Source organism: Mchenga conophoros, linkage group LG16 (genome assembly GCF_057382185.1).
Source record: "Mchenga conophoros isolate Kocher_MC1m ecotype Shallow Benthic linkage group LG16, M_conophoros_male_GT1.1, whole genome shotgun sequence".
NCBI lineage: Eukaryota > Metazoa > Chordata > Actinopteri > Cichliformes > Cichlidae > Mchenga > Mchenga conophoros.
In genome coordinates, this window is record NC_140541.1 from 33,804,901 (window position 1) to 34,048,693 (window position 243,793).

At 40.4% G+C, this 243,793-nt stretch overlaps 5 protein-coding genes across 15 annotated transcripts; 2 read left to right on the forward strand and 3 right to left on the reverse strand.

Moving 5' to 3' along the window:
• Positions 1-23,360: 23,360 nt before the first annotated feature.
• On the reverse strand, positions 23,361-31,818 carry LOC146557191 (sterile alpha motif domain-containing protein 3-like). Of its 2 annotated transcripts, none has more exons than XM_085250178.1 (10): positions 31,682-31,818; positions 30,571-30,655; positions 27,786-27,900; positions 27,263-27,451; positions 27,091-27,178; positions 26,074-26,235; positions 25,753-25,962; positions 25,120-25,285; positions 24,193-24,272; positions 23,361-24,039 (listed from the first exon to the last, which is right to left on the reverse strand). In XM_085250178.1, exons 2-10 carry the CDS (start codon positions 30,650-30,652, stop codon positions 23,737-23,739), a joined length of 1,395 nt encoding a protein of 464 aa, XP_085106304.1. In that variant the 5' UTR covers positions 30,653-30,655; positions 31,682-31,818; the 3' UTR covers positions 23,361-23,736. The 2 variants fall into 2 exon arrangements, with proteins under 2 accessions (XP_085106304.1, XP_085106305.1); XM_085250179.1 differs by lacking the exon at positions 31,682-31,818 and adding an exon at positions 28,121-28,330.
• Positions 31,819-89,245: 57,427 nt separating this feature from the next.
• On the forward strand, positions 89,246-101,751 carry igfbp5b (insulin-like growth factor binding protein 5b). The gene is made up of 4 exons (XM_085248852.1): positions 89,246-89,907; positions 97,560-97,768; positions 97,873-97,992; positions 98,645-101,751. The coding sequence occupies exons 1-4, from the start codon at positions 89,574-89,576 to the stop codon at positions 98,780-98,782; spliced, it is 801 nt and encodes a 266-aa protein (XP_085104978.1). The 5' UTR covers positions 89,246-89,573; the 3' UTR covers positions 98,783-101,751.
• An 8,446-nt stretch (positions 101,752-110,197) lies between these two features.
• Positions 110,198-139,286, reverse strand: LOC146557193 (insulin-like growth factor-binding protein 2-B). Its single transcript, XM_085249195.1, has 4 exons — positions 138,724-139,286; positions 120,706-120,836; positions 115,948-116,088; positions 110,198-112,095 (listed from the first exon to the last, which is right to left on the reverse strand). Exons 1-4 carry the CDS (start codon positions 139,079-139,081, stop codon positions 111,937-111,939), a joined length of 789 nt encoding a protein of 262 aa, XP_085105321.1. The 5' UTR covers positions 139,082-139,286; the 3' UTR covers positions 110,198-111,936.
• An 8,826-nt stretch (positions 139,287-148,112) lies between these two features.
• On the forward strand, positions 148,113-153,380 carry LOC146557194 (receptor activity-modifying protein 1). The gene is made up of 4 exons (XM_085249777.1): positions 148,113-148,431; positions 149,818-149,863; positions 150,841-150,979; positions 152,927-153,380. Exons 2-4 carry the CDS (start codon positions 149,821-149,823, stop codon positions 153,159-153,161), a joined length of 417 nt encoding a protein of 138 aa, XP_085105903.1. The 5' UTR covers positions 148,113-148,431; positions 149,818-149,820; the 3' UTR covers positions 153,162-153,380.
• Positions 153,381-154,532: 1,152 nt separating this feature from the next.
• slc4a3 (solute carrier family 4 member 3) lies at positions 154,533-239,373 on the reverse strand. Of its 10 annotated transcripts, XM_085249772.1 has the most exons (24): positions 220,419-220,706; positions 208,516-208,920; positions 200,281-200,455; positions 196,896-197,146; positions 196,521-196,711; positions 193,154-193,380; positions 181,128-181,273; positions 178,869-179,049; positions 178,516-178,651; positions 174,193-174,376; positions 173,319-173,421; positions 172,959-173,143; positions 172,539-172,758; positions 171,515-171,730; positions 171,275-171,423; positions 170,981-171,175; positions 170,710-170,892; positions 169,047-169,136; positions 168,766-168,932; positions 168,397-168,650; positions 166,037-166,206; positions 164,136-164,309; positions 161,121-161,241; positions 154,533-158,072 (listed from the first exon to the last, which is right to left on the reverse strand). In XM_085249772.1, exons 2-23 carry the CDS (start codon positions 208,567-208,569, stop codon positions 161,164-161,166), a joined length of 3,729 nt encoding a protein of 1,242 aa, XP_085105898.1. In that variant the 5' UTR covers positions 208,570-208,920; positions 220,419-220,706; the 3' UTR covers positions 154,533-158,072; positions 161,121-161,163. The 10 variants fall into 10 exon arrangements, with proteins under 10 accessions (XP_085105898.1, XP_085105896.1, XP_085105894.1 ...); XM_085249770.1 differs by lacking the exon at positions 220,419-220,706 and adding an exon at positions 238,508-239,373 and having other exon boundaries at positions 154,533-161,241; XM_085249768.1 differs by having other exon boundaries at positions 154,533-161,241; positions 208,516-208,917.
• Positions 239,374-243,793: the final 4,420 nt, after the last annotated feature.

Here is a 243,793-nt window from a genome sequence, read left to right on the forward strand (position 1 = left end):
GGCTGCCTCAGGCAATCTGAATACAGTTTACTCTCGTAAACTATTGCAGTATTAAATGTACAACAGTTTTTCCTATCAGGGATAATGTGTAATTCATTTGTTGCCACCAAAGAGCGAAATCTAATCAAATATTCATTTTATGTTCAATCTTTCCATTATTTTATTCAAAATCCTGCACTTATCACTACTTGGACATGTCAAATACTCAAATCATTCACTAAAAATATTGGCAGAGCACATGTGCCTCATTTATAAACAAACTTTATTTTCCCTCGCTCTGTCAGATGTTTTCCACTGCAGAGATGGATGGTTATAATGAGAGTTCCAGCATCCAGCTATTTTTAAGGTTGGAGACAGGCTGTTATTGCACTGGAGGTAGCGAGGCCTTTGGGGTGGTAGATTATTCCACAGACCTGCACTCCAGACTTTATGGGTCTGAAAATAACTGTCCTACCTATCCCTCCCAATGCTTCCCCCCATGGTAATCACAAAGTGCAGCCATCCATAAACGAATGTGGTATCTGCTTAAACTGTCATCTCACCAATATTAGGTGAACTCAAGTTCAGACAGAAAAGGGAAAACAAGTCGGATGTCTGGGAGCATCATCTAAGAATCTCCAAATCTAATTTGTTATTTTCTGCCTCACTTGTATGTGCCTTAATGGAAAAAAGTTGTAAAATTTATAAATGTGCACTTTGGTTTTTGACCAGATGAATGATTTATCAGAAGAACCATTTGCATTCTTCTTCTACCAGACTTATTGTTTACAGTAGCCCTAACAACATTAGCAGCTTCATTAAATCCACTGTCACTGGTGACATCAACCAATATAATAAAGACTGGAATAAATCAAATAAGCAGAGGCTCTTACCAAAGATCTGTAGCATCAAGAATGTTTAAAAGACCTACTTTCCATCGTGTACAATTCATAGTTAAATCTCAAAAGTTATGAAACAGTCCTGAGACCCAAAAGTAACATCAATTAGGAATACCATTATGGGTGAAGTGAACAACACTGATTATCTGTCATGGTCCTGGGTCGGTGACCCAGTGCTTTGAGTTTATTAGTATTATTTTCTAGTTTATTCTGATTTTGTATTAGCACTTTGGTTTTGGTTGTCGTGCTATTATTCCTACCTGTGTCTTCCCTCTGTGCTCTGTTCAGGTCCTCGAGTTTTGTGTTGTAAAACAGTCTGCGTGTTTCCTGTTTTACTTTGTAGGTCTGTGTCTCGTTATGCCCATTAGTTCCAGCTGTGTCCCCTCCTGTGTGCCATTTCCTGATTACCTGGTGTGTGTATTTATAGTATGTGTCTGCCTGTGCTCCTCGTCGCGTCGTCTGCATTTCTCTGCATCATTTTGGTGTATCTCCGTGTCTCTCTGTTCCTCGCCTCGTGTCCTCTGTTTGTGTTAGTTTTCCCAGTTTAGGTTTATGCTCAGTTCTGCCCTCACCTTGGGTTTTTCACTGTAAATAAATTTCCACCTGCATCTCCACTGCCATCTGCATCTTGGGTCCTCATTCATTCCACCACACGACTGCTGCCCCAGCCGTGACATTATCTCTTTACTGTGGCATCAGCTAGTGGATGGGGTATATTTGGGAGCAAGTGAACAGTTTGTCTTGAAAGTTAGCCCCCTCTGGCTTCTGCTCCATGGCTGCTGGGTGACCCCTCGTCTGGGGCTCTCCACAGCTCTTTCCGGGAGGGTGGCACGGTTGCCCCTCCGTTGGTCTTCCTTGGTCTTTCGCGCTCTGGGGGTCTCTGGATGTCTGGAGCCTGGATCTCCTCCATACCTGCTTCATGCCCTGGGGGCATAGCAGATCATTACATGAAGAAACCTTTTGTTAATACAAGCGTGCCCATGCTCACAGGTGGGCACACAGGTGTTAACAGACACAAACTACACCTTTCTTGGCTGCTACCTCAAAGCACACTGTGCGCTGTCGATCTTATGCGCTGCACAATAATATTCAATATTTAGTATTTACTGTTATATACACATAGATTATCGCGACCGTGTTGTTTTATTACATTGCTCTCTTTTTTTGCTTGTTTTCTTTTTTTTCCTTCAACAGGTGATCCAGGTGAGAAAGAGAGCTCTCTCTCTCTCGCTCTCTCTCTCAGAGCGAAGGCTGGCCTGTGTGGTCTGATCCAGCAAGCGAGCAGAAATAGTTCAAATTGCCAAAAAAGTTAATGTTGGTTCTGATAGAAAGGTGTCAGAATACACACGCATTGCAGTTTGTTGTGTATGGGGCTGCATAGCCGTTTGATATTGGGTAACGTTCTGCTGGGAAACCTTTGGTCCCACCATTCATGGGAATTTTTACTTTGATAACAATGGTATTCCCCGATGGCTGTGGCCTCCTTCAGCAGGATAATGCACAGTTTGAGGATCACAACAACAAGTGTCAGGGGTTGTCTTTGCATCCAAATTCCCCTGATCTTAATCCAATTTAGCATCTGTGGGATGTGCAGGACAAACAAGTCTGATCCATGGATGCTCCACATCACAACATATAGGACTTAGAGGATCTGGTGCTAACATACTGGTGCCAGAAGGTCTTGCCGAGTCCATGTCTTGACAGGTCAGACTTATTTTTGCAGTGAAAGGGGGACCAAAAAAATATTAGACAAGTGATTATAAAGTTATATTCTTGGTGTATACCTCTTTTCCACCAGTGTGGGCACATTTCAGTGCGTTGTGAGAATAGAAATTAAAGCAGCGTTATTCAGAAGAAGTTAGGATAATTTCTAATGCAAATCATCACATCGACTTATACTGACATCAGTGATTACAACTGTGTGCACTCCATTCATCTTTCTGCAAGGAGGTAATATAGCTGTAGCATATTTCCTTACTGTGTTATCATCCAAGCTTAGCTTGTTAACAGGATGTTTTATCTTAACAGTAAGACCAGAAAGGCAAGTGATACAGGAGGGTTTACAAAGCAGAAATGAATGGAAATAGCTATTGTTACAGCAATTTAAATGAAGATACATGTATTTTCTACTGTACCTGATCATTTTACCAAGATACTATTACTAATCCAATCACTCTATTTATGCTATTTGAATCATATTTGATACAGATGGAAACAAAAATATTTATGTTACTATAGATATCAACAGTATTTTTTATCAATTATCTTCCAAGATTGGGGCGTGTAGGAGAGAAAACAAGCACCCCAAGCTTATGCTACATGTGCGGGTTATGTGCATCAACTTTTTGGCAAAAACTTTAGAAAGCACAAGCAGAAGTCCTGTGTTATATTGCTATAATGAGCCAGACCATTTATTCAGACATTAAGCAACAACAGACTGTAGGAGACCCCCCCCCCCCCTCAGCTGCCTGCTGCTTGCAGTGGGCAGAGTAACAATGGAGCAAACAAAGGAGGTAAATGACATACACCTGAGCAAGGTGACCAACTTACATAGATCTGAAACAGTCGAGCAGTTAGAGAGTAGCCTCAAAAGTCTCTCCAGCTGGTGTGGTCTGAGCATTCACAAAGGATGATGGGAGAACATGAAACCAGCAGGGTTCTGATACAGTCTCTTTGAAATGTTTCCAGCTGCCTTGTCGTGCTGATGGCCATCAGAGTGAAACAAAGGCCTTGCTTCTGTGTTTGCTTGCGGGAAATGGCACCTGCTGTTTCTCATTTCAGATGTAATTCACGTGCTCGATTCAGAACCAAGCCCATCCCATTACTTTGGTTTATTTTAGGAAAGCCTCAGGAGTTTGACCCCGAATCACTTGAGTTAGGTTCTGATTATATGACCCATTTTATTTAGCAGGCTGAAAGGTTGAGTGTGGCTTAAATGGATGTCTGTCCATCACTTCATTAAACAAGGGTAGCAGTCAGATTAGCCTTTGTAATGGTATGTTGCTCATGGTCAAAGAACAAAGAGGCTTATTTTAGAGGCTTTAGTGCTACAGCTGTGAAATTCCTTTTTCCTTCCCTTTGCATTCAAAATTTACCATCATTACTGACAGGTAACTGTATCCTCATTACAGGAATACATCATGTATACAGTGATTCCTTTAAGTCACGTTGTAAACAACATAACGGCATAATTATGCATCTGGCCTATTACCTTGAAAACTAATCAACACGCTCCATTTTCAGCCATCTGTAGTGGGGAAGAGCTTCTCTTTGTTTGTATATGGAACTGGCAATTTAAACAAAAAGGTAACTGACCACTGTCTCCTAACCCTTGAAATCTGTTCAGCATTTAAAGGTACTTTCAGCAATTTCTTCCACCTGCAAACATGGACTTTATAGTACATGTGCCTTAACAGATCACCACTAGGTACAGTGCAGTACATGTTATACAAGTTTAGGTGAGCTGTTAGAAATCTGCTCTATGATTTCTTAAGAAATTTTATATATATATATATATTTTTTTTAATTTAAGTGAGCGTGGCTTAAAATTAACCCTATCGATTCAAAATTCACTCACTGTCATATACTGGTTGGCAAGTTCTGGAAAAATCAAGACAATTATAGGTCCTTTTGTTTTTTCACTAACCTGTTTAAACTGCATTGGAGCTTAAAATTTACATTATTTGGAGAACAGTTTGGAGAGTATCAAGTGGCAGTTTGCTGTTTTAAAATATCCTTATAAGTAAATTTAATAACAACTTCAATAAATGGTAATATAAAATTGTAAAATAAAGCTAAAATTGTGAATAAAATGTATGACAGGTCAGAAAAGACCCCACTTTGCCCTGTGGTGAATAACACAACCGATGAGTACATGACGTTTTAAGCATGGAAGTCAATATTTCTTTTCATACCAGACTAAATAATGGGTGCACCTTGCTATCTACCAAGCTAGCTAGTGCTACTGATATTAACTCACACCTCAGTCTTCCAATTAGGGTCATGTCCAGGTAAAGACGTAACCCAAAAATAAACCCCAAAATGCTAAATTCCATGCTTCAAAGCATAAACCTACAAACACGTGGATCTAACCTTAGTCCGTTGCATTGTGTTCGTCTGTTTACCATATTGTAGACTATAGCCTTATCTTGGGTGTAGATAAAACAAGTAAATACTTTTAATATTTAAGTATCCCTGTCCTGACAACTGTTGACAACATCCTAACAACATAAATCCCATCTAACTGTTATTCCACTTGTGTTGCTCACTGAGCTGTCTTGTCAACCAAGAAACCAACGGTCATCATGACCATTCTTTTTGCAGTTTAAGCAATCAGTTTGAGTGACTACCAGCAAGTGTTCAGTGAATGCAAAGATGCTTTTCAACGTATCTATTGCAAGCGGATGTTTGCCAGATGGTTCGTCAACTAGTCACTGTGTGACTGAAGCCTTAGAGAAACCAGTGTTGCCAACTCCTCAGTAAGGAAAATCGCTATTGGCTGTCCTAAAAGTCGCTAGAAGTCGCCAAATGACGTCATCGCCTAATTTGCATAATTGGTCATACCAATGTAATTGTAACCTACGCTGTGGGAGAGAGAAATAACATCGTGGAAGAGACATAAAGTGAGTAAAAAACGTCCTAAATGCAGTTAGAATTTATTTAGAACTACAAATTCAATTTATTTTAGCAATTATTGTTTTTTAATGTCACAATTCCAACCCTGCTCCTTTATCCAGGCCTGGACCGGCAAAAGTGACCCGAAATAGGCAGTCTGGTGGAGTTACTTTGTGTGTGAGAGTGTGTTTATAAGTAGTTTTAAACCTTGTGATCCACAAAACAGCATAACAGTAAAGGAAGAACTGACTGCGTTACAGTCAGTGCGGGAGCAGCGGCTTCGCTCATGCGCGATTCATTTGCCGTTTGGACGCACAGGTGTGAACGTCTCCTGCCCTGATAGCAGCTGGGGAGGACTATCCTCCGCCTGTGTGCGCTTTGGCACGGGTGAGGTGCCCAAGGCAGCACTGCTGCTTGTTGAGAGTAAGAGCGATACGTGTTTTCACGTCAAAAAGTCGTCATAAATAAGTCTCCAATAATACCAGAAAAAGTCGCCAGATTTGTCGCTAGTCGCTTTTTAGAAAAAAAGTCGCTAAGGGGGTCTGAAAACTTGCTAAATATGGCGACAAAGTCGCTAAGTTGGCAACACTGAGAGAAACAGATTCAAATATCTCAATCCAAGCCAGTACATTTTATAACCACATAGGAATTTGGTTTTCTTACGGGAAATAAATGCACTAAAAGTAAACTGATGGCTTTCGCCTTGGTGTGTGTAAAAAGTCAATAAGGACCTATATGAACCTGCCACCAGATGTCCATGTGCAGCCTCGAATTTTGACTGCATAGACTTTACAGATGTGCCAGTATAGGAAACTGGATACTGTATTCATGCACAGCACACGTACACTATTTCCTTCCCTCTTTGTATTATTCTTCTGTATTGGTATCACATGCTTTTCCATGCATCCAGCCAAAGAAAGGAAGTTGTCTTCTTGTTGCCAGGAAGTCTGCATCATCTTTTCTAGTGCATAAGTGTGGATTATGCATACACACATCTAACTGAAGTTAAAAACTGTAATAAAAAGAGTGTGCATTCTGCAGGTATTGCGAACTTCAGCAACTGTCTGTAACTAGTTTGACTGTGTTGGGCTATCCATCCATTAGCTACCTCAGCTATTAGTCAATTACATAACTATACACTGCCGTCATTTCCTTTCCTTTCCTCATCTTTCTGTTTCTGCAACTGTTTTTAGTGAAGATGTTGTAGTTTACTTTAAAAGACCAAAAGTAAGACTCCTCCCGGCAGCCTACAGGCTACCCTAGTGATGGCTTCACTGCACTGAGCTCCAATCAAAATTTAGCAGAGTTTAAAATCCTTCACTTTACCTAATAGGCTTTACACAACTTGGCTCTACCTTTCATCTGCGAATAGCTGATCTCTGATAAGTCCACTAAGCCCCACAGCTCAGAGAACGGCCTCTTGGTTGCACTGCACTTGTTTGAAATCAAGGTGACTGTTTTACTCACATACAAAATCAAGTTCAGACTTAAGACATTACATTGGTTGCTATATATTTTATTTATTAAACCTCAACTCTTTTACCCTCTGTTATAATTTTTTCATTCAACGATGAATAGATTATGCGCAATGCATAACTGCATTTCTGGCTGGTCAAAACTAACAACTAACATGGGCCTTAAAAACCACCAAGGCAGGAAGAAGTGCCTCAGCTAGCTGAGAAAGGGGCCTTGCATCGACACATACTTTTTAAGAAGTCAAATCAGTCGATTGAAGCCCAGAGGCAGGAGAATCCCCACAGTCCTCAGGGTATCAGCACCCTGTTCAAAGTTCATTGTCGTACAGACCCTCACATAGTCTCCAAATTGGAACTCAGTCAAATCCAGCCAGTCTAGAGCTTAGCTAGCAACACCCAATATTAGATTAGACACAACAATGTGCTGCTGGTAAAGTTTCTGGGCTGCCTTTCCCCATAACAGCCATCCCTCAAGATTCTCTCCATTTAAAGCAATGCGTTATCAGGGACTGTAACATCTAGTCCTCTTAGTGAATTCTTTATTTGTATTTATTCCTATCAATCACAAAAGACTCCATGAAGGCATTACTGTTTTATGTATGCTCTGTTTTTGCAATACTTTGTTGTCCAAATGATGTGTTCTATCAGTATCTATCAGCATTACGCTGATGCCACCTAAGTCATTTAGTAAAAATAATCTTCTTCCTTACTGTCAAATATACTTGACTTACATGTCATGCATGTGTGCAACAGATTTGTTCTTGCCCTAGCTGGGCAGGAAGCTGAAGAAAATGTGATGTGCATTAAAGGGGAAATATGCTTACATCACTGGAAAATGAGCAGTGTGAAACTGTTTAACAATTTCATGATTTTATAAACAGACAAGATAATCCTTTACAGTGCAAGGCAATCAGGTCACAGAGAACCGTTGAGCAAGAGGAATTTCAGACAAACACAGGTGGTTTCCATCCCAGCTTGTGGGAGCAAGGGAACACAAGCTTTTCTTTTCAGTAAAACAGCTAAAAATACAAAAGTATCCAAGATCATGTCATGTGATTAAATTATCTAATGCGCAAGTATATGATAATTCGGAATATTACTTTTTTGGCATGCAGTTAACCTGTCTGTTTAGTTCAAATGAAAAATATAGAAAAGGTAATAAAATAACTACTTCACAATTCACCTGGCATTTAAAGTGTTGTTTTAAAATATACTGTTCAGGGTACATAAGGTCTCTCAATTTAAAATGGGAAACAAAACAATGGAGCCCTGAAACAGGAGACAGCTTTGCTTACTGGTTGCTATAGAGGCAAAGGAAGCAGGCTCCATCAAGCTGGAGACCCTGGTGGCATGAACCCACATGAAGGAGTTGCTGGCTGTTTGCATTGATAATTGTTCAGCTAATCATAACAGACCATCAATCTGGCATTACAATATGCATTTCCCACCACGTTTTTTTTTTCAGGGGATACCCACTGTGTGAGTCCTGTGAATGACTTTTGCAGAAGCTGAAATATCCTGACAACAACCTGGTTCCCTCCCGTGAAAGCATAAAATGGACAAGTCTCCAAAGAGTCACATAGTAACTGGTTTGACTTTTCTCTGGCAGGTGACTGTATTGGAATGAGAAGTAGAATGCTGGTTGATTAACCCTTAAGATACTTTCTGGGTTAAAGTTGCCCCAGTTTGACAAAGGAATTCTGGCAGGGACAATTCCAGATTGTTTATGTCACTTTCACTTTCAATAAAATACCATCATGGGTTAGGTTTCATGTCTCAGGTAAAACAAGACATTAAATTTTGTGATAATAGATGTTTTTGGAGAAAAACAAGTGTTGAAAAACCTGCACTTTGAACCATCAATTAAAGATTAATGATCTATTTATTAATGTTATTTATAATTCTAAATGTATCTATTTTTGTATAGGAACTTATGAGGGAATCCATGGCATGTGTCAAATTGTCCCAAAACAAAGTGTGAAAACTGAATGGGGCATCTGTGTGTTTGCCTCGGTTGGTGTTGTAGATGGGAGGCTGGGGTGCTACCTTGCAGTCTTGGGACGTGGCAGCTGGTGATGGCCCCTGGTCGGGTGGCTGTACTCCAGGGCATGGGTCTGGGTGTGGGGCCTGGGACCCTGGTGCCCCGAACTTTTCTTTGCATGGAAGTGGTCTGTGCCCCTTTGGCCCCTCCACTACGTGGGCTCTTGAGTCAAGCTGTCTCAGACTGATGCTAGTCTGTCTTGTTCTTTTGTGTCTTCATTGTTAGTTGAGTGAAGTGCTGGGGCTGGGGCTTCGGAAGGTCCAGCTGGACTAGTCTTTAAATTTGGGAAGATGGGTACTGGCCTTCGGTGTGGGTTTGTCCTGGGTAGCTGTCACTTCGGGTCCTGGGTCTGCTTTACCTCTCCCTGGGCAGTGTGTGTGTGTGAAATCAGGGTGCTTACTGAACCTCTCTCCTTCTGGGGGTAGCCTTCTTCCTCTTGTTTTTTTTTTTTTTTTTTTTTTTTTACATCTCACAATACATCACCACACACGTAGGACCTTGGGAGGCAGGCACACTACCCAGAGGTAGGTAGGCGGGGCGGCCGTGGCATCCACAAACAATAATATGAATAACAAAATAAAGTAAATGAATAAAACAAAAACATTAACAAAAGGAGCCTACAGAGAGTCTACGATGCTCTTCTTGGGAAAGTGGGAAAGCAAACATCTTTGGCACAACAAAGCATTCAGACCATAATTCTACTTGCTACAACTGCTGAACAGAACAGGTTTCAAAAAAATGTGATGAGAACTAGACTTCCATGACCAAAGTTTTCCAGAGTTTTTACACAATCCTGCAGAAATACATTCTAATAGTTTGATAAATCATTCCTCCTCCCCATACCAATTCTGACCTAATCCCAGACTCCATCTTACTGTTCAGAAATGCATTTAACACCACCGCTCAACCTTCTATTAGAATTTATTGCTTGTCTCATGTCAAAGCCAGCTTCCTCTTGGAATAATGCATTTCCCAAAGATTTCCACTTCCACAGAGGCAGGGAGTCTTCACTGCTGCCCTACATGCCAGCTGGCATTCTGGTCATGAAATAACTAAGTAAGGATGGGTGCAGGGCTTTCTTAAGGTTTTGCACAGCAAAGGAGACTGTGCTACTAAGAAAAAAAAACAACCACAAAAAACTAGGGCACAGTTCAGAAACCAGGTCAAGGTCAAAAAATAAATTAGATGTTATACTAAAAGACACCCACACAGTTATTCAAACAAATGTGGAACGTTGGAATTGAAAGTTCATTAAGGTCCAAAAATATGTATTCATATTATGGGAAGTATACATCATGTTTACAGTAAAAAGCCTTAGGGGTCGGTTCTTTGCCAGTGTGCACTGGAGGAAGCCTTTATATGCAGAATGGGTATTATAATACTCACTTTACGGTGAGTCAGTATAGTTAGGTCTAAGTATTTGTACAAAGCAAAGGGTGTTGAAATTTTTATCTCTACACACCACCGTAAATTAAGATGTGATTGAAGTATACACCTTTAGCTTAAATTAGGGGCTTTAACAAAAGTATTGTATACAGCAGGCTCGGGCAACTCCAGGCCTCGAGGGCCGGTGTTCTGCAGGTTTTAGATATAACCCTGGTCAACACACCTGAATCACACGATTAGTTTGTTACCAAGCCTCTGGAGAACTTCAGGACATGTTGAGGAGGTCATTTAGCCATTTGAATCAGCTGTGTTGGATCAAGGACACATCTAAAACCTTGAGGCTTGGAGTTGCCCACCCCGGTATACAGTATATTTATTTATATTTACAGCCAGTCCCCTATTTCCAGAGACCGAAAAAACACTGGAAAATTGACTGAGTGGTGTCGCTGACAGCTGAGGCATGTTGCTTTGTTACTCCATGTCAAATTGGGTGTTGAATGTACATTTGTTTTGCACTTGCTTCACACAAGACAACAAGATGAAAGAGTTATTTCTATGGTCAAGATTTTTTTTTTTTACAACACTGAGCCAATTCAAGAACATTCTTAAGGAGGTAGTGAAGGTCTACAGTCAGGACACCTCTTCATGATTGCAAATAAAGAGAGTTTATAACAGCTCAAGAATGCGAAGCAAAATTAGACCAGAAAACAAATGGAATCAGTGACCCAAAGCACACTGCCAAGGCTACACAAGAGTTTCTTAAACCAAAGACAGAACAGAGCATGCTTTTCAGTTACTGAAGACAAAACTGAAGGCAGAGAGACCCACAACAGAGCAGCAGCTGCAGGAAAAGCCTAACAGAGGAAATAAGGTAGGAAACAAAGCACTTGCTGATGTCGACTTCAGGCAGGCACTGACTGCAAAATTGTTTTACTAAAGCTATCCATATATTTAAATTTATTCTAGCTTGTTACTTTTGAACATCCGAAAGTGGGGGGATATGTATAAAAATGGTATAAAAACTACATCTAACATCCATTTTAGTGAGGTAAAACTAAAAACCAAAACGTGTCATTGTCCAAAGCCTTCTAGATGTAAATGTATATTTTAGTAAGAAAATTTAGACAGATAATAAGGAAAAGCATTATAGATCCCCTTTGAACAAATTGAAAAATGGTAAACGGTGAGTGTGAATGCGTATGGAGTCTGCCTAATAGAAAAAAATTTATATTCTTTTATCTACTTTCACTTGGATTAAAATAAGCTAGCATAAATCTTTACCCCAATACCAACGAGCCTGCCTTCAATCACTGCAAAAAAGAAAGGACATAAATATCTGTATTTGACCCTTTTGGGGTAAACAAGCCAAATTTGGGAGTTATACCTCAGTTTGATTAAAGTTTCACAAATAGGCCTAATTAGATATTTCTCTTGCCAAAATGATAAGATCTCATGTAATACTCCCCTCCAATAGATTAATGAACTATTGGAAGAGTATTGAGGGGATCACAGTACTGCAACTGGCAGAGTTTCATGTAAGTTTAGTTACACACAAACCTCTGTTCCCTCTCCAGCTTAATTAGAGGGAGTCAGAATTTTCTGATTAAAACAAAGCCAGTGCCAGGAGAGCCGGTCTTACATCATGAAAGGATTTTGCTTCATGAAAGTCCTTGCAGGGATTTGAAAGGATTTAAAGGTATAGAATCTCAATGTAGTTTCACATCACTGGCTGAAATACACAATTAGTAAAGTATGTGGTATTTTTTTATTCTAATGTTACGGTGAAGAATCACCTTCAACCCTAACACAAATATTAGATTATATAGCTGACCTAAATGATGAATGAAAAGGGAACATCTCTATTCTATTAAGCTACTAAAATGCCATTATACGAACTGTTCAAGTTCAACCAAGTTGTGTGCTTGTGATTCATACTACAAAATAGTTGTGGTGCTTAAAAAAAATGGTGCTGTTGACATATGTCTTTAGTCTCACACACACAAACCACATTGAATTTGCATACTGTATTTGCATACTGTAGCATTGCATTAGTTAGTTTCATGCACAGCTGGTACCACATTAGCATTTCCCATCATGTTACACACAAGAGTCCTTTCAGTGACGACAGCAAGCAATACCTCAAGCTGAAGCCAGCCAAGTGAGACTAATACAGAACACAATAGCACATCACCAACAGTAACAACTTTATAAAAGGGCGCACCATGATTGGCTGCGCTAAGAAGCAAACCTTGTTCCCCTATTTCGTCATTGGAAATCCCCCGCTGAGCACGGTAACGTTCCACCAAGGAAAGCAAAACAAAACAAAACAAAAAAAACCTCTTCACAATAACAGTTATGCTTTTGGATGTGTTCCCAAAAACTGTTATCAAGCTCCCGGTTTTCACACACTTAAGCCCCAGCCAGCCAGGCCCTGTCACTCGCCATCTTGTCCTGAGTGCTGAGAGGCCCGTGCTTCTGGTTTCCAAAATAAGTCATCAACAGGAGCCTCTCTGTGGGATGAGACAAAAGGAGGCTGATAGGAGCCCGGAGCTCTCACATTATGGACCCCAAACAGCTGAAGACAACCGCAACAGGCTGAAGCTCCACTGGACTATGGCATTTGAATAGGGATATTGGCCTCTTAAAGCGCTTCTAACCATGAAAAAGCCTTTAAGTGCTAAGCATCAGGCCAAAGCAAGTACAGTACATTTTGTTCCCAAAATATTCCCCATTACCCCAACAACACACACAGCCACACACACAAACACACAGGCACACACACACACACACACACACGCACACACCCCAACCATCCTCCTACTCATGTCTGTGGAGGGTAGGAAAAATGGTACTGAAAAGTGCTCCTCATTTGAGATCACCCTTTTTAACTATTGATTCCTGCCTTTCTATAAAATTTCTTTCTCCAAAAACATTTTGTTTTGTAGTGTGAAACAGATATAAGGCTGAAAATAAGAAAATAAGACAATGAGGCAAGTGTATAGATTTCCTGTTATGCTAGGGGTATAGGAATACATTGACCCTGAAAGTCTTTATTATCACTGGAGGATATCAAAATACATGAAATGGATCAATAAAGTTTAATTGAATCATCTGCACCCACAACATGAGAGGACTGTAATTTAAACCACAAGATTAAACAACAAAACAATCTAATTTCCCAATATGCCACCGCTTTCCTACCAGATACAAAATCTAGCTGTAGCACATCCACCATGTTTAGGGGACTGCCATTTTATCATTTGCAAGTGAGATTTTGGAGGTCAGATTTCCTCAAAAAATCTGGCTTAAAAATGTTTCCATAAAAGTTGGCTACAGTGTATTTTGATTTATGCAGTGGTGGTCTTTTCAACCTATTCTTCCTTTCACAGTGTCAAGCATTTCAGTGCTAGCCAAAGCCACCAGCATCATGAAGATATGTACCAGACGTGTTTTGGCATTAGTGCCTTACAAGCAGCGAAGTCTGAGCTGAAAAATGAGACGCAAGTGTAAGTACCAAAAACTACATTTCTTCCACTTGAGGCTTTCTCCATACAAATTTAATTCCCAGACTCCCATGTTTTATTATACAATGAAACTGTTAAAAAAGAAAAAAGAAAAAAAAAAAGGTTTAAACAAAACAGAAAGAAGCCAGGTACAAAACTTTTGGGGCTCTGTGGTGTCAGGTTTGCCAGATAAAGGAACTAGTTGACAAAAAGTGTACGACTGTTTTCTATGTCTCCAAATATAGTCTCAAGAGTGTGGTAGAAATACCTCGGATAGGCTATTACATGAGGAAAGCAGGACCAGACAGGACTTTAGAAAGGAATCAATTGAGGCCCAGGACCAATGTCTTTGTGGAAGGTAAACACAAAAAAAAACAAAAATAAGCTTGCAGTCCTTTAGTAGGACCTGTGCTCACAGTCCAGCACCATGGAAATCACTGTGTATTCACAGTCATTTAATTTGTGGCTATTAACAGAATATATATTATGCATTTCTATTTTTATTGACTAATTTTGATAATATAAAGTACACTCCTCATATCTGAGGGGACCGGAGGGTATGTTCCAGCTATAAGGGGATCGTACTCCTCAGCCTCCCTAGGAAAGTGTATGCCAGGGTGCTGGAAAGGACAGTATGTCTGTTAGTTGAACAGGAGGAACAATGCGGTTTTCTTCCTGGTCGTGGAACACTGGACCAGCTCTTTGTCCTCTCAAGGATGCTTGAGGATTCATAGGACTTTACCACAAAAGTCTACATGTGTTTTGTGGACTTGGAGAAGGCCTTCGACCATGTCCCTCGGAGTGTCCTGTGGGAGGTGCTCCAGAAGTATGGGATGTAATCCTTATACACATAGCCGGCAATAAGTTGGACTCATTCCTGGTGGGTGATGGGCTCCACCAGGGCAGCCCTGTCACTGATTCTGTCCATAATTTTTGTGGACAGAATTTCTAGGTGTAGCCAAGTGGTGGAAGGTTTTCAACTGGATAGTCTCAGAATCTCATCTCTGCTTTTTGATGATGTGGTTCTGTTGGCTTCATCGGGTGAGGGCCTCCAGCTTGCACTGGAACGGTTCGCAGCAGAGTGTGAAGTGGTGGGAATGAGAATCAGCACCTCCAAATCTGAGGCCATGGTCCTCAGTTGGAAAAGGGTGGCGTGCCCACTCATAGTCGGGGACAAGTTCCTGCTTCAAGAGGAGCAGTTTAAGTATCTCGGGGTCTTGTTCACAAGTGACAGGAGAAGGGAGCGGGAGATCGACAGATGAATTGGTGCTGTGGCTGCAGTGATGTGGATACTGTACCAGTCTGTTGTGGTGAAGAGAGAGCTGAGTGTAAAAGAGAAGCTCTCGACTTACTGGTCAATCTAAATCCCTACCCTCACCTATGGTCACGGGCTGTGGGTAATGACCGAAAGAACAAGATTGAGCTTCCTCTGAAGGGTGGCTAGCCTCTCCCTTAGAGATAGGGTGAGAAATTTAGCCATCCGGGAGGGACTCAGAGTAGGGTCACTGGTCCTCCACATCAAAAGGAGCCAGTTGAGGTGGTACGGTCATCTGACAAGGATGCGTCCTGGGCGCATCCCTGAGTGAGGTGTTCTGGGCATGTCCCACCAGGAAGAGGCCATGCTGGAGAGATTGTATCTCTCTGCTGGCCTGGGAAAGCCTTGGTGATCCCCTGGACAAGCTGGAGGAGGTGGCTGAGGAAAGAGAGGTCTGGGTTTTTTGCTTAGGCTGCTGCCCTCACGACCCAGCCCCAGATAAACGGAAGAAGATGGATGGATGAAAAAGTACACCATCTGAAATTACCGCAATCATACTTTTTATGACTCAAACTTTATTAACTTTTAATATACACAAAAAAAAACCACACACACACAAAAAAAAACAAAAAAAAAAACAAAAAACAAAAAAAACAACCCCCCCCCCAAAAAAACACCCAAAAACTAGCAGAATGGACATTCCCAGTAACAACAACAGAACAAATTGAGCATAAATGCATATTTCCATCCCCCCCCCCCCCCCCAAAAAAAAAAGTGATGCCAACATTCCACATAGACCAGATTACAGCTATCCTATTTAGTCCAAGCTTAACTATTTTAGCCGGATACGTCACTGACCTGTATGTAAAAAGTAATTTGCCCACTTATCATTATAATCGTCCAGTCTATTTAGCAGCCTATATGATAATCGCAATCATACTTTTTGACAGATTACTAATACTTGTAGTTGTGATATACTCAAAAATACATTCATTGTTTTCTCTACTATTTTTGTAAAGATAGTTTCCATAATTACTAGTGATGTGCTGATTTCCTTTCCGATCCAATACCAAGTAAAATTCAGGGTGGTATTGACGATACTGATCCGATACCGATACTTTGTACGAAAACTTATTTTATTTATTGTATCTCAAATTATAGCATCATAATGATTACAGTACATCAGATTACTTGTTCTTATCACTTAATAATGCAGAATTCATCATATAGAAATAAAAAAACTGAAGTTTGAACACCTTGCCTGCCTGCAGCACTAAAGGACTCCGTGAGAGACGTCTTTCTCGCCCTAGCAGCACCTGTCCCTGTCCACTCCTCCTCTTCAGTTCTCCTCAGCATAAGCTCGTCATATTCTGTGATATGATTTACTCTGAGGTGTTTGACGAGGTTAGTGGTGTTGCCACAACACCTCACTTTTTTGCCACATGTATCGCAAACCATGTCTCAGCTGTTTGTGGAGGTAAAATACGTCCGCACATGACTCCATTTACGCTCAGCCATTGTTGTGAGTGTGCACGCCAAGGGGCTGCGACACATTTATAGAGCAGTATTTCGCACATGACTATGAAAGGCGGAAGAGGAAGTAGTTCCTTTGAATGTAGACAATCCGAATGTTATAGTTTCTTTCCACTGTGTTCCTGTTAATGATAAACTACAAATTTACCCTATATTATTAAAATATCGATATTTTAATGTAAGAATCAATTCTAGAACATAAATGACTGGTATCGGAGGAATCGATATTTCAGTATTAATCCGCACATCACTAATAATTACACAACGTATCTGTTAATTAATGAAGAAACCTGTAAAATTACAGAAACGTCTTTTTACACTCAACGCATCAAATTTTATATACGTGAATGGCATGAAACTAGAATTTACTAGAACAAAACAGTTTTAAATTTTGACTTAATATGGTATATTTTTAAATTATGTCAAACTTGTGACTGCATTTTTCCAGTCTTTGTAGGTAAAAGTATCAAACAATTTTTAAAAATCATGTTTATTTACAGATACGTGTTTTTTTCTTCATTTTTTCATTTACATTAGACATGTTAATTAACAGACTACTTTTACATTTTATTGATATTTCATATATTTAAAAATATATGAAAATTCTGTAAAAATCTGAAAAATTCTTACATTACAGATTATTTATTACAGTGCATGCCTACGTCCAGAGACGAGGAAAGGTGGATAATTTACATTTTTTACAGCAACGTTGTGGTGGGTGTCTTTTGTTTTTTATTTTTTTATTTTTTTAGTGATCCACTTGTGGATTTGTAAGGTTTGATTGACAGGTGCGCTGAGAGCTGTAAATGTAACTGAGTCACTGGAGTGGTTGTTACAGTTGATGCCCTTTAAATTTAGTTAACTGGCAAACAAATATGGCTTGAAGTGTGGTGCTATTCCTCTAAGCCCCAGAGTCATTCCACTAAGTTTTTGTTTAAAGAAATTCTAGTATTTTATCAGTCTTTTGTCAGCCATACAAATTAATGGTGACTACATCTATTTTTTACACACAGTCTGTGGTGCTTTATTGCACCAAACATGGCAATACTAGACAAAGAGCGTTAATTACAAAGTTTATTAAAAATAATTATCTGAAATCAAAGTGCTTTTATTCTGCAACCCATAGGTAGCATAACAACAGCAGCTGCTGTAAAACTTTATGGAGCCAGTATAGTTTAAGGATTACCTTGTGTTTGAAAGTGGAACATCCACCATCAGTTGAAGGTTGTAGACTTCTAGCCCCTGTAGAACAGTAAAGCAGCCCATTACACAATGAGCAAAGGAAGACACGAAACTAGAAAACTTAGCTGGACAACCAACACAAAAGGGAAATTCATGCTTCATTTAAAAGTATTTTCAAATTGTCAAGAAAAAAAGACTTAAACAATGAAGACTGACTGGTTGTTCTGGCAATTGTATGTCTGGCTGACTTCCTCACCTCCATTAAAAAGCAGCACACAGCTGCTTCCCAAAGCTTTTCTATGGGAACCTGTCTCCCAAGACAAAACTGCTCAAAATTGGGCCGGTGTAACGGGTAATGAAAAGCATGTTCTAATGACCTTTTAACTGTAATTTAGAATACATGAAAAATAACCTTTTTAAGTGGGAGAATTGATTTTTTCCGCTGTCAGTGCACTTAGTCTGGCAGCCAAAGGGAAAGACTCTTGGATACAAAGAAAGAGGAAGAAGCAGTCAAGAAAAGCAGGGGTGGGGGTGGGGGGTACATAATGAAGAAGGAGACGAATGGCAACTCCTGAAGGAATCTCAGGACAACTGCTTGGAGAGAAACAACAGCACCTCTCACAGAGCGACTTTTTGCTGTGGTACAAATCACTGCTAGGACCGGCAGGCCCAGAGGGGAAAGCACTTTTCTTCACCTCATCGTCAGGCCTTGGAATCCCGTTCCACTTTTCCAGATGGCTTCAGGAGCAGACTGAGCTGGTCCGTCTTCCGTTGACCCACCCAGCCATCTCATCTGTCCAACTCAAGCAACCAAGTCACTACTGGCTCCAAATATTTGGGACTGGGAATTTAATCCCAATGCTCCACTTGAGACCAGTTTGTTAGGTCTTGGCCTGTACCTGGCAAATACAATTGGTCAACGGTTACCCAAAGAGCATATGTTTCAGTGTAACACAGCCACTCTTGGAGTAAAAGTTAAATGCTGTAAACTTAACAGGATATATTAGTTATATATGTTTTTCAAATTGACTGATCTGCCAGTGATAAATGTTGATGCCCACTGCATCTATATTGAGTTGCAGCAAAAAAATAAATATAGATTAGGTGACTCAAATCAATGTAGAGTTGCATCTAAAGTCACCATTGACACACAAGTAGATAAGCATACTAAATAATATATATCTACAGTGTACACGCATGCCTAATTAGAAACAGCCAATATCTCTACTACTGTTGAAAAAAAGAACATGCCAGAACTGCATATTTTGGCAAAAGTTCAAATTCCTTCTAACAAGGCTCAGATAGATCAAGAGCGTGACCGATCCACTAGGCTAATGTAGTACAAATGTAGCTCAGCGATCCATATTACATAGATTTTAGTTCATGTTGTAAAAATATCAATATGTTATAGAGAAAAATGTATGAAATGAAGCCACTTTTAAAAAAGGAAGCTGATTCCACGTTAAAGGATATGACTTTACCAACACAAAAGGGGATTTGCTCTGCCTTACTCCAAAACTACCTGTTTTTTCATCTTTAGGGGTACTTATGTGACCAGACTGATCTTTTGTCATATCAAATTTCAAGCACTCTCAAAGGAATCATTTGTGTATTTTGCAGTAAAAGGCATAATTACAAATTCATATCTTGTCTTGTAATGTCATTCCTTTTTTGTGGTTCAGGGTCTTGACAAAAGCAATAACTATCAGAGTGACATACTACATAGGTGAATGATTGTGTCACAAATGCTTAATTGAGACATCCCCCACTCTGCATGCAAGGACATTTGAGACTATTTATTGAGGCTAGTGGGCCTCTCAGTTTCCACCAGCTGAAAAGGAAAGATGGGAGCTAGATGGAAAACACAGACAAGTAAGACCCAGGTTTTGGACTCTGGGCCAAAAATTTCGCCAGCTGCTTCCACCAAGCAATATGCAGACCCAGGTGTTCAGGCAGGACCTGAAACCAAAGCCTGGCAGTTCAAATGTTGCACATCCCCCAATCCCATCGCTCGGTTTAGCTCCCAGATAAAGGACTATAGTCATCCAACTGCATACGTGTTGTATGTGACACCTTACAATATATAATGTTAATTCATTTAAAATTTTCTTACTTTTGTATTTTATTATAGAGTTTTTTGCCAACTATAATAGAAGAAGCTGAAGCTTCATGCATAGCTGAAAACTGGGACCTGTTCCAGCCTTTATGTACCATAGGCAATCTTGTGATTAGGTGCGACTAACAGATCACCTGTTTAAGGTGTTTTAAAAAAAAAAAAAAAGCTGCATTTACAAGAAGCCCGGAGACATACTATGTTTGGAACAGATAATAGTTCATAATTATTTGTGAAGTTAACAAAGCCTCAAGCTGGTGTACTTCTACTGCTGATTTCAAGCCAGGATAAGTGGAGAGGGTTACATTAGGAAAGGTATTCAGTGAATGGAACATCCAAACACAGGAGAGTTTATAAGGTGACCATTGTTGTGCAAACGCTGAAAGCAGATGTCTCGCAGATTCCAAAACAGCAAGTTTGATCACTCTCCAACCAAAAATCACTGAACCAGCAGCAAAAGAACACAAAAACTGCACTTTACATTTGAAAAACATTGTAATGAATTCAGTCCTACTTTTGGTGTCTTACTTCCACCACCATAAAAATTGTACGTCCTGCACAGCGCTTCGAGAACACTTTTGCATCACAAATCTTCATTTTCTACTGTTCTGCTTCTACTGTTATATACAGTGTTATCAGCCACTGCCACCCCCGGCCAAAAAAGAAAAGAGACCTTTGACAAGAACGCCTAATATCTGCCATTTAATAGAAGAAGAAATTTGACTTTCACAAATCATTTCAAATTCTGTCAAATTGCAAAACACTTGCTTTGTCTCTAATAAAATCTCTCTAACTTTGATGCTGCTGAAGTGAAGCAGAACGATCTTTGCACCTGTAATGTCCTTAAGTTGATTCATGGTTTTCTTCAGTTTTTGGTTATAACCTATGAAAGACCAAGCCATGAAAAACGGCTTTATATTTTTCTGTGTTTTATCCTCAGTTACCTGGACATAATGACATGTGCTGTGATGCTTGCAACTCTAATGAAATCTCACAAGTGTTAGTTTTGTTTTGATACCAGTATAGTTTACACAGAGTTTCTAATTGGAGAGAAATAGTTACTTCACTTTGGGCATGCTATTTTCAAGCAGGAACCTCAAAAGGGTTAACCCCTAATGCATAACCTGGGACTTACAGATTAGGGGTGCTCACAGGGATACTGCTGTTGTGGGTAGCTCTAAGTATTCAATAAACATTGGGAGAAGACTTCTATAAGCAGCTATAAGCAAGAAACAACTGAAACTCTCTGATAAACATAGCCTCGCCTGATTCAGTTAAAGCCTTGTGCGATAATATTGTAGCAATAGAATAATATTAGTAGATGGGAATACATCTTTATGTGATTCTTTTTAATTTAACTTTATGTCAAATTATTTTAAAAAAAAAGGGTAATAAAAAAAATCTAGCTCCATCGTCTGTTGCTTCTAAACATGACTTTGCTTCTAAACAGCAAAAAGAGATTAACGTGGATTCAGCAGGTGGAGGAACCCTAAAAATCAGCTGTAGCAGCTCAGTGTGGGGAACAGAATCACAACTCCCAATTTCCATTGAGGCTACACTAAGAAAATCTGCTGGAAAAGGCTGTGATTAGCTGTCCTAGTCTACTGTTGCTTCTGCTGTATACTATACTCTACACCAGCGGTCCCTAACCCCCGGGCCTCGGACCGGTACCGGTCCGTGAGTCGTTTGGTACCGGGCCACGAGAGTTGAGGCTCAGGTGTGAAATGTATAGTTTTCAGGGTTTTTAACGGTTTTCACATGTGTTATGAATAAATCTTCTTTTTTTCGTTACCGGTACTAGTTTTATTTTGTTGTATTTATCCACGACACATTAAAGGCTGGTCCGTGAAAATATTGTCGGGCATAAACTGGTCCGTGGCGCAAAAAAGGTTGGGGACCGCTGCTCTACACTGACAGTATGCTGTCTTTACATTAGACAGTATACAGCTGGTGTGAAGGTGGAATTCAATGAAGCATAATCAGCTTAACTTCAGATTAATCTCTTTTTTTTTTTTTTTTAATCTCTGCTACACTTGATGTAACCTATCTCTGACAATGAAACCACAACCACTGTGCACCAGTCACACACTGTTCTTCACTTTAAACCCATCACAGCACAGCAAACTAACCTGTATATTCTGCACTTATATGTTGTTCTTATCTTTCTCCATCTCTGAGTGAAATTAGCTGTCTTTTTTCAATTCTTTTGTCTCACTGTGAGACAAACTGCAAACAAACAGTTTGCGTGTTTGCTGATGTTTGAGCTCATAGAAACGCTGCATTTGAAATTACCCACCACAGTGACAAAACCTCACTCCCTTTGTGCTCGCTTGTCTTCTGTGAGGCTAGCTAGATGCCACAACCGCAATTTCTGAACTCCTGCAGTCATTTCGATATTGTGCTAAAAGTAAATAAAAACAATAGGCCACTTTCAGCGCTTACAGAGGCGCGCAGTTTGTTTTGCATCTTTCATATCTTTTTAAACCACATCTCATGGTGATTACACAAACAGGGCTATCTTTCATGTATTACGGTTTAGGATCAAATCGGTTTGATGCTTGAAGGCCTGCAGTGTTCTAAAATAATAACTCACCTCAAATGCCTCAAACAAAACGTAATGAGCCCGTTTTGAAAATATAAGGAGTAGAAAGTACAGATATTTGTTTAAAAATCCAGGGAATAAAAGTAAAAAGTTGTCAGAAAAAAAAAATCTACTCAAGTACAGATACCTGAAAATTCTACTTAAGTCCAGTAACAAAGTATTTGTACGTTACTTCCCACCTCTGTCTTGGTCGGACACCACCATAGCAGCAGATTTAAATGGTAAAAATGGTAAATGGCCTGTATTTGTATAGCGCTTTTCTAGTCCCTAAGGACCCCAAAGCGCTTTACACAACCTGTCATCCACCCATTCACACACACATTCACACACTGGTGATGGCAAGCTACAATGTAGCCACAGCCACCCTGCACTCAGAAAAATAAAGGTGCCAACTGGAACAAAAAGTGGTTCTTTAGACTGATGCCATAGAAGAACCTTTTTTGGTGCCACAAAGAACCTTTCAAACAAAGGTTCTTTGAAGAACCATTTCTTTCAGTGGTTCACTGAAGAACCTTTAAAGGTGCCCCAAAGAACCATCAAGAAATGGTTCTTTGGGGCACCTTTAAAGGTTCTTCAATGAACCACTGAAAGAAATGGTTCTTCAAAGAACCATTTTTAAAAAGATCCTTCAAATGGTTCTTTAAAAGAACCATTTTAAAGAACCTTTTTTGGGTGGTTCTTTAAAGAACCATTTTAAATCTTTCAAAATAAAATGTATCATAAATTGAATTTGAGTAGGGTAAAATAAATACAAGCACATATATTAATGGTTTATTGGCACTTTGTATTACAGAAAAAGACAAAAAGGCATTTTAATGCTAAGCACAACACCACTACTAATAATAGCATACAAGTCATTTAAACAGTAATAATTAAATATCTTTACTATAAATACATATAAATATTATACTATAGATAAAAAAACAATTTTTACATTAGAAATAGCAATACTTTCATAACAGACAATTAAACAACACATTTTTATCAGCATGTTTGCATTTTCAGTAAGACTATTTCAAGAACAATCTTTTTATTTAAATTATCAATTAACTGCAGCCTTAAGTTATGTAAGTTAAGTTTAATGTGGGACTCATGGTCCTTTGTTAGTCCACACTGGGACAATTTCAGTCTCTCACCTGCACTATGCTGGCAATCTAGGAGATATTTAATGCATTTGCCACTCTTTGCACAGCTACTGGTACAGGTGTAGTCAGAGTTCCCAAGTTGAGAACAAATGCCTCCAAAAAGCAAAATGTCTTTTTTAGTTCACTTGGATAGGCAACATTGTAGACATGGTACAGGGAGAAGACAATACCCATCGCCAATGAAATGTCCATTTCCCCACTGTCCAGAATCATTTTTTGTCCATCCATCTGGACATTGACCTCAGTTGAATCACTCAAGGGCTTGCCGTCACTGCTGCTGAGTACGATTGTAGGTATCGGGCTGTGTGGATCCTGAAACAGAAATTAAATTCTTGAAATGAGGAGTATAGTTTAAATAAGTATAAACAACAGCTGTCCCAATGAAAGTATAAAACTCCTGTAAAATACTGGATTTGTTCAAGACCCCCCCCCCCTCTCACCATACCAAAAAATATATAAATTTACCTTATTTATGACGAAGAGACGAGAGGCATTTTCTTTGAAAATAGATGGCAGGAGAAGAACAGCTGTGTTTACCATCTGACCTGAAAAATAAAGAGAAATATGTAAATATTTTCTGGCCAATTTTGTTAATACAAAGCAGTAAAGGCCATATGAGTGCCTTTATCAGGAGTTGAATGTCTTGCAGAACATAAGCATTAGTGCAGTAAATGTATACCTAATTAACTTTTCAGTGTAATTCAGTGTAAATGTTAAGCATTTATACAAAACCCCCAAAATGTTGTTCAGTTCTGTAAGTTGCTAGCTTTAAATAATTTGAGTCCTAAAGAACTTGCAGAGCAAGTCTAGCTGCCACTGAACATTTTTTGAGATAAACATTGTGTGAATGACTGAAAATCTTCATAGAGATACATATAGCATCGAGGGTATATCAGTTAAATCTTAAAGTACATCATTGCAGAGACGAGACAGGAGAAATGTCAGTCTGTGGATATTGTAAAGCAGCGGTCCCCAACCTTTTTTGCGCCACGGACCGGTTTATGCCTGACAATATTTTCATGGACTGGCCTTTAAGGTGTCGCGGATAAATACAACAAAATAAAACTAGTACCGGTACCGAAAAAAAGAAAATTTATTCATAACACACGTGAAAAGACCCAGGAAAACAGAGTAAACGATAAAAACGATAACAAAATAACGCTGAAAACCGATAAAAACCCTGAAAAACTATACATTTCACACCTGAGCCTCAACTCTCGCGGCCCGGTACCAAACGACTCACGGACCGGTACCAGTCCGAGGCCCGGGGGTTGGGGACCGCTGTTGTAAGGGACACTGTGTTTACTAATGTGCTGTATGTGAAACCTTAAAAAGTGGTATCTGAGATAGGAGTTAAAATTGTTTTTGCTCATTATTGCCAAGTGCCCTCACCTTTTCTTTCAGTGTCTGTCTGGCTCTCATCAACAGATTTTAAGCAGAGGCTTTTAAGGTTGCTGTTTGGGGCTATTGACACAAGCTTCGCTGCCAACTTACTGAATCCTCGGATTACTTTTTTGTCCACATCAGTTTTAAGTAACATGGAAGCCTCTTCAAGAAGCTAAAATAAAGGATAAACATATACATATTAGCTTTGTACCATAATATATACCATTATATAGCAAACCAGAACAATCATTATTTCACACATCAATTATCATTAGAGAAGAAATTATAATTTTGCATTTGTTTAGTTTAATTCTCAAGTACACATTGCTGTGCAAAAGGGATGTTTAGACTATTCTTCCCAAAAAACTATCATTGGCATCAGATTAGTCCAAAATTATCCTGTAGCATGAAAATAAAACCAAAGAGAAAGACATAGTCAATGTGGCAATTTCTGTTAGTGTTCTGTTAGTGTACTTTTATTACTCATGAAATCTGCTGAGTCAGTCACTTTGCCTGTCCTGTAGGTACATGATTATTAGAAGTCTGTATAAATGTGCAGCACATCAGTACATATTCGTGTTTTTGCTGTGCACTATTGTTATTGTTGTTTTTTGCTGCAGTTTTTGATAAAACACTCACCACAACAGGGATAGTGAGACATGGGAATTCTCGTAGAACCTCTTCAGTAGTATGCTGAAGAATGTAGTGTGTTCTGTACTTCTGTATTTTCCTGAGGTGCGTTTGAATGACATCCACATTTGGCCTAGTTTTTTGGCACTCTTGCTTAATCACTGATACATGTTGGTCGGTGCTCCTTTCATCCTCCCCATCGTCAAGAGGATTGATATCCTGGTTATTAAAAAGTTTAGCAAATATTGAGAGAAAAAACAAACAAACAATACTTTTAACTTTTATGTACAATTTAAAATGGCAAACAAACATTGAGCATATTTAACTTGCCTTGGTTTTTTTCAAAAGGATACAGGGCTGGATATCTGATGATCTTTTTCTTCCTGAATTTGGAACTGAGTATTTCTGTCTCATTTTTTCAATTTCCTCTACGTCTACTAGTGGTCTTCTTTCCTTTTTAAACTTGTTCCTGAGAGACTCATGCAGAGCATCCTACAAACGATAAAAATGTAACTAATTATTCATAAATAGGTGCAACTAGGTCCTCCCTTTATGCAAGACATTTACCAGAAAACTTTGAGTGACATAAAGCTGGTAGGTTTGCTGTAATCATGTCATAACCTAATTAGTTCCTATTTACAGATCTCTTCTTTAACTCTTAGGAGTTGATCGAACACATGATATAAAGGTTTGGAGCACTTTAGATTGGCTAAATACACTATAAAAGGTAGATAAAGTATTAATGGCAATATGTCCTACAAGCATACTCGTCATGATCTTTCAGTCTATATGTTAATACCTCTACCTTTTAATAATAATGTATACTTTATTGATCCCCACAGGGAAATTTCTCTCTTTGCATTTAACCCATTCACTCAGTGTGTAGGGACGGTACCTTGCTCAAGGGTACCTCAGGGTAGCCGTTCAGTTGATTCAAACCCCCGACCTTCCGATCATGGGATAACCACACTACCTACTGAGCTATCCCTGCCCTATTTTCAAATTTAATTTTTTAAATACAAAAACTACACTATCCTGATACAAAGGCAAACAGAGCTAATATAATGCTGAATTTCACACCATTCACTTGAGAATTCACAGAGAAATGAAACAATTAATTTAAAAGAGCAATTGATATTTTATTTATTGTTTGACCATACTGCACGACATCTGCCTCAAAAATCACAATACTAATACTTGTATTGTAGTGGCCACAAGGGAACAGATAACCTCTGAATATGTAGCAATGAAAATGTTAGCATGTTACACTCATTAGCCAATAATTGGGCAATTCAAAGACAATTTGTTGGACAATTGTATCAATGTTTGCTTTTCAGGAATACTTACATATCCAGAGCCATAACTCTCCTTCAAAAAAGGAAAACTCAGAAGGACAGTCCTCAGAAGCTCTACATACTGCACATGAGAGGGATACCTGCAAATTTTGAATGATGAACTTAAATTCTGATGTACATACTGTATTTTAAATGAATCAAATCTTAATTATATATAGACTTACATTGTCTCATTACTCAAGTGGTCAAACAGTGCTTGAATAAGCATGTTTTTGAGTCTGTTCTTGGTGGGTGACTTTAGTGCTGCATCTTTATTGGTCAACGCAGTGAGCACAGCTGGAGGAAACTGCACTTTGCAGTTAAACATAGGTTGGAGTGCTGACACAGTATGCTTTTCTTTGTGTTGCCTTCCACTGCAAGAAGAAGTAAGAAGTATTTTTAGAGTTTGTTACAAGACATGAATATACGTGTCCTTGTGTCCTGCATCAGGAATATCCGCATATTTAAAACGTACAATAACAGCTGCTGAACTACAGAAACAGAATCATAACAGAGAGTAAGAGTGGCTGTGACATTTCAATTTGAAAGTAAATGGGTGTGTGATGCACATCAACGCTGGAGAAACAGAACAGGGCTTGCGTCAACCCCTTGCCCCCCACCCTCCAACACCATAAACCTAGGGGAGGGGAAACACTGGATTGTATGAATGTACAATTCAGTGAATCAACCAGTCAACTTAAGACTCACTCTTTCAGCTTCTCTACAGCAGACAAAAATTTCACTTGGTCTTTCACTTTTGGAAAAAGACGCTCACTCATTCTTTCAGTCATCTGCAGAAGTGTCGATCCATCGATTTCATTGTCTGTGGCACAGAAAAACAATAAGACACGATCAAAACAGAAATGAGCATGTCAAAGATAAAGATTAAAAATATTATAAAACATTACTAAAAAAACAGCTATGACTTCATTAGTGTCTATAGATGATGACAGACCTGTGGAATAGCCAAAAAGTGGTTAAAATCATTTTAACAGTGGTTGACAACTCCTAACTAAAAAGTCATGGTTTAGGATGTATCTTACCTAACTTTGGTATGGACTGCCTTAAAAGGTCGGTGGATCAGTGTAATGAAGTCTTGACCATCACATCTGTATGCGTCCAAAGCATGAAAGTCTACCTCATCCCCAGGCTTGAATATCAACAGATCATCAGTCTCTCTGATGTGGTATGATTGAAGGTGTCTTATAAACTCCAGTGTTGTGAAAAGTCTTCCAACAAGAAACCAGTTGGCCCTGATATACACAATCAGGACTATTTTCACAAACAGTGGAATTTGCTCTGCATGCACAAGTTCCAAAATGAAGAAATCTCCAACTGCATATTTTACAGAGTTTAAAATGATGCATTTACTTGTCCAGAGTTTCTCATCCACAGTAACGGCTGTCTCCAAGTTTTGCAAACAAATCTGCAAGTTCACTGGAAGTTCTTGAAGTGATAAGTTATTAACTGCTGCTTGTGTATGATCGCTCCTGATGATCCGTTCAGGCTGCCACTCCCAGCATTGACGAAGCTGATTCCTCTTTGCCAAAGTCTGACAAATGTTAATATAGTTATTGGTGATTCTTGCTACTGTCTTGAAATATTGATGTCTGGCTTCAAACCTCATGCACCAATGAGAGCGGAGTGACCCATAATCAAGGATGAGCTGAGGATAATGTAGCAGAAAATGCAGCTTGGGTGTAAACACACCAGGAAACAGATTGATGAAATCTGTCAAAAAGTAAGTGATCAGTTCATGTAGATTACTAATCCAGTCAGTGCTGATGGTTGGAGCAAGAATAATCTCTCCTATTTCTCGAACCAAAAGATAAAGCTGCCAAAACTTGTTACCCTTTTCAATCCTGGAGCCTATGAGGAAAGGCAGAGTCCTAAATAATGTCCATTTCTCAACAGCAGTTCCAGAGATATTTCCATCCAGTGCTACCTTCTCAGATATTAGAGCAGGTTTGGAGGTGCAGTCATTCTGTCCAAAACTAAAAGTCCTTATGCTGTCATTCACCTCTTGGATAGTAACGGTTTTGTCCTCGTGCAAGGCTTTTACAACAGACTTCAAAACAAGAGGAATGACCCCCTCAAGAAAATCATGCATTAAATCAGGTGGGAATGCATTTGTGGTATCAAAATATGACAGCTTGTTGAAGGCACATGGGCCAGTTACACCATACACTGACCTACAGTGGGGGTCATCTTCAACACATTGCAGATGGTATGCATGAACAGTCTTTGTTCTAAGAACACAATCTCCCTCACTAATGATCCTAGACAGGTCCTTGTAATGACACATACAAAACCTGCATATTCTACCATTACTGAATGAGCAGCTAAAACCTGCAAGTGTGTGAGAGGTTAAGTTGTCTGCAGATATTGTGGCCAGACCACCTTTGATGCAGTACTGTCTGTCTTCAAATTTTAATCGTAATCCACGTTCTTGCAAAACCTGTAGGTCACAAATTAATGGTTCTAATATTTTCTCAAATCCATATGTTTTCACCAATCTATGTTTGACAAGTATCAACAGATGAATATGTCTTAAAACAGATCTGTCTTTTGGTGGAATATTTCCCAAAGTAAAATAAAATGCAGACACTTTATGTAGACGTTTCTTTGATCCTAATGGATTAGAAACTTCAAATTCATCACTGTACAACTGAATTCTCAAATGTGGGTTGTCTGTGTTAAAAAAATCACTTTCTTTGTAAATTTTCCCATCACTAAAATCTGTTAAGGTTTCAGGAGCACGGGATTCTGGCCTAAAAATTTGTCTTAAAATGTTAGGATCATTACATATTAATTCTAAGACTTTTAGAAGTGGAATATACTGAAAAGTGTCCTGTTTCCCAGTAAAAGGATCTATTCCCAGGATACATTCAACAGGTTCAATCAAGTTTAATTTCTCAACACAGTATCTGTCTAGTTGATATGCGTTGCTGACTGCACTGAAGCAATGTTCTACCAAACTATTGTCATCAATATAATGAAAACTTGATATATCAAAATTAAGAGTCTGCAAACATTTAGAAAATATCTCCCTATAGTTTTCAATAAAATACTTGAAAAGTGACTCTACTTCACTAAGAACAAATGTTTGAACTTTTCTATTTACAATACTTTTCTCTTGAAGATTCAAGGAAAACAATGCCAGTTGTTTTCTCACAGTCTCTGTAAAGTTCTCTACAAGTTCACTCAGAGTTCGTTCAGATGATCTGGGAAATTCAACAGTTTCCTGGATGACAGGGTCACAGTCTGGGGCAGACTCTAATCCTTGTTTCTGATATTTATGTTTCTTCCTTATGTGATTTTTCAAAGATTTCACAGACAAAAACTTTCTGGGACAGTCTTCTAGTCCGCAGACAATGAAGAATCCACATTCACTTTCATGGTATATCTGTTGATGTTTCAGCAGTTTTTCATATGTTGGTTTTCTTGTGGAGCACTGTGGACACTGATATGGCACATCCATAGAAATGCTCACCTACAAAGACCTGTTGATAATCTGCCAATTCATTTTCCCCAAGCCAAAGAGATACTTCTCCAGCAGTCCACTGCTGAGCCATGATCTGTTAAAACAAAACAAAATTCCATTACATTGTTTTATTCTGTGACATCAAAAACTTATTTATTTATTTTTTGTTCATTCATTTTCCAAGCCGCTTTATCATCATAAGGATCGGAGGGGTGCTGGAGCCTATCCCAGCTGTTTTTTTTAGGCGGGGTAGACCCTGGACAGGTTGCCAGTCCATGGCAGGGTCGTCATTCAGATATGTATGTTTGGATTGTGGGTGGAAACCCACACAGAAACAGGGAGAACATGCAAACTCCACACAAAAAGGCACCCGGTTGACCCTGGGAATTGAACAGAGTCTTTCTAGCTGTGAGGCAGCAGCGCTAACCACTATACCACCGTTTAGTCTAACTTTTAAGCCTTCTTCAGATAAATATTGATAATTTTATGCTTTGGATTATCTGGTCTTGTTAGTATAATGACCTCTTTTTTGCCTAATATATGATGTTGGATAAATGAAATGTACATAATTTTTTTTTAACTATAATAAAAACGGACATTATCTTGGTAACATCAAATGACTGGAGCATAATTTGTCAACTACTCTGAAAATAAGTTCTACAGTAACAGTCAAAGACACAACTTCTCATGTGTCACATTTCTATTTATTCAAAACACTTAAGTATTGCTGTATTTTATACAGCTACTCCACAATTCAAAGTACAGGCTACTGAATTTCTGAGTTTCTAGACCAGACACAGAGCTCACACAACAGGCTTCAGGCGCCATTTTGGTGACTTTAACCATATTATTGATTTTAATATCTGTCTAGCTGACATTAGTTTATGTACGCAGCACGCAATATAGCCACATATTTTACAGGCCAAATTATTTGGGAGCACCTTCACTTAATTGTAACAGTGGTTTTGTTAGGAAAACAGTTCTTTATACCAGATACTAAACTGCGTTAACGTCAAAGGCTAACGTATCTAACCATTACTGTTAGCACAACATTAACAGCAAGCTACAATGACGAGTAACAAAAACAAAACAATAAAAAGGTTTTATGAAAATGTTTTACCTTTTCCAACAGTCCAGGAATCCAGAATCCTTTAAAGACCAGCAGGTACTGAAGACTGTTATCCACTGGCAACGTCCGAGAGAAAGTTTTCTTTCCGTTAGAAAGTTCAAGGCTCGCGCGATCTGTGTGCGCATGCGCATCCCTACAGTTGCCCCCCCCCCTCTCCCTTTGGTTGTACTACGTGTTCTAACGTCTCTCTCACTCTCCATGTCTCTCTCTCTCCCCCTGTCATTTATTTGGCTTGGCACATATAATAATAAATTGCGCAGTGATAAACAAGTACTCAGATCACATGTGCAATTATTATTTACTTATATTATTTTATAATTTGACTTTACATACTGCTGGTTAGCTTGTAAAGCTCACAGTAACTAGTATTATCATTATGATATATGTTGTATATATATATATATATATATATATATATATATATATATATATATATATATATATATATATATATGTGTGTAGAGAGAGAGAGAGAGAGAGCGAGAGAGAGAGAGCGCGCGCGAGAGAGAGATCTGATATAGATCAGTATCTGAATCTGTCTAATATCCCCCGAATGGATTGTTTAGATTGTTAATTTATAAATTCACCATATTCATAAACGGCTTAATAATAAATTCTATATTCTGTTACCACATTATTTGTGATCAGTGGGTTTGCAGGGTGGGTGCTGGGGGTCTTCAGGCTTTGGCCCCCACCCCTGCCACCAGAATATTTTTGAGCAAGTGTTTCTAACTTTAATTTGAATATTCAGTATCCCACCATCTGCCCCCCCCCCCCCCTCCGCACACAAACAAAACACACAGTATAATTCACACCCTCATTAAAGTGAATATTATTTATGCCATTTTACACCAACAAACTCAGATAGCTAAGGATGAAGAACCTTTTGTTCTTTAAAGAACCATTTGTAATAGCTGAAGAACCATCTTCAAAATAAAAAGGTTCTTTGACGTATGATGGTTCTTTAAAGAACCATAGAGACATCAGAAGAACCATTTAAGAACCCTAATTTTTCTGAGTGTGGGGCGCACTGACAGAGGCGAGGCTGCCGGACACTGGCGCCACCGGGCCCTCTGACCACCACCAGTAGGCAACGGGTGAAGTGTCTTGCCCAAGGACACAACGACCAAGACTGTCCAAGCCGGGGCTCGAACCGGCAACCTTCCGATTACAAGGCGAACTCCCAACTCTTGAGCCACGATCGCCCCATTTACTTCAAGTCAGCTTGAAATATCTCAGTTTAGGGTGAGTTCACTGATTTTATTTATTTAAGCTTCATATGAAAGTAATACTTCAGTGATTTTAATAAGAATATTAAAATCACTGAAGTATTAAAAGAAAAGGCAGGGATAAAGTTGCAGCCTGAGCAAATGTACCTGTCACTCACGGTAGCCCAATAAAGATTAATTTGTCATTTAAAACATATTTAATATTGAGCGTGCTGGCTCAGTGTCACACTACCATACCTTATTGTTAATTGTACCTTATGTATTATTTATCACATTCTGTGAAAGACATGTATGCTCATTATAAGTTAGCCAGAACTACCTGGAAAGGCAAATGTCTGTGATGCTAAAATCTGCCACCTAATATCAAGAAAAGAAAGAGTAACAAGTACATTAAATCAGCACTATATTGCCTAACCAGTTTTAATTGTATATAAAAAAAAACAACAAAAAAAAAACTTTACACTGAAGATCAAAATCATGACACCAGTCCAGTGTACCCCATGTTAAACATTATGCGTTAGTACTGAATTTTAAGGGCATAGGGGCAAAGGGAATAAATATAGTAGTTTAAGTGTGCTCATAGAAATGTAAGAGTGCTCTAACTGGGATGTAAGAATTTCTACACAGAGACACAGGTGCATAAAAATTAATTAAGCAATGCACATAAATTAAGTAGTAAAGGAGCAAGACTCATTAATTATAATACAAGACATTTTTTGTATGCATTACATATGTGTTGTATAATGGAGGTAGGAAAGTTTATGTGAACAAGCATGTATATGTTAAGAGGGGAATTAGGTTAATGAGAAAAGTTCACACAAAGTCCAACCTCAGTGATTCTGTCTTTAGCTTGTAACAAAAGACAGGCAGAGTTCACATGGAAGGAAGGGAAGAAAGGCGAGGTGACAGGTTCAAAAGTTCAGGCACTGCTTTAGACTTACTTTGCATGCCACTACCATTCGGCACACCCTGATACTTTGGAGATGTCGGGGGAGCAGTTCTGCATTAAGCTCTGGGTGGCAAGTTCCTCCACTGGGGAATACCAAATTGTGGTTTAAGAGGAGAGGGGCCCTGTGGTGAAAAAGACCTCTGGATTTTCCATGTCGTCCTTGAGGAATCTCTAAAACAGATTTACAATGTCTTACTGAAGACAAGTTATGTCATGGCTCCTTTTCAAATTTGACAATCTCTGAATGTTTTTTTTTTTTACCATTCCATGAAATACCATGAAATCAGTTCCTTCATCTGAGACCTCCAAATTCAATCAGATAAATATCAAAAATTATTTAAATTGCAACTGAATATTTTTAACATATTGTAAACTCCTAATTGAGTAGTTTAAAAATGTGAAAGTTTGGCTTAAATGCAAAACTTCTGAAAGGGTTCATGCAGGTTTATATTTAGATATTAACGAAGTATTTAGAGTCTCGTGCAGGTTTAACTTGACATCCCATATGGAAAAGAAATAGTAAAAAACTTGATTAAGATGTGGTCTACTTCATATAGTGAATCATATAAGGCTTATATGATTCACTATATGAAAGTGGCCACCTTTGTCATTACTTTCATGCCATGCCTTTTGGTGTGTTTATCTCTGAAATACTGTGATTATATATATATATATATATATATATATATATATATATATATATATATATATATATATATATATATACATATATATATATATAAGCTACTGTAGCTTTCTTAGAAACACTAGGCGTTAATTATAAACAGTGTGTACACACAAGTGTGTAAACCATGCGTACAAGCATTTCACGTCTCTAAAATAAATACTACTACTGCTACTGATACAATAATAGTATTCATTTATGACTATTCAGAATAATGCCTAGATTCATGACTTGCGCTTGGAAACACAGTGAGCGAGTCAGGACTCTTGGCATGATTTTAGATTTTAGATGACTTCAGTTTTGATAATCATAGTAATGTCACCACAACTGTCTTCTACCACTTAAAATATATCAAAAGTCGGAAAATCTTATCTCAAACTGAAAAATGGTTCAGTCATTTGAAATAAGCTGGACCACTAATGTAATCTTCTATTTGCATAATAATCTAAATCCACATTATCAGTAGGGCGACTTGTTGAGAATGCAGCAGCCTGATTCCTTGCACGTATATGGAAATTTGAACATTTTACCACAGTAATGAAGTCACTTCACTGGCTCCCAGTTCAGTACAGAATTACCCTCAAAACTGGTTCAGAAAGCAATCAATGATTTGGCTCCCAAGCACATTTCTGACTTGCTCATCCAGATCAGACCTCTCAGGTGCAGATGTTTGAAATGTTCCCAGAATTAGACATAAGAGTGCTTTCAGTTACTGTGGTCCTGTTCTTTGGAACAAGCTGCCCGCGGACCTGAGATCAATTACAAGTCTGTCTGCATTCAAAAACAGGCTCAAAGCCTTTTTTATTCTCACAGGCCTACGTTCAATAGCCATGTGAAAGTATGCTAGGATGTTTTACAAAACACCATGAACAGCGAAATGCATGTAAAGAAAACAAAACACTAAATGAGAACCTATAGCATTTTAAAAGAAACACATTACGGTATACTTCACCTTTTAATTAATATACCCCAGAGTCCTGGTGGGACTTGAACCTATCTCAGCTGTCAAAGGACGAGAGGCCGGGTACACACTGGACACGTCGTCAGTCTCAAGCAGGGTTAACCCCTAATGCATAACTGTCTGGTCTCTTAATATACAACAACCACCTCTGTTTAGAATTATTTCTTTCAAGGATAGAAGTCTTCATATATACATTTCAGTTCTTTTGTCTGAGGTGTTGCATTAAAGAATTAAGGTGTTACAATTGTAAACTTAAAAACCTTCCTTAATTGTATTTTATTGAGAATATAATTATCTTCAGAATTAATCCATCAAGTCAGTAGAGGCAATGATAAGGGCAGCTGTTTTTTTTTTTTGCATGTAGTGTACATGAACATCTGCATCTGTCTCAGTGTGACTTTGTGCAGCTGTAGCTCAGGACTCGGGAGGTAGAGCAGGTCATCTACTAATCTGAAGGTTGGTGGTTTGATCCCCATCTGTTCCAGGCTTGGGCAAGACGCTAACTCGAAGTTGCGTTCTGATGCATCTATCAGAGTATGAATGTGTGTGAATGTTAGATAAAGAAAAAAAGGGTAGAAAAAAAGTGCTCTATGAATGGCTGTGAATGACACAAGTTGTAAAAAGTGCTTTGAGTGCTCAGGTAGAGTAGAAAGGTGCTATAAGAACTAGTCCGTGCATCTTTATATGCGAGAGAATTACATGGAGCAATGGGGCGAGGATAGAGAATAGATCAGCGTGAGGCTTCCATTACGGTGCACCTCGCAGAGCGGCCTTGCCACGTCACGGAGCTGTTGCCGTGTGGCAGGTCAGGAGCCTTGGCCGGTCTCCACCCTCCTGATAGCCTGTGTGTGCCTGCAGTGGCTCCCTGCCCACCAGTTCACTTTAAATTGCGCACTCTGAAGAAGTCCAGGAGCGTACTATCAAAACCTTCTGGAGGTTTTATCCCTTAAATCTCCTCTTTGCTTGCCTTCAGTGAGTCCTACAAAGTGGTGTTCGTGACATTCTGCTCTGCATGAAGTTCAGAATTATTAAACACTTGTGCATCAAATCTTGTCTCCATTTTCCTAAAGTTCCCAACTGCGAGATTTTCTCATTTGCCTCTGTTTGGATGGACAACATGCGGCTCTTAAAGAAGAATGTTGGAGTAAAACTTGTACGTGGATTTATGATGTGAAATTTGACTTGACATTTTTAGCAGAGTGCTACTGTCAGAGTGCCATGGTCATTAGGCAGCAAACTCAGTTCACTCAGTCAGGCTTGCAACACTCCCCCATATCTGCCTACTATCAAGCTACGTCAAACGGACAACTCCATCTGTTGTGTTTTATGTAAACCCACAAGATCCAGCGCTGTAGAATCTGTAAGCGATTAGAAATGCCTCGTATCAGAGCAAACAAGATTTACTTGAAGCAAAGTGGTGCAGATTTAAATACACAGAAGTAAATCTACAATGTGTTTTTTTTGCGCGTTCTGTCTTCGATCCAGGTGACAAAATGAATTCTTGGCACGTTTTCCTTTAAGATATATTTCTCTTGCTTTTAAACCAACATTTTGAAAATAAGATAAATGAATATCAGAAGTTTGGACTGTTGCTTACTCAGTCACGAGTGTTTTTCGCTCACCAACAGCAATGAAGAACGTGCACGTGGCTCTTTAGCATGTATTTGAAATCAGTTGCCTTAGCATGCAACAGCGAAGACAAAACAGGAAACTAAGGGGAAAAAAAAATTAACCTCCAAAGCAGAGAGCTCTTCTTTAGCAACTACTAACAGAGAAAAACACATTATTAATAACTCCCCATATTGTTTTGTTGACAGCATAGAGCCCTGAGGGGAAAAAAAACACCAACTATTTTAAGTGCTTTGGTATGTGGTCAGAAGGCCAGTTGGACTACATGTTTCTTATGCTGAAATCAAGCAGCTGCAAAATTACAGTAGTGTGCCCTCACCGCAACCGACTGGAGCTGTGCAATTAATCAGAGGTTAACCCCATAACCCCACAAACCTGTGCATAATCTTTAATTTACGTACCATCTCTCTTTACATGCACAAACATACATACATAGACACATGAAGACTGAGACACCGAAGCCTCAAACGTATTTGCAGACTCCCAAAAGAATGTGAGTAAACATGTCCTAGACGTCATATGTTCTATAAATGGAGATCAGTGCACCATGCTAGGTAATAAAGTGTTTTGAGCTATGTCATGCAGAAAATAATAAGTCTTGTTTTCATACATGCATACCTCACATTTATGCAAGAATTCTTAAGTGTCAGGTTTCAGTCCAGCGACAGATTCACAAATGAAAAGCAGAAATATCAAGAGGGACGTCCTCGATTCATTTTTGTGTCTTTGTCGCTCAGATTCCTCGCACAGGCGTCCGACAGTTAATCATCTCTGGTTTAATAGCTTTGTTATCCGAATCTCACCTTCCTGTATACTTAAACCTCTGATTCGGAGTCAGGAAACTCCTGGGCAGTACCTCATAGCTCCACGCAAAGCATCTGAAATTATATTAACACATGTCACTTACACAACACAAGTGAGCTGTCAGGAGGAGTCGATCCACAGGTTCGATCTGGGTTAGTGAAAAACTACACCAGTGCTTAAAGTGCACTTTCCCCGTTACACTATTGGGCATGTATATTAAATATTTTTAACTAGGTTTGAGATGTAGTGCAGTAAACTCAGGTGTATGTACGCTCAGGGTGAGATTGGCTCGTCAAAGATTTCTTTATATTGCCAAATGCTCCAAGAAAGGTCTTCTTGACATCTTTATGTGTTGTATGTGCATGCTGTTTGATTACTATAATATAATTTTAATGTACTCCAGTAAACATATAAGCCATGGTGCAGGGAGAAAGCATATAATTTGCTGATAGCAGAGGTTTTCCACTTTCAGTCTGCATGTTGTCCCATTTTAAACCAGTACACCTGTTAATTGGGAATAAATAGAAGACTTTTCACTTCTTAGGATTAAAAGACCAAATCCACTGTTGTGTAAGACAACAGCCAGGTAGTGAAGGAAATATTTACCAAACAGAGACGTCCTGCTGTAATGTTTTTAGTCGCTGTCCACTCCCATATCCTATTTGCGTCAAACATGTACAACAGGATGCAAAAAACTGCCATTTCTTATCAACATTGAGAAATTGCTTTAGTTGGTTTTTAGTTTTCTTTTGTAACCTCTGTACAGACAAAAGGATGAGGTAGTGCCCTCAAGTTTGCAGGACCTTAGCAGGCTTCTGCAAAGACTTCAAGTGGAAAATCCATTCAAACCTCTGACCTAATTTTGGATGTTTTAGGTATAAGTTAAAGTGAGTATTGGGATAAAGGATGCATTTTTTGTTGAACTGGTAGTCATGCAAACATTCTCTAGTAAGTCACAGAATAAAATTTAGAGCCGGACACGAGCACGATACAGCGTATCCTCTTTGATAAGATGAGAAAGATAAGATTTGAACCATTTGAAAAGGAGACGGATGCTTCCATTTAGCTAACAGATTTAAAACACTGTTGAGTAAGAGGTTTAAAAACGATGATAGATTTTTTTTTTTTTTTAAAAAAAGCTTCCTTGTTATCAGATGTAGCTGGACTGTTTAGCAGTCCAGCTAAACTAACAAACAATCAAATCTTGCTCCTTATTGAAAGATTATGCATATATATCGGTTTATAAAGATTATGTTGTATGTTTCAGAACTGCAGAAGTGCCAGATTAGATCAAGACTTCTGCATAAACCTATGCTCATGATATGACCTCACATGGAGAATACTTTGATTAGTTGACATTGCCCCTTGGAAGGACTCATACCAGCCCATCAGCACATGAAATATTGCCACCTACTAAAGCTTATAGCAGTCAAAATGAAGAGCCTGCTTTGTGAGCAATGACCTTGCATTGTTTTGGCTTGGTGGTGTGCGGCTGTGTTTGTATGAAATGCAATCAGTCCTTCCTCTTCCTTGGAAGTAGCCTTGTTTGAGTCGGGGATTCTTTCAATTTGTTTGTCCTCTTTGGAAGAAAAAGGTAATCTCTCTTTTTGGTATAGTGATGGCCCTTTATTCTTTTTATTCTATTGCAAAGAAAGAAGAAAGGAGAGATCCTTCAACATCCTGGTCATGGATTAGGTTCTTAGTGGATGACATCAGTTTTTGGGGCTTTGCCCTGCTATTTAACATTGTGCTGCTACTGGATGGCTGTGTGAGTGAGGGGAGGGGGGGGGGGGGGGATTCTGGCAGGGATTCCCATACCATCAGTTGGGAAAATGCCACCTAACAAATTTTCCATTTTCATTTCTTTTTCCTTTCTGAAAGGACAATCAGGTTCCTGTTGTTTTTAACATGTGTATTCACTGTAATTCTTCAGGCTAATTTACCAGAAAATTAGAATATTAGTTCAGTTGAAAACCCAACTATGAATAAAGGACTTGAATAGCATGAAAAATGAATGCTCAACTGTTTGTTGCATATACAAAACGTGTCAAACCAAAAAAGACAACAACAAAAAGACAAACAGACAAAAATGGCATTATTCAAGACAATCCTGTGTTTCTTTGAGTTTCCCTGTTTAAATCAATATTTTATATAACCACTATCAGACACAGAAGCCTGCTGATTTCTGGTTTCCCGCTACAGGGAGTCTGGATTTCACCAGAGGAAATGCAAAATCTGACAATCTTCAATTGTAGGATTAACATTAAGCCATTTGTGAAATCCAGTTGTGCTGAGGTGTTTGTGTTCTATGGTTAGTGTAGCAAGAAGTAGCTACACACACAGAAGGGTCTGCATCAAGAGTCTGCCTTAAATTAGAGCCACTGACAGATTATGTTATTACTGTTTTGTATATGAATTTTTACACATGCATCACATAGCTGCATGTGTATATAGATGCATATGTGAGCAAATGTAGTCATGGAGTGAGCTGTAGGTACTGGAAACAAATATATTGTATATTTATATATTTTTATCTCTGAACAAAAGGGGAGTCACTAGCTAAAAGTATCATAAGGACCATAAAAAAGAAAAGAGTGGATATAACACATTAGACAAAGATGTTTCAGTAAGCACAGAAAAACACAATTCTTAAATAAGGATATAAATGGATGTGTAATGTGAAAGCAATTTTGGTGTAATTTGACATAGATCAGGCTCACGTTGAGGAACTAAAGGCTCCATAACTGTTCTTATCTGTCATGGCTGAAACACGTCTTCAGTGCTATTTCACTGGACATGTTGATCACTCTCTTTAATCTCCATCGGAAAGCTCAAAACATCATTCTGGTCCTTAGACTTCTGCCTTAGATTAATTACTGAAGGATTTGCATGTTGCCGATTTTGTGGAGCCCATTTCATGGTGGAGGTGTTCTTTCCAAAGGAAAGTGTTGCTTTGTTGCCTGTTTTCAGTGTGATTCTCATGGGCAGTATTTCAAGGTACAGCTGAGGTCTGACAAGCTATGACTAAGCCTTCAAGTCTGTTCACAGGGCTAATCAGCCTGTGACCTTAACTCTGCTATATTCTGGGATCAGGTTTAAAAATTCTGCTGCAGGCTGGTGGTGGTGTGGTTCAGCCAACATCCAAGACTCAAGCGCCAAGATCACATATTTTTTGATTATATGTCTTTACTTGCTGTTTATATTGGGGTTTGTTTGTACAGAGCTGATTAGTTGTCAGCTTTAAGTCCAAAAGTGAATTAGTTGCATTATTATTATTATTTTGTTTATAACATTAGAGTCAAAGAGGTTTTAGGAAATTAAGTTTTACTGTTTAATTTCCCTCTAATTAAAGTAGAACATTTGCATATTCAAACATACAATAGAGAAAACTGTCTTGGAGCCAAGTCCAAACATCTGCATTTGTTTGCACACGGGTGCTATTTCTAACAATTTATTTGATATACTCCAGTATATTTTGGGATTTATATTTGGTCAATTCTGGATTAATCTCTGTTGTGGAAAACACATTGCGGCTATGAACCTCTTCCAAACATGGGAGGGAACTGCGGGGATTGTAATTGCACATATGCTGTGCCTAACCAAGCACAGAAGAGCTCACATAAATTCAAACTTGAAGTTTAACACATGGCAGATGAGGAGCTTGACTTCCAAATCTAAGTTCATTAAGAAATGATCATCTTGTTTAATTCCTGGCAGGAAAAGTGCTTTACATGACTTCCACACGGTTGCCACTGCAATTTGACAATAGCATCTGAGCTGGAAAGGAGCCCTCGAGACACATATGTTAGAGGTTCAAGTTAAAACCACGTAGTGGTTGGATGGGGGCAGGGAAGACCGAGTTGTGAGGTTAAAGAGAAGTGTCCATGTGTGTGCCTAAGTCACAGACTGGGCGAAACAAGAACTGAAAGAAGTGTTCGTCTGCATGTGTGCGCATGTTTGTGCCTGAACGCCTGTGATTATCTCAAACACACAGAGATAGTGAATACCATCTGATCCCCCTGAGACACAAGAGGTCAGAGACGTGGAGAGAGAAAGTGCACATTCAGCATTTCCCAGAGAGAGGGTGGGAGGCAAATGGTTAGACAGTTGGAGAGTTAGAAGATGCAAGTGCTGAACGTGCTGGGAAGCAGCAAACTTAACAAGTCTAATCAGGTCTTATCTGGCTGTGCTACAATTTCATGGCTGTTTGAACCAAGTGGGCCATGTTCCTCAGATCTTTCAGGATTTTATCTAAGAAAAAGTTTCCATAAAGCATTTTGCAGCGACGTGGAGAACACGGGTAGTGTGTATGAAAGAGATTATTTCTGCAAGGGTGACTCAAGGCTTTATTTTCAAAAGCCTTGCACATCAGATACGACAATGACCCAGTAATATTGTAAGACTGAAAAAAAGATAAAGCACAAAAGGAACATGATGTCAAATGGGATCAAAGAGCGCTTTGTTATTTTGAATATCAAAAAGAGTACATGTATGAAATCCTATGAACAATTTGCATAGGTTATGTATTCTTTCAAGCCAAAGTGCAAAACTGTGGCCAGCATCAAGGACATAAGCAGTTAATTCTGTCTTAAACATTACCAGCTTGTGGTTAAAAACATCATTGACAGGAAGTTCGTGTCTATCTAACAGGTTGCCAGATAAAAACATGTGGCTGTTTGGGTTAATGTTGAACAAGGTCGGCCATCTGCATGTTACAATATCATGACACATATTTTAACACAGCTTCTCTTTAAATATATTGTTTTTTGGTGGTTCCCTCTACAGTGAATCATTTCCCTTCATCTCACCCAATCCCTAGCATCCTTTTCTGTCAAACCAACCCTCTGAACATCTTCTTTTGCTATATCCATCAATCTCCTCTGTGGTTTTCTTCTAGTCCTCCTGCCTGACAGCTCCATCAGCATCTTTGGTCCAATATGTCTACTAACCCTCCTCTGCACAGATTAGGTTAATTATCTCAGCCTTGCCTCTGTAACTTTCTCCAAACTGCTTAACCTGAGTTGTCTCTCTGCCCTCATTTCTAATCCTGTCTATCCTGTTCACTGCCAATGAAAATGTATCATCAGTGCCACTGTCTCCAAATTATACATCAGAACAGGTCTCACTGCTGTCTTGTAAACCTTCTCTTTCACTCCTGTTGCTTTCACTCTCTGTCACAAATCACCCTGACACTCATCTTCACCTGCTCAACACTGTGTGCATGCTCTTCTTCATCTCTTTTGTGCACTGTCTTCCAACCAGGCATCCACCTTCTACCTTCACTAATAACTCTCCAGCTCTGCATCTCCCTCCCTTTCATTCTCACTTACACATATGAATTCTGTCTTGCCTCTACATACCTGCATGTCTCAACTTTTCCAGAATTTCTTTCCACATGCCCTCTTACTCTCACTACAGATCAGTGTCATCTGCATATAATTGTGGGTGCTCACAGTAAACATGGATAAAGCATCAGATTAAAAAGGCAGTCTATGCATATATAATCCACCCAATATCAAAAACAGCTTTTGGTTCATTGGCATTATGCTACAGACAGCATTTTTCTACTCTTGGCTACCATCAGCCAGATAAGATATCCTTCATATGGTCTAAGCAGCAAACTAAGTGCTTGCAAGGGGTAGCCAGAGCATGACTTCACCAGTAAAAAATAAACAAGGATTATTTTTTAACTGTAAATCATTCAAAACTCAAGTATTAGCATCCATGACTAAAAATATGACATTTCAAATTAGCATATTAGGTCCCCCGTATTAATGGTGAACATTCAATTTTTCAGATTAGTTTGAATGTTCACCATTATTCACTATGCAGGTAGTTCATGTCTCTCTCCCAAATTAAGCAGTTGCATCACTGTTCAAATGCATATTTTAACCCTCTCAGGCCCAAATCAAGTTTTTTGTTGCTAATGCACAACCAAGTCCTGCAGTGGTACTTCTGAGTAAAAAAACATGTATGTGGGGTAATCAGGTTGTTAGTTTTTAACTGTTGCAAATATGCAACGTCTGCCTGGAGAGGGTTAATGTGATGAAGAATAAATTTTTAATTAGTTTAACATGTTTATAGTGAAGAAATAATGTGACTGTGAATCACAGCTTAAATGCTTTCTGCTTTGGGAGATGAAGTTTTATTTGTCAGTTACTGAGTCAAAGACATTTGTTCAATCATGCACTGAACTTTTAGCAAACAGGTGTTTACAGTCATCAGGAGTCATATTTTCTTGCTTTGTAGCAATCTTTGTTCTCTAACAAGCAAAATGACGAGCTATTGTACTGAAATAGTCCTTCATATATACCAGGCACACTGTTTACTCTATTAAGACTTTACTTGCATGTTAACTACATGTTTACTTACTTTGCATTGAAAATTAACATTAAGTTAGACAACACCAAAACAGATTAAGTCACATTCTGGACTTGCGCCAACCTACAGTGACTGAAAACAACGTGAAGTAAAGATCTTAGAATTACGCTTACAATGCAGCTCAACGTTCCAAATACCTCCTCACCTAGCAAAAGTTACATCTTACAGTTTCTCCTACATGATTAACATCCATGTTACTGGTTCACAGAAATCAAAAACAGGCTCCTGAATGCTATCCTCAGCCATCTCAGTCATCTTTAGTTCTGTAATGCCAGTAAAAATCCCCTTAAAAACCACATGTGAAATAAGAATCTAAGCTGTTTTGGCTTATTCCATCTCTTGCAACCAAAACTGCTCAATGTGTAACTCTATTATATGTTTCTCTAACTAATTTGAACCTCCAAAAAAATCCAAAAATCCATATACAGTGTGATTCTTGGTAAAGTATGGTTACTAAAGGGTGGTAGGAAAACCCAAGCAGTGCTCTGTCTTGTGTGCTCAACTGAGTATTAAAAGACCTGAACGATGTGTTCTTACTGTTTGCTTTTTTAACTTGAATAGAGGACCTTGGATTATTCTTGAGGTTTGCCTCGTCATTTTTCAAACTTAACCTTACACATAAACTAACCCAAACTGCACGAACTGGTTGACTTCAAATGTTCAAGGGCCTTTTGCTTTGTCTGACAAACTGCATTCATATTTGGAGGTCAGCTCAATATATATTACACACATTCACGTACTCCCTGAACTTTTTAACAAACCAAAAAGGGAATTAATTGCCTTCTTGTGCAACACCAGCTATGCAATAAAGTATTCTGTGTCTCTGATGAGTGCATAAGTGAGTGCATAAGTCTTGTCCTCATGTGTTTGCACTAAACATTCATGACCTTGTTCCCTAGTGCAGTCTTCCGACAACCTTCTGACATCCTCACTAAAATGTTCACATGGAAATGCATGTATGCATACTCATATTTTCATTGCTGCCTGCTCCAAGTGGGACTCATAACCACACCCAAATCTATAAAGCTGTAAATACTCTGTTCCTGGAACCCAAATGGAATAGAGGTACAAGCAACAGGTGCTTCTCAGGAACAGCACTTGGTTCAATCTTGGGAACATATTTGAGCAATCTAGCAATATTTCATGACATATTAAATAATGATGTGCTTAGAATGCAGCTAAGAGCTCTCACAAGGGCCATAAAAAACGCGCACTGTGTTCTTGGCAGAATTCGCATTTCAAAACAAATACCCTACTTCCTGCACACATTCTGCCAAGGAAAGGTCAGTTTTACATTACAAAAAAAAGATACCAAAGCCTGATGTACCTCATATTTTCAGGAAACAGATTTTACATTTCTTTGTGACTACATTTTGCTGTAGTGGTCACTGATAGAGCTGCAGGTCACATGGTGCCCCGCTGGCCCAAAGGCCCTTTGACTCATTTCAGCTTGACTGTTTTTCCATTTCTCCAAGTCAAGTATGTTTGGGGAAATGTCAGTAAGTAACAGAGCTCAGTTATAGAAAGATGAATGCATTTTAGAACCACAGATGTGAACGTTTGAGGAAACCCAGAAAAAGGGTATTCTTTGTGGATGATTTAGTGAGGGGCTGTCACTGAAGTGCATAGAAATGTGTGCTCAGTAGGATTTGGTAATATGCTAAAATTTTCCGACCAGTCACAGACACTACATTTGCTAGTTCTACATGTTGAGAATGTTGGGAGGCAACAGAATTAGTAAAATAAATCAAAACAACAACAACAACTTTGGTGCTTTGATGGTTTTCAATCACCCCATTCAGAGCAGGCAGAAATTAGCTGATTCCAAGCCTCTTGATAACCACTAAAACATGAGGATCCTAGCTTGCACTTATGTGATACGCACAAATGCTCACGTTTCTCTATGTAAAATATGCCAAGTCAATGCAATAAAGTGGTGTCAAATACTCACATTGCTGCAGACAGCTTTCAGCTTCACTGAGTGAGTGCATGAAATGTTTTCATACTTTTGATAAGCTTGATTGATAAAATGAGATTTATTTGAAAATCTGAGCTAACTCACTGTGTAGCATGCCTTGTGTTATGTGCAATGGTTGATGTACAGGGTTTTTTAAGCTCATATCCATGGCACCTGTTTATGAGTCCTAAATTTTTGTGCTTGATAACCTGGATAACTCCCATCCAATCTCCACCATAACACATTCCAAGGTAATGTGTTGCTGTAATCACATAACATTTTTCAGTAACACAGTAATATAATGAATTACTGTACTAAAATTAGTAATGGCATTACAGTTACAATTACGTAATTAATTTAATGTAACTTCTGTCGGTGCTGTGCTTTTTTGGTGTAACTTCTGTCGGTGCTGTGCTTTTTTGGAAATCGAATTTCCCAGAGGAACCCACCCGAGGGATTAATAAAGTTCTATCTTATCTTATCTTATCTTAATTGCATTGTCTGCACACTGTGGCTGGACAAAAAAACAAAAAAACAAAACAGTGTGAGCGATGTTAAAGCAGAGTGTATGTTTCTACAGTCACAATGGCTTTAAAGTGTCTTTGGGCTGGTTTTCAATTGTGTTCAAAATTCTGCAACATATTGCATTAGTAATGTGTAATATGGCAATGTTGTGTAAATGTTACTCAAAAAAGTACCCCCAACTCTGCTCCCACCTCAGGCTGAATTTAAAACCAGTCTTTATAGCTTACACAGATTGAGCCAGGATATAGTGGCCTAGGATAGTCAGAGTTGCATCCTGGTCCAGGGTTTACCCAATTCCACACCAGTGCCTACACCAGTGTGTGGTCTTTAGGACTGCATACAGATAAGATGTTTAGGAAGCTAGAAAACTAGCTGTAGAGGTATCGTGGATATAGCTGACTGCTGTAAACTGACCCCAAAAGAAAGAAAGAAAAAAAAGAAAAAGAAAAACAACCCAAAACACTCTGATAATTTGTAGCAATGGCCACCAAAGATTAACCACTGAGTCAAATTACTTCAGTGGGATATATATCTAAATGATTGTATTAGATTCACATATGGGGTCCAGTTGATGTGAAGTTGGAATAATTGCAATGAAACTTATTAGTGCTGTTATACTTCATTATTACTACATGTACTCATGAGACTCTGTACAATTCTGATAAGATATCAAATAATAAAGCTTTCATTTTTATCAGCCTTGGACTCCTGACTTCAATTAACCAACAAAATGATCCGTTATGGGAGAGTGACAATAGCAATGCACTATGTTGGAGGTCTCTTTTTAATAAATGTTTGCATATTTCCCCCCCCTCAAACCTCCATCAAGCAACACTGTTTATGAAGGTGACTTCATTATATAACAAGCCAAAGGAAGTAACTCATTAATGCCAGCAAAACCACATAATATTCTAAAAAGGACAGGACATGGTTTACAAGGCAGTGAAGGGAGGGCTGGAAAGCCTGTTAAAATCCAACCCGTCCAGATAAGTAATTGGTGCTCATTTTGCCAAAGAAATAACATCATAAAAACAGCATCTATTTAAAACTTACTTGGCCCACAAACACTACCTCCCTAAAATGAGAAAGTCAAATGTGGGTTTCCAGGACTTTAATACATACACCAGGTGGTCCCTAATGAATAGGATGTACTGTTTAAAAGACAGGACATGGATTCAGCAAAAGCACACAGCGTATAGATAGCAAACAACATTAACTGCTTAAATCTCATAATTGTGCTTCCACAGGTTTGAATGAATTATCAACATCATTTAATAACCTGAAAATGTAAAGCTAACTGGAAATCTCTTGTGTCTCTACATTTCACACTTAGTGGAAGATAATGGTTACATTTTCTGTAAAAAAAAAAAAAAAAAGATCTAAAAGGCATATCTTTATACACTAAAACATGAAGAATTTGTTTTGATATCCCTGAATGAAACTTCAAAATCAAATCAAATCAAATCAAATCACTTTTATTGTCACATCACATGTGCAGGCACACTGGCACAGCACATGCGAGTGAAATTCTTGTGTGCGAGCCCCACAAGCAACAGAGATGTGCAAACACAACAACACAAACGAGCAAAATACAAGAATGGCCAACCTGAAACTAATAAATATATGTACAATATATAATAGTATATGCATTTCTGGATGTGTATACTAAATATTTTCCTACGTGTGTGTGTGTGTGTGTGTGTGTGTGTGTGTGTGTGTGTGTGTGTGTGTGTATATACACATTTTTACAAATTAAATAGTAAAAAAAAAAAAAAAAAAAAATAATAATAATAATAATAATAATAAAATATATAAAATATACAGAGTTGAATATGTGCAAAACAAGTGGCATTTATATACAGTGTGGAGTGCATAATGTTGAAGTTCCAGTAGTGAAGCTGAGGTGTCTATGACGTGTTCAGCAGTCTGATGGCCTGATGGAAAAAGCTGTCTCTCAGTCTGCTGGTACGGGACCGGATGCTGCAGAACCTCCTTCCTGATGGAAGCAGTCTGAACAGTTTATGGCTGGGGTGACTGGAGTCCTTGATGATCCTCCCCGCTTTCCTCAGGCAGCGCTTCCTGTAGATGTCTTGGAGGGAGGGAAGCTCACCTCCAATTATCCGTTCAGAGCACCGCACTACTCGCTGGAGAGCTTTGCAGTTGTAGGCGGTGCTGTTGCCATACCAGGTGGTGATGCATCCAGTGAGGATGCTCTCAATGGCACAGTGATAGAAGGTCCTGAGGATGCGGGGGCTCATGCCGAATCTTTTCAGTCTCCTGAGAAAGAAGAGGCACTGCTGCGCCTTCTTCACTGTTTTGTTTGTGTGTACTGACCACGTAAGATCCTCAGCCATAGCTGGACTGGCCATCGGGCATACCGGGCATTTGCCCGGTGGGCCGCTGGCGATTTTTTGTTTTTATGGGCCGATGGATATTTTTTTTTTTTTTTTTTTTTTTTTTTTAGGAAGGGTATATATAATGAAAGGTGTTGGATTGGCCAATTGGTCATGATCGACTCTGGGCTGGACCAATTACAGCCGAGGAGGCTGGATGCACCCTCCCCCTTGTTTAGCAATCACGTGATTTTCGCGCATTGCATGCCGGGAACTTGTGGCAAAACAATCCAAGTACCGCATCAAATGCAAGCATTTGCAGCACCGCAAAACGTTCATTCTCCGGTTCCAATACCTTCTTTTTTTTTCTTTGCCGCACAAAAAAGGAATGTACAAAACAAAAGGAGAACAATGCCGGTCCGTACAAAGACAGACTCGACGAAAAGACAAAGAAAAGATACGAGGAAAAAATCAAAGGAGTGAAAGGGTCAGACCCTTACGAGCACACAGAGTGGACAAAAGACGTCAGTGTGCTGCCCACTTTCACCACGCTCAGATTTATAATTACACGGTTCTTGGAGTGAGTGCACACACTCATGAAGTTTAGTAACTTCAGGTCACTGCAACAAGCCCAGGTACAGTTTACCGACGGATGGGTGCAGGACCTTGAAATGCACCGTGTAGGACGAAAGACTATTGTACGTATCATAAGTTTACCAGTCTCACAAATCGTCTTCATAAATACACATTCATTAACAGTTTATTAATAGGACCTTTGAGCTCAACGGTAATTAATTAGTAGTGGAAATAATTTCTGGTAGTGTAACAGTGTTTGTGGTATTATTCCACTTGCCACAAATATCAGTGTAATGGGGAAACAGCGCCCCCCCCCCCGCTCTCAGTGTGGCTGGTTAGGTGAGGCTGGCTGCAGTAATCGCTGCCAGTCTGCCGTAGCCATACGAGAGGTGAGTTGTATTGTTCCGCACACAATATAGCTAAGTAGTACAGACACATAAAACATGTTTGATTAGCTGACGAGCACCGAGTGTAATAAGTGCTTAGTGGACACATGTCCAACACCAGTTTTATGTACTTTTCATTTGTTTATTACAGTTTTTTACAGACGCTAGGACACATTTCTCAATACTTAGGTCACGTTTGCAAAACTCCTCACACAGTGAGCACAACAGAAGTCTATGTGGGCTAAACTGAGGACCAGTTATCATTGTTTTGGCACAAAATGCATTCAATGACTACATCTCTCAAATTACATGAATCATCTTCTCACTCAGACACAACAACTGCCAAAAACCTTTGTACGGACAGGACATTTTGCATGTGCTTACATACTGTTTTCAAAACTGTTAAACTCATGGTCAAAACAATAACACAATGCAAAACTTGAAAAGACAGCAAAATCCAACGGCAATATTTTACTGAAACATATTTTAAATCTAACAATGCAGTTTAACCAGCCACAGCTGATTCTCATTGTGGATGAACATCTACACAGTTGTTACTCCTTCAATTTTTCAACTCCTTCAATTCTGGCATGCCAGAAGATTCTTTCCTAGGTGTGTTGCCCAAGATGACATAAGATGTGATGTGGATGAGAACCTGTGGCCAAATGGAGAAGACCGAGTAGATTAGCATTACTATTGTATGTGTATCAGTGGATGGTGTGTATACGAATTCTTGTATTTTGGGATTACTTAGTGCAAAAAAATAAAAATACATAAACATAAATACATGATGTCTGATTCATTCCAGTAACATATATTGAAATTATAAACAGAGATGTGTCCTTGTTTTACACAGGAAAACACTGTGTAATGCTACATGTTGTTAGTGTTTTTTAGGTCATTGTTTTGTGGGTGACAAAGTGTGTTTGTCGGCTGTCAACCTTTGCTAGTGTTCTGGAGGAATGTTTTTATTTGAGACCTGAATGAAGTGTTTTGGTAGTTGTAGTGCATTTTGAATGTGGAATGAACTGCTTTGCCAAGCTGAGGGTCAGTTAGGAGAATTGTGTGAAGAGTTTTGCAAAAGTGACCTAAGTATTGAGAAATGTGTCCTAGCGTCTGTAAAAAACTGTAATGTGTGAAACTGTATGCTAAAGCGGAATGCTAATGAGATGTTCTGCCGTAGTGTGCTGTGCGGAGTGGTGTGTGGCGAGCCTGTGCACTGATAATACACCGTTTCCATTCAGGTACATAATTTGTTGTTGCTGTTATTTTATTGTATATTAGAAATTGTAATATTGCTGCAGTAATCGCTGCCAGTCTGCCGTAGCCATACGAGAGTGTGCTGTGCGGAGTGGTGTATGGCGAGCTTGTGCACCGATAATACACCGTTGTTTCCATTCAGGAAATAAAGTGGCAACGATCGATCAGAGACTCCTTGTCTTTTTAAAAACACTACACAACGCAGAGTCGAGGAGTCTGTTTGGGCCGAACTGTTGCAGCGGGATGAAGCAGAAACCGGTTACAGTAGCATTACAGAAATGTAGCAGTGACAATAATATTGTATGTTGCAGAGGTGTGGACTCGAGTCACATGACTTGGACTCGAGTCAGACTCGAGTCATTAATTTTATGACTTTAGACTTGACTTGAAAAAATGTTCTAAGACTTGTGACTTGACTTGGACTTTTACACCAATGACTTGGGACTTGAATTGGACTTGAACCTGTTTACTTGAAAAGACTTGATATTTTACCCCAAATATAAAATTTAACATGCATATTATATAGAGATTGAAAATGTGACGTCATTCACGGGTAGAACCGCAAAGGATTCTGGGAACTCGTGGCAAGAGGTACTAGCGCACACAGCCTTTCAATTGAAATCAGTCACACAGCATAAAAAGAAACACAAAAATGTCAAGAAGCTGTTGTATTATTAACTGCAATAGCCGGTCGCATGACAGCCACGGGAAGCCGACGGGTAAAGAGATCGGTTGTTATCGGATTACGTCGTTGAAGAGAAATTGTTCAAGCCATGTTTCCGAAGTAACAAAGACGCGACGGATGGCCTGGATTGCAGCCATTCAAAGACCAAATATAACGTCCCAGAACACTCCAGCTCACAGGTTAGTCTGCTCCAAGCATTTCCACAAAGGCAAGTCTTCTGTTGTAGTTAATGCGTCATTTTCATAACATAACTGGTGATATAGGTTACAAGCAAGTCTGGCGCTGAACAGAAATTGTCGCGCTATGCTCCTTTGTTTATTGTGCATAAATAGTGAATTGTCCTGACACAATATTGTGTTTCGCTTCTGTTATTATGGTACATTGACAAAAACATATACTTTTATTCACAGGATAAAACAGTTGTTTTGTATCACTAATTGCCCAGTGCGATTACAACATACAATATTATTGTCACTGCTACATTTCTGTGATGCTACCAGAAATTATTTCCACTACTAATTAATTATCGTTGAGCTCAAAGGTCCTATTAATAAACGGTTAAGGAATGTGTATTTATGACGACGATTTGTGAGACTGGTAAACTTATGATACGTACGATGGTCTTTACTTTCTACACGGTGCATTTCAAGGTCCTGCACCCATCCGTCGGTAAACTGTACCTGGGCTTGTTGCAGTGACCTGAAGTTACTAAACTTCACGAGTGTATGCACTCACAAGAACCGTATGATTATAAATATGCATATAAATATGCTACGATGAGATAGCTGACTTCATCTAACTAGCAAATGTTGTCCAGGCTACGTTGGTGATGCAGTTTTTTTTAATATGTATGATATTTTTGTCATGCGATTTTAAAGCCGGTCCTACAACCGCATCCAAGAATAACATGCAGCTTATCTCAGAACTGTCGGTGAAAATTATTCTTGGAGCTAGGTTTAATTGAGCTGCATTTTAAAGAGGTGCAATTTCACAATTTGTGTATATTTTCTAAGTTCACTATTTTGTCATGTGTTGAGAAAAACACAGATTTTAAAATTACATGGTCTAATATTTACATTTAGCATATAACTGCAACATGCTTTTTTTCGTTTTTTTTTTAAAGACTCGAAAGGACTTGAAATTCAAAGTTTCAGACTTGTGACTTGACTCGGACTTTTACACCAGTGACTTGAGACTCGACTCTGACTTGCCTGACATTACTTGAGACTTGACTTGAGACTTGAGGATAAAGACTTGAGACTTACTTGAGACTTGCAAAACAATGACTTGGTCCCACCTCTGGTATGTTGTAATCGCAATGGACAATAAGTGATACAAAACAACTGTTTTATCCTGTGAATAAAAGTATATGTTTTTGTCAATGTACCATGGTAATAACAGAAGCGAAACACAATATTGTGTCAGGACAATTTACTATTTATGCACAATAAATAAAGGAGCATAGCGCGACAATTTCTGTTCAGCGCCAGACTTGCTTGTAACCTATATCACCAATTATGTTAAGAAAAATGACGTATTAACTACTAAAAAACTCTGACCTTTGTGGGAATGCTTGGAGCAGACTAACATGTGAGCTGGAGTGTTCTGAGACGTTATATTTGGTATATCCAGACCATCCGTCGGCTCTTACTTCGGAAACATGGCTTAAAAAATTTCTCTTCAACGACGTAATCCGATAAAAAAAAAAAAACGATCTCTTTACCCATCGGCTTCCCGTGGCTGTCATGCGACCGGCTATTGAAGTTAATAATACAACAGCTTCTTGCCATTTTTTGGGTTTCTTTTTATCGCTGTGTAACTGAGTTCAATTGAAAGCCTGCGTGCGCTAGTACCTCTTGCCACAAGTTCCCAGAATCCTTTGCGGTTTTATCCCTGAATGACGTCACATTTTCAATCTTTATCCTGGTGGGCCGGTCTCTAGTCAAAATGCCCGGGCCGATTTTTTGTCCCAGTCCAGCCTTGTCCTCAGCCAGATGTACACCAAGGAACCGGAAGCTGCTCACTCTCTCCACAGCAGCGCCGTTGATGGTGATGGGGGTGTGTACTTCTCTGCACCTCCGGAAGTCCACTATCAACTCCTTTGTCTTTGCGACGTTGAGGGTGAGATGGTTGTCTTGACACCAGTGGGTCAGGGCGCTGACCTCCTCCCTGTAAGCCGTCTCATCACCGTTGGTGATAAGACCCACCACTGTAGTGTCGTCCGCAAACTTCACAATGATGTTGGAGCTGTTAGTGGCTGTGCAGTCGTAGGTGTAGAGTGAGTACAGGAGAGGGCTCAGTACACACCCCTGTGGAGCACCAGTGTTCAGTGTGATGGGGGATGAGGTGATGCTGCCCAGTCTGACCACCTGGCGTCTGTCAGACAGGAAGCTAAGGATCCAGCTGCAGAGGGAGCTGCTCAGTCCTAGATCCTGCAGTTTCCTGTCCAGCTTCGAGGGAACGATGGTATTGAATGCTGAGCTGTAATCTACAAACAGCATCCTCACATACGTGTCTCTCTTCTCCAGGTGTGACAGGGCAGTGTGTAGTGTCAGGGCTATGGCATCATCAGTGGACCTGTTGTGGCGGTATGCAAACTGTAGAGGGTCCAGTGAGTCGGGTAGTGCAGAGCAGATGAAGTCCCTGACCAGCTTCTCGAAGCATTTGCTTACGATGGGGGTCAGGGCTACAGGTCGCCAGTCGTTCAATGAGGAGATGGTGGAGGATTTGGGTACAGGGACGATGGTGGCCATTTTGAAGCAGGCTGGGACTACAGACAGAGAAAGGGAAAGGTTGAAGATGTGCGTGAACACTCCAGCCAGCTGAGCCGCGCATGACCTGAGGACGCGGCCGGGAATCCCATCCGGACCAGTAGCTTTGCGTGCGTTCACCTTCCTGAAGCACTTCCGCACATCCTCCTCAGACACAGTGTGCGCACTGACGTCATCCGCGGTGCGCACACTGTCCGGTCTCATGGTGTTCGCTGTGTCGAATCTAGCGTAGAATACGTTTAGATCCTCACACAGAGAGGCCGTGGTCTGCGGTGTGCTGGTTTTCCCTCTAAAGTCTGTGATCGTGTTTAGTCCCTGCCACCAACCCGTTCTCACTCCCAAAGCGTAACATTTTACGCTAGGTGACAAATCGTCACCATATTACGTTTTCGGCTACCCACCACGTTCCTAAATGACGACCTCGGAAAAAGAGGAAATATGAGAACCGTCTGGACTGAACCTACACATGTTCGCTCTTTTTCTTCAAATCGCTTAGAAACACGCTATTTAACATCATTAAAGTCCTGGTTAAGGTCAGGAATAAGGTTATGGTCAGGGCTAGGGATAAGGTTAGGTTTAGGGCTGGAATACAGGGCTGGAACGTCTATTACCGCGGGAGCGTCATTGCACTGGATTCCAGCCATAACCCGCCGCGTACCATAAGAACGCCGAAGGTCTCCTTTCGCGTTCCTCAGGAACGCCGCGGGACGTGACAAAACGTCGACATGTTACGCCTCGGGAGTGAGAACGCTCTGCTGCCACATACTCCGAGGGTTGTCAAACTGTTGCTCCACCCTGTCCCTGTACTCACGTTTGGCTGCTTTGATCGTCTTCCGGAGTTGGTAATGTGCGTGTTTGTAGTCCGATGTGTTCGCGGAGGCAAAGGCGGTGTTCCGTGCCGCGCGAACATCTCCGTTAATCCAGGGTTTTTGATTTGGGAAGGATTTGACTGTTCTGGATGGGACGACATCTTCCACGCATTTCCTGATAAATCCACAGACTGAGTCTGTGTATTCATCAATGTCTCTGGCGGCCACGTGAAACATTTCCCAGTCCGCGTGATCAAAACAGTCCCGCAGCGCAGACTCCGATTGGTCCGTCCAACAGTGCACCGCCCTCCAGGTTGGAGCTTCCTGTTTCAGCTTCTGCCTGTAGGCGGGCAGGAGCAGGATGGAGCAGTGATCTGATTGGCCGAATGGGGCGCGGGGGAGGGCTTTGTACGCATCCCGGAAAGAGGTGTAACAGTGGTCGAGTTGCCGGTTTCCACGTGTGTTGAAAAGGATGTGTTGATGGAGTTTTGGTGAGACTTTCTTCAGGTTTCCCTTATTAAAGTCTCCGGCTGTGATAAACGCTGCCTCTGGGTGTGCGGTTTCCTCGCTGCTGATCGCGCTGTACAGTTCCCTGAGTGCACGGTCAGTGTCGGCTTGTGGGGGAATGTAAACAGCCGTAATAATCACTGCTGTAAATTCCCTCGGTAGCCAGAATGGCCGGCACTTAATCATCAGGTACTCCAGGTCCTGTGAGCAGAAGGATTTGACCGGGTGCACGTTCGCATAATCACACCAGCTGTTGTTGATCATGAAACACACACCACCGCCTCTGCTTTTCCCAGTAAGATCCTGTGACCTGTCCGCGCGGTGCACAGAGAACCCCGGCAGTTGTATTGCGGAGTCCGGTACTTTGTCCGATAGCCAGGTTTCTGTGAGGCAGATCACGCAGCAGTCCCGCATCTCTCGCTGGAATGAGATCCGTGCCCGAAGCTCGCACAGCTTGTTCTCCAGAGACTGCATATTAGCCAGTAATAAACTGGGTAACGGTGGTCTGTAAGTGCGCCGTCTCAGTCGAACCAGAACGCCAGATCTTCTCCCTCTGCGTCGGCGTTTGCGGCCTCCAGGGCCAGAGAACAAAGGCGTCTCAGGTGAGATGAATGGGGGGTCTGCAAACGGAGCGTCCGTGTTGCAAAACTTGAACTCCGGAAAGTTATAAGAAAGACCGTCTTTTATGTCCAGTAAGGTTTGTCGGTCGTACACAAGGAGACAAGTGCTGCTCGTGAAAAAATAAAGGAAAAGTAAAATTAAACACAGAAGAAAGCCGTTGCTTGGGGGAGCTCGCGACGAGGCTGCCATACTCGGCGCCATCTTGAAACTTCTTGCATAAAGTGCAGAAGGTACTATGATTAGCAACATCTGTTTACCTTTTGAGAATTATTTTTATGTCACAGATTCTTACAAATCATATTTTATTTGTAGAGCTGATTTCAAAATCAATGGCAACATTGCCTGTACTTTACATATGTTGTTGACACGATGTTTACATTAAAATTGTTCAGCAATATTTATGTGCAAACAATGTAGTACATTGGCCTGTTGGAATCACTAGAATATGCTGTCATGCATATCTAGAATAGCATAGCACTTTATTGTCATTGCACATGCACAACAAAATTGTAGAGATAAGTGGAAATAATGTATAAATAAGTGTTGATCATACATACAGACAGACTGACCGCTGATTACTTTGTCTTATACAATGAAGCCAAAATAAAAGTAATATATACATTATTGTCATGCAAATACATATGCGTTAGCCTGTCATTGTGCCTGTAAATAGGAAAGCTCAAAAAGATTTTAATGAATTCTAATAAACTTAGAATAATAAGCAATCCATTAAAATTTGGCTTAGGTCTTCAGGGTCAACTTAATGATTTATTGGTCAAAAAAAACTTATAATTTAGAAAATCAGATGTTTTATCTTTTAAACTATGCTTTAAATGAGATGTCGGATTAGTTAAAAATAAACTGTGGTATATTATTGTATAATAACCTAAAATAATAGCTAGTATAATAATAAGTCCAGTTATTAAGAAATCAGTACCAAATATCCATGACCTACTCCTACTACTGCACTAGAAACACCTTAAAGTAGGTTTAAAAACAAAACAAAACAAAGAAAACATAATTAATATATACAAAATACTTAGTTTAGTATGCCAGAATCTTTAACAACTCAACACCTCTTTCCAAATATACCTGCACAAAACCTGTCTCTCTACCATCAAGAAAACTTAATGCTTGCTTAAAAATATATATATATTGTCACGGTCCTGGGTCTTATGACCCAATGTTTTGAGTTTCAGTTCTTTTGATGTTCATAGTGTATGTTTAAGCTTATCAGGTTTCCTAAGTTTATTTGTTATCATGCCTAAGTGTTTCTAGTTCTTATTATTTCCCCCTCGTGTTCCAACTATGTTAAATCTCCCTTGCCCTTCGTGTGTTTCATGTCTGTTGTCTTATGTTGTTATGTCTGCCTCTCATGTTCCTGTTTCATTTTGGAGAGATCTCGTGTTTTTATATTATGGATTATGTTTTGAGTCCTTTGTGGTACTGTTTCGTGTTTCCCTAGATCTCAGTTATGGTTATCTTAGGTTTTGCTCTTTGGCTTCGTCATATGGCTTCCCTGTGTTCCATGTTATGTCCACTGTGATGTTTTTGTACCATATTTCAGGTTCCTATATTCTGTCTCCCCAGTTGCTGTTAAGTTTGCATGTTTAGAATTCAGTCAGTGTGTTTCCTGTTTTACTTTGAAGGTCCATGTCTCATGTGAGTGTTTCTAGTTTTGCTTCCCTTGCCTCGTCCTGCTTTATTACCCTCAGCTGTTCCTCCATGTGTTCCCACTTCCCCTAATCACCTCCTGTGTATTTAAGTCCTCTGTTTTCAGTGTGTGATTGTCAGGTCGTCTGTTGTCCACGCCATGTTTCCTATGCCATGCTTCCAAGTTTCTTGTCTAGGTTTTTCTTATTGTTTGTTTAGATTTCCCAGTTTAGGTTTGTGTTAATTTTGCTTCAGTTTGCCTTGCCCTTTGTTTGTACCTTTTTTTCCAGCCATATTAAACGGCTCGCTTTTTGTTAACATTCAAGTTTTGTTCCCTGTTCCTTGGAGTCTGCATTTTGGGTCCTTTTTCAATTCATACAGTCTGCCCTCGCCAGACTGTGACATATATACTTTTTCAGTTGTCTGTGTAGTCTGTAGGTACTTGTGGAATCACAATGTAATGCACACAGGTTTTGCAGCATTCGGGAACTTGAGTATTAGTGTCATTCTGACAGGATTTTGGTCCACAACTAAAGAATTTATATTCTGATTATGCCAAAATGTCAACATAAATGATCTATTAGGATAAAATGAAGTGATAATAAATTGCGCCAAAAATAAACTTTACTATGACATAATTGTTTTGAAAGAGAAATAAAATAAAAAACCAGTCTCTGAATGATGATTTTCTTACTTAGCATTTTAGCTTTCTTTCACTTGGAAATATTCACTAGAATTATATAGTGGCAATAACTGTAGATAGAAAAAAGTCAGACTCAGACTATTTGGTTGAAATGTTTATGATACTTTGTCTCAAGGGAACATTACATAGTGTGTTTCTATTTGTATGTTTTGAAGACTGTCCTCTTTATTTAGTTTAATGTTTTGGAGTTTAGTTTATGGAGTTTAAATTTGCACAGTGACGCCTAACAAACATCTCCACACAATTAATCTGATTTGCAGCTGGTCCCAAAGGCTCTCCACTCAAGATGCTGTTCAAATGTTTCTACTGTATGTCAGAATGTTTGCATCAAACCCCCACCAGAGACGTATCCCATTAACAGGCTGATGCATTTGGCTTTTTATTGTTGCTGTCTTAAAAGAAAAGGAATCTTTGGTTCTAGAGAGACTGGGAAAGACAGCCTTTATGTATCATTTACTTCAATTTGCTCTCATCTACTTGGGATTTTACCCTTAGCAGACCAAAAATGACTCCTTGTTATTTGAAGCCAGCAATCTGTCAGGAGCTTGATGTTCTGTCACATGCAGCAGGCCTTTTTGAAAGATCCAGTGATGGAGCAACCAGCAGAAACAGACAAAATGCCTCATGCTAAAATCTGTTTCTTGTAAAAGCTTTATGAGCGTGTCCTCTCCCTCATTGAAGTTATGTCCAGTGACTCAACAATGCGAAATCCACAGTCAATCACGTGACACCTATGTAAAGCAGGTTGACAAGTTTTGAAAAATGGGAAGAATCAGAGTGGACGTTGACGCTACACGTATTACATTTTAAAAGTAGTCTGGGAAATATTGCTTGGGATCTCAATCCTAAGGAGAGAGAAGAAAGAGACAGTAAAGTGAGCACATCTGTATTTTGCATCATGATGGGAGCAGTGCATTACACGAACAGCTGGAGAAAAGGGAAAAAAGTAGCAACTCTGAGATAAAAATACATTTCAGTCATGACCACTATAGTAAAAAGAAGAAGGTTGCTATGTCCATCTGCCCTAATTAATATTTGGTGATATGGCTTCACCCTAGAACAAATCCAGAGGCTAGAAGAGCAGCAGCAAGACCCCCATACAGAATGCAGCAAGCGTTAATGACAACAGACAAACCGCATGTAAAAGAGGAGCTGATGGTGGGTTACAAAGTGGCTTGCAGTTGTTCAGCAAATGTAGGCTGGCTACAGTGAAAATTGTGAAGTGGTCATTTGAATCATTAACTTGTATTTACTGACCTCGACTGATGCTATGTTTCATTTTGTATTTCAAAGACAAACATTTCAGCCTGTAGAAACAATGGATCTCTCTTATAGTGAATGGGCCAATTATATAACAAAAGTACAAGAAACACATTTTGAACATTGCTGGTGTTTGTTCAAAAGTCACACACCCTTCCTTTTATATAGGGTTGTTTAATAAAGCAGAATATATGGGCTTTAGCTTTTGTTAGAGGATATTATAAACTAGTGGTGACAATTACTGATTCCAAGTTGGTGCCAGACTTTCTTGCAGGAGACCTTTTCTTCCTCTCTTGAGTTGGCAATGTTAAAATGCTTCCCAAATGAGTGGGAAGTCTATTAACACAGACGGGTGGATCTGAAGGCCTACATAGCCATGCCCTCACCACAGCAATTCAAACTTTAAATGTAACAACAAAACATCATCAGTGTTTCGCAGAAGTCACAAGAGCGAGTCCACTGTGTCTGAACGTGGTCCCCACTTAACAGCCGTGGATGACATACAGAATGTTCGAATTTGTCGCTGCCCTGCTTTGCCTAAGCTTTCTTTTCTTGCACCCCTCCCTTGGTTAGAGCTCGTTAATTCTTGCAGGCTGGTTCCACATTGCCACACCACCAGCTGAACACAAAAACATCAAGGGACCCTTCAGTGTGAGGGACATTTTGGAGGTCAGCTTATCGCAACGCTCTCTCTTTAACAACATTTGCAAATTTTGTGCAACTTTGTAGAACTAGGCCTCATTGTGTTCATTAGTCCTTTGTGCTGTAGTTCCTAAAGAAAAGCAATGCCTTGACATTGCCTTAATGAGCAAACCGTAGCCATGCCATTTGCCATTTGCTTTGTCAGGCTCTATTGCCACATTGTGGTGAGCATAAATGTCAAACAATAGCCCTTTTTGAGTCACATTGCCCAAACTGTAAACCTACGAATCACTGTGGCTTTTCTTGTCCTTCAAGGCGTCATCTGGGCACAAGGAATTCAGGCTTTGGCAGCTCATTTTTGAACAAAAGCTGACACTTTAAGAGTAGCTCTGCATTAACATTTGTGCTGATCACAATGCAAGTTGTCTTATGCACACCCAAACCTTCGTCACTGCTAGATAATGGCAATCCTGTCTCCACCTGTTTATCTTTGCTCCATCTCTTGATTTGCTCTCAGTCTGGTATGCACAATATGTCCTTGTGCACACAGTGAGCCAAGCAATCAGGAGGCTTCTTCTTTCTTTCAGCGCAGATGCCAAGTCTAATTTACACTCAAAGATGTCAGCCCTAAATCTTATTCACTGCTTGTTTTTTCTAATGACACACGGCTATGCCTTTTTGGCTTCTTTTCAAGAATTTGCAGTTTGTACGAGCAATCTGCTCTGAAATGAAATAAAGAATTCATTATACTACCTATTATCTTATTTTTGCATATCTAGCACAGCTGAAGTTGAATACCTACAGTTGTTGGAAAGATAAAGGTAGAATCCATAGGTAACTTTTTTCAAATTTGTTTTCCCTATTATAAATTGGCAGCCATCCCCTCCAAGGTTTTCTTCTCCTAGAACTCTGCAGTGCTTTCAGTGATTCTGCACAAATCTGCACAGAACACAGACATCAGCTTTTGTGTTGAATTGATCAAACTTCATGTCCACAATCATCAGTGGTGATGAGACCTGGGTCTCCAGCTACCATGTAGAGGGAAAGAGAGAGAAAACAAAACATTTCGAATTAAAGAGTGCCCAAGCCTAACCAGGAGTGTGCTCCTAATATTATTTCTTTATTATTACTATTTTTTGCATTCACAGTATTGTTGCCATTAGTTCCAAGATTTCGGACAGTATTCTTCAAAATGTTTTTGCCCACCCTCCTGAAGGCCACTGACATCCCAGTCCAGCTGAAGTCATGAGGCAGAATTCATTCATTTCTTCTCATTTTTCATTTCAGTGGTTGTTTTGTTGTCTTCCCTACACAGGAAACTGATCTGTTTATCTCCTCACTATGAGTCAGGGCACTTGATGTGTACAAATACAGGAAATTCACATGTTCATTTCATCTTTTGTTAGTAAAATCCAGGCACACCTAGGAGTTGGCTCAAGCCATGTGAGCCTTGCCACACCATTCGCGAACCTCTGGTTTAGACTATCCATAAAGGTTGTGACTACATCATGTAGCTCACAGTGCATTGAAAAGGCAGGCATTTTTGGCCACACAAAGATACATTTTTCTCACCGTATGTATGAGTGGTCAGAATGGGACTTTGAACGAAGCATTTAACTACGTCATCACCATCAGCAACACCACCTGCTTTATAGATAGTGCAAAACTCCACAAGGAGATGAGCTAGAAAGGGAGCTCAGCCAGCTTTAAACCAGGTATAGTTTTTATTTTGTCTGGGAAGGGTTGCTGAGCATTGGGCTGCAGGCAGCATGCAGTATTAATTTCACTAGAAATCACTAAACAATCCCAGGGCTGAGACTGAGAGAAAGACAACAATGAAATTACCTGTGTAGCCCAGAGATGTTTAGAGGACCTCAGTTTTATTTCTAATGTAAATGTATATATGACTAGTTCCATTTGTTCATTTTTGTATATCCATACAGAGGAATTAAGTTTGTTGTTAAGGTGCTTTTATTTTGGAGGAAGAGGTCACGTGGAAGAGGAAGCAGAGAGCAGGCCGCAAGGAGATGAGAGAGAGGAAAGAGTGAAGGCACGAGGGACCCGAGTGAGATGGAATTGCGTACGGTTGGATGTGGCTAGCATCAACTAGGACACTTGTGAGGGATGGCGAGGATAACCCATCCGCCATCTATGGCCAAGGAATGGAGCAAAAGAGAATGTGGGTTAGTGCAGCTTGGACTAGCTTTGTTTTTCTGCCCAGAAAAATTATTTTGATACCGCAAGCGACTGTTTGATTTAATGATTTCATTTTTGTTTTTCGCACGTCACTCAGTAAACAATTTTCGTTGAACTTGAAGATCTTGTTGCTTTGTAATATTTCTTATTTCCAGCTAAAGGTTTACCAGCTTGGCCCATGTCCCCCTTTTAGGTTTGGTAGTGTTTTTAGTAGATAAAGGCGAATGGCTTAATCATAGATAAGCTGCGGTTTGGGGAAGGCCTTGATGGGGACTGGCGGTGGCTCCCAGGCCTGCCAGATCCCCATGTACTAATGAGAAGTGAAGAAGTGAAAGAATTGAAAAAAAGGGGCAGGAGAGTGGAGCACAAAAACGAGAACAGCTTGTAGAACTGGGGGTTATATGTAGATAAGACCCAGAAGAGGCGTGTTTGAAGGCGTGGTCCTGCTCCTGAAATTCTGATAATGTCCAAAGCGTGACAAGAGGTGTGACGCTGAAGTTACCAGTAAATTGTTAACTTGCAAGGAATTTTCTGAAAACCAAGGGATCAGGAACTGATAACAAACTGGTAATATAAGGTAAAACAAACTCAGGCTGTACCTAGCTATTTCAGAGGGCTGAAGACACCTAGGACCAAATTAGCAGACCTCCTTAATGAGGCTAAATTTGAACGAAATTTTGCGACTACATTTTGCAATACAAAACACTCAAAACTACATTCATTGTTAACTAACACAAGGCACTACAACCCTCATGAAAACAGGGAGCCCATGGGTGAAATGTTGCCCCTTGTGGTCCATGTCCTGGCTGAGCCACGCGAAATATAGGGGCCTTCTGTTATGTGCAACATCCCTTAACATCTTCAAGCGATCATGCTGTGTCCCTCATCAAATCCACTCACAAATGTTCATACTTATGCTTGTGCACAGCCTGCTCTGCATGAGTCAAACATGGACCTACGCAGACAAAACAATTTCAACTGCTTGCCAGTGTTTTAGGAGTAATAGCTAAAATGGCGTTGTGTGACAGGTCTTCACTTCTTTATGCCAAGATTTATTCATCTTACATGTATGTACCCTTGTTGTTTTATGAACTTTGATTGCTCCAGAGTGAACTAAAACACATCTGATAAATGCCAAAAGGGGAACGAAGGGTCTTGGCCGTATTTCTTTGTGGCAGTTTCCCTAAGGGAGGAGATGGGAGAACGCCCAACTTGACTTCAAGGAAAGACAACATGGTTTCTCGCACCGCATCGGCAGGATGCAGATGCATGGTCTCCTAAAACAATACTGAGGAGCAGCCAGCTTCATTTACCGTGATAAAGAAAAACAGCTTTTTTCCCCTGTAGCCCTGGTGGGTGAACACTCTTCAGAGAATGTTGTAGCAGATATTTCCATTACCAGTCCTAATGACTAACAGTGGTTTAAGGGTGTCAATGTTGACATTAGCTTGACTTTGACTGGGCTGTATTGTTGTGTTTCTTCGTCTCCCAATTGTTCAAGTAACCTTTTCTATTGCCTACATGTTCTTCTGCTTTTCTCTTCAGTAGCCTCCCCATCTCTTCATCTATACAGTCCTTGTGCTCACCCATCATTCAAGATAAACGCTTGTTATTCCCTGTGGGTATGAGTTAAAACTGATTTCTGAGCCATGGTCAGCCTCAGCTTCTGTTAAGAAGCACAAGTGTTAGAGTCATAACAAGAGTCATTAGGAGAACTGTTCTTTTAAATTGTGCATGTCTTTAAATCACACTAGAATTGGTTAACTCCAGGGTTTTTCCTGCACTCATTTGATCCAAAGCCAAAAAACTATAACCATCTTTGGGGTGCTGAAATGTTGTTGTTTTTTTATTTAGAAGCCACTCATTTGTGTCTTACAGTTTAATCATTCATGCATGCAAGCATTTATTAGCTCTTTAATTCAAAAATGGACATCATGAATATAATCCTGTCCAGAAGCTTTTCATTAGAAGACTTTTTTTTTTAAAGGTATACAAGCATACAAGGTTACTTCAGCCATCAATTTTGTGTCGCTTATTTGGTCACCAGAGCAGCAGTGAAAGATGCCTGGATCTTCCTCTCTCCCCAGCCACCCACTCCAATGTTTCCAAGGTGTTCTGAAGCTAGCTGAGAGACATAAAGTGTCTAGCGTGTCCTGGGTCTGCCCTGGGGGCTCCTTCCATTTGCCTCACTTCACCTAGGAGGCATCCAAGACAGATATCCGAACCACTTTAATTAGCTCCTTTCATTGTGGCGGAGTAGCAGCTCTATTCTAAGCCTCTCCTGAATGACCAAGCTGCTCACTCTTTCTCTAAGGGAGAGCCTACACACCCTTCAGAGAATGTTTATTTCCACTGCTTGCATCAGCAGTCTTATTCTTTCAGTCACACAGCTCGTGGTCATAGGTGAGGGCTGTAATGTAATCGGCTGCTTTGCTTTCACAGTCAGCTCTCTCTACAGATTATCCATTTATCTTTTTTTTTATTTTTTAAAACAGCCAGTTACACCAAAGTCTGATAATTTTGCGTGAGTTTTGATGCTTAATTACCCCAATGAAAAATGATGAGACAGCAAATAAAATAAAAAAAGGCAAACAAATGAGTGCCTTCAGAGTTAGGATACCAACTGCAAAAACACTTCATTTCCCTCCAGCTCTGCATGGGCTGACCTGTTAGTTCATCAGAATGAACATAGTGATTTCTTCTTTTCGCCCCACATACACCATTCTGCCACTGAAAAAGCTCACTAGACCACCAAAAGTGCATTCATCTTCTGCTGAAAAGACTCCCCAACAATTGCAGCAGTCTTGAGTAATGTTAGCTACTTGCCCAGGTGTTTTAGAAAATTGCAGAGCAATTATGTACATTTGTAATCATATTGAAAAGAGTAGAAACAAGTGGGTTTAGGGTGGAGTGCCATAGACAGGGTAGGGAATTTAGAGCCAGACTAATGCATTTTGTTCTGAATTGTTTAAGCATAGTTTTGGCTTTTCTGTGGGATTCATTTATAATAACAAAAGTCTAGAATAACACCAGTCGTATTGTTTAAGGTTAGTGGAGAGAAAGGCCATGTGCTGTGATGCCCTTTTCTGTGCTGTGTCACTGGTGTGTGGTCTCACACAGCAAAATGTATCCCTGAACACCAGAAGCTATACACTATATTTAAAAAAGAAATTCTGGACCTTGATACTTTTACAGATTACACATTTTTTGAATCATTATTTAGAGCGATGTCTGCTCTCAGTTTAGTATGCAACCAGTTTACTTTAAAACAACATAATTTGTATGAGAGACTAACTTTTTCCACTGTTTCCTGTGCCTGCTCTGGCAGCATGTGACTTATGTAAAAGCACACAAAGGAAGCCAGGTTACATAGCAGATACTAGACCCTGCAGCCTGAAGAAGCTCCTGCTATACTGAGTCAAGAGGAACGAGTGTCCAGAGACGCAGGAGGTGAATCAGAAAGGTTTCTTGAACAAAGTTAGTGGTTAGCACATCTTGTTGACTGTTAGTTCACCAGTTCTGGCTTTACTTTTGCTCTCTGGACAACAAATTAGGCACATGTGCCAAAAACATTTTCTCAACATGCACAACAGCGTTTCCATTAGTTTTTGAGTTAAATAAAGCTTTTATGGCTAGCTGCACATGCTAATGAATGACTATTTTTATTCCAAAGAGAGTCAGATGCTTAGTTACTTCTGTTACTGCAGAGGCACTAACCTAGCAAATATTTTGACACTGAATATTTTTTCTGTCAACTTCTAGTCCTGTTTTAACAATTGTTCCAAAATTAAAGCTGAACTGATGTCATGGATGTTTCACCAGGATTAATTGTAGGTATACAGTGGTCCCTCGCTACACCGCGGTTCACCTTTTGCGGCCTCACTGTTTCGCAGAATTTAATTTTTTTTTTTGTGCAATTTTGCATGGTTTTTTTTTTATTTTTTTTATAAAAACAGTGCATTGTGTTCTACATCCTGATCAGCTGTAGACCAGTCTCCTCTGTGCCGTGTCTCCAGTACAGTACAGAATGTGTTCAGCTTGTCACATTTACATAAATCTTCGATCGCTAGCAGTGTGACTCTGAAGTATGAAAATATGATGAAATATTTTGCACCGTCAAAGGCACCTGCGGTAGCACTGAAAAGGCAGAGGAAGATTGTAACCATTGCACAAAATTTGGACTTCTGGACATGCTAAAGAAAGGTAAAAGTTGACATATTTTTCAGACTATAAGGTGCATTAAGCGAAACAAAACAGTCAGGTAAGTCAAACTTTACCCAACTCATTCTTCTTGCTTTCTCTACTTCCGTACCATTGATTCTCTCGCAGCTGCTCTAATCCCATGTTCTGGACCTGAAAACAGGGTTTGATCTTTGGTTTCATTCTATAATACTGGACTTATTTTTCTACGAAGGTGTGAACTTTGAGAGTGTTTAAGACAGAAAAGTGAAAATGTTCATGCCTGTCTGAGAAAAGTGTATAAAGTGTGTAGTGAGGGGTTTTACAGCCTTAAAACATCTATAATAATTGTAAAAAATAAAGCTGGCTACTTCGCGGATTTCACCTATCGCAGGTTATTTTTAGAACGCAACTCCCGCTATAAACGAGGGACCACTGTACCTTCATTGTTGCCTCGTGTTAAGCTTTCTAGCAAGAAAAAGATTGACCAAACCATCTATGACAATCTAAGAGATCAGATTATTGCACAGATTTCTTTTCTACATGGAAAACGTGTCAACATGCATCCATTACATTAATAATTCAACAATTTACAAGGTACTTTTTTGGTTGCTCCGAGTATAATCATGTTCAGCATCTAATGTCTAAAAGTTTTTAAATGACAAATTGTGACAGAAATAATTTTGAAATTAGCTGCACTGCAAAAATCCATTTCTATAAATCTGCCAATGTGTCTGAAATTTGTTAAAAACAAAGTTGTAATTGAGTGGTGGGATGTTACATCCATCTGTATACACGATGTATCATGTTCTGTCTATTTTTGTGGCATAAATGTGACAAGAATGTGACATGTCACTCCACACAATGAAAGATTGGTTTTCAGAGACAAATTTGCCCTCAGACACAGAAACACAATCCAGGAATGTCTGACCTGGTGAAAAGAACAAGAGACAGAACGGACCATAAATCTGCTCCCGATAATAACCTTTTCTGAAAACCTGCTGCATAAGATCCTCGCCGGCTTGAGTTGCATTGTGGAATCTGCATGTTCGAAAACATAACTTCTTATTCTGGGTGTGTTTGTGCATATTTTACATACTTTGCTGCACACCTCTGCCAAACATACAGAGGCAGGGAAGGCAATGAAAGCCACATATGGAAACAGGGAGTGGCGGACTGTGTTTTACATTTCCATGCTTGGTTGAGCGGCACATGAGCATTATCAGATTGAGATTACCATCCATCCCCAGCTGTTCCCTTTCACACTGGGCCCCGTATTCAACCTACTATCAATTTTACTGCCACCAACCATCCCATTCCTTTCTGTTCTTTCCTTTAACAGAAAAGCAAAGAAGCTGAAAGGGCCACTGTTGTCAGCAATGTGTTGCCTTATCATCATGGCTCAATCACTGACTCACCAACATGGTGAAAAGATTCTATCCACAGCGTGTTTTAGCACGTTCTTTACATTTTACTCGACCTCAGAGAATGCACATCAACTATCCATCCATTCATAGAAATGGAGAAAATTAGTTGTAATTTTCCCATTTTCGCTTACCCTACAATGCCTACAGATTCAAACAGTCCACCAGTTCTATTAAGAAGAAAAACAATGTGTAATGTTATGTTTGATAACCTTCCTGTGTATTAGTTGTTTCTTCAAGGCTGAGCCGTGTGTTCAGTTTTGTGACTTGTGATAAACATGAAATTTGTGAGTTTAGCAAGCAAAAACATGGAACTACTGGTGCAAAACTATGAAGCCAATTTTGTAACGCAATTTCTCGCATCATTGTTCTCATTTGAGGCTCTTTGTTGAAGGGCAAAGCGGCGAAGTGAGAGCTTCACTTTGTTTGGAGTAGTTCTACTTGGAGGCGTTGGGTTAGACGGTCACTGGGGGAATCTAGCCATATGGGATGAAAAAAAAAAATATACGAGTTTAAATAAAAAGTCTGCTGATGCATAACACCCTCCAGTTTTGTTGAGAGGTCTTTAATCTCCAGATGAAACTCTGGATCTGCTCAGTTTTACTGCTTAACTCCCAGGTGTGAATGTACATTAATTACACCAAGACGAATAAAGCAAGATGTTAGAAAGCAGCTTGCACGTTTAGAAAAGCCTCTGAATATATCTGAGTTTTTTTTTCCCCTACATATTAAATTTTGGATCAGCCTTGTAAAACTTTTACTGCATATATAACATCATCCAAAATTGACCCAGCAGGAATGCAGAGTATATCCAGAAAACCATGAAGGTTACAGTCAAAAGACTGAAAGAGAAACAAAACCACACACACACACACACACACACACACACACACACACACACACACACACACACACACACACACACACACACTTTATCAAAACGTGATCTTAGTCAGGGGGAAAACCAGTAAGATTACTCATGAGGCAATCTGTGCAAGTATCATTAGCACGTCATTGTAAGCCATCTCCCCTCTTGGTGCTATCATTGCAGCTAATTAGATTAGCATCATTGTGCCATTACATCAGAGTACCTAGGCATTGTTTCAGTTGATGAAATACTGTTTGCAACTCCCAACACATGGAACATCTTACCATATGGACTGCCATACCAAAATATGCTTATACTTAGCAGGCATGCAACACTGGTATTACATCATGCTTGCTTTCACACATGCAAACAAAACACATTACAAATACACACACCCGTGTGTGTCCCACAGAGAACATATTATCTGAGAGATTTTCATTGAAACAGTGTTACTCAAACTGCTGAGTTATAATATATTACAGTCCTTTTTTATTGGTCTAATAAAAAAAAAAGACAATGAAACTGATGGCAACATGCAAATATAGAATAGTTAAGAAGTTTCAAATCATTTGTGACAGTTCTTGCTCCATGGGCTTGAATTGCCACGCACGAAAGAGACAAAGCAAAACCAGTTGCAGGTTTTTCATGTTCTTCCTGCCATAATTGCTGAAGAGAAAACACTACTGACTTTTTTCATGCCCCTCGTGTTAGTGGATTAGAAATCCCCTCCAAAAGAATAAATAATCCACAGTAACACAACTGTTTAAGGGGGGGAAAAAACAACAACAACTTTTTTTTTTGTCAGACAAAGGCGGAAAGAGGCAAACATGTCAGCACTTTTTGTCAGAGTTGCTCATCACTACTTGCCAACATCTCAGCGCCTGAGGTGCTGCGAGGGTGTCACAAGAGCAGTGCACAGTGGCTTGCATGTGTGTGTAACTGGATATGCATGGCACATAATTTGCAGAGCGCTGTTGCTGGGTGAAATCTCGAGTCTGGAAAAGCACGTGTGAGAAAATAACATTTGTCCAACCTGATGGGCATAACTTTTAAATACAGAGTTCACGGATTCTCCAGGGGCAACCCAAATCATGGACTAATACAACTACTCATCAGCTACACTTTACCTATTACGAAAAATGTATCATTTCATTTATCATGATTTTATGTATTACAGAGGATTTTTCTCCATGTGTACCAACCTGCATCCCCTATCAAATATATGCCAATATTTGCTAAAATATTATGACAGAACCAAAGATTTGTAGGCTACAGGTCTGTACTTACTTAAGCATAGTACTTAGAAACATCTGGATCAAATGAAAATGTATTTAAAGATTGCATTGAGTGCATAATCATAAATGTCATTTCTTGAGTAAATGCATGCTCACAAAAGTCTTTGCTCGGGCTGGCTGAGAGAGACCGACACATTTTGCAACTTTGCACAGCAGCTGTGTATCACATGAGCCTCAGTATCTCAGAAAGCAGACAATTCTTTAGACAGTCGGTTTCTGCAGCTCAGTCCTCATCGGCTCATAAAGCTGCAAAAACGCTGTTTGACAATGTTCAGCAGGTGTGCATTTAAGAGGGGGTCACGGGTCACAGGTAAACACATAACGTTAAATGGACCAATGAAAATGCCACTGCAAGACATAAATAATGCACGACAGGCCTGTAGCAGCAGCCTGGATACGCAGTTAAACGCTAACTAGAATAGAAGTAACAGACACAGAACTAAAAAACTGTCAGCTGCTAATCATTTTCCACCGATGGTTAAAACTCCAGACTCATGCTAATGTAAAGCCTCTCATTAGGCTGCCCTTGAAATGGGACCTACGCTCAGGATGGCAACAAACCCATCCATCCATCCATCCATCTTCATCCGCTTTGTCCGGGGCCGGGTCGCGGGGGCAGCAGCCTAAGCAAAGAGGCCCAGACCTCCCTCTCCCCAGCCACCTCCTCCAGCTTATCCGGGGGAATACCAAGGCGTTCCTCACCCAGGAGGCGCCCAGGGGGCATCCTTGTCAGATGCCCGAACCACCTCAGCTGGCTCCTTTCGATGTGGACCCCTCCTTGAATCGCTACCTTATCGTGGTGGAGGGGTTTGTGTGTCACAGGGATCCCAGGGGCTATGTTGTCTGGGGGCTTTTGCCCCCTGGTAGGGTCTCCCATGGCAAATTGGCCCTGGGTGAGGGACCAGACAAAGAGCGATTCATAAGACCCTTATGAAAAGGACACCGAGGGAACAGTTTACCCTGCCCGGGATAGGGTTACCGGGGCCCCGCCCTGGAGCCAGGCCCGGGGAGGGTGCCCGAGGGCGAGCGTCTGGTGGCCGGGCCTTAGTCCATGGGGCCGGCCGGGCACAGCCCGAAGAGGAGACATGGGCCCATCCTCCCGCAGGCCCACCACCCGCAGGAGGCGCCATAGGGGTCGGGTGCATTGTGTGTCGGGTGGCGGCCAGGAGCGGAGGCCCTGGCGGACTGACCCCTGGCTGCCAAGACTGGCAATAGGGCAACAAACCCAATATTATTCAAAGCCCATAATCACTGCATATTGAGGTCTTAAAGGTTAATATGACTAAATTGGTGAGCTAATAGCGTCTTCCTTCTTCCAAACTGTGAAACTGTAGATCCACTAGTGTCCATAGATATTAGAGCAGGGGTCTCCAGCTCTAGTCCTCGAGAGCTACTGTCCTGCAGCTTTTAGATGTGACCTTGTTCCAACACACCTGAATCAAATGAATTGCTTGTTACCAGGCCTTTGCCAAACTTCATGGCATGCTGAAGAGATAATTCAGCCATTTGATTCAGCTGTGTTGGAGTAGGGACAGTAGCTCTCGAGGACTGGAGTTGGAGGCCCCGTGTTAGAGTATTTGTTGTGGAGCTTTGGGCTAACTGTCAATGTTTCTAGAGTGTTCTTCCAGCCACACACCCATCCATTTTCTTCTGCTCATCTAGTTCGCAGGCGCTGGAGCCTATCCCTCCAACATGTTCTTTGTAAGGGCTGAATAATGTACGTAGTAATAATTTGGAAGAGTAGGATAAAGCATTGCTTAAAGTTTTCCTTCCTTTCTATGTTGACCATCATATCATCTATCAAGTTAAGAATTCAAAAGTCTTGTATGTACATGTCATATATGGATCACATTTAAAGAAATGGTAGTCATTTTTACAAAACTTGTCAGCGCTCCAGGAGCTAAACGGTTCTAGTAAAGTAGCATCTACAGTCACAGTTGAGCCTCACTCTGCTCAGAGAAACAGATGTTCTACAGGTTACCCTGCTCTGAAAGACTTCTATTGTTGGGGACTAAAACAGAACAAGTGTCCACAGCAGGCCAAGGGTCAGGATGGGCAGGAGGCACCGGGTTTCACAAGTCTTGACCTTTTAAATGAGTGCAATGTGACACAATGTGTGGGTCTGCAGTCAAATGCTGAAAGCAGGCCCACATGTTTAACACCCCATGACCCCGACACCACAAACCAGCGCTTTCTGTTACTGCATGCCGTGTGGTGACTGAGACTGCTGGGATAACAACCCCCTGAGGCTCCTGGATAATTACGGGACCTAATCAAGCAAACCTGGACCTTGGCGTTGTTGGTTATTACTGTCATTTGATTTATAAAGAAAAAACAAAGATTTACTTCTGTCATTACCTCTGCAAGGAGATCTTTTTCTGATTGTTTATTAGCAGGATAACTCAAAAAACGTGTAGAATGGATTTGCACATGGCCTAACTTTAATTTATAATACCTCATTGAATCCCAACAATGTTGTTTGCATTTATACTTGAGAGCTAGTGTATCTGCATTGTTCCACCATCAATAGGTGTTCCTGTTAAATTTAAAGCTAATACATTCTGAACAGTTACTTTTACTAAATGCAAGTGATAGACAAGACCTCAGAACTGGACCGAATACAAATCCACCTAAACTGGTAGAATTGTAGGTTCAGTCAGACCCATCAGTTGTTGTCTGTATTACTTTGACATGTGGTAAGGTGTGCATCAAGCTACAGCACAGGCTAGGTGCCAGGATTTTTTTGGAAGGATTCATTACCTGAGGGGGAAATCTGACAATCTGCATCACATCCCCACAAATACTATCATGTTATTTAGCGTATAGGGATTAGACCCTAAACGCAGGTTGGAGGATCAAAAGTTCAGAGTTTAACAAAGCCCAAAAGGAGCTGATGATGATCACAGACATAAGAAATATAATAGACATCTTCACAATGGACATAGGGTAGACTGGATATTTTATGCACACAGATGGCTGATTAGGGATAAGGCACAGCCTGGGGAATGAGACACAGGTGCAGACAATTAAGACATTCAAACAAGCAAAAAACTACAACCCCAAATAAAACAAGGAGAAACTGAAACTAACTCATGTGGGGAACCAGGAAAAGTTAGGAATATGCGGCGGGAATTAAACACAAAATAGAAACTGGATTAATATATATATAACTTTCAGCAGTTCCCTTGTCACAAGGGGTCACAACAGCAGGTAAGTATACATGTTTGATTTGGCAAACACACCAGGCACCCATCCTGACACAACTCAAAGGGATTTCTGTTTTCTGCTGAAATTGAACCAGCAGGCTTACATTTGTTAAGCAAATGTGTAACCCAGTTCACTATGGAAACTGAAGCTATAGAAAGACTGAGAATTCACAGTGACAGCTAGAATAGTAAATCAAATAAACAGACATTCACAACTATATGAAAACTACACAGGACCCAGAGCTTCAATATTGATAAAACTCAAAGGAAGCAATGAAATCATGAACAAAAACATGGGATCGCAAAACAGAAACAGAAATGGAAGACTTAAAATATTATAGAAATATTAAAAGTAATCAAGTTCACTTTTAGAATAATTAAGAAATCAAAACAGAGGTCCAGTATTTACACATACTAAACCATGACTAGAACTCCAATGCCACAAGAAATATTACTAAAGGTTACTAGTACAATAAAAAAAATCTAAACCTGTATCAAAACCTCAGCTTAACTCCATTTAAATAATAAAGCACTAGAGCATCTGTGAGAATGGACTGAAAGCTGCTGAAAAAAGCAATAACTCAAAGCAATTCAAAACCCAGACAAGACACTATCCCAGCTGTCACTGGGCAAGAGGCACAGTGCACCCTTGACAGGTCATTTTCATGTCAGTTGTTAAATTAAATGAAAATCTCTCTCATGAGAGATGAAACATCTCCAAGAAACTTACAGAAGTCCAGTCACTGTAATTCCAAGCTCCTTAGACAAGTCTGAAATAAGAAAAACTGGGACACGTAATCCAGAAATCCTTCTAGATCCAGGGTCTCAATTCCTGCCTGTTGTGGAGGGCATATTGAGCCTTGGGGGAAGGATGCGGTTTTGCAGCACTGCTCTTGTTAAGTTGGCAATGGAAGGTGAGTATTTTACCATCCATACACATCAATTCATAAATCATTTTTGTAATTTGACAAGCAACTGAGTTACCGAGCTCTACAACAACAACTGTCCTGCAATTAAAGAAAATTTCATAAAGGAGCTGGTCTGCTTTTTACCTGCACCTAATATCTTTCCATTGGAGCCACCGCTTTGCCTTTCATCCTACTGAAAATGCTTCATTGTTGAAATTACTGTATATATTTACCTCAGTTGCAATTCCTATGTCTGAGAGCACAGAAAACCTTTCTAACATGTGTTCATTAAGGTGAAACGATATTTAGCACAAATTAGGGACTCCAGCATGACGTGTGACAAATGCTTTGTGACATAACGATTGCGCTGGTTTAAAGCTGAAGCAGAGCAGATGCTCTGTGGAGAGTCCAAAATAGCCCCACCACATTGGAGGTTTTTCTGACTTAATAATGTCAACACCAGAGCTCTCAAAAAACCAGATGGAGCCACTTTATTTGTTGGACTGATTGCACCTACTCGAGTTTATCTCCAGCCGTTCACAAGGCGGATACAGTATATGAAGGGAGAGATGTCTGGTCCAGTCAATGCTGTAATTTATGAAGTGCTTTTAAAGGCCAGGATTGCCACAAGGTTCTGTGTAACAAAGTACATAAATGCATGATAACAACATCAGAGAACACTGCATAAATTTTAACATATGAGTCCAGATTTGTCTCCCCTCCTCTCATTCTCTGAGTGGAAACATGTGAAAGAATAAATAGTAAGGTGACGAAGTTTGTTTCAACCAGGATGACAACTGGAACCATTTAAACCTACTTAGCATTTTTTCCCCTTCTTTTCTTTATTGAATTTCTTATTTTTATTTGTTTAGTTTTTCCTCACTAATAAATCCAGGAATCTCTCTATGTGTGTCTTACCATCTGTTTTTCATCTACCTCAAAAACCTAGTTCAAACCTGGTGAGTATATTGGTAGGCACTTAAGTGCACTCTCGAGATCGTTTGGATGGGGTGGTCTCATTTTTGGGGTCTTCTCCCAGCTGCTTGGCAGTCACTGGGCAGAGCCTGTTAATGATTTTGTGACTCCAGAGATGATTTCACACGTCTATATGATGTCAATAATCTCTCCAGTTCAGAAAACAGTGTTTGTTGTAGAAACAAACCTCCGCTGACTGACATCCATCTTTGCATGATTAAAGTCTGGGATAGACTAGAGCCAGTAACCACTGTCTGCCTTAAAGATAATGTATTTAGAGTGCAAGGGGACAGCACATTTGGAACAGCACTACGGCGAGGTCCATCACCAAAACTCCTCTTATATGACAACTAAAAGGCTGTCATCCATTTCTAAATAACACTATCTATTGTTCAGGTGAAACAGTGTGATCTAATAATAATAATAATAATAATGGATTGGATTTATATAGTGCTTTTCAAGGCACCCAAAGCGCTTTACAATACCACTATTCATTCACTCTCGCATTCACACACTGGTGGAGGCAGCTACGGTTGTAGCCACAGCTGCCCTGGGGCAGACTGACAGAAGCGAGGCTGCCATATCGCGCCAACAGAAAGTTGTGTGTGTATGTATATATATATTTTATTTATTGTGAATTAAAATAAGGAAATTGTCTCTTTCTGGGTTTGCAATCGGAAAATGGATATTAATCCAGCCCTTCTGCTGAGGGAAATATCAGGATCCTTATTGGCAAACTGCTCCAGTATATTCATCAGGAAGTTCAAGTTGTTTTGATTTACTGTTTGGCGCTTCTAAAAAACAAATTCCAGCAGCAATCAAAGATAACAGAGCAGCAAAAGAGTGCCAGAATTTTAAAGTAGCATTGCAGTAAACAGTTCCTTTCACATCATCGCATAATTTCCAAGATATTATCCTTTGAGCAGTTGTTGTCCTAACACCTACATCTGTACTTGTGATAAAGCTGGGACACAAACATTCATTGGTGAAATAGAGTGGTAGCTTTGACTAACACTATTTATCTAGTCTGAATAGCTCAGGGGTTGCTATTGCCTAAATGTTGCCCATATTGCAAAAGTCTATTTTTAAATCACAAGAGTGATCACACAAACATTCACACACATCACATTTACCACATAGACAGACGGTTTTTAAAGAAAGGGAATAATGGCTCATGAAAAGAGTTGTTAGTTTGTCTTTTTTTTTTAAAGTCAACCTTACGCCAAAGTTGCAGCAAGACGTTGTTGCTGTCCGACTCCAGTCCCTACGTTATTCCTTCCCAGCCTCATCTGCATGGAGCCTACCACTGGACCAGATACAAAAGGGATGAGTGAAAAGAGAATAAAGTAACAGCAGACAATTGTTAGACAATAAATTGGTTCCTCCAGGTGTACACCTTAAATATAAGTGTGCCATGAGTATGTACTGCGCATACATGAAATTCTATTTTCCCTAATGCTAAAGCAGGGGTGTCAAACTCCAGGCCTTGAGGGCCGGTGTCCTGCAGGCTTTAGATCTCACCCTGGGTCAGCACACCTGAATCAAATGATTAGTTCATTACCAGGTTTCTGGAGAACTTCAAGACATGTTGAGGAGGTAATTTAACCATTTAAATCAGCTATTTTGGATCAAGGACACATCTAAAAGAAAAGCAAGAAAATTGTTGCATTACTTTTCTATCCATCCATTTTAGAGTCTTCGAGGTGCTGAGCCTATGCCACTTGTTACAGAGTGAGACTTGGGTCTGGACTTGTTGGCTGTTCGTCACAGTTCCTTCCAATACCACCAGAACTTCAGGTTTTTGTCTGCAGACTCTAAATTGGTTTGAAATTTAGTTGATAAGAAAACCAAAGGTTTTGAAATTCATCTGCTCAGTTGCTGGTGAATCAAAAACACCAGCCTGAAACACCATCATGGAAAAGAATAACTGCCTGAATGTAAAATCAAAGAAATCCAGCCACACCTATGATTAACCTTATCTACTATCACTTGCCCTCCCCCTCCATAACAGCAAATGATTCCCCACGAGCAAAGATAATAATGATACACTGAACTGAAGTGAGCAGTAGATAAATGAGTGGGAAGATCTCAAAGGTCAGGAAATATAACAACAAAACCAGAAGTCTCACACGTGACATGATGAGCTTATTTTGCTGACAGCAAAATCCAAACTGATGTGTGATATCTTAGCAGTATGATCGAAAGCCAATAAGTTCATCGTGCCTTAATTATTGCGTGAGGAAGACGATGTTCCAGTGGAGGAGGAATGCTGAACTCCTCACAGAAGTCAGTTATGCTTCGTATTAAGTTTTTAAGAAACGTAATCCATTGGACGGTTTCTGCCTAAACAAACATTCTGGCTGGATCTGCTTACATCGAATCAAAGTCAAGGCCAAACCCTTCAGAATCACATAATACATCTCCTTTTTCTGTCTCTCTCTTTCTGTCATCACCGACTTTGTGCTGTCACTTTTATGGTATGCATCTCGCTGTGTCAATTTCACACCCACATTTTGATTCCTAAAGCCAAGATACAACTAAGGTTATATTAATTCATGACACGTCACAGAGGCCACAAGCAAAAGGCATGCAAAGCTTCATCCTGTACAAAAACAATAAACCACTTCCAGGTACAAGGTTCCAACATACATCGCAGATTTCCTTCTCCTTTTATTTAAAAAAAAGCATTTGTCTCTGTGCTGCCAGAGGCTTCCTTGTAAGCTGGGTTTGAAAATGAATGCCTTTATGTTTTGGTTTGGACCCACTGAATAATTTACTATGTAATTACATACTCTGCAAAAGCCTCCGAGTCCACTTGGGCCCGTTTGGGATTCTCTGTAGCGTTGCAGTCACAACCAGAGCCTTGACCAAATCAAAATTCAAACCCACTCTCTAATCAAAAAACCTGGAAAACTCACATCCAGAGGCTAAGTTTTATGTCTGCAGTTTGCTAAATACCCTTACACCAACAATTGGGATGTAATTTCTGATTTGCAGCTCAGCCAACCCTTTTTTTCCCCTTTTCATTTGAGCCAGTGCAAAACAGCACAGTGCAAAACATGTCCCGTCATTACAGTTGGCCGCGGCTTACTGAGTAAAATCACAATACACCGCATGCAGCATGTGATGGGAAGCCCCCGGGAAGACTCAAAAATATGATAACATGATAAACAACAGTCACACAGATGATTATTTAGGTTGAAGAAAACAAAGAATAACAGATTAAAGCTAAGGCAATGGCCACGATCTGTCAGCAGTGTTGAGAAACACACTTTTAAAAGTACGTAAAGAGAAATCTGTTTCATTACATCATTACCTACTGACAAACACACAAGCTTAGACAGGCTCATTATACATCCAATACGCGTGTAACCTCCTGTATCTCTGAGTGTCTTGACTTTTCCTCAGTGAAAAGCAAGTAGCTAACGCCAAGCTAGCTAGTTTCCCTCAGCTTTAGCCTAACTAAAAGCTAGCCATAAAGAGCTGTAGCATGGGCATCATACACCTCTTCAATGGGCTCCCTATCAGCATTGTATAGTTATGATTAACTCAAAGGGCTTCTTAAAAACAGAAACCACAACAAGCTTCTTAATTAATAGTTGTGACTGGCTCACTTTTGAAGCCAGCCCTAAGTGGCCATTAGAATAACTGGGAGCTTTTGCCTCTTCCACGGTGGCTCCATTTTAAAGCTGTGGGGATTGCTCCTTGTTTGATAGCACAATTCTTGTTAATAACAGCCTGGCTACAGTATGTGTGCATTCATTCAGTCATCCATTCATTTCCCAAACAACTTTTCCAAGGATTGAGCTTATCTGACAAGCATACACCAGGTTAAACTAACATGCATATTTTTGGACTGTGGGGGGGGGGGGGGTTCAAACTAAAACTGCACTAATTTGATTCTGTTCCAATAACTGGGTTAGTAAACAAAATAGATTTGCTAAAAAATGTCTTATCTATGGTCTGTCTTTCATATTAGAAATCAATCTGCACAGTTTACACTTTTAAACAGATATGGCTTGTCATAATCATGTAGTAGAATGATAGTTCACCAGTGGGAGATTACATCACCTCAGATAATTGTTAAGGAAGCATTTATCTTTAGCTCGTTTTTGCAGTTAATCTGTGAAGTAACTGCAGAGTGACGTGTTTTATGTCCTGCTCATAAGTTTACATGAATTTCAGAGCTCCCATGGTCCCAGTCAAAGTCTTGTTTATGTCATATAAATGACTGAAATTGGTACACTTTTTCATTTTCAGCCCAAATCAGCATAAAATTAAATATTTAGACATTGATATCATATTTGTATCATATTTGATACATACAGTTTACAGAAACTTCTATATCATCAGTGTGACCTAGATAAACTGCACAGCACATTTTTAAGCCATTTTTTTTTTAAATGCCAGATTTAGCAAATACAATACAAGTTACAAGTCATTTATAGAAATTGATTTTTTTTTTTTTTAAAACAAATCTGTCAGGTGGTTCAATAAACTCTCCATTTTCAAAAAAAGATGGATTTTTATGGCAATTATTTCATGGTTCAGGCTTTAAAGGGTCAAATATCTGTCTAAATATGTTGCAGAATAGTAATTCAGTACAAAATAAACTTGTTCACCACCACTTGAAATGCTAGCAAGATTTTGTAATATTCTGATTTCTTGTCGACTAGCCTGTTTGACCACATTGGGAAAAATCCTTGAAATGCCACTCCTGTGTCCCCAGATGTGTAATAATTCATGGAAATACAGCCAATGCATGTGTATTTTAAAAAACTTCCATACCTGTGTATTACTGCTCCAGGTTAACACATCTGGATGCATGTTTTTTTTTCCTTAATAAAAGCAGACTGTGGGAGTTTCTCTCACTGAGCCACTTACCTTGTAAAACTTGGTTTTGTGGTTAATTTGTCAGCAACTATATAACTATATTAACATAAGTGACCTTTTGTTTGCAGGTCAGACATTTGGAAAGGTTAGCACTTAGTTGTAATTTATCCTGAACCCTGTTTGCTTCACTGGAGTCGTGGCTGACATGGAGCTCCTAGGGCTTACCTCCTCCTCCCATGTGCAAGAGCAAAGATTAACTCAGCAGCTACATACTGATTTTATTTTAACTCCCTGTATAAATGACTTGCCACAGTTGTGAGAACACAAACATACAGGGATACAGAAACTTACCATTGCATATACACTACTTAAACTCTACTGACCCACTAATTGATCAGATGTCACAAACTCAGCAGCTTTATTCAGACCTGAAAATATTAAATTTATGTTTCGGTCAAGACCCAAACAATCTGTATCTGAAGTTCTTCATTCAGTATACCTGTTCAACTGTTCATTAGCTATCTAATGAGTCAATCACATGGCAGCAGTTCCGTGCATTTAGGTTAATATGACCTACCAAAGTTCAAACTGAACATCAGAACAAGAAGAAAGAAAAGAAGAAAAGTGATCTAAGGGACTTATAAACATTGCTGGTGCCAGACAGGCTGCTCTGTGTATTTCAGAAACTGCTGATCTGCAGGGATTTTCCCATACAACCATCTCTAGGGTTTACAGAGGATGGTCTGAAAATGAGAAGCTACCAGTGAGCAGCAGGTCTCAGGGTGAAAATGCCTTGTTGATGTCAGAGGTCAGAAGAGAATGGGCAACACTGCTTCAAGGTTAGAGGAAGCCCCGGGTAATTCAAATAACCACTTGTTACAGCCAAAGTGTGCAGAGCATCTCTGAATGCAGAGTATGTTGAAGCTTGAAGCAGAAGACCACACTGGATGCCACTCCTGTCAGCTAAGAACAGGGTACAATTCACATGAGCTCACCAACAGTGGACAAGAAAAGATTGCAAAAACGTTTCCTGGTTTGATGAGTTTTGTTTTCTTCTGTAAAATTTCGATGGAATGTGGTGTAAAAAGATGAAAGCATGGATCCATTCTACCTTGTATACAGTAATAGTTCACGCAGGTGATGATGGTATAATATGGAGTATATCTTCTTGGAAAACTTTGGGCTCCTTAGTACTAACTGAACACAGCCTACTTGAGTTTGTTGCTGAGCGTGTCCATGCCTTTATGACCACAGTGTACTTCTGATGGCTGCTTCCAGGAGGATGACGTTGCCACACAGCTCAGATCATTTTGTACTAATTTTCTGAACATCACAGTCAGGTCACTTCCTCAAATGACCTCCACAGTCACCAGGTTTCAATTCAACAGAGTGCAGTGAAGTAATGGGAGATTCACATCACGGATGTGCAGCCGACAACTGTGTGATGCTGTCGTGTCAAAAACAAATATCTGAGTAATGTTTCCAGTATCTTGTTGAACCTGTGTGATGAAAAATGAATGCTGTTCTGAAGGTAAAAGGGGGTCCAGCCCAGAACCATCAAGCTATACCTAATAAAGTATACAGCATGCCTTTGCACTGACTGGCTTTACATTACAACATACATATTTAAAATGTTTATTCATTACATATAGAACTTTATTTGTCATACACACACACACTGGTGGATGCTTCAGGGGTGACTTGGGGTTCACTATCTTGCCCAAGAACCAAACTGGTAGCATTGTTACTAATCTGAATGCTGGTGGTTTGATCCACAGCTACTTCTTTGCAGCGTGAAGTATCTGTGGGTAAAGCACGAGACCTCAGATTGGTTGTGATGCATCTGTCAGTGTTTACACGAGTATATTATATCACATCACCATTTAGCGCATTGCACACTAATCTGCACCAAAGAGCCACTAGTATGAATGTAGGCTCTTCTTTTGCCTAAATGTTCTCAAATGTTATGCTTATGATATCTGATCTCAGGTTTGCTTATTTTTCTATCCAACTCACTATCCGGCTCAAACTCATCACAATCATAACTCATCTCGCACACACTGAGCCTGGCACAACATGCTAGTATGTTAATGTGCTTGATGTGGTCTCCAGCTGGATCCTGGCAGTGAGAATCAGCCTCTGCCAACATGTCTCCTAACATCCAAAATGCCATTCATACCCAAAGGTTGGCACATACCTGAGCTGCTCAATATCAGGTCTTTTACCCAGAGCTGTTGGCGAGGCCTGGATGAAAGTATTAGGCATTAGATTTAGCCCCTGAAATGAATGACAGACATTTAGCTTGCTTGGGAAAGTTTTCTTTTTTCCTAGACTGTTGGTTTTAGATTCATTAGATTGACATTTTTATATAAATCCAATTCACTGCTTATACACCATTTCCACCCTGACATTTGCTGTTAGCTATTCTAATAAAACACACCTCTGTTCCATAGTGCAGTGAACTGGAATGTCAGTCTGTGAGTCTGAAATCTTTATCTTTAGCTCTTCAGCTTTGCACTGCTCAAACACTGATGATGGATGTGCCTTTTTTGTTTTATTCTGTATGTAGCTGTTTGTGCTTTTGCTTGAAATGTTGCCAGTGAAGGAATTCCATTTAATTTATAGCCGAAGCATTTTTAATGTTTATCTTAGTCTGAGACATTCTGCATGAGAGCATTGGCTAAGTACGGACTAACTAAAGTGTCTGAAAGTGTTTAAAGAATACTCGAGGAGTACTTGATGTAAAAAAAATTTAAATATTTGTAAGCTTGATTAGTCACTTTTGACCCGGCCTGCCGCCTTTATGCAAACACGCATATTCACGTACACATATCAACAAAGACAAACATCTTTTGTGAGGTCGGTTGCATAAGATGCCCTGTCAGTTAAAAGCACAAGGAATATGATAGGGAATATGCAGGTGGCAATGAGAAATGCAGCCTTAAGTAAATCATCCTCAACCATCCACAAATACATTACCTTTTAACAAAGCCCAGATTAGCCATTTCCAGCAAATGGTTTGGCACGAGACCAGTCCTGAAAGCAGGACTGTCTCTAAATGGGTTTTGTTTTGGAAATGCTGTAGGCCAACCATACATTAATAGACTATAAAAAGAGTACCACTTGTGTAGGGTTTTACGCCACCAGCTTATCTCGATCTGCAGAGTTTCCATCACAGCGCTCAGATAAGCCTTCGCACCGACTCACGTTACAGGATCATGCAGGTCTTCTCATGGTCACATCCAGGCGTTTCGATGTTAATGGAAACCTGCGGGGCGATCATCGTCCCAAAGTTCACCGTGCTGTTGACAATGCCACTATAGCAACACAGTCAACTATCGGGAGATGCGATCCAAGGGGCCACGAGCTGAATATTTCTCACTATTTGGTGAATTAAAAGCTTTGTCCACACTTCCAGTGAGTGGATGCTTTTAGAAAAATAAACCACATTGCTAAGATTTATCTGCATGTTGCTTTCATTGAGCCAATGGATATATACAGCTAAAACCACCAGCTTTTCTTTCCAGTCATCTTCCAAATGGTTTTAAATGCTTCAAGGCCGATATTGATATCAGTTTTTTGGTATTGGATCTGTCAATAGCTCATATTTTGCACTGACATTCAATATGGTTTATTAAAATTTGACCAAAGTCAGGCACCAAAATGTCAATATTTTTTTTATTCCTGACAGAGAAGAAAAGACTGGAGCAGCATTCATGGGTAATAAGATATTAAAGTGTTCCAGACAACTGAAGCCCAGACAAATGGAATAAATAGGTTTAGTGGCTCCCTGTAGCATAAGAATCCATTGCTTTCCTAAAAAATAAACCCAACCTTCTCCATTATTCCTTAAATCAAAGTTCCTAATGAGCTCAGCAAAATGGAAAGCTCTCTTCGTCCCTGCATCCTTGTGTCTTTTTCCTTTTTTTCTACTGATTTTTGACTCAACGGCCTCCAGTTTTATTCAGCAGTTTAAATGACACAGTGCAGACGGGACATTTGAAATGCTGACAATGCTAACAGGTTAATTCCTGGAGCCACGCTGTCTGGTCTCAACAGATATACACAACAACACCTTTCTGTATGTCCTTGGAAGTGAAACTGTTTGTGTGCACTAGAGTGTTTGTGTATCGCGCGCTCCTCGCGTGTATATGTAAAGTGCCGACTTGATGAAGTGGAAGAGGAAAAATTACGAGCTGCGTTCTCTGCTGTTCGTTATTTTCCATCTAAGGGGAACGCAAAGACATAAAACACAAATACACCTACCCACACAAAGACTCACGCACACACGCCGTCTACAACATATCCAGAGCGACTTGAGCACATAAACATAAAATTGGAGCACATGTGCATACGCACACTATTAGACATACATAAACTCACAGAAGCAGAAGCAACATTTGATATGTACACTGTGTGCATGTACGCTACAAGAGCTGAACGTGGCACATAGTGCTGACAATGACAGTACTTTAATTTATATAAGCACCATGCAAATTAAGCCAGTTGGCATAAAAAGCTGAATAACTTTATGCCTTGTGTAATGTAGATAGAAAGTCCCCAAAAAGTTTCCTTTTCTTTTACTGTCATTGTTTGAAACTTAGTCAAAGGATTTCATGTGCAAAAACCATTAAACCATTGTACAAAGTGCCATAACTGTGCTGTGGTTACAGTACACAATTTGAAAAACTGTAACTGATATGTTGTAAACTTTGTTACAGCTCAGCTGATCCAAAAATTGCGCACATCAAAACGTGTTTACCGGTCTGTGGCAGACACATCCGCATGTGTCTAACATATTCCATAAAGCGTTTTGGAGCCCCAGAGGGAGCCATGTGAAGCCTGAAACATGTCTTGAAATGATTTTTGCTTGGGCCAGCATCAGCTGGCCCAGAGGACAACGTATGTGGAGATGAGGAAAAATCTTAAGGTATAAAACTGCTCAGACAGTGTTTCAGTGTTTTGTTGCTGTGTTGGGGAGGAGGGTAACAGGCTGCGTTGAAAAAACACATTTTGATTATCCACACAGCCTGAAATTAAAAGTTCGTTTTGGTGCAAATTGTTCTAGAAAGACTAAAAGGTTTGGAATCGTTGTTGCACTGACCCCTGTGGGTTTAAGTTGTCCAGTCACGCCCATCATCTGCGCAGTGATGTCTTAGTTAGAAGCACAGATCTGGATTCCAACCTTCTAGTTTCTTTCTGTGTGCAGTTTGCACCTTTTCCATTTCCCTGTGTGGGTTTTCTTCCAGGTAGTCCGGCTTCCTCCCGCAATCCAAAGACATGCATGTCAGGTTAATTAGTTATTAGGAAGCTGCCATAGGTGTGAATGCCGCATCCTTAAAGTGCTTAGAAAGAAACTAAAAAGTTCAACTGTGGCTTTGTACAATACCATATCACAGTTATGGTTTGAATAATTCCACCACTAGATGGCAACACATGCAGGATTTTCAAAGCAATTTCAGTGACTCCAAGAAAATGTATTAAACACACCAACCTTTATGAGTACATGCTTATTTAAAATATGGGGGTGGGGGTTGGGTATAATTTTAACTCATCAATCCTAAAGCTCACTTGAGATCCAACAGAAATGCCTCTGAACAAAAAAATAATTGTGAGAGCAGAGCTTTAAGCATCTGTTGCTGAGATGTTCTGAGATGCTGCTTGATCCCTTGGACTGCAGTTGCAGTGCTGAGCAATAGAAAATGCTGGCAGTTGAGCAGTGTAGATGCACTCTGAGAAACTCTCAGATGAGTCCTCTGGCATTCAAAACACACCACCACCCAAAGAAGACATCTAGTCACGGGTTTGCACACTTTGTGCAAACTTTGTTATTGCTCCTTTAAGTCAGAATGATGCATGGGGAGGAGGAGGGTGGGACAGAGGGAGTAACAGATGGATTGATGCATGAACAGATCTTTGGGGAACCCGGATTTGCATTGAGAAAAGAATGAGAGCAAAATAAGGAAAAAAGAACAGGAACATCGTGTCCCCTCGGCAGTGATGATATGTTAATGTACAGCCTTAACTGGGGCTTGTTTTGGGAGCATATTTTCTTTGTAATTTGTCATCCTCTCTTCATCCATCGTCTCATGCCCAGCTGAGATTTAGTGGATGCATCATTAATCCACTCTGCTTTACTATCTTAATCCGGCTCATTATCGCTGCTCTGGTTTGACTAAAGGAGCTCAGATTTATGTCTTGCAGGGTTTTGCCGCTCCTGTTGGTTTTGGAGGGAACACTGACTCACCGCAGCTCTTCGCCCTGGAGCTGACTACTGAGACATTTAACCATCACAGTTCACCCTGTGCAGTTTTCTGTGGCTTCTGGAGTCCTTTGTGACCACCTCCCCCCCGCCCCGCTTTTATTTCTTTGTGTCAAACTCTGACAGAAAAAAAAGCTCACTCCGTTTTCAGATGTGTATGGTTGAAAGCAAGAGATGTGAGGGCGATAACACTGATGGAGGCATGTGAGGGAAACCAGAGAAAAAGCCATGGGGGAAAACAGTGGTTATGAAAGCTTTCAACATCTTCTGTAAACCAAGTTTGAAACAATCACGGCTGAAATGAAGCAAAGAAAACACTAAACGTGTGCAACACTAACTATGAGGTGCAAACACATCACACGTACCAGAGCGATTAGAGAGAAAACGAGGTGCCCGTGTGGATCCAGCTTCATGCAAGTGAGATTATGTAATCCAGGCACAAATTCTAAGAATTGGCTACAAATAAATATTGATGTAGTCTTTTTTGTTTTAGATTCATATGCACTAATACCATAGCACCACATACTCTGTGCCTTTGGAACAAAGACATGATTTCAGTTATGTGCAAATAGAGATTTCAAAAGCACAAACGTTATCAGGGAGCTCCTGTGGAGTTTGTGACTGCTAACAGCGCCTTCTAGTGTTCAACACCTAAACAACAAATCACCTCCGTGGATCCTCAGCCTGCAGGAGCAGGATGAGATAAACCGATAGCCACGTTTAGGAAATGGTTGTGGGCCAGTTTATCAAGCGGTGAGTGAATATGGGAAGGAAAATCGACACGGCTTCCTGACTCTCTGCTGGTAGTGAAGAAAGAAAGAAAATCTGTCCTAAAAGCTGCAGAGATGGGAATAACAGCCCCGAGTGTGTGATCGAGAGTGCATATGTGGTAGACACGCACACACAGACACACACGCTGAAGCAATCAGGCACTGTTCTGCATACAGGCTATAAAATAATAGAAGGCGGCTACACTTCAGTTGTCAGCCTCAAACCCAGAGTTCGTGACATTTTCCCCTTCTCTCTCTGACTCTTCTTTCTCGAAAACATGACTCTGGGTTCCTTATGCGCGTGCGCGCACGTGTGTGTGTGTGTGTGTGTGTGTGTGTGTGTGTGTGTGTGTGTGTGTGTGAGAGAGAGAGAGAGAGAGAGAGAGAGAGAGAGAGAGAGAGGTAGCACATTGGTGGGTTTCCCTTCTGGCTATATTTCTAACACAAATGGTGCCCAGTAGAAGCAACAGGTGCAGGCTTTAGAGTGGAGCAGGTATCCCTGTGAGTGATATCTAAACGTGTGTGTGTGTGTGTGTGTGTGTGTGTGTGTGTGTGTGTGTGTCGGGGGGGGGGGGGGGGGGGGGGTAAAACTGGATTGAAAAATGGCAAATCTTCTAAATGTTACCGTTCCAACCGTTTTATAACCCTAAGTAATGATATCACGCACCTTCCCCGAACGCAGCATTGACGATATTCCATCCAACCCCGTGGCAAACACACAGCATTATGACTCAAGTAGGGGGTTACCGATGATCCCGTTTTTATGACCGCGGGGAATCGTTATGTAACGTAAGGTAACGACGTTTCCTTGAGGCTTGAACAAAAGTTTTCGGGATAAAACGTTCACAAGTTAGAATGGATTATTTTTGCGCGTAAAAACGTATTTTCCCCCATTTTGTTTGGCGCCAAAAATCTTGTGTGATGTTTTCCCCAGAGTTTATTTCTGAGAATCAACAGCTGAAATATCCGTCTCCCTGTTTCGTGTTTTAGTGTGAGAATTTATTACAGAATACAAATGTGAACTACTTAAAAAAAAAAATCTATAGGCAGTACAGAAGCCTACAGGTTTCGACTAGCTGAAATGCTTTGATGAGGGCTGCTGTTGCCTTTTGCCTCTTGCACCTCGGCATCAGCTCAGCCTTCAGGGTGAAAGAGCGATCCTCCTGCTCCTGAAAAAAAAAAGTTTGGCCGCGTGCCAAACTGCGGAACAAGTGCGCCTCCCCTCCCTGCTGTTTAGCGTATTCATAGTTAGGGGTTTGGGCTGTTTTTTAAAAGGCAAGGCTGCTCTCAAGTTGATCAGTCTGCTCAAGAAACTTGTGGTGGAGAAAGTACCGGAGTCCAAACAGACGGGGAAAGAGATTTTGTGCGCAGAATTGCTTTGCTCCAGCAGAGGACAACATTTCGGGGGGGGGGAAATAGCGCACGTACTTTTAATTGGTCCTTTAAAGTCCTTCTGCAGCGTTCACAGAAAAAACCTTACCATTAATGTTTTTTATAGATAGCAACACTCTTGGATAAAGACTCTTGGCTTTAACTGTAAAAATCGGATTATCTGACTGAGGCATTGTGTTCATTAGACCAAGCTACTTTTCCCCTCCTCTTCGCATTGAGGTTAAGCTATAGCTGAAGAGAACGCCAACAATGTTTCTGAGTTTTTGCCTCCTGGTGACATTTATCTTGGGGCTGTCCGGGTGCTTGGGCTCATACGTTCCGTGCGAGCCCTGTGACCAGAAGGCGCTGTCCATGTGTCCTCCGGTGCCGGTCGGCTGCCAGCTGGTCAAGGAGCCGGGCTGCGGCTGCTGCCTAACGTGCGCACTGTCTGAGGGACAGGCGTGCGGCGTTTACACCGGGACGTGCGCCCAGGGCCTCCGCTGCCTGCCGAGGAGCGGGGAGGAGAAACCCCTGCACGCCCTTCTCCACGGCAGGGGACTGTGCACCAACGAGAAAGGATACAAACCTGCCCACCCGCCCATAGGTAAGACGCTCACTGCTGGGTGACTGAATGCATGCTTGAGAGCGAACATGGGTTTAAAATGTGTGAGAAATGTAACTTCTCGTCTGCATCGGGACCCCCTGGGTGTTCTCTCTCCTCTGTTTATCAGTGTTTGTTGACATCTTGTCCCACGCCGGGATCCAGCGTGTGTTACTCTGAGAAAGGCTCCTGCAGCCTGAGGGACCAACCAAAAGGCAGCACAGTAGCCTGCTCTGTTTTATTAAATGCAAAATCTCCCTCTTAAATGAAATTCAACCCCTTTTCCCAAGTTCTTCCCTCCTCACTTAGACCACCCGAAATAGTTCTCTGCCATGCAAAAGAAGCGCAGAGCCCTGGAGCGCGAGCAGCCGGTACCGGCGCGTTTGTTTGACATATGGTTTGAGGTGGCATCTGATTAACTTTTATCCACCGCTTTGAATCAACTGACTGTAGGAGCTCATTCCGGCTCTCTGCGCAGATCACACATGCTCCTTCTGGTGTCAGGCTGAGCATCTAGCTGTAGCACAGAAGTTTTAAAGGGCTGAATCTCCACAATAATAACACGGCGTGAACAAACACTCCGCTCGTGTCGCCCGGTGCCGGTTAATCTGCTGCGGGATCGACTCTTAGCTGTGGTGAACGCACATGGCGTGTCCCGGCTGAGCTGCGCCTGCAGTACGGGGCAGTGGCTGTCAGACTGCGGTTTAGCGAAACCCGAAAGTGGTTGACAATGATCCAGACAGTCCCCGCTTTAAAATATTTACAGGTTTACAGTCTTTTTGACACAGTTTTACGCGTCTCTTGACGCACGCACGAAAGGTGGCCGTGGACTGAATGTTGGTTTATTCTATGCAAGTAATATTCAGATGAAAATAGGGTTCATGCTTCAGCCTCCTTTAACATCCAGCTCTAACAAGTGTCTGTCAAAGCCCTCGATTTTCCATCCACACGCCAGAGCTGTTCTCTGTTTTTCGCCTTTCCCGTCCAACTGCTTAAACTGTGAAATCGATCGAAGGCTTCTACTGTATGAGACAAAATGAGCTGCCACTCTATAAACTTTGGATCTCTTTAAAGCAGAATTTAGGCAGATTTGGGGCTGCAGGCTATCCCTATGGGTGGTGTTTCGAGTCGGATTACCACTAAATCTGTGTGCGTGAGAGAAAAGAGAGAAAGACCGATATAGACAGAAAGAGAGAGAGAGAGAGGGAGAAGGAGAGCTGGGCCAACAGTCTTGAATGATTTAAGATATTTCTGAGGGAAGCAGACAGGTCCACCTTCACTCAGAGTTTTAGCAGCTTGTCAACAACTAGATAAGTAGGTGGAAACCACAAAGGTTTTGGCTACAAGCCTCACTCTGTAAAATAGGCTTCGACTGGGCTCATTTATACTATTGATGGAGTCATGAGGTTATGTCCACCCTGTGAGCAACCCCTCATCTCTCTTCTATGGGTCCAGCTATGACTGCCGTTACAAAACACTCAGGCAATCACAGGTTTGGTAAAGCTTCAGTCAGTATGTGAAATGATGTAGTCTTTTGTGTTTGTTTTCCAAGTTTGTGTGTATTTGCTGCCACATATACTTGGGTGGGGCTGTGTGGGTCTCTGGGTGTGTATTGCATGTGATGACACCTCAGGCAGTTTTGTCTCACTTTGGTTTGCGCCGACACACACACGCACGCACACACACACACACACACACACAAGCAGAACCTGGCTTCTGTGTTGGTCCACGGAGGTAACCGGAGCATCTTTTCCTGCCCCGGGCGGTGCATTCATTGCAGGGCTCTCAGTCACAGCGCAATGATTCAGCAGAATGCCTCCGGCACGCTCTTTCCTCTGAAGGGCCTTCTGTCAAACAGCTCTGCGGACGGGAGCTCATGAGGTGAGCTTCTGGTTTCCTGTCGTGTGGGGTTGCAGCTGTCTGCGCGCTGTACCAGCTGAGCAAGGCAAACACAGAGACACAGAGAGGAGGAGCTCAAGTGTCCACCGCACTCGTGAGGCCACGAGAGCTGCGGCCCACTAAATACTGACTGGGACAGTCAAACAATGGCGGGGAGGAATCTTTGCTATCCTCTAGTCCCCCACTCCCCCCTCCCTTTTAAAGAACAAGAATCCTGGCCATCACTCTGCATCTGGGTTCATGTCCCAGCAGTGCATTAATTCATGTTTTGCTCTTGCACTGTGATCCCAGGAGTGGCTTGGATTGTAAGGCACAGGAGGTGGTATGTGCTCCCGGGGCACTTAGACTTTGTTAGCCCCCTGTGAGTGAATCAGACCCCAGAAAGCTTGCCAACAGATATGACTTCATGGCAGCACGCCTCCCGTCCTTCAAGCTTCTGAAAAGGCCTTATGTTTTAACAGATTGCTCTTTGCCAAGAAACAAAAGATGATTAGGGAGTGGTTCCAAAACCAGAATACTCTTCTTACACATGGACAGAAATACTATGCTCCTTATTAGCCTAGCAACAGAAAACCTGCTGCCTTTACTGACAACTTTAATACTTTTACATTTGCCCGGGTCCTTAATGTGTGTGTAGATGCAGTTTTCAGCCGCTGCCAGACAGTTTCAGCCTCGGTGACACTTGTTGTCGCATAAGTTTAGAATGCTATTCAATTCATGAGCATTACCATCTGCTTTTTCCACGTTCACATCGTCCCTGGCACGGCGGGTTATTCGGCTGTACCTGAGAAAATGATGCAAACGCTGACTCTCTCCAACTGTAGACAACCAGCCACCGTACTCTGTCTAATATGTACGTTGCATAAAGGCATGCCACGTTAGATATATCTCCGGTCACGAGTGACTCCAGCTGCCTCACAGCTTCATGACAGGCAAAGGAAAGACTGTATGCGGCTCTCCATCCATCTCACCTTGAACATCTGAGACAGTGCAGTGAAAGCTTACCATGCTGCAGCTCGTGTGCTGCAGGTGCTAGGCAGAGTTATTGGAAAGATCATTTTCCAAAGATATCACATGACCACTTGAAAAGCTTGCAATTCGTGGCAAAAGATAGCGAAGTGATTTCTCGGATGAGACACTGATACTACTGAGTTTTTTTTTTCCAGGTACAGAATGAGAGTCAACACCACTGGAGTTGTTGCTGGCAAGCAAATACCCTCTTTGGCATGCTTGCTTGAATTCTTCCAATAAAATTTTACAGTGGTATTTGTACAGCTTACCGGTCACTGACACCTAATCTGCCGGTGGCAACAGTTGTGAAAGAAATCAACTCTCACTGTAGTGCAGGATTTTATGATGATGTCACATGTGTTTAGGCCTGATCTGGATATTGTAATCTCACTCCACTCCAACCTGGTTACATTCTAGACCAATAATTATATTATTGTCCTTATAGAGGACTATTTAAAGTGAGCAGTACAACAAACTTCTAAAAAGTTTGGCTCCATTCTCCTAAACGGCCATGTAGTGATTTCTTTAAACTGTACGAAGACTGATTCTCAGTTTTGATTTGAAGAAGCAGCTAGCTTCTCATCCACTGTGGACTTCTTTTCCTCCCCTCGTTCTCCCTATACAGTACATCCACTCTACAGCGCTTGATGCTCGCCAAAATAGCTTCTTCTGCCACTGGGGAGTCAGAACGTCGTCACACCCAGCAATTGTGTTGTGGTAATGGTGACCCAAAAAGAGGTTGCGTCTGTCCATGTGGCTTGTTGAAAACCAAATTCAGATATGGGATGAGACCTCAGACCAAAATTAGCAATGTAGAGTAGAGCAGCCATGCGCCTTACTCTAATAATTTACTTTTCGAACGCTCTGCAACATAAAACTGAACGTTTAGCATCACGGAAACTGTAAACAGGTCAGGAAGTTTGCTTACCTATAGCAGCATTTCCTTCTTTGAAAGCTTTTGCATCCTCTCATAGGCCCTGTTTTGCAATTTATAATCCTTGAATTGTTCTTGCTGCTATTTATACCATGCATTCAGAAAAGCAGGAAACTTTTTGATTGCAATGAACATATTCTGCGTGCACAATACCATGGGAAGTGTTATTTCCTGCATATTCAGAAGCTGATTGAGAGCGTGCACAAGGCCGAACAACAGAAATCCCAGTGAAACAACAGGACATGCAGGTCAAAACATAATTCACTTGCACTTGTGGTAAAAAAAAACAACAAAAAAAAAAAAAAACCTGGACAGAATATTTGATAAAGTCCAGATTTTCTCACTGTTCCAGCTGGTTTGGAAGTGAGCCTTTTTCAGTCATCGGTCTCTTAATCCTTCTCAGGAAACCACTGCGCATCTGTCATGTAATGTGCAGAGGATGTATCTTGTTGGCCTGTTTGGATCAAAATCTCTTAATGAAAACTCAAATGGCTGTTCGTGCCATTTCATTACTTTTTGCCACTGAAACAAACTCTTCATTTTATCTGAAAACTCTTTTGCCATAAAAGAGCTCTGCAACTGGCAACGTTGCCATAATTTGGACCCATTTCCTTTTCTCATCAGATAACTTTTATGCTGCTGCACACACTCCTTAGCGACTCCCACAATCCCTCTTGGCTTGTTCACACCTCCTTTGCTGCTCTAGAAACTGCAGGGTTATTGGGCCGTGCCCTTGCTTTCAAATATTAAGTAGCGGAGGCAGTGTGACACAGAGGGATGGCTTACTAACGTTGTGCTTTATATAACAGATGCCCTTAGGCTCATTTATCCCCACAATTATCTTGTCCTACCCCCAGATGAGATTAAACAGCACCTCTATTCACCGCTCTCTTACATCTTGTAAAGATGTAATTTCAGATGCAGGGCACAGACTGACGTTATCAAAGGCAAGACGTAACAAACGTGGTGTAATGTTGGGAAATCCAATGGAAGGTGGGAGAATCCATTGTCCTGTTTTGTTTTTTTCTCTAAACGATGTTGTTACAGTCTTAAAGACCCAGTGGAGAGAAAAATCAAAAGAAGGGGCAGCTTATCTTTCATTCTTGGACTTGTGCCCATAAGAAACTTGGGATATTCATGAAGCATAATTGTGTGCAGATGTTAATTTTTAAACAGAGGAGTATCAGGTGCACCTCCTTTGGCTACTCCACTCCTCTTGCCCTAATGAAATCTTTAGCTCGAGCAGAGGGAGAAGCGATAGCAGCACGGCTTTGGGCTCGGCTGAATGGAAGAGATGCACATGACTTGGCTCACTTGGCCCCCGTCCAGCATCTTGGCCGAGTTTCAGGAGTTAAACACAGACCCTCTAAGACTCCTTTACAAGCTGGGTACCCTTAGCATGGAAAAACTGAGTTTTTGTGGCAGAGCCTAAGAGGCCACATCAGAAAAGATGAATTTTTGTGATTTTTGTGATTTTTTTTTTTTTCAGCGCAAGCATGGAAGTCAGGCACCATTGTCTTTTCGAAAGCTGCATGAATTTTTTGGAAACCTTCATCTGTCCCGCATTGTTAACCGTATTCTCTCCAGACAGGCATGTTCTCAAAGCGACCGACAGAGAACGTTTATTTTCACCAGGATATTTTATTGCCAGATATGTGGCATTTTAATCAAGCGCCCTGAGAAAGTATTAGACTGTACAGCAGAAATAAAAAGGTTTTCCAAAGTGGTCACATGCACGGTGTACATGAGAATGCTTGTTTGACGTGTTTATTTATAGCACGCAATAGCCCCTTAGTCTGAGCGGGGAGACACAAGGACATATCTAAACACAAACTGAGGCCTGCCAAGTCATGGGTTGCGAGATTAATTTCAAAGAGACGGCAGTGCAGCGCAGAAGCCAAAGACCCAATTCTGGTAATCACCCTGCCTCCAGCCCCCACCTCCCCCTCCCCTCCCAAAGACTCCCAGACACTCATGCTGTGTCAGGCTCTTTGAACATCAGTTTCTCTGAGCTCGTATCCTTGTTACGTCTCAGCGCCTTTCTCCAGGCTGGCTCTCTACCAAGAGGCCAGTCAGAGTCATGCAACTTGTCACATTTCTAACATATTGTTATATTCATAAGTAACATATTCATGTATGGAAGTTGATTTGTCTTCCAGCAGCAGTTGGCCATATAGTTTGCAGCCAACATTCCTCTTTGGTTCAGTGCGCCTGGCCTCGTGCACCACGGCGGGTTTCCTTGTCAGATAAATATAACCAGGGTCATCCACTGGCACCATGGCTTCAGCCATTTGGGGCCTGGCAAAGTCCCCACAATAACTCAGTACTTATGGTACAGCTAAGCCAAGAGGGGGGAAGTGGAGGGCTTGTTTCTGTGGCCTCAAAGAACCTCTGGCTGGGGGTCCAGGCTTAAGAGGCTGAGCCCCAAAGATAGGAATAGGGGGAGGGGAGGGTTTGGGTTAAGGATAAAGGACCTCAACCTGTAAATATCCTGTCAGAAGGGACTTTCAGATCTCTGAGACTACAGTGCCCCCTGGGGGAGCTGGAATTACATCTAAGGAGTGCATACAGTGTGACACAAATGTACAAGCATTTATATGATTCCGTGGTGCAACTGGATTTTCCTGAGCTTGACATTTGAATCAGTTTAATGTGGGACACGTCGCTATAAAGTTACTACACACAGGGGCCTCAGGCCCGGTTGCAGTTTAGCCCAGATAACATGTTAGCAGTTTTTTCCATGCAACACGTGATCCAGGCTTCCCAATTAGTAGAGCTCTTTATGCTCATAAATATCAGTGTGTCTGGATTCATGTGTGAAGACCGGCATGTCTCACTTTTAAACTTATGAGAGGATGTGTTGTTGGTAGACTGTTGAGCAAAAATGTTGTGCATATTTTTCTACATATTTTGTGTCTTTTTCCCTCACAGATAGCCCTGAGCTCAAACATGAATGCAGGATTTCAAACTTTTCCAGTTATAAATAGAGCAAAGGGCCTTTGATAAGTGGGGTTGGGTGAGAAAAGATGATTTAAAACTAAGCTCTTACCAGTAGGAGTTCATCAGCTGTTGGCCAGAGCTGCAGCCTTCTCTCCTCCCTACACAAATGTTAAACAACAGTTGGCACAAACCCTTGGAAAAGCACCCACCTGTTATTGTTTGTATGTGGAAAGGACTGACAGGCATGATTTATCATTTATGCAGATGACTATACAATAATGCAAAATAACATCCTAAACTAAGATTTTTTTTCCGTTTGTTAAACATTGCAAAAACAAATCTCATGTCACTGTTAATATTGTACATTAATATGTTATTAATGTCATTTGATAGGACATTACCTTCACAGAAATGTTTAAAGTTTCAGTCAAAACAACTACCATGAAATGATATGAGAAATGAGTACGAGATAAAAGTGAGAAGGAACTTTGTTTGACACTTAGTTGCTGCTCTTTCTCTTGCTCACTGTGTATAGCATATAAAAGCTAAATTAGGCATTTAAAAGAGTTTATTTTTATATTTAAAAATAGATTTCTCTGATTCTTTAACTAAAAAATCCAGTAATAATAATGCTACCACTGGGCTCCCAAAATTTTCTTACTTCTCTGAACTTTAACGTAAGAGACGAGCACATTATGCTACGTCCAGATGAACAGAATCAGCTTTTTGGGATTTCCTTACCTGAATGATTGAGCATGCATCAAGGCACTTTAACTTAAGAGAATTCCAGTTACACTTGCTGGATGCGCATAAAAATGTAATTTGAAAAAAAAGTAACCTCTTTCTGTTGTTGCTGTTTTTTGTGGTGCAGATCGCGAGTCCCGAGAACACGAGGACACCAGAACCACACAGAGTACAGGCGGGGTTAGACCACCACCACTCTATCCCAAAGAGATTGTGAACAGCAAAAAAGTCCTTGCAGTGCGCAAGGAGCAGAAGAGGAAGCAAGGCAAGCAGCGCATCATTGGCTCAACCATTGATTACTCTCCTCTGCCCATTGACAAGCATGAGCCTGAATTTGTAAGTATTCCATGTGCAAAGTTTCATGTGGTTTTTGCGGTGTATAGCTCAGTATACAACTGGTAGTTGTTTGGTTAATAATCCCGTGCTGCATTTCTCTAAAGGGTCCATGCAGGAGAAAACTGGACGGGATCATTCAGGGAATGAAGGATACTTCTCGTGTAATGGCACTGTCTTTGTACCTTCCCAACTGTGACAGAAAAGGATTCTTCAAACGCAAACAGGTGAGCCTTGATTCTTTAAACCTTATATAGCCTCACACCACCCTTTGAGCAAGCATTTGACCAACATAACAATAAACTGCATAATTTCATTGTTATTAAACATAGTTATTTCAGTGGAATGACAGCAATCAGTGGGCTTGCTTGCTAGCTGTTAGCTTTAGCCCTTTGAGAATTCACTCCAGGAAATGCAAATAAACATTGTTATGATGATAGTGGTAAGTTCAGGTTAGCAAGCTGCCTCCAAATACTGCATCATTCTACCACACAGACACAGATGTCTGTTAATTAGAGCTAAATAACTAACAAATAGTTCACTTACAAAAAGCAGTGCACAGACCTCTCAAATGGAACAACATCAAAAATGCTCCAAAGGACATGAACATCCTAAACCAAAGAAGTCAAATACAGTGACTCCAATTAGCAGTGCTGGAAGCTAGCAGAGAGCTAACTATCATTCACCAATAACTCAAGGCAGCCCTAGCTCTAAAAATGCAGTTTATCCTTGCTAAAATATAATTCTCCCCCATAATTCAGAGTTACTAAGAAAAATCCCCACTTTGTGGTTATCACATAGTTGGAAAATAGCTCATTTAAATGTAGGCCTTTTAACATGGGACCTTGCTGGATTAACTCACTGTTTTCTTCTCCACAGTGCAAGCCATCTCGTGGCCGCAAACGAGGCATCTGCTGGTGTGTTGACAAGTACGGTGTTCAGCTCCCCGGCACAGACTACAGCGGAGGTGATATTCAGTGTAAAGACCTGGAGAGCAGCAGCAATAACAATGAGTGAAACTGGGAGGGCCATTTTGACCTCCCCCATCCCCCAACCCTTAACCACCACGTGACCCAGGGCCCACGCCTCCTCTCTGAATCACACCTGTATGCTCCGCCCTACGTTCACTTCAAGATTTGTTTTTTCAACTTAAAAAAAGAAGAAAAAAAAATCCAATCGCAAAACAACAGGCTGAAAAAAGACACCTGTATTTTTTTTCCTTTCTTTTCAGTTGACCAAGCACTCTTCTCTAAATGAGGGTGAAAGTCCCAGAAGATTTACTAGATCCTTTGACTATTATGATCACGGGACCGCCCTTCTATGAGCCTGGTCCCTTGGCTGCAGATCCATGAAAATATATGCAACTAATGGATATATTTTTATAGAAGCTGTGGGTTTGTGTGAGGTGAAATTAAAACAATTGTAAAGAAGAAAAAGAGAGAAACAGCATCAGGCTTATTGATTGAAAACAGATCAGTTTTAGGCCATGGAACATGATGCCACTGTGGAGCTGACGATTGGCCAGAGTAATTTGTTTTTATCTGTTCTCCAAAAGAAAAAAACAAAGAAGAGATAGGGATATGCTGTAACAGTTGACTCTATCTGGGTTCTGTCAGAGCACTTATGAATAGGGGAACCTGCTTGGATATGTGTAAAAAAAATCACAAAATGATGCGTGCATGGACGCGTGCATGTGTACAGTTTGAATGTGTGGTATGTATGTTGGTATATGACGGAGTGAGCCTATTACAAAAAAGAATGTCCTTTTTTTTCCTTTTTCTTTTTGGTTTTTTTTTCTGATTTTGTCACAAGTATTGCTAGAGCTTGAAGTGGTATCGGGACTGGCCTTCTCTTAATGTAAAAGCGTAAAAAAACAAAAACAAAAAAAAGCAAGTAGACCATCACAGATGAATCTATGTATGTGGCTCTTTGACAATGTAGCTAGCCTGATATGCCAACTGTGCCTATTTGAACAGACATTGCCATGCAGGGCGACACAGAGCTTAGAGAGCACCGCTGGCTCTACTGGTGAACTAAACGTTTTCAGCTTAAGTCTGACTCAAGTCTGACTCCGATCATGAGTGCATGCAATCCAGCTTCCCAGTCGGGCCGGCCGCTTCTCTGATCCATTTGTGTGAAGTGTAGTTTTGTATGGTTTTGTTTGTGCTGTTTTCTTTGCCTTCAGTGAAGTAAAGACCACCCACTTTTGAGCCATGTTTCTTTATCAAGTGGTTCCCCCTCAGTACTGCTACTACAGTGTAACCATGGTGTATTACATTACTTTTAAATATAGTTACTGAATGTTTGTTTTTCCTGTAGAAACAAAGTATGAGAACAATGTAATTGTGCTTGGGGGGAAAAATAGCCTGTAAAGAATTTCAAAGGATTCTTGTAGGTCAACTACAGGGAAGTCAAAAAAGCTAACAATCTGAAATCCTTCTGCTTACACGCCTCCATGCGGAGGTTATCTACCTTTATCTAAGTGGGGCATGATCCAAACAAAAAGGTTACAGGTTATAACAGGGTCTTTAATAGAGTCGCTCTCTCTGTGTGCAAGTCACAGTGCCTTCCTATATGCAAAGACATTTAAATACTGACGTGAAAGTGACATGGATATCATGCGGGGCAATTTTCAGATACTTGATATGACAATAGAGGTTCTGATTAAGAGAAGAACAGTGAATGTGGTAGGTCCTTTGAAATGGTGTCGATAATATGTTGCAAATCCATTTGTAATCTCCGCCTGGGGGTAGTTCTGGACAAAAATGATGTGTGAGGAACTGCAGTCCGTTAAACCTCCTTCTTCTCTTTGACAACCAATAAGCTAAGATTCATGCTTCTTCATGTGAATGCCAATGTATATGATTGCCAGAGAGGGGAAGCCAAAGGATGTTCGGAGGTAAATCGTGTTTTAGGGCTTTTTTTAATGCTTCTGCAGATGTGTGCATCCTAAATGGCTTCCAGTTGGGAATACATTGTCAAGGCTCCTTGCCCCACTTCCAACACCAAATCCCCGCTACCACTTTCGAAAATAAGCAGCTTGCACTTATTTCAGTTACTCACTATTGATATTGACACACGGCAACATCCTGAGATGTGGTATCATGAAGTTAGTTTAACAGCAAGAACAACAAAAAGTAAAAAAAGCTAAATGTTGTGTTATCTTGTGCTTACCTTTCAGAGGTGGTGCTTTGAGGTAATATTTGTTGACAGGGGCTGTGAAGCCCATGCCTGGGACCTCCAATACAGCAGCATCTTTTAGGGAAAAGTAGATTGAAAGTAACACAGCTAGAGATGTTTTCATGGCCTATTGCACAGAGATGACAGCTGAGATAGAGACAGAGGAGACAGAGAAGAGGGAGAGCGAGCGCCATGGGCAGTGGTCATGATCAGGGCCTAGCCACTTCCCCGATGTGGGGTCACCAATTGCATGACATTAGATACAGTTAGCAGGACAATAACTGGGAGTCGTGGAAATCCGAGGAATGAAATACTGCAATCAGTTTAAATATCTGAAATTGGAACTTGGCAAATATCAGCGTTCCAGTTATCTCTTTCATTTCAATTGCAGGTTGGAATTCAGGATTCCTGTTTGCGAGTAGCAGCTTCCTCAGGTTTCATATCTCCTACTTGGTTTGAATTTCAATTCACATACTTCAGTAGTACAGTAACTACAGTACAGCTTTTATTTCTGAATACATAACACTTTTTGGATGTAATGCGACGATACAATTGGGTTTCGTAATTTGGTGTTCACTGGCTTGTGAAATCGACCCATCGGTGGCAGGAGGATAGCAGGAAATAAAATGGTCAGTATTTGGAGCTACATAAGACAAATAAGAAAAAAAAGACAAAAAAGCTCAAATTATTAAAGTGAATATCACTGTGTAATATTTATTCAACTTGTAATTTATGTACTCTTTTAACCTTTGTCTGTTTTTGTTATGACAAAGCATTTATTTAAATAAAGTTATGTATTCATTTAAGCATTCTGCGTGAAGCTTTCATTTCTAGTACTGCATCTTTAAGGGGAGTAAGTAGCTGCTAAACTGGCTTGAAACATACAGTTTGAGCGGGAATCTTCCTGATTGTAAGCACTAACTAATCTCTGAGGCACGAACTGTTAAACCTCTTAGACATAAGTCTGAGACACCCAGGCTACACTACAGGATCTCATCCAGCATGCAGGATGTGACTTTATAAAGCCTCGCCTGAAGGCAAGTCACCTGGTTTTCAACACCATAGTCAAAAAGATTGCACCGGAAGAAGGAAGTCATTTAACATGAGTTTGAACTTCGGGGGGGATAACATCTACAGGGGCTGGCTCACTATTCAAATGACTGGGAAGAAGAGATCTGTAGCCTGAAGGAGACTTAATCATGTTATGGAAAACCTGCCTTTATCAGCACTTAAAGGAAGAATGCGCTCCCTGTGACACACCTCTTTACACAGACGTATATATCCAGTTGCGTGCATATGGAAGATATGGAAACAATATGGTAATCTTTGAAAGTATTTTCTGTGGATACTAAATGTGAAGCAGTTTCACCATCCAGGTGTTTGTCACAACCATCTTTTGAAAAACATGATATAAATGCACTCAAAGAGCACAGATGCCAGTTTCTGATTAGCTGTTGGCTTTCAGTTAAACATTAAAGGGCTCTAAGGACATGTGCATGCATCTCTGAAGATGGGTGTCTGGTCATTTTTATTCTCTTGTGGCTTTAAGGAAGTGACAGAATAGGACTTTTCTTTTTTTAGGGGGCCACCAAAATCTTTCCCTGGGGACCTCAAGACTTTGACTGACTCCAGATGTGGGTGACTGAAGCAGGGCATGAAAGGGTAGAAGGATCCAGGAGTTCCTGTGTAGCTAGCAGATCAAGGGTGCTGTAAAGGTTGTTGTGGTATGTTTCCATGAGTGTGTGTGTGTGTGTGTGTGTGTGTGTGTGTGTGTGTGTGTGTGTGTGTGTGTGTGTGTGTGTGTGTGTGTGTGGACCAGGGGCAGCGCATGCTTTGACTTCAGGGAGGAGGAAACATGTGTAGAAGATTTGATTTGTGAGGTAGTGTACATGACAATTACTATTTGCCTTCAAAGAAACTGACAACTGCACTTAGGACTTCAAAGCATTTATGCCCCTTTTATTAGATAATTAGGCCAACAACGTTGGACGTCTACATCTAACATCAACTCACGCACCTCACTGCATCCCAAATCCAGTCAAACTGCTGTGCTGTGCACTTTTCTGCCCATGCGAGACCTAAGGTGGGATACTTTTCTGTACTGTATTTCAATTATACAATTAAACAAATGGTCAGTGCTGAAAAATCCCAAGCAAAAAGCTTTGGAGATGCTTTTAGTTGCTTGTGCATTGCGTTGCCTGTGGCTCACTTCATTAAATGTGACTTTTAGACAGGATGATGGGACATTTAAAGACATAAGCTTACAAATGGCATGCAGATGTTTACACTACGTATTTAGGATCTCTTCAAATCACTGCTTGTGCTCTTGTATAATACTATCTCTTTAAGAGGTAATAGTGGTTCTTGTCATCACTGAGATGGAGATGAAAGGAGATTTGAAAGAAAGTACGGCAGTTGGGAGTAAATCACATGACTTAGTGATAGAATCCGCCAGTGCTGGTGGTAGAAGACGGCAGACAAGTGTCTGCTAGTTTTCTAGTTTTCATCCAAGCCCTTTCATCCCAAATGGACTAAGACCTAGAATCCCAAATGGTGGGTTGTTCATCGTGGATCGGATGTGACAGTGAGACCCACAAATGTGTGTTAAGTAAACCATATTTAGAGATTAAGATTTGACGTCCTTCAAGCCAAGAAAGAGAACCTTACGGTGCAGTCTAGTAGACGTTCTCAATATTATGGGAGATTCCAGCAATATAAAAACGTAATCTGCATCATTCTAACAACTGAATGAAGTTTTATATTTTAAACAATTGTTTTTAAAAGGAATCAGAGCGAATCTGTGAAATTTCATCAACAAAAGTTTTAAATGAGACAGCGAATGAGATTGGGGGCTCCATGGTCTAGGTATTTTTGATTTTCTCTGACAGCAGTTACTTTCAATCACAACAATAAACGGTTTCTTACACAAGCATACAGTTTCTAGTTTAACTTAAGAAGCAAATTAATTTTTACCTGGAACTTGGTACCATCAAGAAAGGGCACTTTATCACAAATCCTTAACTGACCAATCAACACGCATTACCAGAATCCATTTATGAGCAAACTCAGCTTTCATGTAAAAAAACAAAAGTCATAGCATTGTTTTATTTTTGGGGTGGCTGTAGCTCAGGTGGCAGAGCAGGTCAGCCACTAATCAGAAGGTCGGTGGTTCGATCCCAGGCTGCCTCCTGGCTGCATGTCAAATATCCTTGGGCAAGATACTAACCCCATGTTTGCCTACTGGTGGTGGCCAGAGGGCCCGGTGGCGCCAGTGTCCGGCAGCCTCGCCTCTCTCAGTGCGCCCCAGGGCAGCTGTGGCTACAACGTAGCTTGCCATCACCAGTGTGTGAATGTGTGTGTGAATGGGTGAATGACTGAATGTAGTGTGAAGCGCTTTGGGGTCCTTAGGGACTAGAAAAGCGCTATACAAATGCAGGCCAAATGCAGGCCATTTTATTTGAGTTTGGGTATTTATCTGATTACATTAAAACACTTTTTTGCCCGGAAGAAAGTGTATAGAATTATTTTGGCTGTTTAGCAGCATTAATGCCAACTTACAGTACATAATGTTACAAGCACTGCTCCAGGTCACTTACAGCTGAGGGTGGTAGAATGGGGTTACTATGAAGTTCAAGTCGTTTCTATTATATTGTTCAGTTTATAGTACCAAGTCACAAAAAGAGTTGTCTAGAGGTTATTTATATCATAAAGCAAAAAACCCTACAATGTTATAGAGAGAATAAGTGCTTGGTGTTGGTGGGGAGAACAAACTCCCTTTATACAGGAAAAGACTTCCATCAGAACCAGACCTCATGGATGGGCAGAAATCTTCTACGACTGGTTAGTGAGGGAGTGGAAACAGAAGACAGAAAGAGGAGCATGGAGAAACAATCGGCAATAACCAGGACAAAACACAGAATGCAAAAGGCAAAACTTACCTATTTGTCTCTTGAAGACTGCACGGTTCACTGTAACGGTAGTATAGCAGTGGGGTGGGGTTTTGGCTCAGCTGCAGGGGAGGGGTGGAGCAGAGGGTTCAGGGGCAGCACCAGGAGAGGCTGGCTGGTACATCTGTCAGCCATCATCTAATCATGATTCTCCTATTTTACACAGTAACATGCAGGGACCGCAGTGTGTGTATGTGGAGAAGCTGGAACACGGATTACCAGGGTAACATTGGATGACGTCTGAAAAGACAAACTGCTATAAGCTGAGCACATGTGTAAATAAACCAGCACTAACTAAATCGCCTAACTTGTGTGTGGCAACTTGCTACCAGTAAGGTAAAAAAATAGGTGTATTTTTTAATCAAACACTTTTTTATTTGACATTCAGATTACAGAGATGATAAGAGCCGGATGACTCTTCTGCCTGATATTAGATTGTTATGTTTACGTAAAGTTTTTTTTTTAAAAAAACCCTGAAGACCCATTATTATTATTGCATGCAACAGTTGCGTGCAAATGCATGGGAAGCAAGAAAAAAAGAGGGAGAGGATACAAAATGCTCAACGCATCATGGAAAATTCCCCAACAACTTGAACTAAGGGATTGTTCGGGGTCACGTGATCAAGCTTAACTACCATCTTTGTTAAAAAGGAAAGTTTGTAGAGAGTAAAAAGTAAAGATGCTGCCTGTTTGAAACTCGAGGAACCACAGCATTCACACTGAAGGTGAAGTGCTTAGTTGTGATGATATGGCACCATGAGGTGCTCAAGATATGATGGGCCTGATCATTTAGGACTTTCTTTGTACGAGAAAGGATTTTAAATTCAACCTAACAGAGCGGCAGATCAGCGCTGCTAGGAGAGGTACAGCCTGGTCAGGTCACCAGTCTATTACAAGGCTAACACAGTAGGAAGAAGACAACCATTTTTCTCACACATATTGCCACAGCATGCATGTCTTTGGACTGTGAGAGGAAGCCAGAGTACTCACCAAGAGCCCATGCAGGTGCAGGGAGAATACGTGAACTCCACACAGAAAGGCCTGGTGGTGAATCCAAATCCAAGATAATCATGCCTTGATGTTATAAACACTGTACCAACGTGTTCCCTAGTCTTTAGTGTACCTTACCTCTCTCACCATGATAACTGGATTTCTCCAGTCCCGTATGACCCTGAATAAGCGGTAAGTGGAAGCTAATTGCCAAAAGCCTTGTTTCTTGTATTTAGCAGAAAGCTAACTTCCTCTTGTTTTGGCCTTATTGAATCCACTTCATGCAATACCAGAGTGTTCAGGAACTCTGGTATTGTGTGAAGGTAGTGGATAAAGTGTAATTCCCCTTTAAGATACAGCTTCATTATCTGTTCCTCTATTCGTGCCCCTGCATAACCACATCTGTGCAGATTCAGCACTGTTACTGGCTTCCCTGCCCTGCTGAGCTGAAACATAATAATTGGCTTTTTTGTCCATATTGAGAGTTAATGTTTCTACTTCCTGCTAACATGGGAGCACCTTATCATTTCAGCACAGATAAAACAACAATTATTTTGTTAACATTCAACAAGTACAGCTTCTGGGAGTCTTAGTAACAGACCCACCATCAACATATCAAGGGAAGTTTGTTGAATGCTAACAAAAGAAATAGTAGCCTGAAAGTAGGGCGGATCTTGGACTCTCTGTGCCAATACACACATACAGTACGTGTGCTTTTGCACATACACATGCACTCACACACTCAAAAACACCAAGCAAGCAGAGATTCTCACCCCCACTCTCAATCCTTCTGCAAAACTACCCTCCTTAGCTCATTGTGCCAGATCTATTAAAGCCCAAACAAAAGACACTTGTTTTGATTCGTGTTTTTGCAAAAGACCAGCCTCGAACTACCATCAGATGTGGCGAAGGATCCGAGGATCCACGGACGACACTGAGCCAAGCTGTCAAACATTTATGACAAACTCTCTTCCAAAACAAGGCATAAATAAAAAAAATAGATAAAATATGTCACAAAAACTGAACAAAGCTGTGAGGCTGTAGCTAAAGGAGCAGGAGTGTGATTAAATACAGCATTGGACTGGTGTTCAGCTACAGTAACTGGCACATGGGCACAAGTATAAGGTTACGTGGCCAAAGCCAGTCAGGAGTGGTCTCATATGATACACTTTTGGCCTGGACTTCAAAGAAGTCTCTTTTTACACCCAAGTCTTGAATCATTTTGATGGCAAATCACTGGTGACTGTTCTTGGGGACATTTCCCAGTGTTTGCAATTTCTACTTGATGTCACATGTACTTCAAAAATAAAAACTTAACAGATGTTCAAGGAAGCCCAATCATTCAGTGCAACTTTTATTAGCAAACGAATATTTCATTTATTGAGCAAATCATATATATGCAAATTATTTAGGCTTTTAAATCCTGTATACATTTGTTGCACATCTGCAAGCCACTTTTCAACCCACCTGCTCTTCCTTTTCTGCTGTGTCTATCTTAACCAGCCTGATATCCATTGTCACTGCCGCTCTGTTTTGTGCCAGGCTCTTGCTGGTGCTCTCGCCGCCTCTGGCTTTCCATGTATGCACATGAAAAAGCAGGGAGGTGTGAACTGCCAGGCCTCAGAATGGAGCCATGCCACCAAGGATAAATTACTCCAGATGGTGTCACGAACCAGGCTCAAAGGGAAAGACAAAATATGGAGAACGCATATCACTTGTATGAAAAGTAAAATAAGTAATTAAGTAATCTGTTATGTCTGAATGGCTGCAGATGGCCAGGGTAAGTAAATAAAGAAGTAAATCAAAGTCAAATGTAAGTCAAAGGGAGAAAAGAGTGATTGACTGCTGAGGAACATAAAGTATATACCTGCAGATGAGCAATCTGCAAAAAACACCCATCCTGCTTGTTGAGTGTAAAATTACATTTAGCTGGAGCTGACATGAAGTTTAAGAGCCTGAGTGCCACAAATCAAAGGACCATCTTCTAAGTGGCAGCTGCTTGGAGGTTTTTGCCAATGCCACTTTTTGGCTAGAAACCTTCAATTTGACTAGAAGAAAGAAGTAAATGTGGCTGATGTAGACACAAATATTACATTTGGAACTAAAATATCAAAATATATCACAACAGAGTTGTTTTTGATCAAGCCACTAAAAGTACCTGCTGTGAATACTTGATAAATCTTATTCGATATTATCAAAGTAGTGTCTAAATTCTGTCGCTCCACAATTAGCTTCAGCACAGCTTTGATGCTCAAAATTTGTCCCTTGGCTTCCAAAGGGATCAACTCATATTCATTCTAATCAGGAGCAAATAAAAAAAAAAAAATACAGATTGAGATTCAATCCCAGTAAACACTTGATAAGTTTATTGCTCGGGAGTTTCACTTCTTATTAAGTACAAACTGAATTTTAGTAAATTATTGTCCCCAGTAGAGTCAAAAAGTATGATGGATTATGTTTTAGGCAGGCCTACCTCATGAGTGACTAGTTGCTACTCTATGACAGTGCAGTTGGTCAACTTTTTTACACTTTCGGTAAAACAAGACAAGGTGAGTATAAAGCAAACAAAAACTTAAAGGAACACAGAGTATAGTGTCAAATTAATTAAATAGTTAGTAGCAGAGGAGGTTGGTATTCGGTTTTAACTGCGTTGGTGTTAATGAAATGAACAGCAGGTACACTAGAGGGGCAACAATGAAACAACCTCAAAACAAGAACAGTTTGGCAGGTGGAGGGCACTGACATTTTCCAGCCCATCTTTTCTGACTGTTTTTTCACTAGCTCTGTATTTGACCAGGGTCAGTGTCCAACTCCCCTAGGATGGCACATCAATACATACCTTTGTCAGGTTTGCTATGTCTCTCAGCACAGTCTCAAGAGCATAGAGGAGATGCCTTGAGACAAGCAGATACTCTTGGATAGGACTCCAGAAGCTCCTTAACCCATCAGCAGGACCAGTATCTACTCAGGAACAGCAAGAGCCACAAAATTAGATCCTTCAGGTCACTTGTGTAAATATCCCTGACCAAACAATCAGAGAAAGATTTCATGAGGGTAGCTTTAGGGCCCAAACATCCTCTAGTGTGCCCTGTGCTCATGTCCACTGCACCATGGAGCCAGTTTGGATTTTGCCTCCCTGTGCTTTTCACAGATGAGAGTAGGTTCACCCTGAGCACATGTGACAGACGTGAAAGGGTCTGGAGAAGCTCTGGAGAAGGTTATGCTGCCTGTAACATCGTAAGGCATGGCGATGGGAGGCATATCCATGGAGAGACACACAGACCTCTATAGGCGTGGCAGCAACGCCCTGACTGTCATTAGGCATGAGTGAAATTTCATCAGAATGGGCTAGCCTTCCACTTTGATTTTCAGGGTGTCTTTGAATTCAATCCTCTTTATGTTGCCCATTTAAATTTTTCATCAAACATTGTGGCATCCTTTCATTCCTAATACACTAACCAGTACCAAATTGGCACAGCTATCCTGACTTAAAAAGATATCTACTGACATGGCAAAAAGATTTCCACTTACACAAAAGCTATTCATTCATGTAGTTAAAGTGTCAAATTAAACGTAGATAACAACTTCACTATCCTGCAACTTTTTTGATTCACGCACTGCTATTTTTACAGTGACAGTGCAACAGAGACTGAAATACGGTGATTACATGAAATCAATGAGAGCACTTGCCTTAAGGGCCAAAAACTGTCTGCAAACATTCTTCCTCTCAGCGTGTATGAGTGAGACAGCACTGTACAGTAAGTTACAAATCATGTAATAAGTATTATCCTTACATTTACACTGGTTTCCGCTCTTAAAGTCATGATGTGCAGCAGTACAAAAGTGTGTGTGCATGGGGTTTTGTGTGTGTAGGTGTTTGTGTGTATGTGTGTGTATGAATGGGCTGGTTTATTCATAGACACCTTTACCACTTAGTATCACATTTGTCAATGTCAGCCTAATCCCTCCTCATGTCAACACTTAATTAGTAACCCTGGCAACACACACACACACACACACACACACACACACACACACACACACACACACAAGCATGTCAGTCCACAGTATCGATAGGAATGGCCACACAGCGGTTTCCAGGGTTATTATCGTAAGTGTTGACAGGCAAACTGCTGAAAAACAACAACAGCTCTCTGCAGTTTATTATACGGATGGGTGTGGATTCCAAGAAAAACATGGATGATGTCAGATTTTACAGTCAAAGTTAAATTAACACAACATTTTCACTGCAAAATCTTAAAAAAAAAAAAAAAAAAAAAATGACAACCAAAAACTGCAAACAAGTCTGTTCCAGTCATGGGCAGAGCATTTTATTTCATTTTGCACATCAACATGAAATTTTGCAAAAGGTAATCAGAGAAAGCATTACTTGAAATAAAAACTTAATTATCTTAATTAAAACAGTGTTCACCAAGTATTACTGCTAAAAAATGTATGAGTATAGATAGTGCACACATCATCTTCAGCGATTCAAAGATTCTCCACTCAGCTAAAGAATAAGTGGGGGTTTGTCCCCATTTTGCCATTAGAATAACATTTAATCTGTGTCATTTATTATATTTATATAAATTAATAATAATTTATTGATTTATACAACAGTAGCAGTGTAGATTAATAAACATAAATGTAAAGTTATCCAAAATGCTACACTGTGAGTCTAAATGCACCAGCACATTAGGATGTCATTGCTGCTCATTGCGAGCTACAACTGTGCGATATGGAAGGAATAAATTTGAGTGGGACATCGAGTCTGATGCTTGTAGACCAGTGGTGTCAAGATAAGGCCTGAGGGCCAGAAATGGCCCAGCAAAGACACCAATTCTTAACACTTAAGATCAAAGTGGGCTGTATGTGGCACGATATTTAAAATGAGGTTTATATCCCTGTTGTGGGGTGTCCACCATGACGCCGTTGTGGAAACAGCTACTAGAAGCATCTTACAAACAAGCTTTTGCTATCACAATTCAGCTGCATTTTCTGCTCCATCAGAAGCACAAACATTTTGTTTTGCACGTTTAGTTTTTCATTTATTCTCCTTGATCGCTGGTAAGTTTAGAATTTTAATGCTCCATTCCTATTGGTTGATTCTTAGACAGTATTTATAATGGTAGACTCTCATCTTCAATTTCTAAAATTGCCAGCTTTGGGCTTCGATCACTGAGCAGTGTAAGACTTCTGATATGGAGGCACAACCAATATAATATTTAGTCTCTTAAAAAAGACTAACTGCACTTACTGAGATCCTACATGAGACATTTAAATGCAGATAAAATCCTTAGTAGGTTTAGGCTGAAAGTCTATATAATTAACAGATTAATGCTGATTTCATCAGACTAGGTGTAATGTCAAAGAGCTTTCTTAAAATGAAAAAAAAAAAAGCAGAAAATGAGCTGACTCTGCAGTTCCCCTTAGCATTGCAAACCATTTTAGCCCCTTTTAGATGGTTATTTTGCTTTTCTTGTCTCTGAATGGCCTCTTTACTTGTAGCCCTAAAAGTTATGCGTTTGCCTTATATTCCTTAAAAAGCTTTACTTTCGGACAGCTTTACATTAGCTGAAAATCACCAGAATGATGGACTGACAGAGCTGATAACAAGCTATCATTTAAAGACCTCAGCATGTTATTTTCAGAAGTTATAATGACACTGAGGATGAATATTAAAAGAAATCCAGATTTTTTCTGTGTGTATTAGATGGACACTTATCATGATCTAACTTGGTGACGACCCTAAGCCTAACACACATCAGAATGTATTTATGTCCCCCTGCCTCGAACTGTTGTTGCTTATGCATGTTTTTTGACTAGAATGAGCACTGTAGTTTGAGTGGATTATAATATATATCATACTGCTGAAAAATGTCCATTTACCAGCAAAAATACTGTAGTTCACTCTGCATTTATGCTCTTTTACTGAAGCCACTTTCCTAAAAAAGTATTATATCATACGAGTATGAGCTTAGTCATCACCTGTTGATGAATAATCCTCATAAATTTGGAATTGTGAAGAAAACCCAGCCCCATTTTGATGGTGCGCTAGTGAGATGCTTCTGCAGTGGGCATTGCTCTGTGCACCTCCTGAAACTGGTTACAGTTGGGATCCCCTCTGACTTTAGGTGTCTCTGATATCTGGACTCCTGTTAAGGGGTCAACACACCAGCATTCTCCCCGCTGGCCGTGGGTGGACATGTTGCACTGGAAGGAGAGAAGAAAAACACAAACTAGGCAAGATGGAAAACACTGGGAAAAAGAGGCGGGAGGGTAAGGAAACACAGTGAAAGCAGGGGATGCATTAATGAAGCATGGCGTAGGGTGGCTTGAGATTTGTGTTCATGTGTGTGTGTGCGAGGATCTTCTGGCGGCGGGGGGTCATTGGATGAGAGTGAGGACTGTGATTCGGGTGGGACAACACTCACCCAATAACAGCCTGTCCTCAGGTTATGCCCCCTACACACAACCCATCCACAGCCACACATGTGATCGCAAACACTCCCACACATACACGCACAAACGGAGGCATGCCAGCAGACTAGCTCCCCTGCAGAGCCCACCCTTCCCCCCCAACCCCCTGAAATGAGGTCGTAATTGAAGTGGACACAGTTTACGCCCCGCGTGCGGGGCGGCCGGGTAGGGGACGGCGAAAAGAATGAAGAGCTGGGGGGAAGAAAAGACTTTCCATTTTCTTCCTTCGATGAGAAAGAACAAAAAAGTGACAGTTACAGTAATTACCGCGCGACAAGGAGGGACAACTCCAAAAGGGAGCCGAGTGTTGAGGAGGTACAGTGTTCCTCCCTGGGAACCGTGGACTCTAGTCCAAAACAATGCTGTTGTTTGTGACCGGTGATGAAAATTGGCTGAGTGGTTGAGAGCCCTGCTTTAGGAAACGGTGGCGCCTATTCAAATCTTCTTTTCTGCTCTACTATCCTCGTAAGAAAACACTGGATATGTGACCTTGTTTGTCCTCCCCTGTCTGATGTCTATGGATGGGCATAATACAAATTCAAGCCCCCAGTCGGAAGCACAGTTCGTTCCTCGGCTTAACAAAAGTCTTCCCATGAAGTACGCCAAACAGTTTTATTGCCTTGTAACCTTGAGCTCAGAAGCTTGTTGCCTCATTCATGATGACAACATCTCCCCATGCATTTGTGCGTTTGTGTGTGTGTTTAAGAGCAGAACGCTAAGGAAGAGGCGGGTGTGAGAGTTTATTAAGAAAAAAGACAGGGGGAGGAGGCAGGTGGCAGGAGTGAGAAGGAAGTTATACTTTTGCCAGGGTGATTTTGCCAGGCTGATACAAAGGAATTGTGTGAGTGTGACTCAGACAATGAGAGAAAAGAGAGGGGAAACCCCACAAAGTAATACGTGGGTGAAAGAGGAAAAACCAAAAAGAAAGTCTGAGGAACTGAAATGAAAATGTGAAAAGCGAAGGAGGAAACATAAATGCACTCAAAACTTTAATGCGTTACACATGTATAGGCACAAGAATCTCCACCGATACCGAAAGCCACAGAAGCTCTTTCCCATCATCAAAGTCAGCGGTCATTACTTACATAACCACCAGCAAAGTTTAAAACCTGTTGACATCTGCAACCACTTGAGTTTATTATGGTCTTGTGTTACAGATCACCACGAAACAGTAAGTCACCAGCAAATCCCACAGAGCATAAAACCGCCATGTATCTGCTCACTATGGGCTGAATCACCAAAACATGCCACAGCAATAGCAGGAACCGTAGGAGTGATGTCACAGCAGGTGTGCTGCTTTTTGACAGCAGATGGAAAACACCTGCTGTGACAGCACTGACTGGGGTGTGGCCGTTATTGTGAAACTCGTGAGTTTCCTGATGCGTGATTCAGTGTTCGTATTATTCAGCAAAGATGACAAACGAGTTTACAGTACATGTGAGTAGATCTGAATAATGGAATTAGTCCAACGACGAGAACGTTTTTTGTTGTTTTTTTTGAGTAGTTCAAATGAAGGATGAGGCGTGAAATTCAGTGGAACAATGTGAAACACTGCTTAGACACCAGTGTTTTCATTTGGTTTGGTGGTTTGTAATTTTCTATGATTTTCAGTTTTACTTAACAATAACTGTAAAAGATTTTATTGCCATTCTGAAACTGAAATGTGGCCACAACTGTATAACCTGTGTCTTCCGTGTCCTTTGGCTTTTTGTATAAGCAGAGTGCGGCTCTGAGCACTGTAAATGGTGCTCAGCAGTGGAAGATTTGATAAACAAAAGGGTAACTGGTCAAGAAATGATGTCTCTCAAACTGAACTTTTAGACTACCATGGGCAAAGAATGGAAAACGAGGCACGTGGCATTGTAAAGCGCTTTGGGTGCCTTGAAACGCGCTATATAAAATCCAATCCATTATTATTATTATTATTATTATTATTATTACTTGGACAACAAAGGTGACCTGTTTGGGCTTGCTACTTTCTGTTTCCACCTTCAAACTGGTTACGGATTTACATGAGATTGTTACTCTAAAAATAGATAGATACATTTAGTGACTCACCTGACATTTGTATACACCCCATAAACAGAATCACATCAAAATAAGCCATAAGCACACAATACTCAGTCACTTGCACTCTCCTTGAATTTTAGAGATCATTTTGGGCATACCAGTATGTGTTGCACATGTTCAGAGTTTTGATGGTTTGATGAATGAAAGATAGTTTGGATCTGGTTTTCTGAACAACGGGGGCAGCAATTTAGATTTCCCCTTGATGGATGAAAGTTTCCTCAAAACTATATTCTTTGTTGTGCCTTTCTGCTCAGGCATTCAGTTCAAAAATCCTATTCCAGGATACCTGTACTCAAAATTAAATGAAAATGCTACCACATTAGGCTGTGTCCATGCAGGAATTAATTCAAGGTGAACAGAGATCATAAAAACTAATGACATATGGCACCTTCAACTTGGCAAGATAACTGCTTGGTACCCTAGATAAACTTTTTTAAACTTTTCTCAACTTCCAGTTCGGTGATTGAAGCAAGTACCAATGAGTGTGTAAGGTAATGCTGATTGACACATTACCCAGCAGTAGATACATAACAGTATAACCTTCTATCATCTCTTTTGAGTCTGATTTCCAGTGAGAGGATGAACATAAATATGCAATAGATCACATTTAGGTAAGATGACTGATGGACTCATCACACAACAACCCCCAACCAGGAGTCTAAGACATGGCTTTAAGATGTGTATCATAAAACTCGCATTATTAAACATCTTTGCTTCTGCTTGTGATCAAAAAGGTTCTCAATTCTAGTAACTTAACTAATATCCTTTTGGAGATTTTGTTGCCTGGCTCTCTTGCTAGTTGGGGCAGATCGATCTTAAAGTAGAAAGCTACTCAAGTCACAGCTTACAGCAGTTTGGCTACACTGACCACATCAAGGCTGGACAATATGTGGAATAAGAAACTCACTGGAGAGGCAGTCAATTATACTGTTGTGAAGATATCAGTGGAATCCACACTGACAGTCTGACCCTGAGAGACTAAATAATAGCAGCCCATCATCCTGCTGGTTGCACTCATGACCTGATGCATCATGTTCATGCTTGGATTCTCGGTCTTAGCTGAAGACAGCTGACATGACCAATAATTATCCTTTAAAAGAAAGTAATATCAGTTTGACGCACGGGTGGCTGAGGTCCACAGACACAGAAAGTTCTACCGGAATTTAACTTGAAGAGAAGATCATCTAAAGCCATTTTTTTTAATTTACTTGACCAAATTTGGAGATATTTTTTGTTTGCTTCTCAGGTTTTCCAGCATTGTTTGGCAGGCTTTTTGCAACAAGGGCTATTTCTTTCTTCCTTTTATGTCTACCCTCTCGTCAATGGGAAGTCTCAATTCTTTCTTTATTATGCTTCAAATTATATCCTGTAAGAATCTAAAACATAAAATAACAAAAACGTGAAAAGTCTTACCATACATATATCATGGATGGGTCTCTTGTGAATTTATCTGACCCAAATGTTCTCTTTTGTAAAATAATGTGACGTAGGACAGGTGATATGCCAGCAGCTCACCTGCTTGAGGTTATACAGTCCATGTTTGTCACAGTTTGGAAACTTGAGCTGATACAGGTTCTCCAGTGGGCCTCTGTTATCCTCTGAAGTCATTTTAGCAATCTCCTCTAAGACCCTGTCCAACTCCTGCTGACAGGCACTCTACATGATGAGGGAGAAAAACAACAGTGAGTAATTAACATGTACAAATACACCTGTAGTCACTTTTAGGCGAGGCAAAAAAGAGAGGTAGGTTAAATTTGACTTGTGCTGGAGGCCGAGCAAAATGTTCTCCAACAAAAAAAAAAGAACAGTGAAATAAAATACATCTGTGCATCTTGTAAAAATGTCACAAATATACACATTTATAGTTAACATTTTTATGAGCCACAGTTAGACAAGCAGCAGTTCAGCCAATATTATTGATGTGAGTCTGCTGGAGCGGAACGTAACTGACTGGGCTGCTTAACTCAACTGGTGGCCACGACCATGACCACACAGACACACACAAACCTGTGCTTTCATGCACGCACAAAATTCTTAGCACACTTTTCCTGTACTTACTCTTCTTGTTCTGCACATTTACAGTGTATTCAAGTGTGCACTGTAATGCAGACACACACACCGAGTGCCAGTCTACCCGTGGGATCAAAGGGGTCTGTTCTTATGATTAGTTGGCTGAGGATGAGAGAAGGGAGCGGGAGGAGGCACAGTCTGCCACGAACTTTATCAGACATCTGAACATATAGATGAAAAGCCCTCTCCCCCTCTCTCTGTGTTAGACTCCTTTTCTTTTTCCTAATAAAGACATACATAAACCAACATGTCAAAGACAACTTTTAGTTTCAGAGCAGAGTCCCTGCTCCTACATATTGGGATGTTAGTGGCCAGATTAAGATGGTCCCTGGACTGATTCTGGGCTGTATTTTGCCCATGTGTGTTCTTGAAAGACTCGTGTTGAGATTGATGTCTCAAGATTGGACAAGCAGTCCTTAAGTTGTAATTTAGACACCCCTTTTACAGAAGTGGTTTGGTGTAATAGTCTTTATCTTTTTATTTTTATTTACTGCAGCCTGTCACCACGACTGACCTGATGATGTGCCTGGAGTTTCTCTTCCAGTTTGGGAGTTCAGCTCCTAATACTTCTATTACCACTTAGGACTTTAACCTCCACATCTGCTCCAGTTGTTCCTGGCACTTCTTTATTTTCTTGTGCTCCTTCTTCCTGATGTTGCTGTCCACTGAGATTGCCACATCTATTAAAATTGTGGTCTTCATTGTCAACCACCACTATGTCTGATTGGTTGGCCAGCAACTTGTCTGTCTGGAACTCGAAGTCCCACTGCACTGTTGTTCTCAACATCCTGTGGTGGTATCTCTGATTGGGAGTTACGGACTTCTAATCTGTATATGGTACAGATGTGCCAGTACACTATCTTAGCCACATCTTCTGTCTGTCTATGATACATCCCATGCAGGGCCTTGGTCTTCCATAATAGTGTTCTAATCCTCTTCAATCCCGCCTGTTAACCCCAAGTAGGTGGATCAGTAAATTCATGTCTCACTCACTTATGACTGACAGCTGATGGTTTCACCACTCCTGAATCTACAGTATATCTGTGTTCACTCTTTGTTATGAGCTGGTTTAGGGGGAGGCCTATGCAGAACCGCGTCACCTTGGTAAATCCTGCACTTGATGGTAACTTGTGAAATTCCCTGGAATGGGTCTATAGTGTTCTCTTCCACAGCCCCATGTACTTCCTGATGAATGTTATCAGTGCACTGTTAGCCTCGTAGCGGCCGCCGGTCTGACTGTCAGGTGAACTGAACTTCAGGTAAGAAGTTATGACCTGCAGTCTATCTGGGTCAGATATAAACCAAGTTTAGGTGGAGTTTATTTTCATTATGCTGAGTTTTTCGTACTGCGTACTAGCTAGCATGACGGGGTTTCTATACAGCGGGGTGGGTGCTATGATGTTACTGATGTTGAACTTTATTTTGTTCATAAGGTTAATTAGTAGAGTTGCCAACCGTCCCGTAAAAAACGGAATCGTTCCGTATTCAGACAAAATATTACGCGTTTAGTATTGAGGTGAAAAGGAACACAGTTTGTCCCAGACTTCAGCTACAATGAAAAAGACACAAAGCTGGAGTTATTCTGTCTTTTGCTGTCAGCTGCCTCTTCTTCTCTCATTCTCTCCCTCTCCCGTTTCTACTTCAATCATGAAACTGATCAGCTGGTTACTGTGCAGGGGGGGCAAGGTAGGGCCTTAACAGGGAGAGGGGCGCACAAAGAAATACTTTTCTTTCTTATTCTCATTTAAAATGTCTAGCTTTTAAAAAATAATTATTTGAGCCTTACAACAAACGATTGATAGATTAACGCATATATACCATCAAGACAGTGTACATCACTGTCACAACAGTGTTTGTTTTCATTCAAAGGCTTTATGATTTTTCCTATAATGGTGGGCCCAGAGTCAAAATGCCCAGGCCGATTTTTTGTCACAGTCCAGCCCTGTATGCAGCTCATGTGCAGTCTGGTGTTACCTACATCTTCCTATTCAGAAGGCAGAATTTCTGAGTTCTGAGTACAGTCAAAGCACCACGACTGCAGTTTTTGTGTTGGATGTAAAAAGCGCACATGACGCTGTGACGTAGGCTAGAATCATGGCGGCAGTCAACGACGGTTCCCAGTGCGCTGTAGCCGCTGAATCACTATCTTCAGCAGTAGCTTTCTTTTACAGATGTTAGAGCACTGAGGTACCAGAGTGGATCTTTGGTCTTGGGCTCTTCTATAATTCCCACTTGTTGCATATAACCTCTCTCATTAGGTCAACAGTCAACAAAATAACAGCTGGATAGTCTGGTAGCAACATTGGATCAGTGGTTTGATTCCAGGTCAGCCTAGGCACCCAATGCTACTTGAGCCTATGTTGGAATATGAGTGAGCTGGCTTAATGAGGTCTGCATCATGTGTTAGGGAACTAGGGTACACTGATGAGAACCTGACTATTATACTTGTTATTGGATTATTGGATTGCAGTAATTTAATCTTTATGAATTAAGTTGGATACATTATATCTTACATTTTGTTATTGGCTTTGGAAGTTATGGACACCACTCTTCCCTGTGTCCCTCTCTGTACTGTGGAGCCACAGACTCGCCCATTGGTATCTTTTTCTATAAAAATGGGCTGGTTCCCTCTTACATGTCTGCATGTACTGAATGAATATGGCTGTCACAGTTTTTTTTTTATTTTTGTCAAAAAGAAAATTGAGAGAGACAAAAAGAGAGAGAAATCTGTCACAACCAGAGCTCTGACAGTGAAGCCTGTGTTCAGCATATAGCTCTATGATCTCCAATGACTATTCACAACAAAGTGCATATACTCAACACTAGTCATTTGAAGTCCCTCCCCTTGCCCAGCTGCACGACTCCTTTTACTGCACTGTCTCCTTTGTTGCTTCTAATGATCTTGACATTGTATTGTACCGCCCCGCTTATTATTTCTTGGTGTATTTTGTTTTGTTTGGCTGCAAGCGAGGTTGTTAAATGAGGGAGAAAATGAGCAAAAGCATATCATTGTTTGTCTTATTGAGACATATATGGGCGTCCATATGCGTAGCCCCCTTCAGGCCCAAGCTCATTTGCATGAAACAGGATATGTGTGCTTGCACGCCAGCCCATTGACGACTTTCTAGGAACTGTTTTTAATTTTTTGCGGTGTTGCACTGTGAAATGATGAGTGAGTGCTAAATAATGGAAGGGGGCGGGGTTTTAATGTAAAGACTGCATCAAACTGCCAACTGCCACTCCACTGTGGTGAGAAAAACAAGATCACTTTTCATAGTAAAGGTGCTCATTATGAGCAGTTACTGAAGACGCCTGTGGCTGAATAGGGGCACTGTTGCTTCTGCAACTTTCTATTTAATTAACAAACGCATCAGTAAATCATCAGAGTGGAAATGTGTCATTATGTTTGAAAGCATTTCAAACACAAGGCCTTCAGCTGCCAAAGCTATACAAAGAATTTCTCTACAAACAAATAGTCGTTGCATTAAGAATCTGATGTCACTGTAACTGTCACCTCAGCTCATATCAACTGGTGTATTTTTCAACACTCACAGTTTCTATTAAAGCACATAAATGAGCGCTTATATTAAAGCATGGTACAGGGTGGAAAATGTGGAGCCTACCAAGTAAGCTATGAACTGAGATTGAGCTGGGCCTGTAAAACGCATAAAAATATAGAGAATGTCAAGGATTAAAAAGTGAGTGTGTGTTTATTGTGTGCACATATTAATCTGTTTGTCTGAGTAAAACAGTGCCCAGAGGAGGGCACCACTGTACCAGACATTATTGCTCACACAGCACATTTTTGACCTTGTGTCACTGCTTCTTTTGATGGGCAAACATTTCGCTGTATCCTGTAATGATTATCTTTTGTAGGCCTAGAAAGAAGATGTAACATAGGCAGGTAACGAATAGGCCCCTACATTACACACTGCTGAGATTTTTTTTTTCTTTTCAGCTGTTTCTTTTTAACGACATGCTTCTTTGTTTCCATGTCAGGCAGATGAGCTGCAGGGGAGGTTACAATATATAATTACAACAGTTTTGCTCGTACGATTTATAATAACTTGTGGATCCAATTATGTCAGACATGGAGCCAATATACTTCAGGTTACCAGTTAGTCTACAAAAACAAATCCCAGTGAAATGAACCCTGAATTGTTTACCTGTAGCTAAATTATAGGAAAAAGATTTAACCCTGACCTGAGATACTCTCTGATTTATCTTCATCCTTGTTCTGCGGTCCTGAAGGTATTGTTCGAGGGCGGTCTTCTGCCAAATCCATGGGTTTAGAGGCGGTCTCCCGGTGAGTGGATTTTCAGTCCCATGCACCTCTGCAGCAAATAAACACACAAAGCAAATGCAGTTAATGTGTAGCATATGTCCAGATAAACATTCAGACTTCATGGCTTTTTGGTTTCGATCCTTGTGTAACATTCAATACTTGTTAGGTTCCTAGAAAACCTTATTTTGAGTCATTTGTTTGAGTATGAAAGTTTTCTTGTGGTTTCTTTAGTTAACAAACAGATGTTGTACACACTAAAAATTGCCTCACAGTTTTTAGTGTGTACAACATCTGTGCTTACTAAAATGCTCAAGACTCATCTATATTTATCTATTCAGTAATCAAAGCTACTATTAAAAGTAATTATTTATCTAATAACAGGCCCTTTGAAAAGTTGTCTTAATCCTAGAATTAAAGGACAAAGTCATTCTGTGTCCTCAAGGCATCCTGTGACCCTCCTGCTTCATGTGACTAATTCTGTGCAGCCAGCCGTTGTGTGGACCAAACCGTGCTAAGATGTTTTTTGTGAAATGGCCAAGTGCTACATCCAGCCCATTTAGGTTTAAAATACTGAGCTACACTGAGCAGTGGGGGTCTCTGTGAGAGCAGTTACTGTTGACTGTTATAGCAAAGTATGTTCATCATTTGGTGGCGACAGGAGAAACAAAGCACAAACAACAAAACAATCCACTGAGGTCATTCAGGGCAGATCCAGACAGTGAATTTAACGATGCTGATGACTGTAACTTTAAAACAGAACTACATCAGGGGGTTAAAACTGTATGGACTTTCATCAGCGTAGCAGTCAAAACAGTCATGAATTATAGTCCTAAGGTAGACTGGCAGTCAGTGAAGGTGAGTCCAGACTCGTGAGGATGCACATCTGATGAAGGCTTTTCATGCTGAGTAAGGATTTTTTATGGCATCTAACTTTCCTGCCAGAGGCTTTGTGGGTGTGTGAGAGTGTGTGTATTTGTGTAAGACCGTGTGTGTCTGTAATTAGCACTGAAGCAGAAGAGGTTGTAAATCAAGCCTGAGAAGGAAGCCTTCCCCCAAATCTTGGGAGCTCCTTACACATGCCATGGCACTGTCTGAATGTGTCTGTGCTCATGTGTGCTGGTGCACGCTCTGCCAGGTGTGCAAAATGAGCAAGTCCGGCTTCTATGTTGCTAGAAACTTGTGTCTTACAAATCCCTTTCTGGCAAATTTGGAAATTTCCTCTTGAAAGAAAATTAAAGCAATTAAAGAAAAACAAAAATAAATCATAACTAAAAAAAACAAAAGTGAATTATTTGACCAACAAATGTTTTCAACACAGTTACGCTAATTTTTATTTTATGTAGCATCAGTTTACATAAACACTTGCCTTAAGGCGCTTTGTACTCCACCTGTATTACAAAGTAAAGATCCTACTATATTAGAGTGATAACCCCAAATCAGTTAATTCCCTATGGAGAAGCAGTTGGTTACAAAGGGGAAGAAGAGATGCTCAGTGCATCATGGGAAGTCCCCCAGCAGCAGCAGCATAACTAAGGGATGGTTCAGGGTCACCTGATCCAGACTTAAGCTTTACCAGAAAGCAAAGCTTAAAGTATGAACCCTAGCCTTAAAAGTAGAGATGGTGTCTGTCTCTCAAACCCAGACTGGGAGCTGTTTCCATGGGAAAGGGGTTTGATACCTGAAGGCTCTACTTTTAGAGCCCAGTCTACTTTTAGAAACTCAAGGAACCACAAGTGAGCCTGAAGCCTGGGAGCAAATTTTTAGGTTGGGTTAGTATCATACATGCAGTCTTTGTGATAGGATAGAGCCTGATTATACAAGACTTTGGATGAAAGAAGCATTTTAAAAGGACCAACATTTAACATGTAAGAAACATAAAAATGTGTTCATAGTTTCCCAAATGACAGCGTTCTACCACCACTGTCTTCACTCCTACAATCACTGAACCTATAGTACTCCTGTGTATATCATACAATGAGAAGTACTCATCAGGTTTGGAGAATTACTAGAAATTTGAAGGTCAGTACCCATTCTCTCTAGATGTGTTCCTAGTAAAACACTGACTCCAGGTTAATCAGGAAGATAGTCTGAGCGGTGGAAAAAGGACCAAGGAAAGGTTCAATAGGTACGTGGAAGCTAACCCCCCGGGTTCATAGTTTTACAGGGTCTTGTCAAATCACATGTTGCGTCCTGAATGAAAGAAAATCCTGATTTGGAAAGAAAGCATTTTAAAGTTGATAGAAATTAGCAAAAATCTAAGATGACAAGTCACAATGCTTCTGGAAGTGTTTTTGTAAGACACATCTGCTCTTTGGTCACAGAGGAATGTAGAATGAACCCCACCCCCACTGTAAAACATGGAAGAGGCTCAGTTTGATGCATCTGGGACACAATGAAATGAGAACAATGAAATTAGATGATCTCCAAGACATTCTTCAGAGAAGCACTATCCAGTGTCAGGGACCTGTTATTTTCTAAAGGAAAAGGATACCAATAATTATCGCTAGTTTTTCATTTAGCTTTGCATATCATGTCAGTTAACAGAGGCAAATGGTGGACGATGGCCATAGACCCTGCCAAGGCTGCCCTTTGTCAACAATTATGTTCATAAGTTCTACGGACAGAATTTCTGAGAGAAGCCAAAGTGTTCAATTTTGTGGTTTGGGATAGTGCAGTGAGGCAGAGCTCCGTTGTTCAAGAGGGGCTGGAGGTAAAGCCTGTGATACTCTATGTCAAAGGGAGCCAGCTGAGGCTGTTTGGGAATCTCTCTAGCGTGCTTCCAAAGTGAGATGTCCAACCAAGAGGAAACCCTGGGGAAGACCTTAGACCAGCAAAAACATCCACTGGCTTGTAAACAAAATGGAATAAGTGGAAGGGTGGATGGATGGACCGAATTTCACTGTAATCCATCCAATCTTTAGTGGTATATTTTTATTTGCAACAGTACTGGACAGACTGGTTGACCAGCGTTACTATCCCTCAAGCCAAAATCGTCTTCTTATCGAGATTGGAAAGATTCACATGTGAGCTCCACATGGACAGACTGTGACCATAAATGAGTCCTTAAGTTTCAAGCGGTCAAATTAAATTCCCTACAATCTGTCAGTGTTGACTACATGTAAAAGCTTCCAACCTCCACTTCAGCATACAAATTCAGACTTTTGTTCCAAGTTTTGTTAAGATATTCATGAACTGCGAAGGAATCTTTGACTTGGGAAGGTTTTGCAGGGCACATCAAGCAAGGGCTTGCTTTTAAGAAGAAATGATATCTGCCGTCAGAAACACATAAAAGCATTTTATAGCTTCACAACATAAATGTTAGTGGAAGAAAATGGATGGATGGGTAATGTAAAGCATTATTTCCCCTTAGCAATGCAAAAGTGAATGAAGCAGGAATGCTGTGTTGTGGTTGAGTTAAATAAGGTAGATACACAGCTTGTAAACACTTTTCTGCGGTTGTGTTTGAACTGCCTCTACAGACACTTATAGGAACTCATGACTGCATTTTCAAGCAGAAAAAACCCCAAACTTGTCTTTAGCCAACAGCTGTCATCACAATACTGTGTTGTTGATTCTGTCTTCAGCGCCATAGAAACTACCTGTCTCGAGCTGTTTGCAGTGTTGGCTTTGGGTATTGCCTCGATGTGAAGCTTTCACAGTCCTCTCATAGCACAGAATGAGTAATGTCTTTCCAGAGTTGCTTAATGTATTTGTCCTGTTATCATATACAGCAGAGCTGGTCTCAAATTGACTGGGCTTTGACGTCCAAGAAAGTGGACTACTTTAAACCCACTGTCTGTGTAAATGGTTCCTCTTAAGCCCCAACCACTTCAAACACTTTACAGCTGGCAAATGTACAAAAAGAAACAGAATAATGAAGATCCCCTTCAGACCTTTTACAGTAAGCTCTCTCTTTCAACTCTTCTATGTGGCTGTGTGTCATTTTAAGCAATGAAGCTGCCTTTGTAGTTGTTAACAGGAAACTTTTGGTGCTTCTACACTGATTGTCAGGCTTAAGAGGCAAAAAGGTCAAAGTCAATTATTTTTCAAAACAGGCTCTCGGGTGCTGATATATTCATTGTAAACTTACCCCCAGAATGTTATTTATATGTGATTGCTTCAAGAATATTTATCATTTATTTAAAAATTGCATTTAAGAAATAACCTTAAAACTCATTTCAGTTGATGCCCAACTCTTCAGTTTCTCCAGGAGCTTTACTAAATATACTTGATGCCATTAATTAAGAAGTAGAACCTGCGGCTTCACTTTTTCACAGCTTCTCATTAACTCTGTTTAATGGTGGAAAAAACTCTGAGAAAACCCACCAGACAGCAGAGAAACTATGCAGGTGAGGAGGCGTGAGAGCATTTCACTGCTCAAGACTCCAGTAACACGGAGGGTTTGGCAGATTTTTTATGCAGTTGTGTTGCATGCATACGCTCATGTGCAGGTGGTGTGATCCAATATATCTATTGGTCACTTCCGTTAAAGAGGTTTTAGGTCAGTTCTTACCAAAATGTATCTTGCAGAGAAAGGCCAGAGACATGTTATAGTCTTTATGCCAGTGTGACATGTTTGTTTTTGTTTTGTTTTGTTTTAAGTAACTTTACTAAATACAACTAATATCCAAGACATTAAAGCTTAAGATACGTTTGTTGAATAACTGCAGGCTTATATTCCATCCCTGAACTCTGAGCTGACAATACCAACACAACAAAACGCTTACAATTTCACCGAATGCAATGTATTCCAGAAGCAGCTCTTCACTCTATCAAATGCACCATTTTATCAATCAAACTGGACCAGTTCTAGTTTTGAGAGAAGCCACACCAAGATGCACAGAGCAGATGAGCAAGGCAGGAAGTCAGACACAGGAATAATCATGTTTCAAAATAAAAGACCCCACTATACATGAAACTTACCAAGCTCACAATGACTAGGTTGCCTAAACTTAGTCATCTTAAGTATGCTGTACTTTTTAAGTTCTGGGAACAATTACATTTTACACTGAGAGCGATCTGAAGATGTGCGAATGCTCCTTTGTCGGTCTTGCAGTCCAAACACACACTTCTTGATTGTGCCATATTCTGCAGCAGCAGCACTTTCCCACAGCAGAGCAATGCAGAAAATCATGAAAAAGCACATGAAAAATACCCCAAGACATTAACCTGGCCTCCCTGCTTCTAATCTGATGGAACAGCTAGAGTATGCAGATTCATGGAGTCCCCACCCCAACCCCAACAAATAAACTATTTGTTGACAATGTTTTAGTGCAGAACACCACCACAAACTCCAGAGGTGCGGTTCTCAATGCAATTGCTCAGAGTGGTTTTGGCAGCGTGACCAACAAAATATCAGGGATGAGATTTTAATTTTGTGGCTGATTTTTTAAAAATTACACTAACTCTGTACAGACTTAGGGGGGAAAAGTATCCCTCGCCTTGTTGTTCCATAGCCTGTGAGCTTAGGCAGTGTTTAAACAAGCACTTCAGTCAGTCATTGTGGAAGCTGCACATTACTGCTGTGGTAGGGCAAGGTGGAGAAGGTTCTCAGGTTTAACAAAAAACAGATTAAAAGAATGAACTTTGGACTTCTTTTTGCCATGTAGTCAGAAGCAAATGTTAACATCACTCTGTGTGCCTCCATGCAAACACAGAGGCAACCTTTTGCAAACACTTTAGTTCAAAGTGCAGTATAATATATTGCTATACAGGCAGTGCTGTGAGCATTCATTTGGAGGCAGAATGTTGCTGGTGAAGATGCATCTATTGCATAGTTTAATCTGAAGACATCAGAATATTATGTTTGACAAACTTTATATGTTTTCTGAATCTTAATCTGATAATTAATGCAGTATGCAAGCTGCAACTTCTCAATGTGCTTTAAGATATGAAAGAGAAGGAGAGAGGGCTATTTACACCTCAGAGGGAGTTTTCTCAGGTTTGCAGGCACCCACATGCAACTCCCACCCAAAGTGATCTGTTATAGCTTTAACTTTTCACACATTCTACTGTGTGCAGCACAAATCGACACAGAATAATTAAAGACCATAGAGTGTGAGTGAAGGAGAAGCAGCAAGTCTCAGCAGAGGAACCCCTTCAGGCCATAAAGGGCAGTCTAAGACCACCGACGCCACAAAGAAGAGACAAGGAGAGAGAAATAAACAGAAGCACAAGGAAAGTGCAAAACAGGTTTGTGCTTTGCGCAGTGGGGATTTTTCAGTTGACGACTGGCGGTCTGAGTGGTTTTATGAACGTCACTATTGGATGATTCTGTCCAACCCACCAATGTGTTGAATGAATGGGTAGGGGTAGATGGTTATGATAATAAAACAATGGTTAATTCATGGTTGTGGTTAGGGGAAGGTTTTGGCTGCCAACATGAGAACTCTGGCTACACATCAGAACTCTGAAACTTTAAACTGGATGCCACAACCTGATGAGGGAGACATGGAAATCAAAGATCAAAGTCAAATCAGTGTTGATTGAACAGGTATTCCTGCTGTGTGTTCTACCCTCCACTGTGTTCTCTACGTGTCCTATCAGCTGCAGTTACAGCAGTGTAAAACACTCAGATTAGAATAAAGTATAACAACATTTTTATATTTTTTGCATCACCAAAATAATACAAGCACATTTCTGTGCATACACAGCAAATTCAAAAGTGTTAAATGTTTTGGTGTTAATAGTCTTCTTGCAAAAGTAGAGTTAATTTTACTCTAAGCAGAGTCACATTCTTTTAATGTAACTCTGAGGTGTAAAATGATAGTAGTTAAAATCAAGTGTTAAAAATGAGTGTTTCTCTGTCAAATCTGGAGGTGTTACAATGGAAACATTAACTCTTGACCTCTTAACTCTGAACTCCTAGAGGGGCTATGACACCAATAGAGTAAATTCACAGACTCCGCCTCCAGCACGGCTCCAATCGAAGCTGAAGTGAAGCCGTTTCAGAACATTTTGCTCTACATATTTGAGTTGTTTGCCATGCTTGGTAAGTCATTCTTTCAAAGATTGTTTCAATTATTATTATGAGCTTTTACTTCTGTGGCTCTTTAAGAGATAAGATAAGATAAGATAAGATAGAACTTTATTAATCCCTCGGGTGGGTTCCTCTGGGAAATTCGACTTCCAAAAAAAGCACAGCAATGACCGAAGTTACAGTTACAGAATTGTTATATATATATATATATATATATACACACACACACACACACACACACACACACACACACACACACACACACACACACATATAAATACAGAGACAAATATAAATAAAATATACAAAGGGGATAAATAGAATAAATAGGAATAAAAAATAAAAATACAAGTGAATTGCACATTTCAAGTATTGAGTCTATTGCACTGTTGACTATTTACAAAAAGTATTGCACAAGGTATTGTACAGTGAGGTGAAGAGGCACTACAGCTTAGTTGTTCCCCCCTCCTTTGTCCTCCTGTTTCCCCTCCCTCTCCCCTCCAGAGAGGAGTTAAACAGTCTGATGGCGTGTGGGACAAAGGAGTTTTTAAGTCTGTTAGTTCTTGTCTTGGGGAGAAGCAACCTGTCACTGAACAGACTCTTCTGATTGTTTATGGCCGTGTGCAGAGGATGCCCAGCATTGTTCATAATGTCCAGCAGTTTCTTTAATGTCCTTTTCTCTGCCACTGTCACCAGAGTGTCCAGCTTCATGCCGACCACAGAGCTAGCCTTCCTGATCAGTTTCTCCAGCCTGGATGAGTCCCTCTTTGCTGTGCTGCTCCCCCAGCACACCACAGCATAGAAAAGTACTCCAGCAACCACTGACTGGTAAAACATCCTCAGGAGCTTCCTGCAGATGTTAAAAGACCTCAGCCTCCTGAGGAAGTACAGTCGGCTTTGGGCTTTTTTATACAGGTGCTCTGTGTTGCATGACCAGTCCAGTTTATTGTCCACCCACAGCCCGAGGTACTTGTACTTGTTGACCACCTCCACCTCCTCCCCCTCTATCTGAACCGGCAGTGGACCTTCTCTGGACCTCCCGAAGTCCACAACCAGTTCCTTAGTCTTTGAGGTGTTGAGTTGCAGGTGGTTTGTGTGACTCCATGCGACAAAGTTCCTCACCAGACTTCTGTACTCCTCTTCCTGATCATCCCAGATACACCCCATGATGGCCGTGTCATCTGCAAACTTCTGAATATGGCATAATTCAGAGTTGTAGCAGAAGTCAGAGGTGTACAGGGTGAAGAGAAGAGGGGACAGCACAGTTCCCTGTGGTGCTCCTGTGCTGCTGACCACAGTGTCAGACGTGATGTCCTTCAGCCTGACGTACTGTGGTCTGTCGGTGAGGTAGTCGGAGATCCAAGCCACCAGGCAGGGGTCCACCTCCATCCTGTTCAGTTTTTCCTGAAGCATACAGGGCCGGATGGTATTAAAGGCACTGGAAAAGTCAAGAAACAGGATCCTGACCGTGCCTTTTCCCCCATCCAGGTGTGAGTGGGCTCTGTGTAGGAGGTACAGGATGGCATCCTCCACTCCGACACCCGCCTTGTATGCAAACTGTAGTGGGTCCTGGGCATGTTGTACTTGTGGTCGGAGGAGGTTGAGGAAGAGCCGCTCTAGAGTCTTCATAAGATGTGACGTCAGTGCCACCGGTCGGAAGTCATTCAGCTCACTGGGCCGGTTCTTTTTGGGGACCGGGACGATGCAGGATGTTGGAGTTGAGACAAAGCTGTGTGGAAGGCATTAGCCATGTTGCTCGGTGATAGCATAATATTCTGTTTTAGCTAGCTGAAAGGTATTGTTTGCGGGCAAATACCACAGCCTTGAAAAAAGCTTGCATGTGAATTTTCAGTCAAACTTTTGGTCAAATACACATAAAACAATGTGTAGAATGTGAAATGTTGGTATAACGGTGCTGCTTGAAGCCTGAAACCGATCGCCCATAAAAATAAAAAAAACGAGCAAACAGCAGTAGCTGACGTCCTGACTGGGTTCTACGTTAGCATAGATCCCTCCAGAGTTTTGTGCACACGGTTTAGGTAAAAATGAAAAAGGTTGAGGTTTTACATTTAGTTCAGTATTACCTGTTGCCTGTGTCCTTGTCTTTTGGGAAAATACTTTACACAAGTAATGGCTCAAAGAGGATTCCTTTTTCTTTTTTACTGTGCTGCAATTGTTTACTGGATTATTTGTGCCATTAATTAGTGTCAACTAATTTTTATTCAATCTCCGCACAGGATATGCTTGTGAAGATGGAATATGGGGGAGAGCAGAAGTGCGTTGAAGTTCCACAAAGGGATGAATGAAGGACATGCAAATTGTATTGAAGAAATAAGTGATGAGAATGCTGTTATTTGCATTTACCATGTCAGACCTTTTGATAAACACAATTCTAATGAAAGTGGGAACATGTATACTGTTACATCTTTCAGAAAATGTTTTGAAATTGTGGTGCACAGTTCAGAATAAATGTTTTTCAAAAACCATTGCATCTTTTAAGTAAATGTTTAGTTCCAAAAGAAATTTCTAGAAGTTCAGAACAGTAAAATTCCCGCTTTTAAGAATGAATTAGAAGATAACTCTTACGTAGTTAAACTAAAATACTCTTTGAGAGTTAATATATAAACTCTTAACACCAAGTGTTAAATTATCAACTCCAGACAGATTTGGTGTTTAACACTAAATCAGAGTTAACGTACCAACTCTCCAAAAAGAGTTAAATTAACACTCTCTGGTGTGGACCCATATAGACACTTTAATAGTGTTGAAATCAAATCCGACAGTGTTAATTTGGACATGCTGGATTTGCTGTGTAGCACTCTAGTAAAAAGATTCCAATCTCACGAGTTTCTCTTCCTGGTTGAGTGCAGCTTAATCATTGCAAATTGGTGGTCATTAAATATTTATTTTAACAAAAAGATATTGTTGACAGTATGCTGTTGGACATGGGACAAAAATCAAAAATGAAATTAGGAAGAGTAGAGGTGTTAAAGTGAGGAAACAATGGAGCCAGGTGTCTGCTATCCGGTTGTTCAGTGATGACGCGACGAATCCTACTTCCGGGTCTAAAGTAGCCTGCGTTTAATATGGCTTTTGTGCTGTTAACATGTTTAATGTTATGTATTTTCTTCTATTTGATCTCAAAAAGCTCCTAAAACAGTCAGTGATCACCGTTGACCTCCCTCGGCTTTTATTACCGCTAATCATTTATTTAAGCTCAGTTTTTAAAACCTTAGGATGTAACTACAGCCCAGCCCATGCAACAGTATATGAATGACTAACCTCGTATTGTGGATGGATTATCTCAGTTGTTCTCCTGGCTGAAGTTTGGTCCTTTTACAGCATCCTGCCATGCGATTACATTTGTTTCTGACCACCAAGAAAACTCACGTTAAGTTTTATCGAGTGGAAAAAAAGTTAGCTTGTTTATATTATGCTAACATAGCTGTGTCACTAGCGGTCACGTAGCACATCATTATATACCAGCTAGCCCAACTTCAGTAACCCTACAAACGTCACTGCTGTTTAGTTTTCTGTCTTCATTTATGCTGGAAGTGATAGCAGAGCTGTACGTTTTAATTTGTTTCCAAAACCCTGCAGTCAGGACATGCTATATTGTATTTAGATAGAAGCTAGCGAGCTAACTTCCTGCTAACTTCTAACTCCGTTAAATGTCATAAATTACGTTTTCATGGATGCCTGGATGTTAAACTCAATTGTTACACCTGGTAGAGCAGAACGCTGATCATTTTATTAAAGATGAAAGACTTTAGACAGTTTTTCAACTCTCAGTAATGCCATAGTGATCGTTTGATATATGAACCTGCAGCGGAGTTTAGACCCAGACACGGCTAGTGACGTCAGACTGAACAACCGGATTGTTCTGACTGTATGCTCCCCCACCTGCTACAGTATAGTACTGCACCTTATAGACAGACTAGCAAGTAGAACACACATCACATCTATGAGCTTAATGCAATGACTTCCCGTATTTGTAAATAATATAATTTTATCCATCTTAATCATCTGTACTTTAATCATTTATTTTTAGCTTATGCATACAAACAATCATCCATCTCAGTATATTATACAATATATATTATCTCTCTCTATCAACACCTACTCCCTGCCGGTGATCAGGTACCCTGCTAGGATAATAAGATGGCCAAAGGAGGAAATAGAAGCCACTGACATCAAGACAAGGAAGCTCCTGTCCATGCATGGAGGGTTTCACCCCAAGTCCAAGCTCTATGTACAGATTTAGATTTTGTACTGTCTTCAGAGAACTGTGTACCGTGTAGCAGCAGGCCTTATTCTCAGAAGACATGTTTGGCCCTGCACTGCAGGCTGACAAATTAGCTCTAATTAATGGGTGAATTTCATTTAGCTGCTCATCTCTGTGGTCCTCCCATTGTGCTTGAAGGGATTGCTGGGTTTCTCTACACAGTATTGTTAGGTCATAAAATCATATCTAAAGAGTTTTAAATGTAATCATTCTCTGAGTTTACTGGAGCACTTAACCGGTACTTTATTTACCACTGCCAAGCAGAATATGTGATCGATTCAGTTATTTCCTCGTCTGTAAATTTGCTAGTCTATCAAAGAGACAGGCAAAAGAAAGAGCAAGTATGCTGGTATATTTGTGGGAAGGCTAGCAGAAATCAAAATTAAAATCCAGTATCCACCATACACACTGCTAGTAACTCTAGTATGTCAATGGAAATTCAATTTGTTTAAATGCAAATCATGCATCATTTTCTGGCCTGTTTTTTAAGCTGGATTCGATGCAACGCATTCAGGCCAAGCCCAATCACTGATTGACTGGCCACTAGAGAAACCCTCCCTTGTACAATTCCCCAAACCGTTGGCAGCAGCAGACTTAAAATAATGTTGTGGAGTGTAAGCCTTTCAAGTAAGTCAAGCGAATTTGTTTTGAGCAAACATTCTGTGCTGCTCAACAGATCATCCCTGCATAAATACAGTGGATGCTGAAATGTTAATGGCTAATCCAAATATTGCTGCATAATGATGTATCCATGTTTCTGACAGATCTTCCACACCTGCCATAGACTTCAGCACCTCATCGGAGTCAGTGAATTCATTTCCTTTGTCCAGAATTTAAAGGAAGGGAATACTTGGTTTGATGTCAAGACTGGAGCTCACAATCATCACCAGACTAAAACCTTAGTGCACCAAATACTGGCTGCTGCATGTCTGTAAAATGCTTACAACCGACCTTTACTTCTCCTTTCTGACATCATCATCATGCCTGATATCTTTAACCTCTGCTGTATCCTGGACGGGAATTTAGACGGTTTGAAAGATGGTCTATGAAGTTCTCTTCTGAAGCCTCTGCCATCTCTCTTATTTTCATTTTGGGTGATGGAAATGGGCTTAAAACTCCTCACTGATTGGCTAATTCCTCATTCAGTCATTAATGAACATAGTCTGATTAGACCTCCTTTCTTGGATTTATAGCTTAAATGACCGAGCCCGTAAACTCATCAGGACAGTTTGTGCAGAGGTGAGGGAAGACTGGTTTTCTCACAGACTTCTACGGATATGAAGTCTATGAGTCTTTTTGCAACCACAGGAGATACCCTCCTGGTGGCAATTAAAGAGACACTTTAAAGGCATGGTAAAGGCACTTCTGCACTGGCTTTAGTTTTCAAAATCCAAAGCTATATCCATATTTTGAGGTGTCTATGGCATGGGGTCTCACCGGTTTATGAGTCAGAAGGTTATGGTTTCCATCCAGTTGTGACCTTTGTTTTCCACAATTTTTTAACTTCGTGTTTCTTAGTCATTTTTAAACCCTGCATTCACTCACTGGTTGGGTTTAGGAAGTGAAAGCTACTTTAATTTGATTTAAAAAGGGATTGTGGTTCTGGTTAAAAAAAAAAACAAAAAAAAAACAAAAAACACCCCAGTGCAACTATAGTGCACTTCAAAAAATTATGATTTTGGAGTGAAAAGTACCTCTCACCAATGCTATAACCCACCTTGTCATATAGATTATAAGGACGAGGAACAAACTCTACCTAAATGAGCCATCCCAGTGGCTTTGACAAAACAGCACAAGTTGACGCCCTGGAGTGGACTTCCAGGGTTTCCACAGTGTAGTACAGGATATCTTGGCAGAGACTTCCCATTCCATGCACTGGTTACTGTCTATCCATTTAGATAAGTTAATAAAAAGACAACACTTTGGCAAGCATACTCCCGTCTCACAGGGAGCGCCTACCTGTATGCAACCAAAGTGCTCAGTTGATTAATCAGTACTACTTGGACAACAAATTGAAACTGGGAAACTGAAAAATCTTGTCCCTAGTCAACACATTTTACATATTTATACACAGATGTTTGTCTGCTGAAAGCACCAAGTCTCAGCAAAGCTCAAGGAGGTTATGAACTCTAGACTGTTTACTCAGGCTGATGTGCTGCTCATTTCAGTGACCCAAAGGACCCACGTGAACCCAGGATCACATCAAATAAGCACAATATCCTAAAAAGCAACACTGTTTTTTTGTTGAACTGAAAAGTGAGAGTGTAAACTTCAGGATCTTTCCTGCAGTTAACGAAATGTGGATGTTGAAGGGTACAAAGAAAGACAGATGTTGATATTAAATAGCTGCCATGCTTGAAAAGTCAAGCTTAACAGAGTGCAACCTGCCCTATAAAACAATGCTCGTTTGTATTTTAACTGATCTGAACGCCAAAGGTGATAAATCACAGCATAGAGCCCATCCCGAGTGCACTGTGCTCAGATAAAATTGCAGGATTTGAAATGGGTTTGTTTTCATTATCCTCTCCCATTTAAGTCAGTAGCCATGAGACGCAAGATAAACAAATAAATATTTAGCTCTAAGCAGTTTATATAAATAGGTCACACCACCTTCTTCTTCTTCTTCTTCTTCAGAGAAACTCTTTTCCAATAACAAACTGACACTGATGCTCACAACAGACACTGAGACATTTATGATTGAATGCTAGCCTTAAAAGTTTCAATGTGTATTAAATTTCCTCCTTAATACAATAGCCTACATCAAAATAAGGCATTCCCAATACGAGAGCTTTGAGGCTACGTGGGTTATAGACATGTTAGAGTTCATTGGAGGGATACTGCTGGTTTGCGCTCACAGATGTGGGTTTGCCACTGCCTGCCAAACACATTGCATATGTCAACATTCATTTTCAGGAATCAATAGTGACCCTTTGTCCCTAATAACTGTAATGTGGGATAGCAAAGCTTAACATTTCTCTGTCCCAGCAGGATTTCTGGGTTGTTTCTTTTGGGATAGTTACAAATATGTTTGATGTAGATGGTGGTTTTTCTGACATTAAAAGAGTTCTGCAGTGAAACTGTAGTCTCGACTCTGCTAATTCTCAGTGAAGTTTTTCCTTCTGTGTTATAACTTCATGCTGAGGTATAAGAGAATATAGGAGAAGTCTCAGTTAAAGCACAGTACAGAAGATACTTGACAGAGGACAAATCTTTGGATGTACAAAACAGATGTACACAGACCATCACATATAGCACTGTGTCAGTTTAAGCTGTGGTGATGCAGACGTAGGTGATTTAACATCATAATGAATTAGATTTCCACTCCTAGGAAATTAATATACTTCTCTGTGTTTTGGACCTTTTGAATATTGTTAAATTCATTTTTGATTTTGAGAAATGATCATATTACCTGGATTTTATATTGTTTTGTTTTCTTGTTTAGTTCCTGTGACTAGAAATAGTAGAGCTTGGTAATCCCTGGTAATTTCCCTGCTATATTGTTAGAGGTGTCTAGTTTATTTTCAAGTTATTTAAGTGTTATCAGTTTCAGTTCCTGCTCCCTTGGTCTGGTCTCTTTGTTTTCTACTTGGTGTCCCCTCCTGTCTGTCATGTCTCTCGCCCTCCCTCTCTCTCTCTCACTTGTCCTTGTATCTGTGCTCTGTCTCCATGTTCTTCTTTTTGTGTTTCATCCTTTGTCACCCCCAGTCTGTCTGTTTATCCCTGCCTGCAAGTCCTACTCTGAGTCTTGGTATGCATGACACTTCCTGTTTTATTTTGACAGTCCCTTGTCTCATGTGGATTGTGTTCAGCTTCATTTCTCCTGACTTATTATGCCCGATTAGTCCCTCCTGTGGGCCTCCACTTTCCCTAATCATCCTCATGTGTATAAATTGTGTGAGTTCCCCTTCATCCTCACTGGAATGTCAGTTCACCTCCCTCCATGTGTCTTTCCGGGTTTCACAGTCTATGATCTTAATGTTTAGCTTTGCCCAGTTTGATTAGTAAAGTCTGAGTCTCCTTTTGTTTTGTATTCTTCTTTTGTTTTTCTCCCGGCCTAAATAAACTGTCTAGTCCTGATTGTACGCGTCTGCTTTTAGGTCCTCTCTCCAACATGACAGACAGAAGAAATCTAGTCTGGATTCATGAGTACTTACTCTGTAAAGACTATATGCAATGACCTCCCCTGTACCCTTAATGCCAGGTTTTGAATAGGGATGGGTATGGTTTAGGTTTTATCCGATACCAGTACCAAACCGGTACTTTTTAAATGGTGCTTAAAGAATGGAGAACACAAAATTGGTCCAAAAACCTCTCGTGTTCAGCTGTTTTTTTGTAAAAAGATAACAATGTTAGCCTTTTCTGCAGCTATAGGGGATTTGTGACATCACTCTTGGCTGGAAGCAGTGCTTAAACAATGGAAAACACAAACTTTGTCCAAAAACCTCTCATGTTTAGCTGTTTTCTACTTTTTCTTTGGTCATTTTAGCCTTTTTGGCCAGGGTGAAGGGAGTATCTGCCATCAAACAAGAGGACAGCCGCATGTAGCTATGATGATGTTTGCTAGTTCACCTTACATGCATTAAGTTAATAACGTGGTTAGCAACATAAATTACACACGAACAACATTAAGCTACTCACGCAGAGAAGAACGGCTGCTGCTGCCATCATCATCCGTCATCATTTCTGCTACACTGGCAGGGCTAGGGGCCAGAACTCTCCTCTTCGGGTTCTTGGGGAATGTTGCTAACTCCGGGTCAGATAACCAGTGTTGCCAACTTAGCAATTTTGTCGCTCTATATTTAGCGAGTTTTCAGACCCCCTTAGCGACTTTTTTTCTAAAAAGCGACTAGCGACAAATCTGGCGACTTTTCTGATATTATTGGAGACTTATTTATGACGACTTTTTGACGTGCAAACGCGTATCGCTCTTACTCTCAACAAGCAGCGGGTGCTGCCTTGGGCACCTCACCCGTGCCAAAGCGCACACAGGCGGAGGATAGTCCTCCCCAGCTGCTATCAGAGCAGGAGACGTTCACACCTGTGCGTCCGAACAGCAAATGAATAGCACATGAGCGAAGCCGCTGCTCCCGCACTGACTGTAACGCAGTCAGTTCTTCCTTTACTGTTATGCTGTTTTGTGGATCACAAGGTTTAAAACTACTTATAAACACACACTCTCACACACAAAGTAACTCCACCAGAGTGCCTATTTCAGGTCACTTTTGCTGGTCCAGGACTGGATAAAGGAGCAGGGTTGGAATTGTGACATTAAAAAACAACAATTGCTAAAATAAATTGAATTTGTAGTTCTAAATAAATTCTAACTGCATTTAGGACGTTTTTTACTCACTTTATGTCTCTTCTACGATGTTATTTCTCTCTCCAACAGCGTAGGTTACAATTACATTAGCATGACCAATTATGCAAATTAGGCGATGACGTCATTTGGCGACTTCTAGCGACTTTTAGGACAACCGATAGCGATTTTCCTTACTGAGGAGTTGGCAACACTGCAGATAACAGGCAACCCACGCGCAGTAGATGTGCACGGTGTGAGGTCTCGCAGCAAGCTAGAAAATACAGCGCATTTCTCGGCTTTTAACAAAATGCTATACATCGCTAGGTGTTTCATCAGATTCGAGGAGTTACCTCCTTTTCACAGTATCACCTTAAAGCACTTGTTGCAGGCTGCTGAGTTTGCATCATTTGCTCAGAAGTACAGCCAGACTTTGACAGCTTCGCCTTGGGCATTTTTAATCTGTAGCTCTGCTCTAAAAGAATGTACGTACCTGGGCCCGCCTACTACGCTCGCAAAGATAAAATGATTGGCTGGAATCCAAAGTGTATGACATCTCAGGGGGAAAAAAAGCGCTGCTTTTCGGTCTGGTTACTACCGTTTATGTCAGAACCGGTGCCATAATGATACCGGTACCCATCCCTAGTTTTGACCCCTCAATATATAACAATATATCATGTACTGTATTTAAAAGATGGATGTGACATCACCCTTGACTTGATCTTAGCCTTTAGTTTTGATTTCGGAATTTTGAAGTTTCACCACCATTTTGGCTACCACTGTGTTGGCTTATTGGAGAAAGAAGTGAACGTATTTGGATGGCAGCACTATAAGGCAAAGCTAGCAAATTTGGTTAATGAGCTGTGTTCATTAACTTTACAGTTAAATTACACAAACACAGAAACATTTAACAGACAAAACACTGAATATACCTCGCCAAAGCACAAATTGCCGAGATGGTTAGTTCCACAGATTATCTGTTAGATAATTTAGTTAAAATGTTCAAAAAGGCACCAACAGCAGAAAAAAGAAGTCCGGATTAGAGGCTCCCACTAGTGGAGGTAAAGCCCAGACAGTGATGGGCTGTAGCTGCCAGGTACCTGTCAAAGTAGCCATGGAGCTAACTTTAAGTCTTAACACTAGGAGTTCTAAAAAGTAAAACCCCTACCCTGTAGAATGGTTTGGAAGAGATCTATGTCTCCTCCAGGTCTAAAAAGTAAGGCCAATGTAGCCTTGGGGGATTATTCTCTGTTCAGTTTATTCAATTTAAATATAAAAAGCGATTTAGTGATTGAAAACAGCAACTACAGATTAATGCAGCTTTAATGGTCTTTCTTTATTCTACTACTTTGCAGCAGTTTTTTCATAGAACTTACCATACCCCGACAGGTTCAAATGTTCCCAGACATCCACATCTATTCTTTGTCCACATTGTCCCAAACCCTGAATGAGCTGCTGTAAAGGGAAGTCAGCATCCATACTTGGGTAGCACCTCAGACCGGTGGAGCACCTTGGCAGATAAACCCCACAGAGCTCTCCCACCTGCCGGGCACACACCGGACAGCAGCCGCAGCCTGGCTCCCTCACAATCTCTGCACATAGCGGATCGACTTTGGTGCATGCCATCATATCCTCTGCGGTGCAGCTTGGGCATCGGAAAGCTAAATCACAGAGTAAGAGTCCAGGCAGCCCAACATATGCAAAAAGCAAACCGTATAAGAAGTACATGCCCATTATAACGCTTGCTAGGTTTGTTAGTGACCACTAAAGGTAAAATGACCCTACAGCATGAACCTCTGGATTCTCTGACAGTCCTCTGTGTTTGGGTAAACACTGTGGTGCCGCTGACAGGGTCCTATCTGCTCTCATATTACCAACTGACTGAGGAGAAAGAAGTCTTTTTTTCCCCCTGAAAGTATCAAAATATAAATCCCTGTTGATAAGAAGGTTCAGAAACTGAAACTGTTGCTTTCAGGTGCTATAATGTCACTCAGTACAAGATTACCAGAGAGGAAATTTTTCAACATTTGTGTTTTTCCATTTCACTCCAATTGCACCATCTACATGTCCTTACTAGCAAAGTCCAACCAGATGTTTCCTGGGAAATGTTAAAGTCAGTGCTCTTTCTGTGATTTGGCTCCCTCACTTGCTGCGTGTCAGTTAGCACTCAGTTAAAGGTAAGACTAAGGAGCCAAAAGTGCTCTTTTTTCCCCCTCAGTAGCTCAACCATTTTACCTGCACACAGCACAGCTTGCATTATTTTCATTGTGTGTGTGTCATCAGGGCAGAAAGCAGCCCTTCTGACATCTACTGCAGAATTACTCAAAGGATGTTTTAACAGGTATGTAGCTAAAGTGGACACAGTCAATGTGACACCATTGGTCCACAACATCAGCTTTGAGTTGAATATGTTGAATGTTTTTGACACTGAAGCCGAACATCCCATGCTCATGAACTCCAACTGACATGATAATCTTGCTTTAAAGTGTATCCTGCTTTTTTTCTTTGCATTTTAATGGGAACCATAATTTAAACAATTACCACCATGTTGGTGAGGAAAGGACTGTCTAAGTATTGGACAGGATGAGTAGGGACCACCCTTTTATTTGTCTCCTCCCACAAATTCATATGAAAAGGGGCAAACCACATGCACAGGATCTAGCCAGAAGTCAGACCCTTCAAACAGAAACTACGCAGGCTAGGAAGGAGGTAAAGTCATCTTGCTGTCTTACACTCCAGAACTCCACCCAAAGGCTGACGTCTAGTTGAACATTTTGACCATTGCAATTTTTGATTTTTAAAGTAAGATTTAACAAGCAAGCGGTAGAGCTGATTCACTATAATGTACCATCACACTGAGTGATCAGTTGAACAAATTAGAATATATAATATGTTAATCAATTTATCTGAATGTATAAAGGTGTCCACTCCCTCCCATTATTACTTTCGTTGGGAAGAGATGGGAAGTGAAGCAAATGTTAGGATACTGATAAGCACCTTCCTAGTCACCTTCCTTTTTCCACCCCCAGCAGATGGTGCTGAGGGTGTACAGGTGGTTTTTAGAGCTTTTTTCCACAGAAAATATCCACCCCGTGCTTGGAAATGAGGCTGGTGTGAGTAGCAAATAACAGGGCTGTAAAAACTAATGCAGTTGGCTGAAAGCCAGCGAAATACCCTGTAGGAATACAAAGAATTGCAGATTCAGGTGAAAATGATGTGATTCCTTTTCACAAAGAAGAGTGATTTAAGCTGCTGATTGAATCTAAAAATGCAATAATTAATGTAAACTTGAGCATTTGCAGTTTAAACAGGACAAGTCCTCTGCTATTAAAAGTAAAACTATGAGTGTAATTGTAGCACCACACCGGTCAGTGGCAGGTATTCACAGACATGACTGGGACGCCATGCCTTTAATTACACACTGATTAATGTGACCGCTGGACACCGGATTCATAATCAGTCCCAGAGCTTCATGCGCAGCCACTGTTTGATAAAATTAAAGTTGAACAGAGTCCTGGGTTTTGCTTCGGGCCTATTTGGTGCTCTCTGGAGTAATCAAATAATAATCTGCTCCACGGATCTGCTGCAGAGCCTGCTTCTCCAAACCCACAGAGAACATTGCAGATAGCCATTTATTTCATAAACCTTCACTTGCGATGATGTAGGTGTGTGTGTGTGTGTGTGTGTGTGTGTGTTCCTTCTAGAGATTCATGTGCAGAATATTAATACAGTACATTTTGTTGGATTTTTATGCTTTCTTTTTCTGAAACTAATTCTAAATTCTGCATTGTCATCAGCCTCGTGTGTATAGTTTTCTATCAGTATCCTCCTAAATATCAGCCTCCTTTTCAGTTCTGTCCTTTGAATTTATCCATGACTGAGGGAAATAACCGACTCTGGAAAATGTGACCACCTTCTGTAATATTCCATTTGTCTCAGCTAAATGACTCTTTGGGAGATGGATCTTTCAGGAGCCCAGTTAAAATATCTCTCAGCGCCGTAATATCAGGTTGTTCCGCTTAAAAAATTAGACATCCCGACATTGTTCAGCCGTCGCCCATTCATTCAGAGTTGCTAAGCAGCACGTACACACAGAATATCATCGTATTGAGGAGTGGTCGTAAGAAAACATTTCCATTTCAGGAACAGTTTACCGAGCAAACAGAGTACACAGCAGGTAGACACGGTTTAGTTAACGTTGTGCGTCTTTTAAAGACGGCGCACGTGCTGTTTGGATAGCGTCTCTCATGAAACGGAGTGGAAAATGTTTTCACAGATAAACCCAGCAGAAGAATGATGATGAGAGAGGTGGGAGGTTCGGGAGACAGAAGTTGACAAAACACTTTTTCCACACATTTGTTATGTACATAACCAACACTCTTATATTTTTTTTAAGGTTCTGTGACAAACTGGTATTTGTGTTAAGTTGCTTTGAAAGCTGTATGGGAGGAAATGTGATGATTTACAGACACAGACAATGAAAAGGATGTCATCACCCAAATGGTAATGGTGTAGGAGAAATTGTGTACATTAAAGACCCGTTTAGCAGTTTGCTATACTGTTATCACTTAACATTTACTTTTAAATAAATGTGACTCTTATTTTATCAGATAAATTCAAAGATTTCTAATAGTAATTGAATCCTACAAGGCACACTGTAGAGTCCCCATTTACACTTACTGACACACATATTCATTGACGATTTATTCTGTGTTGTTTTTTGCCTGTCACATGTACATCTGATGGCTTCACTGCCGGGAATATCTTCCCTACAGGCAAGCCAACACACACGGATCAAACTGCTGACCCTCCAGTTAGGTCACTCAGTAGATGACCTGCTCCTAAGCCACAGCCGCATAGTAAGTGTTGTTATATACAAATATCAAATGAGCCAGTCAGATGGAAACAGCTGAATGTATTTAGTAGTGGGCAACGATACGGTTCGATATTTTTTCGATACAAAAAAATGTTCATGCTTTTTTAATTTATCATTTATTAAAATTATAAATATGTAATATTTTAACTCAAAAGGTTAATGTTGCTGAAACAACAAAGTAATAAAAAATTAATCTATCTGATCGAGAAATCCCTCATCTTTGGAAAAGAGTTTATTACAGAGAAATGGCTCTTTCCAAAATAAAAGCTATACTATACACCTCTTCTGGGGTATACTCTCAGCAGCATATTAAACATATCAGGTCCCCATGAGGAGAATCATGTGCTAACGGCTGTCTAAATGACTCGGGTAAAGTTTGTAGCATGCGTGCTTGTTGTTTTTGTCTGCTTCCACTTGTCTTTGCATTAGGATGATGTTGGCGTAAATGTGCAGTCATATTCGTTGCGTTCCCACTAGTGCTGTCAGCGTTAAATTTGAAATGACGTTAACGCCACAACAGGGCAAATCTCTGTTAACGAGCTACCGCGGATCGCCCCGTGCCTGGGGCTGGACGGCCAACACGTTACCGAGCTAACTGCGCTAACGCAGTAGCTCCCACCCATGTAACTGAGCATTGCGTGGCACATCCGACATACTGTTTTACTTTTGTCCATGACGTGCTTACCTTCAGGGTCATACTTCACATGAAGACCAAAATAGTTCCAAAGGCCAGATCTGAATGAGGGTGGGGGAGGTTCAATTTGCCATGTTGCAAGGAGCTTAGCTTCTGTCTTGCTAGCTTGCGCTGCGCTCAGTGGATCTGCGCTCGACAGTGCAGCCTAGGCGGAGTAGTTGAACGCAGATCCACTGAGCACTCAACACAGACAGCATTGCCAGAAGAAAAGTTGATAAAATAAATTAAAAATTTTGTATTGTTCGATACATATATGTACCGAAAGCACTGTATCGAACGGTTCAATATCAATACGAGTATCGTTGCACCCCTAGTATTTAGGCATGTAGATGTGTTTAAGACCACCTGCTGAAGTTAAAATTGAGCAATGGCAAAGAAAGGTGATTTAAGTGACTTTAAATGTGGCCAGACAGGACGGTCAGAGTATTTCAGAAACTCTCTGAAAAAGAGAAAATACCAGTGAGAGGTATTTCTCTGGGTGAAATGACTTGTTGATGCCAGAAAAGTAATTTCACCCAGCTGCCTTCCTATCTCGCAGAAAAACAGCAGGAAACCACACCGGGCGGCACTTTGGTCAGCTAAGAACAGGAAACTGAGGTTACAATTCACACTGCCTAACTAAAATTGGACAACATGAGATTGGAAAAAATGTTGCCTGGTCTGAGTAGTCTCAGTTTCTTCTGCAACATTTGGATGGCAGGGCAGAATTCATGTAAACAGATCAAAACATGGATCGACTTTGCCTTTTATCAAGAGTTCAGAGTGATGTGTAATGAAGTACTAGCATCAGTTAAATCCCAGACACTACCATCTTCTGATGGCTGCTTCCAGGATAATGCACCAGAGCTCAAACTGGTTGCTTGAACATGACAATGAGTTCACTGAACTCAAGTCATCTTCACTGTAATGAGTCCAACAGAGAAACTTTGGGATGTCGTAGAACGTGTAGATTCACATCATGGATGTGCAGCTCTAAGATATTTGCTCAGATGTGCTTTAAAGTAGAGATGGACCGATCCGATATTACGTATCGGTATCAGTCCGATACTGACCTAAATTACTGGATCGGATATCGGAGAAAAATAAAAAATGTAATCCGATCCATTAAATATCACGAAAGCACCTCACAAAACTTGCAACACGCCGTAACTCACCTCAGAACTTTAGCACATCGGAGCAGTATGCATCACGTGATAGAGCGGCTGTGGCATGCGGGACCTGTCGGTGGTCTGGATAGCATGTGGAGCTTCGCTAGCAACCCGGCATTTCATCTCTAACAAAGTTATCCCCGAGAGAAGTAAAGCAAGTGTGTAAGTCCATCTCTGAATGTTTGTAAAGCATTCCTGCGTTAAGCTTAACAAGCGACTGCCTCTTCTTGCTGCTACTTCAATCATGAAACTGCTTAACGATCAGCTGATCGGCTTTTCTGTCGCGAGTCCGTCTCTCTTGTTTGTTTTTGGCCCACTTTGCACCAGAAAGAGGAAACCAGCGGCTGAACAACAGCAGCACATTTAAGCTTGATCAGCTGTTGTTAGAATTTATTTATTATTACTTTCTACTCCAGGATCTTTTTCTACGTAGCTGACGCTGGTAACTGTGCAGGGGCGCATCTAGCAAAGTTTAGCCAGGGGGGCCGATAGGGCATGAACAGGGAAAAGGGGGCACAAAGACATACTTTTCTTTCTTATTCTCATTTAAAATGTCTAGCTTTTAATAAATAATTATCCGAATCTTACACCCAAAGTTTTAATCTGATGTAAAATGAATAGAAGTCTGTATATAGTGACTATTAAGTCTAATATATATACCCTAGTAAGCTATAGTACTTTTTCCTTTGGGAAGGTACCATCTGTGCAGTCTGCAATTTTGTTGAAGAAAGATGTTGAATCTATTTAATATTTCTTGAAAAATAATTGATTTCTGTGCATTTTTTTTTCACACTGCATCAAATTAAGGTTGATTACGTTGATTAAGCATCATGAGGTGGAGCGTGAGGGGTGGTTCCCTATTTTTTATTTATTTATTTTTGTTGTTGCTGGGAGTTGGAACCCTATTAGTTAGGTTGCTTAATATTTACGCTAAGTACTCTTTAAAATACCAGAATAGGGAGGATGGTGTAGGTTTAAGTTTATTAGATTGATCAGTATTGCTGAACTATGAAATTTTTTTTTTTTGCATATAGGTATAACAGAATAGCTTTAGTGTAGTTGTTGTTTTAAACTTGAGTATGAATTTATACAAAATGCAGCAAGATATTTAAAAAAACAGTTTTGTTGATTAAAACACTATCGGATTCATATCGGTATCGGCAGATATCCAAATTTATGATATCGGTATCGGTATCGGACATAAAAAAGTGGTATCGTGCCATCTCTACTTTAAAGTGAATTAGAAAATATCAGTACTAAAATGTACTTGGACAGAGTGGCTGGCAATTTCAAACAAAGAATATTTGATATACCAGCTGTTAAGTGAAACCTAGTACTTTTGCCACCATGCAGCATGCACGATGGTTGAAAAAGAAGTCGCAAGACCCTTGTAATGCAAGCGGGGTGTGGTTGTCCCTCTTCATATTGTAATTCAGGCCATAAAATTGGAAATGTTCTCATCAGGGTTTCAGAGTAATTCCCTGCATTGTTTGCCACGAAGGTTCTGTTACATTACCTCAGAGGGGCTTCAAAGTCAAAGCTATTCCACACTTTGTGGCTTTAATCAAAAGCCAAACTATTTTATTACCAATAGTGTTAATATGAAGCTCAAATGTGTTTTACATACAAGCCGGTGATGACGTAGTGACATTAGACTTTCTGTAACCTAGACACCAAAATATTTCAGTTTGATATTTCATATCTTATCTCTCAACTTACATGATCTATTTGACAGGCCAGTAGCATTTCTTTCAACTACTGGTCCGACAGTGAATGCTTTGTTCCAGGATAGAAGGCCCTGACAGACATTACTTCATACACCCAGACCAGCTAAGTTGAAGCATGTTACACAAGGAGCGACACTGACGTCACGCTGGAGCTGCAACGCAGGCCTGGAAGCCCTAACTAGCATCCTTGGGTCAGTCAAAGAAGAGGAAATATCTTTCTCATGTCATAGGCGAGAAATTTCCCATGCCCTGTCTCCAAGAGGTGCAACATACGCTCCACACATGACAGTGTGTTAAGCCACCATTACATCATGTGTGACTGTGTAATAGGCATTCATACACTTTTGCTCCAGTACTGACAATAAAATCCTACAATCCTCCTTTTTCAATTATTCTAGCAAAGCTAAACATGTTAACATCACTTTTAATGATCTTTTTATATGCTGCAAATTTTCATCAGCCAAAACATTAAAACCCTAATGTGTTGGGCCGTTTTGTGCTGCCAAAACATCTCTGAGTTCTTCAGGTCATGGACAGGACCCAAGATCTCTGGGGGTGTCGCATGGTGTCGAGCACTGGGATGCTGGCAGTTGATCCTTTGGATTTAGTGGACTCTGTTTTGGGGCATTGTTACATTCCCCAGGCAGTCCTGGGAGAAGAAGGGAGAGACTGGGGTAAATTGCTCCAAGGGGCAAGATTAGCCATGCCTGCTAGCTGCCTCCTTCCAAGAGAAAGATGGTCACTGGCGCCATCTATGCCTTACCCTTGATCAGATTTAGAGGATTCTCTTGCAAAAATCATCCTCCAGATGCAGGTAAAGGATTTGCCATACAGCTGAATTCTCCATAGCATCTAGTAGCCTGATAACAACAGTCTACTAAGATAGTATCAAAATCAATTCTGCCAAAAATTAGGTCGTGAAAAGTTGTTCTCAAAATATCAGATGATGGCCACCATTCCACCCCTTCATTCCAAAAGTATTATTGACAAAATTACTACAATTTATTCTCATTATTGACACAATAGTTATATTTCACTTTAAATATGATTGTTATATATGCAATGAAATTCTGTTTAACTTTTGTACCACATTTATTGAATCCCACTAATCATGCATTTAACAATTTTTTGATGTATGGGGGTTTCTAGAGTCTACAGCACCACGCAGTACAGAAGACAGTTCTGTGTGCAAAAGCAACACAAAATTACCTGCCACTGTCGTTTTGATATTGTCGGTTATATGATACAACCAATATCTTTGTAAATGGACTGGAATTTATGAAGCCTTTTTCATCATTACTCAAAGCCCAAAGCAAGGTACTTCATGCTGTTAATACCGTTTTTATTGATTGCTCGCTAATGGAAGCAGTGAATGCATATTGAATTTCACAATCTTACTCAATTAACTTTTATTTGTATACAAACAACCAAAACGACTGTAGCCTCAAGACCCTTTGACACACAGGCTGGAGGATCCAGGGATCAAAGCTAACAGCCATCCTTGAATTTGGGAGAAAAGTAGCTACGTTTAAGACAGTCTAAGGAGCTTGGAAAGAAAAGCGTCTGGACTTCTTTAAGTTACTTAAAGATGTTTCACCTCTCATCCAAGAAACTTTGATTTTAAGACAGGCCTCCAGTAAATGCTCTATATAAGCAAAGCCAAGTTTCTGGTTGCATCTGTGAAGATGTATGTCTTGCCAGTGCAGGGTTCTCATACTTCTTTTCCATTTAATCATCACGTGGTGTGCAGCCAGTTCTGTCTTGCTGCCTTTTGAGAACCAGCTTATATTTCAACAGGTTTGAGCACTGAACACGTTACGTAGCATTATGCTGGAAAGGTTGGGGTAATTTTATGGGAAGAAAAATTAAAAAAAACAGAGACAGTGCAGGGATGAACTTCACCTGCTTCCAAGATGCCAAGGAGAGGAAAGTCTGAAGAGTGTAGAACACTTAGTGGTATATAAAGCAGCGTTACTGTTTTACTGAAGCGTTGAGCATTGTGGCCTTCATCAGGGTCTTCATAAAAACATAATGTAGGAACCATTTTGAAATAGCAGAGGTAAACTATAAATTTGGCTCTAGATTGGGGATCTAAAGGCAGCTCTAAGCAGAGTTAAAACTAACAGATCCCAAGCATAAAGCTTGGGGTGTGTTGGAGTTGGAAATAACAAATTTCCTCTGATTGTGAGTCTCTTTCAGTTTGTGTGTGCTGACTTTGCACACACAAACCCACCCCTTAATTCCTACCCCACCCCATCTTCCACTGCTGGGAAGCTGGATAAGAATATGATTTAACACAAAGCATAAACATTTACGTTAAATATGTGTCGGTGGTGCCTGTGCGCTGGCTTCTTGACTCTTAGAGTTTTGCTAAAGTCTCTCTAGGGGGGCTCTGACTGGAACACGCCTTTGGGTAGCATGGGAACAGGCAGGCTTGGTCTGGGAAAGGGAGCAGGCTGTTCATTTCTGTTGCACAATCCAATTAGCTCCGAGTTCCACCGATAAGAAACAGCACCAGATCACTACAGAAGCTTTGTGTGAGAAGTCGTGCGTCTAATAGCTGGCTGGTAAACAATCGGCAGCATCTTCAACAGGTTCCGCTTTCACCAGGGATCTACGACAGCTGGTTAACAACAGAGGTACGTGACTGTAGAACTTTTTATCTTTATAGGTTTTGGGTTTCGTAAAATGATTTACAAGTGTTGGCTGGATGGATCGCCGCATAGGTTGTAAAACCAACTGCAATATAACAATTCGTGCATTTACATCACTGACAGTATATGTGCTTTTATAGAGGGACAAACATCACATGTGCACATAAGAGAGGAAAATACAAAGAGAAGAAAATGCTTTTCAACATTCCATGGCAACATCTGTTTTCACTTTTTCCTCCCACGAGATAAATTCATTAGTTTGTGGGAATGTCCAGGAAGCAGATGGACATCATGTCTTCATACACATCCTTTTTTCTTTCAAGGTGTATGCTTGGGATTGAGGTGAAAGTTGGAACCTTAAATGTTAAATGTATATCTACCTTTTAAATGCAGACTGACAAAATAGGAAAGGGTCTCTTTTCTTTGTCTTTGTTATTGTGCATCATAACTAGAAAATACAAGAAATGTCAAATGTGGAAACCATTATGTGCATTTCAAGGAATTAACACTCCAGTGAGGGGAGGAAGCAGAGAAAACAAAACTGGAGAAAGTGTCATTTTGTAAAGCTCAACAAGACAAATTAACAGAATAAAAACAGAATGGAGAATTTAGGTTTGTAGGGAGCTGAGGAGTGATCTGACTATCCCTACTAGCAAAAACACACATGCACAGTAGGCACATTGTTACAAAATCCCCATTTGAAAACCATCTTGCATTATTAATGTTATTTTAGCTTATCACTACTTTGTCAGCAGTCATTTCAACTGCATGAAGCAAATTGGTCCTAAAAAATAATCTCGTAAAAAACGTTGAAAAGGAAAACCCAGTCTGTTTGCACAGTTGCTGAATGGTGGGATTTATGGGACCGTGACCCCAAGGCCCTGACAGACAGCGGGGAGGAAAACAAAATGTGGGAGAAAGGAAATGGATCACTTATCAGAAGCAAACCACAACTAACAAGTGTAGATGACCCACCACCTAAAAAATGTCAAAACCACTGCAGTGTCAGGAACACTACCTGTCTTATGAGTGCTGTCAACAGCCCTTAAGCCACTGTGTGATCTTCAGAAGCTGCAAGTAAGCTACACAGGAACCGTGTAACCAAATACCCCTTCTTTCACAACTTGGACTTCCTCAGGGGACTCGATACGAGCCAGAGACAACAAGACTGTTGGTCTGTGTAAAGGTGCCTGATAACGTGAAGGAGCCAAGGTGGTCGGAGACTTTGCTGCAAAAAAAGTGAGAAGTGTCACGCTGGTGCAGATGGCTCCATCAAGGAAGTTTGAAAACACCTGCACTCTGTGCATGCTGAGGATGTAAACCAGTGGTTGTTCGGTGTATTAATGAATTCTCATAACAATCTTTTAATAGATCATGCTGACTGCTTACCTGCTGGCAATCTTCTTCATCTGCGCAGGTAAGTGTAGTCAATCACACAATCATTGCAGACCAAAAATGAGAACTTAAAAGGTATATTTGGGTTAGAGGAATCTTTTTTTTTAAAGTTTTTATAGCTAAATGTATCAAGACAGACAAAACAGCAGTTATTCACAACAGGAAAATGGGAGCGTTTCCAGGTTTTTTTTTTTAAATGGGCCAGCAAAGGAGAACCTCGGGTGGCTGGGTTGGGGGTGGAGATGTCTCACAGGGACAAATAAAAGCATCTGGAAGTTCAATGAGTTCTAATAATGTTAATATGCTCCACAAACATGCATTAGATGTAGCTGCTTGTAGCAATGTTGGAGTCACACTGAAGGGCAAAGGGAGCTAATGGAGCTAATAATATATTTCAGTTTTACTGCATGGTCTATCAACACATATTTGGCTACAGTTTGCAAAGTGAAAGAGTAAAGGGGGCACAATTAAACCAGCAGCATTCACTGCATGCAATATTATTTATCATTATACTCATATGGCAGTTGTACCTTTCGTTTTGTGTGATTTTCAACAAATTACACAACATCAGAAAAGATTTTCAGCTAGAATATTTCATTCATTTCATCTGCATGCATATATTTGCAAGATTCAGTGAAGACAGAATTATTTGTCATATAAAAAAGGGGTGTGAATGAAGTTTCCTTTATGGACACCACATGAACTATAAATATAATTTAAATAAATAAATATAAATATAGAGACCCTGAAAAGCTGAAGATGGAAGATTTTTACGTTTATGTTTTCAAATTGGGGAATTACAAGATATATCCAGGCCTGATACATCTTCTAATTCACAAGAACCCTTCATTACATTTAACTGAAAGCCAATTTGAATCCAAATTATTACAAAAAAAATGAACAGGCAAACAGTGGTGTTTCTAACATTAATATGCGCTATCCTGAATTGAGTCAGCAGTGCTGACTCTCGCCTATGTTGTGCAATGTCATTTTCTTCAGGAATCACAGCAGAAGCTGTCCGTCCACCATGCAACGAGGACCTGTTTGACATCAATGTTGACAACTGCCTGTTGGATTTCAACAAAAGCATGGAGACAAGTGACTATCAGAACATGTGCCCGTGGCCTATGGTTCAAAGGTAAATGTTAGGCTCTTCTTTTCTTCTTCATTTGTTTATTTTTTAAATTTAGCTAATATAAAGTTGTCGGGTTTTTTTTTCTGTGTGTTTATATAAGAGAGACAAATGAGTTATATTTAACTGGACAAGAGGCTCCCATGAGTTTCCAAGACTTGAATGAGTGGTGTGTGATTAACCAAGCATTAATGCATGAGTCTGTGCTGAGCTCAACATGAGTGAAAACACAGGAAGGCTGGATAAAGATCCAGCCTTCCTGTGTTTTCACTCATTGAACTCTGCAATGAAATACAGACACTTCTTTTTACTGCCTTTTCAGTAAAGACGTATAATAACCTTTAGTCATGGGAAAATCAGATGCTTTCCAGTCTCATTACATTTGATGCCGGTCGAAGTTTTAATTACTCATATTCTAATGAAAACATGTGAGACCATTGCTCTTGGGCTCATATTTCCAGACAGCAGTTGTTTCTGGAGACTTTAGTCTTTGCCGTGCTACCTGGAGTGGATGGCAGTGGACTTTAATTATGACTGTAATAATCCATATTTTACTGTCAGCATAATTTGGGAGATGAGGTACCGTAGAGTTTAAATGGTGTGTAAGGGTGGAGTGTCCATCGTCACAAGGAGCCTTGCTTGTTGAGCAGGCTTCTGGCTGTCAGGTTCAATTGAGCCTCGGTGGAATTTTTCCACACTAAAATTTTGCAGCGACATCTGGTTGCGAGATTTATGTTTGTTTAGAGAGGCTACGGTTGCTTCTCTGCCCCGAGGACGTGACAAATTAATGCTTAAACTTGAAATGTAAGCTGCTGCCTAAACATCAGCGGGTGATTTCTCCATTTATAAAAATCTTGAAGACACTCAGGCTGTTGATGTTTTTGGCTTTGTGCGCCTATAAACAAGGCGCCTATAAGTGCAATGCAACTGTGTGACATGGATCTATGATCATGCCAGGTGAACTGAGGCAAAAAGCATGGCTTCTATTCATCTGCTGTTGTTTGTTCATGCTACATCCTACTCAGCACAGTCATGTGTTCCCATTTTTTGAACCAGTGCACCTGTACATTTCACTGGCATCAGGATATTTTAATAGTGCATTTGCAAGAAATAAACAATGTTTATATTATTTGGTATCTTATGGCTGATTTTCCCCTAATGATAAATGAAAATGTGCTGATGACCCATTTAAAATGCATTAATGGTGGGTTCTGAAAGAGGGTTGGTCTGTCCTGATGATGCCAAATAAATAATTCATGCATACCTGATCTTTTAATTTATTAATAAGTCTTTACTCAGTTATCCCATGAAATGAAGGTCTGTTTGCAGACAGTTGGGTGTGTTGTGGTCAGTAGAACACACATAACAGCTCTGTTGCCTGGCAATACTGTTAGCTAAACGGGAAACAGGAAGCTGAAATGTTAAGGCCTCAGTCACCCAGGTGGAGAGACTGATCGGTGACCCTCTGACAACCACAATGTGTATCCCTCTGCTAGTCGCTAGGTGAAAATGGTTGCAAAAATGCTACTGCACCAAAAACTTCCATGTGATTACTTTGGTCACTAGCAGATTGTTGCCATTGCCTGCCGTTTGCATGGAAGACACAGACTTGTGTGCAAATACTTACCAACTACTGAGCAGCAGTGAACCTTTTTATGAAAAGGTGGCGTGTTTTATGAAAGCTACAGGCGACTGCAGCAATCTGCAATCGTGGAAAATAACTTTTTCCCTAGTGACTTGTGGTTTCCAAGGATTCACCGAGCAGACTAAGGCCCAACTCTTAAAGCTACATGTATGAATAATGTCGAATGTGCTGACGTGGAATCTGATTCTCAGCCTACAGATTCATGCTGCACATATTTCACACACCCTAAAAATGTTACAAGTGAAATTCTTTACCGCCTGAGTAATTTTGGGTCACCTTGACTTTAGTCTCACTCTCTTTCTCTGCAGCAACTACAACAAATTGATGACATGTGTGGAAGACTGGGCTAAGAAAACTCGGTGTTGGGGTTATGGATTTTTGGTAGATGAGATTTACTTGGAGGTCCACCAGACGTACTTTTCGCTATGTGGATACGTTCGTGACCCCCCACTCTTCACTCTCATCATGTTAATAGCACCGTGTATTATTGTCACACTTTTTCTGCCTCTTCTGTGTGTTCACATCGCCCCCAGGGACACATAAATACCCAGCGAAGGAAAATTGGAATATTTTTTTAGCCAGTGTTCTGACAGTGCTAACTGTGCTTGCTACCTCTGTTGCAGAGATTCAGGAAATTCATCCTGGAAGAAGACACTTCAAGCTAATAAAGAATCATTTTACATAAATCAGAAAATACATTTTCTATTCAATGAAGTAGTGAAAACGCCTGACTACTTAAGTTTGGTTGGATAAGTATCTTGGGCTGTTCACAAAGAGTTTCATGATCCAAAAGACTGCAACGGAGAGGACAACTGTACAACTGAGACTCTTTTGGACCTAAATGTATTTATCCAAGCAGACAAATTGCAGGGGAGCTTATAAACGGGTGTCGTAAATTGAGCAACAATGACTGCAAATCCCCCAAAGGTCACGTTTGGTGGAACAAAGCAAAAATCTCACCTGTTTTAAATATTCCCCTGTCCCCTTCAGGATCCCTGTGCACCTCTGCACCATTTCCAGCGCTCTGGCTGTTTTCCGATCTCTCTCTGGAACTCCTCCTCTGATCACTTGTATGTCCTCCCTTTTGTTAAAACAACAACACTTCCAGCCTTAAATTTAATATTTCGAGAAGAATGTCAGAGAACAACATCTAGTGACTAGTGACTGACATTATCTCCAGTCACCATCATAGTGTTGGTATGTGGCTTTCATAGTGTCAGCACACAAAGCATCCACTATAGGTCAGGTCCTTTTTGACAAATGCTCTCATGAGACACCTCAGATTTTTACAAAAGACACTCTTGACCTTATGTGCTGCCTCTGCACTTGAACAGTTTTTATTTTTTTCACCAAAAATTGTATTTCTAAAATGTTTTTTCGTTTTATAAATCATCATTATGACCTGTAATTAGTCTGGCTCACTCTATACAAGTGCTGGAAGCCGTCCCGAGGTCCCACAAAGGCAGTCTTGAGGGGGACATTGGCTAAATCTACAAAGCTATGTTTTTTATGTTTGAGTTCCAAAACCACAATGCACAGAAAACAACATTTGACAGGATTTTGTCATCCAACTGTAAAATTATAGGAGATATTTTACTATTTAAAAAATAACATTGTTTTGAATATTACCCTCCATAAACAAATATGAACACAACTGGAGGAAATCTATGAAAATGTAACCATTTTATTGTTGTAGTGATTTTTCCCTGCAAAGGTCAAACACTGTATTTCTCTGTGACTTGTTTGGTAAATATACAGTACATATTTATCACATTATACAGTCTGTAAAATGAACATACACTGAGCACTTACCTAATGAATGTTCTTCACTTCCATTATTCTTCCATGTGTGGCAGAAGTAATCTGGTTTATACTGTAATCATTTTTATGTTGACAGAAATAAAAACAATACCATTTGTATTTGAAACACATAATAAATATTTATTTCAGACAAAAAAATAATGCTTTACAGTTTTTTGAAAACCTCTTTGTAGCCATAGCAAGACAGACCTGCTATTAAAGTATTCACATGACCTAAGTGTCATCTACAGATGCAAACATACTGCATTTAATTATTTTTTCATCCAATTACTACTTAAAAGGACTGTTGTGCAGAGCTCATGCAGAAAACTGTGTCAGTAAAACAATGTAAAGATCCATTAGGTGTTTTGGGGGGATTTCAATACTTGAACAATTTTATGGTTCCTTGTAATCTGCAAAGGATGCTAGCGTTCTTAATCTGACTGAGGATCAGTTGCCCAGCAAAAAAACAGAAAGCAAGTTGAATTTTTTAAGCCAAAGGGGAATTTTCTCAAGAATCGGTGGGTAAACTAGAGACTGTTCAGATCCAGGAGTGCCAATTGGTGATATTATGTCTAATAAGACTCTAGCATCATTTATGCACAAGGTGTTTTTTGGTATTTGTTACCTGATGCACCCGGTTAATTAAATAAGTGCCACTTCAAACTCCTTGTTCCCCAACATGCAGGTAAAGTTACCAAGTAGCGCCTAACTCTAATAAGCAGATTTAAGCGAAATTTGCTAATGCGGGTCTCTAAAACGGGACCATTAATTGTCAGCAGGTAATCTTGCCACCAAAAACACACCTTGTGCATAACAGGGAGTCCCAATTAACTGCTGACCCCGCTGATCATGAGACTCGCTAGCTGTTGTGTGTTGTAGAGTTCTTTGGTCTGGCTCTTATTAAAACCTTGCTAAATGCAGCTTACACCGTGCTGGGAGAAACGTATAGTCGTTTTGTCTTTCGTGGATCAGTCACACTAGAGTAAAAACAGTCCTTATGATTAAAAAAAAAAAACTGGTGGTTGATGTGATTTCATGGAACTTTGTTGCTGTCAAAGACCAAGTGCAACTACTGGTGTCGACCAACTGGTCACCCAGAGGTTGAGTGGGTGACGCCCTCAACCTCTGGGCGACCACTTTCAACTGGAAGGCAGTTGCACAGGTTGCCAAGTGGAGACAACTTATTCGTGGTGGGAATGGGACTCACTGTAATCACTCTCAGACTGGCAAAGGTTTTCAAATAATCATTGCGTATTTTGTAAGCACAGAAAGAGTCGGTCTGTGCAGATGAGTGCAACTCGACTGTGACAACTCCTTGACAACTCGACTGTGACAACCACTCGACTCAAGTGGTTGCCGGCTGCTTGTATCCCGATTACATTCCTCTATTAAAAACAAGGCTGCAGAGTGCTTGCGTCATTTTGCACAGGTAAAACCACATCCTACTCACTCTGTCTTAGTGCTCTTTTATCACCGTCTGGACTCAGTAAATTTGCTTTGAAGAGTACAACTGACTGTGAGTGGTTTCCAGACCTGGTTCATTTAGTTTTCCCTAGTGTGACTTCGGCATAAACAAATAGCATAATCTTAAAAATCATAGGTGTTTCTCACTGAACTGAACTGAACGTATTATTATTCTATGAATAAAAAAATACTATCCACAAAAAGGAAGATTAAAAAAGGATAATACTGGAGATAGTATTTAATTTACAGCAGGAGATGAGGAAAATCTGATACCAAAGACAGAAGAAAAAAAATTAGTGGCATTCCTTCAGCATCCACCATATTTCTGTTGCTCTTAAGAAAATATCAGTATTACTGCATTTCCTTGTAGCAGTTAATCTCGTTTCACATGTATCTGATTTATCGTTATATATAGTCAAACCGAGTACACTATTCAATATGCTAAAGATCCAAGCTTGTCAGATGTCTTCACTCAAGCTGATGACAGTGGATTAGTCTTGGTTCAAAAATAACAGAGCTAAGTCTTAGAATTGGGTGGGTGGCCTGGCCTGCTACCACTGAGGCATAAGGTGACGAAATGAGGTGACGTGAGAACGTTGACATGACAGAATTTTCTTTAAGGGTCAGAAAGACCAGAACGATTTTTCTTTACATCTCGTGTGTTCTGACATCCAACACCAGACAGGACCAAGAGGCAGCGCCACACCTTTTCTTATCTTAATAATACCCACAATTCCACTTTTTCTCTTGTGTAAATACTGAAAGGATGTTTTGGTAAGTTTGCTGGTTCTTTTTAGGCTGTGGGCTCCACAGACACAGCAGCTCGTGTCACACACACACACACACACTTGTATCGGGCATACACCTCAGAGCCTCTTTCACCATCACAGGTCGAATCAGCACAGCATTGTTGACAAACAACAACTTTGGCTAAAAAATGAACTATCAAAGCTTTCACTGCATATTTAGTTATTAATGGCACCAACAAGGCATTTTACTTTAAAAAATAAAATCTTTACCCCCCTTTTGATTCTCATGTTCTCAGCCACTCACAGCTGGCTGTACAGCATCTACTCTTAGTCTCTCATAGTAATGCACTTAGTGCTCTGTGTACAACTAACATTAGTGTGTGCTTTTTAGGTATGGAAGTTAAATATTGACAAAACTATTAGACATAGAACAAATGTAAGCTTTCAACAAACTATTAAACAATGTTAGTCTGCCTGAAAAGATTTATAAATGCTTTTCATTTTCTAAATAAAACTATACACTTACTGGTCACTTCATTAGGTACACCTTGCTATTAACAGGTTGGACCCAATTTTGCCTTCAGAGCTGGCCTAATCTTTCATTGCACAGATTCAAATAGGTGGTGGAAACATTCCTCTGAGATTTTTGGTTCAGACTGACATGATAGCATAGCTTTGCACAGTTACTGCAGATTTGTTGGCTGCACATCTACCATCTCCCATTGCACTGCATCCCAAAGGTGCTCAATTAGAGTGATAGCTGAACTCTAGTTTAAGATCACTTGAGCTTTGTGACATGGTGTGTTAGCCTGCTGGAAGAAGCCAGCGGAAGATTGGGACATTGGGGTTATAAAGAAATGGACATAGGAAGCAATAATTCTTTGGTTGGCCGTGGTGTTTAAAAATGGTCATTACACATTGTTTTTGCCACAATACCATCCAAATGCTGCTTGCTAAATTTCTTTTCAGTATTCATTATTTCAAATGAACTGTCGTCCTTGTAAATGAGATGAATACAAACTGAAAAAATTGTCTGTAAGGCAGAAAATATGAGGGATGCTTGCTTACTCAGGGCAATCTAGAGTTTACACTTTTTAAATTTATACAATATTAGAATAATTCTAGGTTACAAAAAATACATAAATGTCACACAAAAAAAAAAAAAAAGAGTTAAAAAAAAAAAAACCCAAAACATCAACAACAAAAATAGTTTTTTCATTTTTTTTGCAAAATTATTTGGCAGTGCGCTTTCTAACATGGTGACCACTCATAGTTGTGTCATTAGTGAACTTCCATAAATCAAGTTCCTGCCCCTAAAAACACACTCAGTCAGAGGCAAACATTCAATAATGTCACGAATACGGATAGGGGTGGGTATAATGAAGAAAATACCTCACTGTCTCTGCCCTCAGTTTGCCATTCCAGTCTCTGTAAACTCCTGAAACATAAACACATGGTTGAAAAGGTCCATTAATAACGCAGCCCATTTTAAATGAAACTGCTACAGAGTGCTAATTCAAAGCACATTGTGTTACTCATTAACTCGGGGAGCTGAAGAATTAAATACAGACTGCAGCAGGTGTACGCTTCACATCAAAGTGGAGCTTCAAGTGCAGGCCTACAGAGAACAATCTAGGGGGGAAAGAGAGATTCATTTACCGTTAAACTTCTATGTCACTTCACTGGAGTAAACACATAATTCTACGCACTTGACCTCTTTTTCCTACATTGTACAACATAAAAGCCGGGACTGTAAGCCATAGTTTTTTACATAGCAAGCGCCGGATTGCCTTGACCGCTTTATTTACACAAAGAGGCAACAAACTAAAGGCTGGGGAGCAATATTTACAGATCAAAGGTCAGTTTCCCCTGAGACTGAATCTTTGCATGGCTCATAATATAGGGCATGGTTATGTGAAATAAGATGAACAACAGTACATTGCTGACCATTTAAAGTATGTTTATAGTGGGGTTTTGGCCTTGTTTGCCAGTAATTTATAGAAACCTCTTCAGCTGCCAAGCAGTCTCTCTCTCTCCTAACTTACTATGCACTGTTTTCTTTTAAAAGGTTCATAGACTAAATGTTAGCAGTACATACATTTTGGTAGTAACAGTGCAAAGAAACAGACTTTCATGTTGAATTAACCTTTTTGCCAAGCATCCCCCAGAGTGAGGAATTTGGGTTTGGGTTCAATCATCTCTGCTGTTCTTTTCCACTTTCACTGAATGTGATCAAAGAGTGTGCCATCAAGATATTGTAAGAAAAAACAGCAGACAATTGCTGACTTTCTGCAGATATCCACCCAGTTAGAATCCCCAGGACTCAGCTGACGCTTCCCGAGTGTGTCAGTGATGAAAGCAAGGGAGCCACCGAATGCAAACATGGAAAAAGACCAGAACCCAATGTGCTCACTTTTTTTGTTGTATTCAACAACTCCCGTCTATTTTAAATCAATACGAATAAACTTTATAATCCTAATGTTTGGTGAACCAGACAGTGAATATCCTCAAAACATCTAAATGTGAAGCTTCTTCTTTCAGTTCCTAAGCTTTTAATTGCTGACCGTAAATGGACCATTGAGCCAAATATAGTAAAATCACACCAATTTCCAACACTAATTAATGAATTAGTTTGATCTTTTTGTTGTTTTATGTACAGCAGCTGTTATGTGTTTCTGTGTAGCATGAAATAAGAAAGGTTTCTGAAAATGTGCATGTGTCAAAACTACACTTTATTAGGTACACCTTAGGTAGTACCAGGTTGGACCCCCTTTTGAGATCTGGCGGAGGGATTTTGAGGTTTTTGGTCTTCTGCTGTTGTAGCTCATCCGATTCAAGGTTCAATATGCTGTTCATTCCAAGATGTTCTTCTGCATACCTTGGCTGCAATGAGCAGTTAATTTAGCTACTGCTGCCTTCCTATCAACTCAAAGCAGAATCTCCTCTGACCTCTGGCATCAGCTATGCATTTTCACCCAGAAAGAGAACAGAATGGTCTTTTTCAGACCATTCTGTGTAAACCCTTGAGATGGTTTTGTGGGAAAATCCTAGCAAATCAGCAGTTTCGGAAATACTCGGACCAGACTGCCTATCACTGACTACCATGTCACATTTAAAGTCACTTAAAAACACCTTTCTTCCCAAATGTGATGCTTGGACAAATTTCAAGAAGTCATCTTGACCTGTCTATATGCATACATACATTACTGCAGTTGCTGCAGTACGATTGACTGATTAGATTTGCGATAACAAAGAGATGAACAGGTGTACCTATTGAAGCAGCAGGTGTCCGTTGCAATATAGGATAACTCTAAAAATAGATGGTAAATTACAATCCCAAGCTCACAGTCAGTCTGTGCAATGCAACCTTCATGCATCCTGCAAATGTTTAAATGCTCCCCAACATTTTCAGTACTATCGTGTCTGTGTTAGCCAAGTGCATTATTCATGACATCTCTTAAAAAATATACCAAATTTAGCAAAAAACTGACAGATACTTCAAATAAAGACACATTTTTCTGTTTTTAACGTGTCACTCTACACAATGTTCTTTATATTTTACACTAACTCTAACAGTAGCTTAAGCTATCCGAAATCTAAATACCACTAAGAACATGGTATAGCGTTAAGTCCAAAAGGTCACAAAATAAATAGATACAACAAAGTAGAAAAATAGGTTTAGACCATGTTAGCTATTTACTTATACATCCAAGGTCATAATAATGGGATCAGTGGAGGGCATTAATCACCTTAAAAAAAGTACAGTGGCAGCCCATGAAGAGGCACAGTCTCTAGGGGATTTTGGATTCACGGGAGACTACATTTAGAGATGAGGACTTGTGCCAGGGAGCTGGGTTGGCAGAGAAACGTGACCTTTTTTTCCTACAAGTCTGTACAGAAAGGAAAAGGACTGACTTAACTCCTTGTTTGCACACCATTGCAACCTATAGACAAAGGCAGTAATACAAAGGAAAAAGGCAGTTTAACAACAGAGGCAGTAAAACCAATTGAAGGCTTTACATTTAGAGAAAGTTCATCTGAAAACATTATTAAGTTTGATTGAAATCCTCTCCTCATTAAAGAAAATCTTTCCTTTCTCACAGATCAGTCCCAAAATAAGCCTGAATTAATCAAGCCTGCTGCAGTCCTAAAGGTCCCCACTATCATTGCACTTATGCCCAGAACCTGCAGACTAATTAAAGGGAGACATCAGGTAAAAAGAGTTCATATAAGTTATGTATGCTGCTAGATTTGGTATAGTCCACTTCAGGTATGCATTCAGAGCTATTTCTGTCAGGGTTAAGACATCGACACCACCACAAAGATCTAACATTAGATGTGCTTTTAAAAAAATGGATTAAATAAAGGTAAAAAGTGCTTATCCAGCTATAGATTCTGTATATTTTACAAACACCATTGCAGAAGCTCCTCTTGCTATCCAGAGACAATGAGGTTTCCAAGATTTGCTTCCTCCGATCGGACAGACCTGCAGGGTGTAGGTGATCCTTTTAGCTGGTTCCAGCTTAAATTTATACAAGCATGTGGATCTCATTGTACTCATCTCGTCCATCTTCATCAAAGTTGGGCGAATCTTCATCACAATCCAGCTGCAAAGGGTTGAAATACCTTATTATTTTCATTTAATGTTCATTCTGGACAAATTAAGCATAGTTTAGCGCTGCCAATTAAAACAATGCTGTGGAATAAACTAGCACACTGACACCATCATTGTTTATTCATAATTTAAATACAGCAATGCATGCATTTTGACTGAGCAGTACTCTGTTAATTATACACAGCAATTAGTGCCTCTAAGATCAATGCCTGAAAAAAAATAGGCTGCTTTTCACAAGCTAAGGCTTTAGCACAGAGCCCAAGAGACCAGCCGGCAACCATCTGCCAGTCATGTATTCCCTGACCACTTGGCAAGTGGTTGCTGAAGGTTGATGGCATTTGCTGCCGCTAGGTACTCTGCTAGCAATGGTGAAATTAGGAAAAGCGTGACACAAACTGTTTTCTGGAAACAGAAAACATTAACCTTTAAAATAAAAGCTGCATCTTTTGATAATTGTTGGCTGCGGTGGCGAGGCACAACTTTTAATCTGAAGGTTTCTGGTTTGCGTATAACTTTTTCAAGGTTTACCACTGCTCAGCTATTATTGACTTTTTAGCGAGTTCAAATAGCAACGGGCAGCAACTTAACCTAAATTAAACACAAAGACAGAAACAGATGGAAAAAGCTAGCCTGACTGTTTAAAAGTCACCAAATCTTGAAGAAGCAGACTACAGTAATGTCTATCTAATTTTCTGTGTTAATCTGCATTAGCCAATTTAGCATCACAGGTGCAGGCTTTCAAATTATGTTTAACATATAGACAAAAGTAAGACATTTTTTAAAACGTCTGCTTTTATTTTTATTTTATTCTTTTTCTTTATATACAGTTTAGAACTGAGTTATAGGTCGTTATTGGAAAATGTGGTAACAAGAAGAACATTCGTGAAACAATTGCAATCCCCAGTTCAAAAAAACCAAAAAAGACATTGGAATGCTGTAATTTTAACTACATAGAAAACGCAATGATCTGCAAATCTCAAACCCATATTTTGTGAACTATAGAACACAGAAAAAATACAAATGTTTAAATTGAGAAAAAAATGACCATTTCAAGGTCATACGGTCATTTTGAGTTTGATGGCAGCAATATATCTCGAGAAAGTTGGGACAGGTACATGTTTACCACTTTGTAGCGTCTCATCGTCTTTTTACATCAGTCTGTAAATGAACTCAGGAGAGCAGATGCTGGACTTTTGGGAAAGGAATGTTGTCTCATTCTTGTCTGATAGAGGATTCTAGCTGCTTAACAGTCCTGGGCCTGCTTTGTTGTATTTTCCATCATGTCCCAAATGTTTCAGAAAGGTCTTGTAAAGGTATGAAGTATGCACTTTAGCATTGTCTTGCTGAAATAAGCAAGGCCTTCTCAAAAAGACATTGTCTGGATGGTAGTGTAGTTGCTCTAAAAGTTGTATATACCCTATGGTGACTTTCCAGATGTGCAAACTAAGGCACTCATACATCCCCCTAGAATCGGAAATGCAGGCTTTTGAACCAATAACCAGCCAGAGGTTCCCTCTCCACTTTAGTTCAGAGGATGCAGCGTCTATGTTGTCCAAAAAGAATTTCAAATCTTGATTCGTCTGACCACAGAACAGTTTCCCACTTTGCCTCAGTCCATTTTAAATGAGCCTTGGCCCAGAGAAGCGTGTTTCTGGATCATGTTTGCATATGGCTTCACAATTTTACACTGAGGAATATTATTCTGAGAGTGTTCCACAATTCCCTTTTATTCAGTCATGTAACCGACCAGTTGCCAGTTAACCTAATTACTTGCAAAATGTTCCTCCAGCTGTTTCTTTTTAGTGCCACTTACTTTCCCAGTTTTTTGTTGCCTTTGTCCCATCGTTTTTGAGATGTGTCAGATTCAGACTGAGCTAGTATTTTTCTGGAAGCAAGAAAATGCAGCAACACAGGAAAATGTAAACCTTTGATATGTTTTTTTATATTCCCATGTGAAGAAAATATGGATTTATTTATGAGATCTGCAGATCGCTGCATTCTGTTTTTATTAACATTTTACAAACTGTTTCCACTTTTTTGGGATTTAGGTTATATTTATGGAATTATTGTAGAAAATCATTGATGGTATGTGTCAATCTTGACTAGCAAAGGTCCAAATCATGTACTTAGTAGTTTTCTTTTTTGTTTTGTTTTTTTAATTTGCATTTCCCATACATGGATCATTAGAAGTTTTTCTAGGAATGACTTTCCCTCAGGTTCACATTATTTCATCCACTAATGTGAACATGAGACAAACCAGAGCTACAAGGCCATTTTTCCCCTTTGACTTTCTTTGGTTTACCAATTGTCTATAGTGCAGAAAAGCAAAGCAAAGAATGTGAAACAGGAACATTTATTATGGAGTTCATACAAGGGTGAAGGTTCGAGGGAGTGGAGGATTTGACGTCAAGGAGGTTCAGCTTTGGCAATTTTCAACTTTTGCCAGTCCTTTAGGTGGTTTGGGGCAATTCTGCAGCGCAGAGGGTTCATGAGAACACATGAACGGTGGTCATGTTAAGAATAAGCTTATTTTCTTGCTCTTAAAAAGTTGACATTTAGGAAATGGAAGGTTTTAATTTGACAGTGATGACATGTATGGGTTTAGGTGGATCTGTCCAAGAAAACATGAAACCCAAAAGCAAAAAGCAATATCTGCGTATGTCTTGAAATGATTTGGATGAAATGATCACAGGGGCAAAAATAATCATCAGAACTGTCAGGGGTCAAATTTGTTTCAAGCCCTGCAAGTCAGTATTAGACCGATATAAAAACATGCAAACGTCCGCTGAATTTTAAATTTGCCGTATACAGTAAGTATCTCGAGGCTATGTGGGATCGGATGATTGTGGCAAACATTCTCGGAAAGCCTCTGCTACCTAAACTTACCGCCTGGAGCTCACGCTCCTCGAAGATCCTGGAGAGGATGAGGCGTCGCAGCGGCACCGTCATGATGAGGACGAAGGGGAACGCCAGGGAGGCCGCAGTAGACTTCACTACCCACAGAGCCACGATGCATGCCAGCTGGGTGATGGTAAACATGTTCATGCGCCATGTCTTCACCTGAAGAAACACACACATATTGGTCAGAGGGTTAGAAACCAGGAAATTACAGCACAGACAGATATATCCAGAGATGCACAAATCACATTTTTGGCTCCATCTAGTGGAAAATTCTGCATCTAATCTTTTTTTAAACATGCATGAGGGTTAGATTTTCTGTCTCTCTTTTTTTAAGAAATTCACCAGGGAAAATTTTGAATTACAAAGCCATTAAGATTGGATTTTAAGACATGGGAATGGTTGTAATTTATTTACAGTCTCATAGGCTTTATTGCAAGTTATCACGATAAGCAGCTGCAAAGTTGCTCTGGCTGTGAATGGGAGACATGTTAGCAGGGAGTGTTCCCTACATAACAAGATCTAAGCTTTTCTACGTGAGCTATTAGGTTGGAAACTGTGCTGTTAAAAAAAAATAATAGAGAGAGCAAGCATCTGCGCACTTGAGGACGTGCTGTTTAAGTTTCTGGTAAGACATGAAATACAATCCTACTATGTAGTCCCATGGAGAGTGTGTGTTTTCACGCACTGCTGCTGTGTGTACATCAAGATCCCACTACATCCCAGTTATAACTGTTTTTTTAACATCTAGGTAATCTGCTGCACATGTAAACACAGCAACTTTAGAAAAAGAGGTTATGTTTTTGAGTTGAAGGTGTTAAGTTGGTTTGATGGTGTTAAGATTAGCTGACCTGACAATATCGGAGCTTTGCTATTTTCCAGATATATCACATGTTGATGTACGAGTTATTTTTTTATTACACAAAGTATTCTGTGACCATGGCAGAGAGATAACCCGTCTCTATAAAGATGCAGGCTACTGTCACATTGCCTGTGCTGTTTGACCGCTTAACAAAAGTAATGAAACTCATAAAGACAGCCTGGCTGTGTGCGCCTTAATTTATTTCAAATTTCAGCAACAATATATTGGGCAAAGGATGTTGAAGACGGAGCTTCATCCAGAGGTTCATGGATGTAGTGAAGGAGGACATGCAGAGGGTTGGTGTGACAGAGGAGGATGTGTCTTCTTATAGAAGACTCTCTCGAGTATTGCAGGATCTTTACCTTTTAATATAAAGCATTTTGAGGCAATGCTATAGCCAGCTGATGCAATATAAATACTGAATGATTTACGGGAGGCAAAATTTACAAGGTTTTAGAATACAGCACAACACGACATGAAGTAACGCTAAAAGACTAAAATTAAGACATTTTTCTAGAATCTAGTTTTTATTTTTATCTTTTCTGATTTTTTTTGCTTTAATATTTGAATTAGATGTTTTAAATTACAGATGTAAATGGTTTGACACCAGTAATACAAAGAGTAGATAAAACTATGCTATAGTCTGACAGCTGCAGGTGAAATAAGAGGAATGGATGAATTAGTAACCAGATGGCCAGAAAATGAACTGTGCTTTTCCCTAAACTGTTGAGGTTACTCTCAGATTTGGGTCCAAACTCCAGGAAAAAACTCTTTCGAAACCAGGACTTTAAACCAGAAATCTGGTGTGCATGGTTTTCATTGGGATTTGTCATTATCCACTGTGACGTTGTAGTATGTCTCTGACTCTCAGCATCTAAGCCTCTCTGTTTTTCTTTTGATTTAACTCAAACGCTGAGGACGGACGTCATTTTGGTCCCGCAGTTGCTGCTCTGCTGGCTTTGGTTTCTCCATGTTACCGCTCATAATAGAGCAGAGGGCATGTAAACACTGCTATTGCGTGTGCTACCTTGGTGACGTAGATGTGGTCCGGGTGGTGCTTGGCAGGCGTGACCATAAGCGTTATGCGTTCGTACAGCTGGATGCCCGTCAGAGAGGTGACCCCCATGTACAGGAAGATCCCGAAGAGCACAGCCAGAGGGATGAGGCGGAGAATATCTGTCATCACTATGGACATACCTGATGGGCAAACAGGGATTTAAAGGGGGACTTTTAACATGATTTTACTGCATGCGTGCACAATAACTGGCAACTGTGGAGAAAATTATTCATTCAACAAGGGAACGGGAACGGCCCTTAAAAACAAACACGCTGTCGTGCCTTTTATTAGAAACACACTCCCTCTTCAGATGCCTTGGTTAAGATACTCTGAGGGCTAATCCAAACAGTCTTCTTCCTAATCCAAACAGCATTTCACTCAAACAAAAGCTCAACAATCATGATGACTCACCACGCCTGCATACCCAAACTGGATCAAACTAGACTTAAGATTGCTTCGGGAACCCTACCTTAATTGAAACAAGACTTTCAGTCGGCAAAACGCAATGAGTCAGTGGATGAAAAACAATGCTGCAATGTCAGGCAGTGCATTTTCACTTTCACAAAATTTTCTTCTTGTAGAACGACTGTCTCGGCTCATTTTGAAGACAAACAGAATGAAAAATCATTTTAAGCTGTTGTTGGGCTGAGTCAACCTTCATGAATGTCTAGACATGCAGGAGCTACAGAGCTGCCACTCTTCCAGCTCGCGTTTATTTACCTAGAAATAGCCACTGGTTCAGATTCGTGTTTTATTCCATCTTGAATATTGATCTGGTGTAAATTCTGATCCTTACACTTTCCTTACATAGAATGATAAGAAGTGTAATTCTGCCAGCCGATTACATTGTCTCCCCTTTTCAATTAATTTTAACTAAATTAAATAGGTTAATTTCTGCGTTAATGTTGGCAAACTCTTAAAAAACAACAGGCTTTATATGTTTTTCTGTAATTGGACAAAATAATTGCGTTTATTTTGACTTTGGAATTAATGTTGCTATACTTACTATGGCAGCAGCCACACAGTGTATATGCAATCATGTGAAAATGGACATTTTCACAGACTCTGTGCAAACCCCTGAAAGACCAAGTGCACCCCATTCAGTATCTTGTAGAGCCATCTTAACATTAAGTAACTTGAGGTAATCTTTTTCTGTCTGACTTAAGAAGAACTTTAGGGTTGATGTAGCTCATTAGGTATAGCAGGTCAACTATTTGAGGATTAATTTATGCACAGTTCTCCTTCCTTAATCTTTTCCTTTTCCTTTTGTTGATTTACTGCTATAATTTGGATCATTGTTCTGTTGCAAGACCCAATTTCAGCCAACCTTTAGTTTGGCTTTTGCCACAAGTGGCACAGTGCATTATTACCAAACATTATGACTCCACTCATATGTCCAAAGCACATTGTTCCAGAAGTCCTGTGGTTTGTTCAGATGCAAACTTTGCAAAGCTAAGTACACTATGTTCTTTCTTTTTACAGAGAAGAGGCTTTCTCCTAGCAACCCTTTCCAAACAAGCAATACTTGTTCAGTTTTTCTGATTGTGTTGTCATGCACTTTAATATTTACCATGCGAATTGAGACCTGTAGAATCTGAGCTTTTGGGTTTTCTAACAGTGTCTCTGTTCACTGAAAAATCTGAGATCTGGCTGAATATGCTGGTCCGTCCACTCCTGGGGAAAATGTGGCATTGTAGTAACACATCCGAATGCTCCAGACCAGAAAACTACGAATACTGCTTTTATAGAAGTGTCCAAACTTGCTAAAGATCAGTTAGTCAAGTGCATTTGATTAGCAGCATCTGGCTACTACTTATCCTCTTAACTCCTCCGAAAGAAGTAATGGTTTAATTTGTTTTTCACAGGACTGCACAGATTCCTTAAAAAACGTTCTTTTCATTTGACTCGGCCACTGGCTTCACTTTCAGACTTTGAGGCTCCATTCTTGTGTTAAAGCACCTTAAAACTGCATTCCTTTTAATGGCCTGCAGTGGGGAGAAAATACCCCAACTCCTCAGCAATTAGGACCTTTTCCTAATGAGTTTATGGACTTAATTGAATATTTGAAATCTTACATAACAGAGCATGATACACATTTTTTTTTTTTTTTTAAAGAAATCGCAGTCAAAGTGCTGTAGACATTCTAAACAACCATCTGTTTAGAAAGTCTGCAAATAAATATACATAAATGCAATGTATGTATATCTAAAACAACAGGCTTGATGTCAGGCCTTTCTAACTACAGTTGCTAAGCTATGATCAAAAAAGGAAGGGGGTGTGCTGCATAATCATTTGGTACTCCCCACTCCCATCCTTGCCTCTCCTCTTACCAACAAGCACAGCCACAAGAAGTCCGGTGAGCCTCTGCTCTTTCACCTCCTGGATCATGGGCTTTTCTCCAGGAGCCGTGGCCTTGCTCATCACTGTGAGCGCGTTAACATGAGTGACAGAGCGCACAGTGGCTGCCGTGAGCCACGGCAAGCCAAAAAGGGGGCAGAGGGCACCCAGGATGACAATGAGCAGGAGATCCAGATGGAAGCCGGAGCCTTTAACCAGCCGACGCTCCTTCTTACTGACTATCAACCTAAGATGTTGGAGGAACAAGACGAAAACAATAAAATGTTTATTTTAGTGAACATATTTCATGCACATGTACAGAATTCTTTGCAACTGTATATAATCATGGCGTGCGAACGTACGAAGTAATTTGAGTTTCCATGAAAATAAGAATGAACACAAGCAGGGCAGGAACAACAGACGCCCCCATCATCCAAGTGGGGAAGGGCTTCTTGTCACCAAAGGGGCTGATAAACCAACCTCTCTTATCAGGAGACGTGACAGAAAAACCTGATGGCACATTGAGTTTCTAAAAGAGAGAAAAAAAAATCTGTTTTTAATACTGAAAAGAAAAATGTGTTAGAGCTTTTGAAAAATGTCTGCACTTGCTGTGCAGGATTTCTGTGATTAGCAGTGACGCTACCTGTGTGTAAGTGTCAGTAATGGCGTAATCCACCAGTACTGAAACTAAGATTGAGATCGGGATGCCAAAGTCACCGATAATCCTTCTGGCCTGGGGATATCAAGAAACCAAACATTAAATTAAAAGTGAAAATACATCCCAGATCTCATAAAGAGAAACATCACTTGAGCATAAGTCAAAGATTATGTAAAAAGAAGTCATGCAGAAGGGAACAACCTCCTGTTGAGTGGAAAAATGCTGATTTGAATTGCTTTTCATATGAATGAGTATAAATTATATGACTGATCTGCTCTTTTTTCATCAAAACAAACCACTTTAGCTATCAAGACTAGCCAGCAGTAGTTTGTCTGTAAAACAGAAGCTTAAAAACGTATTTGCATCACTGAATAACTGCACATAACCGTTTCAGTGCAGAGACAAAGATATTTACGATCTGAAATCACACAGCCTACCTGCCTCGTCTCATCTTAAGCTACAGTTTACCTTCAAATATAAACTGTGAAGTCTTGATACATGCTCTGTCATCCAGGTACAGAAATGCCAGAAATGTTCATCTGGAACAAGTGAGTTATTCAGTCTTAGCTCACTGCAGGTTTTCCCAAACTTATAAATGGTACAGTTGCATAACAGTCATTATGCATTCAACTGCGAATGAAGAATACATTTGTATGAGTGACAAAACATTTCTGTCTAGATGGACAGAATCAACCTTCTGACATAAACGCTGACGTTTTCCTCCACTAGGAGTGCTAAAGAGCAATGTTTCATATATGGCCCTTGTTCTTTCACAGCATGTCACACATCCCTGCTGAGGTTTGGACACCTTTCCACAATATTTAGTGGTAACAGCATGCAGAAAAGCCACAGAGGATGAAGTTTAAACAATACTGTTTCTAAAATATACAGTAAAATATGTATTTATTTAGAAAGTAAATGAAATTTAAATTTCAAGAAGATGTTTCACCTCTCATTCAAGAGGTGTCGTCACTTCTAAAACCAAATGGAAGAGAGTTTCAGAGAGGTATTTAAACCTTAGTGAGGGTTGCTGACCTCACCTGAGCCACGGTGTGAAAAAAGGTGTGGGTCCTTAACATCACCAGAGGTTTCGGCTGAAACCACTGTGACACCTTCCCTCACCCTATCATGAGCATTGTACTTTAGACCCAGCTGCAGCTTCAGACAAATACTGGTTTATCTCAAGGACAAAAGCTCCCAAACACAAGATAACAACACTGTGCATGCTGTGCAGAGCAGCACTATACTGTACACCCTCACCTAAAGGGTAAAGGTCACTCTTTCGACAACAAAGCGGGCTTGACAGAAGAGTAAAAGAAGCCATCTATGTGCCCTGTGTACAACCGTAATTAAACAGATGCGGTGGGTTATGACACCAACTGTCAGCCACCTACAATGCAGTCTTGAGATCTCTTCCCAAGCGCCTCAACCCCCACTCACAACACGTGTCAGCTGACCTTAATAGATCATATAATAGGGTGAGGGCAAGGTATCGCAGTGGTTTCACCCTTGTCTCCATTAAACATAAAGAAGTCCATTCACTTTAGACTTAGACTAGATGTAATAAAAAATGCTCTATAGAGTCCATTTATATTCTCATGAGAAGTATGATATGATTTGTTTGAAAGGATTAAAGGAAGTTTATTACCTTGCCACCTAAAAACCGGCTGTTTCGAAACTTCCTGAGAAAGAATGCAACAAAGAAAGTGCCCATCATGAGCACCAGAGAAAGAAGAGCAGTGTTAGGCTGGTTGTATATGGGACCATCAAAATTTTGAGACCCACTGGCGTCAGTGGGATACACTGCCATCAGTGGATGTTCCTTAAAAACCTGGAAGAAAAAAAAAGAAAGAGTAAATCTATACAATGTGACTGATTTTATTAGCATTTGCAGGACTGATTACTGTTTAAATTCTTACCTTGATGAGCTTAGAGAAAGTCTCATAGATGAAGATGAGGGAGATGAGGAAAGCGAAAATCTCCTGTGTAAAAGGTGAGATGTAGCGGACAAGGAAGCTACCCTCTGCTGCCACAATCACCAGGACGATGAAGATGAGCCAGAAGCCGATCCACACTCGACCAGTCAGGTACTCAAAGTTGTAGACCTGACAAAACTGAGTGAGAGGACAGATTAATCACCTGACAAGAGAAAAAGTACATGGGATGATATGAAGAGGGAGGCTTTGTGTTGTCATTGTCTTGTTAAAAGTCACCTTATAGAAGGCCTCTTCAAACACCAGTAAGGGTCCAGAGAAGCCAGTGATGAGAAGGGGTTGTCCAGCAAGCAGTGAGAATATAACTCCGATAGTTGCAGTGGAAACAATGAGTTCAGTCACTCCCATCATGCCCTCTGTTTTCTCTCCTGTATGTAGAAGTAGCCACACAGAGATAGACAAATTAGATGCAGTACATCAAAGAATATGGACTATATATTTTAAGTAAGTTTTGATTACCCAGGAGGCCTCCAAAGGTAATAGTGGGTGACAGTGCGGCAAAATAGATGAAGATGACAGCAGCAATGCACTGCATGTCCAGGGCGTCTTTTAAGTCGCTCACATATTGCGGGTAACGCCTGCGGATGTCGTGGATCAAACCTCCAAACAGCATTCCTGAGCGCTTTAATGGATCCACTTCCTGTTCTCCCTCCTCCTCCTCCTCAGGACTCACCTCTGTGGGCATTCATACAGGCATCACAGCATGAACAAACTAATATCCACGGACCATCCATGAGTAAAAAACAATAAACCACTGCAGTTCTTCAACTGGCCACTTGACGTTACCTCCAAAAGGGAGTCATTTCTTTTTGACCCTCATTTTAAAATGTCCAACTTTATAGTAGAAAGAAACGTCTCCTTTATAACAGCTGTACAGGGGGTAAATTATGTGCTTTATCTTCCATGCTTAAATTTTATTGCTGCTTTTTTTTTTGCAAATATTAGTTCATTACTTCTGTGACTGACCAGTGGGTGCTAAAATACGTAGCGATTGATGCTAGCTGTTTATGATGCTAGTTACTGATATGGACCATTTGACCATATTTATGCTGCCGGTTGCTTTTGGAAAAGGCCATCCAAGAAGTCCAGCTTTTGTAAGCAAAATTCTAGTATTTTATTTGGTTGTTAATTAGCTTGTATTGGTTTCTGTCTATATAGCCTATGCACATTCCTTGCTAACAAAGCTTTTTAGCATTTGGCTGATAACTTAACGATTCATTTGCTCTTCTAAATCTAATAATTTCTTCCTCCAAAAAACAAGGTAGTGAATGAATTTTATATTTTTTCTATTTACAATAGATTCTATGAAAACATCAGAACTTACAGAAGAGAAAAGACATGAGAATAGATTAGACATTTCTTCTGTTGATTTGAGCCCTAATACACAAGTCTCAAGTGTCCAGGTGTCTAATTGTTCACTGAAGTTTTCCAGCCTTTTCTGAACCAGTGCTGTCTGGAACAATTCAAGTACATTATTTTTTACCTTTGATTTCTGACTCTACTCCAATTAAGGAGCTGTGCTTCTTGAGCTCTCTTTCCTTTCTCTTCCGCAGCATCTGTTTCTGGAAGTCAGCCACTGTCTTCAGGAGGTCTTTTCCCTCCACGTCTGACGGTGGAATCACGATGCTGTAGTCCAGGAATTCATTGATGCCATTCAGGAGGTCTTGTCTGTCATCAGCAAAGTAGGCAACCTCATGGAAGTTCTAATCCAGAACAGAAGTGGATGGCCGTGACAGAAAAAGCAGGATAATTAGAAATCTGTGTGACTTGTCCAATTTTAACCCCCACTTTCTATCACTGGAAAGATATTATAGGATTCAAAACTATTTTGGTTTAGCAGATTATCATTATTAGTAAAAAAAATTATACACCTTAGAGCCTTAGAATAAGATTTGGAGGCTACCTTGTCTGACATGAGAGTGGAGAAAGAACGTCCAATTTCATGATAGTCCACGTTGGACTGACTGGGACCGAGAAGGACGAAAATAAATCGAACAGGGACGGGAACCTCAAGCACCGACTCCAGAAGGACTGCCTCGCTCAGCCTGACAAAGGCCATAGCCGGCTGCTCCAGAAATTCAACACAACCTTACAGAACAGGACAAAATAAAGAAATAAAAAAAACCTGCTTACTGATTTGATGTACTTCACAAGAAAAATATTGAGAGTGGCAGTTTGTGAGGCACAGCCAAATCAAGAAATTAGCATTATTCTCCCAGTGGTTTATAAAAACTGAAAAGAAAAACTCTGTCCCAAAGCTTACCAACTAAAACAATGACCGCCTCAGCGTCTTTGGGAATCTTGGCGAGAAGTTTCATAGATCTGGCTGTGGCTGGATGAGTCTCCGGCAGAGGGTGGAGAGATTTCTTGGAGGAAGAACAGTACAAAGATTACCCACATTACTGGCTAGCCAGGGTGATGTGATATAACAAAGAACTGCGCTAATAATGTGACATTATTCTTACATTTGTGGGAACGTAGGTATCAACAGTCACATCTCATTTCAAACCATTTTTTATGCCTCAAAAATATTTTTTAATAAGCTGGTTTAAATTTGCCAACATTTTAAGCTGAGGAGGAACAAGTTTTCGCAGCTAATATATCAAGATGCTTTAACCAGAAGCACCTGTACGCTGACTAAGAACTTAACTCAACACATGTGGCGCAGGGAGGCCTGCGTTCTCCGACTTCAAGAACTACTTACATGACCTCTGACCTTGTTAAGAAGCGTCTCAAAGGCCAAAGTGAGAGCCACGGGCCTCACATCAGGAATTTTGTGTAACCACGTTCAAAATCTGTGCTCACTGTGTGCTTCTTAGAACTTAATGCAAACCATAAACTAAAACAAGACAGCTCAGCATCCCTTTAATCTCCGTCCACTTAGATAGCTGTGTCCAATTACCCCGGTGGGATCTTGTCAGAGCTACTTAATCACTCACTTTGGCTTTGGTAGAGCCAATTTAACGCGCTGTCTGCCTGCACTGTTTCAACGACGTCACATTGTTTCATCGCCGAGACCCCATATTTCTCAGATCTCTGTCAGGAGCCTCTTAAAAATCAAATGAGCTGTGTAAATGACGTTAACTACAGAGACACTGACAATGTGTAACACATTAAAGAGAGAAGAGAAAACTTACAAACAGGCTAACAAAAACGTCTTGTTTGGGATCATACACGGGTCCTTTGTGTTCGTGGTGCTCATCGTGCTCTTCGGACACCAATGGCTGGTTGGTGTCGTGGACGTGGTTGTGGTTGTAGCTGCCATGAAGACTGCTGGATGAGTGGTGGCGATGAAAACGATTTTTGTGATCGCTTAGATGGCTGCAAAAAAAAAAAAAAATATATATATACAAAGTATAATTTCCAGCTATGCCTGCAATATAATATAGTCACTAAACTGCAAAAAATGTTAATGTGATTAAAGTTAACATCACAATATTAAACAGCAATGAGCATCTTAACATGGAGGCTTTTGCAAATTAGCAGAACGCACAAAAGCACAACCAAGGCTGTGAAGGAGATTTGGGTCACAGTAAGAGAGCAGATTCTAATGATGATATAAGCAACCAATACCCGTCCACTCATTTCATTTGAATCCCAAAAGTCAATCTCATGTGAGAGCCAAATAAGGGCTAAGAGATCATCAAAGTTATCAAATTGTTATATACATTCTCATTTCGAAATGCCAGTTGCAGTTGTTATCTCATCCATAGATATGGCCAGCAACTGCCATCCTATACTGTCTGCAAGGAAAAGCCTGCACAGTGATAGGAAACTGGAGGCTGGACATTGAGATGGGGATTTCAGGTCCTATCTCCAACACTTGAACCTATGCAGACTCGTACTTGTGGTGGTACAAAATAGACTACCGGTGTAACATTTCAATGCCTAAATCTAACCAGACAGTGAATGAAAACAAAAGTCAGTGAGTAAAAGTGAAAGGCCAAGAAAGTTACCTTCAAAAGGAGGTGGTCGAACTCGAGATGAAGGTTATGGGATTATGCTACCAACAACTCCCCCAACTGTGCTTACTTTTGTTGCTGCTTTAGAACGGAAACACGCTTCTGTCAACGAGGCGGCACCTCCAAAATGAAATGTGTTAACTGCCCGAGCCTGCTCGTAGCTGGAGACAGCTAAGAACTGGTGATACCAAATGATAAGGGTCATTCAGGGGAATAAGAACAACGGAAATAGTCTGAATCAAATTTGGTGCAAGTCCAGTCTTGTAAATGTCAACATTTTTCCATGACATTAATAAATACCTACGTGAACTTTCACAAGACCTGAAATTCCAGTGGGTGCTTCTGCAAGCACTTTTTCAAAGGTAAGAATCAGAAATATAATCTTAACTCAAAGCCTCCAGAAGGTGCAGCTGCTTTTACTATTATTTAATAACTACTGTTTTCAAGGCCAAAAATATCCATGCTCAATTGCCTAATGCTAAGGACAGCTTAATCATTTTTAAGTGGGCTGCAGAATTACCTGGATTCTAGAAATGCTCAAAACAGCTGTGCTTCTTATTCACCTAATCCATCTTTTGTTCATTTAATGTGTTGACCATCTTTACCTCATGCGGCTGCAGTGGAGGTCATAAATCTTAGAAAAGTCATCAGCAAAATCCTTCCAAAATTAAACCGCTTTGCAGCTAATCAGAAAGCGGTTTCAGGAAAATCTGAGTTGACACATTAACGTGATATTTGCATTACGGTATCAATAAAAGAGCCAGAGACTGACCTTTGTAGCCCTTATTTTCTCTGCTTTCTTTGCGTGTGATGTTAAGCACATTTCACCCCACTTAAAGACGAGTTTTTAAGCATGTCAAACCGGCCAAGTTTCACTACATCACTGTTCAGTCCACTGGTGACATCACCTCACTCATTAGGCCCACATGGTCCAATAAGACTGCGCTCAAATTGGAAGAGACAGCGCCCCAAGACAAAAGAACGAAGTGTGACACTGAAGTCAATTGCACACAAAACGTTTCCAAAGGATCCTTAAAGTGGTCTGAGTAAGCGATGAGCTAAATCCTAGCAGCACTTCAGTGTGATTTTATTCCACGTCATAAATCTGATCTTTTAGCCTAGCGATGACTCTAATGACGGAGTGTTCTTTTCCCTGTGGAACCAGCCAGTGACATGCTGGGAATTTATGCGAAAAGGCAGTGAAATGTGGAACGAATGCATGAAGGCCCGCTGCTAAGAACGTCCACTGGCCTGCTTCTTCTGAGTGCATCTGCTGTGGCGCTTTGTGAGCATGTGTGCAAAATATGTAAAAAAGAACTGTAAATGTTGCCATGTTCGCTATAATCCATGGGTCTAACTAAGGTCACCACACCATTATCCAGGAGAGATTCTTCTTCTTCAAATCCAGGCTGTACCATTCTGCCTTAAAAAAAAGGGGGGAACCTGGCAGGACTGAGGTTCTATGCAGTCAGGAGAAAAAGGGACATTCTGAGCTCCTTGTAAAGTATAACAATAACAGGCGTGAGGGAAAATTCAACACCAGTTGACAAAACTGTCTCACTCCAAGTTCAAAAGTTGTTCTGGAATGCGCTTGTCTTCCTTATCTTATTTTCTATACTACTTCCACCTAAGTACAAAAGCATCATTTTAGAAAAGCAAAAGTCACAGGAGCTCTTGAGTTAAATATCATAAGCTGCAGAACAGGATTTAGATTTGTTTCTATTAATATTAATTGGAGGCTTTGTGAGTAAGATGGCAACATTGTATGTACTTCTGACAGGCAGGGCTCGTCTTTCCTCTGGTAATTTAGCCAACATTTACTTGACTTGTTTCCAGTCTCTAGTTATGTAACTGTAAAATGTAATTCGCTGTGTTATAGAGCGCTATTCGATTGGCCACGTGTATCACAGTTTAGCTGTCGTGTCAATGCCAGGGCAAATCAATGAGTGGCAATATCAGGGAGCACTGGAGTCACAGTTCCATGCTTTTATTTGTTTGACTTGGGTACAGGATGTAAGTAACTATATCCTCACGTGTTTTGTGAATAGCTAGTTAAATATTACTTTTTTGAATTCGGATTATGACAACGAAAAGCACGTTCTAGTGTCCTATGATTACCACCACCTTCCCATATCTACTCATATACACTTCCGCTGGTTTAACAGCATCACACCCAATAATTTCCAACAACACCATCGATCCAGCAGTGGCAGGCTTAGACTTACTAATGCAGAAAAAAGCAAAGCGCTGAAAACTCCTCGGCTCAAATAACAGCTGAGCCAGCTAGAAAGAAACAGGAAACATTTGAAATGAAAACACGTATAGTTTTTTAGGAAAAAAGTAAGCCTGGATTTATAAAGTGAATTTTGGGGACACATAAATTTTACACTCTCCTTTTCACTCTCGGTGCGTAGGAATCAGCAACGGTCTTAAACAAAGGCAAAGATCAAACATCCAGGAAGGACCACACAACGAAGACTCAAACGCCAAGTCTAACAGCACAGGCTTTAACACTCAGTACAGATACAGCCCAGTCTTGACATTTGCAGTTCAGTCAACCCGGGGAAGTACAGCAGTTGATGAGCCAAGTCTTGTTAAATGTCACTTTTTGGAAATTCCCAGCTCAGTTCCCCTGAGTTGAATTTTTTTTTCTCTCCTCTGTGGGATAATGACTAATGAGCAGGAAGGCTTGGATCTAATTCTTCATACGACCAAACCTACAATCCAGGGTCAGAATGTAAACAAAGCTGCATCCACAGTACCCTAAATTGACAGGTTGGTTAATACATGGGTAAAGAACCAACTAAATCTCACTGATTTTAGGGAATATCTCATGAAACAGAAGTCAAGGGATAAACAGGAAGCTTTTTTTCTCAAAGATCCAAAGATAAACATGTTAAGGAAGCACATTCTCATTAAGCTACTGTAAATCCAAACGCATAAAGAACACTTAAACAACCTTTTCTTAACATGAGTGTGTTACATGTTAATATGATCTTTACTCAGGGTCAGGCACAAAGTCAAAAAGAGCCTTAACCAGACTCCTTTCAAATATTTCAAGAAAGCTAAATGGTTTGCTCTTCTGTGTCCCCTGACACAATGAGAACTTTCGGAAAAACTTACACACCAAGTCACATCTTTTTTTCTGCTCTCTATCTGTCAGAGCTAGTGCACACACTGGCACACACGCCTACAAACATAAAGCAGCAGCAGCACACAGGATGACACCCTGTGTTACAAAAATCGAAGGTGGTGTTAGCATTTTAACTAGTCTTTATAATTAAACTGCTGCAAACCAATCGGGGAAAACAATCACTTTTATTTCTCTGATTCACTGCTCTGCTCGGCTTTTATTTTTCATCTCTTTTCCATTAACTTGAAACATCTTCTCCTTGAACTGTGGTTCTTCACTGTTTACCACCGCAGGAAATAATGTTATGAATTGGTGATGCACTCAATCAGGCACAGCCTAATGCTAGTGTCAGCCTGGTTACTGACCTGTGTTTGAGAAGCAGGGCCCGAAGAACGTTGGGCCTATCCTCGGCTCTGATCTGATCGGAAATGATCATCGTCTCCACGACCAGGTGGGCGATGCCGGGCAGAGAGGTCTGTTCGAGGTCCAATAGGATGGCACCTAGAGAAGAAAGGCCAACCCAAACAAGTCGCTGCTGCAACTTTATTCAGTCTTAAGGGGAAGAAACAGTTTTAAGCAAGCTTGAAACAAAGCAGGAAACAATTTGCGGTTTTCTGCATATCACAGTTATGTTTGTGAATTTCATTTCAGCTGCACATACGATAAACTGCATGACTGATAACGTGATGCTTGCTGGACACACACAGGAGCTTTTTACCATGTGTGATGGTGCGGCGAAGCTCCAGCAAGCTGCGGAAGGACAGCGAGGCCACATGAGGTTTTCCCCAGCGGTCCGTCTCATCGTCCACATCCTCCTCGAACTTGATCCAGCGAGCGCGCTCCTTCCATCGCATTTCATGGTCCTTCTCCACAATCAGCTCGTTCAGCTCCACAAACAACTGGAGATAAAACAGGGCAGAAACATAAGCGCTAAAGCACACGCTTGACCCGTTACACGTACCTGTCTAAGATTACTTTTGGAATATGTTTGACAACTGTGTTATGAGGGTGTAACTCAGTGGGGAAAAAACATGTCTATCACGTTGTTTATAATCCATGATCAAGTTCCTTGGAACGCATTTAAAGCTGTGAAAATCCCCCCAACTTCTTTTCCAAGTTCCTATCTTCAATACAGTTTGTTTACCAAAACATACACGGAGAAAGAATAAAATAATGATTGAAGACAGCGCACACAGCACACTCAACCAGCTAAGAGAAAGGCTGTGTGCATCATGCACTCGCTGTCTTTGGACAGAACTATGAAGAATAAAGTGGTCTAGAGGGACAATCTGTTACATTTTTAAAAAGAATGACTTTTTTCCTCAGAGCAACACAATTTTTGTTTTTGACTGTCAAACTCAGAAGAAACAAATATGCACTTTGTGCTTAAGCTACAGTAAGACTACACTTGGGACCTGTAATTAAAGCTCTACTGCTCAATACTTATACTAATACTAACTAGGATTGTGTGTGAGAAAGGGGAAAAGCATACACAAAATTATCCCCCACTTTGCAATTCCCCTGAGCATTGCTGATCTATTTTCGCCTTTTCAAGCTTTTAGTTTTGGTTTGTCTGTCTACAGTTTATATCTGCATGTTGGTTATTTCTCAATCCTTTCATCAACCTTTTTTCAAACACAGACTGTAAATGGATAAAGCCATCGTGACACAACTTATTGCTTAGCAAAGGTCATTCTAGAAGCACCAGCTTTTTCAAAAAGGAACCAGTCTGACCGAGAAACTGGAACACAAGAGACATTTAAATGATAGCAACTTGTTAACTGAATATACCTCGATTTAATTTCTTTTTTGACTGTAATGAAGACCATTATTTACAAAAAGAACATCATGTTATAATCAGCAAGACTTGAAACCATGAACTCGTGAGGAAGGTGTTTACTTCAGTCACAGGTCACGAGACAAGGGCTGTTCTCCCATAGACTTCTATGGAAATTAGTTTCATTATGTAGCTAGAGGAGATGCCCCCTGCTGGAAATTAAAAACAATGCGGGTTAAAGGCACTTGCATATTAAATGATAATTTCAGCCACAGAAGCTACATCCATCTCTTATAATCACTTTTGGAGAGCAGCAGGGAGATGTTAGTGGTGTCATGTATTTAATATATATTCTTAGCACTTATTTGCTGATTATATTGTTTTATGTATAAGAGAGGCCCAACTCTGAGTACAGTCTGTGCCAAAACGTACTGACAGGAAACTGCATGCTTTTGCAGAGAATATGAGCTGCAGGCAGAAAGTGAAACTAAGTAGTGTTTGATTGAAACTTAAAGTGTGCGTGACGTGTAGAGGAAGTATATAAATAGACCACTTTGAGCCGTGTCTTTCTTTGCCGTTAAGAGAATACACAAGAACTGGATTTAATACTTGGTGCCGTGACCCGGATTCTTTTGTGGCTGAGGGGACTAATTCGGAATTTAAGGTACGATCTGATATGAGGCAAAAAAGGTAAAGCCATTGTACAGTGTCTCCTTTTGTAACTTGCTAGCAGCCTTTGGATCACTTATTAGTTAAAGGACAAGATATTTTCCCTGCAGCACCTTTATTACACAGTAAAAATGTCAGTAACAATCTCAGTTGTTGTCACTGTTTATCTCTGCCACTGTGCCAACACAATATTATTTAACACTGTTTAAGGGTAGAATTCTTAACAAAGCAAGCTATTTAAAGAAAGTTCACTCATGAACCAAAGAAGTTTCTTTATGATGCTATCATAATAAAATCGAAGACTCACAGTCATAGAAACAACTATCAGGAGGCTGTGAGCCCCAGCACATGTGCAAAAGTACTCACATCTGACTGTGTCCCTGCAACAGTATATGTCTCCAGGACCACATTTTGTCATGCTGACGCACAAAAAACAAAAACTATAACACAGTGAAAAGAACACCAGCTATGCTACTGCATGTGATTAAAAAAGTAAGCAAAACAAAACGTGGCTGTCACCGCGCTGCAAACCTCGTGAGTTTTCTTTTCCGAAGCCCTCTTCTTCTTCTTCAGGCTGGACAGCGGCGTAGAACTGTTGCTGGTTCGGCTCATGTGACATCGGGACGACTTCTTCACCAGGTGCCGACGCACCCCAGGGTTATCCTCAAATCTGTGACCTAGTGTTGTCGAATCAGAATGTAAGAGGTCAGAAGTGCTAAGTCATGATGTCTGGATTATTAGTAAACAACCCGAATATGTACATTTAGTAAGAGGTAGGCTGAAATGCTTTTTTAAGTGTGTGTTTAATTATAAAATGTGCTCCATACTGGAACGTCCAATAACATAAGGCACAGACTACACAGTATTGTGTGGAACAGGAAATTATTACAGAAGAGGAGGTTTTACGCACAAACATTTGTCAGTTCATAAAAACTATATTCAAATTCAATTTCCTCGACCTGCCAATCACATGTTATTGAATTTTGGATGAGGCAGCCTTGGCAACGACTCTCCATTCAACAGAGGGGGAAGATTGGGTGGTCCCTAAATTTGAATAAAGGGAATGGAAATCTAAAGCTAGCATAGCTTTTCCACATATGTGGAAATATGTTTAGAGAGAAATTATTTCAAGTTCTGATTATCATAACCTATTTACAATTCATTACAAAACTAAAGAGAAACAGGTTGGTGGATCTGGTTTGTGTATGCCAAAGTAATGGTGGACTGTACTGCTGCCGACCAGCCAGAGCGGCCAGTGCATGAAAATAATTTCTTCCTGAGTAAACACTGTCTTTTTTAATTTTTCTCCCTGAGCAGTTGGAGGCCAAGTGTTTGTGTGTGCACAAACTGCTGTTAGTGTTCCATCCTGCTGCGTCATGCCTTCCTTGGGGAAACAGAGAGAATGGAAATGAAAATGAAGTTAAGCTACATTTTATTTTGTAAAGTCTCCCAGGCAAAAACCTCTGAAGGTTGGCCTTGTTTGAACTGCCTCAGCTGATCTGGATGAGCTGTTTTTTTCTCACCACAGGGCAGGGCAAAGAAAGGGCATTCCAGTGTAGGTGAAAAGGACATTCTATCCATCTTCTTGAACTCGTTGAACCCATGTCAGACTTTCTCCAAACTCGCAGAGAAACCATGACTTAGATGCCCAATGATACCTGAACCATAGTAGGGTATAATCCAACACACTAGAGCAACAATTGTCCAGATATTTTGTAAATGTCTGATGAACTTTCAAGCATTTAGAAAAAAATCTTTGGAAGTATCAAGGCCTGTAACCTTACATTTGCGAAGAAAACTCCTTTTAACCTCCTGGGGTGGCTTAAAAAAAAATAAAGGTGAGTAAGAAGAAACACTAATCATGGGAAGCCCCCAGCAGCCTAGGCTTATTACTGCATGACTAAAGGGGACTCAGGGTCATGTGTCACAGCTCTAAGTACATCACTTTCTTCTAAATGAAAATTTAAAGTCTAATCTTAAAAGCAGAGTCTTTCTCTGAAACCAAACTAGAAGCTTGTACAACAGAAAACGGGCCACTCTAGTTTTAAATACCCCAGAAACCACAAGTGAACCAGCAGTCTGAGAGCAAAGTGCTCTAATGGGGGGTATGAAGTCTTTAAGATAAAAGGCGGAATGATTATTTTACAAGTTTAAATTCAATTCTAGATTGAACAGGGAGCCAATGAAGAGAAGCCAGTATGGACGAAATATATTTTGTCTTTCTTGGTCCCGTTCAGCAGTCTTCCTGCAGAGTTTTGGATCAAATGAAGGCTTTTGAGGGAGTTTTTAGGACATCCTGATAATAGTGAAAAACAGTAGTCCAGCCTACAATTAATGAATGCATGTACTAGTTTTTTCAGCATCACTCTGGGAAAGGATGTTTGTAATTTTAGAGATAATGCACAAATGGAAAAAAAGCAGTCCTACATATTTATTTGATATACACACTCAAGGACATATCCTGGTCAAAAATGACTCCAAGATTCCTTACAGTGTCACTGGAGGCCAAGGTAATGCCATCCAGAGTATGCATCAAGTTAGACACTGTATCTCTGAGATTTTAAGGGCCGAGTACAATAACCTCAGTTTTATTTGAATTTAGAAGCAGGAAATTAGAGGTCATCTAGGTTTTTATGCAATTAAAAATAGATAAAAGTGGGTATCTTATGCATAATCAGTGAAAATGTGTGCTATGCCTTCTAATGATACTAACTTCTAATGACACATTCTAAAACAGGCAGAAAGATTTTTTAAAATAAAATGCCAACATGCAACATTTCAAATGACATATTTTAAATTTTACTTCATGTCAATCCAGCCTATAGTGGCACCACTCCAGTTATACAAACCCACAGGCAGTAGTTAAGATGTTGTGAAATACGCTCTTTAACACGATGAATGTGTGTATAAAATAATACAAATAAATAACATAAATAAAACTACTGTACGCTAGCAACAATGTACTGAGTTGCAGTGCTCAAAATGCTAAGACTCATGATGGCAGCGCTAAAATTTCGCTTTCTCTCACTGTACATTTTCATTGTCATTTAATGTCACATGAAAATACTGGCCTTTGGTTAAAAATGGTAAATGGTCTGTATTTATATAGCGCTTTACTAGTCCCTAAGGACCCCAAAGTGCTTTACATATCCAGTCATCCACCCATTCACACACACATTCACACACTGGTGATGGCAAAAAAAACATCATGGTTTGTGTTGAAAAACCTTATTGCCATCAAGATGTTTAAAGGTAAAGGAATCACTTTGGTTGGAATCATAATTTGACACATCTGCTAAAACAGGTAATAAAGAACTAAATGTATTTTAAGACCTCCAAAAATAAACCCCAATGCTTTCATCTGCCCCGGGAAAGGTAAAAAACAAGTCCAAAAATGCACATTATAACCTAACCGCCCCCAACATGTCCGGCTGGATAACCACTGCTCATCTACAATCACAATGAACACCGGTGTACCACAAGGCTGTGTGATGAGCCCTTTCCTCTACTCCCTCTTCACCCACGACTGCAGACCTACCAATGGTTCCAACACCATCATTAAGTTTGCAGATGACACAATGGTGATTGGCCTCATCAGTTACAACGATGAGGCCGCCTACAGGGAGGAGGTGGATCGTCTCGCTGAGTGGTGCGACACAAACAACCTGCTGCTTAACACTGAGAAGACCAAGGAGCTCATCATGGACTACAGGAGGAATGCTGACCCACATCCACCCATCTACATTAAGGGGACGGCTGTGGAGCGTGTGAGCAGCTTCAAGTTCCTGGGAGTCCACATCTCCAAGGATCTCATCTGGACGACCAACTGCTCCAAGCTGGTCAAGAAGGCTCACCAGCGCCTCCTCTTCTTGAGGACTCTGAGGAAGAACCACCTGTCCTCAGACATCCTAGTGAACTTCTATCACTGCACCATCGAGAGCATCCTGACCAACTGTATAACAGTCTGGTACGGGAACTGCTCTGCCTCGGACCAGAAGGCGTTGCAGAGGGTCGTGAAAACTGCCCAGCGCATCGCCGGAGCACCACTTCCTGCCATAAAGGACATCTACAGGAAGCGGTGTCTGAAAAGGGCTGGGAAAATCATCAAAGACCCCAGTCGCCCATCACATGGACTCTTCACCCTCCTGCCCTCTGGGAGGCGCTACAGGAGCCTCCGGACTAAGACCACCAGGTAGCGGAACAGCTTCTTCCCCACAGCTGTCAGACTCCTGAACTCTGCCTCCTGACATCTGACCCACGTTAACACATGGACTGGAGACACACACACACACACACACACACACACACACACACACACACACACACACACACACACACACAAACAAAATGGACAACTGTACCTTCATACACACAATAATAACATGGACTGAACCACCACTCACAACCACTAGCACTTTATATAGCCTTTGTAGAAATTATCCACATATCTCACTTATCTTAACTGCACTACTGTATAATTCTGTGTAAATAATCATTCTGTATAATACAATAATTTTTAATTCTACAACTGTTTATAACCTGCATAGTTCCCATTTCTGTATAGCTGTATGTCTAATATTTCTGTATAGTTTTTCATATTTATATCCTGTTCATAGCTTGTACTCACTACAGCCTGTACATACTTATAGTTATAGCATATTTATAACATACCTTCATATCGTGTACATTATAACATACCATAATAGACCCATTTCTGTAATACACTTACATATCTATATTAGTGCTAATATATATTATAATATATCTATATCATGGCTAAAGCACTTCTGGATGGATGCAAACTGCAATCCGTTGCCTTATACCTGTGACATGTGCAATGACAATAAAGTTGAATTCTATTCTATTCTATTCTAATTAAGGTTTTAACTTTAACTTATATCCTATACTCAGGCTCATCCCAAAATTTCTCATCCATGTGGTGGAGCATCATGACAGCACTAATACGCCATGTTTCAAAGCCAACACAGGGATTAAAAAAGCAGAACCACTCATGGTTTGTCAATGAAATGTCTTTCCGCTCTAGCTGTGGATGAGCCCAAAGCCAAATAGGTGCCACTGGATCAATGGAAGAGTAGGAAACAGCAGCAGTCGAGCACTGTGTCAATTCAGTCAATACCGTGGACAACACTGTTCAGTGTGTGGCCATGAATGAGCCTCTACTGCCAATAATGAAGCTAGCAGCAGGCTAAACGATCAATGGAAACAAGTGAGCTCCCTTCCATTGATTAATCATGTAAAAATAGAATAAAATGCTTGCCCATGTGAATTCCCTGATGTGTTTCGGAAGCATGACGTAACTGTCACTGCTGTCAAATATCAATCATTTAAACAGATGAAATCCTACTCAGGAGTGGTGAACCTCCATGGAAAATACGGCCAACTTACGGATAGGCTCGAGGGGTGACCCCAGCTGGCTGTGGATTGACTCAAGCAAGTCATAATCATCAAAATCCAAGACAAACTCTTCAAAATCCTCAAATCCATCCACGATTGAAAATGAGCTGCGGTGTTCAAATTGGTGTTGCTTTGAGGTTCCAAAGCCTTTCTGGGTGCTGCAACGTCGTTCTGGTCCATGGTGCTTCTTGGTTCCTTGGTTCTCCTGTCCCTCAATGTCTGTCATCTCCACGGTCGGTACCTCCTCCTATCCACCTCTCTCCAAGGGGACACCCTGCTCATCCAACTCTTGAATGCCGTTGCTCTCACTGGTCTACTGACCTGAAGAGTCTGGATGCAACTGCCTCTTTGCGTTGGTTGTGCAATAGCACCCAAGTCCAAGCTAACCGACTCTCGAGAGAGAAAAAACAGCTGGTGGTCACAGTAGCAACTTTTGAAGAATAAGTTGCATGCATCAAAGAGGAACAAAAAAAGAATCTGTGTGATTGTCAATCAAAATATTCAATATTCCTTTCACTACAAAAATATAAGTTAGTCACATGTGCAGATCCTCAGTGTCACAAAAATACACTTTTTTGCCTTAAGTCCAAATGCAAAGCTGGAGCAGCACCCGAGGCAGCAACCTTCTGCTAGATCCACCATCAGAGAGCTAAATAAAAGATTTTGGCATCCACTTTAGCTGCAAATCCAAAATCACTTATTGATAAGGGATGGTCTACTTTAACAGACCATCAGCTGTCAGCTGAATGGAGGCACCACCCTTTTCTAACAATGTCCACACGCTATTGATTATTGGGGTTGCTGGCAAGGCATGAAAGAGTGGATCAGAGATCAAGAGTTGATGCCTTTTGTTTCCATAGCACCGCAATCACTTTCAAACCATGTGATGTATAGAAGGGCCAAAGGTTGCGATCTCCACCTAAACTGAATTAAACTGAAAAAGCACACATACACAGCACAAAGAGAGATGCAGAAATACATACTGAGAAACAAACAATACACCAGCTGAAATTAAACCTATCTGATGAGAAGAACAGAATACCCGCTTCTGCACTCCGCGTTGAGGATATACTGTTTAACGGCGTTAATTGTTAGAGGAAGCTGCACCTTTCCTGTCCCTGCATCTCCATGGAAACCATTGCATCCCCCCCAGATGCCCTGGTCTCATTGGCCAAACCAGGTGCACCAATGTGAGCTGAACAGGACATTCACCATGTCCATTGGGTTTGTGACTCACTCTGCATTTATACGAATGCCTGCATGAGTGTGTTGTGTGTATGCACGGGTTTTTTGCTAGATTGGATCTGTCTGATCAAAACTGCGAATTCTCTTTAAAACCAAACGATGCTTTGCACAATAATCTGAGTCTAGTGGGTGAACTTCGCACTGTAACATTTCCATCAAGCATACCTTGTTTTTCCATTAGAGAATCCATTTTTGCTGTCTCACAAGACCAACAGCAGCACTTCGAACTTTGTATGATGTGCTGCTGCAAAAAACACTGATCTGACGAATGCCAGCAACCACAGGCTTGTCATTTGCAATTATACTCTTCCTTTTTTTATGCCCCCTTTTTCCTCTACCTCATCTTGGAGTTTAAGTCCCAGTATTATTTAATTAATCACCATATTTAACAGCTGGCCCATAAACGTCCCAACCTGAATATTAACGTCAAAGAGTGTCACATTGCTTTTAAACATCGGAAGCACAGATTGTGATATTTTAAGCTTTAAATAATGATATTTAAAGAGGCAGACTAACATTACTGAGGTCATATTCCCATTTTGGTTGAGAAGTATCTTTTTGAATCCTGTTGAATACTGTCAAGAATACCTCAAGTTGATTTTATTACCTTACAGCTGTCAACACAACTAGTGTTTGGCCAGATTTTCTGTTGGTCTATGCTAACACAAAACTTTTGTACTATTAAATTAATTAGTTATTTAATTAATCACAGGTACTAAGGATTACAGTGTGCATCTTACTGCTGTTAGGCCACCATTTAACACCAAAAAACAACCAAAAAAAACCCTCCAACTCTAAGCTCTAACTCCACTGAGCCTAGAATGCCGGTGATAGCTGCTGCTAGGAGTGTTAATTTATTTGGAATGCCAGGGGGGAGTTGATAGCAGAATGAGCGTGTAATTGGTGCGGGTGGCTCGCTCAAAGCTGTGAGCATGGTGCCAAAGCTCTGGCTCTCTCGTAGCTCTTCACCAAGTCCTCACCCTGAATTTTAAGAGTGAAGCCCCTCATAATTTTGGCCCTTAATACTTTTATTTTCAAGTAACACTACATCTGCCATCAATGTAACAATTAGCACAGTAGTCTAATACAGGCCATATGGTCTATTTGCAGAGTTCGGTCCATAATACAAAGAGAAAAACCTCGGTGTGCCTTTACTTACCAATCTGCACACACACAGCTCGCCATCATCAAACATTAACTTTTGTGTATTTTGTGTATCTAAGTGACATATTGAAATATCAAAATACAACTGAAACATGATAGAATAATTGTTGTTCCTCACAGGTTCCTGTGAGTCTGATTCTTTCCTTTGACTTTAATAAATACCTGCAGTTTCTCACAGCATGCAGGGAAAAATGTAAGCCGTGCCCTCATTAATGCATGTGGCACATCAGCATTAACTTAGTTATTAGGATGTTAGTATGCAATTTGATCTGACAGTAAATAAAGTTTTGTTCTTCTTCTTCTATATGTCCCTTCATCTGTTAACCAGATTTCAGGGTTATAAGGCAGACTTGTTTATAATAAAACAATTCTTGTCTTGATAAATCCCACACTCTACCTGAGCTATCAGATTTTCATCACCCATTCATGCAACACACACACAGGAGAGGAATACGTAATCACATTGGGAGTAAAATTAGTCACATGAGGATAACCACAACATGATGGTCATAAGACATGAAGCACAAACAGATGTAGGGAGGGTTGGGGAAAGAACGAGTGAAGGACACACCATGACATAAAATAATAAGAGGTGAAGTAAAGAGATGGAGAAGGAGGGAAAGAGGAAAAGAATAAATGCAAAATCAATATGTGAGCTTTGATGGATGAAAAAAATAGGGAAATAACCAATTGGGTAGCAAAACTTTTGCGAGATCCCGAGTTTGTTTTGCGAGATCTCGCAAAAGTCCGTCTTAATTTTTTTTTCCTCCCATGTCCCCTGCGGGGCTCCGTACTAAACACCAAACTCAATCTAGTCAATAGCAAACAAGCAACATCGGAAGCTACAAGAGACAATCAAAGCACATCAAGGAATCTGCTGAGCAAGCAGAAATCTGAAACTTGTGATGAAATTTGCATGGTGTCATGCCAGACTATTTCAAAAAGACCTTTTGTTTTAAATCTGCTTCAGACATTTGCTTCAGTCAGAATTAGAGCCAATGAAAACCCACATCTGGCCTCTATTAGCCACTCACATCTGTACAATACTAGAAAAATAATCAAAAGCTGAGAGGTTTTATTACAGACATATGCAATTTGACATAACACCTAATCTTGCCAATTACTGTAAAAAAAACTCAAACAAACAAACCCCCCCTAAACATCACTCACACACAAAACATTTTAAAACATTGAAAAATCTCCAACAGCTGATTTGTTTTATCAGTTCTGTATTAAAGTAATTACTTTAAATTATTTCATGGTCTACATCCATATCTACTAATCTCAGCCATCATCTTCAGGCTTATTAACAGGATTTCTGGGCAGTCAAACTTCTTCCATCCGCACCCTGAACTGTGCGCTTTCAGCCAGAACTTTTTAAACAAGCTTTAAAAGGGTTTATCTGCACCAATCAGTGTCAAGCCACAGTGGTGTAACATGTACCCCTGATAATCTGTTCATTAAGCTATTAAACTTCTTTGTTTCTTATTTTGGATTGTGCCCAACTTAACAACAATTGTATATATCGACACACAAACAACAGACACCTTTTAGTATTCCATACATATAATATTATATGATATTTTCAGTTAGGCTAAACTAAATGCCTTTTTGATAGCCAAAAAAAGAAAAGAAAAGAAAGAAGAAAGAGAAAAAAAAAAGAAAGAAAGAAAACAGAAAAAGAAAAGAGAGAGAAAAAAAAGGAGAAAAAAAGAGAAAGAAAAAAAAAAAAAAAAAAAAAAAAAGATTTTCATGGTCCTTTTTCAGTCCTTTTTTATATTAGATTACATACTCTTATCAGAGTACCTGTTTATTTGTGCTGCTCATGTCATTGTTGAAATAAACCGACTGTGTCTGCATCCAAAAAACTGTGTGTTTTATGAATGACCTGCTGAGGTGTTCACTCTACACCATCTACACGTGGTTTAATAAGTGACTTGTTGCAAACTTGTCCCAATCACATCACGGATTAAGACCTGTCTGTGTACTTGAAGGGCAAATTACCAAAGTGTAACAGGGGAGCAGACACTAATGATATACATGGCCATTCCATGTTCTAAGCATCACTCCCTACAAATCCAATGCCCTGTTTTTCTGTTTCTAGAGGGGCCCTAAACAGTCAATTATTGCTCTGCTCTGGGAAAGCAGGAAAAGCCAGGGGCAGGGTCGGCGTTGAAGGGGAATCGACTACAGGCTTCTGTTAATTAAAGCCCCCTGATGCTCGGAGAGAGAGTATTTCTGTGGCCATACAAGCTTTTGCTTAAAAAAAAAAAAAAAATCCTCTTTTAGCATTTATTTTTTTATTATCACTTACAAATTCTTTCTGTTAATTCTGAGCATTTAAGCATGGACCTTCACTTCCTAAAGTGATGCTTTGTGCAACATGTGGTAAAAAAAAAAAAAGTCTCCCACAATTAACTCATTCACTGCCATTGACGTCTATAGCCGTCAATTGCAGTGTATGAGTCAATGGGTTTAACTCATTCACTGCCAATGGCTGGCAGTGAATGAGTTAAGACTAATCGTGACAAAATGAAGTATGGAGTGCAAAAATAAGTGTAGCTCATGTCTACTTCCATAACTGTGCTACAAATTACAATATGAAGCCAACTGCTGTTAAGGATACAATATATGTAAAGCATAGTGACATATAACTGAATAAATACAAAGACTTTATTACAGGAACAGCCTACATTTGCAAAAATTATGAGTCGATATTATATTCCTCCTTCCTCCATCCTCCACCCTCTGTTTTGGAAGGCTTATTTTTAACAGTGCATACGTGGGGCTGTGTGGGCTGGTTTCATGAGACCGGATGTGTGGGATGTTCATGATGGAGCCAAAACAGCAAAACCCGTCAATGTTGGGCCTCAGTGAAGAAATGGAGTCAATAAATGTTGCAGGCTCTCTAGATTAAAAGAAGCACTGCTGAAACAAAATACAGTTTTGTAGTAGACTTTTTCCTATTATTTTTTTTTGCATCAAAACCATTAGTTAGGTCCGATTATACTACAAATCTGGGACTAAAGTATTTTAAATCTGTGCAATGCTGTGCTTTTAAATGTAAGAATTTGAAATTTAAAGATATTTAAATAAAAGGAACTGTTGAATCTGATTTTAATACATTAATATTCTTGTTATTTCAATCAATATTCAAAATTGATTGAAATCAATTTTGAATACATATATATATATATATATATATATATATATATATATATATATATAAAAACGTGAATGTTTCAATTGTGTAAGCATAGTGGAAGTACTTTTCAGAGCCAGCAGAGGGCAGCAAACCCACAACACACATTATTATTATGTCATCAAAAATGTCCTGTTATTTCTGGATATAATTAGTCACTTAATGAGAGGGAAACAGGGTTCTATTTAATCATTTAATCTGTAGTCAAAGCAGCAGGCTTTATTATGTCTTCAACAGCACTCAAGATAGCATCAAGGGAAACATATCCAGCTCTATGTTAAGAATAATACATACTGACATTGACTTTCCTTTATTGCGAGGTGCACACAGCCAAGAATCTGAAGTCACATCCACGTACGATCAGATCACTGATGCGAGTCAAGGTCTTCATTTTTAACTCACTGCATTTACTTGGCATTTACATCAATAATACACTAACACACATAGTCCCTGGCTGATATATAACAATACAGGCAGCTCACAAAGACTCCCCTCCCTCCTCCACCACCACACACATCACTGTTGTGGCGTGGGTGATAAGAAAAAATGAGTCATCTCAGAAGGTGCTTTCAGAGATGGAGACAACCATCTACCGTTGTCCTGCTCCAAAGCTTTTCCCCAACACCAGTGAGGAATTTAAAAGGCTATTTTTTTGTATTGTCCCCAATAATCACATAAAAAACCCTATTTGACTTGCATTTAATAATAAAAACAATACCATAGCTACCTGAAAACAGACAGTTATTCCAGTATTTCAAACACACACAGGTTTCAACAGGTCTTTGCATCAATTTGCTCTAAATCTCCTCTTACCTCCTCACTCGTTTTCTCATTGTTATGGCCATTGCCAACCCCGCCCTCCTGCTCCTGCTCCAGCAGCCTGCAGGCTGACTTACCTCAGCACCAGCACTCTTCCCTTACCCCTCTACGCTGTTACCAATTTCCTCTCCACCGGGTTTTATCTTCCTGCCCTAAGCCTCCCTCCAGTCCTTCTCTCTATTACTGCATTGTATGTCTCCACTCTATTAAAAGGAGTTTCTACACCTTCGTCAACATGATGTGGGAGAAATGGTAATAAAATAGAGTGACACAGAGCCTCGCCGACTGTGATGCTGTCCAGTGAAAAGTACTAAACACACCAATCGATTTATTCACAGCATTATTAGATCAAGCTCAATTCTATATTTTTTTCTAAATATGTACATGTAAATGTGTGAGTAATGGCTGTTTAAATACTTCCCCGCGGTTATAAATCAAGCACATTGCAGCAACTGTTGCTGTGATTTGGCTCTATATAAATAAAACTGAATTGAATTGAATTATAATCATGTTGCTCTCAATAAAATATCTCCCTCTGCTGGTACTGCATCTCACTGCAACTTACTGCAACTTCTGCATTCATGTGCTTTTCACACTTTGGAGAGGCAAAGTGTGAAATGGACACAGTGGAACACGTGTCTATTACATGTTTTTCTGTGATACTGGGTTGAACATAAACTTCCCTAAAAATACAGTGTAGTATTTTTCTTACTTTTCATGTCATCCAGATCAGCGCTGACCAACATTTGGGCTTCAGCCTCATCAGTGGGCACCTGCTGATAGACGGCAGTCTCCAGGGCAGTCATGCTGCCGATGCAGATCCGCTCCCGCAGGTCGTAGTTGTTTCGCTGGGTGCCCGGCAGACGGTGGTGGACAGGCTTCTTGCGGAACCAGCCATGAGGTGTGATTGAACTTGAGGGATCTGATCCTGAGGGAACACTGACAAAGAGCACTATAAGTTAATTTTAATTTAATAATTAAATAATTAATTCTTTGACATTATGAAAGAACTTTATTTTATTGTTTTCAAAACCAAAATATGAACCACAATGTAGTCCACAAATCAACCATAAATCATCACATTATAAAGTATTAATATACTTTATGTTAAAATCGTTTTTGATAAATACTCTCTTGGCTCATGCACTGCGGTTACTTTACCAACAGAGGGCTTCACAACACAACAACAGGCCTGGATCTCCTCTCCAAGCCTCTGAGTCATCCTCAGCTGAGCTTACTCAAACACAGCAATGAAACGCTGCATGGCTCAGGCATGATGCTTGTTTCTGTGCTTTTATCCAGTGAGCCATTAGCAGAGACAAGGACTTGAATCACCATGGCGCCCCTGACCTCCCAACAGCAAACTCCATGCATAATTCAAAGCATCACCAAATAATTCATATTCTGATGGTTATATTGTATGTGTTAGCAAGCCAGATATGAATGATTCAGCTGGAACCATTAATGGATCATAACTGCCCTAAAAACTGCACGTATGGGTTATAAATGTCATTGGCTTCCAATGACAAGTATCACACATCTAAAAATACAGCTTACTTAGCCTATGCTCTCGTATGCACGAGCCTGTTTTATAGGTTTTGCTGCACGAAAAAGTATTCACACAGTTAAAGGTTTCAAATTCAGAAAACAACAGAAAGCACTGAATATAAACCAAAATGTATTTAATAAATTTGAAACTGATAAAATACTAAATTATGACTGTTGTTAGGAAAATGTAACCAGCAACATGCTCCTGTGATAGGCTTTATCACTGCCAAATTCTGCCTTGTGAAACAGACAGCAGTCAGGGATAAACTGATAACAAAAGGCTGTTAAAGCTGCATAATTAAGTGGATGAAAGTTTAACAAAAGACTTGGTGTAGTGTGAAAGAATTTGCTCACAATGATAATCCTACAGCTAATCTCATCCCTGTATTTCCCCACAGTGTTATAGCATCTTTTAGCAATGTATTTCAGTTTTATGGCCCACAGCTTTAATAGCCTCCCACTGCTTTAATCAGCTGTGTTTTCAGCTTCAGTGGGCAGCTGTTTCCAGCAATATAATCTTTAATGAACACACTGTTACCTGTCCAACATATCAGCCACAAACAGACAACTTTAGCAGCTAGCTTAACTTTAGCAGCTAGCTGCTAATGGTCAGATACCTGAAAAACTACACAATGGGTTGGTGGAGACTAAAATAGAGATGCACAGCTAAAGGTAGAGCAGTTTATGAGGTGATTGTAACTGTTTGTGTATGAAAGTATGCGTGTCCTCCATACTCTCCCCGCACTCGTTATATTATCCATTTTTGATCTGCACACAGCTGTTGCCAGAACGTTGCACTCGCTTACGTCATTGTCATGAGACACTCTCACAAAACACAAAAACAAAAAAAAACCAACAACACAGTTTTAGTAACGCAGCGTGCTTGCGGGAAAGTAACAGTAATCTAATTACCTTTTTGCAATAGTAATCCCTTACTTTACTCGTTACTCACTTTACTTACTTGTAAGTCGTTACTGCCCATCTCTGCCCACAGCCACCTTGAACCCATCTGTCCCTCCAACTGAACACCTCTCCACTGTTCTCATACATCTCCTGCATTAGCCTCCCATACTTCTCCACTACTCCTGACTTCCTCACTAGTAACAAAGATCCTCTCTTTGTACAATGATATGCATTACAACCAGTTTAGTGTCAAGCAGGGCTAATGTGGGGAACATAATTATTAGCTCTGATCCTATGCATGCCGGTCAGAGCTCATCACAGTGAGGGACAACACGAACAGTCGAAACTTTAAGGGCTGATTGATAACAAAAATCAATAGTACTGGGTGTGTGTTACTCCATATTTGTTCTTTTGCACAATTAACCTCAGTTAGCATTCTGCTAGCAGTTTACCTATGCTGCATTTCTGATACAGCTAAATTCTCAGTAAATCTGTTGTCAAGAAATATTGTTCTGTTCTTGCTGTGAGACAATAGAACACCCATGAAACACTTATATATGTGCACTGTATTAACAACGGTGGAGCTTAATTAAGCTGTTCTGCACCTCTAAAATCCAGATTTTTGTAATTGTGATGCTGTCTGACAAACTCTGCAGTCACAAATGTTAAAAACAACAGCTGTGCCAAGAACTCGGCTATATTTACTGGGGCGATTGTGGCTCAAGAGTTGGCAGTTCGTCTTGTAATTGGAAGGTTGCCGGTTCGAGTCCTGGCTCTGACAGTCTCGGTCGTTGTTTCCTTGGGCAAGACACTTCACCCGTTGCTTACTGGTGGTGGTCAGAGGGCCCGATGGTGCCAGTGTCCGGGCAGCCTCGCCTCTGTCAGTGCGCCCCAGGGCAGCTGTGGCTACAATGTAGCTTGCCATCACCAGTGTGTGAATGGGTGGATGACTGAATGTAGTGTAAATTGCTTTGGGGTCCATAGGGACCAAGTAAAGCGCTATACAAATACAGGCCATTTACCATTTACAAGCCAAACTATCATTCGGAGAGAAAGTCAGAAGCCACTGAGTGACTTATTCAGGTCTGCACTGGCAGACCGTATACTGAAACACATGTGCTGCTCTTATTGGCTGCTTCTCTCTATCACTCATAAACTTCTTCCTCAAAGGGGCAGGTGCAGCAGCCACACTAGTTTGATTTAAAGTTACCAACACTGAAACTGATTATCAAACAGTCAGAGTGCAAGTGTGCAGCATTTACGACTGGAATTTAAAATACACATTCTGGATGTAATATGAATACACATATTACTATTACATCTACGACTTTAAGACGTAATATTAATATGTGTATTAAAGTGGTAGAATATGGGACCTAGAAAAGGTTTCAATTTGAGTTAATTTAGCTAAAAGACTGACAAGAGGTCAGTACTGGTCAGTGAGTAGGCTGTAGCATATCGGCTTTTTTCACAATGTCCTGTAGCAACAGACACGCTAATTATGCGAAACATATGAAACAAATTATATGAATATTTGCCATCTTTGTGTTGGGGAGTGTTGCAGATTTTATACATTTTACAAATGTTTACTAGGACATTGGAGAGGACTCAGATGTCAGAAGTCACACCTGTTGCATGCTGCTTCTCCTCCATCCATGTCATCGTTCTGTCCAGTAACAGTTATTCCCCCATTATGAGCCGCCCCCTTTGTCAGAGTCAGCGCAGTTGTTTTCCTCGACAAAGGTTGTTCTTCGTTTTCCGTGTGGACGATAGTGTGGTGAAGGGGTTCCCCCAAGTCCTCTTGGCTCCCCAAACTAAACTGAGAGAAAGAGGAGGATCAGTGAGGGGGAGGCATATATAAAGCTGGCTATACATAGTAAAACCATAATCAAAACCACAGATGATTCTCTTTTGTTTAAGTATTAATGCCACAAGCATCTTATCAGCAGCTCAGGTACATGAGTGGATTTTGCAAAAGTTACACTGTATAAGTCACATTTTACCTGTGGCTGGACCTCAGGGAGCTCTGCGGGAGTGGCAGCCACCCCTTGCCCTTCGGTCTCCGACTCTGCCTCTTCCTCGTCTACCTCGTGTATGGTAGGCGTAACGTCAGAAGGCGGCAGCGAAGTCTTTTTTTTCCTGCGCTTCTTTTTGCGCCTCTTCTCCATGCTGTGTACCCTCTTCCGTAAACGCTGGGGCACGGGCAGGTGAGTGGACAAGGGGTGGTGCATATGGTGAAATGTGTGTCTGTGATCTGTGTCAAAGAGAGGCCATGATATCAGATGGTTTATTCACATCAGCTGGCTGAGCAGCTCATTCCATATCACGTGAAATGCTTTTTCTTTGGTGATGTATACAGACTTCCCAGCTGCACATCCATGACATCAATCGCTCACTCCAACAGCTCAAAGGGGGTTTATTGGATTGCAGTTCGATGAATGTGGAGGCCATTTGAGTACAGCGAACTCACCATCATGATCAAGAAACCAGACAGAAATAATCTGAGCTTTGTGATACATTATTCTTCACAAAGCAGCCATTAGAAGATGGGTACACTGTGGTCATAACTGGATGGGAATAATCAACAACAATAGTCTGGAAGGTTGTGGTGTTCAAACAATTGCCAGTTGATAATAAGGTTTTCAAGGTATTCCTAGAGAACATCCCCCACAGCATTACACCACCACAAGCAGCCTGAACTTCTAGGATGGATCCATGATCAAATTCACTCACACTACAATCCAAGTGTTGTAGCAGAAATCAAGATTCATCAGGCAACATTTTTCCAGTCATCCGTTGCCCAATTTTAGCAAACCAATGTGAATCATAGCCTCAGTTTCCTTTTCTTGGCTAACAGGAGCGGCACCCAGTGCGGTCTTCTGCTGCTTTAGCCCATCTTCTTCAAGGAGCAAAATGTTGTGCATTTACAGATGATATTCTGCATACTGTGGTTCTCTGAGTTCATTTTTCCTTCCTATAAGCAGCAGTCTGGCCATTCTCCTCTGACAATTCCCAGTGTAAATTTATTCTGCACATGTTAAAGTCATGGGTCCTCCACAGAATGACAGCGGTACCATGAGGGGATGTTTTTATTCTTAGCTACCTCACACATTTCAGCCTGTCTGAAAAACTCCTATACTTATTATCGACTTCTCCCCAAACAATTTCTAACTGGGATTCAGCTCAGCAGAATGCAGAACAGTTTGAAGAATATTGGGATGAGACTTCTTATAGTTTGTATTTGGCTAAAAGGGTATATACATTATATGAATATTTTTTTACCTTTTCTAGCCATTTACAGTGATAGACATCACAGAAAGTCATAAAAATAAAATGCAGACGTTATTCTTTTTCTGAAATACTATAGTCGCCAAACGTGTTGAAAAACTTTTACTAAAATCACTAATTAGCATTATATTTGCATTTTTCCTCGTTTCAGGATGTGTGAGCCCTTTATATTTGTTGTTTCTCTCCTACTCTCTGTGCCCACACAGGCTGCAGCCTATATTGTCATACCACCAACAGACATATTGTTCTGTTTCTTTTCAGGCAATGAACAGTTGCCGACTGAAACTGCACTTTTAATCAAAAATCGCTTCCAAGTAATTTCCAAGCGGCAGCAGTGTGCTGATGTGAGCTGTGAGCTTCTGTTGTTAAAGAAGTTGGAAACTTTGAGGAGAACCTCAGAACCAGCTGGGTACTTAAAAAAGCTGATATACCAGCCGGCCTTAGGACTACTTATAGTTTGCTTGGGCCAAGACTTTGAATTCCTTTCAATATCAAACATGCAGTGTAAAAAAAGTGCAACTTTCAGTTGAAAGAATCTTCCTTTAATTCCTAAAACCCTAGAAAGACATAACTAAAACACTCTTTAACAAACACCAAAGGAAAGCAGCTCCATCTTTACCAATATTATCTCTTGTCAGGTGATAGCCGTCAGCTAATCTCTTGAAAGCTAATCCAGCCTTTTACTCAACATACCCAATATATGGTGCCCTGCTTTGATCTAATCTCTTACCACAACGGACAGGGTCAGGATCAGCTGGGATACATGTGTATTTACAGTACAGGATATTTCAGCACTGATGATTGTTATGATGCCAGATAGCAACAGTAAAAGATTTTTTTTAAAGCACTGTAGAAAAATCGACATTATGTGCACTGTCACATAATGTGGCATTGTCTTATTTCTTGCATAGTTGTATATATGTATATTTTTTCATTTTCATTTCTATTGTTTGCACCTTTGATCCAGGAGGATGATATTTCGTCCCACTGTATACTTGAGTGCATATTGTTGGGTTGACAATAAACATCAACTTGTCTTGAGATTGTTTCATGTCAGTGTATCTTAAATTGTAGTCTTCAGTGTACTGAGTGTATAGGTACCAGCAGCAATGGCTGCAGTGACTCCAGCCATGCTCCCAAAAGTATAGGACAAATGTGTCTATTATATGGACACATGCTGTACGTCCAGAGGGGGACACATTAAATAGGCACTTTTAAATTGTGTTTGTAAAATTTCATATTCAGTCATGTATTTTAAGATTTACAATAAGCTTCTATGTCCATTACTTCTATGTCCACCTTTTGAAATTCTTACGGATACATCCTGTAATTTGTTTGGACAGAGTTGCAGCTTTTCCTCTGTAAAAATTTTGTGATTGTTTCCTTGTCTTGAAAAGCTCTATATAAATACATTTTACTTGCTTGCTTACTTTGTTCACAAAATCTAGTAAATAGTTCAAATAACTGTGCAGTGCTCAATTCTAAGATACGTGGTAGAAATTCATACGCAGTGTACAGAGTGCACTGCAGATAAAGCTGATGGATACCACATGACAGGAGTACTGTCATGGCTGCTGGTGCCAGACGGTCTAGTCTCAGTATTTCAGTAACTGCTGATCTGCTGGGATTTTCCCACACAACCATCTCTGGGGTTTACAGCATCAGCTCTCTGGGTGAAAGGGTCTTGTTGATTCTTGCTGATAGGAAGACAACAGAAACTCAACAAAAGCCACTTGTTATAACCAAAGGATGCAGAAGAGCATCTCTGAATGAACAACACATTGCAGATGGGCTACAGCAGCAGAAGACAACACCAGGTGTCAGTCCTGTGAGCTGAGAACAGTGAACTGAAGCTACAATTTGCAAAGGTCACCGAAAATGAACAACAGAAGATTTGAAAAATGTTGCCTGATCTGATGAGTAGCCCTAAACCGAAATAAAATAAATATAGAAATGCTAATGAAAATGAGTTTTGGTCAGTAATATAAAAACAAATCCAAAATATCAAATTCGACATTTGACTGCAGTCTTGTCCCAGTGGCTTCTTTTGTTTGTGCAAGTGAAGCTATACTGTCATGTGTGCACGGCAGCTTTGCTTACACTCAAAGTCTTTCTCAGTGTAGTGTCGCCCCATCCTGTCTCCACTGGTAGAAGCAGAGTCACTGATGATGTCTGCAAAGCGCTCCACGGACAGAGCTTTCTCCCAGCTCTCTTCCTCCTCTTCTTCCTCCTGGTCCTCCACGCATCCATCCTCATCTTCCTCTTCCACCCTTACCTGGACGACAGTACAAATACTTTCAGTAAAGACAAAAAAGGATGATTAACTGCATGGCAATAACCGTAACTCATATATCCAAAGGCCACTCTTGCCCCCTGTCATTGAACCTCAGCTTTAACAAGAAGTTTTTCCAGTTTGCTATAAAATCTCTACGTGATACATGAAATGTGTTACCCTGATTACTATATTGTATATGCTAGCAGCCACACGAGAGGAACATTCATGCTAAATGAAAGTGTAATGCTAATCTGGGATGAATGCAAAACAAATAATTATTTTTGCTACTATTTTATATGGAAAGTAGGTCTGCTGTTTCTATTTCCAGACATGATTTGCACTCAAGCCAAAGATTTATTTTTGCTGTTAAAAAGCAAAACAAAACATGTGATTGTATTTTAAAATAATTCTGCATCATCAGAATAGGAACACAGCAACTGTATATTCTCTGTTACATGCACAGAGGACATCAAATCAATACAACAAAGTGCTAAGCAGCAAAGAACTAATGCACTAGAGAGCCCCTGGAGACAGTGAAGACTGATGGGAGTGTCCTGCCTCAGCTATTTGGTGCTTGTGATAGGTCAGAATCACTGGCACATGCTGCTTCCTCTGCCTCAGATTGGTGCTGGCACAGTGCGTACTTTGGCTACCGTTCAGTGGTCTCAGATTGCTGTGCCAGGGCTCCATTACTTCCTAATTACCAGCAGGATGAAGGGACATGATGCATTTAATGATCCAAGCTACCTATCTACACAAGGCTGAGGCAGATGTAGCTAGGCAGAATAAAAGAAAGGTTTTTTTTTTTTTTTTTTTAAAGTGAGTGAGCAGTGAACGCCTTGTTTTTACTGCATGTCCAGCTCAATTTTGTTCATGGTTTAATGTGCTCTGTGTTCCAATGAGTCAATTTCCCCATTCACTTCCTCATTTCCTTCACCTGCTCTGGTGAGGGCTATTCGTCAGAGTAAGACCCTGAATTTAATAGTCCCGACATATTGCAACAGGGAACAATATTCTAGGGAGAGTTTACTACAGACAAGAGGCCTAACTCTTTCATGTTAGCTTTGAAGTCAGATGAGGTGGAAGGACACAGGAGGTGGGCCACCCCAGCCCAGGTGGTGGCGGCGTGATACGTACAGGAATAGAATCACACACAATGGCTTACAGTGATTTGAAATATTGTATGCTTTAAGTACTGTATGCCCAAATGGAAATCAGATCTATTACACAAAAAAAACCCCAAAAAATCAGGAAGGTATATTTGCCCTGTTTGCTATGAGTGCCATCACTGTGGGTTACAATCTACTGTCTGTAGATGTAATATTTCATGAAAATTCAAAATCTCTGTGGCTGGTTTGGCCACTTTGAACCAATTAAAATGTAAAGAAGCTTAAATTAAAAAAGTTCAATCAACACAGCTGAGAGCCTCTCTAACCTTTACTCTAACCGCCCGACATCTACTACAATATTAATTTTTCATAATTTGTGGTATGGTGAGCCAGAGATGCATTTAAATATTTATCAGCGGCTGACTACTGTTCAGGAGGGCGTATGTGGGGCTGTGTTTGCTTTGTGTGAGGATTAAGTGTACTCGTGTTAGTGATCAGGAAACACTAAGTGAAAGCCATCGGGGTTCTGTACACGCATTTCAGTTATGAAGTCACAAGGTGAATCAGGAATACTGTGAGGTCAGTTATAAATGATAAGCTACTGTAAAGAAATTTGGATTATGTTACATGTGTCTGTGAAGGTTCTCAGTCATCCAGGTCATCGTAGTCTAAGGAGCTGCGAAAAAAAAAGTGTCTGAACTTCTTTAAGTTGCTTGAAGACGTTTCACCTCTCATCTTCAGTTCTAAGAACAATTAGTGGAGAGTCCCAGATTTTAAGCCCTATGGGAGTGTCCCCAAGAGGGTCGTGGACCCCCTATTGATCCTCTACCTAATCACACGAGCCAAGGTGTGAAAACAGGTGTGGGTCACAATCAGCCAAGGTTTCGGGTGAACCCATTGTGAAGCCTAGATTCATTGAGGTCATATGGCCCAGGATGTGAGTGGGCATTAAGGTGTCTGCGAAGGGATCTCAAAACTGAATTATAGATGGCACACAGTTGGTGTCGTAAGCCACCGCCTCTGTTCAAAGATGGTCGCTCACAGTGGACATAGAAGCTTCTTTCACTCCTAAGAACTATCTTAACTGTCCCCTTTTAACAGCTGTACCCTTGTTGAATGACCAAACTCTTCATCCAAAGTACACAAGTACTTCTATGTTTGAGGTAATATAGTGCAATAGTTCATTCAAGTAAATTATTTAAGTTTTTAAATGCAAACAGAGATTGCAGCATGCACTGTTTGACTGTCACAACTATACGAGGAAAAACAGCATGCATGATGGGAACTTTCTGTGTCTTTAATGCACGTTAAATTAGATCTTCCTTGTTTCTTCTCACAGTAATGAAAACTAAGTTAACCATGATGAACCTTCATATTAAATTAGCGTCCTACCATTGTACATGTATTATCTAATGAAGTCATAGAGAGCAGCAGGTTCACAGGTTGTATTTGTAACATTTTTTTAAAATAAAATAAAAAAGGACGTCACATTAGTTGCATCAAAATATGTGTTTTACGTGTAAGAAATTACAGCTGAGTTGAATAAATTAGCAAATGTGAGACGAGTACACATCAGCTACTGAAGCAACCATCAAAGAAACAGACTTTGAATAAACTTTGGTTTTGGCTTATAAAAGCTGTGAAAACACCATTGGACACTAAATTTAAAATATAAAATGAACCTTTTACTAATTAAAACACAGGTGGATAAAAATATTTAGCTCTTTAAAATTCTTCTCTTTGTGTTTCCTCGCAGAGTGCTCCTCTTTCTGTTGCTTCCTCCTCCTTTTATTTGGCGTGCCGTGTTTAAAGCGGCTTCCCTGTCGCTTTAAGCCGGGCCTCTTTGATTTAAGGAGCTGGCACGCTTCCCAGAAAAACAAATCACAACTAACATAAATATCAGCATCAGTGTTTTGCTTTTCTTCTCACTGCACAGCTGATGTTTATGAGCAATTATTTCAAACTGAACAGTTTGCATAAATATGATGTTTTGAAATAAAATGAGGGATGGTGAGCTCTCCTCAAATATGGTTCAATTATTGCATGCACCCATAAGCCTTATGAGCCTAATTACTTCTGTTAACTTCTATAGAGTCCCTGTAGAAAACAGCAGCCTTTGTCTTCAGTAAATTAGCCCATTTATAACTGCAACATGCTATCAAATAGAAATATTCAACATATGTTGCGTTATCTTATACATATGCCCGCGCTGCAGTATAGAATTGAAACTTTTGAACAATACGGTGCCACACAGTATCAGTTTTAGGTTGAAGGTGTACTTGGAACCCTTTTGGTGAAACCTTCAATTAAAGTTTACTACAGAGAGGACAAACTGACAGCACTGCAACCAAGCCAGTGATCCTTTTATGTAGTAAGCACTTAAAATAAGAACTTCAAATAACTGAAGACCAAGCAAATAAAGAGATACCACTGATTTGTCAATTTAACATTTAAATGCAATGCAACTGATTACCAAAGCTGGATACTTGTTTTCCTGGGGCTGTCAAAGAGTACAATGTAAATCTAAGGACAAAAAGAAAATGTCTGCAACAAGTCATCATGGTTTGGTTTTTTTATGTAGAAGTTTCAAAAATGTGGCAAATTAAAATGATAGAATTTAACCAGGTTCTTCCATGCTGCACCACATATGAAACATCACTGTTAGCGTTGAGAAAAAACACTTAGATACATAAGCAAAAGGTGCAATGCAAATATAAGAAATACAATAAATTACAGGAGTGCAGCATCCCACATTACCACCAAATGATGATCAGTGCTGTTAGCAGCAATGTGCATTGCCCCATCAACATGCAGTCCAGAGGTGATCAGGTCTTTGCAACCGTAGCACCTAGACTCTGGAATAACCTCCCTGCTCATATTCGTTGGCTATTATCTGGCTTGTTGTGTTGTCACCTTTATTGTTTCTTGCCCTGTTCCTTCTTAACTGTTTCGCTCTCATTGTCTCATGCTCTGTCTGACTGTGAAGCACTTTGGTCAACTCAGTTGTTATTAATATGTGCTATAGAAATACACTTTGATTGATTTGATTGATGTGCCTTAAATTGCAAGAAACAAAAATACGTGACTAAACCAGGACCTATGCTGTGTTGTTTCAGCCAGTTCACACCTCCAGTGAACATGTCAAAGTGTCCCCCAGTAACCCTAAACCACACCTGCCTCCATTAGAGAGTGAGTGTGTATGTGGTGGTTAGAAGTGTTTAAAGGTATAGAATAAAATACTGTATAAATGTATGTGTGAATGGGTGAATGTGGCTTACAGTAAAAAGCGCCTTGAGTGCTCACTAAGCGTAGAAAAGCTTGGTATAAATAACAGTCCATTTACCATTCACGTTAGAGAGCAACACCAGTGGTCTCTGTGGCAACGGGGACCATTGGGCTTTGCTTTCATATGATTCATACACACATGCCCTCACACTAAACCACAAAAACAAAGTCTCGACTAGCAGAATCAATCAGACTGTAGGAGACTAAAACCTGTGCAGAGAAGCCGCTCCGTCTCACTGCAGAGGCTCCGTCTGTGTATATGAACACAGAGCTGACAAGTGATTGAAGGTAGAAAAGAGTCTACTTTTTGCAGCCAATCGTTGAGCCTGTTATTTCCACCAAACTACAATATGTTACATGCACTTTGGAGGACACAGTTCCCGCTGTGCATAATGACACATCACCTACTTAGATGATAGAACTGTTTTTCCCTGAGATCACCGGCTATTCTGTTTCGCTTGAAGCAAAGCTACAAAGCATTGTGCAAAGCTGGACATGGAGCATTTTCCACAGACCCCAGGGTGACTCATCACTGCTTGGAGAAATTGGAAGTAACAATTTAGTCTTCAAGACATTTCAGTGCTCTTTTCACTCAAGATAATCATCTTGCTATTGTGTAAGGAAATGCTATTGCTCAAAATATGAGCAAGGATGTACACCGAGCCACACCAGAGTCTAAACAGCAGGATTTTATGACAAAAGTCAACTCATTAATTGAATCTCTGCAATTTGCTCAACTTCAATGAACTCTGATATGCAAATATGGTCTGCTCATTATCCATTTATGACCTTGGATTGAACAGTTTTAAGAATTTAAACAGAGAAGGCAACTGAGCTTATTATCAGTTTTGCACAATCCACCTAATTTCCTCTGCCAAACTATAAACTACTCCACCAAAAGTAATTGTAGACCACTAAAAGAGCAGATGGTGCAAATATGTCTCCTGAGTACAATGGGTCTTGTGCTGGCATGTTTCTGGCTGGCTAGAACGAACAATAGCAGTTAGTTTATCAATGGACTGTCAGCTAGTCCTGTAACATTGGTGCATGCGGCCGAGCTTATGTTAATTTAAAATGTTATTGCTTGCTGCCATATGGCAAAAATATAAACAATGCCTTTGGAAATATTGGAAACAAGCCCTTTGTTTTCGATACACATGGTGCGTCAAAGGGCAGCGTTAGCCTGAGGATGACAGAACAGTAATGTCCAAATGCTTCCGACTGAATTAACAGATCCAAGTAGAAAATATTCAAAACAACAACAAATATTATGTTGTATTGCCTATTGTACACCATTATGGATATGGAAATATCTGCAGGCATTGCTCTCTGGTCGAAACAAGTGTTCTGGCAGCTAACTGGTGTGAAAGTGTGAACTGAGTGCTGGAGATGTTGCAGCTAAGAACTGACTTAACACCAACTCAAACAAATCATTTCATGGCTATCTGTCAAACAATCATGTAGGCTTGTTTTCTCACTTAGCTTTCTGATCTCAAGCCGCACTCGCTAACAGCACTGAAGTTTCTGGAGACGTCCTGTAGCTTTAAAGGAACACGACTCTATTGTACAAGCTGCTATAATAACATCTGCTACACAACACTTTTCTTATTCAGATTACTTACTCTATTACTTATCCAGAGTAATAGAGTAACTAGCTGGTTAGACACCATGTTTCTTTAAGGACTGACCTCAATTCTGTCTGAATTTAGAAGCAGGCCTTTATGTATTTAAGACATTCATGTGGATAGATGAAGCTGGTTATCAGATGCATTGCAATGAAAATGTACAATATGTCTCATAATTAGAGCAGGGCGATATGACCAAAAATATTTATCAAGATATACATTTAAAAATTTGCGATAACGATATAACTGACGATATAATTGACACTAGACAAAATACTTTACAACTCCAAAACTTCATTAGTGCAAAAAAACCCCATCAATGTATTTTCACTTAAACAAGCAGCTGTTTTTTATCTCCATTAAAGTTATATAAAAATTTAACAGTGCAAATGCAAATTCCTTGCTGACAGTTTAACCAAAAGGCATTTGCAGTGGGAATTGGCCGACATATCCTCAGCATAACCATGTATAATATCCACAAAACTTAAAAAGAGGTTATACACACACAATACGGTAAAATTATGTTGAAGCACAGTATGTATCACTCCGCGAGGCTCCTGACTACGGTAGCCGTAATGCTCCGACAACCCATTAAGCAGTGCAGGTTCATAGCTTAGCAAAGTCGTACTAAAACATTTGACAGATTTTCGAGCGCCGTGTACCACAGAAAATCGTTTTGAGGTCAGTAAGCACAACCAGAATTCATACATAAGGCACACGGGATTATAAGGGGCACTGTCGACTTTCAGAAAAATCAAAGGATTGAATTTAAGTGTGCCGTATTTTCCAAAAAACACGGAAAAAACGACGGCCCTCTAGCATGCTCTACCAAAAATAGTGCTTTGTTGTGTATCTGACGGACGAAGTCTAAACCAGTTCCACACCAATGAAGTTGCAGAATTTTTACAAACCAATTCTGCTTCATCCGTTTCATTCAACGAGCCGCTTTTGCCCTTCTCATTCTCCGTCGCCGCCATGCTTTTTCCGCCATGTGCGTAAACAGAAGGCTGGTGGTTGGATCCTGGGCAGTTCCAGTCTCCATTTGGCAAGATATTAACCCCAAGTTGCTCGCCAATGCATGCGTCAGAATAGGGCTGGGCTTTGCTAAGCTACGAAGCCGCTCCGCTTGATGGATTGTCGGAGCATTAAGGGTATTGTAGTCAGGAGCCTCGCGGAGTGATACGTACTGTGCTTCAACATAATATTACCGTATTGTGTGTGTATAACCTCTTTTTAAGTTTTGTGGATATTATACATGGTTATGCTGAGGATATGTCAGCCAATTCCCACTGCAAATGCCTTTTGGTTAAACTGTCAGCAAGGAATTTGCATTTGCACTATTAAATTTTTATATAACTTTAATGCACATAAAAAACAGCTGCTTGTTTAAGTGAAAATACATTGATGATTTGTTTGTTTTTTTGCACTAATAAAGTTGTGGAGTTGTAAAGTATTTGGTCTAGTGTCAATTATATCGTCAGTTATATCGTTATCGCAAATTTTTAAATGTATATTGTGATAAATATTTCTGGTCATATCGCCCTGCTCTGCGTCAGAATATGAATGTTAGATAGAAAGCACTAAAGCGTATGAATGGGTTAATGCGGTTGTATAAAGTGCTTCGGAGCTCCAGGACAATAGAAAAGTGCTATATAGAAATCAGTCCATTTAATAGACACGTTGATGGTTTGTAGAACGTATGTATTGAAGTTAACACCAAAACTCAAGCACTTCTGATTTAAGGCTTTATTTTTCAGAGCCAAAGTATCCAAGGTCATACGCAGTGAGGATGTAAGACTGTTAACAAGATAACCGACCTCTGTGGGAGTAGAGTTCAGGTAGCTGCTCTGCACTGTGTTGGCACATGGCATTGAAAAAGATGAAAGAAAATTAACTGCATCCTTGAAGTTTCAAATAGACATCTACTGTAATGACATTCATTAACCCCTCCTGTGCAATCCATTATTATATTATTATGCTAACTATCGTTATTCTTATTTTTATAATAACAGGTTCAGTTTAAGAAAACAATACTTCTTACCTGCTGTAGGTTTATTAACACATCTATGTCAGGGGCATGACCTCCTGTAGCCATGGGGCCCGGCAAGCAGCCAGAGGGTAGAGCAGACCTCTAAAACGTGCAGGGTCCCGCAGGGAAGTGGACTAGTGTGGCTGGAATGAGGGGAGACTGGCTATGGAATTGCTGTGAGGAAGATGATGCGGTGGACGTGACTGGACCAACAAGAGTGGTCCAAGAAGTGGGTGACAAAGGTCAAAGTGTTTAGGTGTTGAGGTCAGGTAGGGTTTGTATCTTTGGGAGAGGGGAATAAGCAGGAGAGAGAAAGAGGGAAAGAAGGGCTGCACGGCAGGAACCTGGAGGAGGACGGGATCAGCCCTTCTCTTTCACTGCTGGGGATCCAGGAAGCCTTTGGGGTGGCATAACCTGCTGGAGAATGAACAGGGTAGGAGGTTAGCAGTCAGATATGATGGATAGTTTGTAACCAAGTGACCAAGTGACCAACCTTACATGTGACCAAGCACATGTAAGGTTATATAGTACATAATCACCATATGCTGATGGATACACATCCAAAGAAACACAGTCATATATAACCACAAATTACACACAGTAAACTATAAGTCCACAGACAAATCTGAAAACAAAATGTGAATCAGAGAATCTAATTTTAATTTTTTCCTTTTTAAAAAATGTTGAGGTTTTTTTTAAGCTAGGTAGCTTAGCATAATTACAGGAAGTGGTCCAAATTAAACAATGTTCTGTAAAATCATAACAAAATCCACCTATGAGCAAGTCTAAAGTTTGCTATTACTGATTATAAAGTGTTTTGAGTGCTCAGAGTAGAAAAGCTTTATATAACAATGAGTACCACAAAAAGATGTTGGAGGTGTTTGCTTACAGATTGTACTGCCTTGTACAAAGGCAGGGTAGCTGCTTTGACCGTTTGCAGCTATGAGCTGGTTGGCTTGTAAATTATTATTTATGCAAAAGTATATTCAGGTGGTAGTAATGTAATTGACATTATAAAACATGCACGTAGCTTTTGCTGTGGAAAAATGGAGCTACATGAATTTTACTTGAATGTCACTAGATGTCGATAGCTGTGGTTAGAAAAAAATAGTTAAGCCTACGCTGTTCTGGTGAGTTTATGAGCTCACTAAATTATTTTGGATTGTATTGAATAACAAAAACTCTTTTTTTTGTAAATCATGATCACTAGACAATGAGCATGCTGCCTATGAGACAAAAAATTGTTAAACTGAAAAAAAGTCTGAAGGTTTGGTCACTGACTGCTTGGCTTTTTATGTCATAATTAAAAATGTGGCCAATAAAAGTATATATCTGAGTGACGGTAATAACATTTAATACGTAAAATGGTATTACGGTAGAATTATTTGTCTTTGGTGTAGTGTGACCTAGATAAGTTAGTTAAGCTATTTATTACAGTAAGTCAGGTAAAGTAATTATATATTTGAAACAGCTATTTCCCCACTTCTCACCTAGCTGACGTTGGCAGGGAAACAGGGAAATCTAGAGCTCTGTACCAGAAAATACCAGACTGATGCAAAAAACAGCTCACTGTGAGTCTCAGTGGGACTGTTACCATTATGTTAAAATTAAATTTCCAGATAGAAATTAGCATCTTACCAGCTAAGTGACTGTTAAGATATCTTCACAGGTCATTACTGCTGGTGCTCCATGAATTAAATGATTTCAAGTCTTTAGATCAGTTTCATAATTTGAAAACCCCAGTAGCACACATCCACAAAGAGCAGACAGCTGAATCATCCTGAAAATGTCAAAAATAAATGCTAGTGATTGGACTGGTCTCAACATGATGGAAAACAGGTGCTTCTCTTCCATGTAAACATGCCGGTTGTTGGTCTGTAATTATATTATTCTGGGCAGTGCAGGAGGGGACGGGGCAGGGGAAGAGCTGCCATTTAAAATCCACTAACTCCTCCAAAGACTGAGTCTGTGCTGTCTATAATTTTGGTGTGCCTACATTGCTTTGCCAGACCAGACAGAGAAGGAAATACCAGAATACGCTAATCCGAAAATCCTTTTGTCATGCGCAGGCTTTGCTTTGATTAACTCATATTTTTGATTTATTGAGCTAATAATACCCCTTGGTTTTTATAAGGCTTCGCTGCAGTATAAACAAGAAGGACGCAAAACAGAAAACATTAGGCTAAATTAAGCAAATAATAAGTAAGAATGTACTGCCAACATAAAATAGTCATGGGAATTAATGAAACCCAGTTAAATCAACCCCGAGTGACCAGTTGTGTTTGGTGTTGCCGTTTTCCCACAGTCACAATATGAGGCTTCACATCTGTCTCAGTTTTATTCAGCTGACTCACTTGCTCCCTTTGAGACATTTACATTTGGCTCACAGCTCACATTATACACAAGGCACTGCACAAATAGAAGTACTGTAGGCTGCTGAGATCTAGAGCAGTTTGAGGTTATGTCTTTAACAGTGAGGTACTATGCACATGCACTCCATAGTACTGCATTAACAGTTCAGTACACAGCAGATGCATACACCTCCCCTGCATAACCACAGACTAATCCATTGTGAGTAACTCTCAGTGTTTTAAAGCACAGCTTTATGGATATGCAACGGAAATATACATTCAAGCAACGTGAATATGGAGTGGTAACGGGGTGAACATGGAGTAGGTAGTCACACCAAAGCTGACCCATATCTTGCCCTGCCTACCACCACCCAGACCAGTGCCCAGTGATATCAAATGTCTCACCCCCTTGACACAGCCATGTAATCAGAGAGCTCTGAATGGTTCTGCCTTTGAATGTGTGAAAGGATTGATATATTAGTGATTGTGTTACAGACACTGGTGGCGGAAGCAGCTGAGGAACGCCAACATTTAAAAAAAGGAAAACAAAAGGCCTGGTAAACATCCAGTCTGCAATACAAAGAATCAGGGTGACTGGTCAGGGTGTGATACCTACAGAGAAAAGTAAAGATGAGATGACGGTAAAATATTCCGCTGGATTTCTGTTAAACATCAGCAACTGAGCAAGAAAGAAAAAACATATTTATATGACGATGCAATGATTGCATAACGAATGTGAGAAAGAAATCCTTGTCATATCACAAGTACATGGCAGGTTGGCAGATGTGCCAAAAAATGTGTTTACAGACAGGCATTTCATTTGCTCAGATTACTATGTAAAGTGGATGCTTAACCTTGCAATTGACTTTATAAATACAGTCATTCTGGGCTCCCTCTGCTTGACAGCCACCTTGTTTAAACTGTTACCTGTTTCAAGAGATCAGCATAAAATATCAACTGCCAAAAGTAATTCGATCACAAGGTCTAGAAGTTAGAAACAAGCTGTAAAAAAGTACCACAAGAATTCTCTAGACTAGGAGGTTTAAGGACTAGTCACAGAGTTAATGGAATTGAATAACCATACCAATTCTGAATGTACACTAATACTGATGTCAATAGTTGGGCCCATTGGTGGTTAACCCTTTAAGACCTACCATAGAAACAAGTCCGCCAGAGTTATCTTTATATTTTTACATGCTGTAGTGCCATTTTTGGGAGCATTTCAAGTTGCTATACATCAATAAAACCGTTATAGCCCAAATTTTAATAATATGTATGCATTAAGTCTATAATAACTACATAAATTGCAAAAAAGTGCAATAACTACAAAAGATGTAAAATCGTATTTGGGTTGGTTTTTTTTTTTTTTTTACATATATTTCTAGTTAGAGAAATTTAAGAGGTTTGTCCCTCAAAACTATAAATACAAAAAAGTTGCACAAAGTAGTTTCTAACAACAGGAAATTAATTTTGAGTGTCTTCATAGTTTTATTTTTGAAATACACAAAATATTATATAGTGCTGGAAAAACAAAAATAAATATTATAATGCAAATTTGCAAAAAAACAGCAGGTGCATCAAAATAAACTATTTACAGCAGTGCAATTTGAGTTCTAAGCATCCCAGAAACTATTCAAAAAAGCATGAAGTCAGACATGACTTTTAAAATCACCAGTACAGGCTTATAAGGTCCCTAAGGTAAAAAACTACATTTTCCGCGAAAAAGACGTCACTTCCGGTTTCGGCCAGGTAATGGTGGACACGCGATAGTTCGCGCTGACGTCTATCCCAACAAAGGAAGTGTTATGAACAGTTGATCAGATCGGCAAAGCGTGTTTCTGGAATATTATATTTTTGTTGCTGCTGTTTGTATTTTTGTTGCTGCAAGTGCTTTTTATGCTGTTTTTGCAAAGCCATATGTGGAACAACAAGATGATGACATAAGATGTAAGTACAACTACTCCGGTTTCATGTGCAAAACAATTATTGTGCTAGCTTGCATGGTTCTGGTTCTACAGGGATTTAAAAATAGTTACGCAAAACGGAGCGTGCCCTCTCCGACCAGTTTTAAAGGGTTAATACTATACATTGTAATACATATACTATTGTAGATTTACAAGACATCTGATGATGTTATGAAGTTCTGAGTAAACATGGTATTTACTAACATTTGATAGACCAATTAATACATGACTTATTAATAAAGAAATGTAATAACATATTAAATAGTAAAGATAATAACTGCAACCCCACTTAATTTAAATTTGCCTATGTGTTTTTTTTATTACCTCTATATAGTAGAAAGTCAAGCCCAGGCCTACTCTCATATTTATAGTCCCTGCACCTGTGCAAGCTGCTTTGCAACCCAGCTCCATTATATCTCCTTCTTCCCATGTTTGTCTTTTTTAATTGATGCCTGCTCTGTACTGAATGTGGACTCTCACCACTTCTCTCCCCACCTTCAGATTTCCGTACATCCATCAAAGTGCTGGGATGACCCCAAAAACAACAAAATTAATGCTCTGATTTATTTCCTTTTAGGCTGTGATTTTGACATTAGTATTTCTTTAAGCAAAAGAAATGAATTAAACTAAATCAGTAATAAATATGTAAAACTTTTTTTTTATAAAGAGAAAGCTAAACAGTGTATGTTGACTCACTTCCTGGATTAAATTTTATGTTGTTGAATTTATGACTTTTAGTCATCGTTAAAAATAAAAGTTGTGAGTAGCCAAAATGAGTTTGGCTTTTTAAATGAGTTTAAAAGGCCAAACTCACTCATATTTCAGCCTTCGATATATGAGTGAGGAGCATGGACATCTGGAAGCATCTTGGTTTAGGACTGCTGCTCGACCATGTTGAAAGAAGCCAGCTGAGGTAGTTCTGGCATCTGGTCACGATACCTCCTAAGCACCTCCCTTTGGAGGGTTTCCTGGCACGCTCAACAGGAGGAGATCCCAGGGTATTCCCACAACCCACTAGAGAGAATGTTTATTTCTTCTGGCCTGAAAATGCCCCAGGATCCCCCAGGAGGAACTGGATGTATCGCCCTGCCCAGGACATCTAGGACACTTTACTTAGTCTGCTGCCACTGTGACCTAGCTTGTGATATAATGGTTGGATGTCAGAAACTTAAGTTCCCCCCCAGCTCTATGTACTTGTTGAACGTTATCTGATCATACTTGTTTTGGAAAAACTTTGTGTTCAAAAACTGGTTTCAATCATTTTTTTTTTTTAGAATGTCCTTTTATTAGAACAAAGGGACATTTTAAAAAATCTTATGCCGACACAGAAATAGCACAAAAGTGAAGTTTGTAATTTAAAAGAAAACTCACAGGCTCCAGGAGTACTAGCCTATGTGCAAGAAGTGGCTGTTACGCAGCCATCTGTTCATAACCATTTCATAACCGTGGCTCGGGGGGTTGGGAAGCGTATCTGTAACCGGAAGGTCGCCGGTTCGATCCCTGGGCTCTCTGCCCTGGTCGTTGTGTCCTTGGGCAAGACCCTTTACCCTACCGCCTACTGGTGTTGGCCAGAGGGGCCGATGGCACGATATGGCAGCCTCGCTTCTGTCAGTCTGCCCCACGGCAGCTGTGGCTACAACTGTAGCTTGCCTCCACCGGTGTGAATGTGAGAGTGAATGTAAAGTGCTTTGGGTGCCTTGAAAAGCGCTATATAAATCCAATCCATTATTATTATGAACACATTAGTTGTTGTATTAAACGGCAAATACAAGTATTTAATTTATTGACTACATTAATGTGATTAATAATTCTTGCCTTGTGAGCATCTGCAGTGCACTTTTGACCAAGGAGGGTTAGGGTCACTCTTTCTACCATGTTTGCTGGGTATAACCGCATTTTGAGAATTTAAAGTAATATACCACTAGTTCCAAACTTCGCAAAGAAAAACCACCATATATGTCTCAGTTAACCCAAGTGATAGAGTATTTTCAGGGGAATTCAGTTTGATTTATATAAGAAGAAGCTAATTTGTTTTTGTGTCTGACTGCAAACTTTTTGTTTATCATGCATAAATTAGCAGAGTGTAATGTGCACAGAGGCAGAAAGCCACAGATGCTTGTAGAGTTACTGTTCAACAGCTTGGTGTTTGTGACACATCATTTAATCAAGGTAATCGCAGCAGATCAATACATCTAATGGAGCTATCTTTTGGTGCAGCCATTTGCAAATTAGATGTTGTAGCCCCCAGATGGCTGCAGGGACTCAACTAACAGCACTTTAAAAAGACTTTTAATCTAATGTGGCATAACAGCACCACATGGCACATATTCAAGTTAAATAACGTTGAACAAAAATAGAGGTATTTAGTATTTTAAAGACTCTTAAAACCGATACTGATATATCAGATTTAAAAAATCTGATATTCCAGTATATCGGACAATATTTTTTTTTGTTTCCGACACATATAGATTCAACAGATTTTCTTAATATTTTTTAAGCTATTTATTTACTCGTTTACACTTTGCCCGACTCATCTTGGATCAGCCTGTTGTTGTATTTCTGTGTTGCCAACAGAGAAGTTGAAAAATGCCCTCTGGTGGCCAAACTATGTAACACCAACACTCACAACATGGCCTTGGGTGTTTCTGCCGTGTCCTCTTTACTTTTCAAATGTTCATTTATCAAACATTATAAGTGCTGATATTTGTAGATCCGCAAATAGCTAATATAGGCTTTATTGTATTACTTGCTTTTGCCTTGTAGCCTTTTATGTAATATGGGATGTGAGACAGTATATTTTAGAGCCTTAACCACAGAGAAAAACACAACGATTTCAGAAGTATTAATTTAGTCAGTTAATTGTGGTGTGACATTGTTAAACTGGTAAGCATCGCCCACGTTAGTGTTCTGTACTGGCAGCTACTGCGGCTCTTTATAGGATGTCAAGAAACTGTCATTAAAAATTGAATTTTTCTATGTAAGAGACAAGATTCAAGACTTGTTAGAAGCTTGTATAACTAAATTGTAGATGAAGTCATTTTATGCTACTCAGAAAAGATGCTAATGACATAAGTAAAAAAGGGTGAAATAAATAAGAACCTGTGGCTGGGATGTGGCATCTTATTAACTTTAATTTTTGACTGATAAAAAAATGTTAATGCAAACTGCTTCCCCTCAGGTAACAGAAAAGTCCATTTCATTTCTAAATCAAGTATAGTAAGCATGAAGCCCATGACTGTATGCAGGACAGATTCACCCAAAAGGTGCCATGGGAAAATTTAAATTTAAGGTAAACCTCGAAATGTTTACCTGGTGTCCCTGAGATTTTGCTGCTTCATCATACTAAGCAATTGTAATGAAAACAAAGAAACCAAAGAAAGAGAGTGGTCGAGTTTGACAAAGAATTAGTCTTGGCATCAGTGTTGAGACATCTTGCAGACTTTCACAGTGCACACTGACAAACATGGACAGGACCTCACATACAGTGCAGACGGAGAGTGTAAGATCGTGACTTGCTGTTAACCACATTTAACCTGTTAAATCACATGTATCCGCCTGAATACTGCTAAAAGCTTCATGTAAATATAATCTGTGCAGACCACTGCTGCACACAAACTCATCTACTAGTCTCAAAGACTGCAGTAACAACCACTTCTCCAACTCCAGGCCAGATCGGGGCACTTCAGACACAGCAGTGAGCTATTTCTTCATATATACATCTAAATTTAGAGATAAGTGGGCAGCAAACTCAGAGACATGATGGCTCATAATTCTACAAAGCCTCAAACTTGAACACAATGATGCTACAGACTTAGAGTGCAATATTTTAAGCTTGACGACCAAAAAGTATAAAGCTCTTTTCATAACTATAGTCATCAGTTTTGTGCATTCATATTGTGAGACTGGAACGACAATGATAAATTATTTATTCAATCTGATTTAATTCAGACACTGAATTTATCATTAATCCATTTCTAATTTCTATCTCAGACGCCATAAACAATTTATATCACAAAATCAATGTTAATAAAACCAAACGGAGAAAAGACTAATGTGTTTATGTAAAGCTCTTTTTTGAATTCAAACTGAGAATAAATTACATTTCATTGGTGCTGTTAACAGCAGTTATACATAACATTTTAAATAATTCAACAACAGAAACAAGATGACTGTGACTCTCTACAAAGTTTTTATTGCAACCATAAGTAGACAAAAATGAAAAGAGCTACTAGGTTATTCTGTCAACCTAAAACTAGGTTTGATAAATCATTTTCATTTTCATCAGAAGAAATGACCTGAAATCAATTTGTGTACTAAAATGACTGAATACTAGGGGTGGGGGAAAAAATCGATACTGTGTAGTATCGTGATATTTTGTTTGCTAATAATGTATCGATACAGGGACAGCAGAAATCGATATTTTGTTACAAAAAAAGTTTTTGTGGACTGGAACATGCTCTGACTTCAGAGCATGTTGATCAGCTCCTTTTTCTGAGCAAGAATCCTGACATTCCTTCACTGTCCAAATGTGTTTAACTTGTTTTTTGGCAGCAATAAACACGACAGTTTACTTATTTTAATTTAAGACATGTTTTATTTTAATTAAGTTTAAAACTTTTTTTATTTAATGTAAAATTATATTTTGTTTTAATTTATTTTCAAATTCTTCAGTTGCTGAATGGGCTGCATAGTTTTCATAAATTGCATAGTTCAGAATAGCTATAATTGTACCAGATGGTTGCACTCAGTTAAGTTGGACTAGACTGTAATACAAACCGTTCAGTTTGTCAACAATAAAACTGACTGAAATGAGAGAAAGACTGAGTGCGAGGCTTTGATATTAGATAAAATGAATATTGATAAAGTTTACCTTTATGTACAGAATCTGAATATCGCAAAATATTTTAAAAAATTGCAATTCTATCGTATCATGCGTTAAGTATTGTGATAATATCGTATCGTGGGATGTATGGTGATCCCCACCTCTACTGAATACACAGAGAAAGTGTATTTAGTTTTATTCTTTGTCAGTACAATTGGACAACACAAATCTATTGAGATGTCTAAATTACTCAGAATAAGGGGTATTAAAAATATTTTGTCTTTGTACTATAACAACGTTGTTGATTTTCCTAAAACTAGTCTCGGACAAACACCATCCATATTATAGTCATTTTAAAAAATAAAACTACCACTGACTTTTTTCAGGGGAAAAAACTAAAATAAAATAAAAAACTGAAGCAGATTTCTGTCCCGTCTTCACCCCCAACCAGTCACCAGATGGAAACCTGAGCCTGGTTTTCCTGGAGGTTTCTTCCTGTTGAAAGAGAGTTTTTCCTTCTCACTGTCGCCAAACCACTTGGTCATAGAGGGTCATATGTTGGGGTTTCCTCTGTTTTCCCTGTATTATTCTTTTGTATACAAATAAAGCACTGTGAGGCAACTGTTGTTGTGATTTTGTGATACATAAATAAAACTGAATTGAATTGAAAAAGATTTGGCACAGTAATGGTGATCTTCTTTTAAAGAAGATAGACACCTACTGTTCAACTTTTAGCAATAATATAAGTATGATGGGCGAGTCAACAATTTTCAACCAGAGTGAAGTGTCTCAACAAACTACTCAAAGAATTCTTACAGTAAAGACTTGTGATTGTCACTACTGTGAATCTAAATATCCACCTGTTGCTACCATCAGATCAAAATGACTTTGGTTTACTACCAAGCTAGTTGCCTATTTGATGATTGTTTCTACTTAGCTCTTGTTATAGTAACTTGTTTTGGCAGTGACACCTGGTAAGTTGTTCCAGTAATACACGTACTTTTCGCAGTAATATATTATGTAAGGTATTACAAGTCAGATTTTCAGTTTTTCCAATTAAGTCCATAATATTTTTGCATGTTTTTCACTTAATTTTACTGACATACCTGTTTTTCAATTACTAATCAAACTACACCAGCTTTAACCAAACAAAACAAAACCAACAAACTAGCTCATTAGTGCAAATAGTCTAATAAAATTACTTCCTCAACAAAACAGAGGAATAAACTTCTTGACGGGTCAGTTTCTGGACTGGTCAGTTTCAGTTTTCTCAAATATTTATTTTTCAATCCTTAACATTAGCATTTTGGCTGCTACAACGTTTGGCTTTTAGCCCCAAAAGTGACCATACTGGGAAGAGAGGATAAGGGTTAAGTTAACAGCTATGGCTAGAAGCTGAAAGCATCCACTGAATGAGTGCAAAACACAGATACATAAACCAGCTAATTAGTATAAAGTAACCGACTAATGAAATAGTCAGATGTGCTATACCACACAGCAGCCCATATTACATGTCCGATAATGTCATTAACTTCTCCAACAGCACAAACATAGTCAAGAGGTCCAATTCAGTGACTTGAATTAGTGATCATTTTTCAATTTTTTCAATATTCAATATTTGTTTCACAAATTCCTTTCCAAGATTTCAATAAAACTGAAAAATAACACCAAAGTAACTGCAGTTTTCCGCATCTTAAAATGTTTGGCAAACAGGAATAAAAACTTGCAAAGTGCCTGATGTGGTCCGCGAGCATATTAACAATACTAATACTATCAAAATCACTGCCTTGCACTTGGATGGAGGCAGGAATAAGAGCAAGATAACTTAAACACGGGGCAATTCTTCACTCTACTACAGGCAGAGAGGAAATGATTCTCACAGGGTAACCTGAGCCTCTACACATTATGGCAAATCGTTCATGCTTTATTATAAAATGTGAGTGTTTATGTAATGTAAACTGAATTATGCTGTCATAAAATGCAAACAGGGAGTGAGATGAAACCTCCGAAAGGCTCCTTGTTTATTTATGATAGCTGAGCAGCCCTTCTGGAGGACATATTGTCAGCTGAAATCCCACTCAGCTCCTTGTGGCTCAGACATAAGTGGCTCGATGATCAATACTCGCACTCAATTCTGAAATTCCTTATTTATAAAAACAGAGAAGCACAAAGGTGCCAGGTTACCTCCACTCCGCTGGTTTCCACGGGAACAAACAGGCAGCTTCTTTAAACCTTCAGTTCCTGGAAATCCTCCAAAAGCAGCCCGAGTTTACTCTCCTCAGCAGACGACGGTTGCTGAGTCATTACTATGTGACCTTACCGCCACCTCCAGCTACTGTTTGAATTTGAACGTCGGACTATTTCACACAATCCAGAGCCACCGATCTTCTGCGAGCGACAACTAGAGCTACTTTCTGCGATAAAACAACAATGTCGACTATCAGCGTACTACAATGAGCACAACGCCACCGCCTCCGACTCGGAGGAACGCTGCTCGACCTGCACAATGAGTAATGAAGACGTATCTGCCTCTCCAGCAGCCCCTGCACCCGCAGACAGCGCTGCACCTGCGAGGACTCACTCTGCAGCCTTCCTTTGCAAGCTGGCATGTCTCAGTTTGAGCGAAAGCATTAAGCAGCCATTTACTTTTGCCAAAGCACATGCATGTCTTTGCTGCACGGCAATTATCCACGCAGCATCACGCTGATGCCACGGTGCGTAGTTGCCCACTCAAAACTCAACGCTGTAACGCTTGCATGGATCATTTCGCGGACTTACCTGCGTTTTCACAGAGCAGTCTGCACAGAGGAGAAAGAGCTAGAAGCGGGAGATGAGGCGACTATAGGACGCAGCAGCGGGGCTGGTTCACTCTATAACCTTTACTGGAGACACGCGAGGCAGCCTGCTGGATCTGCCAAAGGATGCTCAGGCTGACCACGTGACTGGGGAGGACAACCAGCCTATCTCAAGTTACCGATGGACACAAAATTTAGAGCTTAATCTCAGAAGAGTCAGAGCAGCAGGCAAAAGCAACAAAAAACCTCTTCAGTAAACAATTCCTACGAGACAGATGACCAGCTGTTTAAATATATATATATATATAAGTGGAAGTATAACAATATGCCTCAACACATGTGGATTAATCATGCTGGCATAACTACATCAGGAATAGCATTATCAGAAAATCTGGAGGAGTAGTTCATAGTTTTACACTATGCCAAGTCACCCTCGAACCTTATGTGTGGCACCCGTGACCTGAACAGTTTGTGTTTTTCAGGTCTGTACTCATGAACTGCCGGTTTTGCATCATCATCATCATCATCATCATCATTATTGTTGTTGTTGTTGTTGTTGTTGTTTCCAAAAATAAAAATAAAATCAATACAGAAAAGAAGGAAAAAGGGCAAAAGAATCATAACTTATGAAACTAAACCATATCAAGAAAAATAAGGGGGATTTCAGATGGACTGGACACTATATGTATATTTTTATATTATGTATAATTCAGTTTCTCTATGCATGTATAAACATAACACGTGTGTCATCCTTTTACGTTTATAAAACTAGAATTTTTTTTAAGTGATTTTACTAAGGTGTTTATAATTTCACGCACATCCATCATCATCCTCATTTTGTGCATCAGTTTTCTACAAATTGTACTTGTGGGTTTTTTCTAATTATTTTTCTAATGAAATCTTTTTTTTTCTTCTCCACACTTTTGTTATTTTTCATTATGGTGTTATTTTTTAAAAAAAAAATCCTGATCTTGACTCTACTCTGCAGGTCTTAACTATGGTCTTAAGAATTCCAAAAAGTTGATTCTATTCATCTGGACGTAGTGTTTTCAGTTCATCGTTTCGTCACTCATCCAAGTGACTTCTTCAGTCTCAGCTGACTGCAGGTTTCCCCAATCTTATAAACAGTACATTTGCACAATAACTGAAACCAGCCCACCAAATGAACAATGGGCTATGAGGTCAGTCCCTTGATCATTAATATACAAATTGTCAAGACCATTGATCAAAGGCCATGAGTACCATTCACAGAGAGTTGGGGAACGGTTGCAATCACAGCATTGTGAGATGTGGTCTTAAGAACTTCTAGTCTTGATTGTGGATGCTGGATCTACTAGCCCTAAACTATAACCATCATTACTGCCTCTACAAGTATGACATGGCCTACTTAATGAACATAACCTTAAATTCTGTAGCTGCTTTTACATATAACCTTAGACATAAGAATAGCCACATACACAACTAACAGAAAAAGTCCCAGCCTTTTGATCTATGACAGATGATTTGTGTTAAATTATTAAGAATGACTAATGTAGAATATGAGATATTAATAGAACAAAATAGAAATAGTAGAATAAAAGACCACAGTCAGATTAAGTGTCAAAGAGCACATCACTTCATCATTAACAAGATTACAGCTTTGTCGCTAAGTATTGAATTGACTGAAGTCCACTTACTGTAATAAGTGTTAGGACCCCCATAGGCCCCAAGAGTCTGTGCTACTTCCAATAAGCAATATTGTTGCTGCATACTGCCCTCTGGCTTGCTTAGTGACCCAGGTTTTTAAAGTCTGGTGCTGAGACTCGGCATATTGGTATGGTATGAGCTCTTTCTAATCTGCCACAGACATAAACAAAATCCTAATGCTTTCATACTAATGCTCAGTTTCTTCTAATTTTGGACAACTTGACAAAGAAGTAAATAATTAAAGGTTCTTTGGCTGCTTGGATTCCACCATTTAAGCCATTATCCAGGTAATTATTATAGCTCAGTATCTCTCTCTGTGCTGCTTGTTTTTCCAACGTGACCTCGTGTGGTTTGGCTGAGTTACATTTTGCTACCATTCAAGATAATGCTACTTTTTACAGCTTTATCAAGTCTGATTTAAGAACTGTTACTTGGTATGGTTTGGTGCATGACTTTATTGAATATGCACCAAATGGGTTCTGCCAGTTATGACAGTCCACACTGCCAATGCTCACAAGCTCTGAGCTCTGTCCAGTGTAGGATAAATCCAGTAATAAAAATATTTGCTATAGTGTGTGGTCTACATTAGAGTACTTTGAATTTTCTTCTTCACTGTGTTTCTAGTTTTATTTTTTTTTTCAATCCTTTCAGAGAAACACACATACATGCTAATTTATTAGAACCTTTATCTTCTTTCATATTTTCTTTCATCAAATATATTAACTGTCACAGTAATGGATGCTCATAACAACACAATTTCAAATAATGAGTGTATGCACAAGTAACCCCTGTGAACCAAAAGCTCAGGCTTCAGTGCTCGTAAAAAGAGAGCAGCTAAAAATATTTATATTTTATTACAACAATGTTCAGTACAAGATTAAAAATAAAGATTATTTTGAACTGTGAGTCCAACGACAAAAAATGGATCTGGAAATTAGCTTTAAAAGCCCCTTTAAAAATATTTGCCATAAATTGACTATGTGCACGAGACAATGCTAACTTCCTGGTTTGAGACCGGATGTGGGGTTGTGCATTTCCGGTAGCTTTACTTTGCGGTCAGTCGCTACTGCCAAGATATACTCCAAAATCATGTCCAAAACTCGAAAACGGAAAGATTGCGTTAAGTTACAAAGAGCAGAAGGTGGGAACACTCACCACTGTTGTGTCATAAAAAAATCTAATGATCAATTTTGACGTTTAAAGCATTTAGATCTATCAGTTGTTTACATCACTCAACACAAGCAGAACTGCATTACTGCATGCAGAAGACACATCGTCCACATTCAGAAGTATCTCTGTATAATGACTGGTCTTATGATTTAAGCAGGCAAACTACAGGTGAAGAATAGTCAAACCAGATGTTTCCCCGTTATGTTGATATCAGCTAGTCAAGTACACACCTACACAGCATGTTAACAAACCGTGAAAAAAGCCACACAAAAAATGAATGGTAAGGGTTTCTATACATTAGTATTTACGAAGGGTATGTTGTGACTTATCTTCAAAATTACAGCGGTCCCTCGCTATAACGCGGTTCACCTTTCACCTCGCTGTTTTTTAGTGCAAGTTTGCATGCTTTTTTTTACGTCACATTGTGTCCTGCGTCCTGATCACTGCAGACGATGTCCTCCGTGACGTCTCTCCTGTACAGTACAGAATCGCTGCATCGATCGCTAGCAGTGTGACTCTGAAGTGCAGTACTGTATGTCCACGATACGTTTTGCACCGTCAAAAAATAAAATTGGCTACTTGATTTCACCGATCGCTGGTTATTTTTAGAACATAACACCCGCAATAAACGAGGGACAGCTGAGAAATATAACATTTGAATCCCTTTTCTCTTTTGCTCTGAGGCGCAGGGGAAAAATATCGACAAGTCGATGAACATCATTTACAGATATATTGGGTAAATGCCCAAGACATCTATAGAAATGTAAATCGCCGCTTGATTCATTCATTTGCTTAACTTGTTTTGGACCGTAAACCAGGCGCGAATAGGACACCGGAAACAAAGCTCCCCACAGGAGTTTCCGCACCGGAAGTAGCATATGCTAACGTGCACATAGTCAATTCTGTGTTAACAGCATATGTTTCCCTCTACTGGTCTACAGGGTGCATAGCACTTATGATGACCTGACCTAAAAAAATGCCCAACCACACATTCAAAAATATGAAATAAAGAAATAGATAAATCAAATTGTATCTATAAGGACTTATAAGGCAAAAAGATATATTTTACTCGAGTCTAGAAATGAATAGCAACAAAAACTGACACATTACACCTGTAACATCACGTTTTAGAGTAATCAGTCTAAGATGGTATACTGTATATATTTTTGCATGCTTGTGTGATTTGTTAGATATGAAAAAATAGCAGCTGGCTAGAAAAGCTGCATATAGTCAGTTGTCCACATGTCGAAATGCATGGATCAGCAGCTGGTATAAACACAGATGCAGTCTGACTGAAGGAGAGAGGAAGCAGTGTTTATAGCACGGCCTCATCATCTCTAGATGGCATCCACTGCTTGTCAGTTGCAGTTATACAGTGAAACAATAAAACAGCTGGACACTTAAGTTTAACAGTACAGCTACATGGAAGCATTTATGTTTAATATGCAGCGGTGCAGTTCAGCATGAGGACACTGGAGTATCTCTAGTAGCAATCAAGATTTTCTCAGTTGCAGTAAAATAAAAGCTGAAGATGCCTTTTCAGCTTCTTGGGTGGAAGAGGAAAAGTAATGACACATTACAGTGACAACGAGTGTCATACAAAAATAATCACTACAGGTAAAATAAAAAATAAAAATAAAATGAACGAGTGAGCTTTGTGAGGCTGCTATATGGGATCAGTCCACTAGAGGGTAGCCTAACTTTAATTATACAAACAGTTGTGCTTGTGCATGATGCGCTTTAACCCCAATGCAGTTACTAAAAGCTGCTTAAAGCTTATGAGCAATAACAATAAAAATAAAGAAAGAAGGAAACAATTATTATTAACATGAATTTGTGGCAATTGGTTATCAAGGTACTGGTTACCCTGTCGAGATGGGAAGTTGGATTATATGAAAGGCTCTTTTATGAGTGGCAGGACACTCTGGTAATGTTTGAAGTTCAAAGATGTTTAAGTCTGTAAGACAGACGCTTCCTAGCTTCCGGCTCATCGAGTGGAACCGTTTCCACAGTTTGTTAAACGGAGAAGGAAAAAGAGGGAAAAAAGTGTCTTTTTCCATTGCAACATGGATGTGCCGGGCTTCCCGCTGTGAGTTCATTTAGTTTGATGAGGAAAATGATTTTACACGTTAAGAAAAGAGAACATCTAAGAATTGTTAGATGTTATACATTAAAGCAGAGTTAAAAGTTCAGTTCTGGATTGGTAGAAACAGATCCTTCACGCAACACATGTGGTGACCGTACAGGGGATGTAATCATTTTCCTAATGTTACCTCAAACTGACTTTCTCAGGCGCTCTTGAAGGATGTTTCATTGGCTCATCACTACCCGAGGCTTGGATCTCTCGGCTGTTTGTCAAGTGATTACAAGACTTCCAAAGGGAAATGAGACTTTAAGGCCACCAGTCATTTATCTGACTCTGTTCAAACACCGTCCTTTTTTTGACGCACAGTAACAGCTCGTGCTGTACCCCACCACTGCAAACCAAAGCCTGCTCTGCCTTATCTGTTCCCCCTCTATTTATTTAAAGCTACCTTCATTTCATTTAATGTTAACTGAGCATCAAATGTGTATGTTAATTCTAACTACCTCTATGGCAACAAACAACACCAATTCAACAACGAGCTTGTGTAACACAGTTGTTGCTACCCAGATATTTACCTCAGGGACTGGTGGAAGCCTTAACAGGGCTGAAATATGTTGGACACATTTGTCAAGTGGCCAGCAACATGACTCTAAATCAGGGGTGGGCAATTGAAGAGCTAGAAAGAGAGAGAATATTTCTCCAATATTGGCTTCTCTTTATTGGCTCCCTCCTAAAATCCAGAATTGAATTCAAAATCCTGCTACTCACATACAAGGTCTTAAATAATCAGTGCCCATCTTATCTATAAGAAATATGTTTACATTTTGGTGTGAGTATGCTAACTGTTGGATAAAATTAAGCTAATGTTTTCTTGTGTAACTAGTAACACTCTCTCTTCTAATGTAATGAAGCATGAATGTCCTCATGTGTGCTGAAGTGTCCATAATCTCTTAAAAAGTCACTTTGTTACTGACTCTCATGCTTCGCTGCTTTATTTGGAGTTTAATGGAGGTTATTAATCCCATTTGCATACAGATTTCCTGCCTGATAACCAAGTCACAGCTCGCTTCTCTGCTTTTCTCAGAGCCAGCTGCCACATTGCATCTTTATACTCTACGCAGCTAATCTGTCAGAGAAGCCAAGGGCTGAACTGTTAGAGCTTTAGGGACGCCATGCTTCACTCTACCTTTGCTCCCTCGCTTTAGAGATTCAGGGTCGCCTCATGTAATTGTCCTGCATATGCATCAGATATTCATGAGACACACTGAATGTTCCCTTCAAGAGCAAAGCATTCTCCAATTTACATAAGCTGTAAATTATCGTTAGTGAAGTCAGGACATGCCTATGCTGTAAGTGACATCCAGGAAAGCCAAAGCAGACATTTTGAAAGGAAGCTGGCAGGACTGGAAGTACAAATATGATAAAAAGCATGGCCCTCGGGAGCCTGGTTCACCAGAGATGAACTTCTTAAAGGAACAGCCCAACATTACAGATGAATTGCGATATATGCGAGTCAAAATTATTATTTATATACCATGGGTTATACAGTGATCTTAAGTTGGGAAAAAAACATACCATTAAATCATACCAGCCCACTTGAAAAACTAATGTAAGCAAAGTGGAAACTCTGTAACACATCCCACAACAGACAGAGGACGATCCCCCTTGAGATTTAAGAGAATGCTGTGGTGATTCACACAGTGCAGGGAGTAGAACAGCAGAAGAGCTTTAATAGAACTTACCTCTAGGCAAACACCATCTGTGGTGTTTCTCTCCCACAAAGACACCAACACCAACAACAAAACAACTGACTGGTCTGTTAAATTATCTTCTTTCATTAGTGAAGCCAGTCTAAGGATTTATGTAACTCCCACATCTCCAAGAAACCACAAAACAATATCAAAATCAGATTGCACACATATTAGAATTTATGAGTAACTTGAACTTGTCCAACAACCAGTGTAAGGTTTACGCCACACATATATTATTAAAATAGCTCAGTATGTCTCTGTAATGGTTGACCAGTATGCACAATCTCTTTATTCAAAATATTTTTCATGCTGAAATATTGAAACACAGTCCTGATCAAAAGTTTAAGACCGCTTGAAAAATGGCAAAAAAAAAAAAATCATATTGTGCATGGTTGGATTTTAATAAGGTTCCAAGTTGAGCTTCAACATGCAACAAGAAGAAGTGAGAATGAAATTTAAAAAAAAATTGAGCATGAACTTTATTGAAAACAACACTTAAACTGAAACATGCTGTTTTACAGCTGAACAAAAGTTTCGGACCACACCTCCAAAAAAAACCAAAAACCCATAAACCACCCCAAAACAGAAATCAAAGTTCCAAACATGAACTGAGTAATGAGTAGCTACACTGTTATTGTTGATCACTTCAAAAATCTATTGTGGCATGCTTGATGCCAGCGTTTCCATGAGGTGAGTGGGAACATTTCTCCAAGTGGTGAAGATGGCCGCATGAAGGACATCTACTGTCTGGAACTGTTCTTCATTTTTGTAAACTTCTCTTGCCATTCATCCTCAAAATATGATTTTTTGACATTCTTCAAGTGGTCTTAAACTTTTCATTGGGATTGTATTGTTGTTGTTGTTTTTATTTATTTTATTTTATTTATTTATTTATTACCAAAAAAAAGCATTGAAAAATGTAAAGCACGTGATCATTTTTTACTTCTAACCAAAGCTAACATTCAACTGATCCCATTAGATCGGAGCTGCCTTTTCTTAGCTTTGGAGCTGTGACAAACTGGAATACACCCCAAATTTATATGCTCTTTTAAATTGCACATTGTAAATGGCCAGTATTTGTATAGCGCTTTACTAGTCCCTAAGGACCCCAAAGGGCTTTACACATCCAGTCATCCACCCATTCACACACTGGTGATGGTAAGCTACATTGTAGCCACAGCCATCCTGGGGCGCACTGACAGAGGCGAGGCTGCCGGACACTGGCAATGTGTCTGACACCCAACGGGTGAAGTGTCTTACCCAAGGACACAACGACCGAGACTGTCCAAACCAGGGCTCGAACCGAACCTTCCGATTACAAGGCGAACTCCCAACTCTTGAGCCACGATCGCCACGATCGTTAAAATATCCAGTAAGGCCAGTCCAGGCTTAACATGTATCCTGTTTTGACCTCAGTGTATTTTATAAGTGAAGCAAAATTATATGGAGGGACTGATGTCAAATGCCGAACTTGAACTTTTTCCCTTTATGTGAGCCATACATCAGAAGTGTCAGCTGGATTTTTACATGTTTTATTGGATTCTCAGCATAAAGGACCAGCTCCTGTATAAACACAAACTCACACGTCTATGTAGATGAAAGCACAGCCTGCTGTCTCAGAGGAACTGCACAAACATTGTCAAACTACTGCCATCCCCCTAAATAATGCTGAGCGTAGTGTGGCACAGTCTTAACTTCTCAGGCTAAACAAGGTGTTGAATTTGTCTGTGAAGGTTCTCAGTCATCCAGGTCATCGTAGTCTAAGGAGCTGGGAAAGAAAAGTGTCTGGACTTCTTTGAGTTGCTTGACGTTTCACCTCTCATCCAAGAAGCTTCTTCAGTTCTAGGGTCAAATGGTGGAGAGTCTGGGACTCTGTTGTTGAATTACTTTCTGACTGGCAGCTTCAAAACTATGGAAAGTGTAAAGTCTCAGAGGAATCATAAGAAAGTGCTAGTGGTGTCCTTAACACGTGCAGCACATGTTGTAGAAGTACCCAGGTTTTAAAATCACCTACGGAGGGCAATGTGACTCAGCAGTTCATCTCCGCTTTATGGGGGGCAAAGTGATTCAGCCTTCACCAGATGGGGAAGGTTCCAGGAAACAAGGGCGATTGGCTGAGCCTTCCCAGTCTAATGTGGCAAACAGAGATGAGCACTGAGGTTACTGTTCAGTGTTCTTCTTGAAATGATCACTTCTTTCAACTTCTTGTGGAAACTCAAATTACCTTCCATGCAAAATTGACTGCTTCACTGCCTTTGAACTTAGAGACTCTAAAGAACCCAGTTTAAACAAGGTGTACAGTCATTACAGCCATTTGTAAGGTTAAAAGTGGACTCACTGTTTTACATATTTCCTTTTTTTCCAATGCTGCTCTGCTAAAAGTTGTTTAGAAAATGCAAAGTCACTTGAAAAAGTTACCAGAGACCAAAGTGCACCATATCAAGTGATTGCGCTGCGAGTGTGCTCCCATTGGCTGCTCTGTGCTGTAACTCACAGAGCTTCTTGAATGGGGCAGCACCAAAGGCACGTAAATGATCTGTGTGGTCTCTCGAGGTGAAATTTAAAACACACACAGCCTTACATAAATTATGTGGGACCTTTCAGTCTTATCTGCAGTCACACTTTGTAGGCACAACAACAGAAAGACTCCTGAGGGCATTTTAAACAGTAGCAGCACCATCATGTATACATGTTATGCGCTAAAAGGCTTTCCGAGTACACAGATTAAACCGATATGGTGCCAAGTGTGGCGACTAACAAGTGCGTGAAAACACAAACAAAATAATATTCACCGCATCAGCTTAGGGTTAAATTTCTGTTTTTGCTGGCAGACTATGTGTAGACTGTACTATAACACAGCCCAGCTCCTGTTTTGAAAGTAGAAACCACAGAAAAAACACATGTTTAGGTGTTTGAAGATGGAAGTCTTGTTCGCTCTGACTCTGAAAGGATAAAATGAAACACGGAAATGGAACACATCACGGGAAAACAATCCCAGCATACCCAAAAAAGGCAGATGCTCTCATATTACTGTCTAATTGGATTAAGAGAGGAGTGGACACGTGAGAGGGAAGCTTTAAGATATGATGAAATGCTCATATTGAACTCTGAAGACGCAAATAAAGATTTTTCCAGTGTAAGAGCCAGCAGTAAACCACTAACAATCTGTTAATTCCTGGGTTGTGATTTTAATATGTGTGCTACATCATGTGAGCCACAGTGACCCAATATCAGTATTTACTATTATATCAGCTACAAAACAGAGAGTATTTGACTTTGCTTTATTTATCCAACTTATCCAAATTTGAAAGTTATAGACTGTAATTTTTTTATTTTGAGAGGTTTTATGGGGAGTTTCTGTATAAATTGACTGCAAGGATCTCCGTGAATATATTTTCCACTATGTAAATATAGTGGAAAACGACATACAGACTGCAAATCCAGTCTGCATGTCGCTTACGCATATTTTCCCAAATTTCAGCTTGGAAACTTGGGGGAATAATAAAGTTCTGTGGGTCTGAACAATTGCTGGCTGCACATGACTTGCTTGCTCCCAGCACAGTGCGGATTAAACAGGACGGGGCAAATTTACATTTTTACATGTATTCTGAGTTTTAATGAATAGCTTGTGCCACATGTATGTGGTATAAATGTAAATCTGCAGATAGACTTGAGTGTGGACCTAGGGTGGCTGTAGCTCAGGTGGCAGAGCAGGTCAGCCACTAATCAGAAGATTGGTGGTTCGATCCCAGGTTGCCTCCTGGCTGCATGCCAAATATCCTTGGGCAAGATACTAACCCCATGTTTGCCTACTGGTGGTGGTCAGAGGGCCCGGTGGCACCCTCTGTCAGTGCGCCCCAGGGCAGCTGTGGCTACAACGTAGCTTGCCAGTGTGTGAATGTGTGTGTGAATGACTGAATGTAGTGTAAAGCGCTTTGGGGTCCTTAGGGACTGAGTAAAGCGCTATACAAATGCAGGCCATTTACCTGAGGAGATACTGTCAGCTCTTTTATTTATTCTAAGTTATTTGATTATTATTATTATCAATATTTAATGGTTAACAGGACCTTTCGGAGTGATCATGGTGGGTAGATGAATGAGTGATTTATGGGGTTATATAGTGAGTTAATTAATAATAAATAATCATAATAAACTTTATTTATGTAGCACCTTTAACCTCCTAAGACCCGAACTCTTCCATGGCATGCATTTTTAATTTCTCTTTGATATTTGAGCTGATTGGGTCCTGATGAATGTAAAAACAAAGAATTACCAGATTTATTTATTTTTTAGCTGATTTTTTTTTTAAGAAAAATGAGAGCCACATATGAGGATGTTCATTTAAAATTTCGATAGAACAGTAGCAGTATAATGTCCTCGTAAGTGGATATCAGGCCCTTGTAGAGCAAAATTGAGTATTTTGGTCTAAATAACCCAAAATGTGATGTCCACATATGTGGACGCCAGGTCCTAGGAGGTTAAAACACATGTTACAAAGTACTCCCCAAGACAAGACGGGAAACAAACAGCAAAACATTTAAGAATAGACAAAAGTGAAACGACATTAAGTGTGGGAACACAGAAAACACAAAGAGATTAAAAATAATGGCTAAGGAAAATAAAAGATGGGAACAAGGTCATTTAAAAGCAAATGGAAAATAATTTGGAAAAAAAAAGGATTATTAGTGAAAGATGATAAAACAAGACAACATAGAAGTCACATAAAAATAACTGTGGAGGCACAGAAAATTTCCACTTCCCACTTTTAGAGGGAATTAAATGATGATAGTCAATCTGATCTCCTCAGGGAGATTGTTCCAAAGAATCGGAGCCCTGACATAAAAGGCTCGATCACGCTTGGTTCTCGGCCAGCAAAGCCTTGGCTGAGGATCTTGGATTACGACCAGGCAATTACAGTGTCAGAAAATCTGAACTATATTTTGGTGTGATTTCAGAGTGGGCTTTAAAAGTCAACAATGAAATCATAAAGTCAATTATAAAGTTAATAGGTAACCAATGGGATGAAGCTAAAATAAGAGTGACATGTGCTCTATTTTGGACCAGCTGTAGCTTTTGCAACCTTTGTTGGTTGATCCAAGTGTTTAATGAGTTGAAATAATCTAACTTGGAGGAGATTAAAAAAAAATCAGGACTATTTTTAGATTAACTTAGAAACACTGTAGAACAAGGTTGGACAACTGGAGTCACATGCTCGTTCAGGTTAGATTGTCAAAAATGTTGCTGAGGCTTTTACAGCTCTGGCGAAACTTTACAAACACTGAGCTCAGGTGTGTTGTGTTACATGCATCAAGGTGTAACGTCGGGTTGCGTTTAGTGGTTGAGAGGAGGCGGCAAAACACCTAGCAGGGTAGCCAAAAGAATACACACTCTTGCTGGCGTTGGGGATTCCACAGTGTGTTCTTTAATATACCTTCTCTTCATCAACCATATAAGCCCGGTTGAACGGCTGCAGCTTAACAAACATAGCGCACAGTGTTCGTACAACCCATAACGTTGCAAACAAAGGTGTCTGGAGAGGTAAAACATAAAATCCGTCCCTCCTCATGTACTAGCGTGCAAGCACATGTCCACACCATCACAGAGAGAGAGAGAGAGAGAGCAGTGGCACAAACTGATGACACCATCAACCCTCGACTTGGGTGTCTTAAAGGGACACCACACCATAGTGGCTGTTACATATTCCCCCCCGGTTAAACAAAGGCTGTCCCCAGCCGAACACAGCAAAGGTACAGTTCAAACTTAACCAGCCTCCATACATGGTCAGCAGGATAAGACGTTAAAACCAAAATAGGGGAATGTACAGTCCAAAATTGACAACCTGGCATACATGACAGTGTCCCACATGGTGAATGCCCATTCAAATAAATGTCAAAGAAAGAAAATAAGCTTAGGATAGCCAGGACAATGACAGAATGAAATTCCCTCTTATTGTTACATTGCGTTTCCACCGTTTCCCCAAAAATTGCAACAGTAAGCATGAACATATCACCACAACATGAAAACAGTGCCAACATGAATCGTAGAAAACTCAAACAACGGTCCTGTGACAACAGTAGACCACATGAAACACATCAGAAAGCAAACAAGGTCACTTTATGTCAAATCTGTCAGTATGAAAAGGGTTGGTCCACCTATTGACCGACCAGTCAGCGGTGACCCTAGGAACTCGTCTTGGTCTGAGGTCATAAGAACCTCTAACAGCACACCCATCGGCAGCAGGAGGTGAACTGTTAACCTCTGTCTCCAGAGCAACATCAGCAGTCTCTTGGAAAGAGTTCTGGTCCATGACAAGCGGGGCAGCGTCAGCACAGTCAAAGTCAGTCTCAGCAGGGGCGTTGCTAAAGACCGCGGGAGTTGCGTCAACCGCGTCACAGTCAATGCGGCCCGGGACTGAAAGAGCAGGAGGCAAACTGCTGTCCGGGACACTGAGATCCAAAGCTGCTGTAGCATTTAGCTTCGCACGCTGGCTAGACAAAGCTGAGTCCCAGGTATGGAATGGTTGCATGTTCGCAACATGAAAAACTCCCACTCTCTCCCCAGTGTCCACTGTGGTGAGAGAGTAATTCACATCCGACATCCTCTTGGAGATGCGGTAGGGACCCGTGTAAAGCGGGGCCAACTTAGCAGAGAAGTTGGACGATGCATCTGATTTTGGGTGTGACTTTACCCTGACGAGGTCCCCAACTTCATAAGAAACCGTGCGACGTCTCAGATCATAGTAGCGCTTTTGCCTTTCATGACTCTCTCCGAGCACCAAGCGAGCATGTTCGTGAGCATCCCGAAGCGAAGCTCTCAGGTTATCTGAGTGGGATGTTTCCGGGTCGCTCAGTCCCTCCCAGGAGGGTTGAGTGACAAGGTCCAAGGGCGTGTCCAACTCTCGCCCATACAGCATCATGGACGGACTCAGGCCTGTGCTCTCGTGAGGCGCAGTGCGCAGTGCAAAACAGATCTGGGGAAGATACTTGTCCCAAGAGGTGTGTTTATCCCCAACATAGGCTCGAATGGCCGTTTTCAAAGTGCGATTTACACGCTCAGTTGCATTCGTTTGAGGATGGTATGCAGTTGTTAGTCTGTGTTCAGTCCCAAGAGTCAACAAAACATGCTCAAAGAGTTCACTGACGAAAGGCGTTCCCCTATCAGAAATAAGGTGTGAGGGAGAACCATGTCGGGCAAAAATGTCAGTAATGAAATTGTTCGCAGCAACTTGAGCAGTGGCTTCTCTCACAGCACTCACCTCGACCCATTTTGAGAAATAGTCCACAAAAACAAGGATATAAGCATTCCCCCTTTGTGTGCGGGGCAGTGGGCCAACATAGTCCACCCCTGCGTACTCCCATGGTCTTTGTGGCTGGATAGGGACCATAAGGCCTGCTGTTTTTCTTTGACTCGGCTTAGTGGTTTGACACAAACAACATGAGACCACATACTTTTTCACGTCAGAGTTCATGTGTGGCCAGAAGAATCTGAGACGCAAGCGTGCCAGCGTTTTTGCAATGCCCAGGTGTCCAGCTGTGGGATGATCGTGGTAATATTTGAGCAGATAACCACGGAGGGCAGTAGGAGCAAACAGTTTAAGCTGCTTGAGTGGGTGGAGACCACACTTTGTCTTTGGGTCGAGGAAATAGAGGAGACTGTCATGGACAACGTACTGTTCCAGATCTTGATTATTCTCCCCCGTTTGTTGGTCAGTTTCCAGTTGATTGAGCAACGGGCCTGTGACTGGGTCCTCAAGCTGCAGCTGACGAACATGCAGGCGGTCCGAAACAATCACAGAAGGTAGAGCACGAAGGTCCATGCTCCCAATCACGGCATAGGGAGGGAGAAGATCAATGGGGGCATCCACATCTGGTAGAGGATTACGGGAAAGGGCATCGGGCACCTTATTACGTTCTCCAGGTTTGTGGATGATGCTGAAGTCAAAGTCTTGAAGGCGCAGAGACCACCGAGCAAGCCTGCCAGAGGGATTCGGTCGAGACATCAACCACTTGAGGCTGCTGTGGTCGGTGTAAATGGTGACGTGCAAGCCTTCGACATAGGGTCGGAAATGTTCCAAGGCCCAGATCACGGCCAGACACTCCTTCTCTGGAGTTGAGTAGGGCTTTTCCGATTTGTGCACAGCCCGGCTAGCAAAAGCTACAGCAACGTCTTTGTCATCCTCATCTTTTTGCATTAATGCTGCCCCAAGACCAGCATCGCATGCATCAGTGTGAATGAAGAATGGACGCGAAAAATCTGGGAACCTGAGGACCGGCGCTGAGGTTATTGAATGTTTCAGAAAGTCCACAGCTGCCTGGCACTTGTCATCCCAGTGAAACTGTACGTCCTTTTTAGTGAGGGCGAAGAGTGGCTCTGCATGGCGGGCATAGTCCTGCACAAAGCGGCGATAGTAGCCAGTCAGGCCAAGGAACTGTCGCACCTGCTTTGTTGTGGTCGGCACTCTGAAGTCAGTCACAGCTCTCACCTTGTCAGGGTCAGGATGAATGCCAGCCGGCGTAACCCGATAACCAAGGAAGGTGAGTTCTGAAAGGCAGAATTGGCATTTGCTCAGCTTTAAAGAGAGGCCAGCGGACTGAAGCCTACCAAGGACCTCTTTTAAGTCAAGCAGGTGTTGCTCAAAGGTCGGTGATGCGACAACAATGTCATCTAGATACACCGCGCAGGACTTATAAATCAGGCCAGCTAGAACATTGTTCATAAGCCGCTGAAAAGTCGCAGGGGCGTTACACAGGCCGAAAGGAAGGACTCTGAACTGAAACAGGCCACAGTGCGTGATAAAAGCAGTCTTTGGTTTAGCTTCTTCAGCAATGGGGACCTGCCAGTAACCTCGAGCGAGGTCTAGTGTTGTGAGAAACTTCCCTCTCGACAGAAAGTCCAGTGATTCATCCACTCGCGGGAGTGGGTAAGAATCCTTCACGGTCAGCTGATTCAGACCACGGAAGTCAACACAGAACCGTGGTTCGCGGGGGGGTTTGTTCACAATGACCACGGGGGCTGCCCATGGTCCTGATGCAGGTTCGATGATGTTATCCTGTAGCATTTTTTCCACTTGCTCTTCTATGATCTGCTTTTTAGCTGGTGAGGTGCGGTATGGTGGCAAGTTAACAGGCTTTGCATCCCCAGTTACAATGACATGTTCTGCCAGAGAAGTGCGACCAAGGTGGCCATCAAACAGGTCACCAAAACTATTTAACAACTCCAACAGTTCTTCCCGTTCCTCAGAATCCAAGTTAGCTTCTCCAGCCTTATCATGGAGTTGCGGGGTGTTCTGCAGGGTCATAGTTCCACACTCAAGATCAGCTTCCACAAAGCCATTTTCACAGAGTTCATCAAGACATGGGGGATTATCATCCATAATTACAGTTCTTGTTGGGACATGTATTGTCAGTGAAGTGCGAGTCATGAAGTCCATCCCAAGAACAAAGGGGGATGACAGGTCCTGCACTATCACAAACCGCTGATAGACTCGCTTGCCCATAAATCCAATGGTCAGCCAGGTTATTCCTAATGGACTGCAGTTGGTGCCATTGGCCAGTCTTATTGGGGGAGAATCCCACGGATTCTCTAATGACTGGTTTCGGTGTCTCTTAGATAACAGGTCTGCATTTACTGCTGAAAGAGATGCTCCTGTATCTAGTGTGGCATCCAGAGCCGCCCCATTAAAGTTCACTTTAACTCTGAGAGGGGTGTTCCACGATGCTTGCGAAGTTCCATCTTCAACGTGATTGAGCACTGGTGGCACACTTTGATTTGACAAAGGCGATGAGGGCTGAGTTATTGGTTGGGGGGAGGGTTGCCCCTGTGAAACACTCTCCCCCCCCTGAAGTTTCCCGGCCTCCTGCCCGTTGCTCTCGTCTCCCTGACCCCGCCAGTTTCATCTGGATCGGCAGGCTGAGTTACTGGATGTTGGTCAGGAGACAGCGTTTGGGGAAGCTCCGGAGCCATCCTGGGAGAGTGTCGAGCTCCCTGAAAATCAGTGGAACAGTTAGGGCACGAACGAGAGGTAACACCAGGCATGGCACATTTGAAACAGCGGGGTCCTCCCTCAGCTCTGTTTTTCGGCTGAGCTCGGGAGGGCCGTGAAAGGTTAGTGCCAAGAACAGAATGCAGCTCGTGGGCACGCAGCACTAGATCAATTACTGACTTTACAGGCGTTCCGTACAGCGCTACTCTGTACTTCTCCACTGCGTGTTTACAGATGAGCTCAATTTGCTCCAGTTCAGATGGTGGGTTCCTCAGTCTCCTAAATTCACTGAGCATGTGGGCAACAAACGTTGGCAGAGGTTCTTCGGGGTGCTGGAAACAGTCCAGGATGCCTCTCAAAATCTGCTCCTGGTTGTCAGCAGGCAAGAAGACGGTTCTGAAAAGTTCACAAAACTTAGCCCATGTAGATACGTGAGGAATGAGCACATTAGACCACTTTCTTGGTTCCTTAGCTAGGAAGTGTGGCAGCTCTCTGAGGATTTGGGCATCTGTTAGGTCTAAGGAGGTTTTATAAGCAGCAACAGACTGCAGCCATTCTTCCGGGTGAAGGCTGCCGTCATTAGCGAACACCTTGGGCTCCAATTTAGCTTGGTGCAATGCCGCAGCAAGGACTCTGGTTGTATTAATTAGCTCCAGTGAATCTGAGTGAGATTGTGACAAGGCTCTGGCGGGCTGCGTGGGGCCAGGTGTTGAGATAGATTGCTGCGTTTCCCTGGTTGGCAGGCCTGGCACATATGGGGTAGAGGAGGCCTGAGGAAAAGGGTGAGTAATCTGGGCAGCTGGCACTTTTGGGACTGGTCGTTTTTGTTGAGTCCACTGCTCCAGAATATTCCTCTGGAGGTCCAAAGAGTCATGAAGACACTGCTGAAGCATATCAACCTCTGCTTGCAGACTTTGCACTTTATGCCCAAGGTCAGCAGTACTATGTCTGGCAGTAAGTCGGTTGGGGTGTAACATAAAGTCTATATCATCACACATGTCATTCAAGTCAGGATGAGTAGCCATAATACACACTTATCAAAGACCCAAATCTATACAAGGTAGCAGTTAAGCAGAAATCAACTTCAGTTCTGGTCACACAAAAGTATATGAAACATGTGAATTCTGAAGTTTAGCTACACATGTCTTATCTGACTTTGAAACGTGGAGGTGGAAGGAGCAAACACCCTGGATCAAAAGCATTTAGGTGTAAAATAGATCCAAACTTACGAGTAACTGAGTATGAGCAACACCTTTTCAAGTCAGATGCACTTAAAACAGCATTTCAATAAGGACAGATAAGCCAGTGAGAATCAATAGCAAATCAGTTTGAAATATAGACAGCGGTCTTTTTTTTTTTTTTCCTTTTTTTTTTTTTTTTTTTTTAAATACACTCACTACATCAGTTCGGCGATTTTCCAGAGGACACCAAACTTGTCCAGTCCTGACGCGGTATAGAGGTTTGTCCCGTGGAAAAGTTCCCACTTGCAGAGACCATACGAACGAAGCAAAGTCTGCAGCGTGAGCTCAGCTGGCGAGGAAGAAAAAAAATCCGGTGTGCTTTACTCCGCTTACGTGTACTTCAGAAACTATGAAGAAACGGCATCCATCTCGCGTCCAAGTAGCGTGAATCCACGTTAATCCAAAAATGTCGCAGTAAAGGCGTTCGGCAGATGACGATAATACATCCCGAAAACAGCGCTGCGGCGGCTCCACTCGTTGCCGTAGAAACACACTTCCGTGATCCGGCGAATCGGACGTCCGCGTCGAGGCCAGCCTGGTCTGTCTCCGCGAAGTATGGCAGGCTACTACTAGCTCTACTTTGCCGCTATGTACCTTTCAGTGTATCAATCATCCGCTGCTCGAAGATACTGCATACTGAGGTCCAAGAGAAGATGTTCGGGCGCCATTTTGTAACGTCGGGTTGCGTTTAGTGGTTGAGAGGAGGCGCCAAAACACCTAGCAGGGTAGCCAAAAGAATACACACTCACGCTGGCGTTGGGGATTCCACAGTGTGTTCTTTAATATACCTTCTCTTCATCAACCATATAAGCCCGGTTGAACGGCTGCAGCTTAACAAACATAGCGCACAGTGTTCGTACAACCCATAACGTTGCAAACAAAGGTGTCTGGAGAGGTAAAACATAAAATCCGTCCCTCCTCATGTACTAGCGTGCAAGCACATGTCCACACCATCACAGAGAGAGAGAGAGAGAGAGCAGTGGCACAAACTGATGACACCATCAACCCTCGACTTGGGTGTCTTAAAGGGACACCACACCATAGTGGCTGTTACAAAGGCCATTCTATCTTATCCATATTTAGCTGCAGGAAGTTCTGTGCTAAATAGCAAAACAGTCATTCACTGCATTTAATTTAGAATTAGTGGTGTTGAAAGAGATGAATAAAGAAAACTGGGGAGGTCCAGGGACAGACCTTTGAGGTACCCCACAGTGACTTGCCAATGACAACACTGAAAAAGCTCCTATAAGTAAGAATAACACATCTTAAAACGTGAACCAGAGATGCCAAGCAAGTGTTGGAAACAGTTCAAGAAAATACAGTGATCCATGGTATCAAATGCAGCGCTCATGTCTAATAAAACAAAAACAGAGGATTTAGCACCAGAGGCTCATTCATCAGTCTGAGGAGTGCTGTCTTTGTGCTATGATTTGCTCTAAGGCCCGGCTGGAATGTTTCAAAGAGTTCATTTCTGTTCAAGAAAGCAATCAATTGTTCAGTGATCTTTTCTAAAATCTTGGCGAGAAAGAGAAGTTTGGAAATATGTTTAAACTTATTCAGGAAATTAGGTTCCACAGGGAAAGAATCAGTGAAAACTGAACAATTAATTATAGATCAAATATGAAAGATTCGGAAACTTCCCTTAGGAATCTGACAGGCAGGATATCTGGGATGCATGACGAAAGTTTAATTTTATTAATTATCTCAGTCTCTATAGAAAGGACTCAAAGTGAATAGAGGTTCTGGGAGATTCTATTGTAGCATGTGAAAAAATGGATATTAGACTGTTAGTTTAAGTGTGTTGATTTACTGGATATTGTTAAACAGAACCATCTGGCAAGTCATGTTTGAAAAGTATGGAAAGGGCAAACACCTGAAAAGTATGTGTTACCACAAGTAATGGTTCACTCACATCAGAGTAAAAATGTCCTTGAAAATAGGAAAAGTTGGTGGATTCCAGGTGATTGACTGATTTTTTTATGTCACTAACTGCAAGCAGTTGCAGTGACTAACAGGTTACTCAGAGGTTGAGCATGCAACACCATCAGTTTGTAGGTGACCACTTTCCATCACCAGGTGACTGCAACCATTCTCCTAACATAGTCTGTCTGGGGCTGATTGGCAAAAGGTTGCAAATAACTGCCATCTAACAAAAAGAGCATGTTAATATTTTTTAATCTGTCTGACTTAAATGTCCAACATGTGCAACTTGTCTGCAATGCATCTCTTAGCAGTAGGGAACAACTGAACTGGTTGCCAACTGTTTGTACTCTGGTTAAAATCTCTATATTAAAGCAAGATTGTTAAATGAATTCCTGTATAGACAGCAACAGTTTTCAATTTTCACCTATTAATCTCTATATTGTCTCAAACAGACTGCATTTAATTGTCTGCTTGACCCCATTCAATCATAAACGGATAGACTGCTTCCACTCTGTTGCTGTTTTAGTCACTTGCAGTCAGTGGTCGCAGACCTGTTCTCCATCATTTTAAGGTGATGAGAACACAAGTTCATTGCACACAGCTGCAAGAATTTTGATCATGCAACCAGTGTTTCCCTAGTATGATGTTATATAACCAATCAACAGGGCAAAGCCATTTGGTAAATCAGTCAATTCTGGAAGCAGTAGGAAGACAAGCAAAAGCATCTTTTCCATTGTGGCCAAGCGTGCATAGACTTAAGCCTGGCAAGATGGACTCTTCTATGATACGCATGTACCATGAGAATCCAGCTAGCTAACAAAGCAGATTACCACATACTGCACGATGTCTTACATTCAAGTTACTGTTACACAACTATCTGTAAATCTATTCATGCAAAATTAAAAGGGGATTTGAAGGCATGGTGGCGAAATCTCAGCAATCAGAAGAACATGCTTCGCTTCAGTTCATTCAAGGAGAACTCAAATGCGATCATTGTTATGCTCAATACAAAATGACACTGAAAGTGTTTTTGGTAAAAAAAAAAAAAAGAAGCATTCAAACATTTCTCAGTAACGTAATATAAATACATTTAATCTTCTAAAGCTCACTAATCGTCATATGAAATAAAACAAACCAGGGTTCTCTCCCTCTCTCTTTAGACGTTTCACAAGTCAGTACAAGATAAGGAAGCTGTACTCCATGAATTATTGGCAAGACAACTAACACATCACCAGTGCCTTGCAGTTAAAAAAGAAGAAAAGATGACAACAGACACACACAGATGACTCCAGGCAGGGCTGAGCAGCACTGTGAAACAACCCTACGAACTGCAGTTCGTAGGGTTGTTTCACAGTGCTGAATAAATAAGGTTTTTTGAAGAGCTGTCATTACTCACCTATCAGCTATTTGTAACATTACCTGCCTCAGGTAAGGTTTCCTTCACTTAGCTCTGCAGAGGAGGCAATTCATTCTGCTCTGAGGCTTCTGTATACATTATTGGGAGTCTGCACAGGCATGCAGCAGGCGTGTTGCAAAGAATACTTGTAGGCAAACAGATACTGTTGTCACTGGAGTCAAGGGATGTTGAGGTGATAACCTCTGTGCTATCTTTTATAGCTATCTCTGTTTTTTGCACCCATGGTTTACTAACAGAGCATACCTTGGAAGTAGGTTCAAGTCTCTGTTTTACTTGCTACTGTTCATAGCAAGTCACAGTGCTGTTTCTGTGCTGCTGGAAATTTTTGTTGCACAAAAGTAGTGTCGTAACTTCTCATTTCACATACCCTTCCTAAAGCATGGGCCCTTTTTTTCTGAGGGAATTATACACATCTTTTTCCTCTTGACTCATGGATCTCAGAGTGATAAATTGCTCTGGTACATTCCAGTTTGGGCTGGAGGAGACCCCCAGTCACCAGACACACAAGGGTGGTTTACCCATCTGTGGAAGCAACTGGAATATGAGGGCCATGATTTTTTTTCCCTCCCCCTCGGCTGTGGAAAGAAAAGGCTCACATCCTAATAAAAGTGTGACATCACCACAGTGCATTCATTTGCTTTATACCCAGTGATTATCTCTCTGGTGTGGACTGTGATTTTCATGTAAGAAAATAGATTGTTTCCTTTGACTGCAGCTTGGAATATCATCATCACATAGGTTAATAGACTGTATGTCAAAACCTAACAATACATTTTCAGAGAAACTCTCATATTCATATTCCCAGGGATTATGGAGTTCATTTGACCTCATCACTGGTGCATGGTAAGGGGAGATGGCTTTATTACTCAAGCTCCACGAGGCCAGGACATTTTCTGCCTCCGTATGCAGAATCATTCCCCAGCCTGTGGTCACATTGGTTTGGATGAATTCTACTTTTGCTATTATACCAAATACTCCTAATTGGCCCAGTGTTCTCTACATAGTATGGTTTAAAATAGAAGTCTCACATTGAAGAACAAATGAAGATTCAGACAGCTGAGAGTAAATTAAATGTTTGAATATGTACATCCAATCCTCTTTGTCTAATGTCATAGTTTAATGACTTAAACTCAATGATCCTACAGTGAGCAGTGAACAGTGAACTGTAGGAGGCACATTTTTCTATAGCTTTCCTGCTAGAGCTTACAGTTATGCATTACTAATTGTGTTGCCTCTTTGAGTGAAAGGTAGGTGCTGTTTAGTCCTGTTTAGCATTTGGTTGAACTAAAAGACATTCTAAGGATTTCCTTAGTAAATACATTTAGTGGTTAGCCAACATATACCTTGTAATATCATCTCATATATTACTATGATTTGAGATAGAGAGGCTGCACCTTTCCATCAAAACAGGCTAGATAGATTATCTGATCATTTCCCATCTCTAATTTTTCCATATGTCCAATTTCAAAAATGCAAAAATGGCAAAAGCCAAAACACAAAACACGAAGTCTTAACAAAGGATTTCATTTAATGGTCTACGTATTCTGAGTAATGATTTATGTGTGTTGAAGATGAAGATTTCTATCCATCCGTCCATCCATCCATTCATTGATCTATCAGTATATCAGCACCTTTTCCAGTTATTTTTGGGGATCCCGAGACATTTCTGTCCACATATCCACATTAATTATGTAGTCTGTCTGGTGAGCTCCGGATCGAACCAAGGTATTCTTTAGAGTTGGGCAAGCCAAGGGGGCATGCAAAGTAAAAAACAAGTAAAATCCTATCTCAGATTGTTCCTCACCCCTTCTCTAAGGTTGAGACCAGCCAAGTTTTGGAGAAAATTCATGCATTAAGTTACTCATTGACGAGAGGCAATATGCTGCTATAACTTGTAAATATGAGTGCAACAAACAGACCAGATTTCTGACAAAACTTCCCCATTTTTAAGGTGCACAGACAAGAAAATAATGTCGGAAAACGTTAAAGTTTCAGCAACACCTAATTCCTTGACCGACGCATTTTGGCGCGTGGGTCTCGGAAAAGTAACGGGGTTCTGCCACAGCTATGTAGAGATGAGGTAAGCAATGTAACCAGAGGTA

What these genes read in the sequence shown, in the direction of transcription:
- LOC146557191 (XM_085250178.1), bottom strand. Translation starts at nt 30,652, where the DNA reads ATGGCTCAGCAGTGGACTGCTGGAGAAGTATCTCTTTGGCTTGGGGAA. An exon ending in GCTGTAGAGAAGCTGAAAGA is followed by an intron (nt 27,452 to 27,785) that starts GTGAGTCTTAAG and finishes TTCTTCTTGCAG; the next exon opens with TGGAAGGCAACACAAAGAAA. An exon ending in CACTTGAGTAATGAGACAAT is followed by an intron (nt 27,179 to 27,262) that starts GTAAGTCTATAT and finishes CAAAATTTGCAG; the next exon opens with GTATCCCTCTCATGTGCAGT.
- igfbp5b (XM_085248852.1), top strand. Translation starts at nt 89,574, where the DNA reads ATGTTTCTGAGTTTTTGCCTCCTGGTGACATTTATCTTGGGGCTGTCC. An exon ending in ACAAGCATGAGCCTGAATTT is followed by an intron (nt 97,769 to 97,872) that starts GTAAGTATTCCA and finishes ATTTCTCTAAAG; the next exon opens with GGTCCATGCAGGAGAAAACT. An exon ending in GATTCTTCAAACGCAAACAG is followed by an intron (nt 97,993 to 98,644) that starts GTGAGCCTTGAT and finishes TCTTCTCCACAG; the next exon opens with TGCAAGCCATCTCGTGGCCG.
- LOC146557193 (XM_085249195.1), bottom strand. Translation starts at nt 139,081, where the DNA reads ATGGGCATGTACTTCTTATACGGTTTGCTTTTTGCATATGTTGGGCTG. An exon ending in TAAATCAGAGAGTATCTCAG is followed by an intron (nt 116,089 to 120,705) that starts GTCAGGGTTAAA and finishes CTCATCATGTAG; the next exon opens with AGTGCCTGTCAGCAGGAGTT. An exon ending in GACTGTATAACCTCAAGCAG is followed by an intron (nt 112,096 to 115,947) that starts GTGAGCTGCTGG and finishes CTCTCCTTCCAG; the next exon opens with TGCAACATGTCCACCCACGG.
- LOC146557194 (XM_085249777.1), top strand. Translation starts at nt 149,821, where the DNA reads ATGCTGACTGCTTACCTGCTGGCAATCTTCTTCATCTGCGCAG. An exon ending in AATCTTCTTCATCTGCGCAG is followed by an intron (nt 149,864 to 150,840) that starts GTAAGTGTAGTC and finishes CATTTTCTTCAG; the next exon opens with GAATCACAGCAGAAGCTGTC. An exon ending in CCGTGGCCTATGGTTCAAAG is followed by an intron (nt 150,980 to 152,926) that starts GTAAATGTTAGG and finishes CTTTCTCTGCAG; the next exon opens with CAACTACAACAAATTGATGA.
- slc4a3 (XM_085249770.1), bottom strand. Translation starts at nt 208,569, where the DNA reads ATGGCTACAGGAGGTCATGCCCCTGACATAGATGTGTTAATAAACCTA. An exon ending in TTGAAGAGGCCTTCTATAAG is followed by an intron (nt 171,176 to 171,274) that starts GTGACTTTTAAC and finishes CCTCTCACTCAG; the next exon opens with TTTTGTCAGGTCTACAACTT. An exon ending in TTACTGACACTTACACACAG is followed by an intron (nt 168,933 to 169,046) that starts GTAGCGTCACTG and finishes TCTCTCTTTTAG; the next exon opens with AAACTCAATGTGCCATCAGG.